General features: G+C 55.1%; 6 protein-coding genes across 16 annotated transcripts in view; 3 read left to right on the forward strand and 3 right to left on the reverse strand.

Annotated features, from left to right (window-relative positions):
• Positions 1 to 82100: 82100 nt before the first annotated feature.
• On the forward strand, positions 82101 to 223332 carry KIRREL3 (kirre like nephrin family adhesion molecule 3). Its single transcript, XM_054223277.1, has 17 exons — positions 82101 to 82170; positions 89669 to 89746; positions 117657 to 117806; positions 119623 to 119772; positions 160313 to 160470; positions 164389 to 164539; positions 170314 to 170419; positions 194233 to 194381; positions 194790 to 194917; positions 199588 to 199714; positions 206910 to 207010; positions 207113 to 207311; positions 208458 to 208493; positions 211409 to 211516; positions 215466 to 215575; positions 222160 to 222246; positions 222805 to 223332. The coding sequence occupies exons 1-17, from the start codon at positions 82101 to 82103 to the stop codon at positions 223246 to 223248; spliced, it is 2352 nt and encodes a 783-aa protein (XP_054079252.1). The 3' UTR covers positions 223249 to 223332.
• Positions 223333 to 224877: 1545 nt separating this feature from the next.
• Positions 224878 to 242159, reverse strand: ST3GAL4 (ST3 beta-galactoside alpha-2,3-sialyltransferase 4). Of its 4 annotated transcripts, none has more exons than XM_054223004.1 (12): positions 241969 to 242159; positions 235725 to 235794; positions 228461 to 228539; positions 228016 to 228085; positions 227365 to 227445; positions 227164 to 227261; positions 226776 to 226836; positions 226435 to 226530; positions 226154 to 226343; positions 225909 to 226052; positions 225672 to 225815; positions 224878 to 225226 (listed from the first exon to the last, which is right to left on the reverse strand). In XM_054223004.1, exons 1-12 carry the CDS (start codon positions 241989 to 241991, stop codon positions 225140 to 225142), a joined length of 1143 nt encoding a protein of 380 aa, XP_054078979.1. In that variant the 5' UTR covers positions 241992 to 242159; the 3' UTR covers positions 224878 to 225139. The 4 variants fall into 4 exon arrangements, with proteins under 4 accessions (XP_054078979.1, XP_054078978.1, XP_054078980.1 ...); XM_054223003.1 differs by having other exon boundaries at positions 228004 to 228085; XM_054223005.1 differs by lacking the exons at positions 235725 to 235794; positions 241969 to 242159 and adding exons at positions 229015 to 229146; positions 229243 to 229422 and having other exon boundaries at positions 228004 to 228085.
• An 8720-nt stretch (positions 242160 to 250879) lies between these two features.
• Positions 250880 to 269040, reverse strand: DCPS (decapping enzyme, scavenger). The gene is given in 8 exon segments (XM_054222859.1): positions 250880 to 251214; positions 252149 to 252259; positions 255388 to 255501; positions 258987 to 259132; positions 266841 to 267009; positions 268423 to 268602; positions 268604 to 268746; positions 268844 to 269040. Coding segments are annotated over 8 exon segments (1323 nt in total). The 5' UTR covers positions 269037 to 269040; the 3' UTR covers positions 250880 to 250947.
• Positions 269041 to 269091: 51 nt separating this feature from the next.
• On the reverse strand, positions 269092 to 274843 carry TIRAP (TIR domain containing adaptor protein). 2 transcript variants are annotated; one of them, XM_054222861.1, is made up of 7 exons: positions 274712 to 274843; positions 274365 to 274429; positions 271062 to 271148; positions 270575 to 270689; positions 270230 to 270284; positions 269377 to 269976; positions 269092 to 269231 (listed from the first exon to the last, which is right to left on the reverse strand). In XM_054222861.1, exons 5-7 carry the CDS (start codon positions 270234 to 270236, stop codon positions 269188 to 269190), a joined length of 651 nt encoding a protein of 216 aa, XP_054078836.1. In that variant the 5' UTR covers positions 270237 to 270284; positions 270575 to 270689; positions 271062 to 271148; positions 274365 to 274429; positions 274712 to 274843; the 3' UTR covers positions 269092 to 269187. The 2 variants fall into 2 exon arrangements, with proteins under 2 accessions (XP_054078836.1, XP_054078835.1); XM_054222860.1 differs by lacking the exon at positions 274712 to 274843 and adding an exon at positions 274559 to 274695.
• LOC128918538 (cryptochrome-2-like) lies at positions 271710 to 274396 on the forward strand. Its single transcript, XM_054222863.1, has 10 exons — positions 271710 to 271915; positions 271990 to 272184; positions 272265 to 272383; positions 272500 to 272654; positions 272746 to 272886; positions 273006 to 273173; positions 273260 to 273400; positions 273483 to 273634; positions 273705 to 273889; positions 273965 to 274396. The coding sequence occupies exons 1-10, from the start codon at positions 271710 to 271712 to the stop codon at positions 274039 to 274041; spliced, it is 1539 nt and encodes a 512-aa protein (XP_054078838.1). The 3' UTR covers positions 274042 to 274396.
• Positions 274844 to 275038: 195 nt separating the features above from the next.
• FAM118B (family with sequence similarity 118 member B) overlaps positions 275039 to 277288 on the forward strand; it is an 11561-nt gene continuing 9311 nt past the window's right edge. Inside the window, exons 1-2 of one of the 7 annotated variants that reach the window (XM_054222856.1) lie at positions 275073 to 275113; positions 275527 to 275572. Coding sequence is in view for 2 of the 7 variants with exons in the window: in XM_054222853.1 (XP_054078828.1) it covers positions 276891 to 277045 (155 nt within the window). In the remaining 5 variants the exon portion in view is untranslated. The other 6 variants (XM_054222858.1, XM_054222857.1, XM_054222855.1 and 3 more) reach the window with 6 other exon arrangements.

Below are 277288 nucleotides of genomic sequence, written 5' to 3' on the forward strand. Positions count from 1 at the left end.
TGACTGATTTATTTAACGTGGCTTTTCTCCACTGGCTCTTATTATCCAGAGTCATCAAGGAACTTGCACCAAACTCTGAAGTGCATTAAGACAAGGTAATTCGGAGAAGTGTTTGCATCTAGAAATATATGTAAGCACTTTCCTATCTGCTGGCCTGTAGAAAAGCCATTATTCTCGACAGGGGGAAAAAAATATTGGTAATATCACAAGAGGCTTTGGAAGAGAACATAAAACTAGTTTCATTTTCCAGTCAACTGAGATCTAATATTTCCTATACAAGATGTTTAGGTGTTTTAGAAAAAGGAGCAATGTTTATTTGTCTAAAGCGACACACACACACAAAAGTTCTATATTGTGCTTGTGGCTTTTTTCCATTGTAAATGGTTTTGCAGGGAGAAATCTCTTTCTCATCCATCGCAGCCAGTAGATTAGAGAAATATAAATATTATCTAAAGAGAATGGAGCCGAGTCTGCTACCGAATGCGCGGGAGAAAAATGAGAAGTGTAGCATCCTTCCCGACGAGGAAGGCTGAGTGCGGAGTCAGAGACGGCTCTGCTGGCTCCCTGGCTTCTGGGGATTTATTTGCTTCGACTGTCCTGGGACAAGGGTCCCGGTGTGATATTCCTTCTCAGACGTGCGTTTTGGGCCGGTCCAAAACCATTTCGTTGAAGCAGTCCGTCATCAGCAAAGGAAGATTGGTCAAAACGTATCATTTCTTTTTCCCCCTGGAAGCGCATTGGGGTTTTTTCAGAATATTTTTCAAGTCCAGCAAAGGATTTGTTCCAGCATGACGTGTGGCCCTAAAGCGCTCCGGGGAGCGTGAGTTGCCCCCATGGTCTTATACATCGCCTGGCAGCCAGGCTGATGCTGGAAACCTTTGCTTTTTGAGCCATGGCTCTTCCCCAACCAGTTTTAGGTGTGACGGGAAGCCAGTCTTTGCCCTGGAGAGCTCAGGGATGGACCGACAGAATGTGTGATGGGGACACACCAGGCACTTACAGGACCAGGGCTTGGAGCAAGAGTTGAACCTCCCCCATCCCTTTCTCAGGCTCATCCCCATCGCTGGGAGCGTTGGCACATCTGACTGCACTTTGAAGGCTTTAAGTGTTGGGATTTTCATTCTTTTTTTTCCTTTTTTAACTCATCTTTTTTTTTTTTTTTTTTTTATTAGTATTTGAGAGCAATTTTCTCCTCGGCAGCGAGGAAGGCAGCCAGGAATTCTTAACCTTGAAGCTTCAGCGCTTCGGTTTGATCGTGTGCTGCCAGCGGTTTCAGTGCGGAAACCCTGCTAGAGCTAAAGTGGCTCTTTGGACGTAAGCAGGGCAATCAGGGAAGCAAACCCCAGCTGAATTCGCTCCAGTTTAACGGGGTACAGAGCACGCCACAGCATCTGCTTCTCCGTTGCGTCTCACCGCTGCTGCTCCTCGTGCGCGGACCTCCCAACGTAGCTTTTGCTCTCCTCGTCTCAGTGGTTTACCCTGCAATCCATCTTCCCTCCATCCAAAACCTCTCTGCCCCCCGTACCGCACCCGGGAGGCTGAACCCATCCTCGCCACTGCAGTGTGCAGGGGGAGAGGAGCAGGCAGGCATGGAAAGCCTCGCCGATGGGCGATGGTGGCTCTCTTTTGGCTTGGTTTCTTCCCCTCGCAAACCCTTTCCCTGGCAATGACGCCCTGCGCAGGCCCGTGGTCTCACAGCCCGTGTTTGCAGGGTCAAGCCTTAGGACAGGAATTGCTGTAAGAGGCCCCTGTTACCCAGCGCTCCCGCTGCGAGCAGATGTGCCCATCATCTGTTCTGCTGCCACGTGCCGGAAAAAACAGGTGCTGGAAATTAAAAAGTGCAAGCGACTGCAGGAAGATGCCCTTCTTCAACCAGCCCTGATCCTCCAACCTGTCCGTTCCTTTCCTTTGCCCCTCTTCAGAAAGTTTCTCAGGACACGGTACGCTCTACGACACCCCGACTTTTTTTTGTTGTTGTTGTTCCCCCTGCAGCAGCGTTTTGTCTCTCAGCAAAGTCATCGTGTGTAGAAAAGAGATTGCTTGAGTCTGACTCTGCTTTTGGCTGGTTCATTGTCCCCGTGCGCCTGAGTAGCATCCGCAAGCAGGCGGGGGCGAAGGGCTGGAGCCCTCCCCGGGTCACCGTGCCGCTGCGGCACTGAGCAGCGACCTCGGAAGAGCTGATGCTCGTGAGCAAGGAGGGCCAGATGAGAGGGCTGTGTTTGGGGGTTTGTGGATGGGCAATTGAGTCACGGGCTGCTGGAAGGTTGTCTCAAGGTCATACAAACCAGACTCGAGGCAAGGGGAGATAGCTGTTGCCTGTAAATACCAGAAAAACTGTATTTATGGGCTGGGTTTCCCAGGGATGCGCACCTCTGCTCCAGGGGGTGGACCGGAGTAGGTGTCCTTGGGGAAGAGCCATTTGGGTAAGGATATTGCTGCCTCATCCCGTGGTCCCAGCAGCCCACGGTGCCTTTCTTCCCATCCCCGTAGTGCTGCAGACTTTCCCTCCTCGCTCTTGGGTTGGATTTGATCGTGTGTTGCTGGGGGTGCCTGCTCTGCTCCGGAACGAGCTGTTTTAACGCGGAGGTTAATGACCACTGAAGGAAAAGCCTTCATTCCACGGGGGATGAAGGGGATTTGTCCTGAGCATCTTTGAGTGAGACGAAGCCAAGCGGAAAGGCACGTGTGGGTGCCCGAGTCCTCGGAGGTGGTTGAGCTGCTGCGTGGGTGGCTGTGGGACTGGTGTCTCCTGTGCTGCACCCAGCCCTGCCCCGAGCGGGGTCCCATCGCCCTGACCTCGGGAGCATCGGCTCTTTTGGCTTCAGTGCATCAGTGCAGCTAAAACCTGCGATGTAGGGGGCCGTTTCAGCGCCGTTTCAAAAGTCCTTTGGGGATGAGGCTACTGCCCTTAAGATAGTTTAGGAGTTATTGATGGAATAACCTTTGGGGACCAAGTCTTGCCTTTCACAGAGGCGAGGGAGAAATTGTTGTTTAAATAACCCCCTGGGGACTGGAACTGGTGGTGACCCAGAAACAGTTTATTTTTTTTATTGCTTTCCGTATCTTCCCCAGGCTAAAGCTGTCTCTCGTAAAGAAAAACCAGGTTGTTACTGGGGGAGTAAGCAAATTAGCAGACGAGGGCAAAAGCTTAACAGATTCGAGCGTCCAGGAGGCAGGAGCTGCGGCAGCTGAACAGCACTTGTGCCCATCTCTTGTCTTTTGCTTTTAACGTCCCACTGATCTGTAGCCTTTTTCCCCAAAAAATGCATTTATTGTTTAATTTTTCGTTACCGTTGTTTCAGTAACTCGGGGTAAAAGCAGACGTTGACTCTTTGCCGGATGGCGATTCAAGTGCCAGCTGATGAGATGCTCGGTCAAAGCCAAACCGATTTCCTCATCCACTGAAGGGTGTTATCAACAACTTTATTATTCTTTATCATTTTAGCCACCGTGTGGCTGCTGACTGGCCAGGCAGGTATCTCCCAGCCCAGGTACCTGCTAATACCAGCAAGTGGTGGGAGTAGGAGCGAGATGGGATAAATACCCTCATATTTACCCATCCCTTGACCTAAGTAGAGGCCACAACCATCTCTAATTATTGTGGGGTTGAATTTGGGGTTGCATTGGATTTGGGGGCATCAATCTTGTCCTTAGCTTCCATGCCAGGACCTTCAATGCATGTTTTGTGGGAGCTACTCGTCACCCCCTGGGATGTACCGACCCCGCCGGTAGCTTGGCCACCACAAAGGGGTTTGTTCACTTGGTTTGTTAATTGGATTTTGCCCCGAAGGGCGCTGATTCGACTCCACGTAAGTGCCCCCCCGGCTGAAACCTTCAGCGTGGAGCCCACCCCGGGCCATGAGTACTAAAAGCACAAGCCGTAGTTTGGCGGGCTTGAGGAGCAACGTTGTCATATCCGATCAGTGTGAGCCCTCACACTCTCCTGAGCACCAGCCACGAGCAGAAAACGTGACAAATGCAGTAGTAGCACAGATGTAGAGAATAAACAAGCCTTCAAGCCTTTGCCCACGTTATTGGATTGCTAATGAGGAGAGACCTCATCAACCGCCCAGCCATCTACTTTCTCTTGGCTACTATTACAGCTGGTCAGGAACCGCACGAGGCACAACATTTTCTGGCACAAAACGGTTCAGGGAGAGAGACGCTTCCAATGGGAAAACGGCCAATTCTCCCTTTCCCTCCCCCGTTTTGATATTGGAAATCTCCTTTGGACCGATCACACGCTTTCTGGTGAAAGACAAAAGTACAATCCCAACTGCTCGTCCCGGTGGAGCTCCCAAATTTCCCAGCACGTCCCCTGCCTGTGTGCCTCCAGCAGCCTGCCAAGCCTCCGTGGAACGGGAAGCAGGAGAGACGGAATCCTCACCCTGCAGTCCTCATTTCAAGCACCGCACGATCAAGCCCGGCGCATTTGGGGTTGGTTTGTTGTTTTTTTTAGCGTGACCTCTCCTCTGTCTAAGCGGAGTTGTCTTGCCACGGAGCCGAATTCACTGCTGCCCCTTCCAAAACTCGGGAACAACAGCTCCGTCCCCCTGCCAGGAGTTTTCCTCCTGGCCCCGCCACCAAATCAAAGATGTCCCATTCTGCAAACCGGCCACAGCCCCCGCGGCTTTGCGTGTGCTCCCAGCACCGGTCGCGTTGCACCGAGATGTATTGCTCGCCCAGCGGTGTCTCGACTCACAAACTAATTAAAGTTCATGTCACACCGGGAAGATGCAAAATGCTCTCTGAGTGCTAGATGTTATTATTTTAAGCTTCCCTTCTTTTTCCTGAGGCGCAGCAACTCCCCGAATCCCAGCTGGCACACCACATCCAGCCACAAAACACCGCTAATTGGGTGTTTCTCCTGTTGACCTCATTTCTCAAGCAGACTTTGGCTGGGTTTATTTCTGTGGGTTTTTTGGGTTGGGTTTTTTTTTTTTTTGGTTGTTTGGGTTTTTTTGCCAAGAGGGCTCAGAAACTAGATAAACAGAAACCAGGCACTTGATGACCGTCATGGCCAATCCTCGATTGCATCTGCCCTGTTTCAGGGTATGATGATGCTGCCCTTCGCCGACCATCATCCGTTCTACGCATCTGAGGAAATAAGGGGTAGAGGGAGACGGGAAGGAAGGGCTCAAGGGTGGAGTGATGTTTCTGGAAGAGGTTTCATGTGGAAGAGGCCTCAGACGGGCAGGACCTAGACTGTTGCTCCTTCCCATCAGCAAGGGGTTATCGGGTCTACTAGCCTTAAGATGTTTTACTGCAACGAGATTTAGGCACCTTTTGTTGCCAGTTCCCCTTCAAAAGATGAGGTGACTTGTGCTATTAATGATGTAAAGCTCAGCTGGTCTCTCCTGGTACAACTCCCGCTGCCTGACGAACGCGCCGAGTTCATTAGAGACGGCTTTGTTCAAGTCTCCCCGAACTGGTTCACCTCCCAGAGAATCGAGTAGCATCCCATTAATTCCTTAATTGCCTGGCGTTATTGGGAAGGTGCCTCCTCCAGCAACGGCTCGGTGTCACCTTGCGGAGGTGGCAGATGGAAACTTCTCCCTGATGTTCTCGAGGTGGCTCCGTTTCTTCCTTTGCAGTCGTATTTATGAAAACGTATTTTATTCTGTGCCTTGGATTCTGCCCCATCTGCCTTCCTCGGCGTTAATCGGTTGTGCTGTTTCCCCCATAGCGTTCATTACCTCCTTAAAAATGAATGCGGAGAGAAAAAACAATTAGATGCTGCTTTGGTTAAATAATACCTTGAAAAAACCAGAACAATGGCTTTAAAAATAAGGAGAGAGTGAAGATCGCACGGTTCGAACTAATGATGGAAATTACCTCGGGTTAAGTTGGATTTTAAATCAGAGAGTTGGGGGGGGATTTTAGTTTTTTTTCTTTTCTTTTCTTTCCAGTGAATTATGACAAATATAGAGGCCTGCTGGATGGATGATTAGATTTTTTTTTTTCTCTCCCATCCGCATTGAAAAATGAAATATTTCTGTAATATTAAATCCGTCAAATTGATCAAAGTGCAGTGTCAAAAAATGTTGTAAGCGCTTCTTCTCATCCAATCCCCTCAGCGACTGCAAACCGGAGACCTTTCATATCCCTTTCTGGAGGTTACCTCTGCTGAAAGAGTCTCTGCAAGAAATGAGTCTGCATTTCTCCATCTAATTCCCATCGTAGGGGCTTACAAAGGGCTGTGGATTTGGCACAGGAAACTAAAATACGTCGTCCTCAGCTTTGTGGTTTTGTCTCTACGTATGTCCATAATCTGTCCTAATACCGTCTTTTTTCCTCCTGCTTAATGGTGGGGTCAGGATTAGGGTGGATATGGCCAGAAAAGGGGGCGATAAAGGGAAGTTTCCACTGCGCTGGTTCAGCTTTATGAATAAATGCTGGGTCATTTGTTGGTATTTCCCTTCCCCTTTTGTTTTTCTCTCCCCTGCTTACTTTTGCTGGAGCACGAGAAAACCAAACAAACGAGAAACCCCAAATATTTGGTAATAATTTGAGGGAGCTAAGGCAAGAGTGTATCCCAGCATTTGGAGAGGTGCTAATCTGGGGTGTTGCATGGCCGGATAAATGCAAAGCGTGTCCAGAAAATAAAAGTTGGTTGTTTTTTTTTTTTAAAGCTGACAATGAGAAGCTGAGAGGGTTAGGGGTTGCTAATCTAGAAAATAAAGGATGGTCTCCTTCAAGGAAAGAGGTTGTTCTAGATAAGATGCCGAGCAGTTGTCTTCCATTCAGAGCGGTTAGATGAGAAGAAATCAGCTTGGTTTTGGCAAGAAAGATTTACGTTGGCTGTGAACGGGCGAAAAAAACCCTTCTGCTGGGGTGGTGGAGCGTGGGACCAGGTAATTTGGGGTGTTCTGGATTCTCTTCCCTTGGCAGCTTCATTAAGGAGAGGTTAAACAAACACCTGTTGGAGGTTGCTGCCACGTACCCGCTGCTGTCCCCGGGGAGGTGTGGGGTAGAGACTGACCCGACGTCCCTTTTAGTTCTGTAAAGCTGCGCTCGCAAGCCCGCGCCGGCTACTTCTGTCGCTGTTCGTTCTGCTGTGCCGTTCGGCGTGAAACTTTGGTTGTCTTCAAAGCAAACCACCGGGAAATAAAAGGACGCGGCTTTTGCCTGTGCTTGCGTATCGGGGAAGCGTGTTTGCTCGCTCCAGGAGGATGCATTTATTTCTGTGGCTGGGTGGGGATGTGCTCCGAACTTCCAGAAAATGTGCAAAGAGCAGCAAGTTTTCCTTCATCCCTTGAGAAACGGGCAGCGCTTTCTGCCTGCAAAGCAAGGAGCGAAAGGCTCCTGTTCTCTTCCCGAGTCGTTTCGCTGCTTTGTGCCTCAGTGTCCCTCAGCTTCCTCTGCACGCGCGTTTGAGATCAAAAGATGAAAATCTCCGCTCTCCCAGACATTGATTACTTTGCTTGAGGAGCTCTTTGTGCTATCGACTAACCCTCGCGAGGGGAAAAAAAAGCATTTTTCCTTAGTTACACAAATGGGGAAACAGGTGTAAAAGAGATGAAGTCATTTTTCAGAAAGTCACCGCCAGAAATGAGAGGAAGTTGGAGCCGTCCCTGGCGCGGCCTCTGGTGAGCGGCTGTATGTTCTGATGAACCCCGCGGAGGGTCTCAAACAACCCAACAGAAATGCAGCGGAGAGACGGATTGCTGCAACTCTGCCGCTTACCAAATTAGAAACAATTTAAGGATTTAAGGATTAAGTACCATTAATTACTGCCCAACAAATGCTGAACTACAATGGAGCACTTGTGGAAATGGAGAGAGAAGTTCTGCGTGAATACTAAATGGCTTCATTAATGCTCGGTGCAGTTTCATTGAGTGATAAATTAATTCGCTTGATGCTCCAAGAATCACTGAGCGGGACCGCGGGCGCACGTGATGAAGGCACACCGGGAGCCCAGCTTCCCCTCGCCTGCGCAGAGCAAGTCACGCAGGTGTGGGACACTCCGGAGCAAGGCAAGGGGAACCCTTGAGGAAAGGAGAAGTGAGGAAATGGGTTTAACGAGTGAGGAAAACCCCAAAATGCTCCTCTGCCTCATCTGGAAACAGAAGAGGTTTTGGAGGTCAGGATGAGAACAGGGGGGTCGAGGTCGTTGTCTTCCTCCTGCATCTGGAGATGATGCTGCACCCTCCTGCTCTTCTTCTGCCCATGGTGGGCCAGCTGGACATCAGCCCTGATTTGCTGTAATGTTCCTCGTCTTTCTGTTCCCTCCTTCCTTTCTGCCGCAGCCGTAACCGCGGGGCTGGAAAGACCTTTCTGGCTCATTGATTTCCTTTGGCCTCTGGCTCCGTGGCTCATGCTAGGTGGTCCTCCCATCAGGTACCAGGTTGAGAAGAGCTTGGACTTTGCATCCTCTTTATCTAATGTTTATGGTGAGCTCTTGCAAGGCTTTGGAGCATCCCCGGTGCGTTAGATTTGCTCCAAAGGCATGTTTACCTCGGCCTGGAGAAGGACTTTGTGCTTCCAAAAATCTGGGGGAGCCACGTCTGGTGTCCAACCCAGCAAAGCAGTGACGGCTTGAAACTGGACCTTGCTTCCCCGGCAGCAGTTTCCCCCAGGAGAAGCGGAGAAGGAGGAGGGAGCAGCATCCAGCCAGGGTGTCTTGCCGTGAGTAATTTCAGTTTCTCCCCTGGCTGTCGTGGCATGGCAGCTGCCTGGGCAGAGCCTCGCCGCCTCCCTTTAGTAAATGTTACCTGGAGTTCAGCATCGGTTTTCTGTCCCTCAAGACTTTTTAGCCTTCCGTTGCGTTGCAGCGTTATTGATTGCTCACCCGGCCGTGGCCTGGAGCCTGTATTAGGCGTGAACAAAGCGCTGGCCCCAACAGGCCCGCAGTACAGGGCAGGATGCTTTGAGATTCGTTTCGCCGTCGGTCTTTTTTTAGCTCTTTTCTGCATTGCCCTTTGGCTGCCTCTTGTGCCTTGCGCGGCGCCTGGCTCTTCCCGGCAAATTTAGGGTGACTGTAGAGGTCGGGTGGTTTCGTGGCTCAGCGCGGGTCCCTTTTTTGCCCCATGGTTCAGGGTCCCGCAGCTCGTTTGGTTTGCAGTCTCGCTGCTTGAAGGCAGAGAGTGGGAAATGGCAGAGAGAGACTTTATTCCCTCCTTGCCAAAGGGAGGTTTAATGACGAGGGCATGTGCAGGGCTCTGTTTCTGCCTAACGTACGGCACCATGGCTCTCCACCTCCCTCTGCCTCTTTACTCTCCCAGCCCCTGGAAGATAGCCCGTCTTGAGGGTACCGGGGCTTGTCTCTTACTGTCGCGAGACATTACGGCCCTTGGCGTGGTGCAGCCAAGTGAGCCTTCACGATATAATCCGAATATGCCAGATCTGCTTTGGTCAGGAGCGATGGGTGTCCGGGACACCTAAGTAGAGGGATGCAGGTGGATGTGGAGACTTCTCTGTCTGCTCTTCAAGATAGACAGGTCTCCTCTGCCGTGTCAGCGTGGTGCTGCCTGAGCGCACTTCGTGGTGCTACCCGGCTCCTGGTGCCGCCCTGGCTCACGTCTGGGCAGCTCGGAAATGAGATGAGCGGAGATCCTCACCCCCCCAGCACCTGCCCATGAAGACGCGTTCTAGATTGGCCATTAAAGAACGGCGGAAGAATATCTAATTAACGTCCCTAATGCTAGCAACGTGCAGAACCCAGACCAAAGTTTTCCTAGTGTAATGAGCTGGTATAAAAGCAGCCAGAGGGAGACATCGTCAGCTTTATTGGGCTGGCAGGCCCAGGCAATATAGCTGCGCATTCTTGAGTGCCATCTTCTGGCACCTTGTATGTGAACTAGTTGCGCGTCCGTGTGGCTGGAGCGGGCTGGTAACGCAGAGCTGCTGCCCAGGCACGAGGAGCAAAGCGCATTTCCTGCATTTTCCAAAGCAGCCTTGAAAGATGCATGGGGAGCGGATGCTTTTTTATTGCGTCCTGCATCCCTTTGGCTGCGGAGTACCCGCCTTTGCCAGCACGAGGAGCCGCGCATCTGCCAGTCGGTCTCTGCACGTAGTTGGGATCGGCTCCCCATGCCAGCTTGGGAAGCATCTGTTTGCTGGTTTATTTATCCCCTCTGCAATCACCGCGGGAGGATAATCTCGGTGACATGCCACATCTCGTTTACAGCCAGCCCCTGAAAAGTTAGAAGTGTAAGTTGTGGGGTGGGGAGGAGGCGGGGGAGGATGCGGTGTCGCACACGCTGGGGACAGAAAGGGGAGTTGGGGAAACGTATAAAATATTAAACGACATCGTGGCAAGACACAGACAGGGGTAGAACAATAATTGAAGTAAACAGCACATCAAAAGCCTGGCTAAAACTCGCATTTAAATTGCAAGTCGATGCAGAAACAGCTCATGTAGCCATGTAGAAATGTGTTTCCAGGAACCCTTTAAGAATATTAACGATGATGGAAGCAGGACAGCAATGATTCAGACTTTATGGTATGTGACAATCCAGGAGGCCACCAGACTCGTGCTTGGCTGTTGGCATAAGGGAGCTGATGAGAGCTTGGATCCTGCCAGAAGCGCAGCTTTCTTCCCAGGGAGACTTCAGGAGAGAGAGATCCCGAAGTGAGCAAGGATGGAGCCTCTTCTCTTGCCGGGGATGTGCACGGTTTTCCTTCAGTCCCAGGGTGGGACTGCACCCCTATGAATTAGCTGAGGGGGCTTCCGTGATTTTGTTCCCTACAGCCAGTCCCTGGTCGTATCCTCCTGTCTGCTTCCCTGGGCTTTGCCCCAATTAGTTTTAAATGACCCAGGTCAGGTTCTCGTGCGGTCTCGCTCGGGATGCTCCAGCACGTGTCACCGTCAGCGCCGCTTTCTTGAGCCCCCCCTTTGCTTGCAGCCGCCCGTTGCTCCTGGTGATGCCTGCTGCTCCCTTGCTAGCCCGGAGCACGCTCGCTCCCCACGTGTCATCCCCGCTCCCGAACACAGCAGAGGCCCCAGCGCGTAATTGGAAAACTGAGGTCAGGACCGAGGCCGTGCAAAACAAGCCGAGCAGCAGCATCGTGGGTGCCTCGCTCCTTCCTCGAGACGGGAGATGACACAGCACCTTCCCTCCCCGGCTCTGCTCGCCATCAGCAGAACAGCACGGTCTGAATTAAGGGCCAGAAATCAGTGTCAGATTTGTCTTGACTCCTGCGCTGAACACCTTTGGGCTATAGAGCAAATCTCTTAATTATTCCCCGTGCCATTTGCCCTCGCCTGTACAAGGACTACAATAGCTCTGTCCTTGGGGAGGACGAATTCTCCTTAGTCCTGATAATACTGTGATTTACAGAGGATTTCCCCGACTAGCCTTCAGGGCACGGTGTTACCTAATGGAAGCAATTAAAAAGCATTGGGAAGTGACCCCCTGAAAGTTCAGGCAGCTACAGACGAAATACGGGAATTAGGAGGCAAACTGCGGAGAGATACGGGAGCGCGCGATTGCCTCCGCCCCGCGCCGCAGCGGGTACGTGTGGTCGGAGAGCGGGGTGTCCCGGGAAGGGGATGGAGCGTGAGGGGGCTGAACAGGAACGTTGCAGGTGGAGTATTTTTTCACTTGACTGTGTATTTTCAGAAGAGGCTTTTTGGGTATTTCGAGCTTGGCAGGTCCTTGCTGGGAGAGTGCATAGAGGTTTCACTTCCCAAAAGGTTCAATTTTCCAGAAGTTTAGGCTTCCAGACTTTCCAGTTGTCTTATAGCAGTAGCGAGTGCTTTTGCATCCTTCTGTGCCGCAGCTCCTAAGCCGCTGTTTAAAGGAGAGCATAAACCCCTGCTTTATTTATGGGGAAACTGAGGCACGGCACAGGGCGAACAAGTCTATAGGGGACAGTGCTCAAGCCCAGGCTCTCCCAGGCTGGGCAGTGAGTCCTGCTGCTTTCTGAGCAGGCAAGAAACACCCTCGGCAGAATCGCGTGAGCCTCACCACGGCTTTACCCGTGAAATATCCGTATGGCTGCTCCTTCCGAGGGCACCAAGAGCAGCCGGCAATCAGAGACCTTTGTCTCCAGCGCCGGATGGACAGCCCTAACAACTTCCAAGCGTGATTGCCATCAAAATATTCCAGTCACTCCTGGGCAATTTGCAGCCTCGGCAGCCCGCTGGTATTTTGTCCCTGCCGAAGGGGTGACGGCTGCGCCGGAGTCGAGGGCCACCGAGGCGGGGTCTGACCTTCTGTTTGGGAGGGTCTGGGGACATCGTCCATCAGCAGCCCCGTAGAGCAACCCGAGTTCAAGGGAGGTTGGTCCCATCTCCTAAGGACGGGCGTTACTGGAGCAAAGGCGTTTGCCACCCCAGCAGCAGCGTCTCAAACGCGACTGGGGTCCCCAGACCTGCTCCCTCTCCCGCTTCAGCTGGAGGGGCAGAGGGTTGAGGCGAGAGCTCGGGGCTTTTTTGCCGGGTAAGCAGAAGGGCAAATTTTTACTTTCTTAGCCAAACTCCTTCCCCCTCAATAGAGAAAAGCGGGATTTTATTTTGGAAATAGCTGGCTCTAAACGTAATCAATTTTCTTTGGTGCCTAGGTGAAAATTCGATACCACGTGAAGCCCTTTCTCAAAGCGATCGTAGGTTTAGCAAGGGCAGGATTTCCCTTTCTTCCCCCCTTGCAAATCGAGTGGCTGAAAGCCTCCTGTCAGGATTTTCCCGGCATGCAGATGTTGTTTTGACCTAGATGTTTAAGCATTCGTTTACTGCTGAAGTTTTGCGTTTAGAGGTCTTAAAGAGTTTGTTTCGTGGGCTGTCTGGAAAGCTCAGAAAGGGGAAAAAGAATACTGAGGGCAGCTCACGAGTTACGAAGGAAAACCGATTTGACGTTATTATGCCTCCGTTTATTGGCAGCCCACAATGAGATGTAAAGAAATGTCAAAAAATCCCATGTGCACGTTGCTTTGGTTGAGGAAAAAAATTGCTGTTTGCCTCTGCCCGGAGGCTACGCGTCACTCTGCTAATGCAGAAGGCACTAAAATGACCCCTTTGTTTTTCTTATGATCACTTCTGATAGCGCGCTCTGCCAGAGATATCATATCTTTGATCTCTCAGCGCTGATGTTAAGTCTCTCTTGAGTTCAGTAGCATCTCCTTGAGATTAATACTTCATGGCATTCTCAGCACCAAGCTGTCCTAACCCATACATCACAAGATGTCACGCTTCGCACTCGCCTCCTGCCTCAATGACTTCACGCTGGCACAATAAATAACCCTTGGCCAGCTCCGCTCTCCCCCGTTCGTTGTGTACAGAGAGTTTAAGCAGGAACACGGAAACTCTCCGCAAGCGAGGAGGGCAGGGATGCTCCGGCAGCCGCAGCGGGCGTGAGGACGGCCCCGCTTCCCTCTGCGGAGGGAAGAGGCTGCCGGAATTTTGCGAGGGTTATTCCTCTTCCCTCTCCCGGACGGAGGGAGGGACGATGCGCCGTGGTTTCTCTGCGGCACCTTATAGGGAGTGACAAACTGGCGTACCCCGAGGGTGCTCGTCTGCCAGCTAGCTCGTTTCACGTCCTCTCCGTTAGGTGAGCGAGTTGGGAAAATCACTTTCTGCTTTGGCTTTTGCTTTGGCGCCTGCTTTTTCGCTTGCTTGCTTGTTTTCCAAGGGCTGGGCGAGCAGACCGGGCTCCTTTGGCCGGACGGACTAGGCGTGAAAACACCTTCTCTCTTCTTTTGTGGGGCGAGCGAAGCAGGCTGTCGAACCACGGTGCTGAGACCCTGCAAGAGAACCACAAAATTCAGAGGGGGCTGAAACCCTCTGCGTCACCCTGACCCAGCGGGCAAAGCCCCCCCCTTGCCCGGGGGGAAAAAAGGAGTTTTAAGAGACTTGAAACATGATGTCCATCAGAGGTTGGGTTCCTGGAGGTGGACATCCAGACTCATTGAGCACTTGAAATGTCTGAGCAGGTACCAGCGATGCAGAGCGGGGTCCGGATTGCTGTGGCCTTGCTGATCTCGGCATTGAAACAAGGTCACATCCGCGCTGTAGCCAGGGAGCAATGGAAGTCCTAGTCCTGGAGATCCTTGAATATGAGCATTCAGAGATATACCAGAGGGTGCAAGCCGGTGTTTTCTGTGCGGTTTGGGCTAAAAAGGACTTTGCAATATTTATTCTTTCATCGGTCTGGGGCCTGTCACTTATTTCTTGACCATTTACGTAGTTTTGGTGGTGCTGCTGGAGCATAACGTTCAGTGAGTGCGTTTCAGGGCCTGGGGAGTCGAGCCAAACGCCTTGGACTTCCCGCCTCCTACCTCAGAGGCGAACTCAAGGGTCAAGAAAGGTCCCCCGTTAACTCGCACCCGCACAGCCTCCCTCCCCTCCCTCCCTGCGTTGGGCGAGAGGAACTGAACCTGAAGGACTCACCCAAGCGTTGCAGTAACGCGCTTGATGTGGCGTCGCGCCGCGTCTAATGCGCTGCCCCGTGCGACGGGACGCGCTGGGGCGAGGACCGAGCTGCCGACCGTCCTTGAGTCCCCCGGCCCGAGAAAGCGGTCGGTGTGTTTTTGCGCAGCGTGGGGTTGCCGAGGGGCGAAAAAAAAAAAAAAAAAAATCCTTCCAACTCCCTCGTTACTGATTTTCCGGAGATAATTGAAAGGAAGAAGTCAAGTCTCAGGGGAAGGAGTGAAAACCCCAGCTCTAGGCAGTGCTAAAATGAGGTGTCCTGCAGTCTGTGACCCTCCGGTGTGCGGGCGGACGGGCTGTGCGTCCCCTCCCGCTGCTCAACGTCCCTGCAAGGTGCCGGTCGCGGCTCCCCTATTGACAAAGGGGCCGTTTCCTCTCATTTCTGCTATAGTCTTGTCTGTTAAAGCACATTAAAGGCTCGGAGCAACACCTGCTTAGAGCCGAAAGGTACCTGGCCCAAAAAGCACCAACAAATAGATGGAAGAAAGGATGCTTTCCCCAAAGAAGAGGTGATGAGGGCACACTGCAAGGCTTCCTCTCTAAAAAAAATAAGGGCTCTATGGGTTGGGTTGAGTTTATTACCCGCTGGATTGGCCATTCCTGTGTCGAAGTCCAGGTGCGAAGCGGGCTGCTCTGAGTCTCTGCCGCTCCGTCTAATACTGACCCACAAACGCCCTTGCGCTGATAAACCTGCCCCTAACGAGAGCGTGATGCTAACGGGGTCCAGCAGGCTTGGGAGCGCAGGTAACACGTGTGCCTCGCAGGCTGGGTGCCTGCTAACGAGAAGGGAGGATGTAATTAGAGAAAAGCCCCTTCTTTATTTATTTATTTTTTTTTTTTTTCCCCCTACCAGCCTTTGGGAAAAAGGGTTTCAATTTTTTAAGTTCTGTCACAACAGGTTAGAGTATTAGCAATCATGGTTCACTGCCATCTCTGTTTGTTCCATTTGTGGCATTTATGATGGTTATCCACATTAATTATTTCGCTGCTAAAGTCCCTTCTAATTTCAGAACACTGTTATTTCTAAGAAAGATGGATATTAAATATGCCACACATCAGCACGGGGTGGCATTACACCATGCTATTAAGTTCTGATGCGAAGGCTTGGCAAAAAATAACTTTGCTATTTGTAATCACCGTGAAGTGTTTTAGTGTTGCAGCTTGGAATAAGAAATAAAGATGATGACAGGAACTGATTTCTTATTAGGACGCGGTGCAGGAGTTTACATAAATCAGGAAGGAAATAACAAGGTAACCCTTGGCTGGCCAAATCCCTGCGGGTACCAGTCGGCCGAGGTCTGACGGGGACAGGGCTGGGTAAAATGGCTTTGAGGCCATCTCCACCCAGCACCGAGGTGCTTTGTCTGCCCGGGCAGCTGGTGAGACCCTGGCTGGGTGGAGTGAACCGTCACCCCAGGAGGGGTGGAGAGACCCATGAATCCCAAGGACGGATGGAGAGACCCATCAATCCCAAGGAAGGATGGAGAGACCCATCAATCCCAAGGAAGGAGCCGAACTCCCCAGCTGTTCTGGGGCTGGCGTGTGGTGTTGGGGAGACTCAGCAGGAGCTTTTCAGATGCGCGCGGGGCTACCTTTTGCGTGCACAGCCCTTTTGCCTTCCTTGTTGTTGCTTAGAGGTATGTTTTTGGGGCTCTGGGGGAGCCGCTGCGTTCCCATGGCTTACAGGTGCTACACCCCTTCCTAATGCAAGGGTGAAGCCCCGGGGCTTGCTGTAGACCAGCCTGTGAGGGTCATGCACTCCTGGGAAAGCAAAGGAGAGGGGATTTTTTGCCCGTGAGGGGGAAACGGATTCCCCCATCACCCCTGTGTCTCTCTGCGGTGGGTCAGACGGAGATCCAGGTCGGACACGACTTGTAGCCGGCATTAAACCTCCAAGTTCTGCGGCAGCGGGCTGCCTTGAACGCTCTTCCCGGAGCTGCCCTTTCAATACCGCTTGATCCACAAAGCGACCCTCTGTTATCCTGCCAGGGAGGGAGGACGGAGGGGACGGGACCCAGGTTTTCGGCAGCGGTGTTGAACCTCGGGTGAATTTGGCCTCCACCAAACGAGGCGTGGAGTTGAAGGGCACCTAAAAAAGGGCGAAGCGGTTGCGTGCGGAACCGCTTTGCAGGTTACTGGAGGTTGTAGCAACAACTGGGGATGGGGTTAGGGAGTAATTTGCCTTGGGTTGAGCCTAAGGAAAATTCTTTGTGATTTCTAGCAAACCAGTCAGGGGGAAAAAGAAAAAAAAAGAAAAAGAAAAAAAAGAAAGAGGTTGAGATCAAATGCAACGTTTTGCTCAGCTCCCGGATGAAATGTTCCCTCTTAGCAACGAGTGTTTGTGTTCAGGTTTCACTAAGAGCCAGGGATAATTTGAAATGAAAAGTAAACTAAAGGGGGGAAAAAGCCCCCCTGTTATTTTTTCTTCCAGCGTCAAAACAAATCTCTCTAATTCCCTTGGGGCTTTCTGTTTGTTTATTTTTGGCTGCTGTGGTTGTAGCTCCTGGAGCCGTGGAAAATTTGGCAAGGCTGGGACGAGGCATTCCGGCATCTCCAGGGTTGTCCGTGCCTGGGAGAGGTGCTGCCGGGCGCAAGAATTTCAGCTGCATCCGCTCGGGCGTCTCAGGTCCAAGGGGCTGATCCCAAGGGGTGATTCAGAGCATCCTCCGCGCGGGGCTGGGCAGCGGCAGTGGGTGCTCAGCACTTTGCAGACCGAGATGCAAAGGTTTTCCGCCCATTTTCCGATGCAAAGGCTTCCCGCCGCGGCCGGGTCCTCCAGTCCCGCTCTGCTTCGCTTCTCAGCTCCCAGGCAGCTCCTGCTCAATGCAGAAGGGTACACCAACCTTTCTCAACTGTTATTGTCTATTAATTAAATGCTAATTAATTATTAAAAGGGTATTTATTGAGATTTAACAAGTCTGCAGCTAAAAAAGACGAAAAAAAACCTGGCGGTGACAGGTGTTACACTCCAGTAATGAGGTTCTTAATAATCAATTGGCATTTGTTTGACTTAGAATAACATTCTTATTAAATCTAAATCAACTCTTTACTTGAGACACTTAATTACATGTGGGGTTTTTTGTTTTTTTTTTTTTTCCCCGCCGCCTTTCCTTGGCGCGGTGGGAGTTCCCAGCCCGTGTCTCCGCACGCAGACGGAGGAGGCTGTGCCGTAATAAATATGAAAGGTGATGGTTATTCAGCGAGAGTGCCACTTAAGGAACGATTTCCCTCAGCTCCTGTCGCTGAGCTGATGCTAACGGGAGCTTTAAGGGCTCGTTCACGTTTCATTCGGAAGGTTGGCGCGCTGGGGAGAGCTGTTTGCCTGGTACCAGCCCCCGTGTCCCTCCCAGGGCAGCCGCTGCCACCGAGCATCCTCCTCGCCCAGTTTAGGGGGAGAATTACCAGCTTCACCTTTCGCTCGATTCTTTATTAGAAATCACATTTGGCATTGGGAAAAGTTGCTCGTGCGGTGCTGGAAACCCATGGGAGGGGAAAAGATTGGATATCGGGGAGAAATTCTTTGCTGTGAGGGCGGTGAGCCCCTGGCCCAGGTTGCCCAGAGAAGCTGTGGCTGCCCCATCCCTGGAGGGGTTCAAGGCCAGGTTGGACGGGGCTTGGAGCAACCTGGGCTGGTGGGAGGTGTCCCTGCCTGGGGCAGGGGGTGGCACTGGATGGGCTTTAAGGTCCTTTCCAACCCAAACCATTCCGTGATTCTATGAAAAATAGAAATCCCTCCAAGCATCTGCGTGACCAGGGTACCCGGTGGAGAAGCCAGAGCTTCGCAACAAGCTGCGGCGGTTGCTCTGGCTGAAGTTCTGTGTTGCTGATGCGAAGGCCAAGGGCTCCCTGCTCCATTATCCAGACGGTTCGGTTCCTCCAGGGTCGGCCTCGTCTTTTAAAATGTCATCATTGGGTACATTTTCGCCTTGCAAGGAAATGGGAGGCCGGGCAGGGGAGCAACTGCTGGCTTTAATCGAAATTTAATTACTTCCCCTTTTAATGCGGCTTTTAAAAAGGAAACAAGGATCCCAACCGGGTGCTCTTTTAGCACAAACAACAACGGGGAGGGCGGGGGGGGAAGAAAAAGTAACCGACAGCAGCAAACAATCTGTGCTATTAGAGGATCATTATTCTGATATTATTTATTTCAGACTTTTTGATACTCTCCAATGCTTGACTTCACAGGCTCATTTAGTTCCTTTCAAAAGCAAGGCAGCGCCGCAATTTGCCAGGAGAAAATGTGATAAACATTATCAAGGGGGGAAGGAAAAAACCCGGCGACTGTAGGGATAAACATATATCTATTTACAGGCTGGGGAGACGTGTGGGCGTGTGGAGAGTGCAGTTTGCGGCTTCAGAGCCATGGGAGAGAGCGCGCCACCCGGGGCAGAGGGTCCAGAGGTTCCAATGATGGTTGTTTCAGCCGCCTCTCAAATTTCAGAGCACTTCCCTGCATCTTGCTTGGGAAGAGGGAGGAGGTCATGGATGTTTTCCTCCATCTCCTTTGACGCGTTTGCAGTTGTGAAACCCAGCGTCGGGGGGATGCACGCTCAGGCTGCCTTCGAGAGGCGAACGAGCAGGGCAGGGTTGATCTCGGGGTGCTGCCAAGGGGGAAGAAATGCCGCAATCCCAATTTCTCCGACCCGAGGGGAAAAGAAGCGTGGACAGCAGGGCGAGGTGGGGGGGGGATTCTGCCTCTCTGCTCTGCTCTGGGGAGACCCCCCTGCAGTGCTGCCTCCAGCTCTGCGGCACCAACAGCAGAAGGACACGGAGCTGTTGGAGCGGGGCCAGAGGAGGCCCCGGAGATGCTGGGAGGGCTGGAGCCCCTCTGCTGTGGGGACAGGCTGAGAGAGCTGGGGGGGTTCAGCCTGGAGAAGAGAAGGCTCCGGGGAGACCTTCCAGCCCCTTCCAGGCCCTCAAGGGGCTCCAGGAAAGCTGGGGAGGGACTCTGGAGCAGGGAGTAGAGGGATAGGATGAGGGGTGATGGCTTCAAACTGGAAGAGGGGAGATTGAGATGAGATATTGGGAAGAAATTGTTTGCTGTGAGGGCGGTGAGCCCCTGGCCCAGGTTGCCCAGAGAAGCTGTGGCTGCCCCATCCCTGGAGGGGTTCAAGGCCAGGGTGGCCGGGGCTTGGAGCAACCTGGGCTGGTGGGAGGTGTCCCTGCCCAGGGCAGGGGGTGGCACTGGGTGGTCTTTAAGGTCCCTTCCAACCCAAACCATTCTGTGATTCTGTGACGTGTTACCTGTTGCCCTGGTGTAAAATACCCTTTATTTCCCCCGTGCCCGACTCCGTGTGCCAAAGCGACGTGTATTGCTGCTTACACAAGGACCACTCCAGGAGGCTGAAAACACACACGTGTAATTTGTATCTCAGAGGCTGTTTTGCTTTGCATGAGCCGCACCGCAGAGCTGCAGCGAGGGATGCTAACAACGTGCATCAAGGCAGCAGTAGGTTAATGGACCCCCTCCGACCCTGGCGACAAAGTCAGGAGGTGGATGATGTTTCGTGAGGTTATCCAAAACCGAGAGAGCCGGGGTCTAACCCAGCTTCACAGGAGTCCAAATCAAGGGGAGGAATAAGCTGTCGACTGTAGAAAGAGTCTTGACCATCCCTGAAACTTTGGGAGCTCCTGGGCCTTGCTGCCAGAAAGCGTTAGATCGTGATATCACGAGATCACTCGACTCTGCCTGGGTTATTATTGATAGTCGGTGAGAGCTGTTGCATCCAATTAGTTGTGTGGATTAAGAGAATCCCTTCTGAAGTCTGCTATCCCAGGAAAAAAAAAAAAGAAAAAAAAGAAAAAAAGCTTGAACAAACCAGTCTGGATGAAAAGAAAGACCTCCAGAAGTCCGGTCACGCGGGAATCTGTCAAGTCATCGTGTCAATGCAGCCTTGATGGGAGCGCAGTCACCTTCAGGGGTAAAACGAGCGGATTCCGGAAAGTTTCGGTCGAAGCAAAAGTTGGTTAAAGTTGCATTTTTTTTTTCTAGTCCTGTTCTTTCTCTGGACATCTCCCAAACAACTTATTGCTATGCTTTCTTCCCCACCTGCAGCACAGCAGCCGGAATGGTATCACATTGATTTAGCCAAGGCAGTTTGGGGAAAAAAAGAGCGGATTTTGGCGCACGCCTATCCATCGCAGAGCCCCGGTGGGAGCTGCTCCTGCCCTGCGGGAGGATGCTCTCCTCGGGTACCAGAGCTCAGCTTGCGCTTCCCAAAACTTCTCCATGGATTTGAAGCAATCCACCCTCTTCCTCACCCCGCCCGGGGCCGGCGGCTTTGCCTTGTCGGCTCAGACTAATAGCGGTTTTTGGGACACAGCCTAATTTCTAGCGAAATTTGCTTTTCCTGGGCTCTCTGTCTCTCTTCCCTCCCTGACGACAAGGATGTTGGCATATTGCAGCCCGACATCTCGGTGTTTTGGGGTGGACAAGCGGACGGATGGCTTTCCACGTGCCTCATCCAGAAATTCCTCTTGAAAGGGAGTCTAAAAAAAAAAACAAAACCCGAAAAAATCCACCATAAATCATACAATTCATTTATTGTCAAAAGGACCGTGATATTGAAAAATGAGCCTTGATGTTGCAAAATGATTGAAATGCGTGGAGATAATTTAACTATAGCTACCGCGTTCAAACAGCCCTTTTGTGCCTGCTGCAGTGTGGGTTTCTATATACAAGTGTATTTTTCATATATTTATTTTTCTTGCAAAGAGACACACCGCCGCTTCCAAAGGGTTTTTTGGGGGATGAAGGTGGCCTTTGTTGGGTTATCTCTAACCGCGGTGGCCCTCGACCCTCTCTGCTGGGATTCGCCTGAAGTTGGTGGGTTCCAACGCCGTGCCGAGCCCCGCGATTTCCCACCTCGCCTGGGTTTCCCATGGGAAGGGGGCTGGAGGCGAGGCCACGGTGCCGAACCTCCCCGGTTAGAGCATCCTCACCTCCTTGTCGTTGGAAAGGGGCAGGAGACAGGGGGAAAATAAACCGAACCACACCGTACCTGTAAAATGACCCCCCTGGCCTTACACCTCCAAAGCTCCCGCACTCCCGTGTGGGGTTTTATCTCGGCTCACGCAACAGCCCGCGGCGCGTAGCTCTTGTGGGGCGGCCAGATATACTGGGAGCAAATTAAAAAAAGGAGGGTTTCCTAAAGAAAAAAATAACCCCAACCCTAAAGCAATGGCAAAGTGCTGAAAACAACACCTCCCCCCCCCAGCCTCTCCTGATTTGGCACTGTAACGGAGCTCGTAGCCGGCCTGGGAGAAGGATTTGCTCTCCCCCGAGCCTTGTCGTTAGGACGAGTGTCGGAAGCATCCTTAAATCTTCAAAAAAACCCACCACCCAAACCCCTCGTCTGGCGGCACGGATGAGAGCCCGGCTGCCGTAAGGAGCTGTAAAAAACCTGCTGATAGACAGATGGAGCGGTGTAATTATACGCGGGGAGCGGGGGGAGTGGTGATGGTGGAGGGGGGGGGAAGCGCTCGCTGAAATTATTAGTGTGGGCAGACAATTAGAGGCTTTTCCAGAAGATTACCCTCTCCCTCCCATCTGCGCTCCATGGAGGAGTTTTTACGCTGGCGATGCTGTTTCCAGCCTCAGCCGTTTGCCGTTTTGCCCAAATCCCGGCTTGGTGGGACTTCACGAGCGTCGTTAAAACTTGATTTTTAGGAGGAGGGAAAGACGCTGATGGGGGCTTTTGCGGGGGGTTTGCTGGTGATGCAGAGCCCTCCCCGCATCGGGGCGGGGGGGATACCCAGGGGTGCAGCGTGGGGTTTCCTGGGAGATCAGCCCTCGGGAGGCTGATTTGGGGTGAGACTTGGCAATTTCCGGGTTTCTCCAGCTCGCCGGGGACGTTTTCACGTATGTTTGTAGCAGTAGGGAGCAGGGAGAGCAGGCAGCTCCCAAGGCCGGCAGCAAGGGGAATGGCCAATTGTAAACTAATTTCCACCAAAATCATTCTTTTTGTGTTGATTAGGTTTTTATTTTTAGTATTTGGTGTGCTGAGGAGTTAAACAGGAATAATTTTGGATGGCTCGCACCTTCTTTTTTCCCTTTTTTTTTTTAAAAAAAACAAGTTAGCACATTTCGTTTCAGCGTTGAGGGGTTATTTCCCAACAGTTTATTTTTCAAGTCACAGTCGCTTCGTTTTGAAAACATTGCCACTGGCCATTTGTTGAGTTTTCTGAATTAGGGGAAAAAAAAAAAAATAAAAAAATCTGAAAACAGAGTACTCTGGTGAATCGCAAAGTCCCACGTCAGCTTTTCTTTCCCCTTGGAAAGAAGATAAATTGGGTGAAAACTTTCGCCCAGCTGCCGCGATAACACTGGGATGATGCTCGTGGAGAGCAGGAGCCAGTCCCGACCCGTAACCGAGTGTTTCCTAAGGTACCGCATCCTCCTTCCTCTCTCCCCGGCTCTTTACCAACCTCACAGCAAGGTGGGATGGCAGCACCTTTTGGATGAAAACCGCTTTTGAGACACCAGCCTGGGCTTGGTGTCGTGTGTATATGTGTTTATTTGCCCTTTTGCTTTGTCTTAAAAGCCCTGTCAAAATCCTTTGCTTCAAACCCAGCCAGACTTGAAGAGGCGACGCGAAGCCTGAGTTTGTGGGGGTTTGTGGTTTTGTGGGTTTTTTTTTTTTTTTGTTTGGGGTTTTTTTTTTTTGGTGTGTGTACGGTTGGACTCGATGATCTCAAAGGTCCTTTGTAACCGTGAAGATTCTATGAATCTGTGACTCCGTTCTGTCCCGTAAATACCTATACGTGGGGAGACAGAGAAATAGAATAAGTATTCAAGTAAGCTGCGTGGTCTAAACTGACGTCAAAATATGCTGGCGGCAAATACAATATGAAAAGTGGGAGCAATAAATAATTCAGGACTTGGGAAGGGAATTCATCGTTGATGAAGTTGCCTGTAGGTCGAGGCCGTTCACAGGGTAGGGGTGAGCTTTTACCCTCCGCAGCGAGCAGCCACTGCCAGGGACCCTCGGGTCTCTTTTGTCCCTTCCTTTACAGCGCAGAGGAACCGAAATGCAGCTTTTCAGGGCGGGTTTTGCGATCGGGGGCTGCTCGGGCTCCTAGGGCTCGGGAGCGTCTCTGCCTGGTTGTGGGGTGGTACCCAAAATTGACGTCTCTCCATCGCGTCCTCCGTTTCGTTCCCCAGCGTCTTGGTTGGGAAGCTCCTGTGCAGCCTCCCCCTGCAGAGATCCCGTCGCTCGGCCCCTCGCCGGGGGGGCGCCCTCAGCACCCTGGGGGTGGTGGAAGAAGCACCGGGGGTTCATCCAACTCCATCTCCCAAGCTGGTTTTCGTAGGTGCTGCTGCCATTGGCACTTAACAGCCATCTTTCGGCATTTGCTCACCCTGCCCACCAAAGGGATGGGAGGGATGCGCGGGAAAACGCAGCCGACGACGCCCACGGTGCTTTGCCGTCGGTCCTGGGGTTGCAAAGGCAAGGTGGGCGGCTGCAAAGGGCACCTCCAGCAGCGCCTCAGCCTCTCAAAACCTCTCCCGCCCTCCCCGGCCTGCTTGAGCGGGGCGACGAGGCACATTGGCATCATTTTGAGGCACAGGCTGCTGTATCTGACGTTTTAGGGAGAGCAGCGTGGGCAGGGGCAGCTCTCAGACCCTGCAAAGCCATTGGCATCTCTGCTCCTGGCGAAAGGTGCCCTCCAAGCCAGCGGAGAAACGGCCGCCCGCGTCTTCTTTCAGGCGAGGCTCGTTTTGGCGTGATTCGCTCTGGCACCGTTGGGCTCCCGCTCGCCTCCAAGCCGCGCAGAGGGACCGTGGGAGGCTGCGTTTGTTTATTTGCTGTGCGCAGCAGACTGCGGCGCGCGCCGGGGAGGAAGATGCTCAGGCACCAACCCCGATGCTCTTTAAGCGGCTGCTCGCTGGGAAACAAGCTCGGGAGGCAGCGACGGGGGATTTAGCGGCGCTTCCCGGCTCTCCCACCCCTCCTCTCGCCCCTGGGAGCCCTGGCGGGAGTTCCCCTGGCGGCGATCTCCTCTCACCTCCCCGCTCCCTCCCCGTGCCAACGCTGCCGGCAGCTGGGAGAGCATCGTGGCCCTCGTCCCTCCCCCGCCCCCCAGCCGCTTAGTTTTTCCCTTCTTTCTTTCAGGGCTGGATTACAGCCTCTCTCTGCAATTTAATTGCGATTAGATGCATGAGTGGTGCTGCCAGATAAGGCCAGAGAGGCCGTCAAAGGATGCGTTCGCCCCACCGATCATTTCAACCACAATTGATTTATTTTTTTTTTCCTCCTGTTTCTTTTTTTTCCTCCTCTTCATTTTTTTTTTTTTCTCTCCTCTTTATTTATTATTTTTTCTCCTCCTTTCTCTTCTTTTTCCCACCCTGGCCGGTTTGCTTGTTGGCCTTTCCCCCAACTCCCCCATAAATGAGCTGTTGGCATCGCCAAGCCCAGCAGGAGAAAGTTCCCCCGCAACGTTGCTACTTCAGTCGGATAAATCCACAAGGCTCTTCGTTTTCCTTTTTCTGAAGAGATTTCCCCACCCTTTTCCCCTGGTTCCACCCCGTCCTCCTTTTTTCCCCCATTTTCCTCATTCCACCTGAGCGTTGCCAGCCGTTAGCAGCCGATGCCCTTTACGTCGTGTCACAGTAGAAGTGAGAAAAGGAGAATTTGCTGAAAATGTTTAAATGGGGAGAGGGATTTTCTCTGAGAAGGAAAAAACGCGGCTGGCAGCCCGAGTTTGGAAGAAGTTTGACAAGGCAGCTGAGAAGGCGGAAAGACGGGTATGGAACGATCTCTCCCCACTCCCCTAATTTACAGCTGTGACAATACGATGCCGTTAGCACACATTCATCTTTGCGTGTAAGGGGGGGGGGAAATCAAAATAATAAAAAAAAAATCATTACATGCCTTTCAGCATTGACCAGCCCGAGGAGACGGGAGTTATTCTTAAGAAAGTCATGTATCTTCTTTACTTTGGCATCAACATAAATAAAATTATTTATCTCTCAAATTTAAATGCTCTGCACCTTTAGCAGGCAATAAATTCTTCTCTCCCGTCCCTTTATGTATTTATTTCTCGCTCCATCCTTCACCGCTGAATATGAAGCCGCAGTTTCTCTCCCTGCTCAGGGCAGGGGGAGGACTCCGAAGTTTTCTCCATCCTTCCCACACGCGTTGGCCTCGGGGAAGGATGAGCCATGCCGGAGCCATGCATGGTCCCTCCCCGCCTCCAGCCTTGCTTTTCCCCACCGCCGGGAGCCCCGCCGGGGCTGGCAGGACTGTTCGCGTCCCCGTGCGATGGGCCAGCCCTGCCGTTTCATCGTCTGGGTATTAATTGCTGCTTGGGGTGGCGTGCGATGCCGAGGCTGGGGTGAGCGGGGGGGGACCCTACTGATGCTGTGGATGCTCCTGGGCTGCCGTCAGCACTTTTCTCTTGCCTGACGTCTTTAATCAAAAGGGTTGTTGGCGTGCCGGGGCTGACAGCGGAGAGGCACGGGAAGCCGGGAACACACACAAAAGACAGACCTCATGAACATTGCGTCCCCTCTCGCTCCCTGCTTCTCTCTTTCCTTGGTGCTTTGTCTGACACGACGCTTCTGCTTCACTTTGCTTTCCCCCCTGGATTTAAAACGGAAATAAAATAGTAATAATAATTATCGGCTTGCAAATCAATGTATATTCTTGCAATGGCGAAATCATAAAGATTTTAATAGCAACCTCGATATTACAGTCTGTCTTGCGTAGCGCCGTGAAGTGTGGTGGCTGTTACGTGCCTGGAGCCCGAGTGGGCTCCTGGTCAGCGCTGCAGCTGGGCGGTGGGACGGCAGGAGGGGCTCCCTGCTTGGATCTGCCAGACCTTGGGTGATGTCAAGAGAGACATGCAACCTGGGGTCTTCTGGACATCCTGATGGGGCAGCACAGGGACGGCTGAGATAACCCCTAACCCAAGCTTCCTCCGTGTGATGTGGCTGAATACTCTTTGGAGCCGACTTTGTGCCGCAGGCTGATGCCAACTGTTGCGTAGGAGACTTGGCCTTCAAGCCCTTGGCTGGCTCTACAGTGCTGCAGGCACAAGAGGTGGCGGAGGGCTCAGAAAGCTGGGTGGGAAGCTGTGCAGGCACCGCAGGGAGGCGCTGGAGGAGTACCGAGGGTGCCCAGTCGTATATTTGGGGGAGAAAGTCCAAGATGCTGCTTCAAGGTGGGAAAAGGTGGAGTAGTTTCCGCAGGAGCAGCTCAGGTCTGCAGGAAGAGCAGGCAAGCAGGGTCCCCGTATGGGGCATCCCATCAACATCCCCCTGGTTTTTAGCGGGCAAAATAAATCCAGCTGGAAACTCCACATTTTCCCCAGAAGAAACTTCAAGCAGAAAAATCTCAGTCCCGGGACGTCTTTTGGTGGGAAGATCTTCGCTCTTGCCGTGGCAAATCTAAATGGGTTTGGGATGAGTGGCTTTGTCTCAGGACCACATGGAAAAATGCAATAGGAAAAGGTCCCCTCACCTGGACTTACTTTTTTTCTTCGTTTTGAGTCCATGTTTTTCGAAGCTTCTCTCTCTTCTCCCAACCAAAAATAACCTAGCAGCAATGACATTTTAACAGGAAATTAAATGAAAACATTTGTTTTGAATTGACATTTTGACTTGAAATGTTGATTTGTTCTGGATTTTGAAGGCAGAGAGCAGCAACACGCTGTTGTCGCAAACGAGGGAAAAACGAGATTGCCTTGAAAAATAGCCACGGACTCTCGGGACGCGGTGGGGACAGAGAGGGGACGCTTCGCTCCTGGGGGGTCCCCAGGTCTCTGCGTCAGCTCTATAGGGAGGGACACAGGAGCCAGCCACTCGGCTTGTGCAAAACCTTTGCATCTTGTTAAAAACCAGGAAAAAAAAAAAAAAAAAAAAAAGAGGCAGTTGTCTGTTTTCATGAGAAAGCTCGAAATTTTCGCCAGGCGGGGAGAGAGGGAATCGATTCTCCCTGTCCGCCGTTGTTCGCCGCCGTTAGCAGGATGATACTGTAGATGCATTGAGGTTTCACGTTCTTTAAATATCACTGGTATTTATTTTCATTACTCGCTCTTAATTATAATGAAGCTGAAGTCTCCTCTGTGCCCTGATGGGGAATTTATCCCAAAAAGCATCTAGAAACGTTCCGTTTCTTGGTCTGCAAACATCCTTTCATCTCTCCAGCATCCCATCTGTCTGTCTAGCTGCTCCTCCACCGCTTCCTTCCTCTTCCTTGTGATCACAGCCACCAAGACCGGTTAAATGAAGATTTTCACAAAATCTTCGTTTGCATTTCAAACGCTGCAAAAGCACAGAAACCCACAGGAAAAAAGAAGCCGGGGGGGCGGGGGGGGAAGCCAACTTTGCTTTCCCGGTTCCTCCCCATTCCTCACATCTGAAGAGATTGTTAAACTTGTCCAAAGGTAAAAATCTCGACGCCGCCTCCAATGGAAATAATTGCCCTGGGATGTTCGGTTCCCCCCATCCTCTCTTGGTGTGGGTTGGGTTGGGTTGGGTTGGGTTTTTTGAGGTTAGGATGGATTTGTGAGATGTTGCCCTCTAATGGCTGATCGATGGGAAAGCTATGAGACCTGCCCAGGAAACATTCCTTTATTATTTCTGGAAGAAATGGGGCTTTTTGGAGGTTAAGGATGAAGGGGGGGTTTGCTCCGTCCCCAACAGAGGTGAACGAGAAATGCCTGCTCCGCTCTCGCAATGCTGACTCCAAACGCCTTCTCATCCATCCCTCCACCCCCTAAATAGTAACAACCAAAATTAAGGGTTTGAGAAGGCATTGTTTTCCCCCCAAAAGCCCTTTTTTGGCTGCCTCCACCCTGCAGGAGGTGCCTTGAGGGCCTCAACAGATGGCTCCCCAGCATCGCGGCTCCGCCGAAGGGAGCTCCTCCAGTCATTTATTTTTTGAACGAGTGAAAACATTTTGACTTGAACTTTCATATATAATGATGAGGGTTAGTTACCAAAATCCACACATTTTCTTCAGTCGTTTTCATTTACTACTGTTTTAAATTATTTCACAGCCTTGCAAATCTCCTTCTGACAGCCCGAGCCCAGGCAGGGAAAGCAAGAGAGAGAAAAAAAAACCCCACTAAGCGTTCATTTTTCACATAATATATTCCAATCCTGTTAGGTCGTGCTGGTGAAGGTAATATTTCTGGCATTCATTTAATGAAATTGACAGTGATGAATGGTTAATTATACAAATTACATTCTTATTAAATCCCCTGGAATCACTGCCTTAGAAAGTCTTAGCTATGGACTTCTCGCGCTATATACATATTTTTTTTTTTTTTTAGGAGCATCTTTGCTGCTGTCTGCTGCAAAACCGTCTTCCAAAAAACCTTGAAAAGCATTAAAAATCCCCTAGTTAAGTCAATTACTGCAGATAAGTTAATCTTAATGGGATGCTTAAACCCCCGTCCTTGCATAAGTTTACTTTTCATCCCTCTCTCTCAGCTCTGGAGGCGCTGGAGAGAAAAGTTTTCCGGCGATTGTTGTGACAAATGGATTAAGAGTGGATAAGTAGGGCTGGATGCAAAATTGCCATCGAAAAATGGAATTTAGCATCATTTTCTCCCTGAGCTTGCGTAGAAATTTCCCATTTTGGGGGGCGGGGGGCAGCAGGATGCCTGGGAATGTGCCGTCCGGTTATATCCTAGCACCAAACTCCCTGCCGTGACTTGATCCCTCTGTGACGGGGGGGAAAAAACCCAGCAATGGACAAATCTCCTTTTCCAAGGGACGCCTTCGGGAAGGGAAAGGGCTGCACGGCGCATTGGAGCGCCGGCCTTTAACCTCTGCTTATTCCCCGGGGTTTTAAACCCTGCTCCCAAGCACGGCGGGTCCTCTTCCAGGTCTCCTCCGGACTCCTCCAGGTCCTGCCGGCTACCTCCAAACACGTTGCGGGGGTTTTAATTGCACAGCACGGGATGAACTGGCGGATATTAGCCAGGCCATGTATGCTCGGGGAATAAATGTAATAAATAGACTATTAAGTTAAGCAAGTTTTCAGCTTCAGCGGTGAAAGTGCCCATCTATCTTGCGTGGCTTTCTGCATGCTTCATTACCGCATGTAACCACATTGAAAAAATATGCTTTATCCTTTATAATTAGATGATAAGTTCCCTGAGAGATACGTTAGCGCTGCCAACCACCTGACAACGCCGCCGCGGCGCGGAGTCGCCCGCTTCCAGCAGCTTCTAATGAAATTTATTACCGAGCCTCATATTAGACTAAGTTAACATCACTTAATCTTCTTCCTTGACAGAGTTACGTATGAGGCACTCCAGGATATATTGGCCGGGATTTAGGGAGCGCGAAGGGAGTGAGCGGTGCCAAGGGGGTAGAGGTGGGTGCGAGGAGGTGGGGGGGGGGTTGAGGGCTGCCCTTATTTCCCCATCCCCTTATTTCTGCTGATACCCCCAAGGGACAGAGCGTCTTCTGCAGCTTCTCTTCTTTTTTTTTTTTTTTTTTTTTTCCTTAAACTAAACTGCAGGCTTCGCCTTGCTTCATACAGATAACAGCAGCAGTTAATAATTAAGAAATGAGCCGTGACCTCTCCGGAGAGGGGGGGAGACGCGCGGCATTACTTGATACAAGGCAGAGCGTCGCCAAAAATCAAAACTACTTTCCTCGAACGGTGTAGGCTGCGGAAAAGGGTCCGCCGTCTCCCCAGATTTGTCACCGCGTCGCCATCCGGTGACAGCATCTCTGTGCCGTGGTCCTGGTGCCGCCCCAAGTGCTCCCGAGTCTTTCAGCACAGGGAGACGGGGGAGGTGGGTTTTCATCTAAATTTTCCTTCTGGTTTTCGCGGGAGGCTGGAGATGGCGGGGGGCAGTTTTCACGAATTAGCAGCTTGTTTGGCTTTGGATGCGGGGCTCCGTCCGTCTCCCCCCTCCCTTCGCCCCACCTTCTCTGTCTTGATGGCGAAATGTTGAACCCCTGGTGCCTGCTGGAGCCGCCACTCAGCCAAAGGCAGGAGAAATGACAGAGCTGCCGTCACGCCTCCCTCTTTTTACTCAATAAACTTCGTAATCTCCGTCTAACTACCTATATCACAAAAAGACAGGAGGAGCAGGGGGAACTTTATGAGCTGGTTAGAGCCGGCAACTCCATCACCAGCCGTGACTATTATTATAAAATATTCTGGAAGTTAACTCAATAAAAAAAACTAATAATGAGAGGAACCATCTCTGCCTTTGTTTATAGCTTCTTTAAGTATATAAATGAGCATGAGGTGATTAATGAGGGTGATCTGAGAGAGAAAGATTTGCATGCACAGTGCTTGAATTATTTCCTTATTGCATGTGCTTCCCGGTCCCTCTGTTTATTGTGCTGCTCGACGCTATTTAATACAGAATGACTAAAGTTATGAGATCCTATTTATTCCACCTAACATTGTCCCCTTTGCCAGCTCAGCCCCTGGGACAGATAGCGCATGCACAATGAATTCAGAAAATATATTAAAAAGCAATTATAAACTCCCTGCCTTCAGTGTCCTGGCCTTATTCTTCACAGCGCTCCCCGAGAATTAGCATAATGTCTACAGGCTCTCACGGAGTTATCAAAACACGATGAGTCTCTATCTTATTTTCAAGAGCTGATGGGTTTAGGAGTTAAAGGTTGCCAAAGGTGCCGTCATATCCTCCTCCTCCGCGCCCTGGTAAATGTTACTGGTGCCAGTAGCACGTGTCCCTGCCACCAGCCGCCCCGGGAGATGGTGGCAGCCTAAATTTTGCCGGCTCAGCCCATGTTTCTTGCATTAAGCGCCGTCCTTTGCTCTTCCCACCATGGTGGCTCCGATATTAGAATTTCATTATATTCCTGGGCTGCTTTCCCCACCGTCTCCTGGTTTATAGACTTCTAAAAACCTCGCCGAGGGACAGGAAAGACGTCAGAGCGAGCCATTTCTTATACGATGGGTAATTTTTCTTGCCTCTCAGGCATTGCAGGGTAAGATCCCGTTGACTGCAAGCTGGATTTCATCATTTCTCCTCTCTCGCCCCTTCTCCAGAGCTCTTAAAGCAGATATTGGATGTACTCTCAGGCAGGAGGGTGACGGTGTGGCGGTGGGGACGTCCCGCACGCCCGGGGCTGCTGCGTCGAGTCGTGAACCCACCAGGTCAAACACCATTTACGCTGGTCAACGCTGCAAGGGTGACAGCCATCAAATGGCCAGGCAGGGGGGAAAAAAAGCACCATTTAGGGGCTTTTTGAAATTGCAACAGCGCCTCGGGTAGTTAAAGTGTAATTTGGGGTTACAATGGTTGTGAAACTGGGGTGTTTCTCCACTTCGTACATGGAGAAAACCAGCAAAGCCGCAACAAAATCAACGCAGCTTCGCCAGGTTGCACTGGAAAAAACTTCTCACCTGGATATCGCAGTGTTTTATTATTTATGTCTTCTCTTACGCATAATAATACATGTATATTTTGCAAATCTGAAGTAGCGTTGAACCAACTGGCACCGCGCCTCTCCACCTAATTATATGCAGTCTTTTGGGTTTCGTTCCAGCTCCGCCGTAATTCTCTCCCGCAAACCTCGCGCAGGATTTTAACTCACTCCCGGCACAAAACGCTTCATCTCGGTTAAAAGTGAGGGTGCGCGCAAATATATTAGCATTTCAGGAAGTACTTGAAGGCTTTCATAGCCTGTCTTTACCCAGAAACTGTTTATCAAGCATCTTAATACAGACCAATTTGTATACCTCAAAAATACATTTATTCTGTAAATTGTTTATAGAAAACCAACAGAAGGAAATGGGCTTTGCTGCTATCGAATTCATTAGTAGTGGACTGCCTGATTGCTTTTATTCCTTTTAACCTCCTGTTGTATATTTTATTCACTCGGAATATTTTGTATGCCTCGGCGCGGCGCTGAGCTGGGCGCATTCTGCGCTGGGGGGTTTCAGGGGCGTCCGGGGGAGTTAAATCAGCCCCAAATGGAGAGGAATCAGACGGCGTCGCTGCTTTTTACCCCGCGTGCTGGTTTTGTTCGGGTAGGTAGGAGAAGATAGTGCCAAATTAAATTATATCTTGTTCATCTCATCTCGGGCTGCTCCGAGCGGGCGCAGAAAAAACTAGGATCCCCCCAGGCTTTCCACGTAAGGGCTGGGAGCGCTGATTGCCTTAAGGGCTCGAGGGCTGTCAATCACCCTTCTCGGTGATGGAATCGGGGTTTCTAGGAGTGACTTTTCTCCTTTTTATCCGGGGAAAACACATCTCGGGAAACGGTAGCACCCTCCGCAAGCGCCAGCGGATGAGCGCCGCCGTTTAATTGCGATAGTCTTCTGCACAGCACCGCTGCATCCCCGACGCGCCCTGGGACGCAGCTGGGTGAGGTTGGACGTCAAAACGTGTGGTTTGCCGGTGTGGTCGGCGCTGCAGCGGGGACGAGGCGGGGAAGGGTGGCAGGACCCTTTCTTGGTGATGGAGTTTTTGTGTCGCTGTAGGTTTGCCTTGTGGAGCGCTCCCGAAATCCCACAATCCTGCCTAGCTGCTCAGACTTCTTCAGGAGAGGGGGGAAAAAGCCCTGAGAAAAAACTTGCGAAAGAATTAATTAGATCAAATGGGTGTCTCCTTGCATCAGCCAGATAGGGCCGTTGCCGGAGCAGACGTCGGCGCTGAAGTTGCCGGCACTTGCGAAAGAGCAGAGCCGCGAGGCGCAGCTCTCCAAGGCTGCGATGGGCTGATCTAAATTGCCCTAAACAACTGGGTCATTCATGGAAAACTTCCTGAAGAAACGGAGCCGGCGTTTGGTTTCGCTACAGGCTGGCTTGCGGGTTTGCGGAGTATTCTCAGCCCCGTTAATCCCCGCCCCATCACCTCGTCTTGCACGCACACGTAGCCAAAAGCCGCACTTGCCGAATATCTTTGAGCAGAAATCCCGTCCTTTGTACCTACTTCTGTTGGACGTGGCGGGCGCGGTGGCTGGATGCCTTGCCCATCTCTGCCAAAAGTCACCCACTCCTGGTCTTAAATATCGTGGTCACCTTCTCTCCAGAGCAGTTGCCTTCAAGCAGCCGTTTCCGGAGAGTGGGTCGACATCTAAATGCTGCTCTTGGCTACCAGTGTTCGGTGTTTACAGGATGCATACTGTTTATACGGTCTTACATGTTGCATATTGTTAACTGTGCTGAGTAGTTTGTAATGGGGTTTGCCTGCTGGTCAGGATGCCGTTACCTCCAGGGTGTCAGAAGTGAATACCTTTGTTGGGTTTCGAACGTCCCTGGAGTCTTGCATTCCCTAATTCTGTTGTCTTGCATTGGGGAATCTAAGAGAGAGATGAGAGTAACTGAGTCCCTGGGCTGGAGATAGCCTAAACCCCCATTTTTTGTGATTCTGGAGGACTCCTGGTCCCACGAGAGAGTAAGTCGAGGGTCCACTTTGACCCAGGAGCGGCTCCATCCCTCCTGTGTGCTGGAGCATCTCTGTTCTCCTCCGTGCCGTGCAGGATGGCTTCCCCCGTGGGAACCCTCCATCGCTTACCCCACGCCGCTCACCTCATGTTTTTTAACGTCGTAGACAGGCGTGCGCTTTTTGATCACAGCGATGTGCATCTTTCATCACACGCAGCAACACCTACCTGTGCTGTACGTGCAAAGGAAGAGTTTTAAGAAGAGATCGATGGCTCGGAGTCTGAGAGTCAAAGGGAGACTTTCACCTCCGGGGGCTCCCGAGCAAAGCACCTGGAAAGTCGATCAATCCGTTACTTTCAATTCTTCCCCCTTCACTGTGCACTTGTCTTTCGTTTTCTTCTCCTCCGAGGCATCAGGCTTGTATTTTAGAGTGGGAATAAATAAAATATATACGTTCAGCTCCAAAATTGCACGTCGTGGTGAAGGGATGCCAGACAGGGGCAACGCGTCCCTCGCTACCTCCCAATTTCCCAGTGCAAATAGAGAGAGGACTACGGCAAGATCACTCCCAAAGGTCAGCAATGCTGTAAAAAGAACCCTTTGCTCCAAGACGTCCAAGGGACCCTCAGCAGAGGAGATCGGGGGCCTTGAAACGGGAGCTGCTTCCCCGTGCTCTCGGTGGCCCTTTGAGGCTCTTTCTGCACCGTGCTCGTCTTTTGCTGCCGTGGCTTTGGGTTTGATGGAGGAGAGATGGCACGGGGAGAGGGTGCGTTCCCACTGGATAGGAAACAGCCGGGAGTCGCATTCCAGGGGAGGGTGTTGGCTATCGATTGATGTCGCTGATGCGAGTTTAATGTAATGAAGCTCACGTGTTTTTTCCCAATCGCCCAGACTTTCGTATGCGTTTTCGTACAGACCCCCAAATACTCCGTCATCCGCACACACGCAGCCGGGCGCATCCGTCGCTATCCCTGCCCACATCCCTCCTGAGGGGGATCCATCACTCCAGGCTCGGGTATGAGCCTTCACATCACCTTCACCTCCTTGCAAAAAAAAGCAAGTGGAGAAAGGAGCAGGGAGAAAGAGGAAGCGGCCGGGACCAGTTGGCTTCAAAAAGAAGAGGAGGGAAGGAAGGGGAGCAGGATGACGGCGGGGGCGGAGGGGTGGCATTTCTCAGCGAGTCAAAGTTTGCGGCAAAACAAACAAAACGTTTGCCAAACCGGGAGTCCCCAGTGAACCGGGGCGTTCCGCGCTTTGGCAAGACCCACTTGGAAGCCTCCGCGTGACCCACTTGGGAGAGCAGTAGCCAGCAGGAGGTTTTTTTCCCCCTTTGAACAGAAGCGAATGGGAGAAGGGAAATAAAAAGAGAAGAAAGAGGGAGCCTTGCCTGGGAGGGAGTTTTGACAGTGGGAAAGAATATCTCCCTGAAAGGGACTAATCCGCTCTTCTTTTTCCTCCCTTCCGTCAAAAAACCCTCCTCGTCCCTGCCAAACCTGCACCCTCCGGAGGGGGCTACGGGCAGGCTGTTAGCACCTGCCTGGTGGTTTCTTGTTCTGCCTCCAACCCTCCTGCGCTCCGGCAAAAATCCAGGTTTTCTTTTGCTCCTTCTTCATTCACATCCCGAAATGGTCCGGGGAATCTGAGCCATTTGCCGGGGGTGAGCAGGGGAGGCCGGGTGCAAGCAAAGCCCTTATTTCATGCATCCCCGCGTGGAGGGCAAGGCATACCTATAATTTCACAATCCTGCCCGGCAGTGGAACAGCTGAAAGACGTAGACGTGGGGGTTTTTTTCCCCTCCCTACCCCTTTTTCTTCGCTCTTTGCGTGCTGGGGGCGGGGGGGAGACTCGGCAAAGAAAAGGGGTGGATCCACCCTAAAGCTGTGGGTCTTGTTTTCCGTCGGGGAGAGACAAAACTTTCTGCTGAGCTTGACTTCAAAGGCAAGCGTCGAGCCTTAAGATATTCATTTTAGTAATTCATGTACAGCTGCATTAGTTAGGGGCTTCACAATGTTTTATCCACTTGTCACGATTAGACATTATTATTATTACTGAAAACAGAGATGGCTGAGAGATAATAATTCTTTATGAACCTCCCGTCACAATTAATGTAGGCTCCATACTTGCCCATTTGCTGAGTTTTAAGCTAATCATTCCTTATATGTGTTTCAAGCCTTTAGTGAAGTACAAATAATTTGAACTAATTAGCTTATTAAAAGAAGGGAATGAAAACAAATGGCACATGAATGAATTGTGGGATTTCGCGTGGAATTAATATCTCACTAATACATGTGGATTTGGTAAATTCATTATGCATTCATAATCAGACCTGATGAATCACCTAGCTAATTCAGGAGTAATTAGGCATGAACTACTGACACTTATTTTAAAGTGCGACCAAACTAGTTGGCTTTATCCTAAGGACTCAATTACGGTCTCCGAGGCACAGGGAAGCGCTATTGTGTGCCTTGTAAAATCGGTCGGTGTCAAACAGGGCTGGGGCGAGCCCCGCTCTGATTTATGGCTGTGCTTAAGGAGGTGCGAAGCGAAGGCGGCCACGCTTCCAGCCCAGCGGGACGCTGATGGGCCATCGCACCCCGGCCTCGGGAACGGCAGCCTTGCAATGCTGCGCACACCGACACGTCCCTTGTAGGAGATATCCCCCCTCCCAGAATTAACGAGCGCCATTGCTGCCCTTGTGACTGGCTAATTTTTCACCGCTCGGCAGCTCGAGTGCGTTAATAATTGTCGGAATTATTTATTTTTGTATTACCATAACGGCTGGTGCAGCCCAGCGTCCTCCTGGTCCAGCATCCCGCTGAACGAGGCCGATGCAGAAGTAAAGCAGCCCCCTGGGCCAAACGGCTTCTGAGAGAGGATGCAGAGGGATGAAGGCACGTGGGAAAACAAGAGGATGGAAAGAGGTGACGTGGGGGGAAATAGCCCCGGCCAGCCGGCAGGTTTTGGGGGTGTTGAGCCGTAAGGGAGAGGTGGAGGAAGCTTTGCTGCGATTTACGGAGGGTTGGAGGAAAGCCCCAAGGCGTGCGTTCAAGGGTGTAACAGGAGGGTGGTGGAAAGCGTGGTGTCAGCTGGCGTAAGGGACAGGAGGAGCTGGACACGCGTGGCGAGGAGGGCAGAGCCTGGTGAGACGGTGATCTTTGCGCTAGGATTCAGGCTGGACGCGAGCAAGGCGAGTTTGCGTTCGCAAAGGTCAGAGGAAAGGACGTTGTGCTTCCCTGGGAGCAGGGGCTCGGAGCCTGGATGAGTGCTCGAGCCGGTGGGGGGAGGAGAAGGGCGAAGGAGGGGGAGGATGGCGCAGAAGGGCTTTGCGGGGAGAGCAGCGGCGGGATCAAGATGACGCCTGGGTTGCAGCGGGGTGACGGGGCGCGTGTGGATGGAGGAATGGTCCAGATGAGCTCTGTGGCAGCCGTCTCGGGCTTGACCCCATTCTGAGACACCTCCGAGGAGAGGCTGGAGGGGTGGGAAGGTACCCACCGCTGCGCCAGATATCTTCCCATCTCTACACCGAACCTCTGCTGCGGATCTGTGACTCATCCGCCTCCAGGTACTGAATTTGTGTTTGCAGATAAGATTATCCAGGGATTAATTGTAGAGGGAGAAGCGAAATGTAGATTAGTTATCCCTTGAGAACAGACATAGATCAACAGCATTTAGAGTTACCTTTGGGTGTTTAACAGCCACGGATCACCAGAGTACCTGAACACCTACCATGTAAAATAAACAGTCCCGTTAATTATGAAAAATAATTCCTGTCACACCAATCTAAACCCACTAAAAGCTCTGCATTCGTTCCAGAGGCGGCTGTATTGCTCCTGCGCTTACCCTGGGGCCGGAGGCCAGCAGACTGTCTTTTTTTCCATTTCTGCTCATGCCTTCTCCAAAAAGCCAGGGTGGGAAGGGCCGGGTGGCAGCAGATGCCTCCCCAGCGTATTTCCGTGGCGCAGACCCCCCTTGGCGGTAACCGCTGCTGTTGAGAGCACCAGTGGCTTTCAGAGCCAGCAATACGCCCTGGGGAGCCGGCTTTGATGCCTTCGCCGATGCGTTTACCCGCAGCCAACAGAGCTCCCCCCACGTCCCGCTGCAGCGGGAGAGGCTGGATTTGCCCCCGCAAATGGGTGTACGTCCGTGGGCGCCGGTTGATACTCAACCCCTCGAGATGGTCCAGGGCTCTGCACCTCCGGCAGCTCGTCCCTGCGTTAACGCGTAATGAAATTCAGGGACCGGGCTACATAAATTGAGAGCTTTGGTTACGCTTTCCAGAGCACGTGCGTGACAATGCAATCTCCTTCCCTTACCGTGCGCCGGCCGGCCTAAGAGAAGAAAAGCAAAGCGGGGAAATGGTATTCTGCGCACGCCGAGAGCTGGAGCGCGCTGCCTGCATCCACCCCGCAGTAGGGCCGGGACCCGCGCCGCTCCTCGCTGGGTACTTGCGATGCTGCGCGCAGATCCGAGGTGCAGTGCAATCACAAAGAATAAACAGTAGCAATTACTTAATACTTCATGGTGATGGAGTATTGAAAATTAGCACCGGAGTTAAGCACTAATAAGACGCATAACACTCTGTAAGCCAGCAGAATTTTATATAGTAGAATCAAGAGTAAATAAAATTACAATTTAAACAAAGGCAGATAATTTAATTACCTTGTAGGCACAGCACTAAAATTTGGAGTGATTGGCTAATCAATACGCTATTACACGATGCAACGGTGCAACCGGGCTGGGAGGTTGTAGGAAATGGGCACTTGGGGCTGAACAGAGTTGCTGGGTTTGGGTAGTTGGAGCCGACAGCGCCGGTCCCTGGGCAGGGCTGGCTGGAGGAGCATCGGGCCCATTCGGTCGGTATTGGTTGCGGCAGAGATGAACCAGTCGCGTTCAGTCGGTATTTGTTGCAGCAGAGACGAACCAAACTCAGTGGTTGCAGAAGGAGATAACGTTAGGGGCTTTCACCGTTCCCTTCGTGTGGTTTTTGACTCTCTTTGTCATTTAAATTGGACTTTCGGGAAATGAGTAAAATGAGGGAAGTGGGCACTGCTGTAAGAGCAGTTAAAGAGTTGCTACGTATGGACACGTGTCTGTAGAATCATAGAATCACAGAGTTGGCAGGGACCTCTGGAGATCACCCAGTCCAGCCCCCTGCCAGAGCAGGGTCACCCAGAGCAGGTGGCACAGGAACGCCTCCAGGCGGGGTTGGAATGTCTCCAGAGACGGAGACTCCCCCACCTCTCTGGGCAGCCTGTGCCAGGGCTCTGCCGCCCTTAGGGTGAAGAAGTTCCTCCTCACGTTTGAGGAGGAACTCCTCCACGCGTGTACCTATGCATGTAAAACCCTTCCCCAGTGCAGCAGCCCAGCGCAGGAGCCCGTGCAGCCCTTGTCTATCCATGCAAAACTGCCCAGAAAGGTCTAATGCCTTCATGGTCCAAACTTCTGTAGAATCATGGAATGGCTGGGGTTGGAAGGGACCTTAAAGACCACCCAATGGCACCCCCTGCCCTGGGCAGGGACACCTCCCACCAGCCCAGGTTGCTCCAAGCCCCGTCCAACCTGGCCTTGAACCCCTCCAGGGATGGGGCAGCCACAGCTTCTCTGGGCAGCCTGTTTGGGTTTTTTGGGTTGTTTTTTTTTAAGATATTTGGAGCGCTCAAGTCCGTCCTCTGCCTTGGGTTCCCTTCAGGATTACGGGGCAAGCCATCTTTTCTCTAGCTGTTCCTTCGCATTAAGCCTTGAGGTCTGTTCTCCATCCCTGCCATCTTCCAGGGATGACGAGAAAGCACCGCTTTTCAAGGCCATCTGAGCTCACAACCCTTTCACCTTTTGCACCCAGAGATTTCAAACCCTGAAGCTCCCAAATACCCCTCTATATACGAGATAAACAGATGAGCAGGACATTGTTGTTCCCTCCCAGGGACGCATCTCCCCCGTGAGCAATTTGCATGACGAGCGCTTTGCCGGATGGATCCTCAGCTGGCAGGAGCCGGCATCACCGTGCCGGTGAGGGGGGGACCCCGTGCCAAATTCCACCACCTGAGGATTTGGCCGCTGTACGCAGCCAGCTGAAATTTGTGACGAGCAATAGCCTGCTGCATCCCAGCGTGAAATGCCCTCCTTTGGTTCCACACCGATGCCAATCTTCTAAGGGAAAGCAGATCTTCTTTCCAGCCCATAGTATTTCGCTAATTTAATTCCATTCTGTATGTCAAATCGCATTATATATTCACACCAACGGAAGATCTATTTTTTTCTTTATTAATATTAAGACATTTATTTGTCATTTTTTAACGAAATTGAAAAGGAATCAAATCCTCATTTTCTGGAAAAGCGGTGTTCTTGGCGGGCGGGTGCGACTGCAGCTGTCTCTGTGTGCTGGCTCGGCTTTTTTCTGCATTTTTTTTCCTCCCATTTCCAAATGCCGTCTTTTCCTCGTAAATCCCCTACCCGCCCCCCCGCCCCGGCCAAGCCCCCGTGGGACTTCACGTAGCAAAACCTCCTCTTCCTCCGTGGGGCAACGAGCCCCGGTTTGGAGGGACCAGCGAGGAGTGCGCTGGGCAACTGGGCTGCAAACCTTGCTCTCTGATGGCGCAGGTGGGAGGGCATCCCTCTCATCCCATGCCACCGAGGTCCTCAGCAATGAGGGATGACGCTGGGATGTCACGTGAGCGATTCGCAGTCTCGGGAGGGGATTTGGGTTGTCCCATCAAGTCGCGAATCAGGTTGTTCCCTCCTGCAGCTCAGCCGCAGGCGACTATGGCACTCGGTGCAGCAACAAGATGCAAGTCCCACCAAGGACGTGAGATCCTACCATTTATTTTGTAACTTCATAACTCCCTGAAAGGAGGGTGTAGCCAGGGGGGGTCGGGCTCTTCTCCCAAGTAAGAGGTGGTAGGACAAGAGGAAACGGCCGCAAGTTGCGCCAGAGGAGGTTTAGGACGGATATTAGGAAAAAATTCTTCCCCGAAAGGGTTGTCAAACATTGGAACGGGCTGCCCAGGGCAGTGGTGGAGTCGCCGTCCCTGGAGGTATTTAAAAGGTGGGCAGACGTGGTGCTGAGGGACATGGGTTAGTGGTGGGTTTTGGCAGTATTAGGTTGATGGTTGGACTCGATGATCTTAAAGGTCCCTTCCAACCTAGGCAATTCGATGATTCTATACTCTGACTTGCCCTCCAGGCTTTGGGAAGAAAGGTTTGGAGCAAGCAGTTGGAGCCTGGGGGTCCTTCCAGCCTCTGCAGCCCCGAGCTCTTCTTGCACGTGGTCCCTGGGATTCAGTTAAAGGGAGCAGGAGAGGGGCTGGGGATGCAAGGAGGCGATGGGATCCGCATTTGGAAATAGCACTGTTTGAAAGGCGTTGTGGCCCGGCAAGACACCGCGCTCCTCGTACTCGTTTTACTGAGAGGAGCCCGAGACACTCAGCACGGAAAATAGCCTTCGGTGACCTTGGCGGGAAGCAGATGACATCTGTAGGTGCTGTTTTAATGGTGTTTCGGGGAGAGGGTTATGATTTGAGCCACCAAACGACACTGAGAAACCCTCATATTTTGTGGAAGAGACCATTTTCCTGTAAAAGCCCTTTCATCAGCAGCCGGGGAGATGGAGGGAGAAGTGGTGGTGGCCACCTGAAGTGCACGGGAGTTAGAGCCGGGAGCACTGTCCCTCCAGCTGCGTGCCCGGTGCTTTGTTCCCCTTTGCCCCAGCACGATTGTGCCTGACGTCTCTGTTTTTCACCTACCTTTGCAGCTGAACTCAAACAGGTTGTCATTTGGGGGGTTTTTTTCAAAGCCAAATTATTCCACGCCGTGGCTAGCGGGGAGCTCATCGTGTTGTACAAGGCGCTGAGCTCCTCTTTCTACTCTGGCATCTGAGAGCTGCGCAATTTGCGTTTTTTTTTTCCTTTCCGTTTTGAAGGTCTTTGAGGGCAGGTCCTTTGGAGAATCAAATCGCTTGAAAAAACTTTGTTCAGCTCAGGCTGCTGTGGACCCGAGCTGTGGATTCGTCGCTTGTTCTCCAGCAGGAGCACTGATGGAGTTAAGCACGCAAACCAGAATTAAAGCAGGTGTGGAAAGGACGTTCCTGCCCTGTCCATGCAGTTCATGTAACATAGTGGCCGGCCATAAAGAGGTTGGGTGAGTTTATGGCATCTTTGGCTAATGAAGCATATATCTGCATTGCAGTGATTGCAGCGAGGGGTGGAGATATCAGAGGTGGCTTTGCAGGGAGCGGTAGTGGAGCTGAAGCAGAAGGGGGAACATCACGGGGACGCTCGCTCTGCTGTGCAGGTTGACTTTGTTGGACACGAGCTGGTCGAATGCCAGCACCGATGTGTCTGCAGCCCTGCAGGCGTCGGCTTCACCGCAAGTGCAGGTTTGGTCAAGGCTGACATTCACGGGGCCCTGTGGCTCTGTAGCAGCAGACATGGTCAGTTGTGCACTTCTCCATCTCACACCGTCTCAAAGATGCTCAACTGGGTCCAGTCCTGGGCTCCCCAGTTCCAGAAGGGCAGGGAACTGCTGGAGAGAGTCCAGCGGAGGCGACGGAGATGCTGAGGGGCTGGAGCACCTCTGTGCTGAGGAAAGGCTGAGAGCCCTGGGGCTGGTCAGCTGGAGAAGAGCAGGCTGAGGGGGGGATCTCAGCAATGCTCAGCAAGAGCTAAAGGGAGGGAGGGGGGCAAGGGGATGAGGCCAGACTCTTCTCAGCGGTGCCCAGGGACGGGACAAGGGGCAACGGGCACAAACTGGAACACGGGAAGTTCCATCTCAACATGAGGAACAACTTCTTTCTTGTGAGGGTGGCAGAGCCCTGGCACAGGCTGCCCAGAGAGGGTGTGGAGTCTCCGTCTCTGGAGACATTCCAACCCCGCCTGGAGGCGTTCCTGTGCCACCTGCTCTGGGTGTTGGAGGAGATGATCTCCAGAGGTCCCTTCCCACCCCGGCCAGTCCGTGAGTCTGTGATTCTGTAACTCGCTTGCCTCCCCTGAATCTCTCGGCTGATAAACCTTTGTGATCCCCGAGGCTTGCTTCCCTCTCGCAAGACCGATAGCGCCAGCGAGGTTCAGCCATTCCCTGTGTCCTGCCATCTCCACCGGTTTTTCTCCAAGCTTTCCTGCTTGCCTGTGGACCACCAGCCCATCATTGTGCCGGCCGGTCAAGTGCCACAACTTGTTGTCTTGTTCCTGGAGCTCAGTCGACCAGCCAGAACAAGCTGGCGACTGGCATTTATTTCTCGACAGGATGCTCCAACGCACCTCAGCCCACCTAAGCTGCAAGAAAAGCCGGCGTTTTTTGTAGAAGGAGATGTTTTTCACAAGAAAGAGGGGAAAAAAAAAACAAACCCAAACCCACAGTTCTTTTCCTGCTGTATCAACATAACGCGATAGAAACCCATTGCTTTGATGAGGTCTGCGTGTTTCCTTTCTGGTTTATGGTATCGTATGATTATAAAGTTGAAACAATAAAAGGAAATCAAAGCCCTTTGATATCACGAAAATGAAACGTTTGGGGGTTGGCTAAAAGGAAATATATTGCTGAAGCTGCATTGAAGTGCTTGGATTTTAAGGACTGGCTTGTGGTGCTTTCTGAAAAAAGCTTTACATTAAACTTAGGTAAATTTTAAAACAAACCATCAGCTCAAACAAGAAAAAAAAAAAATCCTAATGTTTTGCTTTGAGAAAGCAGAGACGAAACCTTCCTAATTTTCCCATGGAAAAAGAGTGAGTATTTCCAATTAGAAGTGTTTCAAGCTGGTTGTCAACAATTTTGGGGCATTATCTGACTCTTCAGTTTTCAGCAAATGAGGTTTCTGATTGGAAAGAACTCGCCCATCTGTAGGAGAGTGTCCTATATTCAGGACTAATAATGTTGGCATGAATAATTCATGGATCTTTATTACACAGAAAGGTATGTGTGGAGTGTGTGTGATGCGCACACAGTTTCATCAAAGAAAAGCATATTCAGTTCAAAAATAATCAGTTTGTGCTGTGGATTTTTAGAGGGCTTGCATTAGACTCTGTCTTTGCAGGTTAACTCCTGTCCAGCAAATCAGCCCCCGGACTCGACTTTTGTTTGTCTCTACCCGATCTGTAGGGAGATTATTAATATCGTGTAACATTCAGTTAATAGGTCAGACGCGAGACCTTATTACAGATCTAGGATAAATTGCCTCTCCGGTAGCATATAGCTTGACCTTCACGGACTCCAGAGTTCAATATTCAGCCTTCGTACATTCAGCCTTAATTACTGTGTGCGCGGGCATTAGCGCCGCCACAAAAGGTCCAAGTTCATTTAGCCGGGACCCCGTTTTGCGTCGTCTCTTTGCACGCCGCCTGGCCAGGGAAGGACACGGCAAAGTCTTTTTCAGGGAGCAGGTTTAGACCCGAGGTCTTGACGTCTTGATCGTGTCTAGTCCCTCTTTTAGTTGTTTTTTACCCAGAAGTCGGACCTGGAGGACGGTGGATTGAGGGAGTTCTGTACCTTGCTGCCCCGTTGACCTGGATTTTGGGGATGCATTTGTCGGGTCTTTTCTTAGTGTTCCCCGAACACCCAGGAGCAGACGCTCAGCTCTTGCGGGGCAGCAGTTGCACGTGGCAACCACAAAGGCAGAGCCGGTTGCCCCCAAAAGCCCAACCAAGCTGGGGGAACACAGGGGATTTGCACAGGAGGTTTTGGGGCTCTCCCTTCTCTTAGGAGCAGCCGGGATTATTTGCGGTGTTGTCTCTAATTGAGGATGGATGAGAATGGGGTGGTTGTTGGGCGAGGAATGTGGCTATGGAAGCGGATTTGATGATCCCATCTGTGTCCTTCCCTGCTCCAGCAGCATGAACGGAGGGTGGTCGGCGGGCGACCCCCAAGGAAAAGCTCCAGAGGGTCCTCGGAGAGACCTTCCATGGAAAACGCACCTTTTCAGTTTTACTAAATTCTACTTGTTTCGCCGGGGGAAAGTCGATGGCCTTCATTACGAGTCAGAGCAGGTGACATAATTCTCCTTCTGCGCTTTCGAATCTATGAACACACGAACTTAATATTACCAACACAGATACAAATCGCATTTTAACGCAGTATTTATCACCGCGCTTTCTCAGGAGAAAATCTATCAAAGCTTTAAATCTAAAACTCTCCCATTCTTCTCGAGCAACAAGATCAATTCATTAATTTTTGGAAAGCTCTCAGCGTTATTAATCATCTGTTATTATTTTATTTGTGTACCTCTTAGTAAGAAAAAGCGGACGAACCAAGGCCGGTCTCACTGATTGCGTTTTCTAACTTGGGGGAATGGAGGGGGAGAAGGATGGGAACAATTTTATTGGGTGAAAAAACGTCCTTTGCGCTTGTGTTTTGCGTGGCAGAGGTAATAGAAGATACTGCAAGCCATCTAAAGGCGGAGAAAGGTAGCAGGTTAATTGTCTTACCATTACGAATTCACTTCGTATTCGTGGTCAGAGAGCAGATCATAATGAATTTATTTAATATTCATGGGGACGTTCGCAGCGCCTTCCTTCCGTAGGTGATGTGTTGCAATATAATAAACACCTGTGTCGCCAGGACAGCAGTTCGGGAGGTGGTCTCAGCCCGGGCTGGAGTGGACGGACCAGAGAAGTTATTAAACCATCGTGCCGCACAGCAAGGCAGAGAGGTCAGCCCCCTAAATGAGTTTAGCTCCTTCGCTAGGTTTATCTCATAAGAGTACCCACGGCTCGAAAATAAGTTTGTAATTGACTGATCCAGACAGATGAGTTTGGGAAGAGGTGATTGATGTCAGCAATATATTTGAACGCAATCAGCCTGGCCGAGAATACTAATTTTACAGCTTTTAGCAGCACAGACCTGCTGCTCAGCCACCCTTTGGGTAAGCAGATCAGGTTGCTGGTGTCCAAACCCAACTGTCGCCCTGGGCTTCCCCTTTTTTACGCCTCGTGAAGGAACGCGGGATCGGGAGTGGCAAAGTCTGTTGTGTTTTACTGGCACTAAGCCGCGGTTTGCTCTTAAGGTCCAGGTGCCCCCAAGCTTTTCAGCCTGCGCTTACCTTTAAGCTCGCGAGTGGTTTGGCCGATCTTGGGAGGCGTAATCCACCCCAAAATGTCAGGAACGTGCGAGGACTGCGTTAAATCAGGCCAGATGCAGGACTGGGAAGTTAAGCGCGCGTTGGGAAGCTGGAGGCAGTGGGGCCTGCAAGCTTAAAGGGATTTAGATAGACTTGCGAGGAACATCAGCCTTCTGCACGCTTCGGTCATGGGAAGCCTTTTGCTAAGCCGCACGCTTAAATGGCAGGGAGGCAAACTCTGGGATTATCACCAAGGTCGTTCGAGGGAGCAGGGCACAGACTGCGGATGCCTTCCGTGAAACGGGGCTGGAAGCGGCGACCTCTTGGTCGCTGGAGCTGTGACCAACCGGGGCTCCGCTGCAGCGGGTGAGCCGCGGGTCCCCAGGTGGCTCCCCAGGGGCTGTCACCCTTGCCAGGTCACAGCGTCCACACCAGGCTTGGGAAAGGTCTGGGAAATCAAGGTGGGTCAACTCCAGCAAAGCCTCCTGCTCCCTGGGGATTGGAAAGGTGTGAACGGCAGCGGTGGGATGGGTAAATGGGAAAACCCACGTTTCACCACTCTTGTGCTTTTCACAACCTCAGCAATAACTCAGACAAAATCACCGTTTAGTTGCTTCACTGCAAGACCAAAATGAAGCGCCGGTGATTCTTCACCTTGAGGAGCAGCGTAAAGGAGCCTTTTCCCTTCATATTTTCTAGGTAATTAGATTAATGGGGCGCTCTGGGTGAGTTTTAATGTACGAAGGCTACGTTAGATCACTGTGATTCGTTGCTTTACCAGCTGAAGTGCTCAGAGCCTGGGATGCGTGTGGGTGACTTCAGGGCTGTAGCCTGTCTGCCTTGAATAAAGCGGCAAAGGTCTCTATATGGCGGTCGCTAGAAGATGGATGGTTGCCGCAGGCGATGCCGACACCTGCTCCGTCGGCAGGCCAAAGCCCACCCAGCTAAACCTTGGCCAAGAGGGTTTCTTGCCCCGTGACTGTCTGGGGTTCAGCGTGGGCCCTGAGATGGGGGCACGGTTTAAGCTCTTGTATTTGCTTTTCTTCTTTTGAAAAACTAAGCGGTAAAACCTCCGGCGTGGGGCAGGGATTTTCAGAGTTGACTGCGCGCTTCCCGTTCAAACTGGTACCAAACCCCGTGCCCCGTTTGGGAAACCTCTGCCTCTGCCTGCGCCCAGTCGGGACGGCGACCAGTGCCTGCAGGGGCACTTACTGGGTACCCGAGGTACTAGAAAGCTGGGATGTAGAGAAGGCACATCTGAAGATTTACAAAGGACCGCTTTTTTTTTTTTTTCCCCCCCCCTTTTCCCCTCCCTATAAATACAGGAGGCTGATAACTGGCATCGACTCAAGCCAGGAGCCCGCGCAGGTTCGTTCCGTGTAGTGGGATGCCAACGGCCGGGGATCTTCACTGGTTGCCATCTGGGGGGGAAACTCCTTGGTGCTGTTCAGGTCTCCGTGCTAGCTCAAATCAGAGTTAATTTTTGGATAGTTTCCCACTTAATGGCCGATGAAAACAATCATGGCGTTTTCCCCCAGAGCTTGTGTTGTTCGGAAACACCTTATTCCTCTGCGTTGTCCTGCAAAAACCCCACAGGAGCGGCAGAGTCGGCTCCGCAGGGATGATCGGAGGTGTCGAGGTACAGGGGGATGGAGTTTCCCCTCCCTTCCCCAGCCTGTTGTGTCTCGCCTCTCCCTCGCCGAGCGCCCCGGCTGATGTGCCCGAGTGATGAGCGGCGGCGCCTTCATCTGCCCCCAGCCTGAAAACGCCGGTTTTATGGCTCCGTTGCCCGTGGTAATGGCCTTGCTGAGCAGCATCAATCGGTGCGAGGGCTGTCAGGGGGGATGAGCAGTTTTCTTTCTTCATCAACTACTTCACCGCTAACCTTCGGCTGACATGGGATCTTTGAATCGTGCGTGTGGGTAATGCCTGTATCGCTCCTGTCTTGTTTCTCCTCCCATCGCTGTGTCCTGCCTTGGGGCCGGGGTTGGGATGGCCCTGGGACAACGGGCACAAGCTGTCAGGCATCGTTAGCGACCTGACCCAGGCACATTTCCATCGGCGATGTGTTTCATCAGCGAGCTGACCTTTCCAGGGGATAATTACCGACCCGGATGGCATTTTCCTTCCCCTCCCCTCTCGCTCCTCCCAGCTCGGCAGCTGGGACAGGTCCCTCCTGCCTGTCCTGCCTGCTCCGAGCCCTCAAATGCTCTGCAGCGTTTGCAGTCCCTCCGAGCCTACCTCCACCTAAAGGGGCTGGTGCCACCTTCATCTCTGCACCTCTTTAACTCTTCCCTCTTTACGCCTTGTCTTCCTCGCCGGCAGGATACGAAAAAGCCACAGAAATCGAATCCCATTTAAAGGCATCCACCAAGAGAGGATTTTATTTATTTTTTTTAAACCCTCCTTCCCCTTCTCTCCTCCTTGAAATGAAGTTTCTTACACTGCTCATTAGATGATAAGTGAATATAGAAAAACCTTTGAGCGAAGGTAATTCCTGGCGTGCGGAAGAGGGCTGTGGTGCTGGCTGCACATTTATGAATGCAAACGAGTCCGGGCGTCCTGTGGGGATGCTTTGTCAGGCCTTTTATCTCCAAAACCAAAGTTCAAACCGACTTCCTGAGTCAAGAACCATAAAATTATTCCGCTGAAAGAATTCTCAAATGCCGTCTGGGGAGGGGGGAGACCTTCATTTATCAGCCTCTGAACTGGTCTGTGCATGCGCGGGGGAAATGAAAGAGCCCCTCATTATCAGGGTCCTATTCAGCTTCGTGCTGCTCTCCTATAATTGATGGAATATATTATGCTCCAACAGGGAAGGTCCTGGTGACTCAAATGGAGATCCGTAATAATAATAATAATAACCCAGTGTTCTTCTGTAGCCCATTTCATGTCCAGATCTCAAAGTCCTTTTGAGGCAATTAACCAAGAGCCGCAGAAATCCTTGTGAAACCCGGAAGCCTGTAACACCAGATTTGCCTTAACTGCGAATGGAATGTGAGTCGTAACTTGAGGGTTGTGCCTTCATCTGGCCTGTTTGGGCACGTAGGCTGGAATTCCAGTGAGTGGTAGGCGTTGGGTGCCAACACAGCCGTGGACACGAGCGAAAGCCGCTCAGGGGCCTGGCCACGCTTGGCTGGGGTATTTTGGGGAGCGTTTCCAGGATCTGCCATTAGGGAGCTGCAGATGTGTAGGATCGGGGCGCTTGCGTGTGATTTTGGAGCGGTTGATCTCTGGGCTGAGCCTGGAGCCCCGTCCCCGGGCACGGGGCTGGGTACAGGTAACCCCAAAAAGCAGCCAAACGCGCCGCATCGGAGATCGACCCTTTATACGGGTTGCACATTTCAGCTGGGAAGGGCAGGGCAGGGCAGTGTCGAAAAACACGCGCAGAAACGCCAAAACCTGGACAAATAAAACAGAGGACCACGTGGTGGGGAAACGACACCAGCGACACCAGCAAAGGAGAGATGCAACTGGTGTGACTGCCAACACATCTGTCCCAGTTACTGCCCACCAAGGAGAAACACCGACGCCTTCCCTGTTACAAGTCACTCTGCCAAATGCTGTGAACATTCTGGAGGTTTGGATTTAATTCCAGCCCCAATTAATAGTCCGGTTTACAGGCAGTTTGCTGGGGTTTTTTTGCTGCGCGTGTTTTAAATTTTGTCGCCTTTTTCAGTAGCTCTTCCCGCAGAGCTGAATTCCTGCGGCGGTGCTGGAGGCCGGAATAGCTGCGTGTGCCGTACTTCTGATGTACCAGCGTGGCAAAGGCATCTTTGCCCGCACGGTTCAATTGTGATCGAAATCCCACTGGTGTCCATGCAAGGATCAAGCCCAGCTCCTGAATACGGCTCACCTGGAGCAGATGGAAACCTTCTGGGGGCTAAAAGGAGAGCTCGGGCTCTATTCCCTTCCAATCTTTGGTTCTTTGCCAAGCAGGATGCGGCCAGGGTAGGCGATGGTGCCGTCCAAGAGGAAGCTGAGAGGTCCACGTTGCTTCAAGAGCCGCGTCCCAACGTGGAGCAAGAACTGGAGGATGCTCCTCTTCCCGTCCAGCCCTCCCTCCGGCCGAACTCTTCCACCATCCCCCAGCGCTGCCTAAAGGTGGAGGACCCTATTTAATTAAGTAATGAGAATCGAATACGATTGCTACGAGCACCGGCTAATTAAAAGGAGGGAAACTGCAAGTGAGAAGTGCCATGAATTCAGTAAAAATCAATCAAATTAGAACGTCTCATCTTCCCTTCAAATGGGCCTGATCTTCTCCCTCCTTCTCACTGCTTAACCCTTCGTACCGCCGGCTTTTGCTCGGTCTTAGGGGAGGATGCTGAAGAGAGGCACGGTGGGGGAGAAAGTGGCACGTGGCCACCCTGGTGCTTTAATCTTCTCGCGAGCACGGCTGGCCCGTGTTCTCCTTTCCTCTCTGCGGGTACTCGCCTGACTCCTGCCAGGGCCCTTCTTCCTTTAAATCTTCACCAAAGAGTACGACGGCAGCACCCACCAGAACAGGAGGAAGAAAAATCCCACTTAATCAAAGAGAATATTAAAGCTGAGGTTTTTTGTACAGCAACGGGCCTCAGATTGAGAAATCCCCTCCGTCGGCGGGGGGAAGAGCAAAGGAGAGGGAAGGAGATAAAAAGGCATCAGAGTTTTAATTAAAAAGCCGCATCCCGCCTTGAGTTGCGGCTTGTTTCTGGATCCCTTCATTAGGCTTCACCCTTTAAATGCTCGTTATCAAAGATGTACAAATTCCAATGACTCGGTGGCTGCGTTGGCTTGAAAAAGCCCCGTTTGTGGGGCTCGCTGGGACGTCGCAGGGACTGCGGCTCCCGTCACACGTTGCTCTGGCCCGACGGAAGGCAGTATCCCCAGTGGAGCTTTAGGGCTGCTGAGTTTTGGCTGAGCCCATGAGCGTCTTGCCGTGAATATCCTTGGCGTCGCAAGGAGCGCCGTGCCCTATCCCTGCAAACTGGGGCAGGGCAGGCTTTGGCCAGTGCCACGGTGCCGAAACCCTCTTCTTTCAAGAAGTGCCACGGGACCTTTCACGGCCACCGGTCCGTGCCTTAGTTTCGGTTCAAGTGCCGATGATCCCTTCCAAATTGGGCTGCATAGAAACGTGCCGGTTTCACCCCAAGGAAACCAGACGCGCTTTAGGATCCGGCATAAAAAGAGAGCCTAAAACGTGGGTAAAAAAATCCCCGGTTCCCCGCGTTTCCCCCTTTTTGGCAGTGTTTTGCAGGCGGTGGTGCTGGGCTGGGGAGGGGTGGGAGGCAGCTGGAGGCGGGGGCAGCAGCCGGGCTGCGTATCACTGCGGTCTCCAGCAGCGTGAAATGTTTAATCTCGAGAAGAGCCGAGAGGCCAGGACACCTGGGTTCGATGCTGGCGCTTGCCAAGCTGTCTTGCCTAATAATTAGCGGAGCGGCAGGAATCCGGGTGCACAAGTTCGGCTCCTGAACGCCTCAAGCCTTTTTCCTTTCCCGCGCGATGCCGGGGACCAAAAACTCAGAGCCTCTGGGGTGGTGGGTGACCATGAGCCAGATTCCTCTTCCCATCTTGGAGGAGCTTTCTCCATCCCTCGTGGAGGGCTGCTGGGGGACCTAAACTCGTTTCTGTTTGCAAAGCCCTCGATTTCTGTTTGCAAAGCCCTCGGCCGCCTCTGCTCCGAGAGCGCCTGGCTCTGCAGCCCAGCTGCCGAGGGAGCGCAGGGCGCTGCTTCCGTCTCGCTGCAAGATGAGGATGAAATGGCAAACCTTGCTTTCCTCTTCCCACCCAGCCCTCATGCCAGGAGCCCAGGTGGCCGCCGGGGTCAAAGCCACCATCACTTTGCAACCCCGAATGTAGGACCACGCTCCGTCCTTTTCCCCTTAAATAAAATCTTCAATATAGCGACTTTCCGCCTAACCGGGCGGCCCCAGTCCCTGCGCTGGGTCCCAGTGACAGCTGCTGGAAGCGTGTTACTGCAGCCAACTGCCGGACCTGACAAGATGCGTTAATTAAGATGTGATGTACCACGATATGACACATCTAAAGCACGGCAGAATTGGCAGCGTCAGTCACAGCGGAGAGAGGGGGGCACGCACGCCGCTTTTAATTAAAGGGAAGCGTGCGCTGAGAACGCGGTGTCAGCGGCAGTGCCGGGGCCCCGCTCGCTCCAGCGAGGGCCTGGCTTGTTCGAGGTCTGTGGCTGTTGTCCCCAGGCTGGTCCAGAGGGACCTTCCCTGCCTGGGAGCAAACTCAGACATCAGGTTTCTGCCTTCTGTCTTTCCTGAAGGAAAGACAAAGCCAGGACACCGGCTTATAGGGTGACCGTCACCCGGACATGGGACATCTCGATTCAGTCTGGCGTCTCTCGAGGTGGGAGGGTTTGGTTTATAGCAGTGCCACTCGTGTCCTCTGGCTTCACCGAGGCAGTGCTCTCGGCTGTCCTTGGAACCTCCGCCTTGACAGGAGCCAGGCTTGAGTGACCTGGATGTGCCTGGGGAGAAAACATGGGTTGCAGACCCAACCGTGCATCTACTCACAGCTCCTGCCATCTGCCCCGTACCCCTCCGGCCATGCAGGATGACCCCAATGTCATGCCTGGACATTAGGGTTGAGGTCCCCCTTGGCAGGGTGGACGCCATCAGCCCAAGCTGTGAGTGTCTACAGGGCATGAAGAGCTACGGCAGGAGACCTGCGAGAACCACTCGCTGCTCCATGCTACCTGAATCTGGGTGGGTCACCTCGTTAGTCACAACCCCATCAAGATGGGACTAGTAAAGTTTTTAGGGTTACTTAAGTAACACCTTCAGTAGTTTATCTTTGGGGAAAACCACTGCCTTAGCCCTGGACACAGGGCTCCTTTGCTTGATTTCAAGCCAGGTTCTTTCTGGCTTGACACTGGAAACATCATCTTTGGCGTAACCGCACCTAAGTAAACTGGGGAAGAATCTGGCTCTTTTTTGGTGCTGCTGTGAAACCCGGAGTCTGGTCCTGACGCAATATTTGTCGCCAGGACTCCTGGTAGCAATGTGCTTCTGAATCGGTGGAAGTTATTTCCCAGTACGCCCCGGACTATACACGCGGGTCCAGTTAGGCAGGTGAATGGTATAGCTTGTACGCTGTTGTTGTACTGTAATTGTCATTGCTCTACAAGGAGCTTCAGATGTATCTCCAGTGAAAATAATATCCCTAGTTTTATAGGAATGTAGAAATATATACCCAGGCCTAATTCCATACAAGGGCAGAGCCGCTTCCCCCACCAACCACGTATGTGATTGCTTTTTCCAACTCCAAGGGACCTTCTCTTGAACAAATAACACATATTCCCATTTCCGTGCAACATTTGCAGACTTCAGGGAAAAGGCAAAAGAAAGGCTTGCGTTGTCACGAGTCATCGGTGGAGCCTCTTCGGGAGAAATCTCTCGCAGGTGTAGCGCTTGGCCTGTCTTCATGTGTCTAGTGTTGGCTCTCCAGAGCCATGGGACGCCTGGCAGGTGTACTCAAGAAAGGGACCTAGTTCTCGGTATCATCAATGTTTATATGGAAGTAAAAACCCCAAAAGAGACCAGCACCATGCCGTGGGTCAGAAACCGTGCACGTGCACATGAAAATACAGACTCAGCCTTACAGAGTTAGCGATCCGTAAAGAAAACACTGTCGCAAGCAGTTTGGAGATGCTTCCCAGGTGAGATAAGTGGTTAAAACCGTGTGTTGGATCCGCATTTGGAGGAGCCGAGGCTGGGGCGGGGAGGGTTCTCCTGGAGAGCCCATCCCGTGCTTTACACCAAACCGTGTCCGTCTCGGCTCAGTGCCCCCCCTGCTGATGGGTCGCCTGTGCATCTCCGGGCTCCACTTTCTGTACATTGCCCTCGCATTTCCCCGATCCCTTGGATTTCCACCCAAAATACAAGATGTCGTTTGGGGCTTTGGACCTGGTGTGTCCTTGATGTATCCCTTGCTGGACCTCACTGAGTTGCTTGCAACTTCTGGTCTTCATGCAGGCTTGTGCCCGTCACTGGTTGAAATATTTCCCCTGGCTTCCATGACATCTCGCTCCTCCCTCCTGCTTCTCACCTTGGTCCTTTGTCCAACCACGGTCTCTTCCACATCCTCCACATGTCCCCGTTCCCTGCCTCTCCACCCCAGGATTCATGGACCACCCTCCATCAAACAGAAGGGGAGGATGGCGGTAGCTCGGGCTTCCTTCTTTTGTTGCCAATGGATTTAAAATTAAAAAATAAAGGTCCCTTGTGATTTGGGCTAGGAAATAAAATGTTGGGCGGAGAGAGAAAAAGTATTTCTCAACATAATGAAAACACAAATGGACAAGATAATTATCTTCATAAGGGCTTGGATCCATGACAATACATCTCATTTTATAAAGCCCATTAGAGTTGGAATTTTATGCAAAACGCTAAAAGAAATCTAAAAATATAAGGCAATAGAGTCAAAGCAATGGGGATTATTAAAGGGGGGGGGTGTTATATTGGAGGTAATAAACCCTGGAAGAACCAGGAAAACAATGTTCTAGTAAAACTGTAATAAATGATTGTGGTTTAATCACTTGGTAAATAACTAAGATATTTTTTGCAGGTTTTATAGTGTCACTGAAAAAAAAAAAAATCCCACACCCTTGTACATTAAGGATTCAGCCAAGATGACTTTTCTGGAGACAGAATTGCAGAAGAGTGTCATTTTAGCAATTTACTTTTTTAAATAATAGTATATTATTTTCTGTATGGATCCACTTTTTCAACCTCTCTCGTGCTTTTAAGATATCATTTGCCATTAGTTGGTTTTTTCCCTTTCCCCACTCAGCGTACTCTTGAGTCTTTGAACACACAAAATTATATTATTCCGAGCAATCTTCCCCACCACAGCAAAAAGCAAACACTCAGGGAAACTCCTGGAGGGTCTCAATTTTAATAATGATCTTTCATGTGCTTGGGCCCTAATTGCAAGATATTATATGGGTGGTTTAGAAAACATAAGCACATCTTGCGTGACTTTCTCTTTACCTATTAAATCGCTGAAATCAAAAGGGGGGCTGTTCTTCCTCCTCCCCCCTCCCCAAGTCACGGTGCATTATACTAAAATGAAGTGCTTTAATTTAATATCCTTTCCTTTCTTCTGAATCGCTCCCATGCAGCTGGAAGAAACCCAGCTCTCGATTTTTAAATAGGTGGGTTCAGGGTGGGGAGGAGGTGCCCGTATCACGGGCGTGCTCCATCATCAGCGTGCTGCCCACCGGCCCGGCATCCCCACCCGGTCCTGGGCAAAAACTGCCTGCTCATGGCAGCAAACGCCTCGCTCAACGGTCTCTTGAGCTTTATCCAGTCCTTGTTGCGGCAGCAACCCTCCCTGAAGCCCTCCCTGGCAGAGGGGGACACCCCCGTGTTGGGTCCTGCCCAACACCGGGATGCACGAGCCAACGGGGGGCTTTTGCCTTTGAACATCTTGTTTCCTTTCCCGCAGGACCGACGTCTTTAGGGGCTAACCTTCATGCTGGAGCCTCTTTAATTCCCCTGTAATAGTTCCTCAGCCTTCAGTACTCAAGCCTTTGCAGGGGAGAGCCGTGATCAAAAGCCCCCCGCCGCATTTCCTAAACAGCCTATTAACGCAGTAAAACTGCGACGGGGCGTCGCTGTCAGAAACTCAAAGCTACGTTCATCGGGAAAAACAGCCACGCATTTTACTCCCCTCTTACTCGTCCCCTGTCTCGCAGCGAGCAGCCCCCTGTGCCCTGCGTGGTTTTAATCCTCCTGGCAACGTCGGTGCTCTCGGGACGTGCACGCCAGCTCCGCCAGCGTCAAGGGGAGTTGCAGTAGGGGACCCCGCGCAAAGCAGATTGAGAAATCAGCGGATGGACACCCCAAGTCCTGTTGCAGAGCGAACAGGATGGTTGTTCAGAATCGCAGAATCATAGAATTGTTTTGGTTGGAAGAGACCTTCGAGATCATCAAGTCCAACCGTTAACCCAACCCTGCCAAGTCGCCGTTAAACCGTGTCCCTCAGCACCACGTCCTCATGTCTTTTAGATACCTCCAGGGATGGCGACTCAGCCCCTTCCTGGGCAGCCTGTTCCCGTGCCTGACAACCCTTTCAGTGACTAAATTTTTCATAATATCCAATCTGAACCTCCCCTGCTATAAACCAAGTAGCCTTTTGCCGCAAACATCTCTTCTTGGTTATTATCAAGCATGGAGCTCAATGTATCCAACGTGCTGTCACCGTGACGGGGCTTTGCTGGGGGAGGCTGGACTTCAGATCCAACGTAGGTGTACATCAGGCCCAAGTCTGATGAGGCTCCTGTTCCATCAGGCTAGAGGTGTAATTGTGAAAGCTTTGAGCGTCTCCGCACCGAAATTCCTTCCGTGCATCCAGTTTATCCAAAGGAACCCCGTTTGGGGGGCTCTGAGCTGTGAAACCCCGCTCTGTCCTGCCCCGAGCAACGCGACGTCCACTCTGCAGAGGCGGCTGTAGCCCATCTGCCGCAGAGCTCCAGCTTGTGGGTATCTGTGCAAATAAAAAGAGCTTGTTTGCCTGGAAGTGGCGTGATAGAGGGAGATTTATGAATATCCCCAGCCTCGTGGTTTTGGCATCCTCCTTAAATATTAATTCTGCTGCGGGCAGCTGTTAATCTCGCCGGCTGCTGGGACCCAGGGTGACTTTGTAGAACGGGAGCAGGCGCAGAGGTAGCGGCAGGGCAGGGACTCACTGGGCTTCTCTGCGTGACCCCGACTGCCACGTCCCGTCTGTAAAAGGAGGCATTTGGGACGATGTTTTGGTCTGTCCCCAAAGGGGACATTGTCCACCCCTCCAGGAGATGGGACCGACCTGCATCTGTCTCCCCATCGGTGGACCCACCTTTCCCCATCAGGTGAAGCCCCCTCGCCCCATGCCTGCCATCATCTGAAAATCCCCGGAGCCGGGTAAATAAAAGGGATAAGCATCCTCTTTAAAAGTTTCACTCTCCCGCAGTTGCAGAGAGAAGCCTTTAAAATAAGACCCCTTAAAAGCTCAAGGCTCGGAAGGGAAATAGAAAGAAAACACTAAAATTTACTTGTTTTAAAAGTGCCCGTGATTTTTTATTTATTTATTTATTTTTTAAGCTGGTCCCATGAGCTGGGGGCATAAATCCTGGTTTTATTTGAAGGCTTGGATGGGGAAATGCATCTCTCTCTTTCTCCTCGGAGCCCGAGAGCAACGGATGCTGAAAGCTTGTAAAGTCCCTTAAAATGTACTTCTCCGCCTAACGCAGTGCTGCTCACGGGGTCCAGATCTGAGCAGCCCTTGCAGGGGCGCGGCGGCCGTTGCCTAAAATTCCCATCGTTTTCTCTTTTCTCGGAGCAGCCCGACCCCCTCGGAGCCAGCCCCTCCGTTTCCAGCAGCTGGACACGCTCCGTTTCCTGCGCGCATCTTATTCTGCAGAAAAGGATCTCTGCCGTAAATCAAAAGCTGAAAGCAATTCTTAACAAATAAATTTAAAGTCCGGAACACAAGGCTTTTGGAAAAAAAAAAAATTTATAAAAAATCAAACCTACTGGGTTTGCACCCTAGCTGCCAGGGAAGGGAAATAAATACATAAAGGCTTGAATTAAAATTCCAGGGAAGTCATCCAAAATAAATATGCAATATTTTCCCGCAAAAGACCATAATATTATTTTTATTTTTCGCTCCCAATATGATCAGACTGCTTTACATTTTAATAAATGCCTAGTTTTGAAGGGGAAAATAGTATTGCTTTGATATGGCGAAGATTATTTGATCAAATAACGTATTAGAACTTTTCAGGAGTGCATTACAGAGGGAAAATGTTTGTTTCTTTGCCGCATTCGTCTATCTAATAGGCAATGATTGCAAACAAATAATTATACCCTGGAACAAATGGGGGAAAATTAAGGTTATCTGGCATGGAACGGCACAGAAAAAAAATCCGGTACGATAACAATAAGGGAGTAATGTATAGCTAAGTGGTTTGGAGATAACGGCGTATCAACTGGCTGATTGCGGAGCGGGCTGAAAAATTAAGAGGGCTGATTGTGTGGCGGAGGAGGTCTCCGTCCTTTCGCTCACCCCACGAAAACATCGCCCGCCGCATGCTGCGGGGACGGTTCTCCTCCTCCGAAGCGGCCTGGAATCTGCAGGAGAAGTTCCTGTTCCTGGTCGCAGCGGTGGCCTCTCCCTGCCGGGTTGTCCCCAACGGTCCCACTCTCCGCTAAGGAGCCGGGGTGCGGCGGTGCGGAGAGTTTTGTGTGGTTTGTGTGTTTTATCTCATGCTCTAGCTCAGCCAGGGAGCTCCTCGATTGATCCCGTCTCGTATATGAAGCCAGATCACCAAGGCCACGGTGAGCATCCCTTGGAGACGCCTTGGCTGAACCCATTGGCCACTGCTGAGGGTCACGGGCAGGTACAGGCTGCAGGTTCTTAATGAATACCGCATGTAATGAGTCTCTGCTGCTTTGGCGAGGAGTGAAAGAACAAAAATAATTATTGCAATCGCTCTTTGCCTGCTTTTCCAAAGCGTGCCCAGCCGGTTACGAGCGCCGGGCTCGGTGTGAACCCAGCTCTTGTAAATAGCCGATGGAACTGCCAGGTTTACGGCTCCTCGCGGGCAGCCGGGGAAGGGGAAATGGCTGGGATGGAGTCCCAAAATCATTAAAATCGCACGCACTGAAATACAGAGAGGCGAGATCCAGAGTAATAACTGGCATTCGGCTGCGCAGCCCAGCGGGTGAGGAGGTCACCCCGGGCGGCCCGCGGGGTTCTCCTACTGGGGGTCACCGAGAGCAGATTTTTTTTCATTGCTGCTTCTCCCTGGTGGCATGGCTGAAGGTCTGAGGGCAGGGGATGGGTCGACTTCCCTTTGCTGCCATCTTTGTGCACGTACCGGGCTCAGACGAAGCATCACGAGCGCCGGGGACAACTCAATGATGCTGTTTGTCACCGCCGATGGTTGTGTGTGTGCGTGCGGGGCTGCGCGCGAGATCAAGGCCCCTTCTAGGTGGGAACGGGAGGAAAAGGAACGCAGCAAGCGCTCAGCAGGTGCCCGGGCTCCTTCTCATCACCGGGCTGAGCTGCAAAGAGCTGGACCGAAGACAAATTGCCCCATCCCTGGAGGGGTTCAAGGCCAGGTTGGACGGGGCTTGGAGCAACCTGGGCTGGTGGGAGGTGTCCCTGCCCAGGGCAGGGGGTGGACCTGGATGGGCTTTAAGGTCCCTGCCATCCCAAACCGTTCTGTGATTCTATGAAAACAGGAACAGCGTTGCTCACCCATGAGCTCACCCATGGGTTGATAGCTACGAGCCAGTAGAAAGACGTGACCACACTTTGGTGGGAGGGAGAGAAAAACCCCCCGAGTGCTTTTAAAGGTCCGATTCCCCCACTTTTTGCTGGTCCTGGATGAAAATTCATCAGGTCTCACAGGGTACCATGGAAATGACATCGGGGGGTTTGACCACACTGATTTTAGATTCCCTCCGAGGAACCTGGTGCATCCTCGTGGACTTTAGTACTAGGCTGAGATTTATCCCCCTTTTTTTTCTATCCCATTATTTTGCTACGCATCTGTTGTAGGTAGGATGCGTCACCTGGCAGAGGTACGGATCTGTCTGTGTTGAGGAGAAAGAGCCTGGACAAACCCGTGCGGCGTAGACAGCCACCTAGTCAGCAACTGCAATTATACGGAGCGCAGCGCATCCGCAGCGTAGTTATTCTGCCACCCGATGCTCATCTTTCCCACCATCCCTCCTCCCTTTCACACGCTGTGTGTGAACAGCCTTTTCCTGCGCGGCACAGAGCAATTCTCGCTTTCCCTTTGCAGCCTGCCTTCCGTAATCCACTTAGAATTTGCAGCTTTTTTTTCCTTTTTTTGTAAGCCTCCCTTTAAACCCTTGATGTGGCTCTTTTTCCATCTGTTTCTGCCTATGCATCTTTTCTGCGCTCTGCCTAATGACTTACTCTCGCTAGGAAGAGACTGTATATTAATATTATCATTACAATTCTTCTTTCCACCACTTCAGATCTTGTGAGGAATGTAATTGCTAAAGCAGATTTTAAGTTACGCCAGGATAACCGAGGAAGTTACGGGGGAGGTTAGACTATCGCTTTGCTCAGTAGTTTCAGTTTCCCTTCAGCGTTGCTTTCTGAAGGACCCCGATTGCACAGTGAAGGCAAATCCCACACGAGCGAATTCATTATTAACATTGTTGTTACCGACACTATTGAGTTACTGCCTGGCAGTCCCAATTACGGGCTGAGATCCCGCTGGGCTAGGGGGTCTGTTCCCCGTATAACTCCTCTTCCATCAGTTGCAGGTCCTTCATCTTCGCATAATTCTGCACCCCAGAATTTCTCTCTTCCTTCAGTCCACGTGTTCCCAGGGAGAGGATTTTCCTCCGCCTTTTGCTCTTTCCCCAGAGGACCAAGGGATGAGGTTGCCATGCAGCTAACGCGCGCCGAGGCGTTCATTCCACTCCATTGCAATGGAGTTAATAGTCTCCGTGGGGTTTAATACCTGCCTAAAATTCATCTTCATTTTGCACTAGGGTGAGGAAACCCAGGGAAGTGGCTTCGCTTTCACCCTCAGAGGTGTTCCCGCGGGTTCGTAGTTAATGGGACATGAAGGAGGCAGCACAGCCGGTGCAGGGCTTTGCCTTCATCACGAGCTTCTCCGATGCCGATGGTTTCCTGCTCGCTCTATTCCTGCCATAGCCGGGCTCCCGTCTTCCCAGGGACCACGGTCACAGCGGGAACACACGTAAATAATACGAGCAATCACGCTGTCGGTGGACTTGGTGATTACTTTCTAGAGGCTGGGGTTAATTTGGAAACGGACAGGAGGGAAGGATGCTCTCCTCTGCCCATCTCCTGGTTTACATCCTCGTGTCTCTGCCCCCTCGGCTGCCTTTACGCTAACGAGCTTCCCCGATGCTGACGGGGTCAGCTCCGTCGGAGAGCCGAGCCTGCCCAGCGCCGCCTGCCGAAACCCCCCCGCGTCGGGTAGATTGATGGCTCGAGAGCGAGTTGTACTTCTGAAGTGGAACAGGCTATTTTCATTAAGAGACGCTGGCGTTGGTAAGGCCAGTTGAATGCCTGCCGGAGATGGTGTGCCCAGCGTGCGCTCTGTACGGCGTGTTCTCCCGTTTGGCTGGGACACCCGAAATTCATCCATCAGCCCGTCCTGCCCGTTATCCCTCAGCTGCTGAGGTTCATTTGGACAGTCCTGCTCTCTTCCTCCTCTAATGCCGTTCCAGGGACTCAGGTGGGTTGGGAGCCGGGGACTGAGAGACTTTCATTATTCACGTTGCGTGCACCTGAAAATTGCATTGCCTGCTGGCTTCCAAATTGAGTACATTAAATACAATGCATTAAACCTCCGAAATATGGAAATACCCAGGGAGGGCCTCAGATTTAAGACATTACCCGGCGGAGTCCCAATTTTGGAGCCTCGCGCGTTCAGTTAATAGAGGGGCGCGTTGTTGGTGCGGAGCCAGGGAGGAGAGGGGGGAAGCTGGCTGCGGCGGGGTGGAAGGAGGCGAGCCAGATGGGGTCCCGGTCAAAGAGGAGATGCTGCGTGGGATCCTGGCAAAGAGGAAGAGTCGGGCTGGATTAAAACGCGGCAAAACCCGGGCTTCATCCCCTGCCCGGCCGTGTGTTCTGCCGGCTTTTGTGTTGGGCGTCACCTGTGATGTTAGATGTGGCCGAGAGCGGGCTGAGGGGGGCCGAGCTGTGCGAAGACCTCGGCTAACCCTGTGGTTCAGAGCCGGTGGTGAGGCGCTGGGCTGGGCACGCAGCTGACCTGCTCTTTTGGTGCCCCGTTCTGCTTGGGCACCGCGGTAAGTTTGTACGTGGCTTATTCACCCCTCGTGAAAAGGGGAGCTCGTTCCTCTGCGCACAATGAGGTTTCTCCGGCTGAGACTCAGGGAGGGCTAAATACTGTCCCTTTGGCCCTTCTGGGTGCCGATGAAAGCGCTTCGTTGAGCAATTAAATGCTGACAATGGGAGGTCGTAGCTGTTTTGTAGGTGGGGAAACTGAGGCAGGGCAAGGAAAAGGTCTCTTTGGACTGAGGTCGAGAGCCTCAGTAGCAGAACATGGAGCAAAACCCAAGCATCTTGCGTTCCCCGGATGGACGTCAGGTACCCACCACTCGTCCGACCCGGTTATCTCAGCATTATTCGCTCTCTTAATGACACGCCAGTATCTCCCTGAAACACATCTTTTCTCGTTAAAGACGGCAAAAACGAAGCAGGAGCTCTGCCATTCAGGGAGGATGTTCAAACTGCCTTTGGATTTCTGTAGCCCATTTCCCGTGATGGATCTCTCCGTGCCTCGCAAGCCTCACGGATGGATTTCGCCACCCCCGCCCCTACCCTGCCCCGCGCGCAGCCCCACGCGCAGCCCCTTGGAAGGGTTCCTCGTCCTGCAGCTTTCTCCGGACCACATCGTACGACGGCGCAGCCGTGCAGGTCAGGAAATGAATCAGGGGAAAATATTGCGTTTCAACTGGGAATTCAATTAACCGGGATTTGATTTAGATAGCGGATTTCCCCTTCTGTGATTAGAAAAGCACTGCGGGGTCTTCGGTGGCCAATAGTGATCGAGACTTTGATTTAAGATTTCGTCTTGAGAGAGGAGCCCCGGATAATTTAGCAGCCCTTAGCAAGAGGGCTCAGAAGAGGACAGCAGCTTCCAGCAGCACTGAGAGGGGCTCCCGTTGGAAAAAATAATGGCTAACCTCTGTCTTGTTGGCAAAACCTGGCTGCTTCGTGCTTGACCTCCGCCACAGGGCCCCCAAGCAAAGCAGAAAAGTGCCTCCGCTTCTAAACAGAGCCTTTTTGCCAAGGAAAAAAAACTCCGGTCCCAAACGCTTGTGGTTTCGAGAGAGGCCAAATCCGAATCCAGATTTTCTCCTCGTCTCCAGGTTGTTCCAGTCTCGGGTTTTGCTTGCGCTCCATCTCTGGCTGGAGCTGCCAAGTTTCACCAGTCCCGGTCAGCGTGTTTCCCATCTCCTGGCTGGAAGAAGATCCCGCAGCGCCGCCTCCCGCTCCCCGACACCGCCCTGGGCTCCCGCATTAATTGAACGGTGCATTTTAATGCCAGGCCTGGCAGCTTGCTCTAAGTGATTGTAAACAAGGAGGCTTACATAAAAGGAGACGCTGCAAACATAACGTTTTATGGCTTAATACTGGCAATTAGAGGGGGACACGGGTATATTTTAGAGCAAAGGTTCCTGCTCCCTCTCCATAGAAGGACTGCTTTATTTGCGCGGCGTCTCTGGGTGCTTCCCTTCCCTCGGCAGCGTTATCCCCGCTTCGTTGCCTGCCTGGATGCGGCCCTGGGGATGCCCGGGGCAGCGCAGGTGGCGGCGGCCGGGAGCACCTGGCTGGGAGGGAGGGCGAGCCCGGCGCGGCGGCTGCCGGGAGCTTGGCAGGAGGAGGCGAGCGGCAGCAGATGCCGACTGTCAAACGCAGCAGATGCCTCATTAGCCACAGCAGCAACAGCCCAGCAACAGCCCAGCTGTGCGGAGGGAGCGGCCGGCAGCCCTCGGCCGTGGGATGAAGTTGTTGAGCGCTCGCCTCTCTCCGCTTCTCCCCGTATCCTTCTCCTCCCTTCCCTGCGCCGCTGTCTTTCGTGGCAAAGGTTCCTGCTCCCTCCCTTTGGAGGGTCTGCTTTATTTGCGCGGCATCTCTGGATGCTTCCCCTCCCTCGGCAGCGTTTTCCCTCTTGGTTGTGTGCCTGGATCCGTCCCTGGGGATGCCCTTGTGCGACAGCTCCTTGCCCCCTTCCTCCTCATTCCCATCCCAACCCTGTTGCAACCGTCCCGATTTACGCCCCGAGCATCACCCCTTATTGTATAGAGGGGGAGACACGAGGAGAAAAGTGCTGGGAGCCAAATAGGGATAAATTCCTGCCAGCATCCGAGAAAATGGGTCCCCGCGGGAGGGGGAGCAGCTTTTCGGCAGCAGAGTTGGGTGGCCGGGGGTGTCTGGCACCGAGCATGTCGTTTCCGACCTTATTTCACCACGAGCTGGATACTCGAGTGAGAGCCATCGCTCATCGGCTTAAACAAAGTGTAGTACAAGACAATTCAATTAACCGCCAGCGGAAGTCAATAGCGCGGGGCCGTTCGCACGCCGCTTCCCGAGCCGGGGGAGAGCAAAAGCGCTGCGCTGGCGCGTGTCGGCCAAGGGCCGCGATCCCGGTGTGGGAGAAAGGGATGCTGGAGAGAAAACCAGCTCCTGGAGCATCCCCCTGCAGGGAAGAGGCAGAGGGATGCTGGGGTTTGGGTTTCTCCATAGCCACCCCCACCTCAGGCCATCTCCTGGCATAAAAGGAGGGAAAGGGGAAGGTCTGAGTGGGGGAGAGCCAGGAGGAGGGTCAAAACTGCATTTCCGATGGAGATGGGGAGGAGAGACCAGCGGCAGTGGGATTTTCTGGCGAAACAGCTCCTCATTTCTGGACAGCCGGCCTGGGACAGATCCTTTCCGAGCCAGTATTGTCCATCAGGACCTCACGGTCCTGGCAGCTGGCACCGCTCTCCATTTCTGCTCGTTGGCCCACGCCAGGCGGCAAGCGGGCTGGGGCTCCCCGTGCTTTGTCCCCCTCGCTTTTGAGTCCCGTCCGCCTTCTCTCTTCACAGCCCCACTCCTCTTATCGACGGAAATACGCAAAGATCCTCAGATTTCCCATCTCCGTCCCCTGCCCATCCTTGTCTTCTGCATCTCCTCCGAGCTTCGCCAGCGATTCCCCCTCCAATGTACTTGTAATGCTATTCCCGTGTTTCCTGGGGTTTGCTTGCGTTCGACGAAAAGACCTCATCATTCCAGATTTGTCTTGCGTGAGCTATCACAGGATTAGCGGGCTGGAAATCTTTCCGAGTTTTCTTTCAGAAGCCAGTCCCTCGGGAGCATCGCTTTAGTAAGTGATTTTTCTGTTCTAGCCCAAGGAATTGGATCCGCATCCGGTAGCCAAATTGAATTCATTCGGGCAAGGTTAAGAGCCGTTTGATACAGTTTTAGATTAGGTGAAGGCAGCCATATATATTTCATATTCTGCACTAACGGCTGCGCGGTTACCAGGGATGGGCCGGCATAGCGCTTATTGACTGCTCCCCAGCGATCCCGCCGTTACAAATGGATGTTGCTAAACAAGGGAATGGATCCTAAATCTTTCCCTGCTGAAAGGTAATGGAAATAAGGCAGAGCGATAGGCGAGGGAACGGCTTGACGCTTAATAAAAGCTTGGCGTGGCTGGCGGGGCGGTTGCGGGCCGTCGGCGAGAGCTTTCTCCTCGGTGAGGGGGGCTCTTGTTTGCATCTGGCCCGTTGGCTCGAGCTCTTTCCCGGAGGCGAGCAGGACTGCGCGGGGCCCGTATAGTGGCCGTAGTCAACAGCGTGGTACCGAGCAGCGCTGCTGTGTTACCGTAGTAACGCGGTGGCGTTTGGGATCCCTCGTGCGTGGTACACTCACCTTCCCTGGCTGGTAAATAGCTGAAGTAAACTGATGTGTATGCCGATGAGGGAAAGAAAGCCGCTTTGTGTCAGCCGAGAATACAGACACGGGTTTGAATAGAAGGACAAATGAGTTTCTCTGTTTCCTTAAGGTGAGCCCATCCATAATCGTAGCGATGCCTCCAATGCTCCTGTGCAATCGCCATCTGCTCCCCGCTGGCACGATCTCAAGAGCGGCATCCCCTGGGGCTGGAGCCCTTCTTCTGCGCGCTGGGCCAGTCGCAGGCCAAAAAAAAAAAAACAAAAGGGAAAAGAAATTGCTCTGAGGTCTGCGGGGAGCTGCGGCTGGGGCTGCGAGCCGGGTACCCAGGGCAGGGGGGCGCGGGCGTCTCCGGGGCAGCGCCCTGGGCTTCCACCTACGGCCGTGGAAAGCCCGGGCAGAAACGCATACGCAGCAGCGCCCTGCGCACGGGCTTTAGCGCAAGCCACGCTGAGCCTGGCTGATGGAAAGAGGACTTTGAAAAAGAACCGAGTTATATTTAGGATAACCGAAAGTCCCTTTTGAAGGATCCTAAGGCAAGCGACAGTCGAGGCCCATAAAATTCTCTACTTATTCACAAATCTTGCCAACACTGAAGAGCATCAGTCCCGTGGTGTTTATTGCTTTTGTAAAGGCTCCAGCTCCTGGAGTCGTGACATGAAATGAGGAATTCAGCTTTTCTTGCCTTTTGACTGTTTGGTCTTTACTGTAGCCGGGAAAATTTGGAAAACATAACCTTTATCTTTTGCAGAGCCAGGGAGCAAATAAAAAGGGCATAGAAGTAGTTTGCTATTTATTTCTAGTTCTGAAAAATCTCATAGTTTCTTTCTTTGAAAGCACCTTGGTCTCTCACGCCTTTTTTAACCGCTTGGAGTGGAGATCTGTAAATAATGACAGAGTTGGGGCCTCTTTGTGCATCCTCTGAGCCGCTCCTTAAACTATGGGAAATGAGGCAAACAACAGCTAGGGAAAGAAAAAGATGCCTAGAGATCTGGCGGAGCACAAGATGAGCACCGATCCTCTCCCGGGAGCGAAGGGAATGGGTGTGAAGTGAGAGTGCTTGAACCGAACCCGTGTCACACCAAGAGAGCTCTTCAAAGCGGGAGATAGCGGAGGAGTGCTCTTCGGCTTTGTGGCAGCGGAAGCGGCTCCAGAGACAGCGTTTGATGTCAATTCCCACTCCACGTTGTCCGTAGGACGTTTGTCAAGGCCGTTCTAGGCGGTTTTGTTAGCCAGAGGCCTGGGGCGAGTCGTAGACCTGCGACTGTGTGAAGTTGCCATCAAGAGACGTCTCAGCTTCGCCCCTGGACAAAGCCGGGGACGAGAGGGGCAGGTCGTCGCAGCGGGAGGACGTAGGGCACTGCCACAAGTGGCTGCAGATCGCTGCAGGAGGTGAGATTTAAATACCCCTTGATCTGCCTTTTGTCAGGAGAAGCCTTCTTCCTCCTCCTCCTCCTCCTCCTCCACCCGTGTTCATCGCTCAAACCGCCACTGTGAAATCTGGGGTTTCTCCCCGACGAGCGTCACCTGACGGGCTCTGCTGTGCCAAGTCCACGATGCCCCCTCCTATGGGGCTTTCACGTCTCCTTTTCCTGGCCGTAAACCTCTTTCTCCCCGTTTTCCCTGTGCATTTACTCTCATGTAACACGTGGGTAAACCCCTTTTTTACACGTGGCCATCGGGCTGACGGGGAAAATGGGCGGTCTTGTTCTCGTTTGAACCAGGGAAAAAGCATTCTCCCTCTTCACAGTCCCTCCCCAAAGAATTCCTCTGTCGTCATTGTTTGGTTTGTTTGTTTCATCAAACAGTTCCGAACTACCATTTTTTTAATTGTTATTATTTTGGTTAGAAATGGGTGCAATCCAGGTAGAAATGTTTTAGCTTGGGGGATTTTCCAACCTAAAAAGAAAAAAAAAAAAAAAAAAAAATAGCGAAGGAAGCGTGGAGGAAACAAAGCTCAAATAACACAGCGCTACGGATCCCACCGAACTGGGAACTAAACACCGCTCCTTTCCGTCGTTTCCTCGGAGAAGACCAGCCACTGTGAACAGTTATGACAAATGCGTTTATATTGTTTGATGGAAATCTTCTAGTCGGTACTAAAATAAAATATTGTGGGGCAGGACGGGGAGGGGAGGCTGTACGTTTATCTGTCCTGATAGCAAATTGCGCACGTTGGGATTTACATGGGTACGGGCATATCAGGACTTATTGGACAGTAGCCGTAGGTCTTTAATTTAGGGTGTTTGATGGCTGTGTATCCAGTAGCGTAAATGCAAGGGAGAGCATTTCCCTGTTGGCATCCGCATAGACCACGACGATAAATTCAGGAGGAAACATCGCGCTCATCACTGCGATACCCCGAAGGGACGGGCGGGCACGGAGATGGAGAATGATGTCTCACCAGGCAGGGCCGTGCGCTCCTCACCCCTTGCCTTCAGCCTGGCGGGAGCCTTGCTTCCTCCCACAGCCCACCTGGAACCAGAATAAACCCATTTTTGCTTCTCTTCAGAACTCATCCTTTTTTCCAGGGTCCCAATTTCGCATCATTTTGAAGAGGAGGCAGGCTTTGGTGCTGACTCTGGATGTCTCCCTAGGCCAGCTTCAGAGGAGGCTGTGTCATCTCCAACCTTTCAAGGAACCCACAAGGGCTTAATTAAAACCTAAAGTCGGGCACCGTTATTCAGATGAGACTGTCGGCTCCTCTGCTGACGGCAGCTCAAACTTGTCACATCGCTCGTGCTGCAGATCGGCGCTGGAAGGTAGGAAATTCCAGCTGAGAGACGGGCCCCGGGCTGGCGTGGGCTGAACCCTTCTGCCGTAATCCTCAGGCTGGCAAGAGCGGGTTGGGGTGACAGCAAGAGCGGGTTGGGGTGACAGCAGCCTCCCTGTCAGGGCAGGGAGCAATCAATCAAGGAGACTTCATTAAAAGAAGCATTGAAGGCAGTCGCTCGACAGAGCCAGTCTGCGGAGGTGACACAGACCTGACTCCAATCACTAGCACTTCAGGGAGAAGAAAAATCTGCATTTCCTAATGACATTGCTGTGGTCAGAAGTCTCTTGTTTTCAGCTCCGTTCTGGGTGTTTGCATGCTTGGAAGGAAAAAAAAATGTAATATTAACCATCGCCTCCCATCACTGAGGAGTCAGCGGTGACATAAAAAGGAGCAACTACAGAGAGAGATGGTTCGGGGGGGGGGGGGGAGTGAGAGACCCAGAGGAACGCGAAGTCAGAGAAAGGCTTAAAAGCAGTATGGAAAATCCGGCACATTAGTGCAAAGTTCGTGATTCCCAGCAAAAACAGAAACCGGGTACCGAAAAAGGGGCATATTTGTGACATACGCTTATTCCTGTGTGCGTGGCTGTAGCGTACATCCTTCGTGCCTGCGTGTAGAGGGTGGTAGGTGTGTTCATGGATGATACAGGCAACGTCATGTGTGCACACCAAGAACGCGTGTAGGACAAATAGCGGCACGTAAGAGATGCAAGAGAAGGCAGCCTGCATCTGGGCATGTTCGCATCCGTGTCTATGGGTGGTACGGGGGCGATGCGTGGCGTGTTGTCCTCCTGCGGGCGGGCGCCGTGTGGGCGCGGGGGCAGGCGTGTGGCATGCGTCTCTGCTCTGTGGCGTGTATCAGCTGTTTGCGCAGCAGGAGAAGTTGTCTTGTGGAAGAGAAGGTAGCTGCCTGCCTCCTGGAAGAAAGGGAGCAGTTTAGGGACGGTGATCCCAGTGGTAGCCACCATTCGGGAGACCACGGTGAAGTTGTGGAGACCGTGGTGAGGTCGCGGAGACCGTGGTGAGGTTGTAGACACCATGGTGAGGTTGGTCCCTCTCTTGGCCCTTGTAAAACCCCTGGATCTCTGCTTTGCAGAAGGCTCTTTGTTCCCAGGAGTGTCTCCCCGTCTGCACCCGCGAGGCTTTTATTTGCAAACTCCGGAACCTGTAGAGCAGTGGGCTAAGTGTAAAGTGACAGCTGAATTTTGACTGTCTGGGGGAGGAAATGAGGAAAAAAACCCAACAAACCTACACCAAAACATGAAACAAAAACCTTTGTGAAAAAATTGCCATCCTTAAAAAACGAGAGCGAGCGAGAGAAGAAAGGCCAAGAAAGAGATGAAACGGCTAAGGCAGGGAAAATAAAGTGAGAGTTTCGTTTACTCCCTCAAAGAGCTGAGACCTGCCAGAGGAGCTTTTGGGTAATTGATCTCAATTTTTGCATTTTGCGGCTGCCTGAGCCCATGCTCGTAGCCAGAGCTCAGCGCCACGCTGTCCCGAGGCACCCATGGGTGATGCTGGCGTAGGCCTGCAGCGCTGGCACCGCCACCGATGTTGGCAAGGGACGAAGGGCTTTGTGGCACTGTGCTCGGACCACTGTGCCCTACGGGCAAACTGGTTCCAGGCTGAATTAGGACCAGGAAGGCGGATGCTGTGGCAGGTTGCACCCCCCCGCCCCTATAAATGAAGGATGGAGGCACGGTGGTGGTGAGCCCCTCCTGACTGGGGTCCTTGGGAGATGCTGTAGGAGTTGGTGCCATCAAGAGGCCACCAGCAGTTCCCGCACCCCTCTGATTTCAAACACGCAGTGCCCCCATGCCAAGCAAATCCCACAACCGCTTGCACAAAGTAGCGGTAGGGAAATATTTTCTCCATTATTTGTTCCTCGAGTGGTGGAAACCGGGTTGGACCTTGCTCAGGTACTTCCTGAACAAGCATGAGCAAGGACACCCGGTATCACGTCCCGGTGAACAGGGTGGACACCTGGAACCGGAAAATGAGGAATCCTCCTTTGGTGGGTCCCGTCCAGGGCGACGCCGTGTGTGCACACGCGTCCTTATCCCTGCCTCTCCAGCCTGCCGTTATGGCATCTCTCTCCAAGGAGATCCCAGCTGCTCTCAGCGCTCCATCTGCAGCCTTCAAACAGTCGCTGCGAGGGGAAGAAAAAAATAAAAACAAAAAATTGAGTTGGAGGGGGGAAGGGAAAAATTAAAAAAAAAAAAATCAGCTCTTCTGGCATCCCATAAATCTCAATTTATTTGTCCCTTTCTTTTTATACAAGCGTGAAGGGAGGCGAAGCTGAGGGTGACGGTGTGTGGAGAGCCTCCCCGGGGGACCCTTCCAACATGGCAGGGGACATTCAAGGCAGCGTGCCTTCAGCCTGTGGCGAGGGGAAGGGGGTGTGTTGATTTTAATTTCATTTTTTTCCTCGGGCGCTTTTGTGGTGGTGCGGTCCAGAGGTCATTTTTGCCCCCGGGGCTGGAAGGTGCTGGAACGTGCCCAGCGGGTGTGGGGTGCTCGTTAGTCCCAGGTGCCAGCACTCAGCTAATGAAGGCCCTGAGGTTGCTCGTCCAGCCTGCTCCGCCTGCCATTCCCCTCTGCTCTGCTCGGGGAGAGGTAGCTCGGGGTGGCTGTGGCCACGTTGGGGTGATATTTTGGTGAGGCGAGGAGACAAGGTGGGCCCTGTGGTGAGGAAACGCGATGGCTGCTGCGGCGGGAAGCCCGAGGTGCGTGTGTCGGAGGACAGGTACCGCTCTCTCGTCCTGCTTCCGAATACTGTGTGGAAATAGTCTCTTGTTAAAAGCCCTCGAGGAAGGGTATTAATGTGTATTTTTGCTGCTAAAGCCGTGTGGTTTCTCCGTTGTTCCCCAGTTCTGAGGTGTGGTGGTTGTGGCGATGCTGCCTCGTGGCTGCTTTTCCTCGGGGTGGGGGGATTTCAGCACACCCCCGCCTCGCTTGCAGGCTGCCAGGGTGGAAATAACCTCTTCTAACTAAACATCTCTTTTCGTGGAGGGGTTTTAGGGTTATTTGGGTTTGTTGTGTTTTGTGGTTTTTGGTTTTTTTTCTGCTTGGAGGAGGCAGCTCTGGTTTTTCTGAGCTCTCGGTGGGGTTTGCTTTGGGGTTTGCCCTCTGCAGCACCGGGATTTGATACGCCACGTGGCAGCGGGGAGGTGGCCTTCGGGTCACTTCCAGCAGCGGGGGTTGTCTTGCAGGGTGGCGATGGTCTGCTGTAGTCATTCATCTCTGCAGCCTCTCCAGCGCCTGGGCTCCTGCCGAGAGGTGCCGGAGCTGCTGCGCTCGCAGGGAGAAGGTTTCTGGGTGTTGCAGGTTGACGTGAGCACAGCTGAGAGCGGGCTGAGGGGGCTGCTGCCCATAACACAGACTGGCCGGGGTGGGAAGGGACCTCTGGAGATCATCTCCTCCAACACCCTGCCAGAGCAGGGTCACCCAGAGCAGGTGGCACAGGATCACGTCCAGGGGGGTTTGGAATCTCTCCAGAGACGGAGACTCCACACCCTCTCTGGGCAGCCTGCGCCAGGGCTCTGCCACCCTCACAGCAAAGAAGTTGTTCCTCATGTTGAGATGGAATTTCCCATGTTCCAGTTTGTGCCCGTTGCCCCTTGTCCCGTCCCCGGGCACCACTGAGAAGAGTCTGGCCCCATCCTCTTGCCCCCCCTCCCTCCCTTTAGCTCTTGCTGAGCATTGCTGAGATCCCCCCTCAGCCTGCTCTTCTCCAGCTGACCAGCCCCAGGGCTCTCAGCCTTTCCTCAGCACAGAGGTGCTCCAGCCCCTCAGCATCTCCGTCGCCTCCGCCGGACTCTCTCCAGCAGTTCCCTGTCCTTCTGGAACCGGGGAGCCCAGAACTGGACCCAGCGCTCCAGGTGTGGCCTCCCCAGGGCAGAGCAGAGCCGAGGGGGAGGATGACCTCCCTCCATCTCCGGCCACGCGCTTTTTAACGCCCCCCAGGAGCCCCCGGGCCTTCTTGGCACTTCACCTGCAGTGCGACACCTCCCACGGGCAGGGTGCTGATGGCAGCCTGGCAGCTTTTCGCTCCGCGCAGCTGGAGCTGGTGAGGACTGTTTGACACCCCTCTTTCCCTCTCCTCCCACAGCGCTTGTATCCGAGTCTTCATTTTTCCTGGGCTAGGACATTTGCAACTTGTGAGCGGTAGTACAGCAGTAATTACACTCTCCATCACTTTCCCATCAAGAAATAAATGGAAGAAAATCACATCCCAAAGTGCCAGCGGTGACCTTCATTTCAGAGGGTTAGTCACAGTCAGCTGGGCTATAATCTAGCCCTAAATTTGCCCAAGACCTTGCTGTTCCCTTGGGCTTAGCCCGTGCTGTGACGCGGGGCAGCTGCCTGCACTTGCACGGCCCAGAGGGGAAGCGTCCGTGCTGCGGGAGCCATTTTCTGCAGCAGGAGTTGTGTGTGAGGAGAGGCTTGGGGTGGCTTTTGGGGGCTGTGGCGGGGGGAAAGCGTGCCGTCTGCGGCAGACGGTACCTGCCCGGGTGCTTCGCTTTGCTTAGAGAGCAGGAACACATTGGGGTCCCCCCCGAGGTCAGACATTTAAAGTTCATTAAGCCCGTTCCGTGGCCCGGCAGAGCTGTGACGCTGCTGTATCTCCCTGAAATGTCATCTTCCCCCGCTGTGGATTGATAAATTTCTTTCCTAAGGCTTTCCCTAAGGTGTGATGCTTGAGGTCGCTTTAAGAGAATTTATGCGTCCTTCCCTTGGTCTTGCATAGCTCTGAAGGATGAAAACCCTCCGTCGGGGCTGGCGGTGCCAAGATAACCCTTGGGAAAGGCCGGCGCGTCTGTCCAGTCCCCTCCAGCCTCTGGGGTGTCGCGCGCAGGCGTGTGCTGCTGCACCGTGCCCTGACAAGTCTCGCCGTGCTGCTGGCTGCGGCCGTGGGCATGTTCCAGTTCCCCTGGTCAGGGGGGACCTCTGGGAATGGGGCCACCGGCTTGTTTCCCACCCTGTCGCGTTGAGCGCTATCTGGAGGAATATCTGTTTTAAGGTTGGAGACTTCAGGATGCCACAGCGTAGCGTCCTGTAGCCCGGGGCAAGCCTTCTCTTCTGGTCTGCTGTGATGGAAGGCGGTCCAGTGTTTCTGAATGTTCCGTAGGGGAACTCCCAGCCCTCCGGTTACGAAGCAGCTCTTTTTCCGCCCGTCCAACGCCGTTCTCGTGTCGTGCTCCCAAGAGGGTTGGTTGGGGGCTGTGCGGAGCGGACAGCTGTCCTCTGCGCCCCCATCTTCGGTAAGATCAGGAGAGGGGATGTCTCCACTTGCTGTAGAAGAGGGTGTTTAAGGAACGCTGAGGTGAAGGACGCTGTCTTGATCCCTTGTATCTGCAGTTGCGTTCCTGGGCCTCGGCCGCCCTCACACAAGGTGCAGGGCAAGAACCAGATCCTGGTATCCTTATCCTTCCTCTAGACTCGCTCCGGGCCTCCGGCTTGCTGTCTTGTCTTTGAAAGAGGAGGAGTGGGGAGGGGAAGAGATGGCAATAAGAATTGTGTTCAGCTATTTTATTTGAGTCATAATCATTTCTAATGTAAACGTGCAGGAACTGTATTACACAGCCTAATCAGTCACGTATATTGTACTGCGTCGTCAGTTTAGTGAAAAGTAAAAGCCATCTAGAAGGCAGAAATATGTTAAATGAGCATCTCTGAGGCTGTGCGCCTTTTTTTAACGGGTAGAACAGCCCCAGTATCTCAGCTTTGGTGGTTTGCGCAAACCAGTGCAGCTGGCTCAAGGTGCAGCGGCATCAACGGGATCCGCTCCTCAGCATTCGGAGCGGGGCTGAGGACACTGGGGCAGCAGGTTTCCCGTTGCGCCCGTGACTCTCTGGGTGCTTGTCATCCTTTCATACGGAATGTTGCCCCTCTTCGCTCCCCCAGAGGGCTGCCTCCCGGCACTGAGGGGGTTTGCACGCCCAAGGAGCGTGGTGTGATGGCCACCAAGGGGTGATGTGATGGCCCCCCGCGCTGTAGGACTCTCCTGCGGGAAGCCCCTGAGGCGGCGACAGGGAGGGACGCTATTAGGGAAGCTGGAATCCCTCCAGCTTCTCTGATGGTATCATGTTTGTTCCCTCCGCGTTTGCCAAAAGCACCCTTATTTATTTCATCAGCTAAATGCTGAAAACCAGATGCCTGACTTCCATCAAGGCATTTAATGATGATGATCATTGCTTCCTCTAATGCGGTGCCTTCTAGCGAGGGACGATGCCAAAGCAGCGCACAGCTGTTGACCAATGGGTGCCTGTCTGGTTTCTCCAGTATTTTAGGGTATTTATCTCTTTCTGTGCTAGGGCTCCTGTCTTTCGGTTTTTGCTGAGTTGCAGGAAGTTCTGAGGTGGAACGTGGCAGCTGTTTTAATAGCGCGCAGGAGCCTCGTGACGCAGACGAGCTCGGGGAGCGAGGAGAACCTCCTGCTCCTCTGTAGTGCTTCAGAATGCCTCGTACGCGCTAAAAATGCAATCCCTGCATCCTCTTGGAGTCAGGAAAAGGACGGCGGTGCTCTTGCCCAGCTAAGCTATGAGTAGGTGACGCAGGTGAGGCTGCATGAGGAGTTTTTGGTAGAGCGAGGAGGGAAGATGTTTGCCTTAGAGGTTTGTTTCCAGCGCGGAGGCAGGCTTTTCCTTTTCTTGAAACGGGGGTACCAAGTTGAGCTTGAGAGGAGATGTGGTAGGGCGTCCACGTTGGGAAAGGCACAGGAGCCGGGTGTGCTGGGATAACCTGGCGCGGGAAAGCTGCTCAGACCTTGTATTTAGGCGGTCGTGGACCCGAGCGTCTTTCTGAACAAACAGCTCGGCTGATGAAGAACGTGGATCAAGAACTTGGCGTGAGCGAGTCAAGCTGCTTCGGTTTGTCTGGTGGCTTCGCCTGGAAGGTGGGAGCAGGGCCGCGTCCTCGCGTTCCTGAGGTGTTTCAGGATGAAGATGCTGCAGGCTAGTGTCGGGACAGGCAAAAGCACTTTAGTGGTGCTGTTCTGGAAGGTGTCAGGAGACCTTTAGGCTGTCGCCTTCCTATAGAAAACATACGTGATTAGATTTAATTGCGGCGGCGCTCCCCTCCTGGGAAGGGCTCGGTAACTTCTGGAGGAACGTTAAGAACCTTTAAGAAACAATTAAGAATTTCAGTGTTGCTTTGATATTTGTTGAACAAAATGTTGACACAACACACCGCGCTGCTCAGATTTGTTTTAACTTGCAGATTAGACTTCAAAAAAAAAAAAAAAGGAGTATGAAATGAATTAGCAAATTATTTTGATTGCTTTGTTCATTTTTTCCAGCAAGAAAGCTACTCACCTGGAAAATACTGACTGGCTGCAGGCAGGAGCAGAATTTATTTCCTGAGATAAGTGGATCTGGGATAAAAGTTCTCTTTATTTTTTTCACTTTGGCTGCAAAGGATGATATGCTTCTGTTCTGCTCTTTGTGCTGAAGATCAAATAAGAAGGAGCTTTGCATAGGTGTGCCAAGGAAAAGTTTCTTCCCCCCGCCCCAACCTTTTCCTCCTGGAAGCAGCGCCTCGGACTTGAGATGAGAGCAATACTTAATGTTCCTTTCACAATAATGCCGGTGTGACTCTGAGTCCTCGCGCTGGCCCTCTTATTCTGTTTCCCATTCCATGCACAGGGTCTCTCTCTGATCTCTCTACCTTGGCCTTGTTTTAGTCTTCTTTTTTTTTTTTTCTTTTTTTTTTTTTCCCCCTCCTCCTTCCTTCCCCGTTTCTCTTGCAAAGATGGCTTTTGTGTAAGAAGCATCGTTTCATTTTTCCCCGAAGGTCCCGGGAGGGCGGCTGGCAGATCTCGTATGCAGGGTGTCAGCTACATTAAATGAACACACTCAGATCACTGTAAATCCCTATTTACACATAATAACCATGAGGATATAAAACACAGAGGAAATAATACATTATTGATTACAACAATGGCGCGTAATGTCCTTTGAAAGGCGGGTGGTGCGTGCCCATCCGTCAGCCCTCCGAAGGCGGATCTTCTTGCTCCTTGGAAGCGCGGGGCGAGTCAGTTGTGTCCTGCCACGCTCCCCCGGCTCAGCGTGGGGAGAGGAGGGGCAGACCCCCGTCGGTGGTGAAAGGTGGGCTGCAGCCTGACGTTATTAGATGTTTGGAGGCAGAATAGCCAGCTGGGGTGTTTCTCTGGGTGACGTGAAGCCATGTTTGGGCACGTTTGGATTTTTGTTAAGCAAGCAAATGCTTCGGAGAAGATTTTCCTTCAAGTGGGGCCAGAGCATTGAAGTTTCGTTGGCTTTCCCTCTAACCGCGGGTGCGCCTCTCCCTTGGTGTCCAGGTGGCAGCGAAAGGAGGATTTTGTACGCGGGAATCCCTCGTCAGGTGTAGGAGCAGAGCTAAAGCACGGTGCCGCGTGTGAGTAGTGCACGTACACACAAAATACCTCCCTGACCTTGCAGAGAGGGGGACCTGTCGCAATTGAGAAGGACGGCTTACAAGGCCTAACAATAGCCTTCCGACTAGAAGTAGCGTGCACCCCAAGACAAAGTGTGTGTGGGGGGGTGTATGGTGGGTTTTTTGTGCGTGTGGCTTTACGTTTTGTTAGGTTTTTAAACGGCGAACTGAAATGCTTACCATCCGAGGTGCCTTATTGGCAACGCTGGCCCGGCACTCATGTTGCAGTGATGAAGAACAACGTTTTGATGGTTGCTGAACTTGTAGCTGATGATTTCTTCTCTTTCTCAATAGCTGGCACCATCCCTAATCTCCCGTGCAATCCACGAAATTCATTCCCTTGTTTTATCTCTGGCTGAGGGTTGCAGGAAAGTGAAGTCCTTGAGGCTTGACGGGCAGTTGGAATAGGTTTTGTTTGGTTTAAATGAGTCGAGAGGTCAAATCCAGGCAGGTAATGGAGCGGTTCTCCTCCTCTTGTTCACTTTTAAGGGACTGCAGACCTCGCAGTGCTGGCTCAAAGGGTGGCTGCCTGGGTCGTAAGAATTTTAAGGTACAGCCCCGCTAACAGAAAGAGCATCTTTGCGAAAACCGGGTAACTTGAACTGGCACATGGCGAAAAACTCGCACGCTCCCCGCCCCAAGCCGCCCCTGACCTCGGATCCGAGCTGTTTGCTCACTCGTGTGAACTCTGCAGTGAAAACACATTAAAGTTCCCTTTTCCTGCGGCTTTTTTTCCTCCAGGTATTTAATCTTAGTTTACAGATGAAACGTGCAGTGGAGAAAAAGATGCTAATCACACAGTTGCTGCACTCCGCTCCAGCCACTGAAAAATTTATTACCATCTGTCCTGGATTGGACAGGGCTGTGAGCATCAAGACGTTAACATCTCTGAAGCAGCAGCCGATAGACTCGGCATTGCAACAGGGCACGGCGTCGAGTCCGCAGAGGCCGCGCAAAGAGCCTGCGGGGGTTTGGGACAGGAAGGTGCGCTTTGTAGTCTTCTCTTGGCTGGGGCCAGAGGCGAGAAAAGTCCGTGTTCTGCTCAAAACTTCCATCGCTTGGCTGTAAGTGTCATCGCAGCAACTTTCTGGTGGGTTATAGTATCATAGAATGGTTGGGGTTGGGAGGGACCTTGAAGACCATCTCGTTCCACCCCCTGCCCTGGGCAGGGACACCTCCCACCAGCCCAGGTTGCTCCAAGCCCCGTCCAACCTGGCCTTGAACCCCTCCAGGGATGGGGCAGCCACAGCTTCTCTGGGCAACCTGGGCCAGGGGCTCACCGCCCTCACAGCAAACAATTTCTTCCTGGTATCTAACCTCCATCTCTCCTCTTCCAGTTTGAAGCCATCACCCTCCGTCCTGTCACTACGTGCCCTTGCGAAAAGTCGCTCTCCGGCTTTTATGGTGGGGGGAGTGTTCTCTTTTTGTCAACCGTTTCACTAGGCAGCTCTTCCCACTTCTTTTTGGCCGGGCGTTGAGATGGCTGTTGTTATTTCAGTGTCCTGGATATGTCATTACGTGCATCTCTAATGGCTCCCTTCCCTAGCTGTAAGGGGAGCTTTATATGGTCAGGTTCTGCCAGGCTTTTATGAAACCAGAGCAGAAGGCGAGGTCAGGAATCAGACCAGAAACGGGATTTCTCAAGCTCCCAAAGAAAGGTGCTTGGCTGCGCAGCTTTCTGAGCGTGTCGTTACATCAAACTGTCTTGGAAGCAAAGTGTTGTGATTTTTGGCCTGTCTCTGCCCTCGGTGTATTGTTGGACTCGCGATTCAGAAGTGCTCCAACTACGGCTCCCGTGACGCGTCTTAAATATATGATTTGCGCTTGGCTTTTTGCAGGAGCCGTGTTTCTCCCCGGCTAGCTCTTCCTGCAACTGTCCTTCCCCTCCAGCACCAGCAAGAGCAGCTGAAGCTCGGAGCACGCAATGGTTTCACGAAGTACCTCTCCCGTGGCTGGCTTTGCCTGTGTTTCTTCTTTTTTTTTTTTAAAAAAAAAAAAAAAAAAAGGACTTAAGACTAATTTTGTAAAACTTCACACCTTGAAAAGCCAAAAAATTGCTGAGCAAGGAAACAATCGTCAGCGGTGCAAGCAATGCTCGTGTCTGTCCTGCAGCAATTAGCAAACCTAAACGCCGGCTTGGCTGTCTTGCCAATTAAACCCTGGCAAGCTGGAATACAGGATGTGATAATGAAGTAGAGAGTTCTGGAGCTACCGCGCTTGCTATTTTGAGGATGTTGGGAGCTTTGGGCTGTCTGGCTGAAACGAAGCCATTGAAAGTAATGGGCTGGACAATCTCACCCCATTACTTTTAATGGGATGGAGAGAGCGCGCGCTCAGGAGCGGCGCGCCGACACCGGGGGAAGCAGGGGAGCTGTTTTCACATATCATTCCAGTTACGGCCAACGCTGGGAAAATGGCCCCCTGGCAGTGGAAGCCAAGCTGCTTGCACTAAGTTATAGAGTTTGGCAGCAGATACGAGGAGCAGGGAAGGTGCATAAAGGCGTGTATTGGCATGGGCCGGGAGCTGGGGCTTAATTTGGTCGAGGCATGTCACGAGGAGGAGAGCGGCCGTTTGTGAGAGATCGCTGCTGCTTGTGCACGCTTCGGGCTGCGTAAGGGCACGAGCAGGGCACCAAATCCTCCTCTTATACCCGTCTTTCCTGGTTTGCCTTCCTACCTCTTGCCTGTGATAATTGCGTCCGTAGGGGCGGAGGAAGTATTTAACGTTGTGGGAACTACCAGCCTTTTTTTTTTTTTTTTTTTTGCCGAAGCTGGTGAGCCCCGCCAGCCAAGCGTTGGCAGGGTGAAGATCCAGTCAGCAGGACCAGTTGCAGAAACTGAGTTTTCAGGTCAATCAGGAAACCCGTCGTGCTCTGAAAGGGGGGCAGGGATGGTCATGAGACAAAGTGGATGTTGCAAGGTTGGAGGTTCAGGCTGAATGCTGCAACCTGCAGCTGGTGGTGTGGACGCTCTGTGCCTTCCCTGGACCCGAGCAAGGTGCCTGGTGCCAGCTCCGGCATCCCAGCCGCCGTTGCAGCGGGACGCCTGCATGGCCTAGCGGTTTGGGTGATGGATTTGTTTCTCGTGGCGGGACCGGATCTGCTGCCGCTGGGATGGTGAAGGAACGTGGTCCGGACAGGGCAGCAATCAGCCTCCCACAGCCTGACGTTTGCCCACTCGCTTTCCATTCTCCTACTGCTGAGCGTGGCCAAAGCCCTCCCTGCCAGCACACGGTGAAGCTTCAACACCTCAATCAAAGCAGCCTTTCTGCAGAAAGGGATGGAAATGTAATGGTTAGACGGGCCCTTAAATCTTGGCGCTTTCTCTCCTTCTCTGTAATAGGCGCCTTGTTTGTTGGCGGAGGGTAGGGGCCTGTTTTCATGTTCATAGATGCTGTTGGGTTGGTTAAAGGCCATATAGTCCCACCCCCCTGCAGTGAGCAGGGGCGTCTTCAACTAGATCAGGTCGCTCAGAGCCTCATCCAGCCTGGCCTTGAACGTCTCCAGGGATGGGGCCTCCACCCCCTCTCTGGGCAACCTGGGCCAGTGTCTCACCACCCTCAGTGGAAAGAACTTCTTCCTAATGTCTCATCTAAACCTGCCCTGCTCGAGTGTAAAACCCTTCCCCCTCGTCCCATGGCTCCCCTCCCTGCTCCAGAGTCCCTCCCCATCCTTCCTGGCGCCCCTTTAGGGACTGGAAGGGGCTGGAAGGTCTCCCCGGAGCCTTCTCTTCTCCAGGCTGAAACCCCCAACTCTCTCAGCCTGTCTTCCAGCCCCTTCCAGCAGGAAAACTCCCTCTTCGAGCAAGTTTTAACAGAAGGGAAAGAGCGGGGACCGCAGCAAACGCACCTCCAACTGGGATTCATCTCCAGCTGGGCCAAGCTGCTCCCTTGGCCAAGTTACTCATCCATGGTGGTTTGGTAACACCACCGTAAGTGAGGTTTCCCGAGCTATTTAGGCGCGTCAGCTCCCATTCAAATTGCTGGGAGGTTTAAATAGCGAAGGAGGAAACAGAGAGTAACCGGTGTGCGTGGGTCTGACCGAGGTGGCTCGTTCACGTCGCGGGTCCCCTTCAGCTTGGGACTGGTGGGCGGCCCGAGAGGAGATGGTGTAGCGTGGACTGGTGCTGCACAGCACGTCCCCTACCCCCTTCTCGCCTCGCGAGGGGGCAGGCAGCGTAAAGAGTGTTCTGACGTTGCTGAGAGTTGGCAAGGAGGGGAAAAATAAAATAGAAGCTGAAGAGCAGAAATTTAGAAGCCTCACATGCGCAAGGATCGCAGCCGTGCTGTGAGGTAACCGCCGAATACAATTTAATTACAAGATACGCGGAAGTAATGGCGTTTGCGAGGCTGGAGCGTGATTTCCCAGTAATGGAAGGACCGCGGGGTTCCCCGCCTCTGACTGGCGTGTCGTCCTCAAGTGAGAGCACGGCAGTGCTGCAGTGCGTCCCCTGCCTTCGGAGGGGATTAAAGGGCCGCGGGCAGTCGGTCTTGGAGGAGACAGGGCAGTTGTCGGGGGTGCCCAGCGTGGGAAGGATTTGGAGCAGCCGGACAATGGGCTTTGCGGGATTCGGGGCAGGAGGAGCCGATGGGTCTGGGGCAGATGGGTTTGAAGGTTGCTGCCAAGGGTAGAAGTGGTTTGCGCTTTCCTCCGCTGTCCTCGGCCTTTCTAGGCTTGTAAAATGGGTGGCTGAACCAGGAACGCTTTCAAGGGTGGGAGGTGCGAGAAGCTGTTGTTGATCCAGAGTGCCACAATAGATGTGACCTTTACAGGGCTGTGGCTTTATTTTTATTATCTCTCTCTCCAGTGTGTCCACAATCTGTCAGAGCAGCGTGGAGGCATCCGGGGCTTATTGCAAAGTGTTTCCGTTGCCACGTTCTCCTCCTAGTTGAGCAGGGGGCTTTACGGGGTGGTCTGGGTGGGGTGTGTGGCTGGTAGACCTCCTGCTCTGTGCAGATCTCTAGACCCGCATGTAAATGTGGCTCTCCATGCGCCAGGGAAGCGCAGAATGTGTTATTTATTCCAACACGAGCTGCTCCCGCCAGGCTTCGGGATGATGTCGTGCCGTGTGTGCGGCTAATGCTGCTTGGATGGCGATGGGACGCGCGGGGGTCCTGCAGCAGGGGCAGGGGACGGTGCAGTGGCTTTCAACGAAATGAGAAACCAGAGCGTTTGGGGATGAAATCAGGTCTCTGGAGAAAACCCCGTGTTCTTAAGGAATCAAAATGTGCGGCTCTTGCATCTTTCTCCTTGTCAGTTTTGTTCTGAGCTCTTTTTCATTCCGATTTCGGACCATCTGAGGGACTAGAAATCCCCCCTGGGAGGTGGAGCGCACCCCGATGCCAGGGCAATCGCTGGCGATGGAGCAGGAAGGCTTGCCCCAGCTTAGACTGACCCAGCCCACCTTCCAAACACCCGTCCTCTTGCAGCCCCCGTTTTTTCACACATTTGGGGCTTTTCCAGTCTCTGGGCCACGTCCTCAAAAAGGCATTTTGATTCCCTGGAGAGCTCGTTGCATGAGGTGCAATGGAAGAGGGGCTGCAGAAAGGTGCGATGGGTTTCGTACGTGTCCTCCACCCTTTTCTCTCTGGTGGGACAGGGTTATTTTTCTGCTGTATGGAGTCGAATACGCAGCTCCTGGTTTTGGGAGGGGTGGGAAGAGGAAGATGGCTGGACAGGGGGGAGCAAGTAATGCCGTGTCGGTGCCACCACAGACGTTGTCAGGCAGCTCCCCAGGTGAGTGCAAGTTCGGGTCTGAGCTGCCAAGCAGAAGGTGGGGGCAGGTGACAGCCAGCCCAGGGCCATCCGAGCCCTCGGCTTGCGAGAGGAAATGCCTGGGGGAGGCAGAGAGGCCACCCAGGGTGAGGGACGAGGCTCAAGCTGTCTGTTAGCCCCTCCTGCCCTCCCTGCTCGTGCCCCGGAGATGCGAGGAGCTCCGTAGAGTCCGTGTCGGCTGGTGCAACGCAACCACTGGAGCATGACCGAGACAGATGTGCCCATCACCTGGCTGTCCTCTGATGGCCCCGGCTGACCCCTCGGCGTCAGGAAAAGTGGTCTCAGCAGTTCCCGGCTCCTCCCGGGGATGGTGAGGTGTCGTGGTTTCAGGGGCTGACCCGGGGAAGAGTTGAGGAGAGACCGGGGGAGGTGCTCACGTATGGCTGAAGTTTCTCTCGGAGCCTTGTTCCCGACCTCCCCGCAGCGGGCTGCGGCCTTGAAACGGAGGATGTATTTTGTGGCTTGAATGGAGCGAGCGGCGCGTACAATGGGCTGCAGTGAAAAGGAGATTAAATCCCCGGGGAAGTCCTTGAAGTGCCGGTCAAATCCACCAGCGAGGTGAATTGGCCGTAGCCCCACCAAACAACACGGATGTCTTCCCAGGGCGGGTCCGAGCTCCGGGTCTGAGCGAAGCGAGATGAAAGGAGCCACAGGGTTAGCAGCTCTTGCGAAACGCTGTAGAAATCGCGTAAATTGGGGAGAAATGCTTGAGCTCCGCCCGCATGCTGCGTGATTGTAAAATGAAAGATTGGCCCCGGAGGCGTTTTTTGTGGACGGTCTCTCCTCGGTGGAGCCTTCAGAAGTAGGGCGTGGAGGGAGGTGCGGGTGACTTTGTTTCTTGGCAATATTCCCCAAGGATTTGCGATGGCGGGCAGCCCCGCCAGCCTTTCCCGATGCCTGCGAGGGCCTTTAGCGAGGTTACGTAGAAGTTCGTGGCTGCGTTGGCCGTCTCGTTAGTGCAAACAGGAGTCTATCTGGCCTTGGCGGTGGTGAAGAAAACAGACTCTGCATCTAAATGACCTTTTATTTGTGGGTTTTTTTCTTTTGAATGAAACAAATGCTACGTGAAAAGTTACGACTTCCACAATGGGAAATACAGGAAAAAATACCTCTGCCTGCACGCGAGGTGTAGTTAGACCTGTGGCACTTGCTGCTGCAAGACCTTATCAAAGGAAGGTGGTTCAGATGATGTGACTCGCGTACGCGTGTAGCCGTGCACACAAAGGCATGGAAGCTGTTTACGCACGAAGGTTTGAGTTCTGAAGGCCGCCTTATTCTGGGGCTCCCTCAGAGTACTTGGGTGGGGGGGAAGGGGGAAAAAAAAAAACCAACCTAAAAATGATTGGATTTGAGGTTTGTGAAGATTCTTCTTCGCTTGCTGGGCACTCCCCAAATAGCGTGTTTGGAAGAGGTTTGGAAGGGCTCATGGAGGGCTGGGGAGAGTGGGGAACACAGATTCGGCGGACTGAGCTTTAGGGACCAAAGGCTCTGTGTTGTCGCTAGAGGGGGAACAAAAGCTTTTCAACACATGTCCGTGCTGAGTTATAACTTGGAGGTGCCTTTTTTCCCTTCGTTAGCCGGGGAACACAGGGAAATAATTCTCTCCGCTCGGCAGCGTGAAGCTCTCTTCCTCCTCTCCCCTTCTGCTGGCTCTGGTTTTTTCCACTGGGTTTGAAACAGACTTGGTGAAAAGAAGCGCCCCCAAATTTTCCCGTCATTTTCCATTATGGTTTTTTTTTAACCCACAAGAATATCAGGGGGAAGTTTCAAGGGCCCTCCAGACCTTCACCCGTCAGCGCTAGAAATTCCCCTCGGGGAAAACAGCGCCGGGGCCGGCTTGTTTGGGTGATGCTGCCATTTGAGCTGCAGATACCTGCCTCTCCAGCATTGTTTAAGGCAAATTTAGGTCTTAACGGCGGTATCTTGCACAGTTTCGATTTTGAGGGATTTTCTTTCGCCATGGAAAGTTGAACCATCCTCCCCACAGTGGTCTTCGCCCCTGCGCAGCGGCAAGAGAGGGGACTTCGCCCCTCCAAAGTCTTCAACCAGAACTGGCTCCTGACCGGGTTTCTGCAAGCTCTGCTGTATGAGCCTTCCCTCTGTAATCGGAACAGGATTTCCAGGTCGGTGGACCGTCAGAGAATAGCCCTTCTGCGCAGTTGCCTTTTCCATCTCGGAGCAACGAGCTGGCAAACACCTCTGCTCCATCGGTTTTCCTTCACTGATGGATTCTTTAAAGTCAGATTGTGGTCCCACAGGGACACGCTCAACTAATCCTCTGCTTTTAAGATTTTATTTGTGCAATAAATGGATGACAAGGTGGTTTGCAAGTACATAACACAATAAATGGGTTTATAAATGCAACTTTTCTGCAGAGCACTATGGAATAAAATACAATATCACTGCAGCATTTAACACTGATCTCTGGTTCATTCATATTTCAAACAGTAATGTGCCCATTTTCTCATCTGGGAAGCCTCTTAGGTTTTTTTAATATATTTTTATGAATTAACAGGGCACAGATTTAATAAGAACTTGCATTTGTATAGCTTTTTTTCCCATCTCCGAGGATCTTGGATTGCTCTGCAGACTTAACGGCGTAATATAGAAATTACGTGCCGAGGGATCCATTTGCTCTCTGCCGAAACGCGGCGGTAGTTTGGATTGCTCGGCAACGCTCCCGGATGCGGACACGTGTCAAGGAAGCCGGAATCCAGCACTCGCGGCAGAAGGTGAACTTGGAGGGGAAGGATGCGGCTTGCTTTATGGGTGCCCAGAGCAAAGTCCTCTGAAGAAGAGGTCGCAAGGATGTCGAGGGAATCTGCAGGAGAAAAGGAGGATGGTTACTGAGCCTGGAAACGAAGACGTTGGAAAAACAAAGAAGAAAATGCTCCTCCGCACACTTGTAGCTTTTGGGGTGGATTGTCGCTAGATACGGAGAAGCCAAGAACATGGAAAGACTTGGGAGATGGGTCTCTTCTGTTCATAATGTGTTTCTTCAGCAACAGCAGACAACTTTGGCTGTCAGGACAGGAAACTTCTAAGCAGGAGCATAAGGTTTCTCAACCAAAGTGGCGTGAGGTCATCCAAAACTCTCGGATTTGGTGACGTAGGATCTTCTATCACCCTCGCTGGCCACCTTAAAAACAAAGGGGAAGACACTGAGCTTCTTCCTTGGAGACTTTCATGCTCTTTGACGAGCTCCCACTCAAGTTCTCGGCTTCTGAGGTCCCCGGGGGAGATGGGGCTTTTCCAACCCTCTTGTCTCTGCCGTGTTTTGGTGTCGCTGATGCCAAGGTACCTGTCACAGAGGTTGTCCAATTCCCAATTCGGAACAAAGCTCACGCATATAGCACGCGATTGGAAAAATATTTACAGGTAGCGAATCTCCATCTCTGTGGAAGGAAAACATGAGAAAATAGAAACATGATATTTATGTTAATACAAAGTTTTTAAAATTTAATTTAAGAGACCAGCTGTTTCTGCTTCTCTTATAAGAACTTAATTGGTATATAATAGCGTAGTTAATTAAATACAAATCAATAGTTTAAAACAGCTAATTGATATTTAATATGTATGGGAAAATATAACTTAGTTGTAATATAATTAAGTCAATATTAAATAAGCGATGGAATTGCAATTATGCCTTTACAACGATTATAAAGTTTATCGTTCTTTAATAAACTTCAATTAGACAGGATGAGCGGAAAAATTATTAAGCAGGTATTATTGGGCTGTTAAGCATTTATTATCATTCCTGGTGGAATACAGCTACACAATAGTACACATTACGGTTGTGTTAATAAACCTTTATTACTGCTTTGCAGCTTTAGCCTTTACTGCACTGGTTGATCAGAAACTGAGTTCCCTCCCTGAGTTACGGCTTGAATTGCCTTGAAATTGAGTAAGGAAATCCCAGACGACGGGAGAAATGAGGAAGAAGCAGGAGGTTTCCACAGTTCGGGCCAGCAAAGAGAAATCTCCCTTTCAAAGCGAACTTTGCCCAGTCTGCGCATAAAGATCCCGTTCTGGCAGACCCTGAACTCTTGTTTAATTGGTTTTTGCTTCGTTGTCGCTGGCGGCCCCTAATGCCGGCGACGGGTGGTTTGAACACGCTTGTGCTTTGTCTGATGAGTGGTTCTCCTGCAAGTTTTGAGGTGAATTAATGCCGGTACCTTTGAGTGAGTCAAAAACATGGTCTTACCATGTGTTTTCCAAACAAGATACTTAAGCTCACGCTTCTTCAGAGCGCCTGGGCTGAGAAACTCCAACCGTAACCAGTTTCGCTCTGCTGGGATTGCCATCGCAAGGAAGCGGATGGGATTTGTTTTGGGGGTGGGGGACGTGCAGGGGTTAAAATGTTCTGTTTTCAGTGGTATCTCAGCAGCCCCCCTAAAGCCAAAACATTTAAAATGCTGGGTGTCTGCTTAACTATTTTAGCTTCAGGTAGCCACTAAAAGCCATGAAGTGGTGAGACATCCTTAGGCATCGGAGTCATCTCGAAGCGTTTTGCCTTTTAAAGGCACTGTCAAGTATTTAAAGGTGCCTTTAGCTATAAAGATTTTTGCATGTTCTCACAAATTTATGGTATGAATTATTATAATGCAGTCCTCTTGTATAGCTCCTTTCATCATGGGATATCAAAGTGTTTTATAAGCATTAATTATAGCACCCCTCGGGGAGGCAAGTGGAAGATAGACACCCATACCGGTGTGCGCTGATCCAGGCTCCAGAGGGGTAATAACCCAGATTTCATCTGGATCCAGCCCGTGTGGCCCATCCCTGACTGTCCCTCCCTCCTGCAGAGGCGAAGTTGTGACTGGGACCTCTTGAGCGGCACAGACGTTGCCTTGGGTCGTAGCCGCTTCTCACAGCCTCTAAAGCACGACCTCCTCGGGGAGCGTTGGAGACTGGAAGATGAGAGCTGGATGCCTGAGTGGTGGAATTTTTCACTCTGGGCGTGGTGAGCCCCTGGCCCAGGTTGCCCAGAGGAGCTGTGGCCGCCCCATCCCTGGAGGGGTTCAAGGCCAGGTTGGACGAGGCTTGGAGCAACCTGGGCTGGTGGGAGGTGTCCCTGCCCAGGGCAGAGAGGTGGAACGAGATGATCTTTAAGGTCCCTTCCAACCCCAGCCATTCTGATATATTCATCCCCCGGGTGGCTGCAGCTACTGCTTTGGTTCAGGATGCTCTTGATGACATTTGTGGTCCATGGAAAGCACGGCGGTCCCTGTTGTGCCGGGTCTGTGTGCTCAGGAGAAACCCCGCCAGCATCCGCACGCAGGCCCACGTGTGCGTGCCGGGATGTACGATGCACGTCTGAGTTAGTAAGATAGGAATGCCGGCTTGCTCAGCTCAGCTGTGGGCTGCCGCTGCCTTGCGTAACGCTGATCTGATTGTGTTGTTTTAATTACGCTTTGATACCTTGGTGCTTGTTGAAGGCTCAATAGGAATCGATGCAGTTTTGCTTTCCTATCAATACAGAGATAAACGCCTTTTGCCTGCTTCACGGGCCGTGCGTGAGTGGCCCCGGAGGCTTGGGAGGCTATCGGCAGCCATCCGGCTACATGCGCTGTGTCCACTTTCCCAGGCATTGTGCAACCCTTCGTGGAAGCCCCGCTTGAAGTTTCAGCGAGGTCTTATCGATTCTAATTCCTGGGCAGCGCTAAGGGAGCAACCGGTGCTGAATGTCCTTCAGCTAAGCCTTACCGGCGGTCAGGAGGCACCTAAGGCTCCGCAAGTTGGCACCTTAGTGCAGTTTTTGTGCTGGGATGGCATTGATCGCGTTGCCTCAGCCCTGCGAAGCAAGAGGGCCGGTTCCTACCTTTGCTTCAGAGGTGGGAGATGGTTGACGTTTACCTCTTTCTGCTAATTAGGACTCTGGGGATAGCTGGTTCTGGGGATAGTTGGATCTGTAGACATCTGCGTCTCAGTTAGTCACCACCTTTCATGGCCAACGGGAGAGTTAGCAGCACCCTAAAGTCATCCCGGGGAGGTGAAGTGACTCACCTTCTGGAGATGCCTATTTCTTTCCAGAGCATTACCTTAGGTGGCAACGTGGATTTAGGGGGGCAATTAAATTTCAGCTTACTGTAAGCATCTCAAGAGACTTACTTCTGTCTGAGCATCGACGTCAGTGGGATTACACGTCTGATTTACTTTGGTTAGACGCTTATGTCCTCCCTGGTGGGGGAGCCTTAGGATCAGGAGCTGTTGGTCCTCAGCCTCTTACAAGGTTTGATAATAGAGAAGCTGCTTTAATTCATCTTGCTCGTACCCTGAGTGTCCTGGGGTCAAAAAGTCTTGTTTTTCCTGGGTTTAGGCTCTGATTCTGCCTCATACCGTACGCAAGAGGAGGATGCCAACCCCTCTGCTGGGATGCCGTGGCAGCTGGCGGTATTGGGGAGGGATAGGGTGTATCTGGGTATATACCCACATAAACCCGGGGCTCTTCCCTGCACATCGCGCCACGCTGCGCTCAGCAACTCTCCTCTTCCTCTGGGCGCGGTCCAGACCTGCAATTCAAACCCGACTTTGCATCGTGACGCTCAAAAGCGGCGGCTGGCGAGGCCTGGCTCGCTCCGCTCTAAAGCCGTCGCTGCGCTCGCAGCCCTCCTGCTTCGCTGCCTTCCCCTCTCGCACGCGGCACAACTTCGTGACACTCCCGAGCCCTCCTTCCTCGGCAGAGGGGGGCTCTAAAGAGACCACAGCCACATTAAGTAAACATCAAAGGGGCTTTGATCAGCAGGGCTCTGCAGAGCGCAGAAGCCCCCGAGGAGCTCTGCAGGTCCACAGGCAGGCAGCGCCGGGGACACGGTACCTTAATTTTCTCTCCACTGTGACACGGGAGAATTTGTTTGAAGAACTGGAGCTTTTTGCCGCTCGGAGATGCGCGCAGGGAGAGCACGCGTGCATGCAACCTACTTCTGGAGAAACCCCTGCTCAGATCTCTCGCCGCTCGTTATCGATAGCCGGAAAGCCCCGTTAAGGAATCAAGGCATCAAAGGCGTGCGCCTCCTCAGACGTTGGCACTTTGCCGCTCGTAGGGTCACTTACTGGCTTCTAAAGAGCAAGACGCCTCGAGCCAGACTTATCTTCCCTTCTGGGGGCCGGTTCCCATTTTGCTGCGCTGCCTGCTAAGGGATTAAAGAGTCCATGTTGTTGGCAACGCGCTGATGCGGAGGAAGATGCAGCTCGTTCCCTCTGCGTGGTGTAGAGGAGTGCTTAAGAAACGGGCAAGGGGAGGGGATGGTGGCCTTCCCCTCTCTAGATACGCGTGGCTACGGGGAGCAGCGCGGCAGCGGTCGGTTTGGGACCCCCAGCAAAGGTCGGCTGTGAGGTTGACCAAAGACTTTGGGTTAGGCGCTTCGCCGGAAGGGCGTACCCAGCAGGATTCGCATCCCCGCGCGCTTGCCCTTGTCCCCGGCCCCGTCTTCTAACGTCGCTCTCTCTTCTCTTGCAGAACTGGGGCTCCCAGGAAGAGGATGCTGCCTAGTACTGGGGTTCATGTACAAGGAGAAGTACCGCAGGATGACTGAAGGTGAGCGGCTTCCGCGCCTTCCATTCTTCCTTCCTCTTTAGCAATCTCCTTGCAAGGGGCGTGGAGGTGCTGCTGCCGGGAATGCGCTAGGGTCTTCTTCACACCCAGGAGAAAAATCCCGCTTTCCCCTTTGATCTCTGAAACATCTTCGTGGGCACAGATGTGGGAAGCCCCCCCTGCATGAAGCTGCAAGAGAAGGGCAGGACTTTATTAGTTCCGTACATCCAAAATCCACTGTCTTTTTCCCCACGGAAAGGATGTCACGTGGGAAGCTCTTCCAGCAATTGCTGCATCGAGTCTTTTTATTCTAGTTGGGTGGTAGTGCCTCACCGTGATGCCTGCAGAGTACCAATTTTCGGTGCCTTTGCACTTCTCGGAGGCGCCGTTCCGTTTGTCAAATCCCTGCGCTCTGGCAGAGACCTCACTAAAATTTCCCTGTTTATATTCCAGTCGTCCCCCCGAGTACTTTATGAGCATTGATTAATCCATAGAAATATCATAAATAATTATGAAGCATAATAACTAAACAAAAACTATTTACGCTCGAAAGAATTGGCATCCTTGCTTCTGGTAGCTTCCTCGCTTGGCTTCTCTTTCTGGAGCAAACCCTGGTGCAGCGCCATCTCCGGTTAATGCTGGAGCAGAGGGTTAAAGGTCCCAGAGCCCCGCAAGGAAGGTCTTGAGGGTGGGTCGAGGAGAACTTGGTGGCTGTGAGGTTGCTCTGGGGACTGCAGACACGACCCAAACGTGGTTTGGGATTTGATTGGAAAGGAGCACCCTGCTGAGCTTCCTTTGGCTTGCGTGGGCTCGCCCAGCAGTTAGCCACGGGGGTGTCTACTCTTGCAGGAAGCCTTGTCTTCACGAGAGTAGAAGGCGCATTAGCTTTCATGGGGGAAAACTCTCATGGAGGCAAGTTTATGGCTCAAATATCAGTTATAAGATCAAAGGTTCCTCCGGTTCCCCGGGAGCCCTGAGACTGAACGGATAACGTGGGGAAGGTACTTCACAAGACTTCACCTCGTGCTTGTTAATTGCCGCGTGCTTTTTGAAGGTTGATTAGAGTAGGTTTTTCACGGGAAGGGGCTGCCCCTTGGGAGGATGGATGGCAGAGTCTCGTCCGAGTGCTGTGAGAAGGTACGATCTCTCTCTTTTGATACCTGCATGTCCCTCGAGCCTCTTGGAGGCGCTGCCTGTGGCCGTGCTGGGGTGGACAGGAGCACCCCGGGGCTGTTCATGGGGTGTCCGAGGGCCCTGGGGCTACTCGCGGGGTGTCTGAGGGCCGGCAGGACCGGGGGCACACCTGGCCATCCTGCCGATCCTTTGGGACCGTTCACAGAAGCTCCCCTGTCCGCCGATGAAGTGAGCCACCTTTTCAGGCTGAACGTGGCTTTGTGTGGGGAGAACAAAGAAACATGAAAGGCCAAAAGTGAAGCTTTTGTGTAGGAAAGGGAACAAAGTGTGCCTGCCTGATGCTGTGCAGCCAGCGAGCTGCTGGCCCCCGCAGGCTGCAGGACCATTACACTTAAAGGTACAATCTGCCAAAAAACCAAAGTGGGGGGATTTCCATGGCTACAAAGACCGCCTGGGACTTGTGTTTTCACTAGAGACGGTGCTGGATGACAACTGCAGGCCTCCGGCTTTGCGGTGGATTTGAGTGCAGATTCACGCTGGATGGTGTGAGAGCCAAGGCGGGGTTCAGATGTCTGGTCATCTACAGGGGTACGGTGAAAGGATTTCCTGCCCAAAGTACCTGAGCCGGACTCTTTGGGCCGGTTACCTTGCAGGGATAAGGAGAGAGAGAGCTTCCCTTCTGTGTTTTTGCCAAGTGAGAGCTTTTCCTCTCTTTATTGCGATGGCGCTAACAAATAGCCCTATTAATAATCACAGGGTAGCTGAAGGAACGAAAAGCAGAGGTGGGCAGTGGGATAATTACGAGGTGTGGGGTCTCCATCGTAGTGGAAATGGGTAATTACAGGGATCGTTAGAACCTCGCTGTCACTTGACGGAGACATCTACAAAACTCGCTTGTAGGTAGAGAGGACTTAGAGACCTTGTCGGCGCGGAGGAATCGCTTCTCGGTGGGAAAGCGCTTCTCGTGGCTATCCCCGTGGAGAACATCCAGGCTGGGGGCGCTTGCGGACCAGCGTGGCAACCTCTCCCAGCAGCGCAAAACAAACGTTGTGGCTTACAGACGCTCTGTGGCCGTGCCCAGCCGAGGGTCTTTAGTAGCCTTCTGTTGTTTGTTTACCAGCTGGCAAGGGATGGATGTCCATCAACACAACCGATTGCGGATGCGGGCTCTTCTGGCTGAGCCGCCCTCCGGGGCGAGAAGCCAAAATAAGCGTGGGAGAACTTGCCTCTGTCAGCGTGAGTTAAGGCCTATCAGTGCCCCATATCAGCGTGCGTCAACCCGCATCGTGAAAAACCAGGTCTGGGTGAGACGTCGGTGTCTCTCCCGGCTGTAAGGCAACAGAGCAGCCTGGGCTGCTGATGGCAGCGCCGGTGATGTGGACGGCAAGAACGATTTGGGATGCTGTCCCTTCAGCTGGCGTTGCTGTGCCACGCCGGGTGCCGTTGCCTCTTGCTGCACCGCCACTGCGATGCCCACACGGGGAAATGGTGCTGCATTTGGGCATGATTTGGGGGTGTGGGTGGGCTGGGGAGCGGGAAGGCGCAGTTCCAGCGCGGCTGATAGATGCTTATCCCTTTGCTGTGATTGATGATCACCTCGTCTGCGTGCTGGGATCGCTGGTTGGTGTGCGGCTGTGAGTTGTAGGGTGAAATTAAGCTGGTGACAGTTGTAGACAGAGGGAGAGAGAGGTAGAGCCGTCTGTAACGACGGCCTTGCAATAAAGACGCTTTAGAGTTAATCCTCCACCATCTGTCTTCGTTCTGCTAATAACCCACTCAATCAGATGCTGCCGACTGTTTGTTAACATTCAGAAACAGATACATAATCGGGAGGAGCGTGCTGTTTGCTCACGAGGGGCTGGATTCTTCCCCAGGAACGGCTCTCCCCGGCCACGGCGGCGGCTCAGTGGGAGCCACGGCCTCGTGGGCTGGACATCCCGAGGCACAGAGGGATGCTGAGGCCGGCGGCGGGTTGAGTTACCCGGCTTTCCCCAGGGCTTGTGCTGCCCTGGTTCGAGGTAATTTTGCAGTAGAAAGATGGTATCTATGAGGAGGGTCACCTTAGTCCCCCAGGAATAAGGATCGTGAACTAACCTGAAAATTTGGGCTTGTTTTTCTATCCCCTCTTCCCCTTCGTGTTCAGGTCTCTCTCCTTGCCAAGGGAAGGCAAGGGATGTGCTGTAAAACCTCTCCCTGCTCACCTATCGCGCTTGGTCCCTGCCTGTCCGTAGCTGCAGGTCCCAAGTTAGGCTTGCTCCGCTCTCCTCTGACGGTGGCCAAAGTCCAGGTATTCAGGTGTCGATCCTGCTCCTGCTGTTTTTCTTCTTCTCTCCTGCCTTTGACTTCTTGCCAGCTCTAACTCGAGTCATTAGCAAGCGTCACTGCAGCAATTATGGCACTTTTTGGCTGCCATTCATAAAGCTACTAACGGGAACGATTAAGCGCTGAGAGGTGTCAGCCTTCTCCTTCACCACCTGTTCCCGCCAGCCGTCGGCTGCTGGAAGGTGCCTCCAACCATCTCCCCGTGCACCAGGAGCAGGGCAGGGCAGCTCGCTCCCCTCCTCTCGCCTCCCTCTCCAGGCGCTTCGCCGGCTCTCGTCTCCTCCCGTGCAGTGGGCGGGTGGCATCTCCGCAGGGTCAACCCAGTGCTCGGCTTTGTCACTGCGTGGAATCATAGGATCGTCCAGGCTGGAAGGGACCTTTAAGATCGTCAGGTCAACCCGACGCTGCCAAACCCACCACTAAACAATGTCCCTCAGCACCACTTCTGCCCGTCTTTTAAATACCACCAGGGATGGCGATTCCACCACTTCCCGGGGCAGCCTGTTGCAACGTTTGATAACCCCTTCAGTGAAGAATTTTTTCCTAATATCCATCCTAAACCTCCTGGGCTTCATCCTCGTGTCTGAGGTCAGGTGGTGAAAGCAGGAGTGGCTGGGAAAAGGCGCAGAAGGAGGACTCGGTGCAGCATCCTCCTCCTGGACTATCTAATGGTTAATGATCTGGGCTCACGGAAGGACAAACTCCCTCTTTTCAGGTCCCTGCTTGGCTTGTGGCCCTGCTTTCTGCTTTGCTCCCACCCACGCCATCGGTCAGGGTTGGGCACGAGGCTGAAATCTGTACCTTAACCTGCAGGCGGTCTCCTCGGTGTCCGCCGCTTTAGGCGCAAACGCTCGCTGGTGCGATGGAGTTATCTCTGGCAGCAGCTGCCTTCCATTCGCATTGTGGCTGGGAGCAGAACCCGGTCTCTGTAGTGTTCTTGCGTTCGGGGCGTCTCCATTCACTCGAGAAAGCCCGGCAGTGCCAGCAGCCGTTACCGCGGAGCTGCAGCTCCACATAGCAACGAGTGCTGCTCCGTGTTTAATTGGGAGAGGGTGTTGCTTAGCAAATCATATTTGCTGGGTAATGACCGTAGAAATCTGCTCAGGTAAGGCCTGTCTGAATCCAAGGCAGGAGATTTCTCTCTGAAGTGTTGGCCCCACTCAACAGACCTTGAGTTTGGGGAGGACAGAGGGTGAGGGCTTAAAAGTTTCCCAGTCTGAGCTGCAAATGTCACCTTGGCTCTTTTGTTTGGAAGGTTTGGGATCTCGCGTGGTGCCCAGCGACACGACAGACGGCAACACAGGAAATTCCGTCTGAACATGAGCCTTCCAGTCCCTAAAGAGGCTCCAGGAAAGCTGGGGAGGGACTCTGGAGCACGGAGGGGAGCCATGGGACGAGGGGGAAGGGTTTTACACTGGAAGAGGGGAGACTGAGATGAGATGTTGGGAAGAAATTCTTGGCTGTGAGGGTGGTGAGCCCCCGGCCCAGGTTGCCCAGAGAAGCTGTGGCTGCCCCATCCCTGGAGGGGTTCAAGGCCAGGTTGGACGGGGCTTGGAGCAACCTGGGCTGGTGGGAGGTGTCCCTGCCCAGGGCAGGGGGTGGAATGAGATGGTCTTCAAGGTCCCTTCCAACCCAAACCATTCTGTGATTCTATAAGGAAAAACTTTATCCTGAGGGTGGCAGAGCCCTGGCACAGGCTGCCCAGAGAGGTGTGGGGTCTCCTTCTCTGGAGATGTTCCAAACCCACCTGGAGGTGTTTCTGTCCAGCCTGCTCTGGGTGACCCTGCCTGTTGAAAGGTGAGATGGAAAGTGAAGGAGGAACTGGGAGTCGGAAAGAGAAAAAGTCTTGGGAGAGAAGAGAAAAGGTATGGGGGGCGGGAGGTGTGGGCTAGATGATCTCCAGAGGTCCCTTCCAACCCCTCCCATTCTGTGAAAGGCGCTAGGACTAACGCAAAGCTCTGATGTCTCAAGTTGGGGGGAAAATGGAGGTCCCATGGGGGCATCAACCATGTACCTCAGACATAGGAGACACCTCAGACGTGGGACACGGGTCGGTGTTGGCCCAGAAGAAGCAGGGACGATGGTGGCCTGACCCGGAGAGCCCCCAGCCTGCTGTCTTTGCGGTGGCTCACGCTTCAGATTGGCCCCTGCCTGCGGGGGAGGACTGGGCAGCTGCCCCTTCCTGGCTCCTGTTATCAGCTGGGGCTTTGCCCTCCGGAATTGCGAGCAGCGTAGCTCTGGACGGGGTTTTGGGGTTGGTTTTTTTTTTTTGTCTTCAACTTCAACGTCCCTCTAGCCTGCAGATAAGTTTCGGTTCTGTGAGACGTGGGGAGAGAATTGTGGGTGCGTGTGAAAGCTGGTTTTATGGCTTATAATTATCTCATACCCATCCTTAGAATAATTGTAGCTCCTCCATTATTAATAATTGGAATTCCAGTCCTTGTCATAGATCACAAAGAGGAGAGGAAGCTCAACCCAGGGTGTGCATAATGTACCTTTGGTCTAAATTGAATAATTGGCAAAATGGTGAAATTCGTTAGCGTTTTCCCCCATTCCTTGGTGCTGGAATTAGTGAGATATTAGTGCAATTAGCCAGCGCTTCCATTTGAGGCTGCAATCATTTGGTTTGTAATTTAGAATAAATGTAAAAGCCCACTTGTGCTGCTGAACGGATTATTTGTCCTGTTTAAAAGTATCTAAATGGGGTGGCTGTCATCTAAGCAAGATACATTTGACCCATTTCAATTTGTTTCCCTTTTAATCTGCTATCTGTTTTCCTGGATCTTTTTTTAATAAAAACATAAAGAAGAAGTGGGCGAGAGAGACCAAAGAGGGAGAGAATAGAAGCGTTATAGATCTGGAGTTTATCATAAGCCAAAGTAACTTGAAATCAAGGCTGTTAAACTGCAGAAAGCAATAAAAAGAAAACACTCTTTGGAGATCGTTTAAAGGGCCGAGCGACTTGTCAATGAAAGGTTGCTCTTTCCGCCTGCTTCTTAATAGCTTCTCCGAGGGAATCTGCAGCTCTTGCAAGAACGAAGGCTGCGGGTTCTTCTGCGGCAGCTCCGCGCGGCGGGAGGGAGGGTTTGGGGCTGGCAGGGTGCTGGGGTGCGGCGGTGGCGGCAGCCGTGCAGAGACGGGTAAAACCCAACACCACCAGGAAGGAAAGGAGACGGAGTTAAATCCAAAACTGGCTTTAAAACGCGTCCTAAATATCGAAGCCCTGGGTAATCCTGGCAGGCACAGAGGCTGGGTGCGTCGCTCTTCTTTCGGCTGTAGACAGATCTGTGGCCGGTTTGGTCCCAGTTTGGTGGGCTCTGGTCATCCCCCAGTGCCCTCCCGCTTCGTAGAATCGTAGAACGTGTTGGGTTGGAGGGGACCTCTAAAGGCCATCGAGTCCCACCCCCCCGCAGCGAGCAGGGACATCTTCACCTAGATCAGGTCGCTCAGAGCCTCATCCAGCCTGGCCTTGAATGTCTCCAGGGATGGGGCCTCCACCCCCTCTCTGGGCAACCTGGGCCAGTGTCTCACCACCCTCAGTGGAAAGAACTTCTTCCTGATGGCTAATCTAAACCCGCCCTGCTCGAGTTTAAAACCATCCCCCCTCGTCCCATGGCTCCCCTCCCTGCTCCAGAGTCCCTCCCCATCCTTCCTGGAGCCCCTTGAGGGACTGGAAGGTCTCCCCGGAGCCTTCTCTTCTCCAGGCTGAACCCCCCCGGCGCTCTCAGCCTGTCCTCCCAGCAGAGGGGCTCCAGCCCTCGGATCATCTTCTCCAGGGACCAGAGGGCTCCGTGCCTTTCCCTCCCGAAGGCTGAGCATCCTTTCTCCAACAGTCTGATTGAAGGCTCCTCTCTCTGTCAGGCCCCGTCTCGCTGCCTGGAGAGAAACCAGCTGGGACGCCGGGATGGGGTCCCCGCAGTTTTGGGGGAAAACCGGCTTGTTCGGAGAAGCTGGCTGTGCTTCTGCTCCGAATGTCTCTCCGCTTGAACGCCCCTTCTGCTGCCTGCCATAGTTCAAAGCGGGTTCAGTGAACGCTTCCTGCCAGGAAAACGTCCTATTAGAGCCTGGCACTGAGGCGCCGGGACGTATTCGTGCCACCCGTTAGCAGCCCAGCAAGGCACTGGCTGCCTCGGAATTGCTCGGATTTATGGGGACACTTAATCTGAATCTTGCAAGTGACTTTTACATCTGCAGCAGCGCAGGCTGAGCATGAATCTTCCTCAGTCTCAAGGATAAATCGGAGCCAGCCCCTCTTATCCCTGTAAAAAGTGATTTTTTTTTTCACCTCTACCCAGGTGCCAACGGCCTCTGCGCTGCTGGAGAAGCTCAAACTTCACTCAGCTCTCTGGCCTGGCAGTGGAAAGGCTCTGTCTTTCGGGCCCAGACCTGTAACACGTTATTTGGTTTCTCTCAAGCCGTGTTGGCCCTGCTCGACCTGCTTTTGCACACAATGGAGCTCGACAGCCCCTAAACAGCTTGAGCATCTTCTCGAGCATCCCGGTGTCTTCTTACAGTTTGCCCTCTGAGGCTTGGGCAAGCAGCAGGACCCCTTGGCGTCAGTCTGCAGCCTGGGAATGGGATTTCTGCAAAGCTTTGCTCAACGCTTACGGGATCCCGGGCACAAAACCTGCCAGGACCCCTTGTAGCGGTGGGTCCGTTATTAGCTGATCTCCGGAGCTCCCTGTAGGACGCGGCGCCAACTTTGCATTGCGAACCCCGCGGTCATCGCCAAGGAAGGTGCTGTCTCCTCCGGGGCTCGGCAGCCCGACGAGGGAAGCTCGCCTTACCCCAAGCGTTGTCACTCGTGTCTCCCCGCGAAGACACGACCTCCATTGATTAGGGAAGGCGTCTCCCCCGTTAGCTGCATTGAGCCTTTTGTCCTTTATCTGACAAAGGCGTTTGAGAAGGAAGAGGCGAGTGGATGGAGCAAGCTCCGGAGAAGTTGTTAAAGACGCATTGTTATCAGCGGAGGTCTCATTGATGTTTCTGTGATGCTTTGCGCGTCTGTTAGCCAAACAAGGCAGGGATGTAAGTGAAACCTGAGGTGGGGGGGGGGGGAACCAGCGGACACGCTGTCTTTTTGTTTAGTGTCAAGGGGAGGCTTTGCCTGGGTTGGGGCAGCCGGAAATCCGGGTTAAAACGCCGGACCTCGCGGGAGTAGGCGTACGCTGCTGTGAGCCGAGTCCCTGCTGGTGAAATCCGTGGCGCGCGTTGAGGAGGATGCTGCCGAGGGAAGGGCCTCCTGCGCTCCGTTCAGGCAGGATGGGATAGGAAACACCTCCCCACCTTACTGCCGCCCTTGCTGGCTTTGGGGAGGAGGAGCAGAGTTTCAGCCGTGACGCTCCGGTTGTCTCCAGCGGTTGCCGCACGGCTGAGCGACTCCGCTGGTTATAAATCTGGTACGGAGCCTGCGAGTTTTATGGTGGCGGTGTTGTTGTAGCAGTTAATGGTCTAAGGGTATAATTTTATCTATTGATTTGAGTAGCGGTCCCCTGTGGAAAGCTATTGCTGCGTAGTCTTAAATAAATGAGTACAATACTTCCTCGCTCTCCGAGTACCGGCGTAAGATAATTCAGGAGCTGCTTCTCTTGGTGTTCCACCTGCTGGGGCGTATGGGAGAACCTGGCATCACGTAGAAGCTGTTACCGTCCCTTTGCAGGGGCTGAAGGGCCTGCTAAAGACGCTTTGGGAATCTTAAGCGTTAATAAACATAGATCAATATCTAGGAAGGATTTGGAATACCCCGGCTACTCGAAATCCGTTGCCCTCGCACTCCCCTTTAATGGCGTTTGAAACGGGACGTGCGCCGAAGGAACGTGGGGAGCTGTGGGGAAAGACTTGTCCTCTGAAACGCGCCTGAGAAGGGGGCAGAGACAAGGGTATGTGCTGCACCCCGGCCGGCCGGCCCTCAGCGCTGCCGCCTTTGGGTTTGGGCTGGTTTATTGTTAAAGCGTATCGGGGAGCCAGCGGGGAGCGTGGATTAAAGGAGATGGAAGGTTTCTCTCTGAAGACGGTGGCTCTGGCTTTCTCGTCGCTCTGCTGCCTCCGGGCTCCCCGCCTTCGAGCGTGCGTATCTGGTGATAATTTTCCCCCTCTCTGCAGATCTGCAGCCCCGGGGGGCTGTTATTTACTTTTCCTCCCTCGGTGTCTGGGGGGAACCCCGCCGGAGAGGTTGCTGGCAGGCAGCATTTCATTAGCAGTACGGGTCACGCTGTTGACATGGTGTCCACCAGACCAGAACCTGGACATGCAGCTCTGGCTGTGCCGTCATGTCAGGTTCTGATGATGCCATAAATCCTCCCAGTGTGGACATGATAGCATGATTGCACGGAAGCCTCCGGCTTCTCAAAGTATCCGGAAGCCATTGCTTCCGAGAAAGCAATCCGGACTTTGATTTGGGAAGGGGGCGGGAGGGTGGTGGTGGATCCCTACACAAGGCTGGAAGAAAGAGCATCTCTTCTGCCACGTTGAGGAGTCCTCCTGGGGCGCAGGCGCTGCAATGCAGCGCCGCTTCCTACGAGGCGCTGCAGGTCTACCGCTGCCGCGAGGAAACGCGTGGCTCCTTCTTTCCTGCCTGCTCCCGGTCTCCAACCTCCCTCTCCGGCAGGCAGAGGCTCTCTGCAGGCATGGCCGGGGTTGGAGCTTCGTGGGCTGGAGCGATGAAGCAGTACCAAGTTACCGTTGCTTGAAATATCAATTAAAACGACTGCAGCCTTGTAAGTCCCAGCCTGAGACACGCGCTCTGTATTGACAAACAGCCAGGCTTGCCACCACAGCGGCTCCCGAGCCAGCAGAAGTAAGTCTAGTGTGCGATGGCGAGCGGAAACTGGCTGGGGCGAGAGTACTTCCAAATAAAGCCAGGCTCGTGGGGTAGGAGCCCCGCAGGATTGTCGTGAAGACGAAACCCTTCCGGTGTTGCGGGCACAAGAGAGCCTGGGGCTTCGGCCTGCCACGAAAAGGCTTAAATAAATGGTTTTGAAGCCCTTTTCCCCGCTGGTTTCCCTGTGTGGCGTTAGGTCGCGTAGCATCATCGCGGTGCCGCAGTCCGAGCCTGTGAGATGAAGCTCCTTCCCTACGGGAGCGGTGCGAGACGGCTGTATTTCACAGCCGTGACGACAAACCCCGAAGAAACTGTATGTTTTGGGCCAACAAAATGAACCTGTTCCCATTTCTCAATGAAGTGGGACTTTGTCGGATTTGACTGAAAGATACCGCAAAACGCCCAGCAAAGCATCCTGCCCTGCTTGGGCTGGCTTTGATTTTTTTATTTTAATTTTTTTTTTTAAACCCTTCTAAAAAAAGCCATTCTTATCATAAGGAAATAGCGAAATGTTGTCGTAAAGCATGAAGCTGAACGCTGCGGGTCCTGCTCTTTTTCTCCCCAATCTCTTTGCTGTATCTGGCCAAACCCTGTCGTCTGTATTCACGAAATAGAACCGAAGTCCTTCAGCAGCCTTCGGGTTGGGCTTGGTGAAGACGGAAGGAACGGGCATGGTCCGAAAGCTGAAGGATGGGGGGGGTGGAGCACGTGCGAGGGGGAGCGGGAGTGAAGTTCCCCTTGGCCAGGCAGCCAACACGACGGTCGTTTGGTGCTCAGGGCTGCCGCCGCGATCCTGCACCAAGCAACGAACCCAACCGGCAAACCTGAGCGGCCACCTCCAGTGCAGCCGCAAGCCGGGGGTCTCTATATACGTCTCCTTTTGTGCCCCGTATTTGCTCCCGTAGCTATTTGTTCAATCTCTAAACGTATTAATGGGGCTAATCTTAAAACGCAGCCAGAGATATAACTTGAGATGGGTTGGTTTTTTTGGTAGGTTTTTTTTTTTTTCCCCCCCTTTAACAAAGATGAAGGTTTTGTGCAGACGGGGGGAAAGCGAAGTGAAATGTTCAGTGACTAATGATCCTCATCAATATTCATGAGAGACGGTATGCATTTTGAGATTTAAAATAAAGGAAGGAAGAAAGAGAGAAAGGAATTGACTTCTTTAGAAGCTAAATGAAATATTTAGGTTGACCCGGAGAGAAGTATGCCGGGTCTTTGTTGCCATCAGCTTAGACCAGCGTTCGACGGAGGAGCTTTCAAAGAGAAGCGGGGGGAGCCGAGCCGCTGGGGGAGGTTTCTGCAGATGGCGTGGCAAGGAGGTACGAGGGTTTTAGCTCGCACGAAAGCGGAAGCCTTCAGCTGAGGGCGAAGTCCACGTTGTGCTAGGTGCTGTACAAATGGGGAGGGAAGCAATCCCAGCCCCGGGAACCGGCTCCTGAAGCTGACCGAAGCCGGGGGGATGCAATAGCAGCGAGGGGGGTTGTCCGCAGCCAGCCGGCAGCAAGGCTGGGGTCAAACTTGGGCTGTCCCAAGCGAGTCCTTGTGGCCGCCGTCCTCAGAAGAGCTCCTGTCTGTACCGTTCCCTGCCACAAGGCTGCCCTGTTTGGGAAGGGACAGGCCTGGAGTGGTGGCTCAGAGGACGAAGTGGATATGGATGGAGACGAGGGTGGTGGGGGACTAAGCTGTCTGGCAAGATCTGGCCCTTGCGCGAACAAATGGCTCTATCTACGAACGTCTAGTGGGAGAAGCCGATTTATTTTTGTGGAAGATCTCTCTCTATCCGTTGTACTGTTCCTGCTTGAGCGTTTTCCTCCTTTCCTTCCCTCCCTGCCCCCGTTTCCCTCCCTGTCCCCGTCTTTGCTACGGCAGAAAATCAGCCCAAGCGTACCTGGCTTGAAGTTGAAATTTTAAACCACCACGCACCACCCCCCCCACACACCACCAAAACTTGAAAATAGATGGGGGAACCTTGGTCCTTCCCCGTTTCAGTGTTTTTTTTTTGTTGGCTGGGGTGGGGAGGAGAAGGAAAACCTCTGCAGAGAAAATACCCGAAGCAGAGAAAATACCCGAAGCACGGTTTCGTCACGAGGACGTAGCTCTAGATGAGCAGCAGTGATTGTGGAGGACGGAAAGATCACCGGGATCGTAATAACCAGATTTAATTGCTGAAAGAGCACGTCAGGGCCTGGAAGAAAGGCTTCCCCCCAGCCTTCTGCGTTTCTCCTCTTTTAAATCTTTTTCCTTTCTCCTCCTGCAAGTTGCCCTTGTCTCCCTCTGCTTCCCATGCTGCTCCTTTTCAATTCCCTGCCATCCCGTCCCTCCTCCGAGTGACAGCTGTCCCACCCCCGCCAAGGTCGTTTGCCCTTGAGACCATCTTTGATCTGTGCCCTGATAGAAGGGCTGAGTATTGACTTTGGCTTCGGCTTCATTAGGAGGCAGCCTCATTTGTCAACTTGTTTGTTTCGATAGCTGCTCGGGAGACGGCGGGGCCCGCAACCCCTCCTCGCCGAGCCATTATTCCAGAATTAACTCCCTTTTCAAGGGTTTGCAGGCAAGGTCGTTGCAGGTGGCCCTGCACAGTCCTCTCCTCCTCATTAATCGATGTCACGGAGGGTTGAAGCAAGGTTAGATCCAGTCGGTTGGTGGACGGGAGACCTCTGCCAAGGCTCTGGGTGCCGTGAGGAGCCGCGTGCAGGTGCATTAGGCGGCAGCGCTCCCAGCTGGAAAGGCGGGCCGTCGCACAGAGGTCTGCTCGTGGGGAGCTCGGAGGTGGGGTCTCGGATGAGTTCTCCCGGTGAGATCCTTGCGGGAGGTTCTCTGGGGCTGGTAGCGTAAGGAGTGCAAGTAACGAAGATTAATTTCTCTTGTCAGTTGTCATCAGGTGACACGTCTGCCAATAATAGCTTCTGGTTTTAATCCAGGTGGTCAGATGAGGTTAATCAAATGAGTTACCCAGGATTTTTTTTTTTTCCTTTGCTGTTGGTCGGTGACGGAGGCATTCACAGGCGTTTGCTTGTAGTGTTTGAGCTCTCTAGGAATTCCCTCCCTGCGCTGCACGTCCCCAGGGCGACTGTCCTGGAGAGCCTCCTGTGGCAGGGCTGGGACCTTAGTTGGTGGTAGGGTACGGAGCTGGCCAAGGGACAGATGCGCTCCGTCTGCTGCTTCTCAGGGTGTTTTGGTGGAAACAATCTTTCCCTAAAGTCACATAAAGTCACAGGTTGCCCAGAGAAGCTGTGGCTGCCCCATCCCTGGAGGGGTTCAAGGCCAGATTGGACGGGGCTTGGAGCAACCTGGGCTGGTGGGAGGTGTCCCTGCCTAGGGCAGGGGGTGGGACGAGATGATCTGTAAGGTCCCGTCCAACCCCGACCATTCTGTGATTCTATGAAGTGACTGAAACTCTAGACATTGGCATTCCCAGGGTGGTTTAGGGATTCGGAGTGGGTTGGTGCAACAGCCTTGGGAGGCAGCGAGGTCGATGGCAATGCAGGAGGAACATTTCTCCCTTCGCTTGGGTTGAGAGCAAAAGGAAGAAGCTGCGCTGCTGTGGACAGCTGGCTGCAGCACAGGGCCCTTCCAGACCTATCCGACCTCGTGCAGGAGAAGCAGATGATGACAAAAAGCCAAACTTCACTCAACTGACAGCTGGGCTCCAGTTTCCTGGAGACCTTAAAGTCTCCCTGCCCTAGTGGGGAAGGGGCTAGTGATGCTATTTCTTTGCTCCTGAGAAATGCGGCAATGTCTACCCAGCCTCTGCTGGCCAGACGGCGTGGAAGCATCAGCCCAGCCCGACGAAGACCGACGATGCTGAAGCTGGGCTGTGCTGCAGGGGTTAAAGCTGCTTTTGGTGCTGGCTGTCCTGGGTCACTCCTGACAGTGAAGAGGGAGCTTAGGGAAAGATGTTCCTGGCTGTCGCCGCCGGCATTTTGCTTCAGCAGATCCCGAGGTAACAAGGCGTCGGTAATCGCGCAGCTCCACTGCAACGGGACCGGCGCCGGAGCGTTGGGGGCGGCGCTGGTCCCTGCAGCCCGGGGAACGCGGAGCAAAGCCGGGGGGAGAATAGGAAGTGCGGTGGCAGGAATGGCCCAGGGATTAGAGAGCAGGTTGGTAAGAGGAGAGGCTGGAGGAGGTAAATTTATACAGTCTGGAGGAGGCTCAAGGGGAGACACGACCAGGGTCTATAAATACACGCAGCAATAGAAACCAAGGGAGGAAATTATTCAGAAGAAGGGAGGACAAGGAGCAGCGCCTGAAGCAAAAGCAAGAGAAGTTTACGCTGGGCCTCGCCTGGAAGGAGAAGAGCCGTCAGCATCGGGCTGAGACGGGGTACCAGGCCACCCGGCCGCCGCTCCGCGCTCCCCACCCCCTTTGGAAGCCTCACAAAGGCCTTTTCTTCTCTCTCCTCCGCAGCTCCGCTTCGGTTTACGGCAGCCCCACCTCGTTTCTTCCCTGCCAGCCGTTTTCACAGGGGCGCGTTGCGCCGAGCCGCCCCGGCATGCCTTAGAAGGTTTAATAAAACAGATTGAGATGCGTTTGGGCTTCTGCCTTGACAACTGGTTCCCCTTGGACAGGAACATTTGCCTTCGCTGGGTGACAATGCTTTGAGCCCGTAGCCTTAGGCGCCGTGGCTCATTGCTAGTCGTCTCTCCGATGAATAATACACAGCCCCGGATATCTGTCTGCATACATCTTCCTTTCCTATAGGGTAATTTAATGTTATCTTTGGGCCTCCTGCTCCCGAGATGAAGAGATTACTTCAAACCTGCAGCCCACAACCCCAGCCATTGGTTTCAAACGTCATTAAGTTTCATTATAACAAATAAACACTGCAATGACATTTATAAGTTACCAGAGAGCGCAGAAACACAAATATGAAGCAGATAAACTGCATTTGATCCAAATAATTACTGCAGGCAATATCGAGCTTAGGCTGAGCTGGCAGCCGGGTGCCGAGTAATTTATAGGCGTCCGTAAGGCACTGTGTTGCACGTTGCTTCTCAAAAATTATGACGATGGTTATGTGTCTCTCTCGAAAGCCTTAACCGGGTTATGTCCCTGCCTCGCTGAAGGCAGGAAGCCTTTCCTCAAGTCGGGAACGGAGGCGGTACTGGCTAAACGCGCAGCTGTTACTCGTCTGGGGGCTTTTTCTGTCCCCGTTCCTCAGGATTTTAGCCTGAAAAGGCACCTGCGTTTGAGGTTTGCTGTGGTTGAAGCTGTAAAAGAGGCGTTTTTTCATTTTTATTTCCCCCCCCACCCCGGGAGGTTTCTACCCCCAGCTGTGGACTCCTACGGTTTCAAGAGGAGGGGGTGGGGGGAATCCTTGGAGAGATTTCCACTGTAAGAGAGTATAATATTATAATAATTAAGTTCCTTTCATTTTGACTCCCAGCTTTACGCTACCTGCTGTTAACCCTGGGCAAGGAATCCTCTCCCAGCAAACCAGATGGAAAAGCATCTCCCCCCCCCCCAAAAAAAAAAAAACCAAAACCTGAAAGAAAAGGGGTTTTTGTGGCTGTGCTGGTTGTGTGGACTCTCACAAAGCTTTGCCTTTCCATAGGGCTGGGGGTTTGCCTGCTCCGGGGGGAGCGCACGTCATCTCCGGAGTGAGCCCCACGGAGCTTGTCAGGGGATGGGACGCTTCCAGCGTCCTGCAGGCACGGGGGCTCAACGCGGGAGGGGGCTCAGCAACAGCTGGGTTTATTGATGAGCATCTCTCATTACCTGCTAATTAACTCAGCAGGCTGGAATGTGCTAATCTTCTCTTGGACGGGGGTGGTTTTGCACGCCGTTGACTCTGCAGCGGGCGCCGTTGAGAAGGAGCCCGCAACAAAACAAACAGCGAAGTCTCGTGTTTAAATACGCCCGAGTCCCCTTCTGAGGTGGTCCCTTCTCCTCCGGCGCCGAAGCAGAGACGTGGCTGTGGCTGTCAGCGGCCGCCAGGCACGGCCGCTGCCCCGTGGCTTCTCCCAAGGGCGCGCGTGGGCTGAGAAAAGCAGTTGCAGGGCTGCAAATATTCACCGCATTCAGGTTTCCTCTCGTTTTTCGTGGCCCTTGGCTTTAGCGGGTACACGCCGGTCCAAAAGCGGGAGGCGCGATGATGTGGGTCACTGTCCTTCTCCGCGCTGGCTGAGCAATGGATCAGTTCTAGGCGTTTCCGTGGCTGTATGGATACCGGAGCGGCGCTGCTTTTCAGGGAAGGGGAGCTTTTATTAGGTCTTCGGGTATGGATAGAAAAGGACGTGAGTTTGTAGGTGCTTTCCTCGGGTACCGAGGACGGCGCATGAAATATTTCCTGCCCAACCCATGATCTGCTCCCTGTCCCTTCCTCTTAGCATCTCCTACCTCCTCCTGTCTTCTCCCTGCGACTTCTTTTGCACGTGCCTAACTTCAGGCTGTTCTTCAGAATAATTTGTTTTAACTCTAAATATGAATCTTGCATGAAAAAAAAAAAAAAGAAGGGAGAAAGTGCACATATTTACAATCATTTCTGCTTGGAAAAATCCAAACAAACAATAATTACAGCAGAAACCTGCTAATTCTCATTCCGCTTCATCTTCAGCCTTGATAATTCACGCAACGCGACCTGAAGCAATCTCACCCTGCTTCTCGGCTCGGCTGAACGGCGGGGAGCTGGCGCGAGGCCTCGGCGCCTCTGTAATATCACACGGCTAAACTGGCCGGGAGCGGACACCCCAGAAGCAAAACGTTGATTTTTCATGGAGACAGTGTTTCGTGGAGACGCTCTCAAGGCTTTCAGGGCGATAGTAAGACTTGTTCTCGCGTTGTCCTGCCTCGATACGTGGGGCTCGGTACGCCGCCCAGGCATCGCGGATGGGGGCAAGGTAGCCGGAGAGAGGGGCATCTCAACCTGGTGGCAATCCAAGCACCTGCGAAGTCGGAAACAAACCCCTGGAGAGATTTCTTTAACCCCTCTTTGCATGAATTCTCCAATCTACGCGGTGGGCATAATGTCTCACCACCCTGTAGCGAGACTATTTAAACTCCAGATTATTTTGAGAAGGATATGAGCGCGTGTATCTGCGTTAAAGCTTGGGTTATTTTCTGATAAGCTTGGGTAGAGCCGTGTTTAAGCTACTGGAAGGCAAAGGGGCCAAAATAAAAGCTTGTTGCGCCATGAGATTTTCCCTGGGAGCTGGGCTAGAAGGCGAAAGGCGGGAGCGGAACCTTTCAGTAGTTTCAGTATTAAACATTTGCATCTTCTGTTCTGAAATGAACCTTCGTCTTGATTCCTCTTTGTGACTCAAAGCGTGCCATAACAGATTCTGAAAAATGAGGCTGGAAGTGAAACATGGTGCGACCCAGGGCGAGCTCGTTGGTCTAATTTTCCGCCCTGTAGGCTGCACAACTTCCAGTCGCTGCTCTCCCTGGGAGCGGAGCCAGACTTTGAAATCTCCAAATCGTTTGTGAAATGGACTATTCATCCTTCTCGTTTTCCTTCCTACGGACGAGCGTCCTGTGTGCCCTCTAAGTCCAAGATGAGCTGAGATTTATAGGACTGTGTTTCAAAAGAGCGGCCCTGATCTGGGAACAAAGGGTGGGCTAAAGGGACGCACCTGGATTGAGTGAATCCGGGGCTGTGGGGGGATCACCTGAGAGACTTCAGAAAGTCCCAGGGGATAAAAGTCCTAGAGGATTTTATCCGGGAGACTTTCTGGGGGAGAGACTGCTGCCCGCCGGTTTGAGCGTCAGCTCAGGTTTTTTACAAGTCGTCCCTTTTCCTCCTTTGTGGATTAAAATGGGTGGGTTTAGCCCCCGGGAGTGTCTGGGCAAGACTCCTGCAGCTGAAGACCCGCCGACCTGTTTGTCAGCTGCAAATAGTTAGTGACGGGAAAGCGTCTGTAGCTGCCGCGCAGAAAGCTGGCTCGGCTGGAGCTACCGAAGCGTCCCCTTCTTCTTCTCCCGGCTCCCTCGCGAGCCCATCAGCCTGGCCGCCGTGGAGCCGTGCCAGGACATCTCCGCCTCGACAGCGCAGCAAATGGTAATTTCTTATTCTGCGACGGGTTCCTCGGGAGCGCTGATAAGAAAATATTTCTTGGAGTCATCGGCAGTTTTCAGCGGGAGCCGGGGCCTGCAGGTGGATCAATGCGAGGAAATCTCTTCCCCTCCGCTCGCGAGAGCGCAGCGTCTCCTGTCTCTAGCGAGGGATGCTCAGCGGCGCTGTGCCCGGGGTTCCGTGGCGAGAACAGGCATCACCCCCGTACCCCACGCAACCTCGGGGCAGGAGGCTCAGAGCCCGATGGCGGGGCGACTGGAGCAGCCCAGGCTTCGGGATGATGCTCCGGCCCTTGCCTGGGGTGCGGGGAAGCGCTCGCACCTCTTCTCTCCGCCGTTACCTTCAGTAATGCAACGAGCTGCTGCCCCCCTGCCAAGCCTCGCCTGCTTCGCCCGCCGCAGGAGCAAACCCTCCTGTGCTGGAGCAAACCCTCCTGTGCTGGCCCCTGGGGCAAAACGCCACCTGAGTCCATTTGCTCCTTCTGTCTCCAACCCAGGAAAAGGCCCGTGTGCCCCAAAGCTCATCCGGTTATTTTATTTTTTTTTCCGGCTCTGTCAGCTCGTCTGATAGACGATAACGCCGCGTCCTACGAGCCCAGCTTTATCTGGGCAGCGGGTACACGCCAGGTTGTTGCAGCAGAACGGCCAGGAGCCATCCGTTGAGTCTGAATATTCAGTGCAATCCAGTCCGTAAGGTCACTCCAACGCTGCTTTTTGGGGACGGCTTATTTTTGATTCCGCGATGCAGTACGTTAGTTTGTTTCCTATCAGCGCAGCTAGCAAGAACAGGCATTTAATCTCCCAAGAGGTAATTCTCGGAGCTGGCGCTGGGAGGAGGATGCTAATAAATATCCCGCAGTAAGTATACTCTTACACCTTTCCCAATTGGTAGCTAATAACAGAGCAGACGATGACATTTAAGCCCTTTCTGCATGGCTGATCAAACTACTCACGGTGACTTTGAAAGCAGCGCTGGGATTTCGTGTGGGTATCAAAGCGAGTGGAACACTCGATAGTTCAGATCTCTTGCCTGTGTGACTAATAGAGAAAAAAAGATTTCTAAAAGGTCTAATATCTTATCCAAAATTCCTCTGTCTCCCGTTTGAAGCCACTTAGTGGACACAGTGGGATGCTGATGTTTCTTTTCCACACAGCATTGGGAAAATACCTGCCGTCCCTTCGGGATGAGCTGAGGCCTTGCTCGGAGCGGGTACGTGCCTGGGAGGCAAAGGGTTACACAGAGGCCAAGCTTACACTCGGCGCTGGCTGTCGGGCACGGCTTTTTTGGGGGTGCTCCCTGCACCCAGGATCATTTGGGCTTTGGTTTCACCTAAATGTAGCCCACTTCTTCCCCTCCGGAGCTGCGCGGCTGGCTGGGGTGGATGGGGACTGCCAGGCTTGGCTCGTTGGGATGCTTCAAGGGTCCCGTCTCCCACTCTCTGTGGGTACGAGCGCCCCGCTTCGCCCCGGGAGAGGGGACACAGCTGATGGCAGGGCCCACAGGTAGCTGGTCAGTGACAAATAGGCTGCCGCTTGCCTTTCCGTGCGGCTGATTCATTCCTTGACTGAAGGGTGTCGTGCTTTTTTTTTTTTTTTTTTTTTCCTTTTCCCCTCTCAAATTGAATAATTCAGCAGCATCAAGCGTACAGAAGCCACGTGAGCCGGACTTACGTAGTCAAACTAAAAAAGGCCAAACTGACATTTTTGTTCAAACAGATTTTATTTGTTCCAACCCCCCCCCACGCACCCGCCAAAGGAAACAAAATAAAATCATGGAAAGCTTATGCAAGGGATGAACTCAAGCTACCTTTCTTTTTTCTTCCATGAAGCCGAAAGAAAGTGCTGGGCATGGCTCTGGCCATCGCCAACAAGCGACCTTCCACGTCTCCTTACTCCGGACAGCAGCGCTGGTGCAATTCATCCGCTCCTGCGTGGGGAACCACAGGTTTTTCGCCCCTCCGAAGGTGCAAGAAAAGCCTGCCTTTGTCCTTGGCGGGGAAAATCCTTGCTGTGGCCCCAGGGACGCTTGGCTGTCCCTTTCCCTTCGGCTCCATGGGCGAAGGCCATGACCTCAAGGCTGGGCTGGGTGGCATCTCTCCGCGGGGAGGTGACTGGGTGGCCAACAGGCTGGTGGTGAGCGGCCGTGCCACCCGCCCGGCTCTTCCCCGCTCCCCCTCTTTGCGCTGCGCTTCCCCGTGACTGACAATTCCAGAGAGCTTCGTAAATAATGTAACGCTTCTGTCTGCTTGCTTTTCCCCGTCGTCTAAAAATCAATGCGGGCGTGCGTTTTCCGAGCGCGATGGGCCTTATGCAGGGAGCTCGTTGTCCTTGGCTCGGGGAAGAGGACCCATTTGAATGAGGGCTGGGAACCAGCCCATTTGTCACGGGATCGATAGCAGAAGCTGCGCAGGGTGGTGCTGAGACAAGCCCTCATCCGTCGGGAAAGTGTGGGCACGCAGCCATCTCTACCCTCCCTCCCTGGTCCTCTTCACGGTCAAGAGATGGCTCCATTTCCAGGCGTCACCTAATGAGAAACCAACCCAGAGCTGGACTTCACATCAGGACGCTTGGTGGTACCATCTTCTTGGTCTGAGGAGGGACCCTTCTAGGACGATCCGTAGACTGAGGTTATCACACTGCAGCCCCTTGAGCATCCTCCTACAACATGTGGAGGCCGGGAGGGCGAGGGAAGTGATTCTGCCCCTCTGCTCCGCTCCGGGGAGACCCCCACCTGGAGTCCTGCCTCCAGCTCTGGGGTCCCCAACATCAGAAGGGACATGGACCTGTTGGAGCGGGGCCAGAGGAGGCCCCGGAGATGCTGGGAGGGCTGGAGCCCCTCTGCTGTGGGGACAGGCTGAGAGAGCTGGGGGGGTTCAGCCTGGAGAAGAGAAGGCTCCGGGGAGACCTTCCAGCCCCTTCCAGTCCCTCAAGGGGCTCCAGGAAAGCTGGGGAGGGACCCTGGAGCAGGGAGTAGAGCGATAGGATGAGGGGTGATGGCTTCAAACTGGAAGAGGGGAGATTTAGGTGAGATCTGAGGAAGAAATTGTTTGGTGTGAGGGTGGTGAGCCCCTGGCCCAGGTTGCCCAGAGAAGCTGTGGCTGCCCCATCCCTGGAGGGGTTCAAGGCCAGGTTGGCCGGAGCTTGGAGCAACCTGGGCTGGTGGGAGGTGTCCCTGCCCAGGGCAGGGGGTGGCACTGGGTGGGCTTTAAGGTCCCTTCCAACCCAAACCATTCTATGTCATGCCGGCTCTGAGTTGAGGGAAGGATTAGCTCTCCGCATTCAGCGACAAGGAAAACGTCCCACCACTCTTAATCACCGGGCCTTTCATTTCTAAACAGTAATATTTTTACGAGGAGCTTCATAGTCCTCCTTCGCCGCTTCTATCCTCTCTGCAACAAAAAGGACTAATTCTTTTCAGAACACAATGGAAATTCAAAGCTCCCCTTACATAAAAGGAGGCACAGTGTCTCCATTTCTAATGAGTCATTGTTCCCTCTCTAAGTCCCTTGCTTCTTACTGCAATACTCGCTTCTCTTGGGTAATGAAAATTTAACTATCTGCTGCTCCCGGTTGCCTCTTCTCTTCTTGCAGCAAGTTGTCTGCAGGCAGGCTGGTTTTTACGCAGGAGGCCGCAAAGCTGAAACAATTCAGGCAAGAACTCATGCAAACGCATTTCGGTCTTCAGAGAGCTTTGAAAGCCGGTCGCCGACTGGGGCTTTGGCGATGGAAGGGAGCTTCCAAGGTCTTGCCGCGTCGCAGGCGCCCTGCCTGACCTCGGCAACATCGTCGTGTAGGTGCCTCCCTCCGTTTTCTGGGTTGGAAAATGGGATTTTGGGTCCTTCTCGCCATGCGTGAGTGCTGGGACTTCTCTGAAAAGGAATGCTACAGCGCTGGCGGCGTGATTTCCCTTGGAAGTCACAAACATAGCCTTTGTTTGAAAGAACAAGGCAACGTTACAGAGCAACACTGAAAAACAGGAGCCACAGGTGCAAAATCCATTAAGGAAATATAGAGAGTTCTAAAGTGGTTCTCTCTTTTCTTCCTCTTTTTTTTCTTACGCTTTTATGACATGCTTGTGACTTCATAAGGATCCTGCCTGTGATTTTTTGAAAGCAGGGTTAGCGTTATTGCCTGCTCGCTGTTCACGGCGGGTCCTTTATTCTCCCATTTTGCTCCTGCCGTTTGGGATTTCAATAGCGGCGCGATGTGGCCCCCGCTTTTGTTTTAGAGAGACTTCCTCCGAGAAGACAGGAGATCGCAGGGCCAGAAAACGGGTCACGCAGCCGTCTGGCAGTGTAAATAGCTCCTCGGGGAGCGAAGCAAAGCCAGCAACCAGGAGAAGACGAGGCTCTGGGATCAAGAGCCTCGCGTGCCTTTCTCTGACACCAAAGCCCCCGTCTACAATAGCGGGTCGACCCGCGGCTGACAACCCGCGTTCAGCAGAAGGGCAGCTTGAGAGCGCGGGCAGGACTCTGCCATTGCGCCGGCACATGGCCAAGAGGCATGGTTAGCATCTCATTTACATATCCACTTGTGCTTTTTTTTTTCCCCTAAAAAAAGACTCAACAATGAATTCAGAGTCCTAATGTTTGCTTCTGCTTGGTGCGTCTCCTCTCTGCCGGGTGACTAGCAGAAGATGCTCACGCGGATGCTCCTGGGGGGACAGCCGGTGCCGAGCGTCTCCCAGCGACGCTTGTAGGAAGCCAAGCGTCAATTGGGTTCTTTCTTTGAAAAGAGGAAGAAACGGGGTGTGGAAGAGGAGTGGACTTGAGTGGGGGGACTTGTACGCGTTGCTGTGTCTCCCCGGTGTTTGCGGTTCCTGCCACAGGGCAGAGGAGCGTTTCCCAAAACCAGAACCCGGGTTCCCTTTGGGTGGCAGGAAGGTGCTGTAGGAGGTGAGAGGGAGGTGGTGGATGGCAGATGGCTGCTGTTGGTACCTTTCCTGGACTCTTGGTCAGGCTCCTGTGGTCTGAACTTCACGAGGATTTGCATTTGGGAAGCCAGGTTGTAGTTAAAACCACAATTTTTTTGGCTAATGCCCTATTGGTGGAAGGGGAGAGAATGGGAAACTTCTGGTTGGCCGGCAGCATCTTGCGTGGTCGTTGAAGTCCTTGGTTTGTTTTGTCCTTGGGAGTCAAACCACCCTGCTCGGAAAGTGTGCCATGTCTTTACGCTTGAAAAGAGGAAAAACGGGGTGTGGAAGAGGAGTGGACTTGGGTGGGGAGACTTGTACGCGTTGCTTTGCCTCCCCGGTGTTTGCGTGTGCTGCCCCAGGGCAGAGGAGCGCTTCCCAAAACCAGAACCCGGGTTCCCTTTGGGTGGCAGGAAGGTGCTGTAGGAGGTGAGAGGGAGGTGGTGGATGGCAGATGGCTGCTGTTGGTACCTTTCCTGGACTCTTGGTCGGGCTCCTGTGGTCTGAACTTCACGAGGATTTGCATTTGGGAAGCCAGGTTGTAGTTAAAACCACAATTTTTTTGGCTAATGCCCTATTGGTGGAAGGGGAGAGAATGGGAAACTTCTGGTTGACCGGCAGCATCTTGCGTGGTCGTTGAAGTCCTTGTTTTGTTTTGTCCTTGGGAGTCAAACCACCCTGCTCTGAAGCCAAAGCACCGTTTTGTCATAATGTTGTAAACGTTCACGGGAAAAATCCCCAACTGATGTGTTTCAGCCCATTTTCTTGTAGCTGAAACTGCTCAACCTGCATTTGTAAATCACCTTCTCCCAGTCTCCCCATTTTCAGTTATTTTCTGTCAAGTATCTTATCTCTCTTAAAACTTTTCTGCAAATTACTTGTTCCGTTGACGTTAAGACATAAGACAGCTGAAAGCCGTAACGTGGACGGGCCTCTGATCTTCCAAACCCGGTTAAACCCAGTAATCAGACTTTAAGCCGATTTGAAACCTAGTTGAGCTCTGCTTTCAGTACCTTTTTTTGGTTTTTTTTGGCTTCTTTTTCATCTGCGATTTAGGGAGGGGTGATCCTGCCGTGGAGCAGGGACTGGCCCAGGTAATGCTCTTAAGGTCCTTACCCCCGTCTCTCCTCTCCTGCGACGGAGTCGGAGCCGTTTGTAGCTGAGATGGAGCCTCGGATGAAAAAAAAAAAATGGTTTCAAGTGACAATTTTTCACACTGAACGAACAGAGAGAGGGAAAAGACAGGAGACATATGCCATGTTTCTGCTCTGATTTTCCATGACCATCAGCTGCTCTCTAAAACAAATCAAGAAAAAAAAAAAAAAAAGCCTAAAAAGAGCTTCATTTCCGATAGCAATTACCAAATGAAGCCTCTGCTTAATGGACATTTTCGGAGGGCACGGACACCACTTTGTGCTTCTGCTTTCTCATTACGACTCTCGCAGCTCCCAGCTGACAACCCGATAATTCTCGCCGATAAAACAATCTTTTTGGGTTATTGCTGCGTTCCAGCGCTGTCCCCGCCTGCCCGGCTTGCCTTGAGAATTGTCAAGATTACAGAGCGAGCCGTGAAAACGTAGTTAGCGGCTGGAAAATATATATACATTAAAAAAAAAAATAACAGCAAGGCAAAATGCTCACTTTTTTTCCTGCTTCCTTTCCTAATTTTCTCTCCCATCCCCACGTTTCCCCAGTACCCAGCAGTGCTTGTCCTTTATGAGTCCGAATAAAATACAAAGCTGATTAATATTCCCGTTGAAACCAGATTTCTAAATCTTACTTTAGCGTAGCAAGGGTTTCTGCTGGTATCGGAGCCCCCCATGACTTCCAGCAAGTCTCTCCCAGCAGAAAGAGCTGGAGTCTCCTCTGGCATAAACCTGTCCTGTTGTGCGCGCAGCACCGCACCGAGAGCCACCACCGTGGCCTTGTGGAACACCTGCGATGAAAATCTGATTTCCTTGCAAATCATAGACTGGTTCGGGTTGGAAGCGACCTTAAAGATCATCTCATTCCACCCCCCTGCCCCGGGCAGGGACACCTCCCACCAGCCCAGGTTGCTCCAAGCCCCGTCCAACCTGGCCTTGAACCCCTCCAGGGATGGGGCAGCCACAGCTTCTCTGGGCAACCTGGGCCAGGGGCTCACCGCCCTCACACCAAACAATTTCTTCCCAATATCTCCTCTAAATCTCCCCTCTTCCAGTGTAAAACCGTTCCCCTTCATCCCATGGCTCCCCTTCCTGCTCCAGAGTCCCTCCCCAGCTTTCCTGGAGCCCCTTGAGGGACTGGAAGGGGCTGGAAGGTCTCCCCGGAGCCTTCTCTTCTCCAGGCTGAACCCCCCCAGCTCTCTCAGCCTGTCCTCCCAGCAGAGGGGCTCCAGCCCTCCCAGCATCTCCGGGGCCTCTGCTGGACCCATTCCAACAGCTCCGTGTCCTTCTTGTGCTGAGGACTCCAGAGCTGGAGGCAGTGCTCCAGGTGGGGTCTCACCATATCGGGGCTAAGCCGGCAGCCGGCACTTGCTAATTTACCTCTCTAACAAGAAAAAGCGTCACCTGTCACCGCAGCGTGGTCCGAATCCCTTGGTGACATGAGACTGGGACCGCGAGTCCGTCGTTTCCCTGCTCTCGCAGGCCAGCCCTACTCATCGGAACCCGCAGCGTAGTCCTGCCCCCGGCTCCTCCCGGAGTTGTGCTCCCCAAAAACCAGTGGCAGGGCAAAATTTCCCGTGCAGGCTGGGCTTTTCCTCACTTGCGCGGCTGCGAATGGTGTGACTTCACCAGCAGTACCGCCGCCGGGGCTCCGGCAGGGGCCAGGGGGTGCTCGGCTGGGGTGGGACGCGGCGGGGACGGGAGATGGAGGGAGCGTGCAGGCAGCCCCGCGTCGGCGACCGCGCTGGGGATGCGTCATTGAAGGAGCGTGCCCAAGCCTAGAGCTGAGCAGCCCAAAATAAAAAGCTCCTCGGCGTTCCTATTCGTCACGAGCGAGCGGGGCTTTTTAACCTGACGTGTGGAAACCAGTAGAAATCTAGAAAGGATGGCTCCGCTCTTCCGCCTGCATCTTTCGCTAGCTAAGAGCAAGTTTAAGTTAAGCCGCACTAAATTAAATTGAAATATAAGCATTCACGCGGGGGCTCGCGTCGGTTTAGCTGCACGAGTTGGAAAATGACGGAGCTTTGTAGCTTTGCCCTGTAGGCAAGGGCCAACAACTCATTTGGAAACAAGTTTAGTTGCGAGAACTTGTGTCACACTTAACCTTGGCTTGGGATTAATCATCAGTCAATGATTAAATTGAGTTAATGTAAATTAGGCTTGAATTGATTTAGGGTGGTTCACGTGGAGACTGTCCGGGTTTAACAAATTGATTTTAAAGAGAAACTTTTTCTTCAGCCCCGTGCGCTTCTGTGTATTGAACTGACATTCAGCTGCAGGGTGGGGGCTTTTCATTCCGTGCCTGTCGGAGGGCGATAACGCACGCACAGCGAGGCTCCTGATCTTTCAAACCCCCTCGGGGAAGATAGCGAGTCGCAATCCAGTTGTTCGGCCTTTCTCCCCGCTTCTCTCTTTCTCGGCGCTCTCTCCTGTACCCGGAGTAAGAGCAAGACTTTAAGTGCTGGTGAAGCCGCTCTTCGGACGCTCCGCAAATAATTCACGCGAAGGACCGCGCTCGCAAGGTGCCCAGATGTCAGCAGATCATGTAGGACCTTCCACCGTTAGGCCGTGGCACCGCCTCCACGTGCTGGCTCGTAGCACAACGAGCCATCTCTCTAAGACATCCCGAGGTTTCTCTGGTTTAGGGGCGCTTCGTTAGCGTTTGTTCTTGCTTTTGCTCTTTTTCTTTACAAGGAGGAAGGGAGCGATCTGGGCCCCATGCTGCCCTGTGCCCCCGTCTCCGTTGAACCGGCGGGATGGGCTGCGTGGCCATCCCGGCGTCCCACCTTGCCCGATTGAAAACCGGAGCGCTCATTTTAGAGAGGAAACAACCAGGAGGAACGAACACTTGGAACGTTTTTCAATTTTGGCAAAGCCAAAGGACGATGGCGTGTTTCGAAGAGTGAAAATAAAACATAATGCCAGCGCCGAGCAAAGCCTGATGCGAAAGAGGTTAGGCCGCGTTGGAGCGCTTCTTGGTGAAAATGAGACGTTTTCACCTCGCGCCTGAGGTGTGAGACATCTCGCCATGGCAGGAGGTGACCCGAGGGCTTTGAGTTGATATTGCAGCATTCAGAGTGGGGAAGGGTGAGGAGAGCGGTGACAACCCACCGCGCTCGGTCCACCCGCGTCAACCAAGGTGGTGGGCGTCGCGCTTAAGAGCTCGGCTCGTTAGGGTCGGGTGGTTTGTGAGTTTGATGAGGCTACTTTGGCCAAAGGCGGTGCTGAACCGGGGCTGGTGCTTCCTTCCATGCCCAGACGTGTGTCGAGCTCAGCAAACGCAAGTAGGTTCGACCAGGGGAAGAGCAGCAGGCGGTTGGTTCTGTGTGTCGTGCAGCAGGTTCTCAACCGATTTAGCACATGAGACTCACTCAGAAGCAGAGGACCAACGTCCTCTTGTATTAGGTGTCATATACGATATAGCTGCTTCCTGAAAGCAGGCTGGTTTTCTATACATCAGTCCCCATGGCTGCAACGTGAGCACCACAAACCGGAATAAAATAGCTAAAGGAAATAGCAGGGACGGTCTGACCCTCTCCTCTTTTTCTCTCTTCTTCCCCTCTCCAGGTCAAGCCTCCTCCTTCACGCAGCAGCCCCAGGACCAGGTGGTGATCGCCGGGCAGCCCGTGACGCTGCTGTGCGCCATCCCCGAGTATAATGGCATCGTGCTGTGGATTAAAGACGGGCTGGCCCTCGGAGTCGGACGGGATCTCTCCAGTAAGTCCTGATATTACCCCCGCCTCTACCAAGGAAGGGCAGGCGCAGCCCCAATATTTATTTGGGGAATAACAAGCATGTTCATCGCGACTACAAACCCTTCCAGCCAAACATAAGCGTTGAAACTTGGAAAAAAGAAACAAACAAACAAACTTTTTTCACTCTTGACTTGAGACAAAACGCTTGGGTTCCCAACCGGTGTGACCTGACCCTCTGGAAAGCCTTGCTTTGGTTTGGGTTGACTCTTGGAAACAAACGTCAGGTTTCCAAAATGTTTTGTAAACGTTGAAAGTGCCTGTTTTGACAATTCTCAAAAAAAAAAAAAAAAAAAAAAAAAAAGTCTCTGTTTGCGTCGGATAAATGCGTTTATTGCAATCCAGCAGAGCCCTCAAGTACTTGTGGCTTCCTTAAGCTGTACTTTTGGCAAATTATGGTTTGGTAATAAAATTCCCCGGACTTCTCGTCACTTAATCCCACGCGCGCATCGTGATTGAGGGTTTATTGCAACTGGCGAAGACTCTGGAACAATAGTGGAGACCTTACACGGTTTATTCTATATATTTTGCTGGAAAACACTCATTTTTTTAGTGAAATATTTCACGCCATGAAGGGAGGGCGTTTACTTGAAAGCCGGGAGGGCGCCGAGCCCTTCCAGGAGCTGCAGCCTTGTCCCCCCCCCGACCCCGAGCACAGCGCGGGTTGTACACGTGTGACGCTGCCACCGCTCGACTTCTGCAGGGCCCGGGGGGACCCGAGAGGGGTTTTCTCCAAATCCGCCAGCAGCATTCCGAAAATTCAGAAACCAGGGGAGGATTCGCGGCTCTTGGTCTCCGGGGACCCCGCAACTCCAAAGCGCGATGCCCGCTTTCTCTTTTCCTCTCTGTTTTAATGCATATAATTACTCGTTCCTCAGGTTTGTCCGAGTGAGCCGTCCCCTCTTCGACTGTTTTTCAAAGCGCCGCGCCACAACTTTTACATATATTAGAGAGCTGAGCTTTCCCTATACAAGACCTTGCAACACGAGCGGGCAACAACGGCTCCACTGAAGTACGTGGCGGATCTGAATGACTTCCACAATTAACGGAGCCGGGGCTGCTTTAAGCGAGAGGAGCTGCCAGCTCGCATGATACCAGCTCAGCCAGTCGTCTAATTAGCTAAATAGAAACAAACCCATCATTTGTCTTTCTCGCGGTTCAGGAGAGCAAATCCTGCTGTCGATGGCTTGCGAAACAACAGAAACACGAGAGCGTGCCAGGCTGCCTGCGTTACACAGCGCGTTAATCACGAGAGCAGGGCAGGATGGGGTGACGGCAGCCTTCCTTCCGTGGCGCTTCGGATGTCTCCAAAGGCAGGGCAGGCTGCTCAGGGCTCTCGGTACCCCCGCAGGCCCCCGCCCAACCTTTACGCAGCCTTAGTGGTGGACGTGTGCCAGGGTTTCACCCCACGCGCGTGCACGGCTGGCTTGAGGAGCTCAGGAAATCCCGTGCCGGGCCTCAGAAGGTGGTGGGTTTCCTGGTGGAAGGGCTCATCCCTTTTCCCAGGGATTTCACTTAATGCTCCTTCATCAGCACTTCTGTTTTGAACTTTTAGGGCAAAATCTGTAGTGTCCTGCCCAAATTTGGAAGGCCTCTCTCTCTCTCTCTCTCTCTCTCTCTCTCTCTCTCTCCTTGTGCTGGCTGCCAAGGAGGGGGAGAAGCTGACTCGGCTGCTGGGCGTTTGCTGTGGGGCAGCTGGGGCTCTGGGCCCGCGCTGGGTGCTCTTCATCCTTGGGCTCCTCCGTCCGGCTGCCTCCTGACTCGTGCTTTGCGTTCTGCAGGTTATCCGCGCTATCTGGTCGTAGGAGACCATCTGTCCGGAGAGCATCACTTGAAAATCCTGAGAGCTGATCTCCAAGATGACGCCGTCTACGAATGTCAGGCCATTCAAGCGGCCATCCGATCCAGACCTGCCCGGCTGACTGTCCTCGGTAAGTCCCGTCTCTCCGTCATATTGGCGGTTATTTGGGTTTTTTATTTTGTTCTGGCGGTTGCACTGAGCGGCTTTCTGACAAAATGTGTTGTTGCTAAATCAAGAGGTCTGGAAATGAATCCATCGTGAGAGCGATTGGGGGTGCATTTTGGCCCCAAATACAGCAGGAAAGGAAGCTGGCGAGGGAGCGGAGAAATTCTGGGATGAGTAATAGAGTCACAGAATGTTTGGTACTTCAGCTTTACAAATATACGTGCCAATTCAAGAGCGCACGCGCATAAATTCAAGGAGATGAAGAGTATCGGTGCGATATGCGTTGCCCTTGCTGCAGCGCGGGCCTGTGGCAGGACCAGGACTGTACCGCTTGAGAAAAGGCTGCTCTTCATCCCGTCCTACCTTCCTCCTGTATCTATTTTAATGCACATCTTTTAGCGTCGTGCCTTTCTCGGTAATTACTATTTCCCGTGAGCGACCCAGGAGGATGTCGCGTGAGACCGCAAACGGGCGACTGCTCCCAGCATCTTCTAAAGACCCTTTTCGGGTGGGGGGACGGGAGAGTGGCGCTGGCGAAGGTTAAAGGGTTGGCGAAGGGTTGGTGGTGCTTGTCAGGAGAGCTGGGGAAAGGCAGGCTGGCTCAGTGAGACCTCCCGGTACGGCTGCGGCTTCGGAGATGTTAACGAAAACGGTATTTCTTGAAAAAGCTTGGGCAAAAACCAGGCTGCATTGCTCCCGGATACGTCCTGATTATTCAACCCCCCAAAGTGAAACTATTTATATATTTAAGTTTGTTTAAATCGAAGGCTGGATTTGGGTTTTTGGTGGTTGGTTTCTTTTTTTTCCTTAGTTAAATTTCGGGAGGGGAGGGTGGGAAATGTTAAAAAAAAAAGGATCCAAACCAAGAGTTTTAGTGCTTTTAGTCGGGTCAACGCTAATTAGTCTTAAGCAGCCGAGAAAGTGAGTGAGGGAACTAGTTCTCCTGAAGGTGCGCCTGACCGGGCTCTGCGCAGCACCGCGAAAACAGGTTCTAACTTCCGCTTTGTAATTTCCTTTGTAATTTTGTCATTCCCTTGTAATAATTTCCCTTGTAATTTGGTTTTTCCCCCTCCGCCACCCTACAACGTATCCTACCCCCAAACCTACGCAACTGCCGCCTTCTCCCTTTCCCTGACCCCGCCGGTAACGATGATTTTCTTTCGATCCGTCCTTCTGCTCGGTCGACCCTTTGCAGCAGCTCCGAGCTCTGACGTGTGCCCAGACGTGCAAGAAGCCTGCAAACGAGTCGGCAAGCGGAACGCGGCTGTCGGGGGGCGGGGGGGGAGCTTTCTCGCTCACCGCCAACCTCGGCAAGCTGGGTCGCCTTCCCCTCCTTCGCCTGGGCTCCCTCCTTCTGTTGCGAAGGCAGGATGCGTTGCCGGAGCCAGACAAAAGAAATAATGTTATTTAATTAGAGCTAAAGATTTCCAAACTAATTTAGTCCCAGGGCGCACGGGCGGACGTCAGAGCTCAGAGCCGCTGCGAAGCGTTGATTGAGCGGAGAGATGTTTTCATGGATCAAAAGGAAATCGTTATTATCTGTGGGGTTATGGAATGTGTTGAGTAGATGGTAGTTAATGTTTATGCGAATATACATGGTAGTTGCTAATTGGTACATTTACCTAAGATGTTCAGCAGCTTATGTTTGCGGAGTGTTTTCCTTTTTAAGAAAATTAAAGTTACAGCGCATTCGACTTCAGCCCGATCGGTAAGAAAACGGGGCTCTGCAACGCGTCGGTAGCGCATCTTTCGCTTCCCACGTATTTACGCGGATGTTCCGGGGGGGGGGGGGGGGGGGGGGAACAATTTAAGGCTGGCCGGGGAGGTGCAGAGTGATGATCCACACCCTGGGAAAGGGACTGGAAGGTCGTTAGCGGTCAATTTGAGACCTTTGCGGGAGGAGGATGGCGTGTCCTGCCCCACCGGCAGCGAAGGTGGTCTGCCGGGCTGCGTGTTAGCCAGCCCAATGGCGGGGAATGGAACAGGCGATGGGACAAGAGGAAACGGCCTCAAGTTGCACCAGGGGAGGTTTAGGATGGATATTAGGAAAAATTTCTTCACCGGAAGGGTTGTCAAGCATTGGGACAGGCTGCCCGGGGAAGCGGTGGAGTCACCATCCCTGGAGGGATTTAAAAGTCATGTAGATGTGGTGCTGAGGGACATGGTTTGGTGGTAACTTGGCCGTGTTGGATTAATAGTTGGACTCGATGATCGTAAAAGTCTCTTCGAAAAAAAATTATTCTGTGACTCGGTGAGCTTGCTTTAGTCGTGAGCTAAGCATCCGTCTCTGGGGAGATGCAGATCTCCCAACTTTCATCTTGCTAGGTTAGGAAGGGATGCCTCATTTGAAGAAGATGCTTGTAGGACGTTCCTTCATCCCAGTCTGCCCAGCTTCGCCTGAGGCCTCAGGCATCACCTAGGCAGGAGGGGATCCCTGCGCCATCCCCAAATCTGCGTGCAAACCTTGGCGGCTCTCGAGGAAGCGATTTGTCCCAGCCGGAGCAGAGCTGGGAGGCTGTCGTGGCGCCGGGAGCCCAAAGTGTGCTGCTGGGTTTGCCAACGACTCGAGCGGCAAATCGGCCGGCTGGGGATGTTGGGGGCAGCGCTGGGGAACTCCGTCCTGCTCTGTCACATCCCAGCCTTGCTTCTGAAAAATACCGTGCTTGTTGGGTTTTATCGCGTGGGTTGGTGCTGCCTTGGCCGTTCTCGCCAGCTTTTCCACTTTCTTGGTATCAAGAAATCCCCTAATGCCTCCCAATTCCGTTTCCAGCTGCTGTCATTCATGTCTGACAACAGCTTTACGGGGCCGATGCCTCCTACTTCCCTGTTCAGATGCGGAGCTACACCGTATTTTAATTAAATATTTAAGGTTTTGTCACATTGTTTTCAAATCTACACGGTTAAATGCAGTGGAACAGATCATTCCATAGCCTTGGAAGTCCAAACACTCAAACAGATGAGCCTCTTGCTGTCATCAGCGTCAACGGAAGTCTTTTATCTGTAGAGTCTCAGGGATGAATGTTGCTCAGGAGCCCAGCTAACCCATCCCAAAGCCGAAGGACCCCCCCCGTCTCCAGCTCTCCTTCCCCTTCCCTCCTACCGTTGCTCCAGTTGTCCAGGGAAGGAGCCGCTGCTGTCTCTCCTAGGGACGTCTGCCCCAGCAGGGAAGGCAGCAGCTGATAAAACTGGTGAGATGGGATTTGGGAGTGGGAGACAGGGAAGGCATCCACGGTTTTTGCAAGCGGAGGATGTCAGGGCAGCAGTTTGGCAGGTTTGAGGAAGCCACTGGAGGGCTATTTGCTACCTGGTACATCTTTAACGGCAGGGCTTCTTAATTTATGATCTATTTAACTAAGCCGGGGTATTAATTAAATAAAGTAAGAGCCTGATTAGGACTTGGAGAAATTTAAAAATAAAATCAGACAGCAATCGAGCGAAATTGCAAAGCAAACACTTTGGCTGTAACCACCGGAGAGTTCCCTCCGGTCTTCCATCAAAGCTGGGAGCAGGCAGGGCAAATACAAGAGATTATATAGCCAACAGATGTGTGTTGTTAAAATATGCATCTGCCAGCCGTGTAGTTTAAGGAGCCAGAGGGCTGGCTTGTGGATCCTTCTGCACTCGGGGGACCGTGAATGAATTCGAGGCCCCGCCAGCCGAGCTGGGATTTGCAGACACGTTAATTAGCGTTGAGTTCCCAGATCTGGAAGGCAGCCGAGCGAGGAGAAACTTTGAAGAGAGCGTTGGCTTCCCCGGGAGGGAGGAGAGGGGAGGGGAAGGGGGGGTGCCCCGGCTCGCCCTGCCCGTCTGGCAGCGGCCTTGGGAAGGCTCAGCCCAGGATGGCCGAGGGTAGGCAGGAGAGCGGTCAAGCGAAGCGTGGCGAGACGTTGAAGATGTCCGTTGGACTGGATGCCCTTTAGAGGTGCCTTCCAACCCAACACACTCCGTGATTCTGTGTTGCGGAAGCCGGATGGTAGCATGGCTGCGCTCCTTCCCTGGCGTCTTGGCAGGAGCCGCTCCTGGTCGGCGGACAGGAGATGTGATGTCTCCAGCCCCGCCTGGTACCACGGGCTCTCCCGGCAAGCTGCTGTATCCTGCGGCTCGGCACAGGGAAAGGGCTGGCCCCAGAGAGGTGCTGGTGGGGACTCGGTGACAACCAGGACGAGGGGACCCTGGGGGTGTGAGGAGGGAGGCAGAGGAGCTACTTCCAGAGATTTAAGGTGAATAATTGATAGGCAATTAACTTGTACCTTCGCCTCCCTGTCTCCTCCCCCTCCACGGCCTCTTCTAACGTTAACTCTTGTCTCCATGGGTGTCCCTTTAGAAATAAAGCTTTCTTAAATCAACATGAATTATTGAACGCTACAGATTAAGTTAATTTGAAGTGAGAGCTCCTGTCTTTTAAGATGGTACAAGCCAGGGCCAGGAGAAGAGGAGGGTCATCCAGGTATCAAGCGCATTCGCCTTCAATCACAACCCTTTTCCTCTTTTTATTTTATTTTTTTTATTTTATTCCAGTCCTCTTTCTAGCCGAGTCTTCCCGGTCCTTCCCTGCAGAGTAGAGTAAGCTATTTCCATTACCAAAACGATCGCTGGCAGCTTGAGCATTTCCCGGCTTTCTCGCTCTTTAGCGGAGTTTGATCAGAAAACAAAGAGGCTGTGGCCTGGGAAAGACCATTTTTCAATATTTGTAACGCTGAGCTGCGGGGAGAAAATGTGGACGAGGCGACGTTTCAAATCCAGAAAGAGTTCAGCTTGGAACCATTTCGAGTATTTTTCCATGCTTTTTAACAGAATTCAGTTCTCAATGCAAAATTCAACCTAAACCAGCATGTAGAGTCAGGACGTCGATTCGGAATTAAAAAAAAAAAAAAAAAAAAGTGATGAAAATGCGATCATTTTCTTCCAGTCGGTCTCTTCTCCTTGAACAAGCTTGGGTCTTCACGAAGCTGCATTTTCTGCTGGGAATTTTTCCAGTGGCAAAATAGCAACCGGGTCTACTGAGACCGAAACAGAAACATCAAACAATCGAGCGCAAATCCCAAATAACCTAAATATTTGATGTCACGTCTGAGCAGCTTAAGTTTACAGCACTCGGAGCTGGCTCCTTTTCGTAGCGGAGGGCGGACTGGTTTCCTTGCTTCCATCTTACCCCTGTGGGGTTGGGAAGGTGTCTCCATGGGTTTGATCGTCCCCGGGCAGGCAAAGCCGGGGTCTCGGGGGGCCTTGGAGCTGTACAAATTCAGGGGGAGAGGCAACCTCTGCCTCGGGCAGTCCATAGCTGGAAAAACAGGTCAAAGAGAGGTACCGTACGCTAGAAACTCGGCTCTGGAGATGGGTCTTCCCAAGCTGGCCCTTGGGAAGTGCTCTTCTTCCCCCATTTCAGAGCGGTTTGCCGGCTTGTCTGGAGGAGGAGAAAGGCAAGGCAGCATCCACGTGAGCTCTGCTCTCCTTACTTTGAAGAAGACACGGAAAATTGGTTCACTTACGGAATCACAGAACGGTTGGGGTTGGAAGGGACCTTAAAGATCATCTAGTTCCGCCCCACGGCCATAAATCCCCATGAAGCACATCTTCGCTGGGTGCAATGCTGGATGCGACGAGGCTCTGCCAACCTCCTTGCTCCAGAATAACAACTTTCCAATTACACAAATACGGGGAGAGGAAAGGTAAGAAAAGGTTTCGTTTCACATTCCGTATATACCCGCCCTTCTGCTGCTTTCGCCGTGCTGACGAAGAGCTGCCAAGGTAGGGAGAAGCCGAGTGAAAACGGGAAATGCCCCATCCCTGAGGATCCCGGAGGGAGCAGCCACTGGGAAACCTGGAGCTTTGGCGAAGGCAGCCCAGTTTGCACGCGTCTTGTGACAGCCCCCGATGGGGCGTCAAGCCTGTCCCAGTCCAACAGTTAATACGCCACCGCGTGACCAGGAAATTTAAATATATATTCATCGAATGCATTAAAAAGGATAAGTATATTCCTTCCCAGCAGGCCAGGGCCGTAGCTGAGCAGTGGCTGGTGTTCAGTTGCACGGAGGGAAGTTCGTCTGGGCCAGGCCAGATGCAGCCTCCGCTCCCTCAAACCCTGGTCCAGCGTTACCGGCTCGCGCCATTTTGCGAGCAGTCTTGCAAAATTCATGTTTTCCTAAAGCCCCGGGGTGAGGCGGTAACCCTGAAAGTCTTCTTGTTCCGTACGTAAATTAACGGGTAGCCTTCGGCGCCGCAAAGCCAGGCTTGATTACTGAAGGAAGGTTTGTGTGCCTGGAAGCCCGTCGGTTTTCTTTGAACTGTATCCCTCGGTCTCCCAGCAGATACCCCTGCTCCCATCAAACTTCGCCTCGCTCACAACCTCACGGCCGCAGCAACACTCCCACCCGAACGCCGGAGACTGAAGGACCACAGAGTAAATAGGAAGAGACACGGGAAGAGAAATGATTAATGTTCGGGTTCTCGCGCCAATCTGTGATTTCTTGTCTTGATGCAGGGAGGGCCTGACCCCGGTTTTTATCGAACACAAAGCATTTGGCTTCTCTATGCAGAGTCTGCCGGTCTGTACCGAGCTGATGGATGCAAAGCACATAAAGCTGATAAAAAAGCCTTCCCGGCTCTCTGCCATCCCTTCGGATGCGGTGGTGGCGGCGTCCCTTTGCCCTCTGCCCGGCCCCTCTTGCTGGCGCTGCCCACTTCCCTGCCCCGCGCAGAGGAGCCGTGGGTGCTGTGATGGCCGCGAAGTTGTCGTGAAACGACGCGGGGCGGGGGGTCCTTGCTGAGCGTCAAAATCCTGCTGTGCTCGTCGCTTGTATCGCTGCGGCTGCGCCGCCTCCTGCTCCGGCCACAAACCTCCCTGCGTCTCGCACCCAAATCCTCCCGGCTTTGTGTAGGGCATCTGGGAGACGGTGCTCCCTCTGCATCCCATTGTGCGCCCTTCACATTCCACAGTGCTCCTTCTGCATCCCGTGGTGCTCCCTCTGCATCCCACAGCGTTCCCTCTGCATCCCGTCAGTGCTCCCTCTGCATCCGGTGGTGCTCCCTCTGCATCCCATCAGTGCTCCCTCCGCATCCCGCAGCGCTCTTTCTGCATCCCGTGGTGCTCCCTCTGCATCGCACAGTGCTCCCTCTGCATCCCAACAGTGCTCCTTCTGCATCCTGCAGTGCTCCCTCTGCATCCTGCAGTGCTCCCTCTGCATCCCACGGTGCTTCCTCTGCTTCCCGTGGTGCTCCCTCTGCATCCCGCGGTGCTCCTTCTGCATCCCACAGTGCTTCTTCTGCATCCCATGGTGCTCCCTCCACATCCCACAGTGCTCCCTCCGCATCCGTGGTGCTCTCTCTGCATCCCATCAGTGCTCCCTCTGCATCCCTCAGTGCTCCCTCTGCATCCTGCGGTGCTCTCTCTGCATCCCGCGGTGTTCCCTCTGCATCCCGTGGTGCTCCCTCCGTATCCCACGGTGCTCCCTCTGCATCCATGGTGCTCCCTCTGCATCCCGTCAGTGCTCCCTCTGCATCCCATGGTGCTCCCTCTGCATCCCACGGTGCTCCCTCCGCATCCCGTGGTGCTCCCTCCGCATCCCACGGTGCTCCCTCTGCATCCCGTGGTGCTCCCTCCGCATCCCGCGGTGCTCCCTCTGCCTCCCACCAGCCTTTCCCCTCTGCGTCACTGCACCGAACGGCTCCTGCTCCGCGCGGTGCATGCGGACAGAGGAGATTATTCTGCTTGATGGCCTGCGTGCCTCGCCGACACCTTGCATTCTGCATCACAAACCCCGCGCACGTGCCCATCTCCTCTTTGCTTTGCAAAGCGACGCCTGTTTCTCCCTCTCGCCAACCGCGATGGAGCTCCCTGGCTGTCCCCTGCCCGCGCTCCTCTGTGTCTGCCTTACACGTCCACACAGCGCCTGCTTTTGTGCCTCTCGTGCGTGCACGGATGCCGGATAGATCGCAGCGTTCCGCGTTCGGTGGCTGCTGGGCCGCGGGATCCGTCACCGCTGGGATCTTGGCGGGTTGTTAGTGACCTGACAAAAGTATTGACTCCCGCGCCCCTTGTCAGCCGGCGGCGAAGAATGAGGCCCTCGAAGCGTGACATCACCTGAGCGACAGCCCCCGCTTTCTCATCGATCCACCCCCCCCCCCTCCCCGCCCCGATGAAAAATGAAGGCAAGGCTCGGCAGGGCCAGCCGCGAAAGCAGAGAAGACGTTTCGGGAGAGGCTGGTGAGGCGTTTCTGCTGGGGGGTGCCTGCCCACCCCAGCTCTCTGCTTCTCCCCAGCCCGGGGAGGGGTGCGGGGGGGGGTGTTTTCTTGCGGCTGGGAGCTTGGCCGGCCCTATCCTGGGTTGTTTTTCCCATGTCTTGCATTTACCCGTTCCTTGGAGCTCAGCGTGGCCTTCGAAACGGGACAGCTGCGTCTTAATGATTGACCCGGGGGTGTCCTTTGTAATGAACGGGCAAATAACCGCCCCCATCCCAGGATATTCATCTCATGCTAAGGCAGAGGTTGGACGAACGGCCCTCTGGAAAGGGCTATTACTCTTTTTTGACATTAAAAGGGGCCTGGTGTGCTCAAATTAGCAGCTCACCGTGCAGATTCTCAAGTTGGTTTGGGACGACAGCAGCCCCCCCCCGCCGCTGCTTCCCCAGAGCCTGCCTTGGGCTGGTGCTTCTTTCCTGGGGTGCGCGGAGCGTTTGGGCTGCGGGCTCGGTGCCGTCCCTGCCCAGGCTGGCGTTGGAAGCTGCTGCGAGATGAGCAGCTTCGTAACCCAGCGGGAGGTGGCTTGGGTTGGCGGCCCCGGGCGACACTGTGGGCGCTGAGCTTACAGCAGGGTGGGGGGGGTCCCTACCCCAGACACCGCCGAAAAGGGGTCGCTTTCGGTGATAAATCATAAATGAGGGACCGCTTTAGGTGGCAAAGAGAGGGGGGTGAGGATGGACATGGTGTTGGATCACCCATCCAGGACCCGTCTCTCCCCGCTCCTCCTGGGAGTTAGGCTGAGGTTTTGCCCCCGGGCGGGGGGTGGGGGGGGCAGGCATGAAGCCGCGCTTTCGGGTTCCTCCGACGTGCTCAACTCTGACCTCCGCGGGGAGAGACGAGGGATTCACAGCAAGTTACGGATTTAACACCTATGATGAATCTCCATTACAGCATGAAATGAGAAAGGAAAACGCAGCTAAATGGAAGATCTCCCCTGGGCAGCAGGAGGCTGCAACTTAGGAGAGGCTGGGGAAAATAGAAGGGGAAAAAAAAAAAAAAACACACAGAAAAAAAAAATCGGGAACTAAGAAAAACCTTGTTCCTTTGATTAAATGTTGCAAAACCTTTGCAGGTTAATAGGAACGTAGATTAAAAGCCAGGGCTTAGACCCGTGACGCATCAGAGGTTTCCAACTCTGTCGCTCCTGCTGCTCGTGACGAGGGGAAATGAAATATTGCTGATTCCTGGCCCCTCGGGAGCTCGGGGGAGCCAGTCCCCAGCACCTGGGACCAAGCCCTCCGTCACCCCACCAAGCGTAGCCTGGCCCTGCATCAGTCACCTCCCTTTGGGAAAAACCAACGGAGCATCCTTCCCCGGCAAGCGCGCCGATGCCTCTCAGCTGGGACTTGGCTCCTGACTCCCAAACACAAGGCTCCTGGGGTCCCACCTCCGTAGTGTCCACCCCTGCTTCCGTAGGGTTAATCCCTCTCCCGAGGCATCCGTGCAGCCAGCGGTGACCCGAGAAGCGATTCGTATTTCGGAGTCTCCCCTTGAGCTGGGTGTGGGAAGCAGAAACTGGAGTGGAAGCACCTCGCTGGAGATGAATTCCCACGGGGAGGAGGTGTCAGTAGGTGGTGGCTTTGCCGGAGGTGCAGGAAGAAAGACAAGCTGCGGTGACAAAACAGGGGCTTAGCACGGGGAGGGGGAAACCAGGGAAGGGGCACCCAGTGTGCTGCCTGCTCGGCCCGTCCGCCCGGCGGGGCGGGCGGAAAGGGGATCCGGCGATTTATGGCTTGGGTGGAAACGCACAAGCCCCAGGTTCATTTCCGCGCTGCCAAAGCCTCCACGCCCGACCTTGAGGGAGTCCTTCAGGCCCACGTCCCTCCCCTAAAGGAAGGGAAAAAGGACCGGGGTGAAGAAGCGGAAACGGGAAACTTTGGGTCATAAACACGATGTGCCGGGTACCCGGTGTTCGCTGCCGTTACGGCTGCGAGGTGGGTGATATCCAAGAGGTTTGGGGCAGTCAAGTTATTTCTGGGGTCGGGCAGCGGCCGAGGCAGAAGTGCCGCAGAGTCATACTTTTTGGAGACAAGTGTCTGTATTCTCCTTCGAGTCATAAATCACGCAGGAACTGAACTCTCCTGCCTGTGACCCAGCACAGCGCCCGGGGGATCCTCTCACTGGCCTTTACTCCGGGCGATGCAGTGGGATTGTACGCCTGGGTTCGGATCATCCCGGGAGCATCCGCGTACCCGCCGAGGCCGTTGCTTATTCAGGTTGTTGCTAGGGAGGTCTGCGGAGATTTCTCGTGGTGGGTGAGAAGTGACTTTCAAATCAGAGGCAGCATGAAAAATTGCAAGGGGAAAATAAAGGCTTTCGTGGTAGCGCGTTTAATTGCTAACGAAGACAAAAATCACACCTCTCGCGTTTGGTTCGCCAGCCGAAGCCCAGACACCAGCTGCCCCGTTATGTATTTGATGCCGACTGGTAGCTTAAAAAGACGCAGAAGGTATTTAATGATAATGATAATGATTTACATTTATATAGCGCCTGGTATCCGCTGGGATCACAAAGTGCTTTATATATCTGCGGATAAAAATATAGAGGATAACAAGCACTCCATCCATCACCAAATCTCAGCCGCTGCCCCGGCGAGGCTGCAAGCTGCTCAGGAAAGAGTCGCTGCATTTCCAGAGCCGCTCTCCCTCCTCGTTGCTGTGGCACTCGGGGTGCCGTGCGGTAATTTTGTAATAAAACCAGGTGATAAAAAAAACACTTGAAAAACAACAGTGTCATAAAAAGGAGAACCCTCGCTGTCATAAAGCCGCATGCGGCAGAACAGGAGGGGAAACTTGAAAGGGAGAAGGTTATAAATAGGGACTGTCACTGTCACAGAAGCCGGCTCTGGAGGAGAGATGTCTTACAGCTCCTCCGTGTTAGAAGGTGAGGAGCTTGGCCAGCAGCAGCATCTCCAAAGGGCTGGTCCCCTCAGAGCTCTGCTGGTCAGAGAAGGACCTCCCAAGCTCAGCTTGGAGGTGGCAACGCAGGGGAAAATCCCAACTTGGAAGACGTTTCTGCCTCCGTGCCCTGCTTTGTCCTGCTGCAGAGCAGGTCTCCCGCGGGTTGGGTGCGATCCAAGCGCCTTCCTCCTCCAAGCTCCGTGAGCGAGCTCTGCCGGCAGCTCCGCGTCTCTCCTAGGAGGCAGAGCCCCTGGGTCGAGACCCTTGGGTGGCAGCGCCTCCCTCAGCTGGCTCAGGGAGGCAGGGGAAGGGAGGGGGAGGAAGGAAGGGAGAGAGGAATCGAGCCTCTTAGAGATAGTCATTCAAAATTCATAGGCGCAAAAATTGCAGCCTGCATGGATTTGTTTCCTTTTGGAAATTACAGGAAACTACAGGCACCGACAACTGTTATTCAAATAGCCACTTTAGATGATTAGGATGGCAGGAGGCTGTACTTACACATGCAGACCCAATATAATCAGGCGCCAGGCAGGGCGGGAAGGCAAGGCCAGGCAGAGGGAAGCTGAAGGAGCGTAAGGAGCCGGCAGGGAGGCTCTGCGGAAAGAGGCCCGGGGCCGAATCCAGCCCCGATGTTGCGGGCTGACGCAGGAGCGTCCTATTGACTTCCCCTGGGCTGGAGAGGCGGCGGGTTTGGGATGGTAAGGGAGAGCGGGGAGGCGGGGGGCGATTCCCGGAGGAGGTTTCTCACTCCTGGCAGGCGGCGGGCAGGTGGTGCGCGGGTACAAGCACCTTCCCTCTGCCCCCTCCCCTCCTCTGCACGTGCATCGCGGCCCGGAAACCCCCCCCGCGCCCTTGCCTTCTTGCACAGGGATGCGTGATCGCTCCCCAGCCCCTTATAAATCAAGAAAGAGGGAAAGATTTTACCGACCCTGCTTTTTTTATTCTTTTTTTTTTAAAAAAAAAAAGAGAAGAAAAAAAGCCACACGCACGCGCCAAACCCTGAGCAAATATTGTTTTGAGGATTGGCCTGAGGGTCAGCAAGGAAATGCAGGCAACACATCCGAGCCACTGAAGAGTGGAAATTGTATAATAAAAATAGACTCTGCGGTACCAGTGGAGGGGAGGCTCCCAGCTTTTCATCCGGAGAGCTGTTTGTTTTCCTTTTAAAATGTTTCTCCGGGGTGCCAGTGGTGGCGTGCGGTGCAGAGTGGCCACGAGCGTCTCGCCTTCTCCCTCGCCGCTCGCGGCGGCGCCTCCCGCTCCGCCAAACCCTCTCCCCGGGCCGCCGAGCCTTCTTCCTGCCCATGGACGGCTTCCAGCAACCTGCCGCGTCTTCGCGAGTCGCTCAAGGTGTTTGTAAATGTTTGCACGCAGGCGAGCGTCCCATCTGCGGGCGCGTTGGGCACGCGTTGGCAGGCGCCAACGCGCGGCTTGGCAAGCTTTGTAGCCGGCGGCACCGGCGGCGAGCCGGCAGGCCTTGCGGCATCCAGTGCTTCGCCGCGGGGGGCCGGACCCCAATACGGACCCTCCGGGGTCCTCAGCTTGCCAGACCCACAGCCTCAGCCATCTCTGTGTCTACCTCCTTTCCCTGGCCGAACGGTCACGGAGGACTTTAGCTACTGTCGAGCTATTTTCCTGGCTCGTCCTGGCCAAGTGAGCCTTGTTCTAAAGCACCTGGGGGGATGGACAACGATGATGCGCGCATCTTGGGAGGGAGGGAGACCTGAAAGGACAGAGCAGGAGGTCTTGATGGGGCTGACTTTCAAGCGCAGCCAACTCAGAAGGAAGCTTTGCCACCTTGTACGGCTGAGGAGACCTTCCCAAAACCCCTAAGTTCTCCTTAAAGGTGGGCAGCAGTCAGCTGGACCCCTGCTTCCCCCTCCGTGGTGCTTTTTGGGGTGACCTTGAGCCGTGCGTTGCCCGGACGCGGGTGCTGACGAGCTGATTTGCACGCTCCAGCTTCCCTTTCTTGTCTTTACAAGTGCTTTTCTCTCATACGGTAGTACTTTGCAAAACTTCACAAGCTTTTAGTGGTAAGGCTTTTGCTAAGAGGCCGTTGATAAACGTGGAGGAGACGGCAGGAAGGCTTTAGTGCCGTATTCTCTTCCTTTCCATTGGAAAAAACGGCTTATCTACTTCGGAGAATACAGGTTCTTCCTCCTTATCCGCGCTGAAATCTTATCTAAACTGGTCCAGGTGGCGGAGCCGAGAGAAGGAAATAATTAAGCAAGAGACAGGTGAAATGCTGACATTATTATTACTTAAATGGCCCAAACCTTTTACCTCATGTATTTTTATTTTCTTTTATTGTAGTTTTTTTTTACTGCCGGTGACACCCAACAAGGGAGAAATTGGCATTTCCAGGTTATCTTCCCCATCCGCACGCACGCAACTTGGCCCCCCTCCTCCCCGCCCAAATATAAATCTCCTTTAACTGGTCCTGTTGGCAAGACAGAGAAATAATTAAGGCGAAGGTGGCTGAAATGTTGATGTTATTACTGTAATGCAGCAGCCTGTTTAGTTTCTTTGCCGATGAAATGCAACCAGGGGAAAATCAGTTTTAAAGATTACCTCCCAGAGATGCAAATTGAGGAGCGGAAACCATGTAGTCAGGAAGAAATGGTCTCAAACTAGGAAACATTTCAAAGTCTGTGACAGTCTCTTAGGGGCTCTTAAGACCACAATTTACCTTTTGACTGCATTCTATTTTCTCTGAAATCCTTTATTTCCCTCTTATTTATTGACTGGAGAGACAGCACAAAAACGAGAAAGTGATTCTGCAGCCGCTGGTCTTAAAAATCCATAGAAGAAAATTATTCTCAAGAGGGCGGTTTTTTTATTGTTGTTGGGCTCTTTTTGGTTTTTTTCCCCCTGCTCCCTTCTTTTTTAGCACTCTCTGTGAACCAGGGCTTAATTGAATCACTTTGCCATAGAGGGGCCTAGAACCGGAAGGTATCAAGGTCAGCGCCGTCTCGGAGCGAGAAGCCCTGATTAGAGAGGTGGGAACCACGGCAGTAACGCGGCGGGATGCAGAGAGCCTCCAAGGTGGCAGCGAATGTATTGGGAGGCGGCAACTAATCACAGTGATGCGCTCTGGACGGGCTCACTCTCGTTTCGGGGATGGCACCGCGGATTAAGGAAATGTGCACCTGGGGTGCTCGGATGAGCATCACGCTCTTGGATGAGCATCGCGCTGTTGGATGGGCATCGCGCTCTTGGGAGAGCGTCGCGCTCTTGGGTGAGCATCACACTCTTGGATGAGCGTCGTGCTTTTGGATGAGCATCGCGCTCTTGGGGGAGCGTCGCGCTCTTGGGCGAGCGTCACGCTCTTGGGTGAGCATCACGCTCTTGGGTGAGCATCACGCTCTTGGGTGAGCATCGTGCTTTTGGGTGAGCATCGGGCTCTTGGATGGGCATCGCTCTCTTGGGTGAGCACCGCGCTCTTGGGTGAGCATCATGCTTTTGGGTGAGCATCATGCTCTTGGATGGGCACCATGCTCTTGGATGGGCATCGCGCTGTGCTCTTGGATGGGCATCGCGCTCTTGGGTGAGCATCTCTGGCAGCGGCAGGAGGGGATCGATGAGCCTCCCTGCCTTGCCTTGCCATTCATGCTGTTAGCGTGCGCTCCTGTCGCGGATGGAGTGATGCACTTCACTCGTAGCGCGAAGCAGCAATGTATTTATTGATATAAAACAGGGATTTAACGAAGTTCGATGGTAAATGTAACAGTGTTTTAACAAGATCCGACGGCAAGGTACACTTGGTTAGATACTGCATAGAGGCCAGGGTCAGACAGAGCTGCCGGGGAGACCCTCCCATTGAGTGGAGGTTCAGAGAGGACCCCCCCGCCTTTCTGGACTCCTCCTCAGATCCAGGTGCAGCTGGATCCAGTCCTAGTCCCAGACTTGATCAACGGTTTATGGCTAAAGGATTATATATGCACAATCCATCTTTTATATCGCTTATCTAACATCTCAAAGTGTAGCGTGCTGTCAATCGCTTACTGAGGATCTGCTGCATGAAGGAATCTCTCGATCTCGAGGAGTAACGTTGAGTGACGTCCCAGCTCGAGGGGAGATCCTGGCATGCAGGAGAGCTCAAGGGCTCCTGGGCTGTTCACTGTTGCTGGGGGTGAGATGATTGACCCATAGTCATATTTGCGTTTTGACCCACGGTATCAGGATTGCTCAAGTTCACCCTTGGCTATCGTGTTGTTTTCTGTCTCCCCAAAACCACCTTGAGCCGGCTGCAGCCATCACGACTAGATGCACCCATGGTGACCGCCGCGGATGGTTATCGCTTGGGCAGGGTTACGGGAGATAATTGAGTCGCTCGCTTGCTGCCGGAGAGAGAAAGCCCTCTCCTTGCAGCGGGGAGGCAGGGGCTGCTCCCAGACGCAGACGTTGCCGTGGGACGGGCAGCCAGGCTGGCTGGCGTGTGGTCCCTCCCAGCAGGTCAGCTCAGGGATCTGCAGAGCACCGGTTCAGCGAGGGATGCTTTTCAGCAACCCTAGAGGTCACCAACCAACTGCCCTTCACCCCCCTTCCCAGGTGTCTCCAAGGCCTCCACCTTCCTCCTAGGAGCGCACACATGTCCATCTGCGTCTCCCTTCCAGCTGGCTTTAGCTGGAAGCCCAGAGCCTGCTCCCAGTGTGGTCCCAATATCGCATCCCCTTGGCCTTGCCCCTGCCCTGGTGACATCCTGCTCCTCACGCGGTGATTTCCCCCCCCCGGCCACACACGCACGTGTGTCGTGCGCACGTTTCTCGCTGTGGGTGTTCCCTGCCGGGAAGGGTACCGAGACGTGCAGAAAAAAATTAAAATCATAAAGATGTCCCGCAGCGCTGGCCTAGTTAGACCGTACCCAGCTGTGAGCTAACTCTGCTGCCCAAGCGAGCCCCCCGGAGACGGCTCTGCTTGGGAGGAAATAACTAGATTAAAAAATAGCGCATCAGCTTAGGCTAATATGGGTCAGAATCCGCGCAGCGCAGTAATTAGAACCTAGATATCGGAGATGAAATCCTTTTAGGCCGTCCAGCCCGTCTTTCGGCTGGCTGTGTTTAATTACTCTTCTCCTGGCTCCTCTCGGCCCTGCTTTCTCAAAAAGGACCACGTTAGGACATCTCCCGCCCCCCCATCACTAAGGGTGGCCACTTCTCGATACTTCTCTGCTTAGTTTCTGAGGTGGCACCAGAAAAGATCTGGGCAAATCCGCCCGAAAGTCACTCCTGGCCGTGCTGCAAAGGTCGAGCTGTGCCTCTCCTCCTTCCTTCCTCCGCAGGACTTCGGGTGGTACCCAAAGGTACCACCAGCCTGTCAAGGGCTTCCGTCCTCGACGGGCAGCACGGGGACGTCCGCGGCGGGACGGCGGTGGGGTGGGGACAGGGAGCACCCACTGCTCTGGGAGATGCCTCTGGGAGAGCTGCAAGAGGGGTTACAGGCTCAGGAAACCTCCCGTTAGATCTGGAGCGAGGATTTCCGCGCGCAGGCTCCTCGGATCGGGCTGCTCCCATTTTCTGGCTCGGTGGCTTTCTGTCTCAGCTCCCCAGGCAGGACTCGGAGGTACTTTGCTTCCTAGCGCCGTTCAAAGGTACCTTTGACTGGCACAAAGGCAGCAAGAAGGATGGAAGAGTAAAATTGCAGAGGTTTGAAAAGTTTCCCTTTTGGAAGGAAGGATTTTGCTACGATTGAACTGAAAAAAGACTGATCGGGGCAAGATCGCCGCCGGAAAGAATCCGTTTCTTTCAAGCCCACCTGCCTTGAAAATTGCCACCCTGGGTGTGCGTGTCCCCGTTTGCCTCCCTGGACTCCGACAGCTGCCGTGTGGCATCTCCCGTGCTGGGCGGTGGCGCGGCTGGGAGCCCCAGGCTCTCCTGGAGGCAGGAGCTGTGTCACAGGAGGGCTTTGGGGGACGGGGTCGGGGGGGTGTGTGTGTGTCTGCATCCCTTAACGTGACTGAAAAATGAAATCGGAGCCGTTACCACCCGTCTCCCCTCTTTCTGTGTAGCCTGCCTGCTATTCTTCCTATCTCCTCTACCCCTTATCTGATTTCTGCCGCCGTTGCAAACTCCGGGAGGAAGAGCATCCCTGGGGATGCGGGTGGAGGCAGCGAGACCCCTCACCCTGCAAGCCGTGTCCCCCCCCACCGCCCCCGGCCGGGGCCAGGACACCCCGCTTCCCTCCGCACCTCCATTGCTGCGGCGAGAGCACCCTCTCCTGTCTCAGCCTGCCTCACTGCATTTCTTTCCCCTGCTCCCTTCCCCAGCGGAGAACCCGGCGCTGAGGTTCTCCATCCCCTACCGGGGTGAGGACGCGGCTGCGGGGACCCCCATCGTCCCGTCCTCCAACCCGCCGAGCGCCCCAACGGCAGCACCGCAGTCGGTTCGGAGAACCGGGGGTGGGGGGGGGGGAATATTTAAGTAAAAAACAATTTCTAGGAGAGGTCTGTTATAGTTACTAATTAGATCTGGTTATAATTATCTCTCTTTGCGGTCCCATACCTGCCGCGGAATAGCTCCAGTTCCTCCTAACAATTAACGGAGAAAGTCTTTTATGATACACTGGGTGATTACGTTGCGATTGCAGCCTCCGTGGCGAATGCCGCCTTATTAAAGAGGGGCCGATATTTACAGAAGAACATTGTGATCAAATTAGGCTCCATTTAACTGGAGTAAATTAAGAATACGGGGTTTTTTTCATCTGCTTCCCTTTCTTTTCTGCCACGGAGTGGCCTCCGGGTTGGTTCGTAATGCTCTGCGTCGATTGCGGTACTTGACTGGGCAAAAACATCCAGAAAGCGGCAACAAACCCTTCCTCTGGCTTGCCTCTGCGGGAAATCTGCCTTCGCGTCTCCCTCTCGCTCCTCCTCCTCCTCCTCCTGCTCTTACCGAGCCACAAAAACTACAGGGCAGGACCCAAATCTCCAGCATTTCCACCCCCCCACACGCTCATCGCGCGCGCTCGGCTCGGGGCGTGGGTTTTCTCGGAGCCATAGCGGGAGGGCTGGATTTCCCCCGGCGATGCTCAACCCAACGCTGGCCTGCGCTGAAGGCGCTCCTTCGTAAGTCCGAAGCGAAGGCTGGCGCTCGGCGTTAGCAAGAATCGCGCAACGAGGAATTCGGAGATTTGTTGTGTTGGTTTCGTTTTGTTTTTTTTTTAATAGCGGCGGGCCAAGCAATATAATCATCGCGTGGTTTGAGGGTGGGTTGGTTTGGGGTTTGGGGTTATTTTTTTCTTTTTTTCAGCATTATTGGTGAGCGGAGCGTGATTTTCTGCGAGGTTTGAGGCTGTCCAGAGGTATCCAGAAAGCAGCTGATGCAAACTTCTGGCCGCGGCAGGGCGGTGTGCGTTATGCGGAGTGTGGCTTCGCTTCTCCCCAGTATTATTTCATCCGAAATAATAGTGTAGCAGAGGATGGCGGAGGTGATGAATAATATAGTCTCTGGCCCAAGCCTTTGGATAAATTATCCCTTCGGTTCAAATCCATGAATTTGACAGGCTTTGCAAATTGCGTCTTATTACGGATTCACCAACTTCTCCACCTTTGCTTGATTGCCTCAGCCCTAATCCTCCAGATCAAAGTCGCGCCGAACCGGGAATGGGGAGGGGGGGGGGCCCTTATTGCATCTTTCAGGTTTTTTTCCCTTAATCCGGGAGCTCCACCCTTAACGCTTAACGCTCCCTGGGCAGCGTCTGCGGGCTGAACCTCCATCCCGGCAGCTCCGCTTGGAACTTGGAATTCCCAGTTGGCCCCTAGATGTGCAAAACCAGGCCAGGCGCAGTGACTGGTCGTCCTTCTGCAGTGGCGAAGGGTTAATGCGGACCGCGCCGTCGGCGTTTGAGGGAGGTGGACACGGGGCACGTTTCAGGTGGACTTTGGGGAGATGCTTTCTAAAGGTGCAGTGGGTGGGATGAAAGCTTTGGCGGTGGACGCGTCGAGTCGCTCTCCTCTTTGTCCTTTGTTTCAGGGGAAGAAGCTCACGTGAAGCCTTTGCTAAGGTTTTACACAGAATCACAGAATGGTCGGGGTGGGAAGGGACCTCTGGAGATCACCCAGTCCAACCCCCTGCCAGAGCAGGGTCGCCCAGAGCAGGTGGCACAGGAACGCCTCCAGGCGGGGTTGGAATGTCTCCAGAGACGGAGACTCCACCACCTCTCTGGGCAGCCTGCGCCAGGGCTCTGCCACCCTCAGGGTGAAGAAGTTCCTCCTCGTGTTTAGGTGGAACTTCCTATGGTCAAGTTTGTGCCCGTTACCCCTTGTCCTGTCCCCGGGCACCACCGCAAAGAGCCTGGCCCCATCTTCCTGACACCCCCCCTTGAAGTATTTAGAAGCGTTGAAAAGGTCCCCCCTCAGCTGTCTTTTTTCCAGACTGAAGAGACCCAAGTCCCTCAGCCTTTCTTCACAAGAGAGGTGTTCCAGTCCCCTCGGCATCTTGGTAGCCCTTTGCTGTCCCCTCTCCAGCAGTTCCCTGTCCTTCTGGAAACGGGGAGTCCGGAACTGGGTGCAGTTTTTGTCTTCTTCTTTCTTCTACTTCTTTCCTCCAGGGAGAAAGAAAGAAGAGAAATGAGTTGAAATGAGGGGGGAAACCTTCCTTTTTTCAGTTTTTTTTTTTTTGTCATTGGAAAGCTGAAAAATTCCATATTGTCTGCCCCAAGTGAAACGGTGGAGGTTATTGTCCTTTCTGCGAAAGCGTGATGATTTCCGAGGAGCTCTTTTGCCGGCTTTTTTCAGGGACTGTGGAGCTGGCAGCCAGCAGGGATCCCTGGTGGGCCAGGGGGGGCTGGAGGTGCCAGCGGTGCAGGTCACTTTGCCTCATGGTGGCACGCGTGGTCCTTTGGTAGCTGCCAAGATGGAGCGAGAGGCACTGAGATAACGAGGTGGGAAGGGCAGAACCACCCTCGAAGGGTGTTTGTGCTGCTCCCATTCCTGCACCCCAAGCGTTTCCCTTGGGAGACGGGGCTGGCGATGGTCCTGCCTGAGGATTTTCCTCCTGCAGGTCCTACCCTGGGGAATCGGAGAAGGAAAGGGAGCGTTGGCTATTCACGTCGCACCTGAACATTCGCGAGAGCTGCGGATTATCCAGCCACGTCACCCAGGCTGGGCTGGGACGTCTTTCTGGAGTCCTACCACCTTCCTCCAGCAGCCTTGTTGCAGTGAAGGGGAAAATTAACGATGCTTTTTTGCTCTGGGGACAATTCCTTCCTGCCAGTCGCTTTTGGAAACCGGCACGTCGGGGTTTTTTTACATTTGCGAGAAGCACGTAGGGGGTTGTTGGGGAAGAGGGGGCCATCTCAAGCCAGGTGTCTGAACCGCGGAGGGTCTAAAAGAGGAGGAACCAAACCCTCTTCAGGCACGGCAGAGCCGAAGCCCTGCGGGAGGTTTTCTCCCTCCCCCGTTTCTCAGCCTGCCTTTGCGTTAGTGCAGCACAACAAAGAGTTAATTGAATTGGTAAAAAAAAAAAAAATAATAAGCCCAGGGCAGAAGCAGCAGCAGCCTTTTCTCCGTGGTAATGAGTCAGAGGTTTTCTTAACGTATCCCTGCTCCTTTCATCGCTCTCTTGACCCCTCCGCGTTGCCGCGCACCCCGTTCCTGGTTAGGATCTCCAGCCGGTCTTTGTAGCGTATTGTCAGCCCTAATTGCTTTCTGCTGGGGCCCGTAACATCTACGGTTCGGCAAAAGAGGACGGAGGAATCGGTGTATTAATCCCCTTCGCTACGATGCCCGCGGCACTGGGCGTCCCTACTCGCCCGCCCCTTCGGAACGAATGGGGACGGCAAGGAGCGGTCGGGGTACACCGGTCCCTTTCCCTTTGGGGCTGCGAGACCACGATTTAGTTGGAGGCGAAATCACCAGAGAAATAACGACAAGCCTCGGGTGAGGTGGGGGGGGCAAATCGCAATGTCGCGCTGTGATCCCGGTCAGCTCACGCGAACCCCCCCGGAGAGGGGCTGGCAGGAGCCGGGGTGAGCCACAGCCGGGGAAACCCCGGGGCGATGCTGGGGGGGCTGCCGGACAGCTTGCCGGTGGGTGGCACGGCACGTGGGAGGGACCTGCGGGGGCAACCGGTGTGTCTGGAGGAAAACCAGAGCCTTAGAAGGATGCTTTTGTGTTTTCTGTGCTGTAAGATGGCACAGTGCTTGTTTTAGCCCTGGGGGGATGGAGTGTAGTGACCAATATCATAGAATCATAGAATGGTTCGGCTTGGAAGGGACCTTAAAGTTCATCTGCCCTGGGCAGGGACACCTCCCACCAGCCCAGGTTGCTCCAAGCCCCGGCCAACCTGGCCTTGAACCCCTCCAGGGATGGGGCAGCCACAGCTTCTCTGGGCAACCTGGGCCAGGGGCTCACCACCCTCACACCAAACAATTTCTTCCCAATATCTCCTCTAAATCTCCCCTCTTCCAGTGTAAAACCGTTCCCCTTCATCCCATGGCTCCCCTCCCTGCTCCAGAGTCCCACCCCAGCTTTCCTGGAGCCCCTTGAGGGACTGGAAGGGGCTGGAAGGTCTCCCCGGAGCCTTCTCTTCTCCAGGCTGAACCCCCCCAGCTCTCTCAGCCTGTCCTCCCAGCAGAGGGGCTCCAGCCCTCCCAGCATCTCCGGGGCCTCTGCTGGACCCATTCCAACAGCTCCGTGTCCTTCTTGTGCTGAGGACTCCAGAGCTGGAGGCAGTGCTCCAGGTGGGGTCTCACCATATCGGGGCTAAGCCGGCAGCCGGCACTTGCTAATTTACCTCTCTAACAAGAAAAAGCGTCACCCGTCACCGCAGCGTGGTCCGAATCCCTTGGTGACATGAGACTGGGACCGCGAGTCCGTCGTTTCCCTGCTCTCGCAGGCCAGCCCTACTCATCGGAACCTGCAGCGTAGTCCTGCCCCCGGCTCCTCCCGGAGTTGTGCTCCCCAAAAACCAGTGGCAGGGCAAAATTTCCCGTGCAGGCTGGGCTTTTCCTCACTTGCGCGGCTGCGAATGGTGTGACTTCACCAGCAGTACCGCCGCCGGGGCTCCGGCAGGGGCCGGGGGGTGCTCGGCTGGGGTGGGACGCGGCGGGGACGGGAGATGGAGGGAGCGTGCAGGCAGCCCCGCGTCGGCGACCGCGCTGGGGATGCGTCGTTGAAGGAGCGTGCCCAAGCCTAGAGCTGAGCAGCCCGAAATAAAAAGCTCCTCGGCGTTCCTGTTCTTCACAAACGATCCCCCAAACGAGCTCTGACGCAAGCACGGCTGTTGGCGGATGCGGCTCACCCTTTGGATTTGAGGCTGGGTTTCGTTTGGGGACCTGCTGCTTCGAGGCACCGGGGTGAACGCCGTCGCGGGGAGGCTTAGAAACGGCCGCGCCGCCCAAGACGTCGGGTCCCCAAAGCCTTGAGACTGCGCGAAGAAGTGGAATTTTATTTTCTAGTGAAAATAAAAATGCTTTGCCTCTGTTGCTGGCGGGGCATCCCAGGGTCACGTTCTGAAGCTTGGCAGTGCTGAGGACGAGAAGCGTGTTGCTTTTGCTGTGATGAAAGGCCCCGCTCCTCCTCTCTTCGAAGGGATTTAGGATCTGGGCTGTGAGAAAAGTGGGAAATGACGGGACGAGCACGGCACAGCTGCCAGGGGTTTGCTGACGCCGAGTTAGCTGGCAGAGGTTCCCTGCCCATCCCTTCCACCCCGCAGAAGCTGAGCAAGACGTTTCCTTTCTCAAAAGCCATCCAAGACCCCCGGGAGCTTCCCTTGGCAATGCCATGGACCCCTGTTCTGGGCAGGGGATGACTTGCCAGGTGGGCAGCTGTACCCTGCGCTCGCTCACCCCTCCCTGGGGTGGGAAGCAGAGCTCGGGGCTGGAAAGATCCCCTTGTTTGAGGCGGTTTTGCCCAAACCTCAATGCCCAGCACCTGCCCGGCGCCACCAGCCTGGGTCCTGCCCCCAGGCAATTCAAGATGCGGTGGCGAGTCAAGCCACCGTCCCCTCCGCCACCCCTTCCTCTCCATCTTGCCCTTCCGTGGTCCCCCTCCTCCGGTGTCAACACGAGCGTAATGAAAGAGCGGCGGATGTTCTTTGGATTTCAATTTACTCGAGACTGTAACCTAATGCAAATGGTGTTTGGCAGCCAGCTGTGACGAGGCAGCCTGGGCTGAGTCCCCGCATCCCTGCCTGCGGGTTTTCCTACCTTCTCGCTTCTCCAGCAGGTTGTCTCTGCCGGGTCTCGGGAGCAGCTCTGCCCCGACTCGGGCCGTGGCGAGGCAGCGGTGGGGATCTGCGAGACAGCGTGGGTTTGGCCTGGGTGGAAATTTTTGTGTGCGTTTCGGAGGTTTCTTGCGAAACGGAGTAATAATTGAGAAGGAGAACAGTCGATAGCGAGTAATTCGCCTGCCAGATTTAGCTTCGCTTTCCCCACTAGGATTGCAGCAAGCCGGCTGCGATTTCCTGACCTTATCTCCTCTCTGAGCGGGTAAACAACAAACAACGCTCTTCTGTCGCTGCCTGGAGTGGCTTGAAGATACAAGCAGAGCCGGTTTGTCACCAGATGGGGAAGATGAGGCTTTCTTCTCCCCCTTCTCCCCAAATTCCTCCGTGCGTGGACGCAGCTCCCGCAGGCTCTCACACGGCCGGTCGTTGCTGTTGCGCCGTCGGGTCGGTGACCACCGTCCTCCTTCTAGATCACGCAACACCGTCATCCCAGCTCGCCTCGGAAGCTCAGTAGGCTCTGTGTGCCCGGAAAGCACCCGCGGCTTGCTCCCCCCGCCGGCTCGGGCCAACCCTCCATCTCCAGCGTGGCTCGCTCAAGAGCCCTCCATCTCCTGAAGGACTTTGTGCCGTTCCCAGCCGTCAGGACCAAAGATCTTCAGCGTGGGAGGTAGGAGCCCAGGGAAAGCGCAAACCCATCTCCTGGTCCTCACCGCTTTCCACTCCCCTAAGCAAGGCAGAAAGCGGGCACAACCGCTTATATCCTTGCACAACACGAATATGTGCTCTGCAGAGCCAAAACTCTCTGGCAAACCTCTGCCTGGGCTACTTTTCAGACCGTTATGGTGGCCCGCGGACCAAAAAAAGAAACGGCACGCCAGCCTGCAAATGGCGTTAGCCCATACATCTCCTGTTCCTGGATACCCCTGGATGGGGACGGGCAGGAGGGGAAGGAAAATCCTCACTCACTGGCAAAACGCCCCCCCGGTTTTCCCCTGGAGCAAAGCGTGGGAGGAAGAAGCGTGGAGAGCATGGAGCCCATCGGCAATCTCAGCCTCTCCGCCACTCAGCCGCATTACAGACGGTGATCCCCTGACACGGAGCCGCAATTTACAGGCACCATTAGCCTACGCCGGAGACAGAGTGATGGCGAGAATGTCCTATTTTCCCCATCTCCTGTACGCCACACGATTCAGGAAGGATAAAAATAATTAGCCCGGAGCGTCTCAGGGATGATTGGCAAGTGCCTGGGAGCTGGGAGTTCCCCCCCGATGTGCCGTCCTTGCCTCCACTGCTTGGAATGTGAAAGGAGAGAACTTTGCTGAGAGGCTCCGAGGGGCAAGATGCTGGGCAGAAAGGAGCCGAGGAGCTCGCCGGGCGTTCGCCTGGTCCCCCCGCCTTGCGTCTACAGGGATGTTGCGGGATGTTGTCCCCAAATCTGCTGCTCCTGGGGTGGGCTGGTGCCACGGGGACAAGCCAGGCGTTGGGTCTCCCTTCTCGCAGCAGGTAGGACTTGGCTCCCGCCGTCTCCTCCCTCCGCAGCTCTCCCTCCTCCACCTCTGCGCGGCCTCTCCGCTTTTGAACCTCGTGAATTTTTCATTATTAGGCGTGCTGAATTGCAGCGTCGGGCCGGCATTAATAACGGGCGGCGTTCGGGGACAGGCCACCGTTGGCGGTGCGGCGGTATGGGCACAAGCGGGGAACGGAGGAAGGAGCTTTGCATCCCACCCCACCAGGACCCCATCGTTCCCAGACGGTTTCCTCGCCATCCACCACTTGGGTCCCTCTTTTCCCAGCTTTCTGCCCCTTCTTGCCCGCTCTCCACCGTCCAACCCGCCGCCTGTGGGCCAACGTGCCCGTGCTCTCAAGATGAGAGCTCAGAAGGTGATGGAGCCGGTGGCTTTCCAGCACCAGCCCTCTTTGGGTCCAGAGCTGGGTGGCTTTTTTCCCATCGCCGCTAAGTTGTTTGTTGTGTGAGTCAAAGCCGGCAAAGCCTTTTCAGCCGGGAAAGAGGCAGCAGAGGGATTTGCGTTCCTGAAAGCGTCCGCGCGTTTCATGGGAAATGAAAGGTGAGGCGTGGGAGAACCCGGAACGTCCTGTTTTGGTATCTTCCCGACACCCCTCTTTTGTGCTAACTCAGCGCTTCTTGTTTAACAAAACTGGCCTAAATTCCTAAGGAGCGTTCCCTTCCCGTCCAGCACAGCCTGAGCTTCTCTCCTGCCTTCCCCCTTCATCTGTGGGACAGCTATGACGAGAAAAACCCTGCACCCCCTCCCCACCGCATCCCCCCGGCTGCCGCCCCTGGGACAGACGGACTTTGTGCTTTCCCGTCTCTCTTTTCCCTTTACTTTTACTTTTCCTTTCTCCCCGTCGTCTGTCGGCAGCCGGGATCCGCGTGATTAAAACCTCAGAAGGCAGGAGGGGGACTTTGATGGATGCTTTTGGTAATGCCGGTAGCATCTCTATCTCTACGCCCCGCCGGGGAAATCCATCTTCCACCGCGCAAGAGCTATTGCGGTGGAACGCGGGGGCTCCCGGCAGCCCTCGGCACGTGTCCGGCCGTGGGAGGGCTGGTGACCATGGGACATGCCCAGCATTTTAAGTGGCCTCCCCGCTGCGGTGGGAGGCAGGGCCGTGCTGTAATGGGACGGCTCGTGTCCCGTCCCACGGGAGTGGCGTGCGCCGGGGCTGTCCCGACTGCCAGGGGTGCGGGAACGCATCCCGACCCCTCCGGCTCTGTGCCGGGCAGCCTCTGCCACCTGGAAAAACAGACAAAAGCTGTGGCTAAAGATGGCCAGGCAGCACCTACGGCAGCCCGTGCTGGCTTTGGCTGTATCGGGAAGAGATCCAAAGCAGCTCGGAGTCTGCTCCCTTCTGCGATTGCTTGGGCGCAACTTGTTTTCTTACCTCTCTCCTCCCGCGCTCTCCCATCCCTTTGCTCTTCGCTGTCTTCCTTTCATCTGGTCTTCTCCCACAAGTCCGACTATTAAGTTTTTTAGAGGGTTGAAGCCCAGGGAATCAACCCGTTGCTTTTCACCCTTTTATTTCCCTTCAGACCTCCCATGTAGGGTTTTGGGGGGGTTATAAGCTGTGTACGGGCAGCCCTGTCCCGAAGGATGGGGCACCTGGATCTCTTTTCCTGCCGTCGCAACCCAATTTTTCGACTACCGTGCAATTAGCAGGCTCTCAGGGCAAGCGGCATGAATGGGGCTGGCTCCCTGGGGTTGCCTTCAGAGGGGGGAGCCGAGAGTGAACAGCGGCCCCGGGGGAATTCCCGCCGAGTTTAAAGACTGGGGTAATTTATCTGGAAAAGGGGATCTGCTCCCGGTTTATGCCAGGATGGATGATGTCGGGAAAGGCTGCGGGACGGGAGGGCAGGCAAGGGCATTCAAAGCGTGCGCCCGCGAGGCTGAACCTTCTGCATACGGCGCGCGATGGAGCTGTGCCGCTGCCCGGTAACGGGATTCGGAGCGGGCCCAGACGTGCGTCGATGCCGGCAACGTTGTGATGGATCGACTCCCTCCCGGAAGGGCTGGTTTTGCTTTCCTCCGAAACGCCTGGCCCCGGCCAGTGCCGGAGATAAGGCAGCGCATTGATCGAACCCCGTCGGATGGTTGCCGGATTCCTCTGTAATGATTTCCTCGGCCCTTATTGCTGCCGCGGCTGAAGGAGGGTCTGCAGAGCCCGTGACCTCTGCAACTTCGGGATGCGCGTCCCTGGCATTCGGCAAGCCTCACGCGGGACCCGTCGTCCAGATAACATCATCGGTTGGGTGGGTTGGCTTGCTTTTTAAACGCACCGCGCTTTAAATATAGGGGGGAGGAGGGGGTTGTTCCTTGTTCGCTGGACAAAGTGTTTTCCGACCTGCTGGAACCCCCGTGCTGGCTGCCATGGGAGGGTTGAGTCCAGCTGCTTCGTGGGCCCGCCGTGCCGGGGAGACGGGAGGGAAGAACAGCGCTGACGGATCTGGGATGTGGCGGGGGATTAGTCTCTTTCTGCGGCCTCCGTTTATTATTTCTGGTGGCGTCTTACACGCCGGGAGGGTTCGGCTGGTACCGGATCAAAGCTCTCCGCTCCCAGCTAACCCCTGCACGCGCCCTCCCTGTCTCGGTGCTATCGCAAGGCAAGCGCTGAGCACCCTGTTCCCATCTCCCCGGCGTGAGCTGCCCTGGATTCCTCCAGGGAGCCGAGCGGGACTCTCCCCTCCTGACAGAAGCCGGAAAGATCATTGCCCAGGGCGACGCGCAGCACGTTCCCACCTAGGAAGGAGGGATCTCCAAGGGCTTCCAATTCCAATCCTGCAAACAGGAGTATTGCCCCGGCCCCGGGCCGATGGGCGCTGGAAAGGGATAGATCAGACATGGACGTGCTTCATTTCCAATGGAAACTGGAGCTCATCTCATAGAGGTGGGCTGTGGGCAACACCCCACATCCATTTATCCTCATCTGATCCCACTTTTTCTCACCTCCATCAGAGGCAGCCGCGCTGGAAGGTCCTGGAAGCCTCTCCGTCCTTCCAAACGCAGTCTGCGCTGCAGTCGGGCGCTGAGCGCTCGGGAGCAAGTGTCTGTGCCCAAGTAGGGATGGTGGAGTCGAGACCTTCTCGTCTCTGCTGCCGAGGTGAGACAGGAGCTTTCCCCGCGGCTGGCAGGTCTCACCCAAGGTGGCCCCCGAAGTTAACGGGGCGGCGGGTGGGGGGGGCGAAACATCTTCGTCCTTTCCTTCGGTTTGGTTCACTTGCTCCGCAAACAGCCGGGGGCAGCGGGGAAGGAGAAACCACGGGGGCAAATGAACTGCCATCACGCGGCCACAAAACAGCAGCAACAGCTGGCGTCCTCGGCACGGGCAATGCCGGGGGATTTTTTTTCCCCCCCACCAAGGTCTTTTTTCTCACCCCGCTGCTGTTCCCAGCTTCCTCGGTGACAAATCCCAGCAGCCAGACGCGGGTTTTCCGCCTCCGTCTCCAGCCGGAGCTGAGAAAAGCAGAAATAGCCACCTGCTCCGGGGGGTGGGCATGGTTTAAAGGGGAGCGTGTGGTGGAGCTGTGGCCTTTAAGGAAAAGAGGAGGGGGGGGAAAAAAAGAAAAAAAGAAAAAGCATCCTTTCCACCTTTTAAAAAAAAAATAATAAATAATAAAATCAATCTTCCCAGCCCCGAAGTAGGAAAAAAAAAAAAACCCTCTTCAAATTGCAGCCGAGGCATGACAAGGCACGCCTGCGATTTCTCAAGCAGCGTGCCCGGCGTCCGCGGGGGCAGGCGGGGGCTCCTCGCCGCCAGCCGGGGTCAGCGCAGCCGGCTGAGACCAGGTACCTGCAAATCCCAGCTGGGCAAGGCTGGGAAATGCCACCCGGAGCCGGGCCGGCAAGAGAGCCTCTGGGAGCGAGCGAGTGCATCGGTGAAAATTAACCACTGAGCTGGAAACACCAGCACCTTTTGTTTTTATTTTTATTTTTTTTTTTGGCCCCTGAAAACCGGGCGGGAGCCCGGAGGATTGAGGCTGGAGACGCAGCAAGGGTCAAAAACCAAACTCCCCTTTGCTCCCCTCGGCCTGCAGGGAGCCGGGAAGGGCTGTGCCCGTCCCCGGGGCGTCTCCCACCCACTGTCTTCCCTGGACGCGGGCTGAGATAGGGAATTTTTTCCTAGGGCTGAGCTGCGGGAGGCGATGCGCTCCCTGCTCTCCGTGCCAGGGGAGAAGGAGGAATCCTCCCCCTTCCCGCTCTCTTGCTTCGCTCTTGCTCTGGGCTCCCAGTGAAGCCCACCTGGAGGGAAAGGCAGGATTCAGCCGCGCTGGGTCTCCTCAGCGCTTGCCGTTAGGATGTGGCTAATTAACAGAAGAGATGTTGGCCAACGGAGCTCAAGGCATTCACAGCCTTGGGGTGGATCCCGATAATCGAAGCCCCTGATCTTAATCTTAACGCCTGAGTCCCGATCTCCCATTTCTTCCAGCCGTGCCCCCCATCACAGGCTTTTCGTGGTCTCTCCTGGTTTCTAGACGACCAAGAGCAGCCGGGCGCCGGGGACACGTGCCCGGCGAGCTCACCAGGACGAGAACGCGGCGGGCATGGATTTCCCATTTGCCCGGAGCGCGGCAGGGACCCAGAGACCTGCTCTCGGTAATGGGCGAGCCCCCGGCGTGCGGGGGAGAAGCGGGCGACGCGGCTCCGCTCTTTGAACCTTGCCGGAGCAGGCAGGATTTCTCCCATCCCGTCCTGCAGCAGGCGAGATCCGAGAGCCGCCCCCACCGCCGGCTGCTGCCCGGAGGAGGGGGCCAGCTCATGGGGTTCGCTCCGCAGCGTACTTTCTTCCTTTTTTTTTTTTTTCCTTGTCTTTTTTTTTTTTTCTTTGTACTTTATTTTAATGAACAGTAATAATCCTGCCTTTTCTTTTCTTTTCTTTTCTTTTTTTTTTTTTTTTTTTAAACAATTTGAAAATATCTGACATACGGGGGGGGAAAAAATAATGAATTCCGTTTTTTCGCCTGCGTTCTCTGATCTGTCAGCCTGCACCCAGGAGCCGGGTGCGGGCCGGGGGGAAGAGGAGGAGGAGGAGGCGGCAGGGGGTGCCGGCCTACATTGAGCAGATAATGGTTTCCCTGCCTGTCCCCCCCCCCTCTCCGCAGCTTCCAGGAGAAGGCTCGGGCATGTCCCTACACCTGAGGGGAGACAAGCCGTGCCGCCAGTCCCTTTCGCCGTCATTTGCTTCAGCCCTTTGTATTTCTGGCTGCGGGAGGGACGGCGGAGGCAGGTTGTGGCTGCGGTAGAGAGGGACGTGCTTGGAGGAGCTTTCGGCGGCATGGCTCTTCTTCGGCGCCCTTGGCCTCCGGGGACTTGACCCCCCCCGGGTCCCTGCTCCTTCTCCGTGCCTGCCGGCCGACAAGCCGAGTGGTGTTTGTTGGCTCCGAGACAGATCAACCCAAAGCCGTGCTGTTTAGTTTCAGCATCTCCCCCAAAAGGGGTCTTAAAAGCACAGCCCAGCGCCGGTTGCTGAAGGTGCCGCAGCGCCCGCCGAGTCCCGCCTGCCCGAACCACAGCCCTTCTGCCAGCCCGGATGGGGGGGGCCGTGCCCCGCTCCCAACATGGACTGCCACAGGTCCCGGTGCGGGGCAAGCTGGGCAGAGCGGTGGGGCGTGCGCAGGAGCGGGGACAAGGCTGGGGAAGCCCGGGATTCGGGGTGGCTTCACTCCCAGTTAAGCAGACCCCGTAGTCTGGCCGTGCCTCAGTTTCCCCTGCGCTGGGGTGGGCGTGCGACGGGATCGCATTGGTGAATTGGATTATCACGGTGGTAACAAGGCCGGTTGGGCCGATGATTTCTCCTCCCTTCCTATCCCATCCCCTCCCGACACACCTGGGAAGCTTTACCCCCGACCTTTCTCCGTCCCCCGGCAGGCGGAATGGGAGCCATTACTCACGACCAGCGCAGGTCACGCAGCCGCCTCTTCGTCATCATCCGTCCCCTTCGGTTAAGGAGAGCGAGGGCCACTTATCGCAGAGACGGGCAAAGCAAAACAGCTCCCTCCGGAAGCTTCAGGACCCGAGTTCGGGCTCGGAATTAGCCGTTTGGTCCATCCAAACACCAACTCGGTTGGGAGAATTAAATAAAGGAACTGGTAAACGCCATGTATTTGCTGGGGTCGTGTTTCCCTTTCAACTGGAAGAGGAAATTTTCGGTTTCTTACTCTTTGCAGCGAGAATATGTCACGTAAGCAATCGATACCCGGCCAGCTACCTGTCTGCCTGCACGCACGGCATCTGGCTGTTTATTAAAGCTTGGAAAGGTTTGCAAAACTTTTTTTTTTTTTTTTTTTTTCCCCTCCCCTTGTACGAAAGGCTTTTCAGCAGAATACAAATGCTCGCTCATCCTCTGTCAGATCTGCTCCTCTTTTCTCCGAAAATGGATGCTGCCCAGAGCCGGGGCTCGCAAAGGATTTCAGAGCTTTGGTTTAATTCCAAGCTGACGTGAAAATCAAATATTTAAAACACTCTCTAGGAAAGAATCTGGGACCAAACCCACCCCCCCCCCGCCTTAGCTTGGAAAAAGCCAAGAGTATTACAGTGATCGTCCTCCGCGTGACCGGGAGAGGGGTTTGGTGGGGCAAGATCGGCCTCTCCCGGCCCGGGGAGTTGGGAAAGCGGAGCTGAGCCGGCGCGTTCAGGCAGAGCTTCGCTGCCGTTCACCGCAGCCACCTCTGCAAAGCTTTTCCGGGCTCGAGGAGTCACACCAGCCCCACGCATCGCTCCAGGCTTGGGGACGTGTGGCTGGAGAGCTGCCCGGCAGAAAAGGACCTGGGGGTTCTAATTGACAAGCGGCTGAACATGAGCCAGCAGTGTGCCCAGGTGGCCAAGAGGGCCAATGGCATCCTGGCTTGTATTAGAAATAGTGTGACCAGCAGAAGGAGGGAGGTGATTGTGCCCCTGTACTCAGCACTGGGGAGGCCACCCCTTGAGTATTGTGTCCAGTTCTGGACACCTCAATACGAGAGAGATCTCGAGGTGCTGGAGCGAGGGCAGAGGAGGGCAACGAAGCTGGTGAAGGGCCTGGAGAATAAATCTGATGAGGAGCGAGTGAAGGAGCTGGGACTGTTTAGTTTGAGGAAGAGGAGGCTGAGGGGAGGCCTCATCGCTCTCTACAACTACTCGAAAGGCCATTGTAGAGAGGTTGGTGCTGGTCTCTTCTCACAGGTCATTAGCGATAGAACAAGAGGGAATGGGTTCAAGCTGCAGCAGGGGAGGGTTAGGCTGGGCATGAGGAAAAAATTCTTCCCAGAAAGAGTGGTCAGACACTGGAATAGGCTGCCCAGGGAGGTGGTGGAGTCACCATCCCTGGATGCATTGAAGACTCGTTTAGATGTGGTGTTGGGGGATACGGTGTAAGGGAGAACTCTGTAGAGCGGGGCTGATGGTGCGACTCGACGATCTCTGAATGCGTTTGAGGCGTTTAGATGTGGTGTTGGGGGATGTGGTGCAGGGGAGAACTCTGTAGAGCGGGGCTGATGGTTGGACTCGATGATCCCAAGGGTCTTCTCCAACCTGAACGACTCTATGATTCATCTGCGTCCTCCAGCAGGACACCATTCCACCAGAGGAATCCAACCTGCTGCCCCAAAGGACTCTGGAAAATGTGGGGCTCGGGGCAGCTGGATGGGGCCGGGGGTTGGGGGGGAAAGGGGGGGGGGAAAAAAAAGGTTTTAGGAAATATTAGCAGTTTGTTTCCCATGAGCTGCTTAATGTGAGGAGGGTCCCTGCGTCCCACCCAGCTGCAGACAGGCAGGAGGGGAGCAGGTTGCTCTGGGCGCTGAGCCGTCGCCCTCCCCGCCTGCATCCCTGTGTCCGCTTGGGATGGAGAAGAGGAGGCATCGCTGCTGGCAGCCCACCCGCCCACCCCGAAGTGCCACAAGACAAATAGGACCAAGAAAGAGATGCACCTAGTTAAACTTTCATCACTATTTTCCTCCCTGCTCCCCTTGTTTCTTTTGATTTATTTTTTAGCGTGTTTTCCCCGGGCTGTGCCGTTCGCCTGCCTCCGTTTCCTCTCCTCCTTCGCTCGGTGGCAGCCGGGCGCCTTTCCGAGGGCACCCGCTGCTGCCCTGCATTTTTCAGGCTGTCCGGGCTCGGCTCCCTTGGGTCGGCGAGGAGGAGGAGGCACAACTCCAAGAGCGGAGCAGCGTCAGGCCGGGGGAGATGCGGGCTGGACACCGAGGGCCCTCTAGACACGACATCCCCCCGGCCAAGCGAGGGCTTTGGGGCAGTTCGTTACGGCTTTTTATTGTACAGACCACGCGAACGCCGCGTAAAAACCCCATCCCTATTGCCGCCCTTCCCGGGGTGGGTGACCCTGCCAGGGCTTGGCACGGGAGAGCCGCGGGAAGGGTGCCAGTCACGCAGGCATCCTCCAAACAACCAGCCTTCCATCCCACGCCAGTCTCAGCAGGACCGGAGGCTGGCAGCACGCGGGTCGGGGGCCCTACGCTTTGAAGCAACGCCAGCCTTGGCACCGTGGCCTCCGTAAATTGACAGCGCACAAGACGGGCCCAGCTGTTTTCAGCCTGGCTGGTGTAGGGGAGGAGGACGGGGGGCAGCTTCGCCGATTGTTTTCCTTGCAGAAGAGCCGAGCCCCATCCCACTGAGCAGCCCGCGGACAGACGTGGTCTCCAGGTTTCAGATGCAAAGGAAAATCCTGTCGGTCGTGCTTGGAGGGGGGGGAATGGTACGAGTTGGAGTCTGGGCTCTCAACCCCGTTTGCAAAAACTCAAACCACTTGCTCTGTATTGTCCCTTTTTCCTTACCTGCCAAAGCTCCTCGTCTCCAAAGGATCACAATCCTAATTGCGTTGGGAAGGGGAGAGGTGGAATGGATGTGTGTCAGGATAGTTGAGGAGAAGACGGGCTTGCAGTCCGGGATTAGGTTTCCTCCAGAGCTCAGGTCACCAAGCCCCCCCAGTCTCCAGTTGAACGCCCGTAAGTCTCCAGTTAATGCTGCCCCGAAAAACATAACCCATGACGGCACTCGGACCCAGCAAAATCTCAGCCTTTAGAGTGTTGGACAAAACCAAAGAGCCTGTTTTGATCCTTCCCAGCTCCGAAGAGCTGCTGGAAATCTGAATCCTAAATGTGTAAAGCCCTGATAAGTGAAAAGCTAAACATTCATGTAGTTGTAAGCTGCTCTGCGGGGGTTTAGGCCCTCATCGTTTGTAGCCTTCGGGCTCGATAGTACAGCGAGACCCCGGCCAGCCTGCTGGAAAGCACTGCCAGGAACAATCCCGACGAGGGGAATCTCTCATCCAGTATAGCAAGCTCCATCCTAAAAGCAGTTTTGTTTTCCAGCCTCTTTTTCTCCTCTTAAGAAGCTATCCTAGATACTTGAGGAAACCTCCCTCTTCCCCAGTGTCCAAGTTTTCCGGCTTTTTCCTTGTCTTCTCCCGACCTTCCCCCAGTTCTTTCACCGGAAGCTTTCATAGTCTCCCAGCCTTCGTTGGGCCCAATTAAACAAGCCGGTCTCTTCTCATCTCACCTGGTGGGAAAGCTGCTCTTTCCCTTTGATCAGCTCCACGGCCTTTCTCCCTGCCTGTCCCGAACCGAGTTCTGCCCCTCTGCTCCGCTCAGGGAAGACCCCACCTGGAGCACTGCCTCCAGCTCTGGAGTCCTCAGCACAAGAAGGACACGGAGCTGTTGGAGCGGGGCCAGGGGAGGCCCCGGAGATGCTGGGAGGGCTGGAGCCCCTGGAACAGAGAAGCTGTGGCTGCCCCATCCCTGGAGGGGTTCAAGGCCTGGTTGGACGGGGCTTGGAGCAACCTGGGCTGGTGGGAGGTGTCCCTGCCCAGGGCAGGGGGTGGAACAAGATGATCTTTAAGGTCCGTTCCAACCCAAACTGTTCCATGATTCTAAGATTCTGTGATCCACGACCGTGTCCAAACCCCCCCCTCCAAGATCTGCAGAGCCCCTCGCAGAGCGACACCACTGACCTCCGCAAAACACCCCCGGGGCTGGGGAAGGAGCCGGGGAGGGGGGAAGCAGATACTGGCTTCAAAGAGGAGGCGGCTCCCTGCAGTTCCCAAGCAGAGACGAGGATGTGCCAGTCCCAAGTGGAGCACAGAAATGATAGAGCAGCTAATTAACTCGTCATTTTGCTGAACATCATTAACACCACGCTTATTGTCAAAGTCACGCCCCGCCGGTCGTGCTACGTTAAACACTTGCAGAGGGCAAGCGCCTGCTCCTTGTTGGAGCAGGACGGGATCTTCCTGGGCAGGTAAGGAGACCACAGAGGGGGCAGGTTGAATCCTCCTCCTTTCACGAGCACCTTGCCAGCCAGCAGACCTGGACTCGGAATGCCCCAGCGTGAAGCAGCCGTTGGATTTACAAAGGAAAAACGTCCCTTTGCAGGGTTCCTGCTGCAAAACCTCCCCCGCAGCAGGCAGCTGTGTGCAGGTCAGGGCAGCGCCTGGGCACAGTTGCCCAAGAGCAAGAGTAGTGTGATGCCCTCATGAGCTTGACTTGTCTACAAGAGGCGAACATGCCTCTTTGACACGCCTGCGATGCGACATCTGAATACACAAACAAGCAACGCTTCCAGATCGATCCTCACTGCGCGAGAGGGTCAGCTGAGCCAGCGGAATCCCTCCAGGCCGGCTCCCCGGGGCTCCCTGCGCTTTCCTTGCTGTAGAGACAAAAAAATACGGGAGCAAGCATACCCTTGCTCGGCTTGGCTTCCTCATCCCCACAGGGCCGCGTGTTTGCAGAGGACCATCTTGCCAGAAGGCGGCTGGCCCACCAAGTGCTGGTAGCAAGAAGCTGGGGATGCTTTTGGTCTAGGCTTAGACTCAGCTTTGGGGCTGGGAAACACCTCCCAACGGTTTGTCATCACCCGAGAGCATCTTCTGGTCACTGTTATTTGCTTAACGCGTGTAAGACGAGCCCAGAGTGTCGCAGCCCCCGCAGGGAAGATGAGCGATGCGTCAGTGATGCCTTACCCAAGGGATCTCATTCCTCAGGGGGATGCTTGTGCCGAGTCCCTCATCCGCTGAAGGTTACTTGCGGATAACATGGCTCAGAGCAATCCTCAGGGATTGCTCCGTATCTGCCTCTCCAGCCCTTCCCCACCGGTGAGCACTTGGGGTTGAATCTCTCCCTGCTGTCCCAAGAAGAGGAGCTTTGTTGCGCAGACCCAACGGCGAGGTGGTACCAGCCACAACAACAGGAGAAAAAAAAAAAAGACCAGCAGTCAGCGTTAATTAGGAAGAAGAGCTGCTGGCTGGAGGGCTTTCTGCTTTCTCCGCTTCCAGGAGCTGACTTCTGCCTGGAGAATCCCGTTATCTCAATAAATATTGCTAATGATTGAGGCTCTGTCTGCTCGCCACAACTCCATCCAGCTGACGGGCTGCTGGGGGCATTTAGAGACGCCTCCGTTCTTTCTTAGTCAAAGCTGCGGCGTTAGCCTGGGGTGGTCGTTCAGCACTGAATAATTCCGCGTGGTCTCATTGATTAATCATACAGTTAAGGCTCACGGGGCGGGACCGTATGCAGGAAAAACCTGTAACTAGCCAACAGATTTACAAAGTTGCATACGCTCTTTGATTTGCATTTCTTTAGGCCGATGGGTTGTAAAAACGGGCTTTTCCCAAAGCGCTCCAAAGGGCGAAGAGCAAAGACCCCAAGCCGTCCTTACTCATCCAAGCAGCCCGCGGCCATGGGGAACAGATTAATGCCTGTCCAAGGCTGGTTTAAAAATATTCACTGAGCCCTGTGTTTGGACAGAAAAAAAAACCAACAGGGTTTTGGTGGGGAGAAGCTCGTCCCGGTTTCTTCAGAAAGTTTTGCCTGCGGTGAAGACAAGGGCAGTTCTCCAGCTGAGGTCCTGAGTGCGCTGTGAGGAACAGGAGACCTTCTGCGGGGGCTTTTCACCTCCCGCCCCGGAAGGTCTCGGTGCAACGAACCGGGATAATCTGTCTGGACTCCCGCCTCCTAAGCATCTCCATGTCAGCCATCTCTCTGGCTTGCTCCTACTCTTGTGGGCTTGAGCCATCAGGGATCCCTTCTCTTTCATCCTCTTTTTAAAGTCTCCAGGCACGTAAAGGTTAACTCCATTTTTCTCTGCTGTCGGGAATAACCCCCCACACACGCCCCCAAACAACTCTTCCTATTTATATCCCTGTATTAATCAGAAAGGCTGGCACTTCTACATCTGCGTGATTAAAAATTAGGAGATTGGATTCTGCAGCGGTGCCTTATACTAATAACCGATCCTGGGAGCACAGCGGATGAATAATGGATCACGGCTCTGTGCTGCTGCCTTCTTGCTTTACCTTCCTCCTTCTCCTCGTTTCACCTTTCATTCTTCTCTTCCTCCTTTCCCAGGCTGGAGTTTGAGCCTGGAAGGAGTACACCCATCCTTCGTTTGGCAGAAGTTAGAGCCGTCGAGAGACGTTGCCGCTTCCTATCCGTCAGGCTCTCTCCTCCCCAACCAGAGCCCCTGGTTGGCGAGCCTGGAGACCATCAGTAACTCATGGCTACACAGATAACCGGGGGGATGATAACCACTTACTTGGGAAGACGTAATCGGGACCCATGCTCTCTCCTTTTCTTCTTCTCATCTCCTGAAGCGGCTCCTCGAGTCTTGCCGCTCATCCGGTAGAAGGAAACGGGAGCGAAACAGTAGGTTGGAAAAGGCGGTTTTCTGGCCCAAGGGAAGACAAGGGGTTCCATGCGTGAGGTCGTCACCCTGTCCCACGATGTCCCCTAGGCTTCAAGGGCAGCTAAGGGACAGGCTGGGCTGCTTGGAGGGGGTGATGCTAAGCCAGTGGCTGCCATAAAAAAAAAAAAAAGCCTTCATCTGTCAGCCATGGGAAAGGACACCAGTCGGGAATATTAAACAACCCACCGTAAGAGTCCCTTCATTTAATTCCAAGATGCTCTTCAGAGAAAGGCTTGTGGGTTGGGTTTTTTTCCCTGCTCCACAAGATGGATTTCCAACATTTTACAAGCTGAGGTCGAAATCAATTAATAGCTTCAGTGAGGGGGAAAAAAAAAAACCAAAACTGTTGCAAAACATCTTTTTATTTTTTTTTTCAACAGTATAAACTCATCCAATGAAAGGGTTGTTTTTTAAAAAGCGAAAAGAAATACTTTCTTAATAGTTAAACAGCATAAGAATGAAGCAGAATTTTCCACATTTTCATATTTCAGAGGCTGACACATTTCAACTAACCCAAACCACAGATTTTTCACAGCGTTTTTTCACCCTTGTAGCCTGAAAAAAAAAAAAAAAATGTACATTTTGGATCCGTGTAGAAAAGCTTTTTTTTTTTTTTTTTTCCACCCAGTCCCTGGGTTCCACCCACTGAGCTGAAAAATCCCATTACTCACAGCGTTTGGCAGATGCGTATGTGACCAGCGTTGTGTGCAACCAGCACATCTGCCTTGCCTACAAATCCTGTGCCGACGCGGGCAGCCACCTTTGAATTCTCGGAGAACATAATCCCTTTCCATCTCCCGAATTCAGCCCAGCGCTGGAGGAGCCAGCGAGGAGTTTTTCAATATTTCTCAGCCAGGGAAAACGCTGGGGCGGCTCAGGAGGAGACGCGGAGACGCACCGGGGGATTTCAGAGAGGTCTTTGGCCAACTTTGACGTTCCCTTTGCACGGCCCAGCCTGCTGCCAGCCAGCTCAGGGAGCGGGGAACAGCACTGGCTTGTGAAAAAAGCAGCTCCATTTTGGTGCAAAATTGGCAGGTTTTCCCCAGCGAGGATGCCAAAGGGTTGGAGGATTTTGCCGTCTGGTCCTGAGCTGGGTGCGAAGCAGCAATTTCTTCCTACGCTCTTTACTAGCATGAGCTCTTCTGCTTGGGCAAGAGGGGCTGCAACGGAGATGCCTCTCCACTGTGGCCTCCACGTTTCTACTTGGCTTCCCAGTGCTGCGTGGGCCTCAAGAGCTTCCGAAACAGGCCATGAGGTGGCTGGGGAACAGGTCCATCTGTCGCGAGACCTGCATTTGGTTGCCCAGAGGAGCTGGTTGGGAAGAGCGAGACTGACAGCTGTACAGACCCCTCCGTCTTCTTCACAGCGGGTCTTGGTCAGAGCAGATCAAAAGAGTCAGGGAATAGTTTGGGTTGGAAGGGACCTTTAAAGGTCATGTAGCCCAACCTCCCCTGCAATGAGCCGGGGCATCTTCGAGTGGATCAGGTCGCGCAGAGCCCCATCCAACCAGGGGCATCTTCGAGTGGATCAGGTCGCTCAGAGCCCCATCCAACCTGACCTGGAATGTTTTCAGGGATGGGGCATCCACCACCTCTCTGGGCAACCTGGGCCAGTGGCAGGGTAGCAGAGGTGAAAGGTCCTCTCTGCAGGAAGAAAGGGCAGCCCCTCTCTCCAGCTGAATTTCCCATCTCTTACCAGCCTAGAGATGCCAGGCTTTGAGAGCTGGTCACAAAAGAGGAGACCATGCCCAGGTGTCCCTCAGCTGCTTCCCTCTTTCCAGCCCTCCTTGTCCCTGGCATGAAGTGCTTCCCAACGCAAGAAACAGAGATGCCCAGGGGCTGTGTGACACCAGCAAAGCCACGTCCGGTAATGAGGATGCAGCCTCACGCAGGCTGTCAGGCTGAGGTGGTTTCAAAGGAAGGTTGAGATCTGAAATGTCTCCTTGACACCGCCGGCAAAATCTGCTTTCACAGAGGGAGCTGCTTAAAAGACTCGCCGCGGTGAGAGGGAGTCTGACCAAACGAGAGGCGTTTCACAACCTTTTGTGTGGCGAGACAGCGGCGCGGATGATGAGCGAAAGCGACAGGAAAATCAAAGCAGGGCGAGGGAGTGCTCACGGCTTCCTCCATCCCTCCGTGATGGAGGGCTGGCGAGGGAGCCCTTTTCAAAGGGGGGTGGGCTGGAAACCACGCTCCCGTAGCCCATAATAAGCCGTTTTACCCGCCCCGAGTGCAATAGGCAACGGCAAACAGTGCAAAATAGTGCAAAACCCAGCTCTCCTGCCCTTCTCCTCCAAATCGTGCTCACCTACCTTCCAACGCGCAGTCAGAGGAACAGGGGTCAGACCAAAGCCCCACCGAGCCCCATATCCCGTGTCCAGCAGCAGCCAGTTACAGTAGCCTGGGGAGGATTAGAAAAGCAGGGCCAGCAAGCCGGGATATTTCCTTCATAGACTCATTCAGGTTGGAGAAGACCCTTGGGATCAAGTCCAACCATCAACCCCCCTCTACAGAGTTCTCCCCTGCGCCACATCCCCCAGCACCACATCTGAACGACTCGTAAACACGTTCAGGGATGGTGGCTCCACCACCTCCCCCGGGGAAGCCCGTTCCAGCGTCTGACCGCTCTCTCAAACGCTCTCTCTCCACCCTCCCGCAGTTTGCACCTTGGGACATCTCGGGCCAGAGGTGCTTCTAAGTAGTTGGTGGCCCTTGGTGGATTTCTCTACCGCAGGCCTGATCCTTCGTAGTACTCCAAAGCTCAGGTGACCCCCTGGCCCGTGTCCCCTCTAAAACCGCAGCCAGTTTCTGCCGCTGTAGTTCGAACGCGGGGCAGAGCTTTTACGCAAGCAGCAAAAGGCAAGGCAGCTGTAACATGGCGGGGTGGGCTTGCACGGTGCCCCAGCCCCATCAAAGCCAGCTGCAGAAGCCCGAGAGGTCAGTCCCCACAGGTGGCAGCAGGAAGGTTGGTTTAATGCCGTAGCAAATGACATTGTCTCCTCTGTGCCATTCCCTTGCAGTTCCTCCAGACGATCCTGTCATTATGGGGGGGCCCGTCATCAGCCTGAGAGCAGGAGACCCCCTCAACTTGACCTGCCACGCGGACAACGCCAAGCCAGCGGCCTCCATCATCTGGATGCGGAAAGGAGAAGTCATCAATGGAGCCACCTACTCCAAGGTGAGGCGGGACGGGGCTGGGGACAAAGGCTGCGCTCTTCCCTTGCTTCAGGGAGGTGGACCAGGACCACACTGCGCTTCACGCAGCCCCAGAACATCTAGGGCAGCGCCTTCAGCTCTGCCGAGCCGAGACTCTCACCCTACACCACCCCACACAACCGTCCCCGAGGCAGACGGTCAGGAGGATGCAAGGGAGAAACCACACGCCGTCACCAAAACGGGCTCTGCTCTGAGTTTGGCTGGCTTTTTGTCCCCTCTCACGGCTTCTGAATTGCCCGCTGTCCCCAATTCTGCCCCCAAAAATCCCACCTGGGTGTGGTGTAGAGCAAGGCAGAGGCAGCACTGGCCTGGCTGTAGCAGAACCCCTGGATCGAGAGGTGGTTGCAGGGACAAAGGTCCCCTCCTCCAACTGCGATTTTCCGTGAAGAACTGTCAGGGTTGTTGGCATTTTTTAATTTAAACAGAAAGCCTTTATTGGGTCATAAAGGAAAACATCAAAGAACGATCAAGAGCGTCCTCAGAACGGGTACCCACGTGTTCTCCTGTTTATAGATGCCTGATAAGTAAATGCTAAAGATTCAGTAACACTTGACATTTCTAATGAAAATATCTAAAGAGCAGAATTCGAGACATGAAATGGGTCAGTTTGCGGCCATTTGTAATGCAAGCAAGCTTCAAAGTCAGGAGTCAAAGGCATCCCTCTCGCGCTCTTGAAGATCTTTTAATAAACATTTCCCCCCTCTGCTCCCGCTGGGAAGCCTCCGCCCGGCTTCCTTCCAACGCCCTCCCGATCTGCCGGGAAAAGCGGAGGAGCCGAAGCGCCCTCCTCCCCGTCGCTCTGCGGAGCACACGGATGTCTCGGCTCCTTCCTTCTCGCTGACGGGTGTGAAGAGAGCCGGGGGGTGTGGGGGGGGGAAATCGCCCCGTCTCCCTGCCTGCGATGCAAGAGGCAGCACTAATTAAAGCCAGGGAGAACTGACCTCTCCCTCTCTCAAATCAAGTGGAATTAATTAAAATCCAGGCCATTGACATGCAGCTGTTTATAACTTATTCTGCTCACCCCAAGCCGCCTTCTCCACCGCGGACTGCTCAGACCCGGCCCTGGGGAGCCAACGCTGAAGGCCTTTCCCTGTCAGACCCACAAGTAAGGGGCAGCAGGGAAGAAAGAACGCCCCTCCTTTATTTGTCTTGAAAATATTTCCGACGGGGGGGGGGGGGGGGGGGGGGAAAACAACCTTCTGAGGCAGAACTTGGAGGCTGCAGCTCCATCTCGCGCGTGGTACAGAGACGCTTTGCCGTGGCGTTGTAAGCGGTTTGCCAGGGACGGTTTGGGAGGGGAGTCCTCTTCTGCCTCTTCCCCTGGGGTCGGCAGAACCTCGGTGTCTCCTGACCTGCTGGAGAGGTTTCCACGAGGCCCTTCCACAAACTCATCCCCGCCACAGGCAGGGAAAAGCGACGCTCCAGGGCCGAGGGCGGTCAGCCAGCACCAGCTGCATCAGAGCTTGTCAGCTCACGCACCGCGATCCCGTCACGGAGAAACCCCGACTTGAGACGCCCTTCGGAAAAGCTAACAGCCAATTTTAGCCATTTTTTTTTCTTTTTTTTTTGAATGCGAGGGGTTGATTTTGGGGGGTCTGAGGATCCTTTCCCTTCTTAGGCTCCCTTTAAGATCATTCCTCGCTTTTTCTCTTTCTGCTTTTTCAATAAAAACTAAAACCCAACACAGACGTCATTTGATCCAGATACTCTGGTCAGCAGAGAAGCAACCACTGTTCGGGTGACTGATGGCCTGAAGCCATTTATACTGAGAGAGAATTTCCTTGTTTTTCCAAATTTCCAATCCACCACCTGATCAACACACAGCCCCCCCCTGCAATCACAGCCAGAACAGCCCCAGCTGACTGAAAACCCCCGATCCCTGTGGAAGGGGGCGCAGGGGGCATTATGGGATCCTGCAGGGTTTGGGAGCTAACCCAGAGCTCAGGGGCACCATGCGGGGGAAGGTACTGCACAGCCAGGACCCATGGGGCTCAGCTTAGGGGGCACCACGTCCCCAGCACCAAAAGTGGGGCTGTTCCACAAGGGAAGGGCACACAAGGTGACAACAAAGCCCAGGGCAGCATCCTCACCACTGAGGGAGGTACAAGAGGAGGAGCAACGTCCTCACCACCGAGGGAGGTACAAGAGGAGCAACGTCCTCACCACCAAGGGAGGTACGAGAAGAGGAGCGACGTCCTCACCACCGAGGGAGGTACAAGAGGAGCAACGTCCTCACCACCGAGGGAGGTACAAGAAGAGGAGCAACGTCCTCACCACCGAGGGAGGTACAAGAGGAGCAACGTCCTCACCACCAAGGGAGGTACAAGAGGAGCAACGTCCTTATCACTTAAGGGAGGTACAAGAGGAGCAGAGCAGGTTTGATGGTCTTAACAAGGTCAACCACAGCTCAGCAACCTCCAAAAGGCCCATAGTGATGAGGCAGCTCTGAAATCAAGCCACAAAAAGCCATCCATGTCATGACACCCAGAGCAGAGCCTGACCTAGAGCCAGAACTTAAACACAGCTCCTGGGCCTATGGGTGAAGAGCTCTTGGGTAGAGTGCCCAGATGAGGTTCGTCAGAGAAATTAAGCACTTGTTGGTGCACTCAGGCCTTGATGATCACATACTAATGGGTCTTGGTCCTGCTTCTCCCCAGTTTCCGGGGTGATTGTGGTGACAGTGTCTCAGCATGGTTCCTTGTCTGGTGTGCCGGAGAGACACAAGCCTGTATGCGTGAACGCTGTGTCACGATGAAGCCAGGTGGCGAAAGCATTAGTCTTGCTGCCATATGTTCCTAATTCAATCAAGCAGTTGTCTTACTTTGTGAGGAGGAGACCTGAAGGATAAAGACGTAGAGTGAAAAACTGCCTGGCAAGGTCCAAAATACGTGGTTATGGGTTGGGTGTATGCGTGGGCATTTACCGCTGTTATCAACGGCTGGGAAAAGCGGCGTTTCTGGTGTTTCTGGCTTTTCTGGTCCCCAGAGGACATTGATAAACTGGAGAGAGGTCAGAGGAAAGCCCAGAGAATGACTAAAAGATTGAAAACCATGCAACATCATGAGAGCCTCCGAGGGTTTGACGGGTTTAATTTACCAAAGCCAGGGCTACGGGGCGACGTGACCACGGTCTGTAAGAGCTTGCAGGAGGATTAGGAGTTTGATAACGCTCGCCGGGGCTCAGCGATAAAGGCATGGCAGGGCACCGCGGCTGGAAGTCGAGGTCAGACACATCCAGGGAAGGAACAAGGTGCCACGGCCGAGCAGGCGGAGCTGGTTAACCACTGCTGTACAAGGCTCGAGGTTTTTGGATCTCCAGCATCCTCAGGTGACCATCACAGCGATCGCCAGCATGAGGCGAGGCAGAGCGGTGAGGATTTGCCATGGGCTGGGCTGGACCACTGCGCGGCAACCAGGGACCCGTGGCCAGGATCGGTCCCATGCCGCTGCCGGCCGGTGTCACCACTCATTGCTGTGCAAAGTGACCCGGGCAGGTTTTCCCACTTCACGCAGAAGGTGACGGCAGGTTCAAGAAGCCGCTTCCCCTTTCTGTCCCCAGCTCCCTCTTTCCTGGGCCGGCGGGTGACGTGGATCTCGCTTGACCTGTGATTCCCGGGTCTAGGCGCAGCAGGGCCGGAGGGAAGCAGGTGGGAGTTAAGTGCCCAATTCCCAGGGAAGCGCGGTGAAATTTGTCTGTGCTGTTCCCCCAGGGCTTCTCGGCAGGTTCCAGCCAGAGGAACCGTTGTTGCGGAGCGCGCTGCTTGGCTGGGAAACTCGTAGGAGCCAGGGCTGCGCAGAGCCTGGCGCGACTCTCGGCCAGGGGAAGGGGCCCCTCTCCTGGAGGAAGCTGCCTTTCCTCATTTCCATTTCTCTCCCCACAGACGCTTCTCCGTGACGGCAAGAGGGAGAGTATCATGAGCACCCTTTTCGTCGCCCCTTCCGACATCGAGAACGGGGAGAGCATCGTCTGCCGTGCCACCAACAAAGCCATTCCCAGCGGGAAGGAGACCTCCGTCACCATCGATATCCAGCGTGAGTACGCGGCCGGCCGAGCCAGCGCGGGGTACTGCGTCATCCCGTCCTCCCCGCTCGCTCCATCGCGTCCCCAGGGCTGCCCGCATGGGTCTGACTCCAGCCAGGGGCGGGACGCTGGGGTTTAGTGGCTTTCCTTTACTGGGATTTACCGGTGCGTTGATACGGCGGAGTCAGAGCGAGGAGATCTCATCTCCCCTCAACTCCCCGGGCTTCGACGGCCACGAGCACCCGCGGGGACAGGCTGCAGCCCAGCTTTTGCGTCTTCTGTCCGTGGGTTTGAGCAAAAGCGGCACCAGCTGCCGCGCTCTGGGTGGCCGGTGGGTGTTGCACGTGGACAGAAATGCGTGCCCTGATCCAGGCCGCTGGGGTCTGCGGAGCAGGGATGGATCCCAACTGGTTTTGGCTGAGCAAGCAGCATCTCTGGACACGGCCAGTAGGTTTCTGGTAAAAAAAGGTGGGTTTCCGGTCTTAAAAGCTGTTCGACAGTAAGTTTTTTGTATTGTTCTCCACTGAGACAGCCTGTTAGCCACCTAATGGGTGGGAAGTCTCCCTCCCGTGAAACACAGCTAGTGTCAGTCACCATCTGATGGGGACAGGTGTCGAGAGCGGTAGCGTTTACCCTTTACTGTAAATCCGTGAAGCCAAATCGTCTTTCCTCAACAATTCGCGTCTCGCAGATCTCTTCCCTCCTCCTCCTCCTCCTCCTCCTCCTCCTCCTCCTCCTCCTCCTCCGCAATAGCTGTTGCTCTGGGGCTCGTCCTGACCTCCCTCCAGCCGGGCTTCGTTTGCAGACACACAATTCCTGCAGCTGTATTTACCAACAATTTGCAAATGCAGGGTGTTCAATATTAGCATGCCAGCTGCTTTCCAGAGTCCAATTAAAACTGGCTGAACAAACTCAAGCGCAGCAGAAAATTCACCGTTTAAGACTTCCAGCTTTTGCTGCCGGAAGATTAACAGGCCCTTGGGTCGCTGGATAGCATGTCCTGACAGAACCGGCCAGATAAAACGAGATAATAGCATGGGTTATTTCACAGCCGGCAAACAGTTACAATAGCTGGAGACGCACACGCCTTCTCACAAACAACGCAAAGCCGGAGACATCATTACACTGCGCTGTACAGCGCGGGGCAGGAGACGTGAGCTGAATCCCTGAGCCCGATGGAATCTGCTTGGAAAAGAGAAAGACCCAATAAAGAACGCCGATTGCCACTCCGAGCCATTAAATACTCCGTGCTGTGAAAGTAATAATAATAATATCCCATCCAGCTATTAAAAGTATGTTGTTCCTAATGGGGTCTAATGAGGATATCAATTTCCCGGCGCTGGATGGGTGATGGAGGGATAGAAAAATACCGAGACGGATTAACCAGCCTGCGGTGGGGTGGATTTCATCCCGGACGCAAGAGTCTGCTCTAGCTGCTGCCCGGTCCGTTAGGTTTCACTCCCAACCTGGTAGGCAACTGGCTGCTTTCACTTTGTGAAGACCCAAAGGTACTTTTCTTAAGGAAAAATTATCATCTGGGCCACTCGTTTCTCCTGGGGACCTGTCCTGGTCAAGGCTACGTACCCTTCTGCACCACCCCGGTGATGAAAGAAGGTCCTTCCCATGGGTCTTCTCCCAACACCGAACAGAGAAGCGGAATCTGGGGAGGGAAAAAAGAAGTGGTTTCTGCAAGGGTAAGGAGGTGGGCGGCGGGTTTTGGCTGGTGAGCTTTCCCCTGCCCAGCGCAACCTGCCGTATTTCACCCTGGAGCCCGCACATCCTGGGCTCCGCTGTTCCCATCGTAGTGAACGTTGCCCAGCTGCACGGCTCGAAAGAGATGGCCTTGCAAAATCATTGAATAATAATCCTGAAGAACCGAAAATAATCCCTCCCAGGAAGCGGCAGCCGGGTGACTCCCTCCTCCTGCTTTCGTTTGCTTTTGCAACTCAAAAGAGCATCAAAAATGCTCCCACTCAGCAAAGCAACGCCGGGGCGGGGGTTCTGGAGAGAATATCCTCTTTCAGCTGAAGTTTGGCTCCCATCAATCTGCAGGCACTGCCTGCCCGTCTTAGCAGCAATGAAACAGCTGAGTCATAAAACCCTCCCCTTCCAAAAAAAAAAAAAAAAAGAGGGGAGGGGGAAAAAAGGAACTGGAAAAAACCCCCCACCCAGAGAGCAGGGTCTGTAATGGAAACACTAAGCGACTCCAGCTGGAACATCTGTTCCGTGTGATTTCCGTTCCACCAGCCACATCAAAGTCAGCCTCCTGTGAGTTATGCACCGAACATCACAAGTGGGATTAAAATCATGTTTAATAGTTTGATATGCCATAAACTATTTATACTGCCAGAGCCCAGTGGCTCTATGGAAATGCACATCCAGCGTGCCGGGATGGGGAGGAGCCGGGTTATTGCTTATCCAAAGCCATTTGCTCCAAGCCCCTGCACACGCATAGGCAGTTGCTCATTTTTTACACCTTTTTTTTTTTTTTAGCCCCCCGTGGCAAGAAGGGATTTGACTGCATATATTTTGCAGGAGGAGAAAGAAGGCGGAGGGGTCTGTGAGCCGGGGTGATGAGCAAACCGAGGGGCACGTCGCCGCGTTGGAGGGTCCCCTGCTGCGTTTATCCTTGTAGCCCTGGAGTATTTTATTCCCTTTTTGTGCTTCCAGCTGGGGAGCGTGAAAGCCCAGAGCTGAAGAGGCATCTTAGTCTGCTTCCAGCTCCTCGTTCCTCCTCGTTTGGCTTTTGGAGTCAGGGGAGAGGTTTGGAAGGGCTCGTCCGGGGCTCTGGAGGTGCCTGCAGCCCGTGGAGCTCGGCCCGTGACCCCAGCCATCCTTTCCCAGGTGTTAATTTAAAACAAAAGGAGCCGAGGGGTTTGCTCTCGGGTGCCTGACGGGCCGCGCGGCTGGTGGGGAGCGATGCCGTCCCCCGGCGCCAGCGTGCTCCCGGGGATGCGTGGGACCTGGGCGCGCGAGCCTCTGCACGCAGGCTTCTCCTCCCGGCGGCCTGTAGGCTGGCTCTGTCTGATCCCGTCGTTCAAATTAATTACAAGAAGCCAGGCAGGAATTATAATTGTAACCAAGTGGAATTGCGTTCTGATGAGTTACAATTTGTCTCTCTCTTTTTTTTTTTTTTTTTTTTTTTTTTTTTTTTTTGGTGGCTTTAGAATCCCCCCAAACGCACCCGCACACACAAACCCACGCTACCCGCCGCCTCGCGACATCAGAAAGCCCAATCCCGTTTGTGAAAGGCAAGATTCAAAGGCTTTAATTCATTGCCTTTGCGCTTTTTTTTTTTTTTATCCTTTTTAATCTTTTTTTTTTAGTATTTTTTTTTTTTTATTTTGCGTGCAGGAGGGAGCCGGGGGGGCTCATTTTAATACAAAGAGGCTCCTCTGTAAATCGTAGGCATAGCTACTAAACCATCAAACAATGGGGAAGCTACTAAAGAGAAGTGTGATTCATACTTAACAAAGGAAGGTGATTAGCCGTTGTTGTATAACAATAGGGAAGTGTCAGGATGCCCGCAAATGAATTAGGAGCCCGCTATATATCTCTGGGCTCTTTACGGGAGGGAAGCTCGTTTATATTCCCGACTGCGCCCATCTTTATTGTCATTTGAATTGCACATTTTTTAAAATGAGATTAGGGTAAATTGAAAATACCTATAATTTCCCCGTCGTAATTTCCCCTCCGGAAGGCTCGCAACAAAGCCGGGTTCGGGCTGGGTAAATATCATGGGGGCTAATGAGGTGGGAACGCGGCGGAGGAGGAGGAGGCACTGCAGCACGCCGCCAGCCCGCTGCTTTCCTCTCGCCCAGGCTGCCGCCCGGCCGTGGTCACTGCCGAGGCCACCTCGGAGATTCCCCATCCATCCCCAAGCCGGTGGCCTTGCCCGGGCACGGGCTGGAATAACGTGGGGTTGCTTCGGGTGCTGGCCTGCTCTCGGCACACGGACAGACTTTCTGCTTTCCGTTCACAGAATCATTGACCGGGTTGGGTTGGAAGGGACCGTTAAAGGCCATCACGTCCCAACCCCCTGCAACGAGCAGGGACATCTTCAACTAGACCAGGTCGCTCAGAGCCTCATCCAGCCTGGCCTTGAACGTCTCTGGGGATGGGGCCCCCACCCCCTCTCTGGGCAACCTGGGCCAGTGTCTCACCACCCTCATCCCTCCTCTGCAGCTCTGCCAGTGCCAGCCTTTCCCGTGCCTTCTTCCTCCACGTCGCTTTTTCCTCCGCAGCTCCTCAGACGCGTGAGGTTTGCCCCGTGGCCATTAACCTTTGCAAATGGTACCCCGAAGGGGGGCGGCAGCCAAGCTGCTCTCGCATCAGTACGCCCGGTTAGAGCCCGTACCCTCGAGCGAAGGCGCGGAGCAGTTTCCAGAGAGCCAGGTCTCTCCAGCAGGACCCTGGTGTGGGTGGTGTGGAGGAAGCTGGTGGAGGGAGAAGCTGGGGGGGAAGCTTTCATGGCTGTTAAGCACAATGGCCCTCCTTGAGCTTGCGTTAGGGCCATGGATGGCTTCGTGACTTCACGGCACCCGAGCAGTAAATCGAGCATCATAGAATCATGGAATTGTTTAGGTTGGAAAAGACCTTTAAGATCCTCAAGTCCAACCGTTAAACCTAGCACTGCCAAGTCCGCCGCTAAACCATGTTCCCAAGGCACTAAACCCTGTCCTTAAGCCATTAAACCGTGTCCCTCACGCCCCCTCCAGCCCTGCGACGCCGACCTAAGGGAGGTCCCCTGGGACGGTGGGTCCCAACCAACTTCGCCTCCCTCGGGTCAGCAGGGCTGACCCCCGGCCCCATCTGCTTGGGTGCTCCTCGACTGCAGCCTTCCCCCGTGCTCCAGCTGGGAAGGATGTTGCTGAGATACTTGGGAAGAGGAGGGAGACGGCAGGTAGAGGCGAACGCGTAGCACATCCTATTTTAGGGTGCGTTTTTGCATACGCTGCATCAAATTCCTACCTTAAGGGCAGGAGAGCTGCCTCAGCTCCTCTCCTCAGCCCCAGTGTAGTCTCCAGTGGGACAACTGGTTCTTCAGGCACCTAGAAAACCTCTCCCCAAGGCCGTTTCTTTCTGCTTTATCCCTCAAGTGAGGTCCCGTCCTTAAAACCTAACGCTGGAGGTCTAACACCCCCTCTCAGACGTCACGAAAAAGCGAAACAGCTCTGGATACTTTTTATTCCCCATCTAAACATCGCAGCCTTTTGTCTTCTCGCTTGCTTTCATCGCTTCTCTCCTAAATTCTGTTTGCTGTTAAAGCGTTTAGATGCTTATCATGTAAAAGAAGAAGAGAAACCGAGCACCGGTGGGAAGAACCGAAAGGCCTGTGACACCAATAAGTGCTTGGCGGAGATGATTAGGCTGATGAAAGAGCAGAAATGCCACTTTCAAGTTAGCAGATAGACAAAAGATCATCGTTACACGGCGCGGTATTAAATGGGAGCTTTTTCAAAGCAGGCAAGTTTATTTCCTTACACGGGAATCGGAGCCAGCGTCAACGGTTTTGACGCGAAATGCTACATCCAGTGGCGCGCGTGGCTCCCGTTCCTGTCTGGTTTACTGAAGGCCTCCAAGACAAGAGCCGTGTGCGCGACACCAGCCCGCCTTACAAAGCCCTAAACGTTATGTCACAGCGTCAAGGAATCCGGAGGCTTTTGCCATGTTTTCTCGCGACCGACTTTTGCTTTCCGGGCTCAGAAGCCTGGCGGGCAGCGGGCAAGGGGATGCCGTGCCGCGTCTTCGGGTCGCTGACGGGCTTGTCGCTGTCTCTTCGCAGACCCACCCCTGGTGAACTTGTCCGTGGAGCCGCAGCCGGTCCTGGAGGATAACACCGTCAAGTTCCACTGCTCCGCCAAGGCCAACCCTGCCGTTACCCAGTACAGGTAAGGCGGTGTCCCCGCTCGCTGGCACCGCGCATCTCGCTCCGTCCCTCCGCTGAGAGCTTCTCACGTTCGCCACCCTGCAAAGTTATTTCCTCCAGGTGACCCCAGAGCGCTCTGGCTGCCGTTTTTCTGGTGGCTGTTCCGCTTGCTCCCGTGTCTGTCGCTGCTTGGTGGTCGTTCTAGCTCATCGCCATGGTCTCTGCCGTCCTCCGGCCGGGGGATGCGATGGCTGGAGCCAGGCGCAGCGCGTGATGCCCGCAGAGCGGCAGAGACCTGCTGCGGCGCCGTCCTCTTCCCAGCATCCCCGCTCCGATGGCTCCCCGACGCCGCTCTTGCCTTGATGGTGCTGTTAGACGTTGAGAGGCTCCAGTTGCCTCCGCGTTAGGCCGTCTGCTGCGTTTTGCTGCATGCAGCAAGTCCTCGGTCAGAGATTCATTGGCGCTTTGGAGTGGATTAAGAGGCCTGGCACCGAGCTGGCGGAGCCATCTGTTTGGGGACATAACGAGCAAAGCGCTCCGAGTGAAAAGTCTATTATGGGAAAATTCCGTTTCTTTTTTTTTTTTTTTTTTGCATACTCTTTTATGCTTTGAACAATACAGCTTCATTGCCGTCTCTTTGTAACCCTTAAGCAACCGCCGTACGCGCCTCTATCCCCAGCAGCGTGAAGCAGAGCTGAGAAGGAGCCAGAGCAGAGGTGCCTGGGCTGGCGACGTGGGGGGACGTAGGGGGACATAGGGGACGGGCGCTGCTTGAGTGCGACATTGAGTGGCCAGGGTCGCCCTTACCACCTGGGATCTTCGTTAAGTGCTCCAGTGAGCTCGGAGCGGGGCAAGGGCGGTCGGGTGGCTCGGTTTGGCACCGATGAGGTTGTTGCGGGAGGAGAAATTGCATCACTTGGCGCTGCGGTAGGTCTGGGCTGAAGGCTGCCTGCCCTCCCCCCCTCCAGCCAGGCGGTCCCAACCTGCCCTGGGTCACTAGTCATCAAAATACCGCGGGGCTGGACGAGCAGGACGGCAACCGCGGCCGTGCCCTGCAGCAGCGAGGCTCGTGGCTCGCCGCGTTGCATTCGAGTCGGACTCATTTGCTGCAGGAGGTGAGCAGATGGCTCCGCACCGAGCAGAGCCGCTGCGGTGGGCTCTTGGGTATGGGTACGGGGGCTGGTAGCGTTTGAAAACCACCCCCCCCGCCCCCTTCTCTCAAAGGTTTCTCGGTCTAAGCAGACAAAAATGGGGGCTCACAGCCCAGAAAGCCAACCGCAGCCAGGGCTGCATCCCCAGCAGCGTGGGCAGCAGGGCGAGGGGGGGGATTCTGCCCCTCTGCTCCGCTCTGGGGAGACCCCCCTGCAGTGCTGCCTCCAGCGCTGGGGCACCAACAGCAGAAGGACACGGAGCTGTTGGAGCGGGGCCAGAGGAGGCCCCGGAGATGCTGGGAGGGCTGGAGCCCCTCTGCTGGGAGGACAGGCTGAGAGAGCTGGGGGGGTTCAGCCTGGAGAAGAGAAGGCTCCGGGGAGACCTTCCAGTTCCTAAAGGGGCTCCAGGAAAGCCGGAGAGGGACTCTGGAGCAGGGAGTAGAGGGATAGAATGAGGGGTGATGGCTTCAAACGGGAAGAGGGGAGATTGAGATGAGATATTGGGAAGAAATCCTTTGGTGTGAGGGTGGTGAGCCCCTGGCCCAGGTTGCCCAGAGAAGCCGTGGCTGCCCCATCCCTGGAGGGGTTCAAGGCCAGGTTGGCCGGGGCTTGGAGCAACCTGGGCTGGTGGGAGGTGTCCCTGCCCAGCACAGGGGGTGGCACTGAGTGGGCTTTAAGGTCCCTTCCAACCCGAACCAGTCTATGATTTGCAAGGAAATCAGATTTTCATCGCAGGTGTTCCACAAGGCCGCGGTGGTGGCTCTCAGTGCGGTGCTGCACACACAACAGGACCTAAACCTAAACCTACCAAAACCATTCTATGATTCCACGAAAACCAGGGGTACGGAAAGCGCGGTGGGTCATCAGTCACCCTTTGGGAGAAGGCGGCGTTGTGCTCAGCCTCCTGGCTCCAGCTCTTTGCCAGGAGGGCCCGTTTCTGAGCCAACGCGGAGACATTGCACAGCAACCAGGTACGCCCCCGTCCCACCGCTGCAATCAGCCGCTCATCGCTCCTGCCTGGAAGTTAGGAGCGTGCACGCGCAGGCATGCAATCCGTTCTGCTTTTGCAAGAGCGTCAGTTGATAATAGCAGAGGAGGCACCTCCGGGGACAGGTTAGCATGACCCGCCTCCTGTTAGGCTCGTACAGCTTAATTAGTACCATCGAGTTTGCTGGTAGGAGCGATTCCTTCCGGCTGGATATCTGCTATCGGCACAACAAAGCAATAATTGCGTTCCCAGTTACACAGAAGAGTTATTAATTTGAGAAGTCAATTAATGTCAAAGATACAAATAGCCCTGTTTTCATATTTACAGTTAGAAGGAAAACGAAGCGCGTGACAATCTGGGGGAGGACGGGGGCGAACGTCCCCCGTGAGTCTTACACCGTGATTGATTCTGGTGCGGTCGAAGGCAAAACAACCGCCTTGGGCCGAGGAACCAGACGGTGGCAAAATTTCTGCTCCGAAGACGGGGCACCTGGCGTGATCCTCAGCTACGGGCGCTTTCACATCATCCCCGAGCCCACCCCGGGCTGATCCTGTCCCGTGGAGCAGCCTTGAGGGCTCCCACGTGGGTTTTCTCCTTCCTTTTGGGTGTTTCCACCCTCTGGGTACGTGGTTCTTCCTGGGCAAAGCAATTCTGGATTGCTCTTCTCCGCCAAATAGCAGGTGGACCCACCACGCTTCTCCCATCTTGGGTGCCGTCTCGTGAGCGTGGGGTTTTTGCTGTCCCCCGTAGTGGCCGCCACCTTTCCTTCTTGCCCGTCCCAAGGCCGCGCGTCTTGTCACCCGTCCTGTTGCCCGAGCGCTGGGATTTCTGCTTTGCTGCAAAGCGTTTCGTGATTCGTTTCATGATGGGCTTTGCTAGCGAAACCAATTGCGCTTTTTTTCAGGTTACGCCTTCTCATAAAAGGGATTTTTTGGGGGGGGGGGGGGTGGGGAGGAAAAAGAGGCATGAAAAATCCGAGCACTTTGGGTTTCTCATTTCTTAAGTTCCCTTAACGTGTTAACATCCCACGAGGCTTTTTCCCTACCACTGCACGAGCAAAGCCCCCTGCGGAGGGGCTTCCTTCCCCTTAAGGGCCCTGATTGATTGAGGGGGGGATTCATTTCCCTTCCAAAAGATCCCAAAGCTCTTCACTTAACTCTTTAAAGGCAACGGACGTTTCGGCACCGAAGCTTGGAGGCCTCTGGAGCGGGACATCCAAACTAGGAGACGTTGGCTAGGAGGGAAAACGAGTAAAGAGGTGGGACGTGTAAGATACTTGGAGGTGTGAAAAGGCTCAGTGTCATCCCCGGGGCCACTCGGGACCCCGTCACTGGTGCAAAACAACTTATTCTGCCTTAAAAGCAGAGAGAAAGCGTGATATTTTTTTTGTCCACGGGAAGAGGACCACTCCACTCTTATCTCCTATGGCTTCCCTCATCCTCAGATAGAGATACCAGATCTTGGTCTTCAGCCCCCATTTATTTTTAAATACCTCCCAATACGTTTGTCGGTCAACAGCTCTGAACGCAAATGTCTTAAACAACATAAAGCCCCTTTTCGGGGCCTAAATCCACGGCCAGCCCCGCGGGGCCGTCCCTGCTTGGAACAACGGGAGCGAGCTGTCACCTTGCTGGAGCTGGCAAGGGGCGGTAAGTCCCGCGCGGGGTTTGGCCCCGGGTTTTTTTCGGGCTGGGAAGGAGAAGCGAGGTCGAGCGTCTCACCCAAAAGGCGCTGGGCCGGGAAGCATCCCTGAGCCGTGCTTCTCGTCAGCGAGAAGCCGCTAAACCAATCCTGGGGTTTTTAAGGCTTTTCGTTAGGGTGGTAAGAAGGAAAGTTTCAACCAAATTTCCCCGGAGATGAAAATCTCCTTCTGCCCCCGCCAACCCCCCCGGAGGGAACGTAGTTTTGATGAAATCAAGGCGGCTGCTTTTTCCTTGAGAGGTTTTTTTTCCTGCTCTCCTGTATAATACATCACACACGTGTGGGTTTTAACGCGAGGAAAACCTGGTTAGAAAGGAGACCTTGGAGCGATCTGCTCCCAGAGCCCGAGCGGAAAGTTACAGCCTGCGCCGCATCTTCTCTTCTGCGGGGGCCGGGGGGGGGGAGGATTTAATGACGTTTTGTCAAAATTGACAGGTTTCCGCAAAACGTTTGGCCTCGGTGGCATTTTTCTAACAAGAGAAAAAGCCAGAACCCCTCTTGCCTTAAAATTCGCTGGCGTCTCGCGATGTTGGGGGGCAGGTGGGGCTGGGGCGGGGGGGTCCTTTGCTGGGGACGCGGTTCCTCTGCTCCTTTTCTTAGCTGAGGACACCCGGCAGCTGAAGCTGGGGCTGAAATCCCACCCCTTCTTCCTCACCGGCAGCAACGATTCCTTGACAAGGAGCATCTTCTTCCCCAGGGGTTTCTTTTGTTTGCCCACGATGTCACCTGGGCTGTCACTCGCTTTTGGAGGCCGGTGTCACCAAAAGCAAGGCGAGGGAGGCGGGGGGGAGCCGGGCAGAGGGCTGGCGAGGTGTCGCAGTGAGGCGTGAGCCGGGTGGTTTTGGCGTAGGGATGAATTAACCCCGGCGGCGGCGTTTTCGCTCGTTTGCGTGTTTTCCCCCTCGCCGTATCGAGCCATCTTTGCACGGACACATCCTACGGCCTCTGTAGGCTCTTACACCCCACCTGGCCTTGGGTTTATGCCACCTCCACCTGGGATCGTGTTCCCTCTGCAGCGAAAGAGCAGCTCAGCCCTCCGAAACGCCGCTCCACAGCTCCTTGCTGCTGCCACTGCAGCGTCTTCTGCTCGGTAAAAGGCTCAAAGGCACCCGGGCTGCTTGGCAGCACCTCCACGGATGTGTCCCCACCGTGGACGCGGGGCTGGAAGCCCAAAGAGGCTCCCTGGTGGCCCAGCGGTGGGGAGGGGGAAAGCTGCCCCTTCCTCTCCCCTTGCCTGGAGCCGCTGCCTGCCTCTGCCGGTTCGTTTGCAGGCAAGAGCATGGCGTAGAGCCGCGGTGCCGGGCTGGAGGAGCGGCGGCAGCAAACGGCTCCACCAGGGCAGCCAGCGTACGCGCGGGCAAACCGCACCGCCTCGTCTTCCCCTAATAACCCCCTTCCCACCCGCCTCCGCCTCTCGGTGGACAAAGCTGGGACAGGGAGGTGGTGGTGGCGGGGGGGAATTGGGGAATTTACTGACTTTTCTTTTGCTGCAAGCGAACGGGCGAGAAAGGGAAAGCGAGAGAGAGTAATTAGCTGTCGCCGTTGTTCTGCCACCTGTGATGGCGGGTAAAATTAATGGAAAGCAACAGAAGTCGGGGCTACGTGAACCGACTCACAACCAGGCCTCCTCTTTGCTCGCTTCAGATCTCTCTATTTGCCAATCTTCCCTGGGCTTTTGATGTCTGTTGTGTGTCTGTGGGGTGGTTTTTTGCTGTTATTATTTATCACGCGCGGTAAGAAAGAGAATCTTTAAAGTGGCAGAAGAAGATGGGAAGGTTGAATATTGCAAGAGGCAGAGTCCCTCAGCCTTTTGGGCTCCGCCGGTGATGATGATTTTTGCCGAGCGATGGGGAGTTGGCGCAGGCCGGGCGGTAACACGCATCCCACTCTCGCGCATCGATACAGCGCTCGCACCCCCAAGGCCAGCGGAGACCTTGGTAAATGGCGTTGTCTTTGTAGTCACGGGGCAAGGGGGACGTTCCGAGCCACCCCCGGCATCAGCTGCATTTCTAGGGACCATTGCACTTCCAAAACGAGGGGTGGGACAGACCTTGGGAGTCCTGGGGGACAGCAGGATGGCCCTGAGCCAGCAATGGGCCCTCCTGGCCAAAAAGGCCAATGGCATCCTGGGGGGCGTCAAGAAGAGCGTGGCCAGCAGGTGGAGGGAGGTCATCCTCCCCCTCTGCTCGGCCCTGGGGAGGCCACACCTGGAGCGCTGGGTCCAGTTCTGGGCTCCCCGGTTCCAGAAGGACAGGGAACTGCTGGAGAGGGGACAGCAAAGGGCTACCAAGATGCTGAGGGGACTGGAACACCTCTCTTGTGAAGAAAGGCTGAGGGACTTGGGTCTCTTCAGTCTGGAAAAAAGACGGCTGAGGGGGGATCTCATCAAGGGTTCTAAATACTTCAAGGGTGGGTGTCAGGAGGATGGGGCCAGGCTCTTCTCAGTGGTGCCCGGTGACAGGACAAGAGGTAACGGGCACAAACTTGAGCATAGGAAGTTCCACCTAAACACGAGGAGGAACTTCTTCACCCTGAGGGTGGCAGAGCCCTGGCGCAGGCTGCCCAGAGAGGTGGTGGAGTCTCCATCTCTGGAGACATTCCAACCCCGCCTGGAGGCGTTCCTGTGCCACCTGCTCCGGGTGACCCTGCTCTGGCCGGGGGTTGGAGGAGATGATCTCCAGAGGTCCCTGCCAACCCTGTGGTTCTATGATTCTATGACAGACGGATGGACGGACAGAGGTCGAGGGAAAGAGAGAGCTACCCCTCCCCAGCTGCTGCAAGGCGGCTGGCTCTGGCGTGGCCGTGAAGGACGCACACAGCTCTCCGTAATTGCGTGGGCCATGGCAGAAGATGCAGCTGATGCATCCCCGGAGGAGCTGGGAGGCATTTCTTTAACAGCCCCCCAGGGGGTGGTGCTACACCGCTTCTTCCCCATCCTAAATCAGAAGCGGGGATTGAATTATGCGCGGTCCAAGCAAGCTCCACCTGCCCTTGTTGGGCTGAAGCCTGCCCAAATATTGGTGAAAGCCTTCCTGCATCAACCAGTTTGGTGAACCGTAGCTGCGGGTCAGGGCTTGAGCCACATCATCTTCCCAGAGCACAGGGTGACTGGTGGGGCTGTGCCGGAGCTTGGAGCCAGCCCGCGGTGTTCCTCTGTCCTTAGCCCCGCTGTCCCCACCGCGTGGCTTGGCTTGCGGCGGGAACGTTGTTTGTTTGTTTGTTCGCTCAGTGGGCTCCGGTCTGCAGAAAAGACCTTCTTGTTTGGTAAACACTGTTTTATCTTCGAACCGACAGCACGCGGTTGCTCATCAAATATTAATCCAAACTCAACGGCTTCTTAAAGAGGTTTTCTTTAAAGGCAGTGGGGCTCGAATGCACCTGATGGGAGACAATGTCCTCACCTCCCTCCGCCGTTGCGCCAGGGCAAACAAAAAGATGTGACTTGTTGCTGTTGCAAAGGGGCAACAACAGGGAAGAGATCCAGTGCTGGGCCCGTTCCTCCAGCCTGCTCCGCGGCGTCCTGGCTCTGGTTGGGATGCGGGGTGGGCATTTCCCACCCAGCCTCAGGCAGACGTGTGGATGAAGACCCCAGGTGCCTTTGGTAGATGTGCTGTCTCCAAGAATCGTACGTCGTGCCCAAGTACAGGCCTGTGAGTCTTTTGGCTGCCGGTCTTGGGGGAGAAAGTGGCAGGTTTGTTGGGGTTCAGGTAGATACGGAAAAATTGCACCTGATCTCCAGGAGCTCTGAGAAGAGGAGGAGACAATGGCAATACACATCACCTGTGCTTTGGCCTGCCTCTCTTACACCGTGCTGTCTCAGAGGCGTTTATTCCATGGAGACCCATTCCCACGTTTTGTTTTGACAAACCCAGAGGAGAAGTTCAGACCCTGCAGAGCGTTGCTGCTTTTTTTTTTTTAAGCTTGGGTCTCGTCTGCACGGTTCCAGGACCTGCTGGCATCTTAGCAGACTTATTCATGAGACGCTGCAGGCTGCCACGGAGGAGTCGAGCTCTCCGAGAGCGCGTGCCCCGTGTCCTGCTGGAAACGGCACCGCCGCATCTTGAGAGTTTGCTCGGGACACTTGAACCACCTCCTTCGTGGCTTTGCTTTGCTACGCGGCAAAGAGCCGGTCGATAAGAGTGCGTGCTGCTGGGTGACGCTGGGTGGAAGAGAAGCAAAGCCAAGAGCGTTACAAAACAGGGAGAGCCTTATCAAAGGGACGGGTAATGGAGGAGGGAATGAGCAGAAGGCCAGCCCTTGCTTAGCTTGGGTGAATCGTTGCACCTTTACTGCCCCAGTGAACGTGGCTGGCTGGACCGAGTGATTGCTAGAAGCTCATCCATCAGTCCGTCCGTCATGGGCTCAACACACAGACCCAAATTCTCCAAAACGGAGCCCCAGGGCAAGAGAGAAGAGAGAGCCCCTGCCCTAGGCATGTGGTTATAGCTGAGGAGGAAGCCCAGATTGAAGGTCAGCACGTCACCGATTCGCACACGGTACCCAGGGTTTCCCATCCCGAATTCCTCATGCTCACTCCTCGGGGGGATCAGACCCGTTCGGATGGGGTCCCTCATGCCAGAGGGCTGCCCCCAGGGATGCGTCGGAAGCAGGATTCCAAGTGAAGGGAGTCAGCCCCCGTGTCCAGGCAGTGAGGAGAGCTGGGCTGATAGGTGGATGCATCCTATTTCCTCTGGTCATGACGAAGGCGCGTGCCTCATCTATAGAGCCGAGGAATTCAGGTCATAGGAAAGGAAGAGTCTTGGGAATGCTTTCCTGCTGCCGGGACCATTGAACAGAAGGATAAATCACCCCAGGCACTGGGAGCAGATCTCTGTCTTCCAGCTAGCTCTCCGTAGCTCCTTCACTTGGTCAGCTGGGCTTCTGGATGTGCGCAATGTCCCTGTTCCAGGGTGGAAGGCCGGGGGAAGGCGTATTTGAACTTCAGTGCTCTTCCATGACACCAAAGTTGTCCGTGCCTCTTCCCTTTAGCTGCTGCAGAATATGTTCACCGGTCCGAAGGCTGTAAAGGCCAGACGGAATTATTGGGTCACGGGAAGCTGATGCAGACATTCAGGGCGATGCATTTCATCGGCGACTTTTGATGGAGAAGTGGCAAATGAGCCATCTCACGGGCACGCCCGGCGCTGCCTGCGGCCAAGGCGCAGCAGTGGCCGTTTTCCCTCACTGTAAGACCTGGATATACTTCAATATGGAATTCAGACGGCTTTGAAAAACGCCTCCTGGGAGCTGGCGTGTCTGCTGTGTTGCTCACTTTCTTCTGCCCATTCAGGGCCCAGAATAAAAGTGAACACCCCCCCGCCCCCGTACCCTGCGTCCCCCAGAGCTGCTGGTCACTGAGGCCACTACCTGCTTGGCACATCTCTGTCTCTCTGCCGGGCAAAGGGGGATCTGCGATATTAAGCTCTTATTAAACGGCAATCACACCTCCATTAATATTCAAAAGGGACTGTCAAGGGTCGGAAACACGCTGCAGAGCAGCCAGTGACCGCAGAGGAGGTGTGAAGTCCGTGGGCGCATGGGCACGCTCCCCCATGTCCATCAGGCTCAGTGTCACGCTCACGGGGGGAAAATAGCCGGGTGTCTCCGCTGGGGACTGCCAGGGGACTTGGGGCAGCCCCGCACGGTCCTGCTGAGCCTCGGGGGTCCCCGCTGACCGGGAGGCTGCGGAGAGATGATGTGGGGCGCAGCTCACCAGACGTCTGGTCCAGGCAAGAGGCATCTCGGCAGCTTCAGGTGGACCAGTCACTCTGGTTTTGCAGCCATTTCTTGGCACGCTTAGGACCTTCTCCCCCTGAACCAGCTGCTTCCTTCAGTCCAGCTCGGGGAAAGCGCTGATTTACGCCAACGTGCAGGCTCTCCTTGGTTTTGCTGCCTTCCTCCCCTCCGCTCCCATCTGCTCCCTCCTCCTCCGACGGCCGAGGCTGCCGTCTGTCCGGCGGCAGGACGCTGCGAGTCCATATGCTGTCCCTCGGCAGGGCTCTCACCTCTCCCGCTGCCTCCCGCAGCCAAACCCGGCGAGGGAGGCAAGACAAGCCGGAGCAGCGAAGGGGCCCGCAGGCATTTCACAGCAGCAATGGAATAAATCTAATTTATAGACATAGCAAAATGCAGCTAAAGCGGGAGTTGAAATGAATGCAAAGCACACAGAGGTCTCAAGTTATCGGCACTGTAACATTTTTCCTGACTATCTCTGTTTTCCTGCCCGGGTTTGTCTTTGTAGCTTCCTCGCAGACAACCGGACCTTTGCTCTGAAGTGAAAATGAAAGCCGGGGAAAGAAAAAAATAACGGGAAAATGAATTCTTCAGATCTCCTTCACGATGCATCAGCCCCATCTGCCAGCTCCCTCTGACAGGGAGCGGAGCGTGGCTGGGTGGCAGGCGGAGAGGGAAAGACAGGCTTTAAAAAAATAATAAAAAAAAAAAAAAAGTAAAAGGAAAGGCGCAAGTATCCCTGCAGCTGGGAAGCGAAGCTGGGCTCTGCCGAGGCACTCGGCTCCAGGTGAGACCGGGGACATGAGGTTGGAAGAGCCTCCCTTCGCTCGGAGAGGTGTGAGGACAAGGAGATTTGTCTTCCCGTTCCCTGGCTTGTCAGGGTAATGGGAACAAGCGGGTGGGAGATGTTCGGAAGCAGCTCGAACTAATTAGGAGAGAACGCAGAGGAGAGAGAGTCTGATGGCTGGAAAGGGAAAAAAGGAAAAAGGGGGGTTGGGGGGGAAGGAAAGCGCTTTGTACTCTTGAGCATCGCTCCCTGATGTAGAAATGATTAAAGGTACCAGATGAAATGCGTGATGAAGCAGCCAGCCCAGACTGCTGTGGTGGATGGAGCCTCTCCAACGGAGGGGGATGGCGGAGGGTTGGCTCCGGTGGAGGTTGGGATGGAGGGGGATGGCGGAGAGTTGGCTCTGATGGAGGAGGATGGCGGAGAGTTGGCTCCGATGGAGGTGGGGATGGAGGGGGATGGCGGAGAGTTGGCTCTGATGGAGGAGGATGGCGGAGAGTTGGCTCCGGCGGAGGTTGGGATGGAGGGGGATGGCGGAGAGTTGGCTCTGATGGAGGAGGATGGCGGAGAGTTGGCTCCGATGGAGGTGGGGATGGAGGGGGATGGCGGAGAGTTGGCTCCGATGGAGGTTGAGATGGAGGGGGATGGCAGAGGGTTGGCTCTGATGGAGGAGGATGGCAGAGAGTTGGCTCCGATAGAGGTGGGGATGGAGGAGGATGGCAGAGAGTTGGCTCCAATGGAGGTTGCGATGGAGGGGAATGGTGGAGAGTTGGCTCCGATGGAGGTTGGGATGGAGGGGGATGGCGGAGAGTTGGCTCCGATGGAGGTTGGGATGGAGGGGGATGGTGGAGAGTTGGCTCTGATGGAGGGGGATGGCGGAGAGTTGGCTCCGGTGGAGGTTGGGATGGAGGGGGATGGCGAAGAGTTGGCTCCGGTGGAGGTTGGGATGGAGGGGGATGGCGGAGAGTTGGCTCCGATGGAGGCTGAGATGGAGGGGGATGGCGGAGAGTTGGCTCCGGTAGAGGTTGGGATGGAGGGGGATGCCGGAGGGTTGGCTCCAATTGAGGTTGGGATGGAGGGGCATGCCAGAGGGCTGGCTCCAGTGGAGGGGGATGCCGGAGGGTTTTGCTGGCATGCTTCAGGAGGCCTCACTGAAACATGGGGTGCACCATGGTTGTGGCCGTCCCCATCCTGGCCAAGAGCACCAGCATCCCGTTGGGCAGGAGTTGGCAGCCTCACAAGACATTAACAGTCTTCGAGGCTTTGCCCTCGTGCACTGCATTTCCCAACGTTGGAGTGAACCCGTCTCCAAAGCCTCTTCATTTCCAGCAAACTTCGCACCCCAAATCTCTGGGTGTTAGCAGTTTGCTACCAAGCAAAGCTTTCAAACATCCGTAGGGTTCAGGGAGCTCTGGGGGTTGTGTTTTCCCAGACTCGTTGGTCACCTCTCCTTCCGGACAGGCTCACGGAGACTGGGAAGGTGACTGGGAAGGGAGCATCGTTGGCTCCTCCAGCCAGATCTCCTCCCCCTTCGCAAGGAGAAGTGGCGGCTTCTCAAGCCTAATTTAGCAGTCTTTAATCTGAGTTATTCCAAACCACACTTGCCACTTCCTTCATGCGTTCCCGCAGGATGATGGGCTGATTTCACAGAACGAAAAGCCTTAAGCAAATCTTGTCACACAAGAAAATTGATTTTTCAAAACTGACTTTTACAAGATTACTGGCGTTTTTCCCCCCCCCTCATCTTTCTTCTATATCGTTCCCTTCCAGTCTCACGAGGTGGCTTCAGATCTAAGGAAATTAGGGATGCTATGACTAAATTGAAAATGTAAAAAGGGGGAGAAGGAGGAAAAAAAAAGACACTCGGCACCTCCTCTCCTGCTGGCTCCGAAGGATAAGGCCGCATGTGCTTATACTTGAGAAGTAGCAGAGATACCTCCTTCACCTCTCCTGCTGCCATAACCTCCGTGGGATGTCAGGAAGGAATCTATCTAAGGGTTACGCCAGCATCTCACAGGGAACATCCCCTGGTGGGTGTTCCTTGGTGATCGCAAGCCGGATCACGGGGGTTTTTTTCCTTTCTCTCCCTCCATCCCTCCATTTTATTTTCTCTTTTGAAAGAAAAAGAGAGTTTCCTCCTGCCGCTCGATTCGGAGACATCTCAATGTGTTTAGTTAAAAAAAAAAAAAGGAGAGAGAAGAAGAGTTGCCTTGAAGTCGTTTCAGACAGCTTAAAATATGCTAAGCTTTTGTGTTTGTGCGATATAAATAATGAATCCTCTTAGAGCTTCCGAGCTGGGAAAGACGTTGATTTAAGAGGCCTTCAGCTCTCTTTGAGGTTTTTTCTGCTTTCATGCCAGAGGTGGGGAACGTGGCCAGGGACAAGCAAGATGTGAATGATGAGGTGGGGGTGTGCAAGAAGGAGCCGGGATGGAGACAGGGCTTGCACCCACCTCGGCCCTGCAGGTGCTTTGCTAAAGGATTTCACTTCTTCATTCCCTCTTCGCTCCTTTGTTGCCGTTTTCAGGGGTTAGAGGGGGGTTTAAGTGGGGGACGAAGCTGTTAGCGTCCGCTGTCGCCGTCTCTGTGCCGCTAAACTGGTGGTGACTTGATGGTTGCAGTCGGTATCAGTTATCGTTCATTTGACTAATTCCCCCAGCGGCATCCTTAGAAATGCCTCAGCTTAAAAGAGCTGTCAGGGTAGCTACAAAATGCAGGCCAACATGCACGATGTGAGTATCAGAAAACCCAGTGGACGCCAGCATCCCAAAATAAACCCCATTGGGTCCTGCTCGCCCCCCCAGGAACGCGTGTCCCAGTAATTTCCCCAGCACGCGTGACTGGTCTTGGGCACCGGCAGTCAGGGGGCTCGTCCCGCCGTACGTAGGCTGTTGGCGTGCGGATGGGCCACTGAGCTTGGGCAAAGGTCGCACAGGCTTCCTCGGCCGGGAAGTTGGGGTGGGGTCGTCGGGAAAGAGCAAATCTAGGGAAAATGGAGCAAAAAGCTGGCAGGAGCCGAGCTGGGGCGGTTTCTCGCAGGAGAGCCTTTCCTCCGCAAACCTGGGTGGCGTTGGTAGTTTCTGGTCTCATCCACTGGGTGAGATCATGGACTAACTCTGTTAACTTCAGGTCTTGAAGTTATCCCTGGGTTTCTGCTCCTGTGGAAACTCTCTCTGGAAGCTGTTGGCAAATATTAAAGCAAAGGAAGAGCGCGAGCTGTTGGCTCTGGATCAGGAGGCCGTTTGTCTGGAAAGCATCAAGCAATGCTCATTGCTCAGCTCTGCTTTGCTGTTGAAGTGTGTAATTAAGGACTTACTGGATTTTACTTCTGGAAACTTGTTTGGCTGTTTTTTGGTTTTTTTTTCAAAAATGCTGTTTCTCACTGTTTTCTACGGAAGTCGATAGATAATTGCATAGCTCTCGTGGGTCAGTCTGTCGTACCAGTGGGCAGCCACGTTCGGTTTTTCTCGTGACATGGCTGAGAAGAGCAGTGTTGTGACTACCATGGTCTAAAGGGATTCAAGAGGCTCGGCCAAGAATAGTGACTTGAGCATAAGTTTGGGGAGGGAGGGATGGATGGAGGGATGGAGGGATGGAGGGATGGATGGATGGATGGATGGATGGATGGATGGATGGATGGACGGACGGAGGGAGGGAGGGAGGGAGGGAGGGAGGGAGGGATGGATGGATGGATGGATGGATGGATGGATTTCATAGTGAAAAGATGAACTTTTGGTGAACTCACAACTTTATGCTCCTTCTCCACCCGCATGTTGCCCGTCTGTTTGCATTAGCACGACGGGAATGCGTTTCTGGATATATCATTTATTATTCCTCCTTATGAATTGCCAGATCGCCAAGTTACTCGCAGTTCAGGCAGTGGGAGCCCATGTTGGATTACACAGAAATTGCTGCCCTTGGCATCTTCCGTGAGAAGATTCCCACGTAATTAGGACTCAGCCCGTCTTCACCTGGGGTGCGCGCCTCTGAGCACAGTTGCCTGTGTTGATAATCCTAACGTGAATCGTTTGATCTAGACACAGTTCGGCCCTGAATAATTAACTCTTCTGGCAGGACTGGCCAAGGAACCTGCCAGCGAAGGGGTTGTGCCTCACACCAACCTGAGGACGTGCCAAAAATTCAGACGGATAGAGCCTGAAACGCCAGCCTCAACGATGGGATGGCAACAGCAGCTTGTCATGGGGGAGGAAGGGCTTTAGGGGGACTTGCTGAGGTTGCTCGGAGCTGGGGCTGGAAAGTCGGAGGGATGTGGCTCAGGCTGGTGGGCACCGTAGCCAAAGCAAGGTTGGTCACCCTCCTTGAAGAGTTAACGTAAACCTCTCCCGAGGTCTGTCTTCTCTCTCCGTGCCAGCGAGAGGTCAGCCGCGCTGCGGAGATCAAACCGCAAAGCCCTTCAAACGGCTCGAAATCGAGCCCAGATGGAAACCTCAGAGGGGCTTTAGGAGTCAGCCAAGAGCAAGCAAAACCCTTTGAAAAGCCCTGGCCACCCAACGGCTCTCCGGCCTTGCGTGAATCCCGTGCGCAGGAGAGCAGGAGGCATTCCTGCTTGCGCCCCCATCATTTCTGCCCTGAAGCGTGCGGATTAGGTGGCCTCAAGTGATCCGAAACACGCGGTCTCAGCCCAGCACCGGCTCCGAGAGGTTTTTTTTTTTCCGCAACCCCCAAAAGAATTGCACGGTGAGGTGTAAAGTTGTAAAGGCCGCAAGCGGGGGTGATGGGGTTTTTTTAGGTGGAAAATAAGAGCCGTAGTCGAGGGCAAGGCGGGTTTGAACGGTTTCACGGCACGGATTCACTAAGCGGGAGGATAAGCGTGGCGGAGAATTAGCGCTTCGACACGCCAGCAGCCGTAAATCTGCCTACAGAAATTCCGCTGTGGGGGTGGAGTGGGGTAGGAAGACCCCAGAAGGGACTAATCCCGTCAAACGGCTTGAGGGACCACAAACCCCCCGCGACGAAATTGGATTACCCGGCCCCGCGCGAGAAGGAATAGCTAAGCTATTAGTCATGTCTGTTGTGTGGCGGGGTAAGTCGAGGCGACGTAGGCAGGAGAAATGAAACGCAGCGTCGCTGCCGAAGGGGTAAAATCCGCCCCCCGGGAGAGGTGACACCTCTAAACTCATCCAGGACTAGGGGGTGACCCACATCACAGCCCCAGTATTGCCCCAGGATAAGCAGTTTTGGCAGCCGGCTGTCGGAGCCCGCTTCTTCAGCCCCCTCGGAATGGTTTTAAACTTTCCCTGCTCCTAGAAAAATCAGGAATTTAATGTCAGTCATTTAATCCGGGAGGGGATGGGAAAAAGTACGATTTTCCTATGATCCTGGGGCCGAGGGGAGAGGAGTTATTGCAAAAGTCTTGTGAAAGGGGAAGGGGAAGAAAAGCAGCCGTCGTGGCAAGAGAAGCACCAAAAGAGGGATTAATGGGGGCAGGATTGGGGCACAGCCCTCTCGTGTGAGGGGGTGGAGGAAGGGGGGGGACGGGACGGATTTTAAACGGCGGGATGAAAAGAGCGCCAGATCGAAGGCGGCTGCAGTTCGGTTTGATCTGTCAAGAAAACAGCCCGATTTGCAGAAGGAATCACCCAGCCGGTGAATTTTTGTGCTTTTGTTTTGAAATAGTAATTAATAGCTTTTCCACCGGCGCACCTCCGGTCTCCTTCCAGAGGGGATGAGCTTCCCTGCCAGCCCCTTGTGCCGGGAAGGGAGCCGGGGAAGGGGGATCTGGGGGGGCACACTGGTGGCCAACACCTCCCTGCTGGAAAAGCCAGTGGCTGTAATCCTGTACGGACCGTGCCGCAGCGCTGGGAATGTCAGCGACTCAGGCACGTGGTCCAGCGTGGGATGCACGTGGTCCAGCGTGGGATGGACGTGGTCCAGCGTGGGATGCAAGTGATCCAGCGTGGGATGCACGTGATCCAGCGTGGGATGCACGTGATCCAGCGTGAGATGCAAGTGATCCAGCGTGGGATGCACGTGGTCCAGCGTGGGATGCAAGTGATCCAGCATGGGATGTACGTGATCCAGCATGGGATGCACGTGGTCCAGCATGGGATGCACGTGATCCAGCGTGGGATGCACGTGATCCAGCGTGGGATGCAAGTGATCCAGCATGGGATGGACGTGGTCCAGTGTGGGATGCACGTGGTCCAGCGTGGGATGCAAGTGATCCAGCATGGGATGTACGTGATCCAGCATGGGATGCACGTGGTCCAGCGTGGGATGCACATGATCCAGCATGGGATGCAAGTGATCCAGCGTGGGATGGACGTGATCTAGCGTGGGATGCATGTGCACCAGGCAGGTATTATTTCTTGCCGTCCCCCAGCCAAGCCACCCGTGGGGTCCGTGGCCACCTTGCACCTCTGGTGCGAGCAGAGGTCCACGGGGCACGCTCCCGGCTGGATCTTCTGCAGCTCCAGCTGCAAGCTCCGCTCGTGCCCGGTCCTGGGGCTGCGGTGCCTCGCGTTAGGCCATTGATTATCTGCACCGCTCGTCAGCCGGCTTTAACTATTTACAACGGTTGATCAGTCAAGTCATTGACAAGTTAACAGCTTTGTTTACTTCTTCCCCTCCGCTTCTGCGGCCAATTTGTTCTGATCACTGTGCTACGGGGAAAGGCTGTTTTGATTGTTTTCTCACCAAAACAAATGACCACTCGTACAGGCTGTGCCGGCCGGGTGACACGGCTTTAATTGTGCCATCTGGGAGAGAGAGAAACCTCACCCTGGTTTCTCCAGGCCCCGGAGTGGTCCTGCCCATCTCTGCTCCGGTATCCCAACGCTCTCCGGAGAGGTGTACATCTTCAGGCATGGTTTGGGGAGCTCTAAGTAACCCCTCACTGATTTTTCGCACTCTCGGGACCTGCTGACGGTGAGGAGGAGATGCAAAACCCGTGCGCCTCCCCTAAAGACGGCAGTTTGATGAGCAATCAGGCTCCTCGCTGGCCTCCCGGCTTGGCAGGAGGGGGAACGCCGAAGCTGAAATTAGGTAGGAAATCAAGCCAGAGGTTTCTCCTGCGCAGCGAGGTGTTATTATTATCATCAAAACCCCAGAGTGTTGAAAAACAATCAGGCCCCGGTAGCAGCAACTGGTGCATCGCAGCGAGCGCAATCAGACACCAAACATGTCCTCGTCTGGGATTCACGTCTGAATGCTTGAAATTCCTGAAGAGGTTGCAATCTTTCTTGCTGTTTCGGAAGAAAAAAGCCACATGGGAACAATAAAAAAAAAAAAAAAAAAAAAAAAAAACAAAAAACAGGCCGGGGGGGAGATTAGCAAGGCTGGCACCGATGCCCACGTCGGGGACAGGTCTGGGAAGACACCGTTGTTGCGGCAGCCGTGCGTGGATGGAGGCTCATCAGGACAGGGGCTGGAGGCTTGGAAGCCATTCCTTGAGCATGCCGTCTCCTGGGCGGGGGGGGTAACCACTGGTGGCCTCTCCCATCAGCGCGGTGACGGTGGGTACCATCGCTTTTGCTCCCCCAACCCGCTCGAGGACTGGCCGGCCATTGGCGAGGATGCTCAGCGCTTCGCTCAAGGCTCTGCCCTCCTAAACTTGATTAAAGCCCAAGCTGGAAGACCCAACCTTGTAATTTAGATGGTGGAGAGATTACCTATCGCCTGCGCCGGCCGATAACCGAACCCGCTGCGTCGGCACGGGGGGGAGGACGGCAGACACGTGGCTGAGGAACCGCACAGGGCCCACATGTCTTCATTAGGGAGGGAGCAGGCAGGAGAAGAGGAATAACCCCGTAGATCACCATTATGGAAATTTAGTCTTAATAAAGAAATAATTTGCGCGATGCATCACGCCGGGGCCGGGCAGGGGGGGTAGCGCGAGGCCGCTCGGGCTGCGTTCCTCACTCAATCGTTTCTCACAGGACTTGTCGCTCACGGGGGGCGCCATCCCGGCCCATCTCGGACCTACCTCCGAGGGATGAGAGCACATCGTCCAGGAAACGCCGTCCTTCTCCATCAGCTCCTCCCCACGGGGGGAACGCCAGGGCTATGGGGGTGCCCCCCACCGGCACGTGGCGGGGGTGCTGGCAGCATCCCGCTGGCAGCCATCCCGCGCGGGGACGGCTCTCCTCCGAGAGCGGGAGCCGGACTGCCACGTTAACAGCACTAGGAATCGAAGATGCTGCCGGCAATAAAGCAACAAAACCCATTCTCCGAGCAATTTGTAGCAATTAATAGCCATTCCCAGGAATGAAATGTTAATTAATTCATTCCGTGAGCCGTGCATTTATTTAAGGTATTTGTGGGTGTTCTTGGTACTTTTATTGAGCAATTAAAATGCGTCCAAGAAAATATTTATCTATTTTAAGTCATTCTTAGTAAACACAATTTATATGGCAAGCAACTGCTTTATTTTGCATTGTTAATTAAAAACTACGACACACTCCACTTCCCCGGGTTAGACGCCATCAGAGCAGCCGATCTGCCGGGAGGGCTGGTTCAAGGAGCGCGCCGGCTGCTGGCAACTGGAAAACACCTCCCTCGGAGCCCGCAGCGTGGATTTAAGTAGCGCTTGGTGGGGCGCGGTAAGAGTTCGGAGAGCCCCAGCCTCCCTGTGCCGTTGTTCTTGAGATGCTGGAGACAGCCGCGGCCTTCCCTTGTTCATGCACGCCGTTTGTTGAAGAATCGCGAGTCCTCGTACCGCAGGCAGAGGAATTTGTTCGTTAACGGCGAGCTCGGGCGGCGCTCGGGCGGATAAGCGCTCGCTGGCGATGCTCCTCTCTGGGCCGACGCTCTACAGGGCACGTCACACTCTCGGTGCGAGCGCGGGTGGCTCTTCATGGGCTCCAGGAGCCTGGAAACCCAGCCAGGAACGGCGTCCCTGGGGATAAGTGATGGAGCTGCTGGGTGAAAACCCCTTGGGCAGAGGATGACTCGGTTGAGCATCTTCCACCGAGACCCTGGGAGGAAGTTCGGGTGCTTCATCCTGGCTTTTGGCAGGCTTCCTTGGGAAACCGGAGCGGGTCACTGGAGAAACACGGACGTGTGAAAACCAAAACAAAGGCCCAGCGTTGCTTGTGATCCACATCCCAAACTGTCCTTTCTTATTTGTTCGTGTGCACTCTTAGCTGGGAAGCGATCGATGGAGTCCGAAAAATGCTATTTCCTTGGAGAACATCTCCTTAGAACAGTTCCCCCTCCCTCTTATCTTTAAGTGTTAAAAGGACCCACTACAGGTGTGGGGGTCTTTTTTTATTCTTTAATCACTGTTTTTTCATTGCTGTCTGTAATAATCCCTTTGAAGGCTGGATTGAAATATCTGTTTCCCGGCTGAAATTTGTTTTGTTTTTTTTTTTCCTCCATCACCCGGGCTGATTCAATTTCCAGAAGATACCGAATCGGGAGGCGCTGGGCACTGCCTCCAGGGAGGCCGGAGAAAAACAAACGCAGGTTAGAAATATGGGAAAGGAAATAACAAAATGAAACTCAGCCCGGAGGGGAAGAAACGCTCATCTGGGGAAAAAGGCTGAGATGGTGCTTGATGAAGAGAAAAAAAGAGGAGAAAACGTGCAAAGCCCGAGGGGACGAGGGAGAGCAGCGGATAGGAGGATAGCTCTGCCTTGGCCACAGGGCGTGAGATATTGGGGACAAGTGGTGAATTTGGTGCTGGGTCCTCAAAAGGCTCGTGTCGGCGGTAGGGAGCAGGCAGCGAAGGCACCTTGCGGTGATGCTGCCCATGAGGATGCAGAAGCGCATCCCGAGAATCACGGGGAGACTGGGATGGGTCCCACGGTGTCCCCTCTGCTGCGCCGACCTTTGAGTCCCTCCCTGCGGCGTGGCAAGCCCAAGAAAAAAAAGTCATGAGAACGGGTGCTTTGGGCAGGATCCCCAAGGGCAGACCCTCACCCCTCTCCTGGGGCAATATCGGCAGGGGGAGGCCGGGGGGGGACACAAGGATGCTGTGCTCCCCCTGTCCCCACAGCCCCCGCGGTGTGGGTTGGCGCGGGGAGAAAACGAGCCACGAAAAACGACGGGCGAGTTAGCGGCGAAGCCGTACGAGAAGGGACTAAAAGGACGTAAATTTATACCGTCTGGAAAAGACCCTGGGCGACGCATCCGCAATCGATAAATACCTTCAAGGTAACAATATAAATGAAAGGAGCCCCTGCTCTCGAGGCGGGGGGTGGCACACGGAGCTCTGGGTGGGATGGAGTGAGGCTGGTGAGACGTCAGGAAGGAAGCGGGAAGAGCCGAAGCGGTGGAGGTGGTTGGATGGGGCGGCTGGAGCATCCTCCGCATCTTCCGGGCTCCGTTTTATTCAGATTCTAGTTATAAATAATTACCGGAAGGTTAATAGGTGGGTAAGGCATGTTATGGGCTTGTTAAAACCACGCGTAACTTGCCTTCTGGCTGTCCGCGAGCGCATCCCGGGAAGCTTTCCGAGAGGGTTCTCAGCAGTCGTTATTAAAAACCAATTTGACGTTACAAAAGATCCATACTGCTTGTTCAGCCACATTGATTTAGCGGTGTTAAGCCTTGGAAAACCGGAGCAAGGACCTTGATCTCCGCTGAAGCATGAAAATTTGCTGTTTGTGACACATCTCCGCGCTCGGGAAATCCAGTTTCGCCGAAGCGCTGGGTTTTGAACAAATACATAAAGCCCCCCCGCCACGGTTGTCGTTGACCTGTGTTTTCCCAAACCGCTCCAAAGTCAAGCGACCCTTGGAAACCTCCCCTTCCATTTTGCTTTCTTTGACAACGTCCTGGAGGATCTCCGCCCAGCTCCAACCCACCTCCGGACACTTCTCTGTCTGGTTTCCGTGTCCCTGCTGGGAGGAGGCCTGCGAGGATGTGACCCAGGGAGCTCACAAGACACTTTTATCCTCACCTCGCAACCTCCTTCTTGACCTTTGCAGAGCAGGGAAGGGCGGGTTTGTGCAAAATAACCGGGCGAGCGCCGGGCACAAAGAGAAGCGGCTGGATTCCCCGCTCCGGGTTTGGTGCCGTCCCATTGACTGCTGCAAGGAAATGGCTTCGTGTACCCGGTGCCTCCCTTGAGCACCTGAGAAGCAGAAGAGGTGCCTCCTTCAGAGGCTGGAAATCTGCTCGTGGCCGGGAGCCTCGATGGGGACAAAGTTGTAAAAGGAGCTTAGTGGAGCAGAATTACTCCTGACAAGAAGCCCAGTTTATTTCCATGTTCGCCAGCCGAAGTTTCCCTTTCCCTCTAACTCTCTACCTTCCTTCCTTCCTCACTTTCTGTCATCAGAAGTTGCTGAGATGTAGCTTCAGGCCTTTTTGACCAAACATGAGGCAACGAGGACGCGTCTCCTCCACCCCACAACCCATGCAAGGCTTCGGGGGCGAGATATCGGAGCTCTGGCGGATCCCCCCCGGCTCTCTCCTGCCACAGCCCGGGGAGGAGGAACATCCCCCAAGGGACAAGCTGCTGCCGCAGCGCTGGCAGATGCTCTCCGCCATGGGCAGCACCGTTCCACCGGCAGGCAGGCAGCAGGGCAAGGCAGATCCCGTCAGGAGGCAGGGAAGCGCGACGCTGAGATCAGCCTTGCCGGCCGACCTCTTGCCAGCCCCTTGCCTTGGGTTGGAGTTCCCTCTGGAAGGAGAAAGGCATCACCGAAGCATCACCGGACCATTCGAACCTTAGGACAGCACCTGGACGGCGTCGCTTGTGCTTTTATTTCCGTACGAGGAACCACCCTCATTAACATGCGAAGCGCAGCCCTGGAAACACAAGCGGCGTCTCCTGATGAATTATTGAAGGGGGAGTCCGGGGAGGAAGGGAGGGGAGGGAAGCTGAAGTGGCCAGTCAGCATCCGTTAGAGGTGCGAAGATAAATGAAATGAGGGAGCAGAGAAGCGCATACAAATCAGCTCACATCTGTACCGCTAATACATCTCTTTCGAAACGCCTGTGTCATCAGATGGTGGGTGAAGCCTCGCAGGTCAGCTGTCCTCGTTCAATTAGGTTCACGTTAGCAGGCGCCGGGGGAATTCGCTCCAGCAGCACTGTCAGAGCGTTTTCCAGCCTGCCGTGGACCGGCGTTTGGCTCTCGCGCTGGCCCCGCGGAGGCAACGTGGGGAGGCCGTCTGTGCCTGCAGACCCTCTGTATGAGTTCGCCGTAGCTCCGGTTGTCTCGGGTTGTCTTTGGGGCAGCGCGAGTCTGGCATTCATAGAATGCGTTGGGTTGGAAGGGGCCTTTAAAGGTCATCTAGTCCAAGGGGAACTCGTAGCAGAGCGGTGGGGATGAGCAGTGGAGAGCAGTAGAGGCAAGAGTAGGAGACCCATGGGAGGACCATGAGCAGATGCTGTTCGCCTCAAAGGGGACGGGGGTTTGGGCTAGGTGACCTCCAGAGGTCCCTTCCAACCCCCGTCCTTCCGTGATGCGGTGACGGCTTCCCCCCAGCCACCCCACCGACCCTGCGTGGGATGCAGCATCCGTGGCTCGTCCCTCGGGCGCCCGATGGGGCGAGCCCAGCTCCCAGCACCTGCGTCTTTCCCCATCCCAAACATCCCCGACCCCTCCAGCGCAACCAGAGGAGGGCAGCCCCGAAAAACGAGGGGCCGAGATTCCTCAGGGAAATCCTCTTCCCTCTGATTTACCTGGGGAGGATTATTATTATTATTATTAATTATTATTTTTTTCCCCAGGTCACTGCCTGCGCTTTCTTTCCCTTCCCCCAAAGAGCGGCTGGAGTTTCGCGCCGCCTGACAGCGTCTCCTGTCTTTCCCACCCGGCTCCGGAGTGGCAGGTTGCCAGATGGTGCCCCATTAGGTCACATTTGCTCGTTGTTTGGCAAACAGCGGCTTTAATTCAAGTGCTGAGTTGACAGCTTGTTCTCCAAGACAATTTGCAAGTTGCAGTGTTGCAAATGCCAGCTTGGCTTTTCAGGGTAATGTTATTTCAGCTGCCTTAAAGGGATAAAGGATAAAGTTCTCTTTGATTGGGGGAAAAAAACCATAAGAAGAGGGTGAAAGTGGGGAGAAGCCGAAAAGGTTTTTTAGTGGTTTTGATGAGGAAGGAGCAGCAGTGTTGATGTGTTGGAGCAGCAGGGACTACTCTCCTGGCACCGTGGTTCTCCGTGTCCCGTCCCTCCTACCGTTGGGGTCTCCCACCCGTGCCCCACAACCCTAAGGGATGAGGCGTGTTTCCAGTGAAACAGGCTTCCGCGGGGAAATGGCAACGTTTGGTTTGTTTTCGAAAGGTTGCGTTAGGGATGTACGTACGCGTTGCTTTGGTGTCACCTCCAAAACCTGCGGTTTGAGCCCCTACCTCCTGGCGGACGATGCGGGGAGGAGGCGGACGAGGCCAAGGACAAATACATGTCCCTCCTGAAGTCAAGGGCAGCAGCGGACACCCCGTGGCCTGCTGCCCCTCGGCACTACCAGCTGTGTGCTGGGCGGGCGAATCCCCACCGTCACACACGTGCAAATGGGAAGCGACATAAAACCAGCACCGCCACGATGCTCTTTCTCCTTCAACAGGTGGGCGAAAAAAGGCCAGGTTATAAAGGAAGCATCCGGTGACTTCTACGAAACCATCGTGGACCACACCTTCTTCTTCGAGCCCGTCTCCTGCGAGGTCACCAACGCGCTGGGCAGCACAAACATCAGCAGGACTGTGGACGTCTACTGTGAGTAATCCGTCAGCTTGAGAATGGCTTCCCAGGGCTAAGCGGCGCCAGCAGAGCTGCTGAAAATGAACGGGAAGGGGACAGGGCTAGATCTGGCTTGCCCAGGGTGACCAGGACTCGCTGGTGACCGGTCTCTTGCAGCTCAGACTTTGTAAATGCTCTGGTGGTGGAACCCATAGTTTCCTCCTGCCTTATGAGCGCACAGCCCATGGTGGTGGCCCTTGGGGAGCTGGTCGTTCTGGGGTCGCAGCAGGCAACGCCTTCTTTATTTGGGGGCCTTATGGGGCTGTGACCCATAGGTCCACCAAGACCTACAACTGCTGCCTCTGGCACAGTGGACTCTTTGGTTTGAGAGTTTCTGGTCGACACAGCCCAATATTGGGAGTAACTCCGGTCTCCTCTGTGCAGTTGGGCCCAGGATGGCGACAGAACCGCAGTCCCTCCTCGTTGACCTGGGCTCGGACGCAGTCTTCAACTGTGCCTGGACTGGGAACCCATCTCTCACCATCGTCTGGATGAAGCGCGGCTCGGGCGTGGTAAGAATCGCTGCCGGGGAGGTGGGGAACGGGGCATCTGGGGCGCGAAACACTGCATGAAGCTCCCCATCTGGGAGCAAAGCCCATACCTACGGGCTGGGAGCTCCTGGCTGGACAAATACAGGGCCTACAAGGGTCCTTCAAATGCAGGGGACAACGTGGCATTGCAGAGCAGTGGCTCCCAGGCTGTGGGTCTGCAAGGCTGTGGGTCTGGAGAACAAGTCTTGTGAGGAGCGACTGAGGGAACTGGGTTTGTTCAGCCTGGAGAAAAGGAGGCCGAGGGGAGACCTTCTTGCTCCTACAACTCCCTGAAAGGAGGAGGTAGCCAGGGGGAGTCGGGCTCTTCTCCCAAGGAACAGGTGATAGGACAAGAGGAAACGGCCTCAAGTTGCACCAGAGGAGGTTTAGGATGGATATTAGGAAAAAATTCTTCACCAAAAAGGTTGTGAAGCGTTGGAACAGGCTGCCTAGAGAAGTGGTGGAGTCACCATCCCTGGAGGTATCTAAAAGACATGTAGACGTGGTGCTGAGGACCATGGTTTGGTGGTGGCTTTGGCAGTGTTAAGGTCGATGGTTGGACTTGATGATCTTAAAGGTACCTTCTGACCTAGACAATTCTATGAATCTGTGATTCTGTGATGAAACAGTAAAGGCTTTATCGCCTTTGCAGTACTTTGGATATAAGCGTGTGTGCATCCATGGGGAATTTGGATGGCAGGCTGGAAAGTCAGGCCTGGATTCCCGTTTGGGAGAGGCAAAGGGAAAACGCAGACTCCTGAAAACCAGTGCCAACGCCGCCACAGAGGAACCGAGGCGGTGGGTTGTCTGCCCCTGCCCCTGCGCACGCGGCTCTCGCCCGCAGGAGGTGTTTGCCAAAGAGTCCCAGTAGAAGGAGAATCCATTCCCGTGACGATGGGCTGGGTTGGACAGAAGCCAGAGCATCACGTCACCTCTCGCTGACGGGTGGCGCCTCTGCAAATTGCCTGCGTGTCGTCCTTTCCGGGATGGTCCTTTCCGGGATGGTCATTTACAGGATGCTCCTTTCCGGGACGCTCCTTTCTGGGATGGTCCTTTTCGGGATGCTCCTTTCCGGGATGGTCCTTTTTGGGATGCTCCTTTCCGGGATGCTCCTTTATGGGATGGTCCTTTTTGGGATGCTCCTTTCTGGGATGGTCCTTTCCAGGATGGTCCTTTCCGGGATAGTCCTTTACGAGATGGTCCTTTCTGGGATGGTCTTTTCCAGGATGGTCCTTTTTGGAATGGTCCTTTTTGGGATGGTCCTTTCCGGGATGGTCCTTTCTGGGATGGTCCTTTCCAGGATGGTCCTTTCTGGGATAGTCCTTTCCGGGATGGTCCTTTCCAGGATGGTCCTTTTTGGAATGGTCCTTTTCGGGATGCTCCTTTCTGGGATGCTCCTTTTTGGGACGGTCCTTTCCGGGATGGTCCTTTCCGGGATGGTCCTTTCCAGGATGGTCCTTTCCAGGATGGTTCTTTCCAGGATGGTCCTTTACGGGATGGTCCTTTCCAGGATAGTCCTTTTTGGGATGCTCCTTTCTGGGATGCACCTTTCCGTGATGGTCATTTACGGGATGCTCCTTTCTGGGACGCTCCTTTCTGGGATGGTCCTTTTTGCGATGCACTTTTCCAGGATAGTCCTTTTTGGGATCGTCCTTTCTGGGATGCTCCTTTCCAGGATGGTCCTTTTTGGGATGGTCCTTTCCAGGATGCTCCTTTCCGGGATGCTCCTTTCTGGGATGCTCCTTTCTGGGATGCTCCTTTTTGGGATGCTCCTTTTTGGGATGCTCCTTTCTGGGATGCTCCTTTCTGGGATCGTCCTTTCTGGGATGGTCCTTTCCGGGATGGTCCTTTCTGGGATGGTCCTTTTTGGCCTCCAGAGCTGAGAGCTCACATCCTACCGCGTTCACCCCAGCTCCCCTCCGCTGTGGGCTGGAGGCTGACGAAGGCGGAGGGAGTCTGGATCTGGCCCAGCAGACTTCTCCAGGTCTCTTTTGTCCTGTGAAAAGCGTAAGGAGTTTTGCAAATATTAAGCACGGCTCAGCCGGCCCGGGGAGGCGCGAGATACTCTGATCCCCTCTTTACAGACAGGAGGGCTGCGCAAAACCGCGTTAGGGAGCTACAGGAGGGCTGAGACGTGAAACTCTCAGGTGGGAGTTTGAAAAGCATCTTTCGGCTTCGGCGGGGCCTGAAGTCGATGAGGCAAAGCTGAGTGACGCCGCTCAAGAGGAGGGCTGGCCCGGGAGCGAGATGAACGGGCCGAGTCGCTCCCCGGGCACCGACCGAGGAGGGGAGCGGACGCTGAGGCATTAACTGGGGTATTTTTTCCAAACCATAATGACCTCAGCGAGGGCCGTCTCCTGGGAAATAATTACAGACTTGGGCGAGCTGACGGCTCGAATCAGCTAAGGAATCCCAGCAGGTCAACAATCCCTGGGTGGTTTCCCCTCCCGCGGCTGCAGTTGACGTTCCCCTGGGTTATTCCCGTTACGGGCACCGCTCTCACACCGTAGACTGCTGTTTCGGTTTCTTGAAGCCGCTGGAGCGGGCAGGGTGGCTGAAAGGAGCCGTGGACAGTGAGGATGAGGGTTTCCTGACCCTGGCGCTCCAGCCCAAGCCAGCGTCGGGGCTGACCTTCGCTAACCGGCAGAGCAGCCTTCTCCCTTTTCATTTGGCTCCCTCTAGGAGACCTGGAGCACCTCAGGGCTCAGGACGGACAGGATTAACCCGGCGGAGATGCTCGTGCTGGCCAGCAGAGCCGCCTGTGTCTCCCCCGAGGGGCGCTGGCGGGGGATGCTGCTGCGTGAAGCCCCTCAGCGCCCGGCCGTGGCGGTGGGACGTGGGAGCGGGGCTGCTTTTTTCCCCCACTCCCTTCCCCTTCCGGAGCCAGGTCAGGCTCCCATAAAAATTTACCTTCTTTCCTCCTGCTTTCCCAGAAGGAAACAAATCAGAGCCACCGGAGAGGATGAGGCCAAGTAAGCCGAGGCGTTTGCGTGGACATTTTTCGCAATCGGTGCTAAAACAGTGGGTTTAAAAGGGATCTGAGGCTCGCTGCCCTCTGCCTCGTGCCAGCTTAGGGGTCCGACCCCCATCTTCTTGCTATAGGGAGACCCAGATCCATGTCCAACCACCCCTCGGGGCTTTGCACGAGCACTGGTTCCCGGAGGCACCAGCTGTGGGAGGGGGCTGACGAGGCAAGCGGGCGCTGGGAGGCGGGAGAGGTGACGGGCTAGCAAAGGGAGGCCAGGGCAACCAGGAGGAATTAGCCACCAGGCACCAGTTTCCAGCGGGGAATCGCATCGCTCCGAAAGCCGCTGTTTGTTTTATATCAGCCACGTGGTTTGGTTTGGTTTTCGTTTTTTTTTTCTTAAATACCACCAGCGCTGGGATTCTGCTGACAGCCTCAGCCAGATCCCTCCGCTTCAGCAATTTTCGAGGTTTAATAAAGCTGCTAATTGCACCGCCGGGGCAGGAGGGCGGCGTGGCTGATAGCCACGTTGGGCAGCCGGTCTGTGGGGAGGGCTCGCCGAAAGCAGCTGAGGTTTCCCTGACCCTCTTCCCAGGGGGCTGCCAGCTCTCCACATCGGTCTCCCACCAATTCCGGGTTTGAAATTCCCGAGACAATCCTGGCAGCTTCCCCTGCACACGGGAAGATGGAAATTCAAGTGTGGAGTGTGGTTCTCTGGAAAGCTTTTCTGCTCCAGGTTACAAGGCTGTTGTGTCGCTGCAGCCACCACCGGTCATAGAATCATGGAACCATAGGGTTGGAAGGGCCCTCTGGAGATCATCTCCTCCAACCCCCTGCCAGAGCAGGGTCACCCGGAGCAGGTGGCACAGGAACGCCTCCAGGCGGGGTTGGAATGTCTCCAGAGACGGAGACTCCACCACCTCTCTGGGCAGCCTGGGCCAGGGCTCTGCCACCCTCAGGGTGAAGAAGTTCCTCCTCGTGTTTAGGTGGAACTTCCTATGCTCAAGTTTGTGCCCGTCACCTCTTGTCCTGTCGCTGGGCACCACTGAAAAGAGCCTGGCCCCATCCTCCTGACACCCACCCTTGAAGTATTTATAAGCGTTGATGAGATCCCCCCTCAGCCGTCTTTTTTTCCAGACTGAAGAGACCCAAGTCCCTCAGCCTCTCTTCATGAGAGAGATGTTCCAGTCCCCTCGGCATCTCGGTAGCCCTTTGCTGTCCCCTCTCCAGCAGTTCCCTGTCCTTCTGGAACCGGGGAGCCCAGAACTGGACCCAGCGCTCCAGGTGTGGCCTCCCCAGGGCAGAGCAGAGGGGGAGGATGACCTCCCTCCACCTGCTGGCCACGCTCTTCTTGATGCCCCTCGGGATGCCGTTGGCCTTCTTGGCCACGAGGGCACATTGCTGGCTCGTGGTCACCCGTTTTTCTCTTGTATATTGAACTTCTTGCAAAACTGCGGTCTGTAAAACTTCAGATGAATAGGAACAGGTCTTACATTTCCCCCCAAAAAACCTGGGTTGTGTCTTTATTCCTCGGTCGACAGCAATAAGTGATAATTCCATGCCGTGTCAGGCTTTGGGCTCACCTGCTTCATTTCCTCGGGGCTGCCCTTGAGCCCGTAACGCGTGTGTCTTGTTCTGCTTCCCGTCAGCCCCCCACCCCCGAAAGCAACCCCTTCCTCTCTTCCAGGTCCTGAGCAACGAGAACAAGCTGACCCTGAAGTCTGTCCGCCAGGAAGACGCTGGGAAATACGTGTGCCGAGCCGTGGTGCCGCGGGTGGGCGCGGGGGAACGGGAGGTGACGCTCACAGTCAATGGTACCTCTTGCTTTTCCTATTGCTATTCCGGTCCGCCGTCGTACTGCTTTGTTCCCGTTGCTCTGACAGCTCCCGTTGCCGAATTATCCCCTCGGATATTTGCTTTCAGAGCAAATCCCACCCGCGGTTGGATCAGGGAGGGTCCGTGCCCTGCAGGCAATAGGAATAAATTGGATTTTACATCCGTTTGCCTGGAGATGCATGGGTTAAACCAAAAAAAAACCCCTAACATTATCTAAGACCCACTTGGTTCCTTATTATCAACAGGGGTTTATTGAGTAGTTGGGAGCTGGCGTCTTTAAATCTTTAATAGATTTACCTTGCAAAGCCCTTGCAAGGTCGGAGAGCGCTGTTGTCTCCGTTGTACAGCCGGAGAGCTGGGAATTGAGCCTGGATCCGAGACCGGCAGCCTAATCATTCTCGCAGAGCCCACGTGAGGATGCCTGGGAGAGACACGAGCTCCTCCTTGGCTGCTCGGGGCTGGCCCAGCGCCGTGTCAGGATGTGCCCCGGACCCTCATTCGCACCCGGGGGGCTGGGAAACACTCCAGAACCCCGGAATTTTAACGACGAGCCGGCCAGGACCCCGCGGCAGCCGATAATGAATTTCAGCCTAAATATGGCAAGGAAAGAGCCAGGTGGGCTGCGAATGGTATAAATAGAGTATGAATTTTGCGTTGTCTCTCACCTGTGTGACAAACTGGCAGGTTTCACTCGCCACTCGCTGTCACGAAGAGAAGAAAACAAGCCGGGAAGCCGCACGGGCGGCAGCAAGCGTTAATTTTAAATGCAGATAATGCTAGAAAGGGAAGCCAAGGGCAACGCGGCAGGGGACTGAAAACCAACCACTCCCTCGACTTCTCCTCGGCGCCTGCATGCTCCTTCCCCGGCGGCTGCTGGGTTTTAATTACAATTAAACTAGCTCCTGGAAAACAAAGCAACAAATTAGCACAAACAAAGACCCTGCGCCTTTCCTGACACCTACCAGGCAGGCGGCTGCCTGGAACGCGGAGCAAAGCGCGCGGCAGGCTCGGGGCCGTTGGGAGCGTGTGGCATGGAAAAGTTGCGCTCTCAGGAGCTCTGCAGCTTACGCCGCTGATGAGCTTTTCGCCTCGCGGGGGAAATCCGTGCCGTAAGGTTCGCCACTCAGCTTCGGGCATCTCCCCGGAGCCGACTGCAAGCAGCATCCCGTCCCACTGGGACGTGCCGCTGGGGAATCCGCTGCTTTGGGCTTTGGTGCAACCCCAAGGTGACGACATTGGGACACGCCGTCACGAGTGTTGTATCCCTACACCAAGGGAGAATCCCACACCTCCAGGTTGAGATGGTCTCCTGCCTCTCCGAGCAAGGAGAACCAAGGTGAGCAAGCCCCAGAGCAGCGTCCCCAAGCCTGACGTCCACCAAGCACCGGGGCTTGGCATCCCGTCCTGCAGCTGGAACTCCAGCTCCGGGAGCACGGCACAGTGTGTCTAATCCAGCTAATGAATTCTGCTGAAAGTCTTTTCCGCTGTAATTTGAGAGGGAAGTTGAACACCTCATATTTTCGAGTGATTTTAAATCCAGAGGGTGATACAATAGTCTTGGTATTACTGGGTGCCTTTCTCCGTGGGCTGGGATTCGTCACAGTAAAATTAGGCATTTAGAAGTGTCTGTTCTGGGCTGGCTGCACAGACTCCGATCAGCGCACGCGGGCGGATCCGTCCCACCGACAGCACAGAGACCCCGACTGAGGGATCTTCATCCGGCCCATCCGAGCCTGCAGTCCCACCTGTAGCAGCCCATCCGCTCTCGGACCGGTCAGAAATCACAGCAGCGTGATGCCGCGGTGGGAGAGCATCCTCCCACCCTCGCTGCCGCCGGGTCTCGCGGCCCTCCCCACCGCCCGCCTCGCTGGCCACCTCTGCGGTTGCGGCGAGCAGCCCGTCCCCGCGCCAGAGCGCGAGGCCCCCGGCCTGAAAGGAAGCAGATATGATTGAGGAGTCTCGTTAATGGGAAGGAGGATTATGCAAACGAGCAGCGTTTGGCAGGGCCGGAGCAGGAGAGGCAAGAAGGAGGCGAGGAACTGTTGGTGCCGTCGTAAATCAGCAGCAGTGGGATTTATGGCCAAAGCCTCTCGATGCTGCTGGCTGCACACAAGCCCAGTTGAAGCTCCCGTCACCTTCACGGCAGGATTGCCCGTGGTACGGTCTGTCGATGCATCGTCTGGGCTTGGCAGGGGCTGCTGAGCAGGGACCACCAACCGCTGCCCATCTTGCTCTGCAAGAAGAGGTTTGTTAGAAGGGTTGGACAACCCCGGGTGGCTAGTTCAGGATTTCGTTTGCCTGGGGTTCACCCCAACAAGCAAGGCCAGCCTGCTGGAGAGCTGGGAGCAGAGCAGGGGCTGACCTGCTTGGGTCAGGAGAACATCATCGAATCGCAGAATCATAGAATGTGTTGGGTTGAAAAGGACCGTTAAAGGCCATCTAGTCCCACCCCGCTGCGGTGAGCAGGGACTTCTTCAACTAGATCAGGTCGCTCAGAGCCTCATCAAGCCTGGCCTTGAATGTCTCCAGGGATGGGGCCTCCACCCCCTCTCTGGGCATGATCCAACTTCTTCCTAATGTCTCATCTAAACCTGCCCTGCTCTAGGTTAAAACCGTTGCCCCTCGTCCTATCGCTCCATGCCCTTGCCAACAGGCCCTCCCCAGCTTTCCTGGAGCCCCTTCAGGTACTGGAAGGTCGCTCTAAGGTCTCCCCGGAGCCTTCTCTTCTCCAGGCTGAACCCCCCCAGCTCTCTCAGCCTGTCCTCACAGCAGAGGGGCTCCAGCCCTTGGATCGTTTTTGTGGCCCTCCTCTGGCCCCGCTCCAACAGGTCCACGTCCTTCTTGTGCTGAGGGTTCCAGAGCTGGACGCAGTGCTCCAGGTGGGGTCTCACCAGAGCAGAGTAGAGGGAGAGAATCCCCTCTCTGGATCTGCTGGCCACGCTTCTTTTGATGCGGCCCAGGATGCCATTGGCTTTTGGGGCTACAAGCACGCATGGACAGCTCATGTCCAGTTTTTCATCCACGTCGTGGTGTCCCCTCAGCTCATGCCTGCAGCAGCCCATTGAGGGCTTCACCGAGGGTGTCTCCACCACCGCTGGAGATGGGGACCTGGGGGCGGTCCCTCGCCATGCCAGGCAGCGCGAACCAGCCCGGGGCTTCTGCAGGAAGCAAAGGAGTTAAACCAAACTCTCCTGCCAAGCCGTTTCCATCCCTGTGAGGCCTTGGGAGGAAAGCTTCAGGTGGGCTCGAGCAGGCTGGAGGAGTCGAGGCCGTCCTTTCATTCCTCCAAGGCTCCCGAGTCAGCAAGCTGCCTTCCCTTTTGTGCGAGCCGCCAGGACCGCACAAATAAATTGGCACCGGCGTGCTAAAAATAACGACAACCAATAGCTCCATCGTTTATATCCATAGCAACATCGTCGTATAAAGCCTTTTTCCTGCCCGTGGGCTGTCTCGCACTCAGCGCTGAATGCCAAGCCGGAGATTGGCAGCTTTCATAAGGAGCCAGAGCCTGGTGGAGAATCAAACGCCACCCCGAATGTGAAGAGGCTGCAACTCGGCGCTATTATTTCTGGGCATGTTCATCTCACAAATGGTCTTTAGTCATAGGCCATTATCATGATGATAAGCCTTCGACTCTGAGCTCCTAAAGCAATAATAAAACCCAAAGCCGTTGGCATTTGGGCCATTTAAAACCCACTCTCCTTGGGGAAAATGATCCTTTTAATGATTATTAAGCCATTTTTCTCGAGCGTCACCCAGTCTTGGAGCGCTTCTGGAATTTGTAAGTAACACACAACCCTTGAAGTAGAAAGAAGATGGGTTTGGGTTTTTATTATTATTATTATTTAGGCCTGGCTTTTGCTTCCATTGGCTTTGGGCTCATCAGTGATGAGGGCAGGCGAGCAGGAGGACCACCTAAGCAAATTTTAACGAGCCAAGAAGCTCATCCCACGTGCTTTGTGCCACCCTCGGAAAGATGAGAGGACCAAATGGGTCCCCCATCGCGTGGCCCACCGGGAGGAAAAAGCCCCAGCAAGCGTTTGGGGCCGTCGCTTGCCTGTCGGCACAGTTCTGCTCCAGACACGGGGAAGGAAAGCCGAGGCCAAGATCTCGCCACCTCGGGCATGCTTGGAAAGAGGAATCTCAGGAGGGCAAAGTGCCGTTTGCATCCTCCTAAAGGGAGGCAAAGCAAGGAATCAGCTGAGATCCCTGCCAACACTTCCAAAAGCTGGGCTTTCAGAGATGGATGAACGCGAATGCACACCTTGGGAGCATCTCAAAGAAGAGCATTTGGGCAGAAAACCACGCCAAAATGCCTTTTTTTATTATTTTTTTTTTTTTATTTTCCTTTTTCTGCTAAAAAAGGGGCACAAAAGTTCCCGCTAACACACGGCTACGACCGTGGCATCAAAACAAGTCCTGACCTTCGCCCACAGCTCCTGCTGTTACCCGTCGGGACGGCGGTAATTTCCTGAGCTGCCAGACCCACGTTCCTGGTCGCTGGTCGGTGAGACAGGGCTGTATCTCTCTGGGGAGTGTTTGGGGAGCCGTGGAAGTTCGGTGCGGGAAGGTGTTAACGGGATAATTGCGACGGGCAATGGACGAATGCACCAGAGCGAAGAATTTAGCATTTTGGTACATTTTTGGTTGCCTTCTGCAAATTCAGAAATCGGCAGATTTGGATGGGGAACACGCAGGTGAATCTGTTTCTCCCCGCTTTACCCTAAATTCCTGCGCCTTTTCTGAGAGGAACGCCTCAGCTGCAGGGGGGAAAGGGGAAGAAAAACAGGAAAAGGCTGGATCGATGGGAGAGAGGATGAGCACAGCAAGCTCTCCCCCTCCGAGCATCCCGGAGACCCCGCGGAGGTTGTCCCCAGCGGTGTGTTGGCCTCTGGTCGCAACTCCTGTTGCAGCTTTTCCACTCGGCGCGGCCAGTACGGAGCCTGACGGTGCTGGCAGCGCACGGCGGCAGGGGTGGGCACGGCGGCAAGGCTGTGTTTTCTGACGAACCCAGTGACAGACTCAAAACCGGGAGCCACAACCCAGAGGGAACATCCCGAAGAGCTGAGCTGGGGTGAGGGGAGATCTGCCAGCCCCTGCCTCCTCCCTGCCTGCCTGCATCCTGCTGCCTGCCTGCATCCCGCTGCCTGCCTGCTGCCTTCCCGCGTCCCGCTGCCTGCTGCCTGCCTGCATCCCACTGCCTGCTGCCTGCATCCCGCTGCCTGCCTGCATCCCGCTGCCTGCCTGCCTGCTGCCTGCCCACGTCCCACTGCCTGCCTGCTGCCTGCCTGCTGCCTGCCTGCTGCCTTCCCGCATCCCACTGCCTGCCTGCATCCCACTGCCTGCCTGCATCCCGCTGCCTGCATCCTGCCTGCATCCCACTGCCTTCCTGCATCCCTCTACCTGCTGCCTGCCTGCATCCCGCTGCCTGCCTGCATCCCGCTGCCTGCTGCCTGCCCGCATCCCACTGCCTGCCTGCTGCCTGCCTGCATCCCACTGCCTGCCTGCATCCCGCTGCCTGCTGCCTGCCTGCATCCCACTGCCTGCCTGCTGCCTGCCTGCATCCCGCTGCCTGCCTGCATCCCGCTGCCTGCTGCCTGCCTGCATCCCACTGCCTGCCTGCTGCCTGCCTGCATCCCACTGCCTGCCTGCATCCCGCTGCCTGCCTGCATCCTGCTGCCTGCTGCCTGCCCGCATCCCACTGCCTGCCTGCTGCCTGCCTGCATCCCACTGCCTGCCTGCATCCCGCTGCCTGCCTGCATCCCGCTGCCTGCTGCCTGCCCGCATCCCACTGCCTGCCTGCTGCCTGCCTGCATCCCACTGCCTGCCTGCATCCCACTGCCTGCCTGCTGCCTGCCTGCATCCCACTGCCTGCCTGCATCCCGCTGCCTGCATCCTGCCTGCATCCCACTGCCTTCCTGCATCCCTCTACCTGCTGCCTGCCTGCATCCCACTGCCTGCCTGCATCCTGCCTGCATCCCGCTGCCTGCCTGCATCCCGCTGCCTGCTGCCTGCCCGCATCCCACTGCCTGCCTGCATCCCACTGCCTGCCTGCTGCCTGCCTGCATCCCGCTGCCTGCCTGTATCCCACTGCCTTCCCACTGCCTGCCTGCTGCCTGCCTGCATCCTGCCTGCGTCCTGCTGCCTGCCTGCATCCTGCCTGCATCCCGCTGCCTGCCTGCATCCCGCTGCCTGTATCCCGCAGCCCAGCTTGTTGCTGTTTTCGTTTCTGCCAGCAGCAAGCCACTCATAGAAATGCAAATCCGCTTTAATTAAGGAGGCTAAGAAACACCAATTAGGACTCCAAGCTCTTGCGCTGCCCCCATGGGGTGATCCCCTCTTCGGGTGGCTGGCGGAAGAGCGGGGGGACACGCTGATCCCACCACCCCATGCTCTCCTCTCCGGCCCCTTTTCTCCCAACTCGGGATGCCCACCAAGGCAGGACACGGACATTTCCCTTCAGAAGCCGGCTCAGCCGATGCGTTCGGCCTCGTATCGCTCGGGAAGAACCTTTCCCAGCCAGGCCGGGCTCCTCCGGCATCCAAGCGGTGCGACAGAGCCCAGCTAATGGGGTCCCAAGGTTTTTCCAGCAGAAATTTCTCCGCCACGCCGAGCAGGCGGATGGCGGGTCCCTGACGGGTGGCTTGCAGGTAGCAGCTGCCCATCAGTGCCTCCTCCTGCCCTCCCACCGCTTCCTCAAGCCCCTGGGGAGCAATTAGTGTGATGGTTGCTTAACAAATCCGGGAGAGCAGAGCAGGGTGGGGGGGGGAACGCCAGGTGGGCTTTCTTTCGGGAAGAAACAGCCCTTCTCAGAGGCTGGGTTCCTCAAGGCGATTTCTGCCGGGTGATTTAATGGCCACCCAGCACCGGGGAGGTGGGGGCAGAGGTGGGGAGACCCCGGTGCTTTGTGGGGGTTTTGCCAAAAAAAAAAAAAAAAAAAAAACAAACCAAAAAAAACCAGCGGAAGCTTAAAGCAAAGCCCCCACTCTGGGTCCTTCCACATCACAGGAGGAGCTGTTGCTCCATCCTTCCCCAGCCAAAAAGGGGGACCCTGATGTCCCTCCACGGCTCCGCTAACACACTCCCCCCCCCCCCGGCCCCCGTCACCACCAGTATACCTTGTGTTGCAGCCACCCGTGCGAGATGCCAGCAGCCCTCTCCTCTCTCTTGCAGGGCCGCCCATCATCTCCAGCACCCAGACGCAGCACGCCCTGCACGGCCAGAAAGGGCAGATCAAGTGCTTCATCCGCAGCACCCCGCCGCCAGACCGAATTGTGAGTAGAGTCCCGTGGGGCGTGGTGGGTGCCCGGCGCACCTTCGGGTGCCCTACGGTGGGGGCAAACCTGCCCCAGGCTGACCCCTCTCTTGCTTGGCAGGCTTGGTCCTGGAAGGAGAACGTGCTGGAGTCTGGGACCTCTGGGCGCTACACGGTGGAGACGGTCAGCACGGATGAAGGCGTCATCTCCACGCTGACCATCAGCAACATCGTCCGGGCTGATTTCCAAACCATTTACAACTGCACGGCCTGGAACAGCTTCGGCTCCGACACGGAGATCATCCGGCTCAAAGAGCAAGGTGGGCATCGCTGAGGAGCCGGTGGGGGCTGTCGGGCAGCGGGAATTAGCACCTGGCCGGGCCGTAAGAGTGGGGAAACGCTGTGAGAGGCAGGAGACGCTCAGAAAAGCTCTTGGGATGTCGAAGAGGAAGCTAGGAAGGACGGTGAAAAACGTTCTAGCTGTAGGATTGCATCCTTGGGGTGCCTGGTCCTGGCAGAGGGTCGGGACGTGGGACGAGCCCCGCAAAGTCCCTGCTTGATACGGTGTTGTCCCACTTCGCCTGTCCTGCTGAAGTTGGAGGGCACGGGCCGATACCGCACCCCTCGCTCCCTGCCCCGCGGCACAAGGTGATGCTGCTGCCACAGGCTGGAGGATCATTTATAACCTTAGAGAAACGGGAACGGCTGCTCCTACCAGACCCCACTGCTCCACGAGGATGGGAGAGACTGGGAGGAAGGCGTCTGGGCTGGTGGCAACCTTAGACCCTGGCCGCCAGCCACGACGCCAGCACGTTTTTTGCAGGGCCGAGCTTACCCAGCCAGCCTCGAAGGCACCTCCAGCCATTCTCGGGATGGCCGGGGGTTTTCCACTCGGGGGGGGCTCTCCGTAGCAAAGGAGGGAGGTGGCTTTTGTGAGGAACGCTTAGCTCCTGGAGGGACTCCAGTTCTCCTCTATTTTATTAAATGCCAGGGCAGGCAGGTGGATTGTTCTCATTAAGCCGTGATTTATAGGCGAGGCTGCCGTCCAGATTAAATCAGAGCTAAATGAACCCCTTAAAATTAGCCTTGGGCTTCTTCCAATGCAAACAGAGCCAGTGGTTTTTCCAGGTCGTCTGCCAGTCAGCGGGAGCGCTCGGCGGCAAGCCTGGGTCCCGGCGGAGGGTGGCCGGGCAGCCGAGTCGGGTCGGAGCCGGCAACGCAGCATCCAAGTCCACAGCCGGCTCCGCGTGCGAGATCCGAGCATCCCTGCTAGGGCGATGCAAGGCGACATCCCTGCCCTGGGCAGGGGGACGCCGTAGGGTGGCTGAGGATGTCGTAGGCTGGCGGAGGACATCCCCTTCACGGGGACATCCCTGCGCGCGGAGCAGAGGGCTGAGCGCTCCGGAAGAGCGGCGTGGGCGCTTGGGCTGTGCAAGGCTGTGGACACTTGCTTTATTTTCAAACAGGTACGGAAATGAAATCAGGAGCTGGTATTCAAGCAGGTATGGAAATCATGAGCTGACGGTGAAGGTGAATTGTCCCCAGCCATTACCACACCTGAGGACTCGACGTCCTCCTCCCGGCCCCGGCAGCGTTCCGGCAGGTCCGGGCAGGGCAGGAAGGGGTGTAGGGAAGCTGCAGGGCGGTGACTTGCGGCACGGCACGGACTGGGAGGCTGGAGTGGTCCAGTCTCCGCGCTGCCACTGACCCGCTCTGCAAACCAACGCCGCCTTTCTGTGCCCCAGCTCCCCAGCCGGAGAGGGACATAATATATTACGCAGCCGCGGTTTAAAAGTGCTGCGAAAGGGACCTCCTAAGTGCTGTTCCAGGGCAAAAAAAGCGGGAGAAGTAGAAGTTTCCGGGGTCATCCGCAGACATCGGCTTGTCTCAGCATCCCGGGAGAGCGCTAGCCGGCATCCGTCGCAACCGGAGCAGGGCCGAAAGGATATTTGGGCGGATGCTGCGGGATGTGCTGCCCTTGTGCTGCCTCGTCCTCTGCGCCGGAGCGGGGCTCACGGGGGAGCACGTACCCAGCAAACTGCTCCTCGTCAGCTCGCCCTTGTCATCAGGAGACGATGATTTGCCACCCCAGCCGCTGGTCCCGGGCGCTGCCCCTTCGCAGTCGCCTTTTTTTTGCAGCCCAGGAGAGCCCCGGGCACTTTCCCCACCCCGTTCCCTGCCTGATCCTCCACCAGCTCCCAGCCTCCGTCATCTTCAACCTCCATCATCATCATCATCATTCATCATCACTGCCTGCTCCTCGCTCAGCTCTGCGTCGCTCGGCCCTGCCCCAAAGCCGACCTCCGTCTCCTGTCTCCTCACCCTTTCGCTCCGTGGTCCCCTGGGAGATCCAAGCGCTTGCAAAAACCCCGCGACGAGTTACCACCATGGGCAGGAGCCCTGCCTGGCAGGTGGCCGCAGGCTACCCGGAGAAGAAAATCCCGGTTTCTTCTTGCTGCGGCTCGGCGGGTGCGTCGGAGGGTGCAGGTTTTCGGATAAGCTCCTTGGTGCAGCCGGAACCAGCCCCAGCTCTAGGCTGCAGAGCACTCAAGGGACCTGCCTTTTCCCCCCCGGGGGAATTCCTACACCGCCGTGCTGAGCCCGCGCAGTTGGGTGGTCTGCTCGGTAGCGACTCGTGTCGCCAGTGGCCCAGCCTGAGCGACGAGTGACACGCCAAGGGACCAGCGGGCCCAGGCAGAAAATTCGCGAGCGAGCCCGAAACCGGAAAGCATCAGCGTGAACCGCCAACCGCATCACTCGAAACAACAAGCTGAGCAGGGAAGATGAAAGGCTCTTTTTAGAGCAAATGTGGGCCGGAGAGGCTAAACTCAACTAGCACCATTTCTTTATCACCCCACAGTTCTCAAAGTAGGGCTCAGGAGCCGGGAGACCCCATGGCCGCTGCTAAAGGAGGACGTGAATTGGCTTTTTTAGCTCCCCCGCCCTGGCTGGGATTAGGCAGCGGCGAAGAAACCCTTTGCCGGCTACACAGGAAAGATGCCGCTGGAATTATGTCTCCTCCCAGTCCCCCCAGTAAGGAGGCACGGCCCTTAGGAAGGCATCTTTGGTCTCGGGTCCAGGATGAAATTCGTGTTCAACAGCAGCTCCGCCACGCCAGGGGAGGCGAGGAGGAAAGGCGACCGCTCCTCTGCATCCATTTCTCCGTAAATTCATCCCAACCCGTTTCCAAGGCGAAAACCGGCGGTGAGGACACCCTCACCCAGCTTAGCCGGCCATCCCGGGAAGGGTAACCCCTCTTTCGGAGCGCTGTGGGTTCGCAGAAAGGACAGGAATGAGGCACCCGTAGATATTTGCTGCTTTTGGGAAGAGGGTCTTCGGGATGCGGTTTGGTCATCCCGGCCAAGGAAGGCAGTTTGTGGTACCCACAGCTTTGGTGTCCTGGGTGGGAGCGCTGCCTGGCCGTAATCCGGAGGGCGGGCACCCACCCAACGCTCGCCGCTAAGCAGGAGCTGTGCTTTGAGGGGCCGGAGGAACCCAGCAGGGAGATAACAAGGCTCTCGGGCTGCCAATCTGACCCTCTCACCCTAAACGTGATTTCCTCTTCCACCCTCCCCGCACCTCGCCCGGACCCGCGCAAAGAAATCAGTTCTGTTGGCTGAGCCGCGGTCTGAAATCCCCGCCGGGAAAACCGCCTGCGAAGTTATTGTAGGCAGAAAGAAGGAGGCGAGCGCGTAACCCCTGCTCTGCGGCGAGCTCTGCTCCTCCGGGCCGAGCCCAGCCCGCACGTCCCCGGCCCTCGCCCGCTGCAGCCGCCCGGCCTCGGCTCATCCCCGGCACGGTCCCGGTCCTCGGAGCACCCTCAGGGGTTGATAAGGCGAGGGAGAAGGCGGGAGATTGGGCTATAAAACAGGCAGAGGCTGTGAGCGATGGCTCTTGGGTTAATTAACCCGTACGTGCTTGACAGCGCCCGCTGAGACGGCTGAGCTACCGCCTCCCAGGCAGGATCGGTGCCCGACTCCGTCCCTCCGTCCCGGCTCTGACCTTTCTCCCAGCCTGCTCTGATGCCAATTCTCTTCTTAATAATATCAACACACCGTCTCCTTTTGCCCTTTGCATCCTGTGGAGGTACTCATTCATCAACCCGGCGGGCGCTGCTGAGAGCAGTTGTTAGCCCGCTCTTCTGGCTCCCTCCTCTTCTCGCCCTCCTGGGGGAAACTGAGGCACAGAGAGGTCAGGGCTTGCACACGTTGCAGCGCGCGCCAGTGTCCCACGGGTGGCCCGTGCCAGGGTCACCCGCACAGGGACGAGGGAGCGGGGAAGGAGGTCCATTTGGCCCCAAAACCCGCCCCAGGCTCGTCACCGAGCCGCTTTCCAGTAGCCGGGGGTGGGTCCCTTGGGGGAAGGTCCCTCTCCGACCTTCATCCCGGCTTCATGCTCCCTCTCCTTCCTCTTGCAGAGTCGGTGCCGATGGCAGTGATCATTGGAGTGGCCGTGGGGGCCGGCGTGGCGTTCCTGGTGTTGATGGCCACCATCGTCGCCTTCTGCTGTGCCCGTTCCCAGAGGAGTAAGTGTCGTCCCCCCGCCCCGGCCCCGCTGCATCCCTTCGGGCAGGAAACCTGGGGCGGGGGGGGGCGGGATGGGGGGGGGATAGAGTGGGCCGCGAAGAAATTCGAGGTTGAATTTAACAGATGTGACGCCAGCGCCACCGGCTCCTCGCGTTGGTCTACCAAGCGGTCGGCGCCGCTCGGCGGCTAAAGGAAAGGGTTCCGGAGCAGGTGGGAAAATACGGCAGGTTAAACGCTAAGCCTCGATAGGAGCGCGGGCAGCTCGGGAAGCGCCCAGGGGTGTCCTGGGATTGCGAAGGGACCTGCTTTCAATCCCTCCCTTGGAGAAATCCTGATGTCCAAGAGCGAGAGTCATCCTCGCCGCGCCGCGTCGGTGCTTAAAAACCCTCCTCGGTTCGTGCTCTCTGTTCTGCTTCTGGTTCGAGGCCGTTTTCTCCGTGTAAAATGCGGGTTTCCGAGTGGGAAATCAGAGCCAGCTGAGGGGTTTTACGTGGGACGTGTGGGTTTTGAAGCCGGGCCGCGGGTGGGAAGACGAGTCGAAGCGGCGTTAGAGACGCAGGCGAAGGAGAAGGAAGGCTCAACAGCGTGGCATCGTGGCGCTTCGTTAAAAAACCACCGGGAAAGGAAAGGAGGATCGGTGGCTGAACGAAAAGGCGGCAAACCGGGAGGGGGAAGAGGAGATGCTCCACGGTGCTGCCGGCTCGGGGGCCGCGCGGGTACGGATGCCGCGGCGCCAGGCTCCCTGTGCCTGTGCCAGGAAACCCAGCCGCTTCCCTTTTCCGCTTATTTTCCCCCTGCTTCTCTTGATCGTTTGCAAAGCAATCAAAGGCGCCGAGCTCCTCCTGGATTTGGGTATGAACGCACGGCCTCCCGCAGCAGAAATGTGTTTAATTTTAAGAGCGATAACGATGCCTCTCCCTGCTTCATCCCCTGTTTTCTCTGAACTCTTGCAGCCTCCATTAGAGAGTATTAACAAATGAAAGGCGAGGGGGGGCGGGGGGCGCAGTCATTAATCTCGCTTTTTGGGGGATTGCCGATGGCCGGGACCCAGGATCCAACCCAATCCAACCTCGCGGAGCTCGTTCAGCAGCCACGGGCGATTCGAGCAGCTGAAGGGAGCGGGGGCCAAGCCGTGTTGCGGTGTCAACGGTGGGATGTCGTCAGCCGTGCTTTCCCCCCGCCGCGTCGTTCGGAGCCGGGGAGAGCGTGGGGTTCATCATCTTCCTTTTGTTTGACGTAACCGGCCGGTGCGGGGTTCTCCACAGGACGTAACAATTCACCACTAATGCCGCGACAACAGATCAAAGATGCGGCGCGGGTGCCGGGTTTTAGAGTCCCTCGTGAGCTGGAAGCGTGGGGAGGATTTGGGGGAAGAAGGAGGGTTTGTTCTTCCGAGAGGGGACAACCCCATCCCACCCAAATGCCTTGTGTGATTCCGCCCTTGGATTCCCAGCGGTAAATCAGGAATAAGGGGCGTTTTCCTTCCTAGGGATGGGAGGATACGTACTGGGAAGGGGGTGCTGGGGAGGTGGTGGCATGGCAGTCCCTCTCCGCCGTGTTTCCAGTGCTGTCCCGCTCAGAAAGGACTTTTTCGTTTCTTATATGGAACAAGCTGCTGGATCTGGGCATCTTCCCGGTGCGCCCCCCGCACCGCCGCTCGTTCTTCGGCGCCTCCCGCAGCGCAGGAGACGCTGCGGAGTCCCTGGTTGCCACGTCCTGGTGGAATAGGTCTACAGCAGCCCTGGACGGGAGGGCGGGTCCCCGGGCTTCTTTGCCGTTTCATTTTGGGATCAGGGCAAGCGAGCAGGAAAAGATCATCCAAGAGATCAGCAAAGGTGCCCTCCCCCATCTCTCTCCCTTCCCTCCCCAACGTGAGACAGGAGGAGGAACAGCTCAGCCTTTCCCGGGGAGCTGGACCCAACTGGAGACGCCAGATGCTTTGCCGGCTGCTCGCCGGGGCTGATGGCTCGAGAGCGGTGGGATGCCGTGATGGCAACGAAGGAAATTCTGGGGGCAAGTGACAGTAGGGCTCCATCATCAGTTGGCTCCAAAAGCCCCTTGGAGCTGCCAAAACAGGGTCCGTCCCTGGTTCCGGGGGGGAGCTGGGAGCAGCTAAACCAGCCCCTGAGGGACACTCAGGGTGCCAGACCCCGCAGGGGAGGACTCGGCTGGCCCAGCGTAGAGGGGTTTTGTCCCAGTTTTGGGGGCGCGAATGCAAAGTGGATCTGAGGAGGTGAGGAGAGGGCTCTCACCGTGGTCAGCGGTGTGAAATCGGCAGAGGTCTCACAGGGATCAGCTCCGGAGCGATGGGACCAGCAGAGCGCTTGGATGGCAGGAGGGACGCGTTTCCCACCAGGATGCCTCTCTCAGGACAAATCCCGGAGCGCAGTTGCGTCGTTTAAAACAATACCCTGCAAACAAAACCCGCCGGCAGGCTGCGGGGGGACGGCTCCGCACGGCTGCCCCGGCGGAGGGGGGACAAGGTGACCCAGCAGTTAAGTCTGGAGAAGGCACCTCCTGACGGCGGCGACCGGCCGCAGCTAATGGTGGGGGGGCAACTCCTGGCCTTGCTTTGGGGAGACGGAGCAGAAGCCAGCGCTGGGTGCAGACACACTGAGCCCGGAGGCTCTTTCTTACCGAGAAAAGGGGGAAAGAAAAAAAGAAAGAAAAAAAAAAAAAAAAAAAAAAAAAAGACTTTACTGCACATCTGTTGTTGTATCTTTGGTGACTTAACGGCCCGGCGTTATTTAAGGGGGAACGCTCCCGGGAGGCGATGTGCGAGACAGTAATTAGCTTCTCCTCGTGATTAAAGACGGAGGCTCCGGCACCAGGAACGTGGTTCTGGCAATAAAAAAAAATAATAAAAAAAATTAAAAAAAGGCAAGAAAAAGCAGTAACATCTTCTCAGCGAAACCCTTTGCCTTGCACCCTGGGGCTTGGCGACGTCTGTGGGTGGCGGAAGAGCTGCAGATACTGAGGCCACAGGATGCCGAGGTGGATTAATTCCAGGATGGAGCTTCAAGCCGGGCTCGGTTGCAGGATTCGGTTGGGTTGACAGATAAAATCGCCGTCTCCCTGCGTGGTCCAGCCTCCGCTGGACCCAGGCGGTGCAGGGCGCTGCCGGTTCCTTCTGCTGGAGGTAGATCTGTCGAACCCAGCGGTTCAAGGCGGTTTTGGATCCGGGAGGGTTGGTGCAAGCCATCCGGGGAGGTGAGAGCCAGATCGTGGGCTGGAGCCCGGCTTCAAAGCTGTTCAGATCTCGCTCTTCAGATTGGCATCCATCTCTGCTTTTCATCTCGCGTTCGCCTGGCCGTTTCTCCTCCTGCTGCTCGGCGTCTTTGGTTTAATTTTGCTAAAATGACTTCTTCAAAGCACGCCTGACACCTTCAGGGAAGGCAGAGAGCCTCTCCAGAAACGTTTCTCTCTGCCTTGCGTTAAAAACAGGCGGCAGGCGGGGATGATTTTGTCGTTCCCAAAGCCCTGGCTCCGTCTTCGTTCATTGCTTGGCCTTTTCCGTACGCATCCGCATCCCAAACCTGGAGAAGGCTTTTCTCAGGGGCTTCCCGGTGCCAGGGGAGAGCCGGCACGTCCCTGAGGAGCGGTATTTCACGCGCTCCCCCAGCATACGCCGTCTGGCCAAGGAGCCCACCATCTGTTTGAGCAGCCCTGCTGCAGCCCAGCCCCTCTTAACAGCACCGTGAGCGCGGCAGAGACTAACCAAACTCCCAAAGGAATTAAAACAGAAACCGGAGCTCCCCAGAGCTGAAGGGTTTACCTTACGGCGATGCAAATATTGTCCGTCCCCCCGCCCCGGCCCCAGTTCTCGGGTGCGCTTGCTGAGCCAGGGTTCATTTTCCTGCTGGACGTCCTCGGCAATGAGCGGGGTCCCCTGAGGACGCTCCGCGGTTGCCTTCACCTAATCCCTTCTCCCTCTCGCTCTTTGCCCAGATCTGAAAGGTGTGGTTTCCGCCAAGAACGATATCCGCGTGGAGATCGTGCACAAGGAGCCGGCCTCGGGCAGGGAGACGGAGGAGCACCCAACCATCAAGCAGCTGATGGTAAGGATTTACTTCTTCTCCCCATACGCAATTACTCTGGGTGGGTGTCGGGTGGTAACGAGCCCAGGCACATGTAGTTCAGTGCTGTAATCCCCACTCGAGGCAAGGATGCTCTTCCAAAAAATCGCGCTCTCGAGATACACGTTCTCCTGCCGTAAAAGCTCCTCGAGTGAAACTTTGCTAATGAGGAGGGAGAGCTGGGAGAGGTTTATTGCGGTAGCCCAGCTGCCCGCCGGGCTAATTGCAAAGCAAATTTGCCACCTCACGTGGTGCGAACTGCAAGGAGACACGCCATAGGTGAGCGCAATGTAATAATAAGCTAATTAGCCGGCGAGAACGGCGCTCTCCTGGACGCGCTTTGGAGAGTTCGAGCTGCAAAAATAACGTACGTGCACACAGTTGGTTGCAGATCGCTGACGCCGGGGGTCTGGGGCCAACCTGGACCTGGGGCTGCAGTAACCGGGGAGGTGTCACCTTCCTGTGGCCTGAGGGGACCGAAAGACAACGGGCAGGGCAAGATGCTGATGGTCGAGAGCCCAGGAAATTCAGCTTCAGCCCACGGACCGACGCGTCCTTGCAGCCCGGCCGCAGGCTGCTCCTCTCGCTGGTGTCGCCGCCGTTCCCCGTGTCTCAGCCCCAATTCGCCTTCGCTTTCGCTTGCCGATGTCATGCCGTAGGTGACAAAGACAAGCCGAACAAATGGCGAGGGAAAGGGGAGCCGCAGAAAGCTGCGCGGCCGTAAAAGGTGAGGACAAAAGCCGCCCGAGGAGTCTGCAGATCCACGGCGGGGTTTGCAAGGCTTCACTCGGTGGAAGAACGGAGGATCTGGGAGCTTGGAGCTTCCTCTTCCGTAGGACCCTGTACCAGGGTCTGTATCGACAGCGATGCACAGTGCCAAGCCCAGATCTGGCTGCCAGAGGAGGGGCTGAGATATCCCAAATGCCGCTCAGGACCTTAACCACCAGGCTGGAAGCACGCAGGGAGCCTCAGCAGAGGAGACGTACAAGGACCGTTTAGCACTGCCGAGGGAACGAGGAAGAGGATGGTCGTGGGAGGCACAGGGGTCTTGCAAGACGTCGCGGGGATTTTCTTAGATTGTCTTCCAAAGCCAGAAGGGGATTTCACATCGACGTGCGCCCTCCATGAGCCTGGTACCGGAGCAGGGCAGAGCTGCGCTGGGCACGTTTCGATAAGGATGGAAATGGTGCGGGGGCCGGGGGGGGGAGAAAAAAAAATAATGACAACATTCATTTGATGGCCGGGGAAAAAAAAACCCAACGCCTTACGGGAAGGGGTTCACAGAGCTCGTGTGTTTTAGCATCTCAGCAAGAGCTCTGAGAGGTGGCTCGGTTACAGCATGGTGCGAAGGGGCTGTTTAGGTGCGAACGGGGGGTAGGCAAAGTCCAGCACTTCTGGACGTAACGCGACAGAGTGTAAGAACCCGGCTGCCGGACCGGGAGATGGTGACTCTCCTCTTCTCCTGGCCAAATCCAGGCCCTTTTCCTGAAGATACGTCAGCTGGAAATAACACCGCTGGATCAAAGCACTCCCAAGAGGTTGGACGGGATGGTCCGTAGTCTCTGCCCCTGGTGCTGGGCAGATTTGGCACCTGTTGGGACATCCCACCCGGCAGGGAGAAGACATCAAAGCCCCCTCTCCTGCCTGGAGCGGAGCTTCCCCTTCGTCTTCTGCCCTTGGCGAGGGCCTTCCCAGTAAATAATTCCCAGTTTCTTCTCTCCTCAGAGCCCCGGGGGTCCCTGCTCTCCCTCATCCCCCTCCTCGCTCTTTCCAAAAGCCAGTTGGATCCGTTAGAGACCCAGCCTTCGGATGCTGAACAGATTCCTAATAAGAGGTTCGGACTTTGGCAATGACGTGATGGATCAAGTTAAAAAAAATCGATCCTCGCTAAGGAACAGTGATGAGCCCTCTCCGGCGGGAGCAGGGGGGACAATGCACAGCACCCCTTGCTTGCTCCCTGCCCTCACCCCAAGGTTCCCTGCTCTCCCTCCTCCCCGTCCCGGCATTATTTCCCCCGCTGCTTCTTCCTTTGCCTTCCCTAAACTTCTCGTGCTATTTCCAGCCCGGGCTCAACCTCGACGGCGTCCTTTGATCCGATCCTCTTGCCCCCGACAACAGTTCGGTAACACCTTGCAGTTTAATATCAGCTGTGAATGTCATTAACGCGCTGGGTGCTGGCGCGGAGAGCTCATTAACGCAGATGTTAACGAAAAGCCGGCCGCGCTTGCAAACAGCTCCCCTCTGCTAACACCTCGCTGCTTCGCCTCCGCCTTTTGGCTCCCCAGCCCGGACCCTTGGCCAAGCCCCCGGGGGTCCAGCACGGCCCGACCGGCTCCTGCCAAGCTGCGGGAGCGGAGATCCACCCTCGGCACCGCGGATGGTGCCGTCGCTCCTCGCTTTCCCACCGCGGCTCCGCTTTGCCGGCGCGTTTCTAGCTGCAGAGCGCCGGCGTGCCTCTTCTTTTCCGCCCCCCCGCTAAATGCGATCGCATTTGTTATTCTCCAGCCATCTGTGACCTCCGCAGCTCTCCCTGCTTTTCACAAATAATTATTCATGCATCTATAAATTCATTAACACCTTAGGATACACGTCATGCTGGCTGATTTGCATATGTTCACATTGTCTCAGCGCCGTCTCCCCGTTTGCCGTCGTGCCAGGCGCTGCCTACGGGCAGGGGGAAGGCTGCCAGCCCGCGGGGGCCAGAAAGCGAACAGCAGCCGGTGGCTGGAGGCAAAAGAGCCCGTTAAAGGGTCTGATTCTGGAAAAAAATAAAGCACGGCGGCAGCTTTCTCTCTCCTGCCAGGCCGCATTGGCGTCAGCACGCCGATTCCACCACGCCGGGTCGGCGATTAGGGGGCTGAAGAGCGTCAGCCTCCTCTCTTGTGGTGGCGGGGGGGTTATTCCTGCCCGATTCGACTCCATGCGGTTTCCCCATCTCTGAAATGGGGCTGATGCCGATCTGAAAGGAGCCGTCTCCGCTGCCAGGAGCAAACATGACAGAGACGATCCCGAAGTGACCGGGAGGCAAAAGCATCCCGAGTCAAAGGGGTTCCGGTGCGGCCAGCTGGACTCGGGCATCGCCTTTGGTTCATATTTGGGGAAGAACAGTCAAAATAACGCATCCAGTGGACACGTCGATGGTCTTTTCCTTGCTCACCCTTCCTTCCTGTCCCTTCCAAAACCCATTGCTCTGCTCTGAGGGATGTTCCCAGTTTGTTCACAGCCCGCAGATCGACACCGGACGCATTTTCCGCTCAGATCCCCACGGAAGAGGAAAAATCAAAAAAGCAGAGGTGAAATTCAGGGCGAGACGCGTTTCTACCCGCGGCCCAGCTGTCGCGGCATCGTTTTCTCCGCCTTTCTCCCCGAGAAATGCTCCGGGTGGCCAGTCCGAGCCGGGGAGAAGAAGACCCGCCGTGTAAAAAAAAAAACGACCGTGAAAATGTTGGGGACCTTTGCAGCTCACGGCTCGGGCTTCGTGGGGTCACGGCAGAGCTGGGCCACCGCGAGGTTTGGGCATCTACCATGGGCCATCGCCCAGGACTGAGCTCGCTCAAGGCGGGTAACGCCTTTGGGGGCCGGACTTGGTGCTGGGGTGCATTGAGCCAGGGGCCGTCTGAGCACGGAGAAGCCGGCGTCGGCCCCGGCAAGCTCCCGAGCAAGGAAGAAGGAGGCGAGAAGGATGGCAGGACGTACGGCAGGCTGGCTGGCTGGCATCCCTCCGCCGCCGCCTTCGCCCATCCAAACCCCAACATTTTGGGGGGAGAGGTGGGAACGCGGCGATGCGGCTTCAGCCGGGGGCGCTGGGATGGCGCTCGGTGGGAGCTCGCGTCGCCGGACGGTGGAGGCAGGAGCCGGCGTTGGAGGGCGATAAAGCCCTCGGGGGCTCCGCAGGGAGCAGCGGTTTTAAAAAAAACAAAACATATTGTTTCCGCTAATGAAAGCAACGGATTTAATAGCCGGTCTGTCGGATTCGACATCCCGGCTGAAAGCGGCTTCATTTGGCAGCGGTCAACGAGGGAGCGCTCCGGCGGGCAGGGGATTAGGAGGCACGGCGCTGGAGCCGGCCACTGTTTTCATCGTTTCAACGCCGTTTCCTTGCTTTGAGTCACCTTGAGACACCGCTTTGCTTCGTAGGGATGCGCTCCCTTGCTAGGAGCCAGCACAGCGAAGCCGATGGGATGCTCCGTAAGAGGGAGGGTCGCTCTTTTGCGGCAGGGGAAACTGAGGCAAGAAGTTCGGGCGATGTGGCTGCAGTTCGTTGCATCCCCAGGAGGGACCGGCAAGATTTGGGCATGGGAAATGAGGATGGCTTTACACCGCCACCAGCATGCCCGGCCACAACGTGCACTGGTTTTGGGATGGCAAAAGCTCCCGGCGCTGCCGAGCAGGATAAAGTCCCGGCACGACGTTCCCGGGATCGAGCCGTGGCCCTCGGAATGGTGGGCACGTGGCTCTAAGGGGCGGCTTTGTCACCCGCCGCCTGCACGGCAGCAACGCGGCCGAAGGGCCAAAGCGTATTGGTGGCGTGGCCCAGCTGGAGCAAACCACGGCTCCGGAAAACAGCTGGAGCATCCCGTGTCCGTGACAGCATCCGGCAGGCACGTTGCCGGCTCCTGGCCGTGCGCTCGGACAACTTTCATCTCTATTTTTCATGCATTTCCCACTTCTCCCCCCCACCGCCGCCGCTTCTCCTGCTGCCTCTACATCCGTAATCCCCATTAACGTTGGTACCGGAGTTCACTTTCCGTAACTTTCGATCGCTCGCCCGTGTTTACCCGGCGACGGCAAAGAGAGGAAGGCGAGCGAACGAGCGTCCCGCCGCCCGCTGACGAACGTGGGGGCCAAGCCGCCGCGCAAACTTGGATAAAGGTCGTGGTAATGACGGGCTGCCATGCGGGGAATTGGAAATGAAGGGATGCGAACGGGCCTTTACGGGCTTGCGCGGGGGCTGGCTGCCATCTGACGGCGCGGGGGCTCACTGCAGGCCCCCGGCGTGGCCGGGGAGGGGGCCCGCGGGCGAGCCCCCAAATCCCCGGGGTGACGCCGAACCCGCGGGCGACGCCGAACCCGCGGCACCCTGCCCGCCCCGGGGGACGGCGGGGTCCCCGCAGGGCTCAAGGAGCATCCCCGCGCCCGCGCCGCTCCGTGCGTCGTTGCAAGAGGCGCCACAAAATGCCTTAAAACACCCCCGCAAACCCCAATTATTACTTCCAGGGAGGTTTGGCCACCGGTGGGACCGTCCCCTCTCCGTCTCCGCATCCAGCCCGGACCACCTGCGTCACCCACTCCCAAAACCAGCCGAATCCGAGGAGGAAAAGCGGGTTTCTCCTTTTTCTTTCTGAGCCGGGACCTGCGAAACCCTTGCCGTGGGTTTCAGACGGCTGCCGGCATCCCCCACCCCGGGCATTCCCAGCGATGCGTTCGGGGACGCGGGGTCTCGCTGGGGCTGGCGTGCAGCCGGCGCCGAGCTAAAAAGCCTCCACGCGCCGTTTTAGCCGCCCTGACTTTAATCCTCGGTGACGCTTGTGTTTACCCCGGTAAATCAATGGCTGTTACAGGCTGCTTTTTTCCCAGGAAAACCCAGGTCCTTTTAATTCCTTGCATTTAACGGCCGGATCAAAGGCTTTCAGGAGACGAACGGAAAGTGCGGCAAGGTGAATTTCCACAACCGCTTCCCATTTTAAAAGGGAGAAGCGAAGCTGGGCACTAAAAGGAGATTTGGGGGCCGATTTGGGCGGCTGCGATCCCAGCGCCGGCAAAGAGAAACCGGGCTGGAGGCGCGCGATCGATAACGGGAGAAGATAAAAAAAGGCAGACGAGATATCGGTTAATAATTATACCGCTTCCACGTAACCCCACCTTGCTGAAGGAAGGGTAATTAAAGCTGTGGTCTAATTAAGGTGTACCTTTCCCACGCCACCCCCCCACCCCGCCGCGGGTCGAGGCGGGAGCATCCTTCTCCGGGGGTCTGCGAAGGAGCAGCGGGAGCAAAAATGGACTCAAATCCACCCAAAAGGAGCTTCCCCAGCCCGTCCCAGCCGCGCTGGCAGGGCCGGGCTGGGTAAAGCCTCCAGGACTCGAGTCGAGCCAGCGTCGGGGCTGGGGGGGGTGGGGGGGGTGGGGGGGTGTGAAGGGGAAAAAAAAAAAAATAAAATAAAATTGAGGCTTTCACGTTTTGAAAGCCAGGTCCTAGCTGGGATTTTGAGATGCTGGTGGCCAAGTTCAGCTTAGGAGCAAAGGCTGAAAAGGAAAAAAAAAAATAAAAAAAAAATTAAAAAGGGAAAAAACAACACAGAAAGGAGATTTTTTTGGGGCAGGCGGGGTTCAACCTCGACGCTCGCCACAGTAGATTTAAATAATTCACTTTCCGCAGCAGCCCGGCCTTTTTTAGCCCTAAACAGCGGGGGGGAAAAAGCAAGGTGTAACCCAGGGAACCGCGTGGGTTTTGGGCAGCTCCGCTCCCTCCGCCGCCCCCCATCCGCTGTGGGGGCTGATGGCGGGTGTGGGGCTCCCCGCAGCAGGGGGACGGGGGGGTGCTGACACCCACCTGCCTCCTTTCCTAGATGGAGCGGGGGGAGTTTCAGCAGGACTCGGTGCTGAAGCAGCTCGAGGTGCTCAAGGAGGAGGAGAAGGAGTTCCAAAACCTGAAGGTGAGCCGGACCCCGGCGACGCGGTTTCCCCCCTCTCTGTCCCCAGCCCCCACGGGCAGAGGTGGCTCAGAGCAGCCCCCCCCCCCCCAGGTCACTCCCGCAAGAGGCGGTGGCACCCCGGGGTGCTGAGCACCCGTCCCCGTGCCCACCGCAGGGCAGGACCGGCATCTCCCTTGCCCAGCAGTGCTTCTTCCAGGCTTCCTGGCCTTCTGCCAGGGGCCCTGGTGTCACCAAGGGTGGCCCGTACCGGAGGGCTGTCCCTGCACGGGGAGGGATGCTCTGGTACCCCCCCCCTCCCCCCCCTCCCCACCGCCCCCCACCCCGGGGCTGGTCCCGGGAGACTGTGTGCCAGGAAAGCGGGGGTGCAAGGGCCACCCTCCGCCCCAATTTGGGAGGCGTTGGTGGCATCCGACGCCGCGGGCAGGAGGGCTGGGGTGGCTGAGGGTGTCCTCTCGCGCGCCGTGGGTGGATGAGCCGGGTGGGCGGCACGCGGGGAGGTTGGGCACCACCAACCAGCCTCCCCCCCCACCCCGCCCCGCCTCCTCTCCCACCCTGCAGGACCCCACCAACGGCTACTACAGCGTGAACACCTTCAAGGAGCACCACTCCACCCCCACCATCTCGCTGTCGGGCTGCCCGGCGGACCTGCGCCCCGCCAGCAAGCAACGGGTGCCCACCGGCATGTCCTTCACCAACATCTACAGCACCTTGAGCGGGCAGAGCCGCCTCTACGACTACAGCCAGCGCTTCGTGCTGGGCATGGGCAGCAGCTCCATCGAGCTGTGCGAGCGCGAGTTCCAGCGCGGCTCCATGAGCGACAGCAGCTCCTTCCTCGACACCCAGTGCGACAGCAGCATCAGCAGCAGCGGCAAGCAGGACGGCTACGTGCAGTTCGACAAGGCCAGCAAGGCCTCCGCCTCCTCCTCCCACCATTCCCAGTCTTCTTCCCAAAACTCGGACCCCAGCCGGCCCCTGCAGAGGCGGATGCAGACGCACGTTTGAGCCCCTCCGGGGGACGCTCGGGACCCTCCGCGCGGGCGCCGTGGCTTCGTGCTAGGACAGTCGCGCCCGCCGGGAGCTGCGGTGGGAAGGGACCCCCCGCAGGGGTTGGGGTCCCACCACCCCCCTCCAAAAAAGAGCGGGGCTGCGGGGTGCGGGGGGGGGGGACCGGCTGAGCATCATCCCTGCCCCCGGGACACGCTAAGCACAACCCCGCCGAGGATGCGCCGAGCCCCGGGGAGCCGTCCCCTCCGCAGGGCTGGGGATGTCCCCGACCCGACCACGCACCCCGCGCCCCCCCAGCCGCTCGCCTCCGCTTCCCGCTGCCCTCGCCCACCCGGCTCCTTCCCTTCCTCCTTGGTGTTCGGTGTCCATACTTATAGAGTCCGTTTCGGGGGGGGGGGGGGGGGGGTTGGGGGACGGGGTTTGGGGTGGGGGGGGGGACATCGGTGGGACGGGGACCCCCCCCCGGGAAGGGCCTCTCCGCGCTGTATCGCGGGGCCGCGGTCAATACAAGAGGTGTTTCTCGTGGCACGCCTGGGCTGGTGGCCGTCCCGCCAGGACGCCGGCTCTCCCGGTGACACTTTGCCCCAGCGCGGACCATGGCCTGGAGCTCCAGGGGGTCCCCGGGGTGGGCAGGCTCTGAGGGGAAGAGTCCCCACCTTGGGGATGTGGGGGCAGCGGGTGCCCGGTGGCAGAGGGAAACTGAGGCACGGGGCAGCTGGGGGCCCGCAACCCCCACCGCGGGAGCCAGGAGATGGGGCGTCACGCCGGGGACACAGCAGGTAAGGGCCATCTGCGGGGACATGGGGACACGTGGGCACAGGGACATGGGCTGAGGACGCAGGGGAGTAGGGACACCTGGGGACAGGGGCACCAGCTCCATGTGGGGACATGGGGGCGCGGGGACACAGAGGGGTGGGAGCACCCAGCCAGCCCAGCCTCACCAGAACCTTTATTGGGTGCCAGCAGGACCCCCCACACACCCCGTCCACGGGTCCCAGGGGCACCCCCAGCCCCACAGGGGACCCTGTGCCGGGGGGGGAGACGGCGCCGCTCACCCCTCCTCGGTGGGGGGGACACCCACAAACCCCCGTCCCCCTGCAGCCCAGCACCCCACCGGCCCCCCCCAACCCGAGGCCACTCGTCCCCAACACTGGCGGCACGCGGCCTCCAGGGGAGGCTCCACCATAAATAAGCATTTAAATTAATTAAATTAAACCACACCACCACCACCACCACCCCCCCCCCCACGAAGGGCCCTGAGGCCAAGCACCCCGGGCTGTCCCCCCGGCTCGGAGGCGGGGGACGGGGGGGACAAGCCCCCACGCCAGCGCTAAGGCACGGGAGAGGGCTGCTGCATAAAAAGAAAGTAAAAAAAAAAAAAGGGGGGGGGCAAAATTAAATATTGTGGGGGAACCAGGGCAAGGAGGAGGTGACGTGGGCCCCCAAAGGCTCCTGCTCCCTGGGGGGGGTCCCGGGAACCCCCAGATCAGCCCCTCGGATGGGGCCCTCGTCCGAATACGAGGGAATTAATGGGAAGAGAAAACCCAGGGCGAGGGCTCCTGCCCCCACCTTGCACCCCCCAGGCCCGCTGGGAGGGAGGACCCCCCACCCCAAAAGGCCCCTCCAGGTCCTCGGTAGCTTCAGTGCGTCGGTAGGAAAAGGCGGGGGCCGCGCTGCCCGGCCACGGCCCCATGGGGCTCCCTGCGCCCCCCAGTCCCCAGGAGACCCGCGGTCCAGCGCGGCCCCCCCAGCCCCAGCCCCGCTCGCTCCAAGAGTCCCGGGGCCAGGCGGCGACGAGGATGCTCTGCCCTCGCCCGGCTGGGGCCGAGCCTGCGCGGTGTCCCCCCTCTAGGGCGGGGGACGCTCTCCCTGCGCAGCCCCGATGCCCTCAGAAGTAGGTGAGGTTCTTGACGAGACCCAGCTCCAGCATTCGCTTGATGGCCACCGCCTCGTGAGAGACGTTGTGCTCCGACGCCTGCGGGATGAGGAGGAGGGGGTGACACTAGAGCCTGGCCGGAGGGTGCCACGTGTTCTCCTTCTGCTCCCTCCCAACCCTCCACCTCGTCCACCCCACCACCACTGAGGTGACCCTACCTGAAGTGAGGACCCCCCAAAAGAAGGGACAAGACCCTGTCCAAGTGGGCCCAACCCCATCTGCTCACACATAAACCAGAGACAACCCTCCATCATGACTACAGAGATGTGGGGCTACAGGGAGAAGTTGGCTGATGACCACCCAAAGGCACACCTCAATGCCCATCATGGAAGGGGAGCAGGGCGCACCCATGGGGAGAGCCTCCCACACTGCTCAGCATCACGCAAGGGAGTGGGGTGTTGCTCTCCTCTCTCCTGGCCTGCGATCCCCCATCCCAGGCAAAAAATTGGAGGTAGCATGGACAAAAAGCGGGGTAGATACTTACCGCCATGGACTTGAGCGTGATCTGCTCGTAGTAGTGAATGGTCTGCTTCTTGTTGGCCGAATTGGGGTAGCCGAAGCCCGCGATGTGCACCAGGTCACAGAAGTGTAGCGCCAAGGTGATGGCCAACAACCCTGTGGTGGGCTTCTGGAGGGGGAGGAGAAGACATGCGAAGAGCCATGGGCATTCAGCGAACTGCACAGGGACAGCCAGGGTGACCAGCAAGGTGCCACCCCTTACCTGTTTGATCTTCCGTGGTTGCTTCATGGGAAGGTTGAGCAGTTTAGCGGCAGTTACTTCCATGTAATAAGGGTTGAGGATGCGCACTCGCTCAGGGTTGGCGTCCCAGATCAATGGGGGCTGTTTCCAAAACCCTTTCCGAACCTACAAGAGGATGGAGATGTCCAGTGGTGTCCCCATTAGAGAGGTAGGTCCCCAGGGTGGGCGTAGGATGAAGGTTGGACCTGGTTCCCCACCACACTTACCCTCTTCTTGTCATTGAGGATGGCCTCCATCCACTGGAAGTCCATGGGCTTGAAGGGCACCAGCACCAGCAACGTGTCAGGGTTGTTCTCCGTCCTGGGGTTGAAGTGGGCCGACTCCGGGTAGAAGAGGCGCATGGTGGTCTTGGAGCCCACGTCCTGCTCATAACCGTGGACCGGGGCGTTGTTCAACCTTGGGGGGGACATGGGGACATCACAGGCATCAACCCCACCTGCAGGTGCCACCGGGGAGGGATCAGTGGGAAGCACCCAGTGGGACGTACCTGATGACAACGTCGTACGTGTCGATGGTCTCCCCCATGGAGCTGTTGCGGAGCCGGTGGCCGTTGCCCACCACCGCGCACCTCCGGCACTTCAGGCTGCGAGAGAAGAGCCCCGTCTCAACCAGACCTGCCCTAAACCAAGGGGGGGTTGACGCCCAAGGGGGGTTTGAACCCCACGTTGTCCACCCTACAAAGCTTTCCATTCTCCATCCACCGTCCCCACGTCGCACAGGTTCATTCTGCCAAACGCGGGGCCCACAACGTGCCAATTTCCAGCCCTCCCCAAGAGAACCACAATGAAGACAAAGGCAGAAAAGCCCCCAAATCCACCCCGGTGTTACCTCTGGATGTTCTCGGGCAGGGAATAGTGGGTGATCGACAGCAAGCGCAGGAGGACGTCTTCTGCAGAGCAAGGGCGAGGAGAAGGTGAGGAAGGCAGCTCCTGGGTGCTGCCCCCTCCCTGCCAGATCTCCTGCCCCTAATCCCAGCTCCCGGCACATCAGCCTTGCCTGGGGCCCACCCTAATCCCTTCGTAGGGACCACCCGCACCCAGGGCAAGTAGACACGTGCCGCGAAAGCTAACGATCAGGTAAACAACTTGCTAAGGAGGGAAAAAACCACCACCCTGCAGATGGGTTTAATAAGAGGGAAGCTGAAACCCCCGGGCAGCGGCAGCAGGACGGACACACGGACGGACGGACACCCACGGTGAGCGCTGCCGAGGCTTACCGCTTCCTTTCGTGCCGTAGGGCAGCTCGTAGAGCGACGGCGTCTTCTCCCAAAAATAGTCCTTCAGCTGCAGGAAGAGCGGCTGGTCCCTCGAGTAGCTGCCGAGGAGCAAAGGGCCGGTGAGCGCGGCACGGAGGGATGGCACCCTGGGGGGGTCCCAGCTCCGCGTCCCCCCTCCTTGCTCCCATCCCCGATACTCACTTCCCGATGAGCTGCGCCGCTTTCTTTTCCACCTCCCCGAGGGGACACATCGTCTTGTTTTCTTGCACAGGGAAATAAAAGCTGCGCAGGGAAAAGGTTTTTTAAAAAAAAATAAATAAATAACGATGCCTGCTCCTCTGCATCCATCCCCCTCCCGGCAAAGGGTGCTCCGGCATCACCGCGGTGGGATTCAAGCCGTGCCGGCAGCGCCGGGGAATATCGCCGGCCAGATTTAAGGTCAGCTCTGCTTTGGGTATTTATCTGCTGGGCTTGCAGCCTTGCATCAGAAGAGGTCTCTCTCGCCCCGCGCATAGACCACGCGCTCTCCGCTTTCCCCGTCTCCATCAGCGGCGCCGGGATTGGGATGAGAGCGGGGTTTTCCCTATCTCCCGGGCTCAGAAAAACCCCAGCGTTTGCCAAAAAACCCCGCAGGGCCCGACCGCCAACACACGCCGGGGACGGGGGGAAACCTCGCACCGCGTCCCCCCCTCCTCCAGCAGCAGCCGAGGATGCTGCCACCTCCCTGGTCCCCAGGATCCAGCCAGACGATGCTCCAGCATCCCTGGGTGGGAGGATGCCGCCTTCCGCGAGCGAAGGAAAGGGCAGGAGGTCCTCGAAACTTGAATAAAAGCCACTCACAGCTGTATGTACCTGTCTTCCCGGTAGATCGAGTACCAAACCATCACCAGAAACAGCGCCAGCACCCCGAGTATCTTCCCTCCTGCGTGCCCAGAGAGCCGGGGGGAAAGAAAAACACCGTCAAGCTGGTCAGACACCGGGGACCTGCACCCCTGGCGATGTCCTGGTAGGTCCAGGATTGCGGAGCCGTCCCTGGCAAAGGCTCTCCCCAGAGAGCAGCGGGGACCTGGCTGGCACTGTCCCCCCGAGAGGATCGGCTCCGAGATGGAGCCGGGTGGGTTTTTCCCGGGTCCAAAAGCCGTCCCCACCATGGCTTCACCCGTGATGCTCCAACACTCCATCACCCGCCTGGAGCCGCAGCAAAGCGGCATCCTACCCCCAAGAGCCAAATTTCCAAAAGCCGATCCCCCAGGACAGCCTGGAGAGAGGGAGACAGGACCTTCCCCGTGGGACTTACGAGACTTGTTGATCATTTTTATCAGCAGGAGAGGCATCAGGCGAGGGCGGGAGCTCTCATCGCGGCTGCCGCCGGTCACCTGCAGCGGGAAAAAGGGGGAAAGGTCAAAACCCATCGGAGCCACCCCCAAAAATCCTGTCCCAGAGGCATCACCCCCAACTTGCCCCATCCACACCTGCAGGCGGGTGGGTGCGAGGGCTCCCCAGGGGATTTATTTCCATTTCAGTTCACATTTCTCTGCCCCGCAGCTGCCAAAGGTTGGATTTACACAGGGTTTATAAAAGCCAGGCAAGCGGCCGCAGTTCCCGAGGAGCCTCAGCCGTACAGGTTAAACCCCAAAATTCCAAAGGAAAAAAAAAAAAATTAAAGAGGAAAAAGCAAGCCCCCGGTGGGTTTTCAACACATAAACCCCAAAATCGATGCCCGTGGCGATGAGCCACCGCAGGTCCACCAGCCACCGCAGGTCTGACGCCAGACGTGCCACCACCGCCACCGAGCCAGGCAGGAAGGGCTGGAGCAGCCGAGCGGGATCAAAGCCAAGCGGCATCGCGTACTTGGGGAACCTTCAACGCCTTCGATTCAACCATCCCGGCCAGGGGAAAGGGGGGAGCCGCGAATTTAATGCCTGCCGGAACACCAGCTGGGGAAGCGGGATGACTTTTTTCTTCCTCCAAAACCTCTCGCTCCTGGAAGAAGGCAGCAAAGAGCCCGGGTCGGAGCCACACCGGGACCAGCTCAACCCCATTCCGTCGTGACACGGCAAGGACGGAAAAGCAACTTACCGGGTGGGAGCAGTTTTAGGGTACCCGGGATGCTCCCCGAGGATGAATCCTGCTCTAAGCCCGGCTCAGCGCTGCCTTTGGCTTTGCCACCCCGTCACCGAGCTGCTCCCCGCTCCAGCCCGGCCACGTCTGGCAGGAGGAGGAGAGGACGAGGAGTTGTTAAACCCCAGCCAAGAGGAAAGAAAGGTGCAATGCCCGGGTTGGGCGATGGAAATCCTTGAGGGATTAGTTATGTTGTTGGGTGGAAAGCAAGGCAGGGGTCACCCATCTCAACACCCCACCCTGACTAACAAAGCGCCGTTAATCAACCCGGAACCTGCCGTGGCCACGTCCTCACCCAGTCAAGAATAAGTCAAGAGCAGCAGCTTTTGGGCCAAAAATCATAGAATCATGGAGTGGTTCGGGTTGGAAGGGACCTTAAAGCCCATCCAGTGCCACTCCCTGCCCTGGGCAGGGACACATCCCACCAGCCCAAGTTGCTCCAAGCCCCATCAAGAAATACAAGCCCCTCAAATATATCAAAAAATAGGAGAAACGGGACCAAAGATGGTCCCGCAAGAGCCAGGCTCTTCCCTTCCTCATCACCAGTTCCTGAAATCACAAGGGCAGGAAGGGGCAATTAATTAAAAAGGGCAGGAAAGGCAATTAAAAGGGAATTATGGACGATTAAACCCTGCTAGAAGCAACGGGACGGGATGTGAAGCAACGAAAACTCTGTGCGTTTGACAGCAAAGCAGAGGGACGGAGGGGTGAGGGGGTACCCTGGGAAAGCACCCGTCTCCCCCTGAACCACTTGTCCTCCGTAAAACACAGATATCAAACCCCCTCTCGGCGAATCGTGCCCGGGTACGGCCCCGCCATCACCCGGCGATGCCAGGAAGGGGAAGCAAAAGCCCCCCCCAGGCCCCATTTTACACCCTGGCTCTCATCCCGCTTTGGTATTTCTGGGTCTGGGAGTCCCTCCTGGCTTGGGAAGGAAAGGGAAGATTAAACCCAACGATTGCACCTTCAAGGGTGAGAGCAAGCAGGGATGAGGAGCTCGGGGCGGGGGGTCTCGCCCCTTTATACATCACATTTGCCTGAAAAAAAAAAAAAATAAAATAAAATTCGGGGAAAGCAGAAAGCAGCTTGTGTTTTCCTGGGGGCTTTTTTCCTGGCAAAACTGGCCACAAAGGTCCCCGAGGAGGAATCCGCCGCCACAACCGGAGGCTGGCGATGCTCCTCGGGGGCCTGAGAGCCCCCATTCACCCAGGGCTGGGGTGCTGCCGGGCATCGGGACCCAAATTTAGCCCCCCACCTCTCTCCTTCGGTGCCAAATCACCCAGCTGAGCTTCCCACGGAGCGCGCTTCACCCCTCCCGCTGGCTACAGACACTGGGAAAATCCGCTTTCACCCCGGTGTTTGTATTTACATACCAGCTCTTTTTTTTTTTTTTTTTTAAATATTTCTTTTTTTTATTGAAGCCTTTATGATCTTTTCCCAGGCTTGTACGGACAAGGCTGGCCCTGATGCGAAAAACTTATCTAAGACAAACACTTAATAATCCCGGAGAAAAACGCACGCTGTTTAGTGAAGCGGCTGGGGAATGCGGAGCAAAACAGAGCACACCCAGGCTGCCCCTGCACCCAGGCCAAGGCAGAGGTGCTTTTGGAATGAATTCAAGCTCCCCCCAGCCTTGTGCTACCAGATCCACAGCCCAAACCACGGTGGCTGCTTAAAGCAGGAAGGTCTGAACACCCCGAGCCGGCTCCCTCGTCCTCGTAGAGCTGGTGGAGGGAGCGACGCTAAAGGGTCCTGCTGGTCCCTGCAGCATCCCTGGTCCCCTGCAGCATCCTCATCCCACCACAGCATCCCTCATCACAGCATCCTCCCAGGTCCCCTAACCACAGCATCCCTCCCTGCAGCACCTCTGGTCCCCTGCAGCATCCTTGTCCCACCACAGCATCTCTCCCTGTAGCATCCTCCCCGGTCCCCCAACCACAGCATCCCTCCCTGCAGCATCCCTGGTCCCCCGCAGCATCCCTGTCCCACCACAGCATCCTCCCAGGTCCCCTGACCGCAGCATCCCTCCCTGCAGCATCCTCCCCAGTCCCCCAAACGACAGCATCCCTCCCCGCAGCGCCCCTGGTCCCCCGCAGCATCCTCAGACCCTGCAGCATCCCTGTCCCACCACAGCATCCCTCATCACAGCATCCTCCTCGGTCCCCTAACCACAGCATCCCTCCCTGTAGCATCCCTGGTCCCCCACAGCATCCCTGGTCCCACCACAGCATCCCCCACTACAGCATCATCCCTGGTCCCCTAACCACAGCGTCCCTGGTCCCTCACAGCATCCTTGTCCCACCACAGCATCCCCCTGCTCCCCCCGCCCAGAGCAGCATCCCCTCGTCACAGCATCCTCCTCGGTCCCCTAACCACAGCATCCCTCCCTATAACACCTCTGGTCCCCCACAGCATCCCTGTCCCACCACAGCATCCCCCACTACGGCATCCTCCCTGGTCCCCTAACCACTGCGTCCCTGGTCCCCCACAGCATCCTCAGACCCCACAGCATCCTTGTCCCACCACAACATCCCCCTGCTCCCCCCGCCCAGAGCAGCATCCCCTCGTCACAGCATCCTCCTCGGTCCCCTAAACACAGCATCCCTCCCTGCAGCATCCCTGGTCCCCCACAGCATCCCTGTCCCACCACAGCATCCCTCATCACAGCACCCTCCTCGGTCCCCCAGCCACAGCATCCCTCCCCGCGGGATGCCCCCGGTCCCCCCCCCACCTCGGCATCCCCATCAGGCGAGGCGAAATTCAGCGCTGGCCCCTCTCCTGGAAGGGACGCAGGCGCTCCTCGACCACCGTTCCCGTGGGTTCAGTCCGGGGCATCGCCTCCCCCGCCAAGCCCCGGAGCTGGGGGGAAAGTCCCAGGTGGATTCGGCTCCCCACCTTTGGAAGAAGCACCCGAAAAAAGCTCCTCTCTTTGATGTGTGAGCAAAGCGCCTCCAAAGCGCCCCCGGGCTGAATATTATCGCTGCATAAATTACTTAAAAGCCCCACCAGCGCCCCATCTTCGCAGCCAGGTCTCCCCTTCCCCAGCCTGGCGTTACGGGAAAGCCCCATCCCCGGGATGCTGTGAAGCTCCTCACCAAGTTTCCCCGTCTCCCTCAGATCCGGAGCAGGTTTTGCCTCCCAATTTCACCACGTCCCAGGCGAAAAACCCCGGGAGATGGCAGCAACAACCACAGGGACCGACCCTCCTGCTGCACGGGTGGCCTTGGAGGAGTTCGCCCCTCTATCTCCATCCACCCGGATCTCCCCGCCATGGCCTCGATGGGTCCAGCATCTCCCAGTTTAAGTCACGTTAATCCACAAAGCGGTGGTGGACACCGGCCAAGCTGCTCCCATCCCACGTTTGGGTAAAAAAAAAAAAAAAAAACAAAAAAACCCACCCAAACAAAAAACATTCAAAGCCATGGAGCAAGTGCAAAGGTGATGGGTGACCATAAATCCCACCATCTCCTCCAAGCGCAGGCTGACGGCGATCCCAGCCATCCGACAAAGCATCCACGGACCGTCAGGCCACGCAGCACAAGTTCTTGGTACTTCTGTGTTTCCATGGTAACCCGTGGATTAGGAACACGAAGCGCAACACAAGGCAAGGACACCTCTCCCGTGCTGCCACCATCCCATCCCATCGAGCCATCTGCTGCCCGATCCGGTCCAGCTTCCCCGGGCGAGAAGGATGCTCGCTGGAGAATGAGCATCTCCAATGGTTCACCCAAAAAAAACCCCAAAAAACCGCATTTATTTTTAACTGGAGCAGAGCTGGATTTGAAGGGATCCCGCCCGAGGAAGGGACGCACCAGCAAATCCCTCGGGATTCACTCCCAGCAGTGGGAACCGAAGGGAGACATGAGGACAAGAACCAGAATTGACCCCCGAGGAAGCCGTTTACAGCCCCGGGATCTTCCAAGCCCCCATCCCCCAGGTTTTCTCCACGCGGTAGGGCTGGGATTGCCGGAGGAGCCTGGCAGATGCCGGCTTACCCCCCGCGCCGGCTCAGCCGCATCCTGCCTCGGCAAAACCATCGCATGCCGGAGCCTGAACACAACGTGGGAGGCACAACGGGGGTGATCCTCCGGGGAAAGGATCTGGCCAACTCGAGGCACTGCCTGGGCTTGGCAGAGCATCAAAGGGACCCAAATCCTCAGCCTGCCGTCCCAAAGCTTCCCCGCCCCGGCTGCTGTGAGCTCCAGGTGCTTGGGCATTCTTTTTTCCAAGCTGGGAAGGAAAAGGAGATGCGCGGCGGGGAGTGAAAACCTCGTGGGATTGCAAACAACCGCCGTGGCCAGCCCAAAAGGCAGCAGGCTCTGGATCTGAGCCTCCTCCAAGGGATGCCGTGGTGGGATGGGGACGCTGCGGAGGGGAGCAGGGATGCTAGGGAGGACCGGGGATGCTGCAGGGGGGACCGGGGATGCTAGGGAGGACCGGGGATGCTGCGAAGGGGGGACCAGGGATGCCGCGGGTGCGGGCAGGGCTGCCCGCAGTAGCCAGAGAGCGGCAGGGCAGAGCACCTGCAAGAGCACGACCCGCAAGCGCAGCAGCGGGGGGATGCAGGAGGTCATTCGGACGCGGCACTGCACAAATCAATCCTGTTCGACGCCGGCCATCACCCCATGGAGGACAGAGTGCCAGCCCATACCCACATTTATCCTACTTGAAGAGCCCTGCGAGTCATTTCAAAGGAATTTTAATTGCCTGTTAACAAGAGAGGTAGCGCTGTTTCCTTAGCCCGTGGTATCCTGGGCATACGATAAACCTGGCCAAAGATTTATGATAGGAGTTAAAAAAAAAAAAAAAAAACACCCCTCATCGGCATGTGAGCCTTAACAAAACATTTACCCGTGACGAGGGTGCAATTTTAGAGGCAGCAACGGCAAATAAGCTCAGGTAGGACAAGTATTTCCACAGCGGCACGTCCCCACCATAAATCCGGGCTGCTCCCCCCTTTTCGTGGCACTGTTGGTTTTCACCTGCTGGGGAGGTGAAAGGCAACTCGGGCCGGCACTGCCGCCGTCCTCTCCTCTCCCACTAGGTTTTTTTTTTTCTGTAAACCTTGCAACGGGAAAAACACAGGGATGGGACCCAAATCCCTTCCTATGGCCCCGAAACGCCGGCTGCATGGGTTATACCCGCGCATCCCGTGCCTTCGAAGGAGCTCCAGGGCTCCTCCTTGGTGTGTTAGGCTACGTTATTATAGGTTATATATTATTATTTACATGACGGTAAGCTTAATCACCCTCTTCCGATTTCAAAAAATAAAATAAAGACCCTTTTCTTGCCGGATGCGGCTCACTACAACCCAGAGGTTATTAGCCAAGCCGCCGGAGGAGAGCTGTGCCACCCATGGCGGGGGGACAACCCCACACTCACGAGAGGAGGGTGGGCACCCACCGGTGACGATTTTATATTTTAGGGCATTTCAGCGCCGAGCCCCCAGCATCGATGCGGCCGCCCCCTCCTGGTCCCCATTTGCCGCCACCGTCACCTCGTTGCCGTGTTTACTCGCCGGCATCTCCATCCTCCGGGGAGCGCCCAGGGATGCGGGCGACACCGGCGAGAGCGGCTTTGGCAACGGCGGCTTCGCAGCCACGCTTCCGTCTAACCCCCCCACCCCGAAAAAAAACCAAAAAAGCAGCAGGAAGGGGAAGGAAGCGAAACGGGGGTGCAGGCGGGGGCGAAGGCTGCCTCGTCCCGCTGCCTGCTCCCCCCGGGAGCCGCAGGCGGAGGCACCCGCTCCCTTAGCGCCGGGATGCAAACGGTCCAGGGAGGTAAAAAACCCAACCCCTGCGGATGCTCCGGCCCATCTCCAACCCAAACTCGAGCAACGCCCAGATTCAACCCCAGCTCTCCAGGGGAAAAGGGGTGGGAAATAACGGGATGTCGAGCCCTCCAGAGCCAAGTTATCCCTACAGGCAGCTACCATCCTGGGTGGCTTTTAACTCCGAGTGGTCTCCAAAGCCACCCACCCGGGCGCCGTCCCCTTTGCAAGCGCCACCTTAAACCCCCCCCCGGCTCCCTGCTGCGGCAGGCTGGCGGTTTCCCCACCGCTTCCTCCACGCCTCCTGTTTTGCATCGGTGAAGAGGTTGGTTTTGGGGCGCCCCGGGGTGACCCCACCTTTGAGCTCAAGTCCTCCAGCCCGAAACCTCCGGGGTGAAGGAACCGGGGGGGTTTAACCCTTCGCCGGCACGCTTGCGCATCTCCCCTGCTCTTTTCTCCCCCGTTAACAGCCGTGGAGAAAAACACCCAGAAAACAACCCGTTCCGTCACTTTGCACCTCCAGCGTCTCCTCGATGCTCCGTGAACCCCAGATCAGCCACGCTGGGAGGAGGCTGCTGGTCTCAGGGAGAGCTTTTCCAGCATCCCCGGCAGCGGGAGAGGCCGAAGCCAGTCCCTACCGATAAGCTGACAAGCGGTCACGGCTACTTACGGTCCATCCTCTTGGTCCAGGCAGAGCAGGCAGGAGCTCGGCGGGATCTACGAGGCCATCCTCTCTTCCCCTGGCAATGGGAAAAGGCAGAACATCCTTAGGGCTACGGCAACACACACCGGCGGCACGGCAAGGGATGCTCGGCTTGGCAGCATCCTTCGGAGGATCTGGTGGATCCCTACGGATGCCCAGCCGGGGCAGGTCCGAGGGCGGATGAGGAACCAGCCCCAGGGGACGGGCAGAGGCGCCCCAGCCAGCCATCACGTGCCGCAGAGGACGTCCCTGCGCTCTCTGCGAAGCCACCCACCTCCTCCGGCACCGGCAGCGCCCGGGGCTGGGCTTCCAGCTGCTTTTAAGGAGGAGGCGCAGACCTCGCCGCCCGTTTCCCCAACACCCCTTGGCCTTTCCCACCGAAATCCCCTTCCGTCACCCACTGGGATTTTTTTCGGAAGCGGGTGATGCCCTTTCCCAGGGAGAGGGGGAACACGGCCCTGCTCTCCTGCCTTCCCGCGCGGAGGACGCTCCTTCATCCCACATCTCCAGCATCTTTTCCTCCCCCCGCCAAAAAAACACTTTCCAAATTACAAATCCTCACCCGGCGCTGCGATATCCTTACGATCCGGGGAAGGAAAAGCCCTGCCAAGGAGCTGCTGGGCGTAGAAACCCTTCCGCCACGCTGCCTCTCAAAGAAAAGCCTCCCTGGAAGGCCAGCTGCTCAGCATCTAGCTTAATTACCCCAGCTAACGAGCAGCAAGGTGGGAAAAGGAGCTAGCCGGGTGAAGTGAGCCTATTGCTATCCCAGTTAGCAGCTGGGAGCCGGCTTTCCCTCTTCCCTCCCTGCCGGGAGTCACCGTTCTCCCCCAAAAAGAAAAGAAAACCACGCGAGGAACGATCTCAGCCCCGTTCGGCGCAAGGAAGGGCCCCGCGGATGGGGAAGGGTGGCCCGGACAGGACCGGCAAGGCGCTCTCTGCGGCCGGCGCTCGAGCCCTAGCAGAGAAGATGCTTCCCGAGGGGGGAAACACTGAAGGGCAGGAGGTTTCCTCACCTCTCTCCACCCCTTCCAGCCGGGAAAAGCGAAGGCAAAGAGATGCTGGGGGCCAACAAGCCGGCGCAAGCCTTCCCTGAGGCGTACGTCCCCACGCAAGGGACGGGGAAGGAGACCACCGAGCATCTCCGAGACGCCTTCTCCTCTCGCCGAGGCTGGGTGCTTCTCCCCTGGGACCAGGCTTTCCACGGGGAGGACAAGGGACGGCTCCATCCCGGCGCCGCATCTTCCCTCTCCGGCCAAAGCAGCTCCTGCTTTCTGCCGCCTCCGCCATTTACCGGGGGGAGCGATTCAACCAGAGGGCTCGGGGCACACCGACAGCCGAACCAGACGCGCTTGGGGCCGCTTTGCAAGGGCCCCCACCCCACAAAAAAAAAAAAAAAAATAAAATTCACCTTTCTGCACCAGGATCTTTCCAGCCACCCCGAATCCACCGGAGCATCCCACACGGCTGCCGACAAGGAGCCTTTTGATTTAGAGCCATGAATTATAGGATCCGCTAACGAGGTTAAACTCTCCCCGGGGAGCTCCTGCGAAAGCGGTTCAAGACACGGCGTCAGCCCATGCAGAGGATGAGGATGAGGATGCTGAGAGCTGCCGGGGGGTGGGCAAGGGGATGCCTCCTTCCCCACGGCATCCTCCCAGCGGGATGCTGCAGCCCGGCATCAGCAGGAGACTTCGATCCCTTACAGCACGCGGGCCCCCGTCGGGGAGGATCCCAGGTTTTGCCCGGAGCTGGTCTTTCCAGCTCGACCGGAAGAGCTGGGAGCCGGGATCGCTGCCGACGGCCTCCCCAGGATCATTTTCCAGCCTCCCCAGCGGTTCCCAACACCATCAGCCGACGCAATCGGCCGTTCCCAGCCCAAGGTCCAGAAAAAAAAAAAGACATCGCGGTCCCGGCGTCCGTCTCCACCGCTCGCCGCCGGCGGCTCAACCCATCTGGCAGCTGATCCCAGCAGGAAATGAACGTCCCGTATCCCAGAGCCCTTAAAAAGAACCCCCGAAACGAGAGGAATTTTGCTCCTTTTCCTCCCCGAGCTCCCGGCTACGCCTCCTGCCTCGGTTTCCCCCTCCCGCACTTAAATTTCCAATTTTGAGGGGGGGGGGGGGCAAAAGGCACCACCTTGTGCTCGCTCCCCGATGTCTCCCCTCCGGAATGCTCATGGCTTCGGGCGGAAGAATAACAAAAAAAAAAACCCAAAAACCCAAAGGCCGCATCCCTGCCCCTGTTAAGGATTAAAGCCAGCCGGGGTCAGTCCTTCGAGGGGCTCGGCCCCGCTGCGGGAGCATCCCGGCGGGCACCGGCGTTTTCGGGACTTGCACCGGCGGGAGGGGACAGGCATCGAGCAGGGACGAGCCGCCGAATCCCTCCCCACGGAGGACCGGACACCCCAAACACACACACACACACACACACACCCCCGGGGGCTGTTAAAAAAGAGGAGCTGGGAGATGGAGACGGCGTTTCTCCTCCTGCCACCAGCCAGACCTGAAGCAAGGCAGCCGTCCGTCCGTCCGTCCGTCGGCGCTCCATCGCCGACGCCGCTTTCCCTCGGTTAAAATTACCTCCCGAGGGGGGAGAGAGCAAAAAGCGGGCTGGGAGGGGAATAAAATCCAGGTGAGCTCATCCTCCTCCTCCTCCTCCTCCTCCTCCTCTGCTGGAGAAAACCGTCTCTACTTGGCACGAGCGAGGCGTTTCCAAACCCGGCGCATCCCTCACGTCACCCCGATCGCTATCGCTCCGGGACCAGGAGCTTATTCATTCGGCAGGTATTAAGCCGGAGATAATCCAGCCGCTTCCCGACTGTCTTTCAGCCCAGCCAAAGGTGTCATTCCGGCGTGGGATGCGATTTTTTGGGGTGGGTTTTTTTTTTTTTTGGGTAGAGGTTTCCCTGCCGATCCTCCCTCAGCCCAGCATCCTGGCGGATGCTGCGGGGCCAGGAGAGCGCGGAAGAGCCGCCACCAGCAGAACCTTCATCCTCCTCCCCCCCCACCCCGGGTTTTTTTTATCCGATTGATAATTTGTTAAATCATTTTATCAAAAAAAAAAAAAATAAAAAATCATGTAATACACCTATTTCTATTAAATCCCTGAGAACGGGAGGGAAAAGCAAAGCTCTCCAGCCGAGCCGGATTATCCGAAGCAGCGACCGGCCTAAAAATAAACGACTGTTATTTAAGGACAAGCCTCCCATAGTCAAAATAAAAATAAAAAAAATAAAAAAAGAAGAAATCAACCCCAGAAATCACCCCTGTTTCCAAGCTGGGGTGGTTAGCATCACCCATAAGGAGAAAAAAAAAAAAAAAAAAGCCTATTTTGGGTTTATTTCTCCACGAAATTCCGTGCTTCCGAGAGAAGAGCATCCCCGGGCCGAAAGCCACCGGTTTGCGCGTTTAGGCGAGCCGGCCAAATAAATAATTAAGATTTTAAAGGTGCGTTTGCGTAATACAGATAATCCGGCAATTTAACTTGTAAACGCGGTCGGAACTAAGCGGGCGACTTCCTTAATTAAGCGGCGGAGGGGCCTGGGAACCCCCCCAGCTCCGTGGGGAACGCTGAAGGATGCCCAAGCCGGATTTGCCGGGGGGATGCGGGGGGGGTTCAGCGGCGTCGGGGTGGGGGGGGGTGGGGGGTTTACGCTCCCCTCACCTTAACGCGGGGCCACCAAACCCTGGTGTCCCCCCCATTATTTTTATCGCAATAAGCCCCCCCGCCGTCGGGAGCCGCCTGCACCCCCCTGCGCCCAGCCGGCACCCCAACGCCACGGGGGCCGCCGTCCATTAAATAATTAATAATACTAATAATTAAAAAAAAAAAAAAGGGCAGAGGGAAAAAGAGCCGGGGGGAATATTTTTGAGGATAAATTGCCTTTTTTTTTTTTCTTTTTTTTTTTTTTTCCGGTGGTCGCCGAAATAGCGCGCTCTGAAAGGCGGGTTCTCGGCTCCCCACCCCCCCACCCCCCCAAATACCGGGAGGGAGGAAACCTGCTGCTGCGCCCGTATGTGCGCGAACAGACGCTTCTTTGTGATTTTTTTTTTTTTTTTAAATTCTTTTTTTCTTTCTTTCTTTCTTTTTTTCTATTTTTTCCTTCCGAAGCTGGTGATCGCCCAGGGATGGGCCCTTGGCGGGGTTCCTGCCCCCTTCCTTCTCCGCTTTAACCCCGGCAGCGTCGCGTTTAACCCCCCCAACATTTAACACACACCCCCCCACACACACACACTTCATTTTCGACCCCACCCCCCCTCTCTGGGGTTTTCCCCCCCTCTTTATTTCTCACTTTCCGCCCCATTTTTCCTCCACGACACCCCGGCCCTCTGCTCCTTCCCCAACCCGAGCGGGTCCGGATCCGTCCTCCTGCCGTAAAATCCCACCCCATGAACCCCACGCCGGGGCGTGGGGGGGGGGGTTCGGACGAACCCGACGGCCACGGAGCTGCCGGCTGGGGGTTTTAATACCCGCACAGGGGTGTTTTACCACCCGCCGTGGGGAGGCCGGGTTGGCAGCGCGCGTACGGCACCAGCAAAGCCCCAGAGCGGCATTAAAGCATCCTCCGCTCTTGCTCGGCGTTTCCCTGCCTCAGTTTCCCCCCGTTTCGGGGCGCAGGGAAGCTCTGCCCCGTCGGCAGCGCGGGCAGGGGGTGCAGCCGAGCCCCAGACTCCACCCTGGCTCATAGATTTTTTTTTTTTTTTTTTTTTTAAAAGGAAATTCAAAACAACCACCCTATGGAAGTGTCGCAACGGCTCAAAACCTGATGCAGGATCCGGCCCGGGGCTGCGGCTTGTGCAAGTTGCACCCTCTCGCCACCGGCATCAACATTCTGGTTAGAAGAAAAAAAAAAGAAATATAAATTGAGGCTCGGCTGAGTCAGTCCCGCCGGATATCGGGATGCCGAATCCGGCCGGGAAAACTTTGTGGAGGCTGCCGGCGAGCCGGGGCCGGAGGAGGGGGGGGGGAGACATTTTGCGAAGGGAAGAGCCGAAGCGGGGAACGGCATCTGGAAGCGATCGGAGGCGAGGAGCCTCTCCCAGGCGCAGCGGGGAATTCCAACGGCGTGAGCTCAGGTTAAAGCCTCCTTCACAGACCCAGGATTTAAAAAAAAAAAAAAAAAAAAAACAAAAACCAAAAAAAAACCCCAAAAAAACCCACCCAAAAACCCCAAGCTACAGCATATATATTTTTAAACCTGCAAAGAGGAAGGAAAGGAAGCCGGCTCCCCGCTTAGTCCTACCTGGACGTGCCGTTGGGATCTAAGTTGATTCTGATTTGCACTTAAACCCCCCCCCCCCCAAAAAAAAAAAACAAACCCCAAAGAAGAGGAGAAACGTCTCCGTAGGTTTGTTGATATAATTTTGCAGGCGTGGTGTCGGGAGGAGAGTCCTCCTCTGGCGCTGCGCTGTTTAAAAGAGCCTTGGCTTCGCCCTACGACGCCCCCCCATCCCGGCACCCTCCATCCCTTGGGACCGCTGTATCCCACCTCCGAGCATCCCCGGCTGCATCCCGTCGTGGTCGGCGGGCGAGTGACGGCAGCTCGGCAAGCATCCCAGCATCCTCGGGATGGCACGGAAGAGCCGACGGAGGACGCCATCCCACCTCGGGTTGGAGCGGTCCTCCGCGAGGGAGGGTGCAGCGGGGAGCCTCCAGCCCACCCCCGAGCCCACGGGACGGGGAGCAGCAGCACCCATGGGTGGTCAAACCCACCCCCGTCGGACGCTGGTAGAGCACGTGCCGGGCCGGGATGGTGACCCCGGTCGTGCCGTGCCGCCCAAACCGGTGGCCAAGGCAAAGGCAACCCGCCGTGCCCTTTCGCAAGGCCGGCACGTAAATACCTATCCTTAAACCCAAAAATACCCGACCGCACGTTAACACCCACATCGATATTATATAAATAACTCGCCTGTAATTAATGTAAACCACCTGCACGGCGGCTTACGCGCTCAAGAAGTCCCAAGCATCCCGCCAAAGCGATGGCGGTAAACTACACCCCCCCGGTAAACTACACCCCCCGTCTCTCTCTGCCCCAGGGCAATTCATCCCAGAGCAGGATCCACAAGGAAGACACAAAATCCGGCCCCGTCCGCCAGCGCCTACCAAATCCAGCTCCCCAAATTGCCCCAAACCCCCCCCAAAATCGCGCGCTCGCCCTCATCCTTCCCACCTCCATCCCTCCCACCCACCTCCCCGGCGGCTCGGCCCTCACCATCCCGTGCCGATCCGGGGCATTGGCGATGCCGGCACCGCAGCTGGGAGGCCTCCGGCAGACGGCGAAACACATTCCGGAGAGGAGCCGCACTCCCGAACCAACCCCAAACCGCTCCGAGCATCCGCCAGTCCGAAGCAAAACAGGGATGGAGGGGAACTCCTTCTCCGATTTCGCCGTTCCCCGCCAGCCAAATCCCCTTCTCCTTCCTCCGAGGAAACTTTCCAGCCCAACCCCGGTCACATGCAAGGGGTCAGCAGCTGGAAACGCAAGAGATTAGCAAGAATTGGACTTTTTTCTTTTTTCCTTTTTTTTTTTTTTTTTCCCCCTCTTTTCCCTCCCGAGAAGACCCAGGATTTTCCTAGAAAAAGCTCAATAAACACAAGGATTGCAGCTGGAGGAGGGAGAAGCCGCCAGTGTCCGGGCGCGAGAAGGGGGAGCTTAAAAAGAAACGCCAAAAAAAAAAAAAAAAAGGAAAAAAAAAAAAGAGAGAAGTGGCAGAAAGCGGCGTGAAAGCGTCAAATCGTTTCCTTTTCTCGCTGCGAAACCAAAAACCGCGCGTGCGAGTGTCCCCGACAGCGTCGGACGGGGACCACCAGCCCCATGGGGAGAGCGGGATGGCGTCCCCACGGGGACGGGGGCGACACCGGGATGCAGGAGGAGGACGACGTCCCTGCTCCTTATCCAGCCTTTGGGCTGCGCCCAGAGAAACCGAGCGAAAAGGGGGAAAAAAGGAACTAAAATAAATGACGGTTTTAAAAAAAGCGGGATAGGAAAAGGTCTTGAGAACAAGACCCCCCCAGCCCAAACCAACTCCGAACGGCTCAGGGCTAAAGCAACGGGACCAGAAGAAGCAGCAGAATGTGCGGGATTTAGAGATATTCCCAAATAAAACGTTTTAATTAGTGGGATTCAACCTGAGAATCGCTGCCGGACAAAACCCCCACCCCAAAAACAGGCACGTGGAGGGCCCTGGGGCTGGCCTTGGCATTCCCGTGTCCCGCAGCCTGGCACCCACCTCCGGTGGCAGTTGCAAGCAGGGGGATGATGCAAGCTGGAAAAATCCAGGCTTGGAGACGGAAGTATGGTTGTTCCGGGGTTTTAAATGGACTTAAAGGGACGTTTTCACTCCGCGGGTGGGTTTGAGCACCGTGGGTGGGCATCCAGGGGGATGCTCCGGTCACCGTCATAGAACCATCGAATCATTTAGGTTGGAAAAGACCCTTGGGATCGTCGAGTCCAACCATCAACTCCACTCGACGAAGTTCTGCCTTACGCCAGGTCTTCTGAACAGGTCAAAATTTGCCCTCCGGAAGTCTAAGGTGGCACTTTTACTAACCCCTCTCCTTGTTTCCCCAAGAATCAGAAATTCGATCGTCTCGTGATCGCGGTGCCCTCGACGGCCACCAACCTTTACTTCCCCCACATAGTTCTTCCCTGGTCACGAGAAGCAGGTCCAGGAGGGCACCTTCCCCGGTCGGCTCGCTTGCCAGCCGTGTGAGGAAGTTATCTCCCACACATTCCGGGAGCCTCCTGGATTCTTCCCTCTCGGCTGTGTTGTATCCCCAGCAGATAGCCGGGAGGTTAAAGTCCCCCACAAGAACAACGGCAAGTGATGGCGAGATTTCCCCCAGCTGCTTATAGAAAGCTTCGTCCTCCTCGCTGCTTTGGTCGGGAGGTCCAGAGCAGACTCCCACAGCGATATCAGCTTCATCGGCCCTTAACCTAATCCAAACGCTCTCCACCCCGTCGTCGCTACACTCGATTTCCGAGCTCTCGTAGCATTCTCTAACACACGGGGCCGCCCCTCCACCTCCCCTTTCCTGTCTCTCCCTCCTGAAGAGCTCGTAGCCGTCGGTTGTGGCACCCCGGTCGTGCGGGGCATCCCACCGCGTTGCCGTGATAGCCACCGTCTCGTAGTTTCCCCGGCGCGTCGTGGCTTCGAGCTCCCCCTGTTTGTTGCGCGTACCGCGCGCATTGCTATAGACGCGCTTCAGGATGCGCCAGTGACTCCGGCACCTTTCTGTGAGGGGGGGGCCCCGTTTCCCACCAGACCCCTCTCAGGTGCTTCCGCGATTTCTAAACGTCTGTCCCTTCTCTCAAATGAAGGGGCAGAGTGAGAGTCCTCGCTCGTCAACCGTCCTTCAAGCCCTGGCGCGCCTCCCTTGGGTTTATTCCTGACGGGCCCAGTTGTCTCCTCTTCCCCCTCACGTCTAGTTTAAAGCCCTGTCAAGGAGCCTTGCTAACTCCTGCCCCATGGTGAAGACACCCTACTCGCAGATCTCCGTGGTGGATATCGCTTAAAATTAACGTCGACAAACAGTTCCTCCTCGTATTTTGCGGAGCCCTTAGCCCTTATCCTCCTGGGATTCGGCGCCTTGCTGTGACCGTTGCTATTAAATCATTGCCCGGAGCTGGAGGAGCAAGCAGCCCTCTAACGATGCAGGTAATTAAGCACAGGGGTTAGGGAGAGTCCAGCAAAGGGCGTTGATCCCGTCCTACAGCTTATAATGATGTTAGGAGTTCGTTAGAGGTCGGACGTGTCGTTAGGAGCCAGGGTAGGAAGAGGAGACCTCACGCCTGCAGGACAGCCAGCACCAGAGATGGAGGTGGCATCTCCCGGGATGAGTCCACCACCGAGTCCTCCGCTCCTGGCTCTTCCCAGGCTGGGATCCAGCACGTGCTACGGAGAGCTGCAATGCCACGCAACGGGAACCGCGACGCAACGGGAACCGCGACGCAACGGGAACCACCATGCGCTTTGCAGGAACGCCAGTTGACCGCAGCCACCAGTCCCAGCGTGTCCCCCAGCACGGCCGGTCCTCCACCCCAAAGCTCAGGAACCAGTGTGGAGCCCACACCTGCTTCAACCCCTTCGCTGAGCAAAAGGGAGGAGGCCCTCTCTACACTTAAAATCACCACCTCCATCACCGATCCAGGGCGGGTGGCGGATGCCCTGCCTGGGGTGTCCGTCCCGTGTCACTCTGTCCTGCCGCTCGCCATGGAAAGCTTGAGCGGAGGCAGCCGGCGAAGCCTGGGTGATCCCTCTGCTCCACCGCCCCTCTCGTCATCTCCAAGAGCGGTCGGAGGGAGAGCCCGGCAGAGAAGACAGGCAAATTCAGCAGGGCTTTCCCAAATTTAAGACTTTAATTAACTCGTCTCGCTAAGAGACGGGGACCGGAGTTGCCGAGCAGCCCAGCATCAACCCCCCGGGCATCAGGACTGCGCGGGCATCGCTCTATTAACCCCACGGGGAATGACGCATCCCATGCCCCATGTCCAAGCTGACGCATCCCATGCCCCATGTCCAAGCTGAGGAGCACAAAAAAGCCCCCGGAGGAAGATTTTCCTTTGTTCTCCGCTCCCCGGAACAACAAAACGCCATCGGCTCACCCTGCGGAATACCTGACATTGAAGGATCAACAGGGAAAAGTCCGGCTGGTCTTGGGACAAGCATCCTCATCTGCTCCCGGGAACGAGCCCGTCCTGCGGGAGAGGAGGGCTCCAAGCGCGCGCAATGGGAGTGGGATGGGATTTATCCAGATCCTGCAGCGGGATACCCGGATCCCGCTGCCGGTGGCTCCGTCCACACCAGGATCGGTCCCTCCTACCCCTTTGGGATCACCGGGCTACCGGAACGCATCCGTCAAGGGGTCAGAGGATGCTCAGGAATGGGGGGGGGGAAAAAAAAAAAGCTCAGACCACCGAAATAAATCATCCTCAGCCCGCGCCGCCGCCGCCGGAGCGATACCGGGGCACGTCCTCCCCTCCCGGGGCCTCCAGGAGGATTTTCCCTTCCTTCCACCGGCGCCGGGGCATTAATTATGGCACATACCCATCGCAACGAGCCCCCCGTATGCTACGGGGAGACGCCAGACACCCTCTCGCCGGGGGTCTCGGGGTGGGTTCTCCCTCCTCTGGGGCAGGAACGGAGCCGAAGGAAGGCCGGGTTTTTCCCGGCGAGACGCAGGGGTTTTGTTTTGCCAGAGGATCGGCAAAGGGTAAGGGAAGAGCGGGGGGCTCTCCCCTGGCCGCTGCCCGCCCACGCCTCGCCACCTAATTAATTACAGTCGTCAGAAAAATAATAATTAAGCCCAAACCCAAAACACAGAAATAAAGCTGGGTCGCGCTCGCCAGGGCATCGACGCCGATGGGGCGGGATGCACCGGCGGGGGTCCAAGCGGGGGTTAACGGAGGGGTCCCCCCCCACCCCCAGTTTCCTCCTCCATCCCCAATTTCTTCCTCCATTCCCAATCTCCCCCCTCCATCCCCAATTTCTGCCCCCCCCCCCCCTTCCCCCCCCATGCAAACCCTGCCTTTGGGAGGCAAAGCAGCCAAGCGCTGCCTCTCCTGCCCCCCTCCCGGCGCTGAGCCCCCAAAATCCCAACCCCTCCAGCTCCCCCCACCCTCCCCCCCCCAAAAAAAAAACCCTCCCGGGCTTTTCCTTGTCATCCCCCCCCCCGTTTTTCCCCAGCCCCACTTTGCGGCTGGATTTGTAGCGGGAAGGCGGACACGGAGCAGGGAGGGGGGGAGCGTTTGGGGACAAGGGGGGGGGGTGGGGGGGGGGTGGGGTGTTACGGGGGCTGCGGACTCACCATGGGGCGGGCTGGGGCGGGGGGGACGGCGGCGGCGGGAGGATGCGGAGCGGTGCGGGATGCCGGAGCCAGCCCGGCGCTGGGCGGGCGGGGAGCGGGGACGCCTGCGCACACCGCCGGGAGGGGAGGGAGGGATGGAGGGAGGGATGGAGGGAGGGAAAAGCATCCCGGGAGCTGGAAGCACCCGGGTCACCCCCCCATCACCACCACCACCACCACCACCATCCCCCGGCTGTGGAAAGAGGCGGGGGGGGGGAGGACACGCAACCGCCCCCGCACCCCACCATGGCCAGAGGACCCCGAAAAATCGCAGCGTTGCGGCAGCATCCCCCCGCTTTTGGGATAAATCTCCCCAAATAAGAGCATCTCGCAACAAATTTTTTTTGGGAGGGGGGAGCGGGGCAAGGCTTTCCCCCACTAGGGATTTACACTCTGCTGGTGGTGGTGGGGGGGGGGGGGGTTCGCGCCGTTCCCCCCCATCGAATCCACCGGCCAAACCAGCACGAGGTGGTGCCCGGCGTTATTTTGGGACGCCTTTGCTTAAAATCAACTCGATATTGGGTTTGGTGGGGGGGGGGGGTTTGTCGGTGTCCTCCCCGCCCCCGCCCCGCAGAGAAATTCATTCCCACCGCCGGAAAGCCCCGTGTCCGGCCACCTCCGTCTCCCACGGGATTCCGTTTCCACCCCATCCCATCAACGGCGACGCGGCCGACCCCCTGCAGGCTTTTATTTTTCCCCAAGGTGCAAAATCCAGCCCTCCCGCGCCCCGGTGGGGTTTTGCCGATCCCTGAGATCATCAGCCGTCTTAAGGCCGATTTTTCACCCGGGGAAGCGACGTGAAACGTCCGCGGCTTGTTGCCGAAGGCAGCAAAGTTTATTCCCCTTTATTCCCCCGCAAAGCAAGAGGTAGTGGGGAACCCGGAGGGCACCGGCCCCGTTGGATGCCCGACGCGTCCGGCGCCACCAATATTAATTGATAAAATACCCGACGGCTTTGGCATTGCCAAGGCTAATCGAGCAACCGCATCAATATTTGAAGAGCATCGCTCCTCCGCCCGCGTAGGATGGGGTTTCCTCGCTGGCGAGCTGCGAGGTAACGGGGCAGAGCTTTACCCGTGGTGACAGGCAAGCCCGCCCTAATTAGGCTTTAATTGCCGCCAGCTCATAGACGAAGCCCAGGGATAATTATTGGGGGCCGCGGCTCAGCGGGGGTGGGGGGCGGAGCTGGGATTTGCTGGAGGGATATTTAGACCCTTCGGTCTCTTGGGTTCCCCTGCGAGGTTTATTGCATCTGAAAACAATAAAACGGCGTTCAATAAAACTCCGGCAACAATAATGCATCCCAAATGTCTATTTTTACCATGCCCCCAAGACGGAATATTAAAAGAGGCTGCAGAGCTTCGCTTCCCAGGATCTTCTCGGTCCTCAGCTCCCTCCCGCTGGCGACGGTGGGACGGGATCCTTTTGGTGGTGGTCTCCATCCCAGAGCTTCCCCCACGGCCCGGGGAGCGAGAGCAGAGTAAAAGCCCCTCGCAGAGACGCCAACCCAGCGCCGGGGACCTGCTCCAGCTCTCATCCCTCCGGCTCCACCTCTCCGCGAGCTGCCTCGCCGGCGTCTCCGTGCCGAGAGGTCTCGGTGCTGCGGCTTCACCGCCGTTCGGGGAAACGAGGGGGACGCCCACGGCGAGAGGGGAACACCGCCTGCGTCCACCCCCCTCGGATCCTCAGGAACCTCCGAGCGCCCGTGGTGCGTCCTCCGGGCAGGAACGGGGCGCCTGCTCCGATGGCCTACTCCCATCTCCTCGGGTGGGGCCCAAAGGCCAGCAAAGAGCTTCCGGTGGCCACCAGCAGCCACCAACGATTTTAAAACCCACCAGGAAAGACGGCGTTTTTGGAAGCACATTTGCTGCCTTAGCAGAACGCCGCGAGCGTTTGCTGGGTAGTTAGTCATTGCTAATGACTACACCCTGCCCTAGTATTTAATTTACACAAAGGATAAATTGCCAGTTAGATTAATTCAGCATGATGAGCGCCGAGTAATTTGGAGAAGAAAAGGGGGGGGGGGGGAGGAAGGAAAAAAAGAAAACAAAAAAACAAAAAACCAAAATCCTGGCAGTTCGAGAAGTGAATGGGTGACGAGCTCCGCCGTCACCCGCTCCGAAGGTATTGAGGAATCACGTCGATCAAACGGTTGAGAAAACGCCTCGGGCTGCAGCAGCGAGGACGGGGCAGAGGTTTCGCCAGCCCAGGACGGTCTCGCGCCACCGTGCCGCGGCCGGAACGCTCCCGAAAAGGTGGCGAGGACAAAGCGAGAGGGGAGCTGTTGACGAAGGAGGAGGGGGATGCCCTCGGCCGGGCTCGCGGCATCTGCTCGAGAGGGACAAGAATGGGGCGATTCATGCCCAGGACAAGTGGGCTTTGTCCCGCTGCCCGGGGACCACCTCGGGCTCACCCTTCCTCAAAGCCACAGCCTAGAAACGCTTCCCTGGCTTTGCACGCCCAACCCCAGCACCTCCGTAAATCCTCAAAAGATCCATCAAAACGCAGCCCCCTGCCCTCCCGTCCTGGGGCAGGGCAGGGGACAGTCCCCGTCCCGGGCTCCCCCGTGTCCCCCCCTGCTCCCCAAGGAGACGGGTGACGGGCAGGCAGAGCACCTTCCTGTCTCCCAGGAGAAACGATTCCTCCAGGGGGAGCGGACAGATGGTCTGCGGAAGATGTGCTGCTCGGTCGTCTGTCGCAGCCCTCGGAAAGTCTATTTTCAAGGCAGTTTGTTGGGTTGGTTTTTTTTTTTTTTTTTTTTTTTTTTTTTTTTTTAATACCTGGAGAACAGGGAAGCTTCCCGGGCAACAGGATGATCCCATCTGGCGTTTAACCATCTCCGTTCCCGGGCTGGATCTGGCTGGGTACGTAAAACCGTGATGTTCCCTCACCCAGGCAGACCAAGCACAAAAAAAAAACAACCCCACTCTGGTCTGGAAAAAAAAAAAAAAAAAAAAAAATATCACTTCTTGCCCTTAGCAACTTAAAACCTTGGGCCGCAAAAAGCCAGGGGACAGCAAACCCCGTGGATCTTCTCCACATCCACTGTGGCACAGCCAGCAGCCCTGGAAACAAATCACATCTCTCTCTTGTTTCTTTCCCCCCCCCCACATCAGCAAAAAAAACCCCAAACGCCCCAACTCTTAGAGCCCAGTGTGTTGAACGGCATAAATAACTGGGGTAGCCGGCGAGATGATTCCTGCAATTACATCCCCGACCAGAAACCGGAGCCCTTTCTGGCAGCAAGAACTCATGAAGTTTTCAGAGGTTGGTGCCCGGCGGAGAAGACGCGGGGGCTAAACAAGGGCTGGGTCGGCGGACTAAACCTCTCTCTGCGCGTGGGAATCTGGTTTTCCCACCCAAACGGGCAGCTCTCGCCGGGTCGCAGGGCGAGGAGCGTTTAAAGAGAGTCAAGCGGTGAGGAAGAAGTCGGTGCCTCACTGAAAAGAGGAAGAAAAACCTCAGCAGAGCGGGAAAGTGGCAGCAAAGTCACCCCGGGGTCTCGGGAGGCTCCTTTGCCGGGGACTCTCCGGCTGCGGGACGGCATTTACTGCCCCGCCACCTCCCTGGCAGAAGGAAGAGCAGTATTATTGATTTTATCTTTTTTTTTTTTTTTTTTAAAAAGAAAAAAAAGAGGAATCCTTGCAAAACTTTTGAGAAGCCTGTGTCAGGGAGGGGCTGCCCTTTTAAACGAGCTCATTTAAGGCGGGATATATGACTAATTAGCAGGGTAGAGGTGACGGCTCTGAGGCTGGGGATCAGGCGGCGCGCGCAGTCGCGTTTTGCCTTTCCTGAGCCCACGGCAGCTGGCCGGCAGCGGCGAGGACTCGGCTTAGTCATTTGATTTATTTGGAGCAAGAAACCTCTTCCCTGTCCCAGGGAAGCTGCAATCCCGCTCCCAGGGGTAAATCTGTAAGAAATAAGTGAAGCTTTTGGGGTTTTTTTTTGGACCCCTGCAGCTGCCTGCTTCCCCGTCTGGGCTGACGCTTGGTGGCAGGCGTTGTTTTTTGGGTGGGGAAGGGGGACACAGACCCTCTCCTGCCCAAACCTCTGCGCTCACGGCCCCCCAGACACAGCCAGTCCATCCAGTGCGACGCGCCTGGTGAAAACCAGCACACTGCAAAGGGGTTACTCAAATCAACGTTTTAATTGACTTGAGCAAAAGACATGGTCTCCATAGCAATGGGCCGTCAGACCCAATTCGTACAAAAATCAGAGTTAAAAAAAAAATAAAAACACCAAAACCTTTTAAGAAAAAAAATTAAAAAAAAAAAAAGGAAAAACCAACACCCAAAACGGGCATTTATTAAAAATAAAAATAGATATAAAAGCAGCCTCCGCCAGCTCACACTTTTCCTGCCTCCTGGAATTTCTTAAACAGAAGTTCATCAGCCCGAAGGGCGAAGGTCAGAGCCCGTTTCTGGTAGTACGTGGAGTCCGCGGCCAGGTTGTCAATCACGTCTGCCAGGAGATGGGCTCTCTCCACGGAGCTGCCCGGCGCGTCGTAGCCCAGGGCGGTGAAATGCACGTGCAGGTGGTAGTAGGAGGGTTGGTAATGCAGGTAGATTCGCAGCTGGGACGCGGGCACGCCGAAGCGCTTCGCTATGGCCTCCTACGGAGGAGAAAAAGCCACAGGTCAGGATGAGCGACACGTGAGGACACGGGACAGGACAGACAGACCGACCTTGCAATGGATGGAAGGGAGAGTCCCCAGACGGCATGGAAGGTGGAGAGAAAGGCAGAAGTGACTTCTGCTTCCTCCATCCTCACAGCAAGGGGTGGGGGAAGCTGGGAAAGCCAGAGCTCTTCCCCGTCCTCTGCTTCAGCCTCTGCAGGGATGGAGCGATGCCTCCGGCTGCTCCATTTTTCTCCCTCCGTGACAGGACGTGCTTTCCGCTCGTATTGTTTTCCCTTCCACCCTTATCGCTTCGGCTCGCTCGGCAAGTTACGGGGATCCTGTTACCAGGCGGTGTAATTAAAGCTATAAACAGCAATGGCGAACTCCAGCACGCTGGCTTGGTTCACTGCTCGGCACGCTGCAATCCCCCGACTAATCTCTTAATTAATCTCCGCTTTCCCCAGTGCAATTACTTTCCAAATTTCTAACACAGTGATGGAAAGAGAAGCTATCGCGCATCCATCTCCCCAGCACACCCTGTCACGGGGCTGGAAAAAAAAAAATGGTCGGCCGGTGAGAACAGTCAAGGGGTTGGGAAGGAAGTTATCGATACGGGGAGGACAGGGCTCGACTCCTGCAGCTCACGGCTAACGGAGAAATACCGAGCAGCCCTGAAATGCCTCGAATGTGGCACGGCCTTTTGATACCCCAGGGGAAGGTGCTGATGGAGCAACAGGGACCGGGGTCTGAAGGCGGAGATGCGAGAGCGGGCAGCACAGCGCCGGTCCGTGACCGGATTGTCACCTCTGGGTTACTGCCGTGTGCGGGTCGGTTGGCAGCTGCCGGAGAATGCAGGCAGCGACCTTGTGGCAGGCAGGCCCTGCTCTCCCTGGCCAGGACGGCAGCGTCGCACCAGCCTCGCGCTTACCTTGCCTTCTTGCAAGACGTTCCTCAGCAGCGGGAGGTGCTCGGCGGTGAGGTCCCGAAGCGACTTGACCTCTCGGCGGTGAACGAGGGCTATCAGGTAAAGGTCATCCAGCTGCAGAGAGATGGAGGACAGTGACAAAGGTGACCACAGAAAGAGCAGACAGAGGCACGAGCACTTTGGACCTGACGCACCAACCACAGCTTTCCAGGCCGTGTCATATGGGGCTACCTGCCGTCCTGTTTAACCCTCACCCAAGCTGGGCTGAATCCTCCCAGTACGAGACGCGCTCACCCACAAACCCACCGCACCTCAAAGCATCGTTTCTGGACAAACTGGGGTTTTTCCAAGAATTAGCAGAAGAGGACCCCAAGCAATAAAGAGCAGGATCACAAATATCTTCTTACAGGTGGGGGAAACTGAGGCCCACGGCCAGGAGGCAGCGGGGTCTGTGCGCAGACGCCACGCCGAGCACGGCCTTTTCTGCAGAGCAAGCAAACGGTTCATCTCCACGCTCGCACGAAGACTTACAGTGAATCGCAGTGGCCAAAACCGCGACTGTAGATTTTTCCGAGTGAAAAGCTTCCTACATTTCCACTGTGCAAACAGCCAGCCACTTTCCAGTCGCACCAGTTCTATAAATAACTATTTTTCAAGATCTAATCGGTCACCGGACAACCCCAGTGCAGTAAAATACGGCTGTTCGGCAGCTCTAGGCCAACCTCTGGCACCTCCCGAAGCACTTATGAAATTCAATCTTTAACAAGACGTAGGGTTGTGGATCATTACACTTTGGAAAAAAAAAAATAAAATAAAAATCCCCATCTCCTTCAGCTCAGTTAGTGGCTTTCTAATATAAACACCGCAAAGCAAAGGGTTTAGATATTTGAGACCCAGCAGATCTTTTCAGGGCTGCGAGGAACCCATCTGGCTACACGGAAACAGGCGCTTGTGCCAAAAAGATGCTCTCAGGACCCTTTCTCGGGGCTCTCAAAACACGAAGCTGCTATTTGCAGCCAGCCAGCGCAGCGACGCTCACGGTTCGGTTCGATTCCCAAAGCAGCCTGCGTGCAGCTCTGGAAAAAAGACGGCGTATCGGCTTGTCCTCTTTGGATCAGGGCTGGCTGGCGGGAGGAAACGCAAACATCTCTTCTCCTGAGAACAACATCTGCATGTTGCTGTTTGAAACAAATAAGCCTGTTGCTAAAAAGGCCTTGAATGATGTCATGCCGGGCATCGTTTCAGGCAACGCCTCAGGGCTCCTGTGGGTTTGAAACCAACTCAGAAGTGGGGGGAAAAAAAAATCCACACCAAACAAAAATTAAAAAAAAAAAACCAAAACCCAAAATCAAAACCAAACACCACCAAGAAACCAACTCAAACCACTATCAAGGTCGGGCAGCAGGAGCTGACGCAGAGCCCAGAAGGTCGAGGTGGGCAGCGAGCATGCAGACTTCACGATGCAAACGAGAAATCTTCCTCCCGTCCATCAGCCCGAAATAATCACAGGTGAATTCGCAGCATTCCGCAGGGAAGGCGCTAAGCTAGCGCAAGGCAACGCTGTTGAAGGGACGTCTACGTAGAGGCTCGGAGAGTCCTGCTGGGAGCTCCGTCTTGTGCTTCCCCAACTTAATTTAGTAGCCTTGCCTGTTTGGTGGGATGCAGAAGGAACCGGTGCTCGCGGGCAGCCGCGGGGCTGCCGGGATCAGCATCACGGCACAGCCAAGGAGAAATTCCTTGGCTGAAAGGCAGAAGACGACAGCCCTCGCTGGGACGCTGGCTCGCCTGCCTGGGAAAGAGAGAGGCAAGGCGAAGGTCCCGGATAGCCCCAGGGGTGACGGCGCTCTCCTTGCAGACAGCAGCCCAGCCGTCGTCGGGAAGATATCAAGAAGATCCTGTTCAGCATACCAAGAGGCAACAGCAGCACGGGGAAACCTGCCCTAAAGACAAATCCTGCCGTTTAAGCGCTCCCTGACTGGGCTAGCTACAAGATGTGGATAAACAGGTCTCCAGAGGAAGTTAAAGCACAATCTTCAGCCCATCCGCCTCCAATCCTGACGCAAGTTACAAAGCTTGGTTGCAGCAAGTGAGGATTTACACCAAGGCTTTGCTTGAAGCACGGAAAGGGGCGACGTGCTGCACTTTTAGGGCAGCAATATTTAGGGATCCTCAAAAGTAAAGGGCACGGAACAAGGCGCGGTGGCGTAAGCACGACTGCAGGCTTGCTGCGTAACACCTGCTTCGCAAAGTCTCTTCAGGAAGAGGGTCATGCCTCCCGGTGAAGAAGCGGAAATTCGAGCTTGGTTACCCCATCACAGCTTGACAAGGGATTTTTGGAGTAGCTGACGCGCAAGGAATTCACAGTGACCAGAGACTACCCTGCAGTGACCTACTCACCTGTCCTCCTCTGGTCATTCCCTCGGGCGACTCAGCAAACGCAGAATTGTGTTGCCCACGAGCAGGCTTGTGTTCCCTTTTAGTTTTTAGTTCCTATTTCGAAGTTTTAATCATACAGTAACTTTCCCACCCTGACGCCTGCAGAAGCATTTTGAGGATCAGAAACACAAAGGGGACTTTTTTTTTTTTTTTGACTCCATCAACTTCGACGGGTGCACATGCGGAGTTTCACCACCCCTGGCACATCTCCAAAAGTACAGCACAGAAAGGAGTCAGAGCCCAAAGGAAATAACGAGCCACTCAACTGAGGATTACAGCCTGGGCTTAAAAACCTCTGCGTGGCCACTCCCACGAGGGGTTAAGCAGCCGCTCATAAGCTAACGACCATCTGTTTAATATTGTGTGGAGGAGAGTTAATTGCAGCAACTGAAGGACAACACATCTGCCTGGTTTGCGCTTAAGAGCTGAGGCTTGCAAAAAAAAAAACAACCAAAAACAAAACATAAAACAAAACACCAAACTAGTTCATCAGGAACAAATACGCAGCTGGATTTAGGTTCAAACACACCACGACAACATTTGGGCTAATACAGGAAAGAGAAAGCGAAGCTAATAAATAAATCACCCAGCAGCAGTGAGAACAGCCTCTCTTTTGCTGTGACCGTAATTAGCACGCGATAAAAGGCCCTGGCAATATCATCACTTAATGACAGTGGGAACAGGAAGGACCCGTTCCCCTCCTAAAACTGTCATTAGTGCGCTATTAGTAGCGCAAAAGTGGACATTTCCTCTGGATCACCTTCAGACAAGCAGCATCCCTCCAAAGATAAGAGGAGCAAACAAACCTGGCTTTGATTCCACTTAAGATCTGGAACTAGAACAAATCCATCGGAAGGATCCGGGTTTTCATGGATGATTCGATCAGCCTCAGCTTTCTTCTCCAGGATATTGTACACCCACTGAAAGAGAAACACGCAATTTATAAGCCAGCAGAGAAAAAAAACCTCACCACCTCAGGCACATTTAGCTGGAGCTCATGGCTTAGTGCATATTCGCTGCAAGTAGGATATAAAACAAAAAAACCCCGATGACTTCATTTTAAGATGGCCAAATCGTCTCATGGTTGATAACGTTTGTAGTTAATTATCCATAAAACATTCCAACAACGAACTCCAGGCTAGTAGAATCGCTTCAGTGAAAAGGTACACTCCCGACCCTGCTGCGTGGCGCTGCACCGCCGGCTAGCTAAATTATTCAGGGATTTTTGTTTTCCTCTCAAGCTTTAAGAACTGGCCGCAGCTGGAGATGAGGTATTGAACAGAGACGGTTTAGCCCAGCGTAGAAATTGTTGCGTTTGCCCCTAAGAGGATTTGGGGATCGTTCTCCTCGATGGAGTCTAGCGATAAACCAGACCTGGCTGCTTTACGAATTACATGGAGGTGGAGCTGCTGCAAAGCGCTAAATACCCCGAGGGGCAGCAGCATCCCTCTCCTCCGTGCTCCCACCGGCTGGCAACGGAGAGGTACCGGCGTTCAGACGGATCAGCCACCAACACAAGCAACTCGGAGCACACCAGACCCCGGCCACGCAGGCAGCGGCGGAAGCCAGCTCTTGTGGGGCTCAGTAGATGCCTCTCGCAGCACCGGCAGGGCCGCTTGCACCTTTTTAGCTCCCAGGCTGCGCTGAAACCTTTACAAGGTCCGAGAAGGGAATTCAGCTGATTTCTTTCCCCTTCAGAAAGGAAAAAGCAGATTGTTTGCAAGCTTGAGGTTGGATGCGGCTCCGGCTGCCGGCAGCCAGCGCTCGCCAGGCGAATACGAAAGGCCTGGTGTTTTCTTGGGCAATGTGTTTTCTGTGTCTCTTGGTTTCCTGGCTTCTTAGAAAACAGCTCGCCGCTCTTCTTCCTCTATACTTAAAGCCTCAGCCTCCAGACTGCCTGTAGTCCCCTGCTCTGGTTATCCCCCTGCGCGCCTCCTTCAAAGCAAAGCACCACCCAGAGATGAGTTTTGGCTACAAAATGAAAGAGACCAGGGATAAATGACAGAGTAAGACCACTGGAAAGCATCTTTGCTTTTCCTGGCTCCCGACCTGAGCTCGAGCATCCCTCTTTACACCTCCAAAATGCGCTTTATGCTCTAGCTTAGGTCTAACTTAAGTATTGGACTGCCAAGGGAGTTCCCAGCCACATCCCTAGAAAATAAGGCAGCAGAAAATTGTTAGGGCTTGAAAGCTGAAACAACCATTCTGAAACATGATTTTTTTCCCCCCATCAAGTTTAGGTATGAAACATTTTGGTTGCCCCAGGTGGGCAGTCAGTCTCACAGACACACCGAGCGAGCTCGGTCAGTGGATGCTGTGCACATCAAACGCTCAAGATAAAAAGACAGCCCTCTTGGGGAACTCTGTCAAGAGTTTAATTAATCCAGTCAAAACTTACGATCATTGTGAACTGACCTGAATATATCCTTAGGGAGAAACCAACCTCTCCTCCCTTGATCTGTTTTCGGGTTTGGTTTTTTTTTTTTTTTTTTTGCTTAGATTTCTCATCTTTCCTTCCTAGCAACTATGTCTTAGAGAAGATTAGATTCTCAAAGCGATTTTGGAAAGCAAGGTACAAGATCGCTGTGCTCTGTGACCCCAGAAGAAAAGCAGGGCAGGAAGCTCAGCAGGAAATGAAAGTTTGCCCTTTGGTTTTGTTTTTGATTGGGTTTTTTTTGTTGTTGTTGTTGGGTTTGGTTTTTTTTTTTTTTTATGACTGCTCTTTTCACTAGTGCCAAGCTATCAGTGCCCTAAATAACTTCACCGATCGGATGAGCTGAATTTTAAACCCAGCGCTGCCTCATGTGACGGGCAGGTCATCAGCTGACTGCTCTTGCTGTTTCCAGCACAAGCCCAGCAAGGAGAACACACGTCCAGAGACTGACACCACAATCAAACTATTATACTGAAAGCATCCACGCCTTGCATCCTCCAGCAGAAAAACAGAGCTGCCTCTGTAGTCCCCCGATATTTCTGTTACCCTTCACATTTCCCTTTCCGCTCGTTAAAACCAGTTAAAGACACGAAATGACATTATCAACTCACAGAGGTCAAGGACTGACTGTGCTGACCATGATTTCTCATCAGAAGCTCCTGATGGTCAGTGGAAATATGTTTCCATGGACAAAAATCAGCTCACAAGCATTTAGTGAGAGAGCTCAAGCAACTTCCGAAGGCAGCTGCTACACCGGGAAACTTCAACAGCCAGAAAGCAAAAGCACAGAGAAAGCATTCGTGCAGGTTGCTGTCTGGTGGAAACACGCTCTTGTCTTTCTCCAGCTAATAAATGCCACCTGTATGTTACTGGTGTTGCAGCCTGGCTGCCTGCGAGAAAGCCGAATGATGGAGCAGAGAAAAGCAGGCAGGCGAGGAGTAATTGAGCGCACACCGCAGCTCACAAGGTGCCTTCTGGTACGAGACACAGAAAGCGGGATTCAGGTTCATCTGCAAGCGATTAGAAAACAGACACTGGAACAGTGAACCCTGTTAACCGTCCTGCTGCTGTTTAAGGCAGCAGGAAAGAGGTGTGGGGGATACCCCAGGCCTGCAGTTGGTTGGTTTTGGGGGTTCATTTTTCATGGATAGCCTCAAGCAGACCCAGGATTTGGTTTATGTCCCCTTCTGCACACGCTGGCAGGAATTGCTCCCTACAGACTTGCCTTCCTCTGGATGTAAACCAGGAAAACTAGGATGTAAACCAGGAAAAAAGTCCATTGCCGCTGCCTGAGGCAAGAAGGACACTAGAAGTATGTGTTTGCCACATGGACCAAAGGGCAGAACGGCAGAGGAGCTGTAGGCAAACCCGAGGAGCAAGTTGTGATGCAGAAATCCAAGAGTAATCCGTGCCTTCCCATTTCCACAACACCCAAGAGACTCCTAAAAAGCCCAGCAAACTCCACCAACGCCCAGGGAGCCACCCTTGGAAAGGAGGAGGAACGCCCCAGCACAGAAGGTCTCCAGAAACCTTGGGAAAGGCAACTTTGGGTTGGCAACTCCAAGGCAAATGTTTTTCTGCAAAAATGCAGAAGAATGACCCAGAGGACAGAAGGATGGGGACACTGTGGGAGTTTAGGGGAAAGAGAGGCCTGTTTAGCATCGCTGAGCTTACCCCAAAGGTCACACAGCCTCAAGAAAGCGCGATGGATGAGGGGATGCATTCAGGCAGCATCACAACTCAGGAGCGGCAGAAATATTCTGCAGCCGGTTGTGCTTGAGGAGCAGGCTGCGGCACCGCGGAGCTGGCAACACACCGATGGAGCAACCAACAAGGAGACAGGGGCAGAGCACGCTCCACTCTTCTGCCTCTAACCTGGGCTTCAGAGGAGACATTTGACAGCCCAGCGTGTCGAAGGAGGAGACCAAAGACCTCCATCTCTGCGGGGGGGGAAGCAGTGGTAACCCATACCTGGATGCTGAAGCTCTGGGACTGGATGAAGGGCAGCGTTATGTTCTTGTAATCTTCCCAGCTTTCACGGATGAGGTGCACTTCTTGGCGGAGGTACTTCTGAAGGTGTTTCTCCGTAGCAGGGTACACCACCGTGGTTTTTATCTCTAGAAATAAAATATGTTCACTGAGTTACCATCACAGACAAAACCCACATTGCTTCCTTCAGTCCCCGATAAATCTGTTTTCCCTTCCAATAGATGCCACACTAACACTTTTTAAAAGACACCACTAAAACAGCAGCGTGGGGGAGAACGGACATGGAAAGCAAACAAACGCTTTTCTCGAGGAAGGATAAGCCGACAACACAGCCTGTCTTTCCAGTTCAGGTGGAGGAGTTTGCTGTCTGAAAGGTTTTTTTCCCCACACTTGCTCTTTCAGGCATATCAGCAACATCAGGGCAGAGCTGGGGCTCCCAGGGAAGAGCTTACGTGCAGTCAACAACCAGGACAAGAAACACGACCCCGGGGGCAGAGATGCATCTTCCTCATACTCGAATCCAAAGCTCCCGGGATGTTACCGAGCGAGCACCCAGCAACTTTCTCCAGCCGCAAAACCAGACCTCACGTGAGCTGCGAGCTCTAGGAGCAGCTCCCTCCCAGAGCTCTCGGCCATCAGGATGCTCGGCCTCGAGCACAAGGAGGCAGAGAGGTCAAGGGCACAGGGACAGATCGGGGGCAAACGACGCAGGCTGATGGGTTAACATGGCACGGGACAAGCCGAGGGAAGAGAGCTGGGTGATTTCTCTGCACCAGCCAACAAAAAGAACATTTAGCAAAAGGAAAACAATTTTTGTTTACCTGGCGATTAAAACTTTGCTGCATAATTTCTGCGGCATTGAACAGGATGCAACCGCGCACCTCGTCACCCTGGGCGCTTTGACCTTGGCAGCAGTAAACCTCACCCACAGCGCTAAAACACTTGGAAAATATCCCTCTTTGGCCAAGATTAGATGTGCGATACAGAGTATACCACAACTCCAAGGCCACTCCACCTTCCCAGCTAACGAGAGCTGCTATAAAACTTAATGCAGGAAGAAGAGAGAAAAAACAACCCCAGGAGCCTGGACAAACCCTGAGGAGATGGGACCAAAGCAAGTTATCCGGGGCACTTAAACACCGCAGTTTGTGCCGCGGTCATGAAAACCATGGGCTGCACACTCACCAGGGTACCACAGAGTTGTGCTTCACACTTTATACGTGGTATATATGCTAGCCAGACAACGAATATAAATATCTATCTGTTCCTAAAGCCAGGATTTAGGGCGATTTGGTTTTGTTTTTTTTTTTTCTTTTAGTTTTCTGCTTTCTGTTTTTTTTCCGAGGACGGCGCTGCAAGCTGGGAGACTCTGCCTTTTCATTTCACGCCAAACCCAGCTTAATGAAATCCACAGGAAAATGCTGGTAACATGAAATATGAAAATGCAAACCACAAGGGCAGTCTGGTCTGATTCCCACCATACGCATGTTCAAACAAGGTTGTTTTCCAGGACTCGATTAGCACTTCTAGTGGGATGATGTAATAGCAAAGAACAATAAAAAAAAAAAAAGGCAAGGCTGTGGCTCCTCTGCTCCTCGCTTAAAAAGACCAGCAAAGCATTGGGGAGAAAACAAAAAGGCAAAAGATAAGAAAATACCACGCTCAGCCTCGGGCTGAAACTTCCACAATTTAATTTGATACCCCAAAACGAGAGCAGGGACTACAGCAGAAAACCCTCCATGCTGGTGGTGGTGGTAACTGCTCTCATGTGCAGTCTGGGAGGGGCGTTCAGAGGACACTTCACAGCTCCCCCAGCACCTCCCCATTTTGGGGGGGGGGGGTGGGTGGAGGGGTGGGTGGCAGCTCACAGTGGGGAGAGCCACTTAGGATACTTTAAAGCTTAGTACGAGATCAGAGAAATCCTTAATGTGCAGCTGTGGTTGAGCAGCAGATGTCTGGAAGGAGGGGGGGTGGGAGGGGAAGAGGCTGTGGTTCGCTAATGATTATTTCCCTTCTAGAGGTCTCATCAACCCTGAAACACCCCACCAAGGCTAATTAGCATAAATCACCATGGCCAGAGAAGCTGCTTGATAAATGCTCACAGCCCGACTATCTTTAAGAGCCCGTGCACAGGATGCAAAGTCCCAGCTCAGGCTGGGCTCAGCCGCAGGAAACATCCACGGCGAGACCAGGCTCGCCACAAAATCTTTCCATTGCTGGCGCCCAGCCGCATTCATGCTCCATTTTAAAAGCCGCCCTGCTCCTGGCAGGCTCCACGTGCATTAAAGCATCACGTACACCGTGGGGCAGCCGAAACCTACCCTGGCCTGGAAATGGGGGTAAAGAACCACTGGAAACATAATGTGGGTTTTTAAGCTTGCTGAAGGGTCAGGGATCGTCTCTGCTTACGTCTGAGTCACATCAGGCGGCGTGTTCCTGAATGCCAGGCAAGGGATGCCACGAAACGCTGTGGTTTACTCTGGAAGTCAAGACTGACCGTCAATTAACTGGAGGTTATAAAAACAGAGGTTTAATTGAAGGAACCCGGATGAGCAAGAGGCAGAGGTACTGCGATGGTAGAGAACAACTGATTGGCCAAGTTCACCCTACGAAGGGTGCCTGAGGGGATACACCGCACCATTGCTTCCCTGCCCAGGAGAAATGGAAGGTTGGATTGACCAGAAACAAAACGATTGCCCTCCTCTCCTGCTAAAAACGAGAGCAAAAAAACCAACCCAAGACACAAGAAACAAAACCAAAACTCCAGCTCAATTTGGGGAACTTGTGGGAAAAGGGGCTGAAAGCAGCTGCTGCCAAGAGGGGAGGACGGAACACGTTACTCCATGCTCACGGCACAGGACAGCCACACGTCGCAGACGGAAGGAGGCAGAGAGAGCTCGCGCACACCAGGCTCAGTAGCGATGCCTTGTCCCCTTTCACACCGCGCTGTCCCCAGGCTCTGCCAAAATCCCTCTCCAGCTCAGCACGTGAAATTTCAAAACAATGCAGATGGCAACGAGAGCCCAGGGTGACCCACTGAGCTGCCTTGCGCTCCCTTCTCCCATCCCACTCAGCAACATTAAAACAGACCACTGTAGTTTTGTTTTAAATAGATTTAAACATGCCGGGGAGCCAAGAGAAGCACGCAGGGCAGGAACAGCCTGTTTCTACTTTTGGGAAGGGGTGCCTTTTCCTCCCTTTGCTAGTAGGAAGCTGAGCTTTGGGCTTATAATCCGCCTAATCAACTCAACCGTCAGGTACAGGAAGGTGCCAAGCCCAGGAAGCAGCAGAGAAAGTCCTGTTCGTACTCTTGCAAGTTTTCTTTTCCTCTGCGAGATTCTTTCCTGATGCATACCTGACAACGGGAAGACAGAGCAGAGCTTTATCTCCTTTGATGCAGCTCTAACTAAACATGATGCACAACCTCCCCCTTTCCCTGCTGTATTAACGTAGTTTATTTAGTTGTATGATCACAACTGCGCAGCAGTAGTCACCAGGAAACACCTAATTTTAACCCATGCCCAACCAGGTACGACCGCAGCTTTGCCTCGGACATCTGGGACGTGCGTTATTGAATGAAATAAAAGCACAAAAAGAAAAGGATAAAGCTTGCAAGAGCTCGTAGTCTCCGAGGCCAGCACGTGTCAAGGCAAGCCAAACATGCTGCTGGGGACTCCTGCCAAGGCTGTCTGGCCCCTGGTTCTCATCCATGGACCAAGGATTCGGTGGGCTCTAGCTGTAACAGCCACGGCTAAGAGGAAAGCTGCAGGTTACCAACCCAGAAAAAACCCCAGAGCAAAGCAGGGTGACACCTCCCACCGTCCCCCAAACAACTCCACGCGCTCCCACTGCTTCAGGCTCCAGCTTTTTATTTATGTGTAAATGCAAAGAGTTTTCTCCGCTGGGCAAGCGCCCCCCCAGGCAGGCGGAGCGTGGAAACGCCTGGAGATGAACCAACCTTCCCCATGCAGCTCGTGCAAGTTTCTCCAGCTCCTCACTGCCTGAAACCAGAGACTTTTTGGGCTCAGGAAGGCAGGGATATGTATCACTTCCTGCATGACTGAATACTTTCCTTCCATGCTCTCCCATTTCTCTCACAATTTCTCCACCCTACGTTGGAGAGATGGAGCCGGAGGGTCTCCCGATGTGCTTGTTTTTTAGACATTTTTAATAACCTTCCGCCTACAGCACAGGGATGAGCTGTGCCCAGTGAGTACAGGCTCCTTAAAGGAATGATAGGAGTCCTTAAATTACACCAGCGCAGCTTTGGTGCTGTGAAACACAACATCCCTCAGCAGCCAGGAAAGAGGTGGCTGCTTTTTGCTGGCAACAGCCAGGTCTCCTTGCCAAGCAGGTGTGAGCACCACCAGGAGCTGAATGTTATTGGGGAACATGTTGCTTGAACCATCTGGCTTCTGCAATCAAGCCTTTGGCAGCAGGAAAATCTTTCCCCTGCTATGAAAGGGGACCTTGCTCTCCCTGCAAAGGAGAGTCCCAGAGCTGGGGTTTCCTCCATCAGCGTCTCGCACCTCCTGGCATAAGCTGCCTCTTAAATTTAGGTAATATCCAGCAACTGGCCTTAAAATGCGTTACACACGCCTGCCTTTGCTGTTAGCAGGGCAGTTACAATCAGATGGCATGCTCTCTGACACCGCTCCTCCTCGCAAACTCACTCACAAATTCCCCCCTCCTTTTGCCCTTCAGACAAACTCCGACCATTATTAAGCTGGTTTGCAAGTGTTATTTCCCATTTCAGCCTTGACACGTCTCTCCTAGCGGCCAGTAAAACCAGAGCCAAGCAAGACACGGATGAGGTCCTCTTTCTGATCAGCACTGTCTTCACGCGTCCAACTCACTGCTGTGCTTCCAACCCTAAAAAAATCTCATCTTTAAGCTGCAGAGCGAAATTCCTCTTCCCAGGGCAGAAGGGAATCATTGGCTCAGGTAACGTACTACTTCTAGCCTCCCTTTCTCTGTCTTCACCACACAACAAAGCGACTGGCCCAGCCTCACAGGCTCTTTTACTGCCAAGACAAAACAAGCTTTCATCACACAGGGCCTGCATTAGCTTGACTCCATGGAGGAGACAGCATCCGACTCACTTAAACGAGGAGGCGGGGAAAGGCTGAAGAAAATATCCACTTTCAGATATCAAAAAAACCTCCAGTTGGAGGAAGAGCCGCCCCGGGGACTTCAGACCACAAAGGTGGCATTGAGAAGTGCAATTCAAAACAGCAGAGGGACCCAGAGGCAGCTCCTCATGCCTTCAATGTGCCCAGTGTCACAGTCACCTGTGGTCATGACTTCCTCAGTCTGGAGGTGTACTTTACCTTTAGAAAGTGAGGAGCTGAGCATGGGGGGCTTGGCCACCCGGGATGCTGTGAAAACCCTGGGGAGAATTAATTTCCTGCGTGACACCGCGACCCAGGATTTTTCAAAGGACCTGCTTAAGTCTGACCTCTGCAAAATACTTCTACTGCATCATGGTAACCAGGAGATAAACCCCTGCATATCTCTAACCCTGCAACCAAGAGGCTGAGACACCCCCAGTGCGAGGGCTCGCTGGGTCTCCACACGATCACTCGACGTCCAGGGATTTCTCACAAGCCCTGACATTGCCCACAGCCTTATAGGAAATTCCTCCTCCTTCATTTTAGGTTTATGAGCTGCATTCCTCACGTCGACTCCCTCCGTGACTCAGATCAAAAGGGCCACATCCTTCCCCTCCTGATGTGTACAACTGCTTCCTCTGGTGCCAGCCCAGCTGCCCGCCAGCAGCTCACACAATATGCCCGTAAAAACCAGCTATTTGGCTCTGAATTGCTTGGAAGGATGAAGCCTCCTCACCCACCGCTCCGAGCCAGAGAGCCTGAAGGGCAGCATCAGGGTGCACTTTCCCCTCCAGTTCTCCGTGCCCAACACCCAAAGCAGGCACAGCGATGCCAAGGAGAGGGCTGGGAAGGAAAGATGCATAACATTTCTGCAAAAACCGCCTTTTCAAAGCAATTTTTAAAGTAATTAAAAAGATAAACTTCAGAAGGAAGCCAGAGGCTTTTTCGCCATTCAGACCTACATGAGGAACGGCACAAACACTCAAACAAATGTGGGGTAGGTTTGGTCCAGCCATACATGAAACAAACAGGGTGGCACGGTGCGCCAAAGTCACGGCACAGAGGACACATTGAATAGAAAAAACCCAGGCGAGGGTTTAGTTTAACAGAGGCACAGAAACGGGACGCGAGAAGATCGAGATTCAGCTGGTTTTGCTCCAATTTCTCCAAAAAAGCAGGACTGATGGAGACGGGTGACCCTTAACAGCCTTTTCAGCCCAGCAAGGGATTTTGCACCTGGCATAAATCTTAAATTAAATAAAAAAATTTTGTTATTAGAGTGACACTGGAGTTATACAGCACAGCTAGGTGCTGCAAAGAAGTCAAACGGCAGCACGGCTGGCAGGGCTGCAGCTAGAGGGAGGCCCAGGGGATTTTAGTCTTGCAATGCCACCTCGTGGGAATCCCTGCAAGTCGCTGCCGGCCTGGAACGCAGCAGGCGTCTGAGCAGGAGTCCGTCCAGCCAAGGAAGCGTAGCTCTGACATCTTCCCACCCAGGGCAACCACCGAAACCATGGTGTTGCAGTGTTTTCCTGCTGTTGGAACATGGCTTTGTAATGCTGAAACCTCTGATTTCAAGTCCTCAGTAGGAGTTTTGCACAACTCAAGCTCCCAAAGCCAGACAGTGCTTCCTCCTACACCATGGAAATGGCGTTAAAATAGGAGCATTTTCGGGCAGGAACATCAAAGACTCCAAAAATTTAATTCGGGACCTCAACAACTTCTTACTTAAGGCTATCACTCCGATTAATTTTGACTCCATTAAACCTGTTTGGCAATCATTGTGTTTATGGAAGCGTCAACACATAATTAACCACTGTACTTCCAGAATTTAAACACCCACAAGCATTAAATTCAGCTGCCGAAAGAGCAGCACCGCAGTCACAGGATGCCCTTCTGCCGTGACAAGAATCCGTCTCACAGGATGACAGCCTTCTACTGAAGCTCTCCAACCTGCTCATCTCACCTCATCATACTCTGTTATTAATTGCGTTTCATAACACACAGGTGCATGAAATCAGCAGGGAGAGGCCTGAAAGGCCAGGTGCTTCTCTGCACAAGGCACCCAAGGTTACCAGGATTTCAGTCTCCCCTGCAAACATCCTAGCTGTCTGTCCTTACCACGCAACAACAAGTAACAAAAATAAAGCACATGAGATGATGCCCTGGAACAAGAAGCTGACACATGCTCTGTAGAGATTTTAAAGACAAAGGTTTTCAAGATAAACATTATGGTGAGAGACAATGTCTTACCAGATTAACTGACACCACTGAAAAAACACACAAGGAAAGCTTTTAAATGGCCAAGCCCTTCTTCACCTTTAAATCAAGGCACAGGCAGATGATTGCAAGTAATCAAGCCATGGCCATTTAATGGGCAGCTACTCATCAGCTGAGCTAGGTGTCCAACAGTGCAGGGAAGAGGGGGAGAAACGAGGCAACATTCAAAGCCTCTGGAGTAGGATGTTGCTTTCAGAGTGGCAACGATCCACCGATCTCCCCATCTCAGCCAGGTCTGCTGCTGTCACCCAAACCACAACCGGGGTGGCGCGATGGGGTCCAGCAGCAGCAGCACTTGCCTGTCTCACTGCATCCTCCCCTCTGGAGCCGGCAGGAGCACACCGACCAGCATCCCAGCCACAAGCGCCACTCCGCAGGCAAGCCACAGAGCGGAGCCACCCTCCTGGGACTGCCCCCCCCCCGCCACGAGGTCAAGAGTCCTCACCGCTCAGCTCCGGGGGAGGATAGAGGTGGTACGTGCTGTAAATGTCATTGCGCATCCGCAGCTCCAGCTTCATGTGCTTCTTCAGCAGGTCCGATACCTTCTCCTCCTGGAAAGGAGTCTTTTCCAGGATGACTACAGCATCTGTCCCCTCTCCAGAGGGGCCCGTCACCTAGAATAAGAATGGGTAAAGCTGTCAGCAAACACAGACCCAGCACAGGATGGAGACTTTGAGGCCAGGACCTAAATACTTCCACCAAGGGACCACGGCAGACACCTTGCAGCCCTTCAATTCTCATGCACAAACCCTCTCCTAGTCCAGCCCCCATCCAAAAATAATGGCACATTTGCCCTGAAGCATGGCAGGCATCTGCTCCCCATCAGGGAACACAGACATTTTTTGGCGGAAAAACGGGATGTGGACAATGCCTCGAGCCCATCTGCACCTCCCCGGATGCTCCCAGCGCCACAGCTGCATTCCCGCTGACCCACATCACTGATTTAATCTCAGATACTCACAAGTCGACACAGGGATGCTGCCCAGGTCAGGAAGAGGGCAGAGACAGGCATAAGGGTTCACATCATGGTCAGGGAGCAAACCTAGGCTGTTCCAGGGCAGGGAACGCTGCTACCTTGCTCCAAGGCACCACAACCCAGATCCAGATGTGACCTGAGCCACCTGCGGGAGGTGCAGGGTGCAGAACACACCCCCCGCATCGCTCCCATTTGTACAGCACCCAGGCAAGGCCTCCCTGAACCCCGTTTGGGGACAGCAAAGGGCTTCACCTGGGGCTCCCACGCTCATAGGGCAGAGCGGGCAGGTCTGTGCCCACTTCAGTTACCCACGGACCATCAAAACATTGCCCTGAGATCGAAGCAGCTGCTTGAACCTTCCCCATCCTCATCACCTGCTCAGATGCACATCTCCACATGAGAGGAGCCGAGGCAGCTGCACTGCTCCCATGCCACAGCCAGGGTCCCCGGCCATAGAACTTAAGAGTAATTACAAATCTCGCCTTTTACGGCACCCCATTGACATGCCTACCCTATTTACAGCCCCAGAGTCAGCACCTTCCTTGCAATTCAATGCCACTTTACCCACAAAACACGACAAACCTGCTCACTGGGCCAAAAGCAACAGCTATACCAATAAGAAAAAAAAAAAAATAACCAGAGGCTTGAAATAAGGTTTCCAACACGACAAACCCGCTCTCAGGTCCAAAACCAACAGCTCTACTAATAAGGAAAAATTAACCTGACGCTCGAAATAAGGTTTCCAGCGCGCTGCTGCCGAGATCAGCCACCTCCCGCCCGCCCCCAACCCCCCCGCCTTGGCCGAGCTCGGGCAGAAAAGGGCTGGAAAAGCGAGTGTGGGGGCTCGGTTTGTGGAATAAAGAGGGGTTTGGGGTCGGGAGACCGGGAGGGGGTGGTGGGTCCTCCGGCAACACCGTGCGGCACCGCAGGAGGCGTGGCCTTTGCGGCGGGGGCGCGGCCTGCCCGGGCTACCCCCTCAGCGGGGAAAATGGCGGCGGGCCTGACTCGGGCCTGGACCTTCCCCCCCCTCCCCCGCCGCCCCTCCCGGTACCTCCCCGTGCAGGAACACGGCCTTCTCCCGCGCCGACTCCCGCAGCACACGCCGCAGGCGTAGGCCCGCCAGCGGGAAGGGAGCGGCGGCCCCATCGTGGGTCTCGGCGCCGGCCGCCGCCTCCTCCTCCTCCTCCCGCTTTCTCTTCGGCCGCGGGCCGTCCGCCATGGCCCCCGCCCCCCCCCCCCCAGCCCCGCACTGCGCCTGCGCGGCGCCGGCAAACGAGGAGAAAGGCGGGAGCGGCGCCGCGCGGGGAGAGCGCCCCCCGGCGGCTCGGCGGTGCCCCACAGTCGCTGGCACCACAGAAAGCCACAAACCGAGGGACTGGGGGAAGAAAAAACAAACAAATAAATAAATAAACAAACAAACAAACCAACCCCCAAAATTTTAAACTTCTGCATTTTCATAGTCCCAAACAAACCCGTGCAAAGACGGCGGAGCTTAGTGTTTGCGTGATGAGCAGCGGGGACCTGCTGGAGGATGTCTCTGTCCCCCACCGAGGGCGTTTTGGCCACCGGGGCGGCGGCATCACCCGCGGGCGTTTTGGCCACCGGGGCGGCGGCATCACCCGCGGGCGTTTTGGCCACCGGGGCGGCGGCATCACCCGCAGGCATGGCAGGCTCCACGGGTGCAAGGACCTCCCGGTCTTCGGCTACCAGGGCTGGTGCGAGCAGCTCGGTTTCGTCCCCTCGAGACGTGGACGCATCCGGATCCAGCCGTGGCAGCACCAAAACGCCGCAGGGACTTCTCTGTCGGCTCCCGGCACTAGTCCATCCCGCTGATGGAGCTCTGGCACAGCTCCTGGAGGTCTGCAGAAGCAGATGAGCCCCATTAACAACCAATTAGTCTAAGAAAAATAATCAACTACTTAAACAAATTTACGGAATCTGGTCCCTTCCCATGGTCTCCACCCCACCAGAGTGACATTCCACCACTGTCCCACAGCATACTCACAGCGCACAACAGTGTCTCTGATCTGCTTGAAGCTCTTCTCCTTCACCGCCATGTAGATGTAGTAGAGGCTGCGCAGCTCCCTGGGATAATCCTTCCGATCCACATCCTTCACCACCGGGATGGTGCGCCCGTTGGCCATTGGAGCTTCGGCCAACGCCTGGTGCATCTGGTACTTGCACCAAGGGTCCTGGAGGAAGCTGGGGGTGATGAGCATGACCCAGCAGTGGCTGTTTTGCACAGCGTCGCATAGCTCTGTCACCACCGCGCTTCCCGGCGTCGCGTCCCGCAGCTGGAGGAAGCAACGGAAGCTTTCGGGTTGCCCCTCCAGGTAGGACACCAGCTCCTCCACCAGCTCCAGGTCCACCTCGCTGTGGCAGATGCAGACATCGTAGCTCTTGGTCCACCGGGCGCTGCCCGAGGCGTTGATGTCCGACACTGAGATGGGTGATGGACGGACGGATCCAGCCAGGCTTGTGCTGGGAGAGGAGCCGGAGCTCTCCGCAGAGGATGAGGAAGGTGAGGATGAAGCAGAGCAGCTAGAGTTAAGGCTGCTCTCCACCGAGCTGGGCTTGGGCTTGTGCAGGAGACGCCTAAACCAGCCTGCGGAGTTGGAAAGACCATGTTTGTCAGGACTCAGCAGCCCCGTGGGCTTCCCAAGGGGCTTGTGCGGCACGGCTGGCTCAGTGGGACACCTCCAGATGGGAAGAGCCGGGTGGGATCTCACCCTGGTCCCCCAAAAACCACCCCAGACCCTAAAACCTCAGCTATCCATGGGCACCCCTGTGTTTTGGCAGGGAGGGGACAGAGACAGAGGGTTTATCCCACCCCTGGCATGAACCGAGCCCAGACTCACCGGCCATAGCAGGCACCGTGCTGCTCAGCTGCCGATCGCCGGCATGAAACCTGTCCTGCCAGCAGAAAAAAAGGGATAAAAAAAGAAATTAGGAGTGCAGGAACCACCCCACGGTGGGTCTCAACCCAGAGAGCTCAGTGGGGTTTATTCCAGGGACACACGCTTGCCTGCAGCCCCAAAAATCACCCCCAGCAGAATTTTCCTTATCCACCTCCCCAAAATTTGCCGGGAAGGAGCGTTTTGACCTCAAGCAGGGCTGGGAGCAGCGGCTCAAGCAGCCCCTGCCTGTCTCCTGCGCTGTTACCGCCCGTCACCAGCTCATCCCCCCGCGGCGGAGACACGCACCTGCAGCGAGCGAGGCCGAGAGCCGACAGGCAGCAGAGCCCCTCATTCCCAGCGGCGCGGAAAGGATCCTGCAGATGAAGTGGGGATCACCGGAGATCGACCAGCTGCTGGCAACCTAAAGATGGATTGGGTGATTCCCAGATCCGTGCATCCCCAGCATCCCTTGCCAGCCCACGCCTCGGCATTGTGCTCCCGGCATGGTTTGGGGTGCCCAGACCCTCCCTGCGGGTACCCAGGAGCAACCGCGGCCGCTGTTTTCCGCTGCGTCACCCCTTCCAAAATAAAACACCCCCAGTCACGCTGACATCTTCCCCCCCACCCTGAAAACGGCGCAGGACCATGACAAATGCTGGGAAGACCCCAGCACGCCCGCAGAAACCACACTCCCCACGCAAGCAACCGATTAGTAATAGCAAAAACTTCAAGCGTGGCTTGAATGACAAGCACGGATGGGGAACGGCAGGGGGGAAAGCTGGGGGATGCCTACCTGGGATGCAGGAATCAGGCACCGGGGCAGGGAAAGGGGATGCATCAGCCCCTGGGTTCAGCAAGGGGGAAGATCTTCTGGGATCACCTGGGTGGGAAAGGAGAGTTTGGCTGCAGCATGTTCACTCTGGAGCCTAATGGGATCAGCAGCCAATGGAGAGGCTGGATCCAGCCTCACAGCCTCACCGTCTGGGAGGGGTTCCCGATGGAGCGGCCCTGAGATGGAGGGGAGAACAGGGACACCCACCAGCTTCCGCAGGGAGAGAGCAGAGGAGCTGCCGCGTCCCTCTGCAGCCTGCCCCCCGCCCCCCACGAGACCTCCTCACTGCCGGCAGGTCCGGGTCCGCCTGGCCGTGCGGAAGCGCAGGCAGGGGAAGTCAGCCGCGATCCCGCGGGGCCGGGAAGCCAGCCCTCCCCGGGGCCTCCCTCCCACATCCGCCACCAGCCAGGCGTCACCATGCCCAGCCCTCACCAGCAAGCCCGGACCCATTTCCCTCCCTGGTTTTATAACCAGACACCAACAAGTCTATCTCTGCCACTCCCGCTTATTTTTTGAGTTAAATTTACCAAACAAGGTGCTTTTCCCCCCACAAAAATCCTCCCCCATCTCTCCTTTCCCAGGTCGCATCCCACCAGGACGCCCGGGGCCATGCAGCACAGCTCCATCCACTGGTTTCGGAAAGGTCTCCGGCTGCACGACAACCCAGCGCTGCTGGCGGCAGCTACCGACTGCTGCCGCCTTCATCCCCTCTTCATCCTCGACCCCTCCAGTAGCCGGGTGGGCGCTAACGCCTGGCGGTTCCTCCTCGATGCTCTGCGGGACTTGGATGGGAGACTGCGGGAAATGGGCTCCAGGTGAGTCCCGGCAGGGTCTCAAGGGGGTTTGGTGGGGTCTCGAGGGGGTTCGTGCCCACCCGGCTCCCTGGCAGGCTGTTCGTGGTGCGGGGCTGCCCGGAGGAGGTGTTCCCCCGTCTCTTCCATGCCTGGGGGACGACACTGTTGACCTTCGAGGTGGACACCGAACCCTCCGCCCGCCAGCGCGACACCGCTGTGGCCAAGCTGGCGGCCCAGCACGGCGTGGAGGTGGTCCGGGAGGTGTCCCATACCCTCTACGACACTGAAAGGTGGGTGCCTGGCCCCATCCCTCGGGGTACAAGGGGATCCAGCACCAGTATCAAGCATGTCCCTCCATCTCCCACCCCAGAATCCTCGCGTTGAACGATGGCAAAGCTCCCCTGACCTACAAGCGCCTGCAGAGCCTCCTGGCGTCCCTCGGACCCCCCGAGAAGCCAGCCCCGGCGCTCATGCAGGAACATCTCCGAGGTGAGCACAGGGTGGGCCCGGGGGGTTAGAGCACGAAGCTGGGTCAGCATCTCCCTCACTGTTCACCCTGGAGCGGAGTGATGACTGTCACACCCCCACCATACACGGTGCCCCAGGCTGCTGCACCCCGTGCCAGGTCAGCCATGACATCGACTATGGGGTCCCCACCTTGGAGGAGCTGGGCCAGGACCCCACCAAGGTGGGTCCTCACCTCTACCCTGGCGGGGAGACAGCGGCGCTCGCCCGGCTCGATGTGCACATGGAGAGGACGGTCAGTGCTCGGTGCCCATCACCCTAATTTCAGGGCTGCTTTGCATCCCCCTCATCCCAAAACATGACGCCGCTGTGTGTCCCCAACCCAGGCCTGGGTGTGTGGCTTCAAGAAGCCCGAGACGGAGCCCAGCTCGCTGAGCCCCAGCACGACCGTCCTCAGCCCCTACCTCAAATTCGGCTGCCTGTCGGTTCGCACCTTCTGGTGGCGGCTGGACGAGGTCTACCAAGGGGTGAGGTGGCATTTTTGGGGTGGGAGGGAAGAGGGTGAGCCAGAGGGACCCTGCAGAAGGGGTGGGGGGCTGGAGAAGATAGCCCCGGCCGGTGGGGCTGATCCTGCCTTTGCCGGCAGCGCAAGCACTCCCAGCCCCCCGTCTCCTTGCACGGGCAGCTCCTCTGGAGGGAGTTTTTCTACACCGCCGGTGCCAGCATCCCAAATTTTGACCGGATGGTCGGCAACCCCGTCTGCCTGCAGGTCGACTGGGATGACAACCCCCAGCATCTCCACGCCTGGAGGGAGGTATTTCCCTTGGGGATAAGCCCCAAATCCTCTGACCCCCTTAAAAACATCCCCCTGCCCCGTCTAACCCCAACGCCCCGCACCAGGGCCAGACAGGCTACCCCTTCATCGATGCCATCATGACCCAGCTGCGTTCCGAGGGCTGGATCCACCACCTTGCTCGGCACGCCGTTGCCTGCTTCCTCACCCGCGGGGACCTCTGGGTCTCCTGGGAAGAGGGGCTGAAGGTCAGGAGGCCTCCCCAAACACCCACTGGCACCCACCGGGCTCCTGGGGACCTGGTCCCCATGCCGCCGTGGTGTCCCACAGGTCTTTGAGGAGCTCCTGCTAGATGCAGACTGGTCCCTCAACGCCGGGAACTGGCTGTGGCTGTCAGGAAGTGCCTTCTTCCACCGATATTTCCATGTCTACTCGCCCATCACATTTGGCAAGAAGACTGATCGGGACGGGGCATACATTCGGTAGGCGCAAAACCCGAAGCCCTGTGAAATACGGGGTGGCCTCCCTGGTGGCTGTAACCCCTCGCCGTAGAAAATACCTTCCCATCCTCAAAGATTTCCCCGCTGAGTACATCTACGAGCCCTGGAAGGCGCCACGGTCCGTGCAGGAGCGGGCAGGCTGCCTGGTGGGCACACACTACCCCTGGCCCATCGTGGAGCACAGGGCGGCAAGCGAGAGGAACATGGGGCGCATGAAGGCAGCCCGTGCACAGAGAGGTAACGAATCCCCCCAAAAGCACCAAGCTCCCTCCGCTGCCCTGCTGCCACCCCGGCTGCATTCCTCTCCTCCAGGTACCAAGCGGGAGCCACCAGCCGGCCCTTCGGCAGCCAAATCACAAAGGAAAAAGCCCAAGGTCGAACAGCGCTGAGCCTCCCGGGGACCCCCAGGCAGCTGTCAGCCGTGGGTCAGGCACCACTTGTCCCGTTTTGACCCATTTTCCTCAACTGCCTCCCTTAATTAATCCCTTCCCCTCTCCCACCCTGGGGCTGATGACTTTGCTGCTGCCACCACCCCAAAAATCAACTCCCCACACAAGGACGTGCCCCGAAGGCAAACACCACCCCAAGTCCCCAAGGGGCAACACCCCACCGGATCAACCTCCACCCCTGCCTTAGCTAGAACATAATCGTTATTAAAAGCAGCAGAGTAATTAAGAAAGCACAGCTTGATTCACAACGCGCCTTGACCCACCAGAAGCAGCACCACATTGAAATCCCCTGGCTACGGTGTCACCTGGCCAGCCACCATGGAGAAGCCTGCGGAGAGTATCAAGGAAACAGCATGAGGATAGGGTGAGCATAAGGCAGGGTCCAAGTCAACCCCTTGAACCAAGAAAGGCATTCAGGTGAGAAAATAAGGCCATTTCTGTCCCTAATTACACCCACCATCAACACTGTTTATTTATGGCGCCAATACAAAGCAACGCACAACGACCCTGAAAGCCAGAAAACAGCTTCTCTTCTTGAAGTGCTCTGAATATACCCAAACTCCTTCACATGGAATTACCACAGCCCGACGAGGCCAAGCATTGCTCTTACTAGCTCACAGGGCCAGAGACATCGTTGCAGGGGCATAAGCCCAAGCAGAGAGGCAGCTCGAGGAAGGCAGGCCCCAGGGGTACACAGGGCGCAATCAGGCTCCCTGGAAGAGAAAGAGAGCGGGCCCCCGGCCTCTCACACCGCCACTGACAGGCGCCCGCCGCGCAAACCTCCCCCGCCGCGCACAGGCCCGCAGTGCTGGGTGCATGCGCACACCGCCTTTTATACCTCCGGCAAGTATCGCGAGAATAGAGACGAACTCTCGCGCAAGCGCGCGTCCTTCCCCCGCCCCCTCGGCGCGGAAGCGAGATAGTCCCGCCCCTTCCCCTACGAGCCAATGAGAGGGCGGGGCGGAAGGGGGGCGGGCCAATCCCTTCCCGTGGGTCGGGCGCGCGGCGCCAGGTGCGTGCGGGGTGGTGGCGGGCGGGAGGGGGGAGGAGGAGGAGGAGGAGGAGGGGGGCGTTGCCATGGTGACGGCGGGCCGGGGTCGCGCGCGCCCCTGGCCGCCATGAGGGGAGCGCCGAGGGCCCGCGATGGCGGCGGGCGCTGCGCCCGCACGGAGGGGGCTCTGCGGGGCTGCCCGGGGGGCGAGGGCGCCCGGGCTGAGCCCGAGAGGGGGCGAGGGGGCTGGGGGTGAGCCCCAGGGGGTTGGGGGGGGCCGCCTCATGGCGGGGGAGACCCTGAGGCCCAGCCTCCCCTCAGCGGCGCCGCTCTGCGAAGTGCCTTCCCTCTTAAAAAGCCGTCTTCTCGGGCGTTTTTACCCTCTCGGCCTCCTCGCTGCCTGCTGAAGTACCGTGTTCTTGCTTTTCCCTCAGGTTTAGAGTGAGAGGGGGCGAGGAGGGGGAGCAGCAGAGAGGAGAGGTAAGGCCTCGAGCTGCCGGGCATCCCTGAAGGTGCGAAACCCCCCACCCCCGGCAGCATGTCCGGCCTGCTTTGCTTTCCAGAAATGCTCTTGGAAAGCCAGCCCTGCTCCTGCTTGCGGGCTGTCCTGCAGCCTCATCTGCTGGGCTTTAAATTGGGCAGACCGAAGCCCGCCTGGCGCCTGTCAGGCCATCTGGGCTCCGTAGTGAGTTTGTTGGGATGCAGACCTCTTCCAGCCTTCCCTGTGTCGCTCCCTCTCGTTTTTCCCGAAGCCAGTGGGAGCCCGAAGCACGTGGAGAATCACAGCATTGAATAAAAACCTCTGATGTATTTTAACTCGCATCCGAGGAGGTTGAATCTTGTGTTCATAACACCGGTGCGAATAGAGGCAGGGCTTGTTTTCCTCGCGCCGCTGGTTCCCGTTATTGCTGAAGCCTGTCGCTTTCTAGGACGGTTTTGAGGAGCTGTGCGGGCCTGCTCCAATTGCGGCTCCCACGTGGAGGGACAGAGCTTGGGAATCGGCCAGGGAACAACTCATTAACATCCTTTCAGATTCTTCTAGCAGAAACGTAGAGGATTTTAAACCGTAACATAACGTTTGTGTTATCCCAACACCTTAAAGCGACTTAATTTAAAAAGGAGATCTGAATTACGCCCTCACTGGTAGTCATTCTTCTCAGCACTCAAAGAAGCTAAAAATAATTTATGAGCAATGAATTTGTATTTGCTTCTTTACATAATTTGGTGGGGCTGTTCCAGAGGAGCCCCTCTTCCAGCACTGAGCTGGGTGCGTGCAGTTTTTCCTTTCCTTAAACCTTAAATGTTCAGATGTAGCTTTACTTGTCTGTTAGCTGCTGAGCATGGGGACAGTCAAAGGCTGTCCGCAGTGACATCCTCCTCTCCTTCGGTGGAAAAAGCATCTAAATTTCCTGGGGTGGTTCCGCAGGCTGGGGTCTGACGTTGACTGAGCGGTGTAGTCGGGTTTTGTAGACTTATGGCAAAGTTTTTGTAAATACATACTCGGTGTGAGCCTCAGCGTTAATTTGGCGTGTGCTTTGTTTAGGCGTTTGGTTGTAGCTGGGATACATCTTTGTACTTCAGGCATTTTTGCAGCAGTGTCTTCTTTATATTACATATGGAATTGTTGTGGTGAGGTTTATTCAGTGCTGGCAACTTAGGGCATCATTTAAAGATAATGATTCCTCGCTGAAATCTGTACCTCGAGGGCTTTAGCATAAATTAACTGATTTCTTCTGGGAAGGAGAATGCTGCAAACCTTTGCAGGGACTCTATAAGCTTAGTGCCACTAATAAAGGTGATGAGAGACCACACTGTGACAGGAGGACGGGGTAGCCGAGCCAAGAACCCGCGGAGTTTGATGTTTACACTCACTCCAGCTCCCTGTAGTCTAAATAGCTGGAAAGTTCCCGACGTCTCGAGGAGGAGGAGGACTGGAGAGACGCTTCTTACCTTGTAAGTGCCCGTCGCTCCCTCTCCTTCGTGGCACCCGCGTTCACGGCATGGCCCAGTCCTGCGGGGTCCCCTCGGTGCTTTTTTCCCTGCGGCAGTGGTGCCACGCTCTGAGGTAATGCTATTTCATGTCAGTTACCTCGGCCGTGCCGGCGTGATCTGTCCCCCTGGAGAGCAGACCTTCTCCCCAGGCCTAAAATCTGGAGGTTTAGATTTCTTGGCTGAATGTCCAAGATCGTGTTCTTA

Source organism: Rissa tridactyla, chromosome 17, assembly GCF_028500815.1.
Source record: "Rissa tridactyla isolate bRisTri1 chromosome 17, bRisTri1.patW.cur.20221130, whole genome shotgun sequence".
Classification (NCBI taxonomy): domain Eukaryota; kingdom Metazoa; phylum Chordata; class Aves; order Charadriiformes; family Laridae; genus Rissa; species Rissa tridactyla.

Excerpts from the sequence above, each read along its gene's own strand:
- KIRREL3 (XM_054223277.1), top strand. The coding sequence starts at position 82,101 with ATGGCTGGACAGGGGGGAGCAAGTAATGCCGTGTCGGTGCCACCACAG. Across the intron at positions 170,420-194,232 it reads CCTGCCGTTACCCAGTACAG|GTGGGCGAAAAAAGGCCAGG; the intron begins GTAAGGCGGTGT and ends CTCCTTCAACAG. Across the intron at positions 215,576-222,159 it reads CAACCATCAAGCAGCTGATG|ATGGAGCGGGGGGAGTTTCA; the intron begins GTAAGGATTTAC and ends CTCCTTTCCTAG.
- ST3GAL4 (XM_054223003.1), bottom strand. The coding sequence starts at position 241,991 with ATGCCCCGGATCGGCACGGGATG. Across the intron at positions 235,795-241,968 it reads CCCCGGATCGGCACGGGATG|GGGAAGAGAGGATGGCCTCG; the intron begins GTGAGGGCCGAG and ends TCCCATTGCCAG. Across the intron at positions 225,227-225,671 it reads TCACGCTCAAGTCCATGGCG|GCGTCGGAGCACAACGTCTC; the intron begins GTAAGTATCTAC and ends CTCATCCCGCAG.
- TIRAP (XM_054222861.1), bottom strand. Across the intron at positions 269,232-269,376 it reads CAGAGACACTGTTGTGCGCT|ACCTCCAGGAGCTGTGCCAG; the intron begins GTGAGTATGCTG and ends CTGCTTCTGCAG.
- LOC128918538 (XM_054222863.1), top strand. The coding sequence starts at position 271,710 with ATGCAGCACAGCTCCATCCACTGGTTTCGGAAAGGTCTCCGGCTGCAC. Across the intron at positions 272,185-272,264 it reads ACCCTCTACGACACTGAAAG|AATCCTCGCGTTGAACGATG; the intron begins GTGGGTGCCTGG and ends CTCCCACCCCAG. Across the intron at positions 272,655-272,745 it reads ATGTGCACATGGAGAGGACG|GCCTGGGTGTGTGGCTTCAA; the intron begins GTCAGTGCTCGG and ends TCCCCAACCCAG.